We start from the raw sequence: 207333 nt of genomic DNA, 5'->3' as shown, positions 1-207333 counted from the left end.
TATTATATATACATAATGTGACAGTAGGAACCAACTGCTTCAAAACATTTTATGTAATAGAACAATTTACTCATTTTCTTACAATATTATGATTGATTTCTTGATTAAAATTTAAATTCTTTCCTTTATTTCCACTCGTTCTCATCTTTCTCTATGTCCCTCTTTTCGTACCCAACTTAAAGCAGACAAGTACCCCAGTGCTTGTGTGGGGACCTGATCATATCATATCATACCAAGCGTGGGGAGGAGGAAAGATAACACAAACCAGCTGGTTGAACAAAAGATTAGATAGTTTTGACCGGTGCTTCCAACTGTGTTTGTTTTGTACATGTAGGGCCTCCAGGGTCTATATTTGCCAAGAGTCAATTACAAAATCTGGGCTGCTATTTTTGATTAGTAATATCAATAAAGTTGATCATATATTTGCCTTTTGCAGCACTTTCTTCCAAGTAATTTTCGTGAAGGAACAATTTACTTTTAAGCAGTGTGTTGCTTCATTATTTCTAATTTTGTAAAATGACATGATTGAAAAATCCACCCAGGTGAGGATTAAGATAAATGTATTACTGAAGTGTCAGAATTCAATGAAATTGTTAATTTATTACTGTCTTTGAGCAACACATTTAAAAGAAAATTTTTTTTCATTAGTATCTTTATCTAATATTTCATTATTATTCAGTCGTTATTTGGAAGCCATAACAGCGTTTGTCAATCAATGCTCCAAAAATTACAACTAACTGCATTCATTCTTTTCACACAAGAAGTCCATTATATATGACATTATACAAGCTATTATATTCTTCGTCTGCATTGATGCCACATACACGTAAATCATTTTTATGACATCATCATTGATAATAAATGTATTTAAGTGAAGGTCTTTAAGGAAACCTCAAAACACTTCTGGAAACCTATAAAGTCCAAAATGCTAAACTTGTTGCATTAAAAACTGGGTTAATTAAACCAAGGGGTAATCTCAATAATTACACAACAGTTATGCCATATCAACACTGCACGTAATGCAAGTTTTGAAATAAAACTATGGCCATTGTGATATTCTCCCCAAATGCCCTCAGCCAATCAGATGAAGCTCATACATGCAGCTCATGTTCGGAGCATGATGGTCAAGTGAATAAGAAGATGAGAGCCTGGTTGTTATATAACAAAAATAGGCTATCATTTGTATACCCAGATCATAAGGTGCCCATCAACCTTAACGCGTACTAAGTATTTGCCTCATTTCTCACATAAAGTGTCCCTATTGAAGAAAAAATTTGTGTGTATTATGTAATATATATCAAAAGGAGTGGGATTAGCACAGAAAACCCTGTGATCAATTATATCTGATTCAGTAGACTTTACCTTTATCATAAATAGTCCCTGCATGGTCATGGGGACTTTACAATATATCATTCCCAGGAGTGATATAGTGTATGTAGACATATACAATGTATTTAATCATATGATTGCACTGCTGTACAGGTCTGTACAAGTACCAGAGGCAGAAGTAAAAAGAACATATTTTTTGTATTACATGAATTATCCTCGATGTTAATCTTAATGTCAAAGTAGCACAATTTATTTTCAACTTAAAGTGGAAAATTAGATTAACTAAACCAAAATATTAAAATAAAACTCTTCCAGTGCACTCATTTTTGGAGAGACAATAAATGTGGATTCAGGTAATATAACCATATACAGTCTCTCATATCTGCCAAGGTGGCCCAATTTTCTAAACTAGTTCAACGACTGGTACCATTTTTTATCGTGCTGTTGTTTACCACCTACTTTCACTGAAATGGGGATATAAAAACAGCAAATAACCATTACTTCATTCTTAATGTACACCACTCTTTTGAGAAAAGTAAACCAGGTCAATACACTTTGATTTTTAGCACCTGTAGATTCCTGTTCCTTATCCAGGCACTTGGGACTCAAAACACCAGACTCCAAAACCAGAGCATGCTGGTAACATGAACACTTCGTGAACTTGAACTCAACTAAAAATACACCCTGAAGTTCAGACTCGATCTATGGATATTTGTGGTCTAATCAACAGATCTATAGCTGATATTGTTTATTAAGAGATTCATTGGATCACCCTGCATTTCAAAGGGCACTGGAAACTCACCTCTCTAGCTAGCTATCTATCACCTATTTATTTCCAGGAATGACAGTAGAAACTGATACTAAACTCAGCACAAGGGATATCAAATCATGACTGAAAGCTTTATAATGTGACAAACCAAAATGCCAAAACAGAAAGGGATGCGGGGGTGGGGGGGGGGGGGGGGGGGGGGGGAATGGGAGAATACTCTGCCACCTAAAGGGGTTAACAGGTAAGTGTCTTAAATGATGTGACTCTAAATATGCAGGGATATTATTAAGATCATTCCTGGTTTAATCAAGAGCTTCACATGAACATGAACGCATGGTGCAGGATGTAGATATACATGTATGTATGCTAAGCACATGGGAAAAGACCACTTTAATGTACACTATTTCTGTACAAGGCTCTTGGTGATACCTTGAAACTTGGGCAACAAGCAGAAATGTTTTCTGTTTTTTATAACCATTTTGAAGAGGACTAGCTGGTGTTATCATATCATAATAAAGTGCATATAAATTATTTGCTGAAAAGAGAAGCAACTCCTAGAAATATGTCATTTGTCCAACAGTTGCCCACATTTTTGGAAATTGAAAAAAAAAAAGTTCCACAAGGGACACATGGCAATTATGCATGTTGTTGGTGTATAATTCTGCCATGTTCATACAATGCATTTTTATAAGGATTATTCAAATTAAGATTGCACTTGGTTGGCCTGCATGCCCCCCCCCCCCCCCCAAGCTTTGGACACACCCCTCCTTTTATTTTAATTCTCCTTCTTCCCCAAAACAGTATAAAAGGCACAGTTCAACACAAAACCAAGCAGTTTTTTCAACCCAATGCCATAATTGTTACAATGAAATTCTCCTCATCTACTTGATAATATTTGTCTTGCCTCAACTGGTAAATGTTTTTTATCTTTTTGCCCCACCCCAAGTACCACCTAAATTAGTAAAATTCAGAATCTGTCAGTGTCAATCAATGGGATAACTGTGATACATTGATGTAGCAGCCACAGGTGACACAGAATCATGATTTTTCCGCCAAGATGTCCCTTCTAGAATGTGGGAGGATGCAGCAGCGATATGCTTTAAGTCAAGGACAGGAGACCAAGAAAACCATTCCAAGGCCTCCACTTTACAAAACCAGTTTTAATAACCTGTCTTGATAAGAAACCAGGTTGCACATTTCATTTTATTTACAGGATTATGATGACATTGCTGATACTCTCTCAAGGTGAGGACAATACTGTTTAATTTACTTTTTCTACATTTCTCTCAAGCTGAAATGTGTGAAAAAAAGAAGCTACATTTTTTTATATCTCTCAATTAAAAGATGAATGCTATGACACATTTTCAATTTTTTTTTTTAAATTGTGTACAGTAATTATTTTATACAGTACACTGCTTTTAACTGAACTACAAGTATTTCAGGTCAAAGTTTGTTTAGAGAAATGACCTTTCAGTTTATATTTGCCAAACTAAATTACAGCAGTTTGAATGACACAAAAATAAAACATACACTCATTTTCCTATTCAACATTCTGAGAAACTAATCATACATTGCAAAAATAATTCCCCCTAGACGGAACAAAGTGGCATTATTTATAGATTTGAGGAGTACTCTAATATTCTGGGTTATCTTGGATTTACACTTACAATCAGCCTAATTCTGGTAGTAAACAAGTTGCAGATAAATATAGGTCCACGCATCAGATACTCCGTGAGTAAAGCAGCTGTGACCAGGTTATAATATAGCATAATGCTGCACTGGGAAACTCATAATGAGTGGATAACAGCTGCAATTTTTGTCAATAAATTGTAACAAAACTGTAAAATAATTCAGTAAACAAGTATTGTATGGATTAGGGATCAGAGGAGCTTTTTGATAACCCAATTGGCAATGTATGTACAATAAAATTCAAATAACGTGATAAATCAATAGAAAATAGAAGTTGCATGAGGTAGTGTCAACTCAATTAGCTGTGCAGTAAATATGGGAATATGTTTTTAAAACAAGGACATCTGTACCAGAATCCATATCCTGGTAACCTTTTTTAATGTAAATTTTCATTTTCAATTTGACAATGACTATAACCTAACGATAAATCAGTATTCTATAACTACGTTACTAAAACTTGACAATTATTGATTCCTGCAAAATAGCTGAAATTTTACTCCCCCCCCCCCCCTACACAGTCACACCAGCCCCTTAAAACTACATTTGACCAAATATCTGTATTTGATCTTTTATCTACAATTAAGCCCAGGGCATTTTATATCCCTAGAAGTCAGCCCTCCTACAACCAATATGAACACTGAACCTGGCAGCACGTTTATAGGCCAAACTTTATTACCCTTAGTTTCTGCACTGGAAACTGGCCTTTCTCTACATATGTCAGTATGAAAGTTACTGCCAAAGCTCTGAATCTCGGGGTGAGATTAAAAATTCAGGTCAATAGTTTGCAAGCACTTAACTGGGAAATGTGTCACAGCGGGTTCAGAATTGATCAAACATTGGTGCTTCTAAGGCGTGTTTACAATCAAGCCGAGTCAGCCCTATTCATTTCATTATCTCATGTCTCATCTACCATTGCTGCCAATATCTGATTAATTATTCAATTCAGTTTTAAAACAACAGAAATATATTAAATGTCTTTCCACTGAGAGATTAATTTGGCTAAGATTTTTTTAATAAGAAAACTTGCACAAACTCAATGCATCACTTAAACAGTATAGCATATTAAGGGGCCCACACACGGCGAGCATTTGGCGCGCGCCACTTGCGCTGCGCCGTTTTCTCATCGTGTGCTGGGGTATTTTGGTGAGATTTTTGCCTCACGCGCGGCTGAGCAAAATTTCTCACGTGTTTGATTTTTTTGGTCTCTTGAGGCAAATGTCTCAGCGTGTGCGGGGTGCAAGCGCCAATTGCTCACGTCATGCTAACAATGCGCATGTGCCAGTAGCCGGAAACAAACAAAAATGGCAGCCCCCAGCGAAGTCAACAAAAATGTACACAGTTATAGTTAGTCTGATTGATTAACGTGGTCACCATTATCCGTTACTATCAGAAAAAACAACAATATGTAATCAGGGCCGTAGCCTCCGGGGGGGGGGGGCAGGGGGGGCACCTGCCCCCCCTGGGATTTGAGGTGCAGAAAAAAAAATAATCGCAATTTCTGACTTCTGATTGAGCAATAAATAACAGTTAAAATGCACCAGAATGCAGTATTATACATACAGTTTTTAAAAATTTTCCACACCGTGGGAGGGGGACACCCCCTCCCCCTCGGGGGCTTCACCCCCTCGTGTCCGCTTACTGCCCCCCCTGGCATTTTGCTCAGGCTACGGCCCTGGTAATGTTTCCTTAAACACATGATCCCACAGTTCACAGTGCGTCTGCTAGGGGCAGGCCGGGAGGCACCTCTGCTTAGCAAAGAGCGCAGCATTTGCGGGGAGCTGAGGAGCCCGAGCATCTTGCTCAGCGCAAGTGGCGCGCGCCAATTGCTTACCGTGTGCGGGGTGCTTTACGGCTCCTGGAACCTGACAGCAATTTACATGTAGCTTGAATCCCCAGGGAGTTTTGTCGTTCCAGATGTATCGATCTCAATTTGTGGGTACCCAGTCTTAAATTGTCATGGATATCATACTTAAAATATATACCCATGGCATAAGGGGTAATAACACAGAAAAACAGCCAACACCAAATAATGTGTTTTACGTAATTTCATGATTTATTTTCCAATTCTGTAACAGCTAGGAAATGAAATCATTCTGATTTTTCATCTTCTAAGCAAACTGCTTACAACCAATCAGAAAAAAAATAATTTTCAAGTTTTCTTAATCTTCCAACAATAACAAATTTATGCAATAATCGCTCCAATGATATCCATCATCTAAACACAACTTTATCTAAATGTTGGCATGGATACACATTTATTTAAAGTTACTTTAGCTACTGAAAAAATATGAAAAAATACAAAATTGATGCACAAAGCCAATTCATTATAACACAGTATATTGCACATTTAAATGACACAATGAGTAACTTTTAAATTCCTTTGAGTAAAACTTCAAAATATAAAACAGTATCAATACCATAACACATGCGAGGCTAATTGAACTAATTCAAATAAATAATATATTAGTATACATTCAGTTACTGTCTACATGTACAAGCCATTGAGAAATCAATTATGCACACTAATGTTTAACTAACTAGCCAGAGAAAATGCTGTGAAGCCAGTGAAATTAACAGAAATGGTTAATATAATTGTTCTACAACCAGCTCTTTACGTGGTTCATTTTCAGACTTAAACAGAAATAACTGCCATGATTTTATTTTTGCACGGTCACTAGACTCATATACTTGGGCCTGGGTCTGGCTTCAAGCAGTATTATTCAGCAGGTTCATATTGCATTCACTTCACCTATTGTCTAATACTGTATGGAAGGGAGCATTGATAGCAGAATGAAGAGCCATGTAAGAAACCATGTGACTATGTCATGTGACTAACCATGTGACAGGCCATGTGACCAAGTCGTGATCCTTAGTTCCATCTCAGTGGTCTTGGGTTGCGATCTGCATCTCAAACATGTCTAGAAGTCTCTTGATTTCCTTGCTGAGGTTTTGTTAAGGCAAACAACACTTGAAAAATTACTATCGTGTTATTTCCAAACATAAAAAGAATTAAGATATGAACCCACCCAAAAGCAAGACAATGAAAGGGAAACAAACTCATGATGTCAAATAAATAAATGAATAAATATACAAAAAATATAAATAAGCAACTCAAATATGTAAAGAAATACAACATCAACAAACTTTTGAAAGGATTTGTGAAAATATGCATGATATTCGATGAAGAGATTACACAAGTGACATTATTTCTGAAGGAAATCTTAGAAACCATAAAAAAACAGGTCTTGTCATGTATGGTTACATATAACCTATTTACCGACTTGTGCAGGAAATTAAGAAACCTACGCGTAAACTACATCTAGATTAAGAGAGCCGTTATGGAAAGAGTTTTTCTCTCACTCTAGAGAATACTGTTTTTATTTTAGTGAAAGATGTTATCGAAGAATTTTACATGCATGTTGGATAGTTTGAAGACTTTGATCAAGTATGTGAATCTCTTCTACAGCAAAAACAACATAATAATCTAATCTACTTCTGACTTCCGGAACATCTGTTTCTTAAAGAAGTCATATCTTAGTGAAGTAGCTAACACAGAAAGAGGAAAAAGATTTTGAGTCAAAGCAAATATTCAAGCATCTTAATCTTTAGCAGCAAGTAATCTACCAAACAACAATTAGGTTATCATCTTATTACTCAGAAGCTCATTTTCCTTACACTATTTACTGCCACATAAAAAAAGGTAAATTTTTCATGGGGCAAAAAAAAAAAACCCAGAAAGAAACAGGTCTTTTTTTTTTTTACCAGATAACAGCTACTCTGGGTTTTCTCACACCTAAAACAATTGGGACAGGGTATGATGGTAAACACAATCAAAACTTACAGTTGGAACACAGTCACATCTAACACAATATATGAACAGCATGGTTGAAAACACAATCTGCTGTAGCTCCACATAGACTAAGTCACATCTAACACATTCAACTGTGAACATGACACTTGGTAATATAGAAACAGAAACATTATGATTAAAAGTTATCAAATTTGAAAGCAAAAGGATACATCTGTTCATGAATATCATAAATGGGTTTAACTGACTTGCTGAGCTCTTCACACTTTGCCATCAGTGCATACATGGACTGAAAAAATACAGGGTGAAATTTTTAATAGAAAAATTATAAAAATAAACATTGATGGCAATCAGTAGTTAGCTTCAAGCTCAATGCCAAATCCCCTTTAACAGTGGCATTATTGAAATCATTCTACACATTAAAAAAAAAAACACACACACACACACACACACACAACACGCATTCTGCTAGATCCAACTTAGGGATATTTATACTTTTAAGTCCACTTTCTCAGCATTGGAAATGAACAGCAAACTGGTTTAAACAACATCAAAAGATAATAGGTTTTTTAATCTAGAAGAAACAATCCTAACATGCTTGCTATTTTAATTTGTATTTTAATAAAGTACCTTAATACTTCCATCTACAGCATCACATGTGTTGTCTATGGCTTCCTTATAAGTGTCAACACAACCTACTGTGATAGCAGACATCTGGGAAAAGAGAGTGATGATGATAAGAACAGTGCTTATAATCTACTGCATATACAGGACTCCTGTGTCATATACCTTGGAAGAATCCACCCAGAAAGTCCATTGATACAACTGGTTAAAACAGGATAAAAGCCGAATGTTTTTTTTTCTAGATACTAGTGTTACCACATATTTTACAAGACTTATGGAGATGCCGATAGTCATTTCTCACAGGTTGAAAATAATGCTGTTCTGCCAAGGCAAATGTTATGGTAAGATCCACTGTATAACCACACTTACCCTTTCCATACTTGTTTTCAGTTTCTTCAACATTTGATCCAAATTGTCTGAAATGTGGGTGGCTTGAATCTCAATGTCTCTCAACACATGGGGATCAATAGGAGGGACATCTGCATTACTCCGTCTTCTGTGGATAGGTGTCGCTGCTGTAGACCATGTTGAGGAGGACGTGACTGAAGAATTGCTGGACAAACTGTAGTTACTGCTGGAGGTAGTTTTTAGACTAGATGCTTGGCTGTCTTTTCTCTCCCTTACACCTCCTAAATCACCTAAAATAATTTGCATTTTCTGGTTAAATACTTATGCACCAAAAACTAGCATGGTTAAGAACTTTCAGGCTATAGTACTCTGACAATTAATACAATTAAAGCATACAACTGCTGGTGTATGATTTACATACATGTATATACAGATCAACCCACTTTATTATAGGATCACATGATTCTGCACATACAATTCTATTTCTAAGACAGTTACTATTTATGGGTATTCCACCTCTTCTCCTGGCCAAACATACACTCACACATGCACACACCCCAACTGATAACACCATGCCATACCATCTTTGCTACAAGGGCTGCTCAGCTTTATTTTCTGCTGCAAGTCATCGGCAACAAATGCCACCAGCTCCCCTTCTTTCATCACAGTCCCCTGACTCTGCAGTGGTGTCTTGGCCAGCTCATCCAGTACATCCACTGCATCTTCTGTCTCTGATGTGTACTTCATCCGCTGTATTCTCTCATAATGCTGTAGGGGTTTAGGCAATGTCAGATCATTAGGTCTGCTGCTGCTGCTTCTTGGGGAATCATCATCATCATCTCCGTCATCAGCTGGGTCCTCAACCAGAGTTCTATCTGGCGAGTCAGAGCTCGATGACCTTGACCCAGAATTAGAAGTCCTTGACCCTGACCCAGATTTTGAGGGCACCGTGTCATCATAACTGTCAGCTGACCTATGGTCAGTTTTGGCACTCTTGGAATGTTTTTGTGATGGGTGTTCAGTATTTTTCTGTGACACAGAAGCAGATGCCTCTGCTGTTGATGACGGTTTCTTCGTTGTTGCTGACAGGGAGGAGTCTTCTGTTTCACCTTCCTCCCCCACAAACCCAGTCTCTGCCAGTCTCATATACGCTATATTCTTACGAAATGGTTCCTGATCTGTCCCCTCATTGTCACTACTCAGAAGATCCCTACTGGATTCCACCGAAGAGGTCATATCGGCACTTAAACCTTGGATATGTTTCGTATACTCCAGCACCTTCCTGGCCGTGTCTGCGTTCGTGTACTGTCCGACAAAACTTGGCAGTCCAGACGCTGTTGTCCCCGTTGAACCTCCAGCTCGAATGAGAGGTCTGTCTTCATCCTCATTTTCTGTTATGTCACTTTCGAACGAAGTGAAGAGAGCGGCAGAAACAGGAAGAGAGAGCCCTTGGGAGTCCATCTGCGCCAAATCGTCTGCTTTGCTATCGCCTATTATTTTTGAGTCAGTTTTCTCCATTATGTAAGGTAGACAGCGTTTGATACGCTGTTATTCCTTTATGCTATAGAACCAACTTCACTACAATACCTTACATTGATCCCCGTCAATCTAGCGTAGAACAACATGAAGCATTCACTTTAATTCCGAGTTGGACAATAAAAATTTTCTTTTCACGGAAGCTGCCATCTTTGATCATGCGCTCTACGCAGCGGAGTAATTCTGTTGATGCAACTTTCAATTTTCGCACAAAGCAAAAGTAGGGAACTTTTTTCAAAAATACATATCTTCAATCATTATTCTATTCGAAAATATAGACCTGGATCTGTTTAAAGAGCTATATTAACTATTTTGAAACATAGCACTATCTTGACCCAATTCTATACGCACAAATTTGACCTAATTTTGCACATGTTAAGACAACACCATGTGGACGTGTAAATGTGTACGTTATATTTGATCGGTAAGTTCATATCGTTATCACTGCCTGAAAAAGACATACAATGCTCTCTTGTTTAAAAAGATGATCCGAGGGTAGAACATAGCTATGATTTTATGTACCAGACGATCCATTACTCGATTGCCTGAGCTGGTATTTTAAACTTCGTAATCTCCCCCCCCCCCCCCCCTCCATTGCATGTGCTGTACAGTGCGTAGACTGGTACGTAGTATTCGCATTTGCCGACGGTATTGGTAAAGGTCAAATAAATTGCTTCACTTACCTTCTGTTGTAGACATTCGGGCCCATTAAAATAACAGCTTAAACAACATGGTTTATTAATGAAACTGATTAAATGTAAATATTATGAACGATATTTGTGTGTAATTTATAGAGGACTTTGATATGGAAACACAGTGCATAGCAATGCCCTCTGCAAATGAACACACCCCTTGTGACTGTTATCATTGTGATATATATAGCGCCCTCTGTTGAAGAAATATTTGAGGCCCTTTTCTCTTTGGCACTCTCGATCGCCCCCCCCCCCCCTCCCCCAATTTGTATCGGGTTAAAAAAATAAAATGCATGATAAAAACTTTTGCACCAAACTGATAGAAACAAGTGCCAGAAGGTTTGGTAGAGGGGAAAAGGAGGGAGCGATATTTTGAAATGCCCCACATATAAAAACTGATAGAGATACATGTGTAACAATAGCAGATGTGGTGATAGTATTAATAGAAAGATAGATAATGGGCCTGTTCATTGTTATTTTGGACAATCTCAGTAATTTTTTAAGAAGTGATTTTTTAAGCTGTAGCTATGACAATTTTACTTAATTTAAAAATGATTAAGAAAGTTAAAGAAATAAAATATATTTGGTAGGTCACAGTCCCCCGCCTAGGAAAAAAACTGTTTGCAAATATTTTTAGACTTATTTTGTAATGTCAGTTGGTTGAGGAAAAAGTGGGCAACAGTGTCCAGTTAATACATTTGTCCACATTTACACATTCAGAATTGATTGACCTTGTCATTTGCAATGTCAGTTCTTACTATACAGTAGAAAATCTTTAAAAAATTGTATTGAGTTCATGTTTTAGAAATAGTGATGCCAATGAAATTCAAAAATCTTTATTTGATTCAAAAATTATTTTTTTGAAATTATTATTATTTTTTTTTTTGAATATAAATAAGGTCTATATACACTTGTTTCACTATTTTTAGAAAACCATGGGTCGAAGTAGACAGAAGAAAAAGAAGGCACCTGAGGCAGTGGCCCCATTAGCACACAATACAAGGTCACATGGCAAACCATCCAGTCAAGAAACTGCCCCAAGAAAGTCTTCAGAAATGGAGATTGTAACTGTAGACTTTAAAAGCAGGTTATTGTCTAAATTAGGCCCTCCGAAAAAGGAACGGGGTGGCAAACGAAAAATGGCGTTAGACAATCACAGCTCAGGTGATGACAGTAAAAGTAAGTCTGCAAAGAAGGATGTCAGTTTATTAAGTCCTGCACCTAAGGAATCAAATGAGCCTAAAGGCAGGAAAGGAGCAGAATCAGAGAACTTGGATACTTTAACAATGCCAAAGAGCAAGAGAGACAAATGGCTCAATCTTCCTTTAATTTCACCTGACAGATTTACTTCACCAAAAAGATCAAGAGGCAGAGACAGAAAAAGTGAAATTTCTGTTGGTGGTACTTTAGACACAGAAAAGAGGAAAGGAGATGAAGGCATAAGAACAGCTGATGAAGTTGACATTGGTACTCATGGTAAAATAGATGAAATTGGGGATGGGGAAAAAGAAGAACCACTTGCATATAATGTAAAAGGAGTGCACCAAGAAAGGTACTACAGTAGTCTGTTTTAAGTCTAAGAACTGTTGTAAGTCTTAAGAACGTATTGTGTATTTTACTAATTTAGGTATTGGTATATTACACTTTTCACAGATCTGATCAAACTAGCATCATTATCTACCTTCATTGTTACTTTGCTTTTATGCTTCTGTTCTATGATTTTTTAAAATCACTTTTTATTTTAATTTTTATAATATATATGTCTTTCAGCATATTTTACCTGAAGGATCCCAACTCTGTACTGATTACCTTGAACCATCCCCAGGAATTCTGTTTCAAGGGAAAGTGTGAAATTTCTGTGGTTGTTGGAGAAGTCATGGTGCTTGGGTTCAAGATAAGGCCTGGTGCTGCCCCCTATAGGATGTACTCTCCCGACAGCAGTAGCCTCTTGTTGGTCAAAACTTCAGGGGACAGAGAAAATATAGACGTAATTAACAAGACAAGCATAGGAGTTTACAAGGACTCTGATGCTCTTAAAAAAAGGACAGCAGCTGTAAAGAATTTTTTAAAAAACGAGGACAGTGAAATTCTTACAGGAGTTCTACATGAAATGACTCAGCAAAGTGTGGTGCTTCATTTCAAGCAACTAGATAGCCTGTGTTGCGATTATGTCTCCAGTATAAGTCCATTTCAGAATCTTTTCTCCCCTATGCCACAGAGCACAACTTCAGATATCAACCTTGACATTGGTGTTCAGATCATTCATGACAGACCACCAGCTGTCCTTGAGATAACTGAGAACTATGAGTATGTGTCTGAGATGTGGTGTAGTGCAATAGAGGGATGTCATGATCCAGGCCCAGTGGTGGTCCTCTGTGGAGGAAAGAACATGGGGAAGTCGACACTTGGACGTTATCTGGTCAACACTGCTTTAAACTGGTATGTTATATTTAATTTGAAGTCTGAACCAATTTCTAGTCTAACAAGACTTGGTATACTGTTGCTTTTCAATGACATATCAGCCTTAAACTGTTGTTTATTTTTACAGGGAATCTTTTAACTTACTTTCTTCATTTCCGTTTAGTTGCAGAGAAGTCTGTTACTTGGAATGTGATATTGGACAGTCAGAATTCTCCCTGCAGGGCTGTGTGACACTGAACTCTGTAACTGAACCATTGCTAGGGCCACCATTCACACACCAGCAAGAACCTGCATGGTAGGTTTCTGTTGTTGAATCTAAGAAACTGTATTGTTAAAGAAATATTTAATTTTATCAGATGAATCTTTATAAATCTTTATTATCTTCAGTTTTAGTTGGGTAAGAGCTTAGGATTATTCTACCAAGATATAAGAAACTGATGAATCAATTTAGCTTATTGTCAAAGCATATGGCAAAAATTGGTAGTGCTCTTATGAGCTCAGAGTTCATATCTTGCCATTAAAATGGTGGAAAATGCATACATTAAATAGAATTTACTTATTAAGTCAGAAAAGTGAGATAATTTTATTCCACTGTTTTGGTCACATATTCCTTTATTTTCTTTTTATTAAAAGATCCTCTAACTGTTTTAGCTCCACATTTGTTGGATGTGCCTCTCCTGCTGAAGATCCCAGCCATTATGTGAACTGTGTCAAGTATGTCTTTAAAAAGTACAAGTCTCAGTTTTCTACTACACCACTGATTGTGAATACTATGGGATGGAATAAAGGTATTCAGCAGCAACACACTCTGTGCCTAAAACTTTTAGCTTACTGAATTGTTTGGGCTGACCCAGTTTTAGGTTTACTGGCATTTGGCCCTAGCCCAGTGCTTATGCCACAGACTTGTGTTTATGCAACAGACTAGTAAGAAATAATACCCCTCAGATCCTTCAATTAACCTTTCAAATTTCTGTGAAAACTTTAGTTGAAAAAGGTTTTATTCCCCCTGGATCAGTCTTAATGGCAGATAAAAATCCAGCTGTAGTTCTACCATGATGTTGTTTGGACAAGCCATACCAACATTGTAGGCACCTAAAGGTGAAGATATAATCTAAGCTATGAGAAGAAGTGTTCATTATTGTTCCTATCAGTGTTTGCCTCTTAGGAAAATTAGTTACTGGACCGAAAGTCCAGCCATCTTGAAAAGTAGCTGGACTGAATGTCTGCCGGGTGGGAAAACTTCTCAGCTTGCTCTGAAAGTTGTCAGCCCCGGGCAGACGGTCAAGCCTTAATTTCTGACACTGGTTCCTATCTTCAGGTCTGGGACTAAACCTGTTGGTAGATGTGCTGAGGACTGTACAACCAAACTTTGTTGTTCAGCTGGACTCTGCCAAGACACAGTCGAAGAATCTCTCCCCAATAACACCCAATTTTATGCAGACGACACAAGGCTGGACTGATATGGAGGCAGGAGTGAGTAGGCAATAGTGACAGTGTGACTTGTTATGAGTGGAAATATCCTGTCCTTAAAAAACTACATCAGATTCTCTATTGTTTGTCAGTTTAACTTTTCTTTTCAAAGGTATTTCTAATTTTTAAGGGGATTGTTTGGGTGGTAATTGTCATTGGGTGGTGGTGGAAAGATGTCCACTGTCCAAATGACAAAGATGGGGGGGAGGTGTTGATACCACTTCCATTACAAAAAATAGTTCAATGCAAATACGTATTTTTGATATATATAGTTATAATTTTAACATCAGACTCGGACGCTCTGACATACAGAGGGTTTCTCTATTGGCTGTATGATAGAGCGGTGTATAAAATAGTAATAAATATAGTAGTAATAAATTTTGATTTATTTATGTAGTAATTAATATAATTTCAAAATTTTGAGTACCAGATTCTGTTTTTGTTTCAAAAATTGCCATGTTTTTATTTTATTTCAGACACTACCAGATGAGGAAGTAGATGATAGACTGGCTGATTACAGCCATAAACTGACCATAATAGAATCTGCTAATGAAACTCAACTTGAGTATGCCCAATCAGCATATTTTCTTTGATGTTGAAACATATTCTTTTTGACTTTAAAGTATCTTATAAAGTATATGTAAAGATCTAAAGCATCTGATGTAAATGATTCAATTTTAATGAGCATTTTTCTGATTTTGTATTCACCTCCTGATTTTCTTTCCAATAGATGATAAATGTTTCTTGCATATATTTTTTAAACACACAGTCAAGAAATTTAATTAAATTTTTGCTTAATAATATGATCAAACAGTCACTGTGTGGCATTAGATTTGTATTTAATTTACATACCTAACTTCAAGTGACAGACCTGTTTCAGTATTTTCAAGTTTTGTAAAAATTTTTAACATATTTCAGGCGCAAGGGTCGTTACAGTGCCCCAGACACAAGAGCTATGGCCACCATAGCATACTTGAGTAGACTGCAACTGCCATCTAGTGAGCATTTTGTACCAATTAACGCCCACCAGCCATTCATGGTGTCATGGTGCAGTGTGGCAGTACATGTCAGTGGCAGTATGGTCCCACCCTCACAAGTCATGTATGCCTTGAATGGCTCTCTGGTGGCCTTGTGTATAGTAGACAAGACCCATGTAAGTTTCTCATGTCAACAGCCTTAAGACCTTTTCACGCAGGGAGTTTTATCAAACTGTCCCACCTCAAGCGATCTGTTTTGAGAGATCATACCATGTAATTACACTGTGATGGGGTTCACAGGATTGCTTACTACATGCTGTTTGTGTGGAAACTCTGCCTGGAGCATTATGCACTATTTAGCACAGTAAGAATATAGCAGCAAAGTGAAAACCATTGGAGCTCCATAAGTGATTCTCTAACATCATATCAATCTCTCAAGACAGAATGCTGAATATGGAACATTAAGACAGAGTGCTCGATCAGAAGGGTCTTCAGATTATACAAAATTTCAAATTTCCATACATGGCTACTTGTCATTTCTTTAGCTTTGCAGCATTTGATTGAAGGTTACCACACCAATCACGAAAGTTAGATGGTCTAATATTTATGTCACCTGCTGTTTTACAAATTCCTTGTAGAAAGTGTTTTTTGAAGTAGCGTAAGAGTCTGTATTGAAGTCATCACATGTAATTCTATCCTTACCACACAAAATATTTTTTTTTTCTTTTGTATATTAGATGACAAAACAGACGCCACTGATAGCAGTGTAATTGGTATCTTATTCAAAAATTATATTTGTAGATGCTGCCACCTAGTGACCCAGAACTTCCAAGGTTCCTCACCTCTACTCCTGTATGTCCATGTCTCGGGTTTGGTAAGTAATGGCTAAGGCCTCTATCAATTTCTTTTTTATAGCTTATCTATAGTTATTTTTTCGACCTATTTATTATTTTTATTTTTATGCAGTTTTCATTTCTATGTTTTTGACTTTATTAGGCTCCAGGTAAGAGAAAAACTTCTTTCTTTTTGGGACTCTTTTGCTGATAAGAGAGACAATTAAGACATTGGATGTTATTCTGTCAGAAAACGAGCCAAAAAAACCTTTAAGAAAAATGATGTAAATATCAGACATGATGCTTTTCATGTGACATTTGAATTTGTTTCTTAATCAAATTTTTGTTTTTAAAAGGGATTATTAGAGGCATAGATCCTGTGAAGAAAGTTTTCTACATTATCACTCCCTTGTCGTCTGCCATGTTGGAGAAAGTCAACTGTCTGGTGAAGGGATCTCTGGATATTCCACACCAGATGTTGTTGAAACAGGTAGGTCTTGTTAAATCATTTCTGATGAAGAAATATCTTTATTCAGACTATCTTTACCAATTTTAGGCATTGGAAAAAGTAAAAGGTATATTCGTAAAACAAAATTTTGCAGTAGTAAAATTCTTGTCAGAGAGAGCACAAGTTAGGTAAATAGCTTATTCAGTTTACCTGTATAAAGTATAGACATTGGAATATAAAGAAGACATATTTGTAGAAATTTAATTTAGTAAATCTCTTTTTAGAGAGAGAACAAGTTGAAGTAAAAAGAAAATCAGTATAAAAAGCAAATCTTAGAAAAGTATCATTACTGATTGTAAGTCTGTCACAAGAAGTAAAATTTAGAGAAAGAGGTAATAAGAATAAGAGAAAAAAATCATGGGTTATTGTTTGCAATTGAACAGTTCCTCAGTGTTACACCTCTGCAGTCCATTTTGAAGCACAGACAAAAGGTATTTTTCTAGTCTTGATGTTTTCTTGCCATGTTTCAGAAGTGTCCAGGTCCTCTGCCCTATGTAGACTCCCCCAGGGATGGGGTCGGGACTGGCAGTGTAAAACCCAGACAGTACCTTCAGAGGAAGAAATATTCCAAATCTTTGCTGGATAATTTGTGATCCCATGGTAAACACATTTGGAAACAAAATGGGACTTTTTATTGGAACTTCATCTTCATGTGGAAGATAAATATTTAGCATCAATTTTGGTTTTGAATCATAACAGTAATATTTTTTATTAGGCTTTTCTTTTAAAAGATTTTGAATAATGCCATGCAATTTTTTTAAATTGAAAATAGAACCAGGTTTCTGAAAGGACCTGCATCTTTGTTTTGATGTTTATTTTTTTTTTAGCAGGCTTTTCAATTTTTCAGTTTTTCTTTAAGTTTTCATTTTTAAGTCATTTGATCAGTCATTCAAGAAAAGGCGTTTGCAAAGTGGAAATGAAAAATGTTCTTAGATTCATGTCTCACCTAACACAGTGAAGAAACAATGTGTTGAGTGTTTAGCACAGCAGCTTCCCCTTCAAAAATGTTACTCTACTGCCTAGTAGAAGGGATTCTATACACAAGTATGTGCTTTTGCACAGTGGGTTTGGAACTATATTGAAATGAATAAATATTCTTATTTTGCATTTATGTAGAAATCGCAAGCTGACCCCAAATTATTTATAATAAAAAAAATCATTCCAAATTTGCTATTTCTTTTTAACATTTTGTAGTTACATTAGAATATACTAACAGCTATCTATAGCCAAGGCTACTTTTTAGCTAAGGCTATTTTGCTGGTATTTTGACATATGGACTAGAAAAGTAAATAGGAAGTATGCTGTGTAGATTTACATGTTTTTGATTTTGTATTTGGCATGTAACAACTTTGTTTTCACTAAAGGCGTGATCAGACATCTTTGACAAATGTTCACTCCAGTCTTAATTTGATTCCCATTTCCTTCTAGTCATTCCCTGTTTTTACTTCACATTTCATTTCCCCATTGCATTTGAACATTCACAATTCATTTAAGTGTGGATTCACACTCAAAAAATAAAATGTTCTCAAAAAAGTTCCATTTCAAGATCGTGACAATAAGGCACTTGGTAGATGGGAATTAGGCTACTTGTGTCAATGATTCGTAACTATTTGGTGATGGCTTGACGCTGAGCTGGTGCTTTTAGCCTGTGATCAAATGATTACCAATATTTCACTCATGATGTCAAAAGAATGATGTCAGAACTGGTCTCATTTTTCTTGTGGGAATTTGCCCTTAACATAGGAGAGGTTGCTGATGTCTTCAATTGCAGGATCAGCACTTACAAATTGACAATGACATTGCTCTTGAATAAATTGATTGTGGCACTGCTGAGGATAAATTCTGTAATTGAGAAAGGAAGTGCTAGCAGGAGTTCAGAGGCACCAAATGGTGTTTTCTTTTTCCCCTCCCTTTTTATGATAAAGGAGTGTGTTTTAGGTGGAGACTGAATTACGACATTGTGTCCTTAGACATGTAATGTTAATGTGTTTATTTTACAGTCTGAAAAAAAAAATGCTTCCAGCACTCTAGTTCTCCATTATAAATTTGAGTATGCTTCTCAAATTGGCCCATTTCATGCAATATTATATACACAAACACAGTGCTAAATCTGTATGAGGGAGGTTTGGGAGCTTGTCATCTCTAGTCCAACTCATTTTTGAATAAATTCACCTAAAATATACAATTTGAATGATGTCAACAAAAATTAAACGTCTTATGCTGAATTCTGAAACATTTGGTATTATTAGTACCACCAGCGTGTACGCTGGCAGTACTCATGGTTTTAGTCCCGACCCGTCTCGTACAGCTCCGCCGGCTCCTGCGGCTCCGCAGTCGGGTGCCGGAAACAAGTCACCGTTACCGCTTCTCCTCCTAGACCGCAAAGACCTGTGTCCCCATCTCTTGGATTTAGGTCACATATAATCTCAACTTGAACATCCTGGTTTTTTTGTCTCTGTCGGTGCACTGGCCTGGGCGTGACGCTTGTTGAAATGCACCCTTGTCAAAATTTTTGAAAATTCAATGCTAAATATCTCCCAAACCAAAGGAATTATGGGAAAAATTACTACAGAAGTCTGACCAAAAGTCATATGTGGAGATTCCAAATATGCCCTTGGATTTGACTTTTGACCTTTTTTTCAAGGTCAAACAAGCCAAAATTTTCTAAAAATGGGAATTTTCTGTAAAAAAAATATTTGTTTGTGCTAATTTTTGGAAACTACGCAGCCCTAAGCTATCCTGTTATAGTGAGGGATAACCATTGGGGACTCCTTTCATCTTTGGGAGTTTGGGGTCAATCGGTGCATTTTCACGGGAGAAGCAGCCATTAGATACCAAAACTGAGAACTTGCTCTGAATCTGGAATGGTAAATGCCAGAGACCTCTTTTTTATTGCATTTTGTAGACCTTGTCAAGTGCAATACTGGAGGTGGTGTCCATTTTTTTGTTTTTGATATGGTTTAGGCGTTGCCCTATATCAAAAATTACAACATCGCAATATTCAGTGGGAATGTGAAATACTCCAAAATTAGCAGAGATACGCCCATAGTTACTATTGAACTTGAATAGGAAGTCATATACTGGTAATCTAACTGTGACCTTGAAATTGACCTTTGACCTACTTTTCATGATGAACTGCACTTTGCAAGTTTTCTGATCTTTATATCTCCAAAACTAGCAAAGACATGCCCATAGTTACTATTGAACTTGAATAGGAAGTCATATACTGGCAATCTAAATATGATCCTGAAATTGACCTTTGACCTACTTTTCACCATGAACTGAACTTTGCAAATTTTCCAACCCTTATATCTCCAAAACTGGCAGAGATACACCGATAGTTACTGTTGAACTTTAATAGGAAGTCATATACTGGCAGTCTTATTGTGACCTTGGAATTGACCTTTGACCTACTTTTCACCATGAACTGAACTTTGCAAATTTTCTATCCCTTATATCTCGAAAACTGGCAGAGATAAGTCCAAAGTTACTATTGAACTTGAATAGGAAGTCATATACTGGTAATCTTACTGTGACCTTGAAATTGACCTTTGACCTACTATTTATGATGATCTGCACTTTGCATGGTTCCTGGCCTTCATATCTCCAAAATTGGCAAAGAAATGCCCATAGCTACTATTGAACTTTTATAGGAAGTCATATACTATGACCTTGAAATTGACCTTTGACCTACTTTTTCACCACAAACTGAACTCTGCATATTCTCTTGCCCCTCATATCTTCAAAACTGGCAGAGATCTGCCCACTGTTGTCCCTAGGTTTTCTCTTTTGACAGCAAATTTGCAATACTGATAATGCATTTCAAGGAAAACCAATAGGCCTATTGTCTAGAAAATCACAGGAGTGTTCAGTGTTAGGAAAATACAGCTCAATTTGAACATCTGCTTTATTTGAACAGTTATGTTTGTTCGATGTTTTTTTTTTTTTTTTTTTTTTTTTTTTTTTTTTTTTTTTTTTTTTTTTGCATATTTTGAGAACTCTTGTTTATTGCATTTTATAGAGCTTGTCAAGCACAAGACTGGTGGTGGTGTTCATTTTTTGGGGGTGGGGTTTCCATGAGAATGCGCTTACTCCAGCTGGTGGTACAATATCCAGAGGCGGTATCGCCTCTCTGATCCTCTAGTTAATAGAAGCTATTTGAGGTGAACTACCTTATGAGGATCTTATACCTGACAGTTGTTGTTGCAAATACATCCTAATTACTGTCAAGTATGATGAAACACTCTGCCAGATTCCTAGAGCATTCAATATTGAACCTAATACATCTGAAAATATTGTAAATTGGTTTAACCCCCACCTCTCTCTGTCTGATACCATGCTGCTTCACACAAACTACACCTGTTCCCTGTGGTGGGTCACCTGACATGGTCCTCTTCCCTGTGGAGCTCTATCTGACACACCTGTTTTAATGGATGGATGGGTTTCATGGTTTTCTGCAACTCCACCTTGGGTTTCAGAGCAATAGTGCCAGTCTCTTCAAGAAAATATATATAGTTTTTTTTCAAGGTTGCTACAGAAGGGGAGTGAAGATCCATTACAATAACTACAAAGGGGTATTCTCATGTTGATTGTTTTAGGCTTCGTTCACATGCAATGTCTATTTTCTAATTTCTATTTTCTATTTGCGCTATCTTATGATCACGGTCTGTGCCCTGAATATCCCGCCGCGTAATTACTGGCAGCGCGAGCCAGTTACTTATAGTAACTTATAGTAACTGGCTCGCGCTGCCAGTAATTACGCCGCGGGATATTCAGGCCACAGACCGTGATCGTAAGACATACCGCAAATAGAAAATAGAATTTAGAAAATAGACATTGCATGTGAACGAAGCCTAAATGTTTGAGATACTTGAAGTGATTCTGTATTTACAAAGTGGAAGAGAATTTAGGGAATGATAAATGGTGGATAAAGTCCAAAAAGTGTTAATGTACTTACATGAATGTTATGCATGGTCTTCACAGTATGCAATATTCTGCTATGTTAAGAATTACAACAAAAAGGGTTACGTAAGCAATACATTGAAGATGAATTGAATTGTATTATGTACCTTAGGGCATCTAATTTTGTTAATACTGGATCATAAGTGACATTTTATAATAACTGTGAGGGCTGTTGAAGACAGTGTAATTCATTTATTGCTTTTTTATCTAACATCTTTGAGGATTTTTGAAAGGGTATTATGTATACTAACTGGCTACTGGTACACACTGTATCACTAAAGAATACCACTCAATCTGAAAAGGGGCCAAGTAATCAATTATTAGAAATGTTCAGTGGGTCTTGATCTCAGACTCCTTATTTTGTATATTTTTAGCTATAACTTTTAACTTTGCAGCAGTGCAAGGAAGATCTGTATGGCCTGGGAAAATTGTGATTTGTCACCCATTTTGGTTTCAAGTTACCAAACTGACACATACCTTATTTAAAGAAATCACCCTTTTGTTTACATGTGGCTGGTTTTTATGCACAGCAAGGAACAGAGTGTGTTTGTGTTACAACTTGTAGAAAAAGAAGTGGTAGGATCTAAGTGATACATGAATGTGGCCATATTATTTCAGCGAATCATATCTTAGAAACTTTTGTGTGAGTTAGGGCAGATATTCCAAACCTATAATTGACACCTAATGCAATTTAAAAAGTCTACTCACGTTTTTAGAGTCTCGGATCTGTATGTTTATGTGTAATGTAAAAACAGTCCAAATTGATTTAATTTCTTGGGTCATAATTGCAACTGCTTCTCTCAGCACAGAGAATGTCTAGACTGCTTAGTGAGGGTTCATTACACAGACCAGACTCTGTGTGTGTGGGCCATGGTGAAGACAGGCTCTATCAGAGACACCCCCAAAAAAGAACAGCAATTATGGCAGGGAACATGATGTAATATCACAGTTGTGATCTCAATTAATTTTTTTAAAACTTGTGCGTAATCTGTATGATCAAATCATATGATTGTGCATTTTCAAATTTTATGTATGCAGATTGTAATAAGTAATTTCCTGATGTGAGACTGTTGGGAATTTTTCTCTGCTGTGTCAAGCTGAAATCTACACTTAAATTTGCAGATGGTTTTGGAAACACTTTAAGTTGGACTTGTATCATTTTCTTTGAAGTCCGTTGGATATGTATATTTTCAAATCTACAAGTAAAGGTCAACTTTTAAATATCATTGTTGAAATTTGTGCTTTCCCTAAATCAATTTCAACTGGTAATCAATTTAGTCTGTTTGTTAACTTTCTCTATTATGCAGAAGATTTTGTTGAAAACAATATAGCAGCTTCCAAGGGATATTCTCACAAAGTTCATAAAAACTGACCCAGAGAAAATATCCTTTCAAATCACATACAGTTTGCTCTGACTGGGAAATCTCACATTTAATCTGACATTTATAAGTCTGAAGGGAGCCACCTTGATGGTTTCTGTGCAGTTGATCGGGTTGATTTGACATGCAGATCTCACTCATCTCACCTCTCCATCTCAGCTGCCCTTTTTTAAGTGTCTGTTTGTGTTCATATTTTCTGATCGCCTTTTTTTTCCATGGCGTTGCCATTGCTGTCAGCAAAACTGTCATCACTGTGGTCACCATTATGTTTGATGCACGTGGAGAGACCAAAAATACCCAAAAAAAATCACATATTATCCACTTTTTTACCTGTTCTGCTTTTTTACCACAGGACCTTCTGGCAAATTTCAACTATATTTGTAAAACAAATGTGACTTGTCAATTACAAGGTGAATGTTATGCAAGTATATGCAAAATATTGCATACAGTACAATTTTACAACAATTTTAACTTTTTATTTGTTATATTTGCAAACAAGTACACTTGACATACATCACCTTTACATTCTCTCTCTTTCTCTCTCTCTCTCTCTCTCTCTCTCTGAGTACTGGTAGCTTTAGTACAAAGGGACACAGCGATACCCAGGCTTTGACCTCACAGACAGGACTTAATACCAAGTGATATCCACAGTAGGCGGTGGCTTGCAGTGTTGATACTAGCTGTGGGGTACCTTTGATTTATGTTATGATGCTGTAAGGGAAAAAACAGAGAGATTATATTTCATGGTTTGCAAGGGCAAGACATGGGGGTGGTTGAGGAGTGTAAACACAGCGACAGATAAGAGTCCCATGTTTTTTGCCTTCTTTTGTACTTTTAGAAGTTATGTCTTGTTTTGATGCACGCAATGCATGTTATTGGTACTATATGTAATGGTAAGATTGCACTTAATTACGTACGTCAGTCATTATACAAATGTCTGAGGGTGCAATGGAATTGTTTCATATGGAATAAAATTGTTATTAAAAAACAGTTTTAATGTGTGTATCATAATTTGATTGTAAAGATCAAGGGTAGTGGCAAAATCTGCTGAGATACTTAAAAATAGAAAAAACAAATAAAATTTTTGATAAGGATATGGATTTCCCTAAAGGCCAAGAAATGAGAAGTTTCATTAAGTTAGTGGATATTAAAAGGTTTAAAATATGTGGATAATCTGAAAGCAGAAATATTTTCTTTTTGTTTTCATTATTCATCAGTGTTATATTACTTATGCAAAAGAAAAAGGTATTGAAAAATTGTTTTATATAGAACAATATGAACTTTACGTATATATTCCATAGATTTAACATTCAGCACAGAAAACTCGGTGAGATGTACCTTTACCACCGTGTTCACATCAGACAAAACTTAGACTAAAATTGACCAAACTGTGTCATAATATATAAACCACAAGGTAACCACCACCACCACCACCACATGACAAGGTAACCACCACCACACTTCAAACTCTCAAGTCTTTTGTTTATTTTATACCTAATAACAACATTTGATTAATTTGGTTGCCTGGTTATACAGTGTCTCTAACCACCCTCAAGTTTGATTTAATGTGATCTGAACCAGAGAGAATATCATAACCACATGGGCCAAACCAGTGCATATTGCTTCAGAGAATGAAAAAAAAACTGATAAGTAAATTCAATTAAGTGTAATTTGCACCAGGGGAGTGCATTGTTTAAAATCTGGTCTTTGATTACATCTCTCATTCCACACCCAGCAGGCTGAAAACCCATCTAGTTGCCCTTGGATTCAAGGCTATTTTCCAACTAAAGAGGGCCAAAAGTAGCCACCCTGAGAGTCGGAGGTTTCACCACAGTGGTGGCAAGAAGATTGGAGGAAGCTCTGGTGCATTTTGTTGTGACTTACTTAGAATCCTCCACCATATTTGTTTCCTATTGGAAACGTTGATTTATCAAAATCTGTAATGGGTCTAGTTAACAGTGTTTGAGCTTGGGAACACTTGTGTGCAATGTCTTACCATTAGCAAAATGTCAGGCCTGCTGCAAATTTGCAGCGAATTTGCAGCAAGTTTAATACAATGTTGCTGCAAACTGCAATTCCTTCTTGCGAATTTGTGGCAAGAAAAAAAAAATTTTTTCTGCAAACTTGGAAACCCGTTGCTGCAAACTTTTAAGTCTAGTGCCAGCATTTGCTTTTGATTTTTTTGTTTTGTTTATAAGATATGAGCACCTAATCCATCAAACAAAGACATAATTTTGCTTCTTTACTGATAAATTCAGGAGTAAGACTTTCAAAAAGATTCTCTGGCACCATATTGTAGCACTTATGGTTGTGATTTAATAGGCCTTAAATGCATGTTGACAGCTTTTCAGGTGAGGAAGATGTAAGTGAAATCTAAAACATAATTTTCACTACAATAAATGTTACTTTTATGTCATCAGCTCAAATCGGCACTTGATGTATTTTTGACGTGACAGCATCATCTCATAACATTACAACATTTATTCCTGCATTATCTAATCAGGTAAAGGAGAGGATCTTAACATACTGATCCACCTTAACAAGTTAATTCTCTATCCAAGCCACGGCCTCTAAGGCTAGCGTTCCTGAACTAATGGCTTCCTGGGGTGTGTCCAGCTCAGTCCACTTGTGTGCATTACATTACTGTTTGGATTGTACCATGGCCCATAGGAGCCTACGCGTGCGTGTTTTAGACGCCCCTTTACATGCGAAAACGACAAGGCCTATGCCGAGTTCGTCTTTTACTACAGAGCTTTGAGAGCCGAAAATGACATGGCTGTGTCTCTTTCGCCACTTACTGAACTCCACAGATGCGAGATTGACACGACCCATGTCGCGTTCGTCTCTCAAATGACACTGTTATAAAACATGAAATAGGCATAACGTGTGATTTTCGCAGCTGAATAAGTAGACCCTTATAAACGAAGTTGACGTAACTTGAGAGTCATGTCGCTTTCAACTCTTACAAACCTACAATAAAATCTATCTCCACACAGACGCGCGCGACATGTACTATTGGACATGGGTCAGTTGAAACCCTATTAACCTAAAGGACTCATGTTACTTTCAGCCAACTCTTATATGTCAAATCCAATTAATTTGAAACAGTGTTGTGCTGTCCCAAAACATTTTTTTCATTTGAATCCCATCATAATTTAGTGCTATCTAGATAACAGTGTGGCTAATTGCTTGTAATAATTATATGGCCTCATATTTTTATTTTCAAGGATTCAAATATAAAGGGTTTTAAGACCGTCCTTCTGTTTCAAATTAATTGGCTGAAAGTAACATGAGCCATTTAGGTTAATGTCGCTTTCAACTGACCCATGTCCAATAGTACATGTCGCGCGCGTCTGTGTGGAGATAGATTTTGTTGGAGGTTTGTAAAAGTTGAAAGCGACATGACTCTAAGGTCACGTCAACTTCGTTTATAAGGGTCTACTTATTCAGCTGCGAAAATCACACGTAATGCCTATTTCATGTTTTATAACAGTGTCTTTTGAGAGACAAACGCGACATGGGTCGTGTTAATCTCGCATCTCTGGAGTTCAGTAAGTGGCGAAAGAGACACAGCCATGCCATTTTCGTAGTAAAAGACGAACTCGGCATAGGCCTTGTCGTTTTCGCATGTAAAGGGGCGTCTAAAAGACGCACGCGTAGGCTCCTATGGGCCATGGTAGGATTGGAATCAGAAGCAGCTGGACACTGCTTGCTACCACCATACATATTATACTGACCACTCTCCCTAATTGGCTCATTATTTCATGTCATTAAGATTGGGTTAAACTGTGACTGAGAGCTTTTTATGATGGGCTAAAGTTTTTCTCTTTGTAGTCCAGGGACTGACAGACAGACGGACAGACATACAGACAGACCCAAACAGACAGACAGATGGGCAGACAGGCAGGGAGACGTTGAAACATACCAGCCTACAAATGGACAACAGACAGGCAGACAAACAGACAGACAGACAGACAGAAAGACATTGATGTCCAAACACATGATGTGTCAACAAACACAGTACACACAATGGATCATATTCTTTCCCATTTGACCTCTGGTCATCATCTTGATATCATTTGTCTCTCTGTATAAAAGGTCAATCTGAGGGTCAGGAAATCACCATGGCGACCAGCCGGTCTGATTGCCTTGCTCCTAGACTGACCACTAGAAGAATGTGCTCGACATCTGGTTTTAGCTGAAGATTTTTTCACCCTGTCACATCTTATTGATTGATTCAACAGATGTGACTGAGAGATTTAATAAAAAGCTTTAATGTTATTAGTGATTGTGTTCTGCAATGATATCCATTATTCCATATCTATATCTTCGTTCCACATATACAATTTTAATTGATCGAAGTTGAAAATAACCATTAAGATCATAAATATTAGGTGCAAGAAATATATTTTGTCTTTTTAAGAGGATTGAGCATGTTCTGCTGTGTGGGCTTTTGTAAGTGCCTAAGTCATAGGTGCATCTTGGGGGCAAACACCCTCCATCTGCATGGCTTCTTTAAACGTTTTTAATTCCAGCAAATTTCTGCTTCCTTCCCTTCCATCAAATCAAGCAAAACTTTAACCAAAATTGATAAATACTATCTAAATAATTCTGCAGATCCTGTAAGTGGAAGCATGCTGACACATCAGGCCCATAGCCAGGGGGGTTTGGGGGGTTCGAATCAGCCACCCTTTTTGCTTGGAAAATATCCACCTTGGGCAAAATTTGATCTAGGTACATATGTAGGTTTTATGGAAAAAGGTCCACTTTTTCATATCCCCTCCCCCCTTTTAGAAATCACTGCCTACAAGCCTGCATGCAGCAGAGAGGGCAGGTTTCAAGTGCTCCCTGAAACTTGGGGTGTCTTCCTCCCACCATGCACTTATCAAAATTCTCTGCCAGCCAGTGTATGCTGCTGCCTTTTAGTAAAAGCAGCAAATACCACACAAAAATCCCTGAATCATATTTTATACATATGTTCAATGGACATAATTACAATCATACCATTCCTTTGTAGCATAACTCCATAAACAACTTCCTGTGTGTCTTGCTTGCTCAATCAAAATTTAAGTGTTCATTTAGTGATATCATTGGGGACTGGGCCTAATGTGATTACAGTTTTTATTGCTGATATTAGAAGTGACTTTTTTCTTCATCCTATTATTCTTCTCCTTTTTCCCCTAAGTGTATTTGTGAACACTTTGAGTGCCTCAAAACTGACCATTTCTGAATATTGGTCATGCAGTTGCAAGAAGGGATGAGTAAGTAACCAAACTTTTAAAAGCCTCTGTTTTATCAGAGCTTCATTAGAAAAAGAAATCTAAAACCACAGGTATGCAGTCTGTATTACTTCTCTCCCCTGCAAAAGATATCTTTTAAAGACTTGACTGTATAACAGCTGAAGACTTGAGACGCAGAAGGGTCCTGGAATGGAGTGAATGTGAAAATTGACCAGACACCCAGCTGGGAATGATGTCCATTATAGACAGAACTATCTGTGTTTTTATTAACTTGAGACATTTTTGTAAACTGGCCAGGCTTAGCAAGTTAACAGGAATGCTGTTCACAACTGTACGGAGATCTACGGAGTATCTGGGACATACGGTGAACCTGGGCTGCATTCAGCACCGCTCTGACTTATCCCGTGTTTAGACTTAATCCAGGAGGTACACAGGTTGATTGCCGTGAAGTGTCTGCTTCATGCTATAACTTTATTGAGCATTACAGGCCCAAAGCCAGCAGTTTCAAGGGGGGGGGTCTTTTTCTAAAAAAAAGTGGACCTTATACCATGAAAGCTCTGTGTACATAGGTCAAATATTATCCAGAGCAGACTTTTTTCTGTCCAAAAGGGTGGTTCGTTTTAACCCACCGATCCCTCCCCCTGAAACCAAACAAAACGTGGGTTAAGAGTTAATACCGTCACCAAATCCTAAAATTTGTTAGCCATCAACACGGTATTTTCTTTGAGAGTTGAATGCGACCGTGTATAACAGTTTCTAGAGGAGGGAGGTTAGTGCGTCACGTTCACAGAACCCTAGCTGTGGAGGTACCCCCCTCCCTCCCCCAAAAAACTATAACACAGTAATGAGACATTAAAATAGCTGTAGTCTTATACATTGTATTTGCAAAGTAAAACGGAGCCAATCTAGAAAACATACCGGATCTGCCAGTGTATATATGAGGTTATATATGAATACTGACTACTGAAGGTACGATAGTGCCACTTTTGTATTCACTTTTGAAATTGACCAGATTTTACGACGAAAAAAGCAGCTGGAAATAAAAGAATTCTTCACATTTGAGACGCTAGCATCTGCGTAAATAAACAAAAACGTCAGGCTAAAAGGTATTGTTTGCCGTTTTTCTGTTGTGTTTTTTTCGCTCCTTCCCTCCCTCCCAAAATGAACTTTAAGTAGCTATGCATCTCACCTCAAGAATCGCATCCCCATTTTATCCCCGATATTATTCAATAAGAAGTCAGATTAAGGCCGGTGATAGGGTTAACTACGCTTAAAATCATGTTTTTGAGTTTTTTGTGTGTTTATATTAATCAAAAAAGTATCTAACGTTGGATGTAATAATTTTTATGAATTTGCATTGCAAAATGTGTCTTTTGATGAGTTTTTCAACCGGCACGTGCCCCAGTCAGGCTGACAACTAAGCCACGCCTCTGTTACTAAGGGCCGTTGCCATGAGGGGGTCGGAGCACAGTTAATGAGTTATAAGCCGATTACGTGTGCGGTAATAGGTCATAAGTCTTACATCAGCTTAGCAGCGAAGAAGTCTAGCTAGTACACTATGGGGAAGAGAAAAGTTCGTGTTAAAAGTCCATTTCCAGAGGAAAGAAAGAAAATTTTGAAAGAGAGTAGGGCCTATGCGTGGCGGTTGGGGAAACCCGGCCCTATTTGTTCAGTCGGATGACTGATTTCTGTATACCTAATAAATGGGTGAAAGAGTTAATCGAATCGTTTAAATTAATGGACAAATGAAAGAAAAATCGATAAATAAATAAATAAAAACGCTAAAAAGGATACTTTTAGACTAGCTCTTAATTTTTGCGATATATATCGGCGAGCGTATCTGCGACACGTTACGAAACCGGAATGATTGTTGGTCGCCATTTGCAAAAGGTAAATCTAATGTTGACAGAATAAAATTTTATTCTCCAAGATATGATATCATGGAGCTTGAGAGACACGCGAAAAATTGTGATGTGAATGGCCAAACGAGAGAAATCCAAGCAAGGGTTGACAGCATGATTAAAACAATAAAAATAAAAACGCATGTTAGCGGCTTTGCATTTTGCGATGTTTGGAGAAAAACAATTTCAAAATCACTGATCAAGCGTGAAGAAAGAGTTCAAAATGTATCCAAAAATGAAAATCACAGAAAGACACCGAGAATAGTCAAGACTAGCAGGTAAAACGCAAATAGGGTCCAAGTGTCATGTGTGTAAAAATAAAATATTTATTCAAAAGCCTTCTCTCAGCCACTTTTACCGCTGAATCTTGTGCAGCTGAGCGTCTCCCCTTTATCTTAGCTGGCATTTTGAGAGATACCGCTCTGAAGTAATCACTGGATTTTTCCGTTGATCTGACGATTACCAAGTGCCGTGCAAAATAATCCTGCAGCGTTACCGGTCAAAAAACTCGTATTAACACAAGTGACGGCCATTTGCTCTCGACAGACAGTTTTATCTGATCACTTTGCCGATAACAGAAAAGGAATCTCTCAGGTAAAATTACTCGATTGCCGAGGAAGAACCATTGAAACGTTCAAATGCAACTTCACACCTCTTAATTGCGGTTAAACGTAATCGCCTTTGTTAGCGCTTCCTTCTACATATCCTTGACACCCTACTGGGCATCACTAGGCTAGGCCCTCTCCAGAGCTGTCAATCAAATTGGCGGCACGCTTACAGGCCTAACGAGTGGTCGGAAAATGTAACAAAAGCACGATTTTCTGCCCTTTCAAAGCACCCAAACAAAATATTTTTAGATGACAATAAGCAATGGTTCTATCTGATCGTATAACCGATAACAGGTAAATTTGCCAGCTAAGCATTTGACTAATAAGCCCTGTTAACCAACCTGTGAACGTTTTTGGCTGTTTTAACAGCTTTCTATATTGACAATATAAGTGAATCGCTGTCAAGTATATCTCACTATCTGAGCAACCGATCGTTACAAAAGTTGCACCTATTGTTGTTAGGAATGTGGACTACAGCATGATATCAGGGGTTTAAGAGGAAATTGTTTGTTTGAAAGTTATCGCCTTTTGAAGTGAATAACCCATTGAAATTTGGGCTGATTTAACGTAAAAGATGATAAAATCAAAAGTAGATAGTTTAAGACAATTCCCTGGTACCCCGCTGTAGTGCTTTCACCCAGTTTTATGAGGCCTTTTGAATCACTTGAATAGCTGTCTTGGTTAAAGAGAAAATCCCAATACCGAAAACGGCATTTTTCCCCTCAAATTGGCGCCAGAGCGTCATCCGTTGGACACTGTACTTAATCCCCGTCTTTAATTGGCCCTTTGGGAAGTTTGTTTTAATTTTTTATAAAAACTTACAAGCCCAGGGCTTTGTTTCTATGACTTTGGTCCTTTTACTATGAGTGGCCTAAAAGTTTGTTATCGCCCTAGTACGATTTCTCATTTTGCCGCGCCCTTACACTGAAGCATCGTTTTATCTTCCGACTTGAAAAAACTGTAGGCAAAATTTCTGTTGTCTTGATTAATCCCACTAGCCATTTATATGGCGTGTCTTTTTCACTTCCAAATTTACATTCCAAATTTACATTTTCGGTACTAAAAGCAGAGCCGCAGTGCCAAATTGAAAGGTTCAGTAAGTAGGGCCTACTAAAATTTTTCATTGATGATGAAGCCAGCTGGCAAAGTCGTGCTTCACTTTTTATCACGTTGAAATCTCAAGGACGTACCCTTTGTCTGCAACACTTCTTAATACATGTACCTGCAATTGACTAAAACGCTTATGTACGCGTTCTGTTTTACATATCGTTTAAACAACACTGTTAAATCAAACCGGTTAATTGACATCGGTGAAGTTCTAGGGTTTTCCTATACGATGTAAGCTTTGCGTCCTTTAGTGTAGGCTACTCCTCTTCCCCTAAGACCGTCACGGCCGTCACAAATAATAAGCTTCAAGTGCAGAGGATTGACGGAAATGTTACAAAGAACATATTGTTCAACAATGTAACATGTCCGTAATTGTTAATTGTAATTTTTGCACAGGTAAAACATTTATTGAACATTGATCATTCCCAGGGAAGAAAAGCAAGACCAAAGAATGGGAATACATCTATAAACCCTCTTCGTAATATCCCTTCTGCTACGTAAGTTTTCAACGCTTCACACGCTATTAAAAGAGAAAGAAAATATGCGGTTACATGTTCCTTAGTTAAAAGTTCAGACAGCGAAAATCCTTTGCGTTCTCAACAATTTTCAGAAAAAAAATGTAGCAACAACACTGTAATATTGAAAGTCCATACCTTTTCTTTATTTGACCAAAGATAAATGAACGGTTTTGGATTCTCATTTCGAGTAAAAAAGGTCATTTTTGAGCAGGGATATTATGTTCATTGACTCAAGTGGCTATAAGATATACCCTTGGGATAAAAGAAAAGACTATCTGCAAAGAAAATGGGAAGATTTCAAACGGTTTCTATTTCATGACTTCAGATGACAGACGCCATTCATAACGTATCTATTCCATTTGATGGCGCTTTTCCCATACAATTGACTTACCAGTCGTGTATCTTAAACCACCCCCCCCCCCCCCAAAAAAAAAAAAAAAAGAAAAGATGAATTAATTAAATGATAACAATAAAAGAAAGAGAGTTATGAGAGAAAGAGAGAGAATGATAATTGATAATTGGCTTATAGTGCCCCAGAGCGCAAAATAGGAGGAAACATCAAGTCATGTAGGGACCTTTTTAATCCATTTTTGATTTTCATCAGTTTAAATATGCTCGGGACAAGTCCGCTGACATTGTCATTGTTGTTAATACTTAGTCACTGAAAACGTTCAATAAAAAGGGAAAATATCCTGTTTTCTAAACGCCTAGGATGGATATATCACTCAAATGAACTGTTTGCGGTAAACTTGTACAACACCGCCCTCCATTTGTCTGCTTCAAGAAAAAAAGTTAAAGAATTAACGTGTAGTGTTATCTTGCAAAAGACACGTACTGGAAACGCGGAGATAAAAACAAAATACAAACATGGGAACATTTCACACCCTTGACGCTGGCACTTTCACCTCTCCTACCAGACATATGGAAGTGATGAGATTTGAATTGGGCAAATCCGGGGCATGGAAGGCAATAATATCCACATCCGTAACATCTTTTTATGTTTTCCCTCTTTTTCTCTCTCTTGTAAACCAGTTTTTCAGGTTATCTCTTGTCCCGTGAGACGTAGTAAACACACGCCTCATTGGTGAAAAACAATGTACAGTTAGTGTTTCGCTGGTGGTCGTGACCCCATCCGAATACGGTAGACTGCACGAGTGAACAGAGCCTACAGAAGAAATTAAAAATATTTTTTTCGGCGTAATTTGAAAATAAATCGGGGTGAATACCTTGGCCTGTCTCTTCATGTAACTGTTCATTTTGATCTCTGTATTCATTTACTTGTTTATCTATTTATTTATTGGATTGTTTTTTCTTTTCTTTAAAACGTAAGTCCCTACTTGGGCTTCCCTCTCTTCAGGTTTTCCAAAAAATGACGCATATATAGTGTCGACTCGTTTATGATTTTGCCAATACAACCAGGTTGATAAAATTTACCAGGAGACCAAAGAAAACTACTTTCTTCTAAAATTGTTAAAATATGACTTTTGAAGAACTGTCAATGAAAAAGCAATGCGTTTTAAGTATAGAAAAGTACCTTTTGAGTTCGGTTAAGTTGAAATACTTATTTCTTGTATTAAGAATTTTGTCGTAACAGTGCGTTAGATGGAAAAAATATACAATTACGCGGTTAACCACCATTACCACATCTATATCCTGAAAAGATTTTTTATAATCAAAATCTTATTTGTAGCAGTATTTAGTGAAAAAAATGCAATAATCAATAAGCATAACTTTTTGCCGTCATAAAAGCGGTGGCACGCTCCTAGAATAAACCACGTTTTTACATTGAAGGTTAAATGTAAACAAGGTCCAACTGCGGAAACCACAACAAGGCGTTTTCAACATTAAAAGTCATGAAAAGCGATATGAAAACGTCAAATATTTGAGTCATGAGCTTAACTTACATCAAGGGTGTGCGTAAGTTGAAAGCGAGAAAAAAGAGATGTCAAACAAAGAAAATGTGCAGCATTTTCTACTATGCATGAAAAAAATCTCACCTGTTAAAATCCGGGAAAGAAACCTTAAAGACCCTGCTCCTGTAAAAATACTCACTGACAAGCGTCTTCAGTTAACATCATGTTGTTTCAGTATAAATGCATGTTAACCAATCAGACGAATTCTAGATTAAACACTTAACCGCGAGTGGCGGGAATTTGTACATGACATCTGATCTGGCCGTTGCCATGTGACGAAACGGCGTACAGGCAGTTCAAGTCGGATAGATGCAGGGCGGGGGCATTTGTAGTAAGTAGCAGTGCTACGTACACGCCATTCTCAGAACATAGGTTAGAGGACTTGCAAGCACAGGGGACTTACGCTAGGAATCTGAACCTAATAAGAATCTAATAAGGATTTAGGAGCAAGGCACTTTGCCCGTGCTGTGTGTGTTGTCAGTTACCTTGACGACAGCTCCTCTGCAGTGATTTGGTATCATTACGTTTACACGCTCAGTGAGAATCAGGGAACAGGCACTTGCCGAACTTGCGACGCACAAAGGAAAAGGTAAACGAGTAGCCCAGTGATGAAAATCGGGTGGGCCAATATGGAATTTCTACGCCTACTGGTTGTTGTTTTAGGTAAGTTTACCGAACTAATCACACGCACAGATGGAAGATTAAACATAGCAAATGTGCTTCTCACTCCCAAGTTCTATCAGAAAGGTTTCTGCCGGCAAAACTGACGATCGTTAAAAGGACCTGGTCACCACATAGACTCACATAGTCAAAAAGCGACCAAGGTGCTTTAAAAGGAACAATCACTGGAATCCGTGTACTCAAGTTTTTTTTTTTTTTTTTTTTTTTGCAAGTTTATTGTGCGTAGAAAAAATAGGTCACAGGTGTTCTTTGATTAATTTCATTTTTTGAAACCAACAAATTTGAACGGCGTGTAGGTCGGTATTTTCCAAATGCCATTGGTACATGTATTAGTTTTTAATGACAATAAATCACTACATGTACCAGTATTCAAGTATGCTATGCATTTGATTTGCACGTTCTGCAACCAGCAGTAACCCTACACAGGGGACTTGGAACGCACCTACTGTAGTTAATGTATGAATTGTACTCAGTAATTGTTCCTCTGATTGAATCTCATGTAACACGCTTTACAGACTATTTTTCATTTCAACATCTCACAAGATTATGTTATGGGCACATGGCCAGACCTGGATGTTTTGTACCCTTTATCTTCCATTGAGAGACCGTGTGCACATGATCTCTTTGAACCCCAGGTGGTATAAAAATCAATTCAACTTTCGTTTTACTCTGCGCTGGCCGTTATTACTCTACCAAGAATGTTCTACAACCTGTAGTGATATAAGTTCAGGAATCAAGTCGGGTCTACCTTTTATTATGAAAGCTCTGTTACTCATCATGTTCTTAATAATATAATATTGTAACACAATAATAATGATGATGATGATGATGATTATGAGAAGTACAGACTGCAGAACTTTACGGTCCTGGGATTCAGGCTTCATTCACATGCAATGTCTATTTTCTAAATTCTATTTTCTATTCGCGCTATCTTATGATCACGGTCTGTGCACTGAATATCCTGCCGCGTAATTACTGGCAGCGAGAGCCAGTTACTTATAGTAACTTATAGTAACTGGCTCGCGCTGCCAGTAATTACGCGGCGGGATATTCAGTGCACAGACCGTGATCATAAGACATGCCGCAAATAGAAAATAGAATTTAGAAAATAGACATTGCATGTGAACGAAGCCCTAGAATTAATTGTGTTCCTAGTTGTGCTGCCAAATCCGAAGTTTTTATGTGAATATTTGTGGCACTAGTGCAAGTTTCAGAACATCATTGGGATATTTCCATTGGAAAGTCAGAGATTTCAAATATCTCTCAAGAAAAATGGCGGCATTGATGGATAGGTTGGTTGAGAAGGGTGGTGGGTGGTGGAGAAATTTGAAAATATATTGATTGCTTTTTACAGTATGATGAAGGATGGGGTAGGAAATTGGAGGAAGAAGATATGCAACCCAGTTGAGGTCTTAGAAAACTGAAAGAGCATTCAGTTTTTTTTTTGACAAAAACTTAAGCATAACTCCAGTTAAATATATCTAATATGTCTACACCAAGACCAGATATCTTAACATAGAGATAGGATGGTCAGTTATCTGGTCAAGCCCTGGCCATCACCTGTTCACCTAACAGCTGGGGGTTAGTGGGCCACTGCTAATTAATTGTTCCAATCTGGGGGAAGTAGCCAAGTTTACTGGATTATCTAGCTTATGTTTAGATTAGCAGTATATGATCTCCTTGGATTAATTATGTGGTGGGGATCTGAGGGACGCGGGCAAATAATAGATGAATTTTATCCATGTCCATTGTATCTATCCCCTTTATACGAAAGTGTGAGAGAGAGGGAGAAGGGATAGAGAAATGAAAATAATGATACTTTACTGAGATAAAAATTTGTTTGCATACATACATGATAGCCATTCTACTACCATTTAACTGCAGTGGATTGAAAGGACAGAAGACTATTAATTTATTATAATAAAATATCACGAAATTGTGCAAAGACAAACTAAAAATGAAAAATGATGAATTATCAAGAGATAAGAATGTTCAGAATGAAACAGCAAGAAAACAAAACAAAAAAGGCCTATGTTGAAAGAGGATATAAGAAGAAATTAAAACAGAAAAAAAGGTTTAAAAAAGTAGTGAAAAGGGAACTTAAGGAGACAAGTGAAGAAGGAAGGAAAAGGAAATATTATAGTAGTATTAAGTACAAGTGAGTCTGATTGCCTTGCACATGTTCAGTATGACTGTTGATGTTATTCTAGCTTATGTTTTTAACACCCCACTATGATGATAAGTGGATTATTGCCTTTTCCTGGCCTGTTGTATTCTTGAAGGCTTGGCTTTGAAAAAGTGACTTTTTGACTCTATGCAAACGGAAAATATTTTTTCAGTAATTGTTTGTAAGTTGTGAGCCAGTGTTTGAGATAATACATGCATAGGAGTTCTACATTTTGATCTGAATGTGTTTTATAAACCATTGACATTTCAGGAATGAGAAAAACACAGTGTATTAGGTTGACCTAAATCTGGGCTTGTTTGTACCTAGTTTGGACTTTGCCAGTTCATGTTGTACTTGGGTGTGGTCTAGCTGGAAAAGTTGGCAGTTTTCAATCATAATCATGAAGAGCTCCACTATCACAGTTGTGTAAGTGGATTGCAATCGAGGGATGTAGTATCAGGTGTCACAATAATATATTGACTAAGATGCATGATCATATGGAGCTTTCACCAATTACTTACCAGTAATTCAGTGTATCTGCCTTGAATGCCTCTATCTGACTATTCACTGATGTAAAGGGTCAATTTCACTTATACAGTTTTAACTAATTTAGGCTTATTAATGTTAAAGAAGAGATTTTCTGTGAGCTATTTAATCATTTAGAGACAGCATATGCTTTTCTCTGTTCTCTCTCTTCCTCACTTTTTCAAGCCAATTATTGGGTACAGGTAAAGTGCATGGCAATTTTCAAAGAACAGAGAAATAGCAGGGAACTGAAATAACTATAACAATAAACACATAATTACTTGAGGCAGAATGAGAAACGAAAGAAAGAAAAAACCTGTACAGAAATGTTCCTGGAGATATTGTTTCTGTAGAGTAATGGACTACTCCAGGCAGCAAATTGGTTGCTGATGACAGGAAAGAGGTTCAACAAAGGTTGAAATAACAACTGCATGTGCTTGAAATTCACATCATGTAGGCAAATATTCCCCACTGTATCTGTAAGGGAGAGTTTATATGTTTATGCTCTAATATGTTGCAATGGGATGGTTGATTATGGCGTATCATATAGGCATTACAGGCAGTTCCAGAGGTGGGATACCTACATTTAGGTCACAGAAGAAGCAAATTTTCAGGTCCTCACCATGCATATTTGAATCAGATAAAGAACAAGTCTTGGTAAAGCTGAGGGCAAGGGATATGTCCCATAGCTCCACTTTGAGTTCTGAAACTATGAAAGTCATTGCCAACAGTGAGCAAGGCCACTTGTTCTCCCAAGTATATTTTCACCCTAAGTGAGAGTGGGTGTGAGTGGTACAGCTATCTTTTCTTGTAATCTTAAGTTTATTTACACAGACACTTATGGGATCTCAAGTTTAAGAGCCTATGGAAGCTCTCGTTGAATTTTTTACAGGAGAGAGAGGGGGCCGTGTTAAAAACCAAAAACCAAATTCTGATTGTTTATAACAAAAAATTACTTACTTATAACTTCATTAAAACAGAGACTTGATTACAATCTCTTTTTATATTTAATTAGATTTAAATCTCACAGACACAGAAAGGGAAATCTTCAATGCAACAATAGCTTATTAGAATGAGCCAGATACATATTTTACCAACCATCGGTGAAATAAAAGGTCAGTGAGAGGAAATGTAGGAGTGAAATGCCAGATGGATGTGGCTTTGGGGTTGCCATGATTCTAGCAAGCATACTGATAACAAGTGGCATGCCTTGTGGCTTGGAAAGTTTAAAAGTGGTATTACATAACTATTCTTGAAAAGTACCTTTAAAAGGCATGGCTGGTAAATGCTTTTGTTAATATGCAAGTTTTTCTAGTGATTAGCGTTACCTTCAGAGAGAGTGGGGGGAGAGAATTTTGTGTGATCAGCTGTAGCAGTGGCGCATTACAATACATGTAAAATATCAACCCTAATGTTAATTTCAAATAGTACAATGTAAGAACATCATTTCTGAAAGTATATACTTGATAACTGTTGCATGCTCAGATATAACATTGTACTGCGAATTTTTGGTAATTATGGTAAGACCATTGGACTTTCTGACTGAATTAAGATTTCTTGTGGAATGAGGACAATGCAGTGTGAACATAGCCACCTCAGGCTGCACAGCCTTCACCTCTGTCTGATTATCAAAATATCTGCCTTGGTACCCTGGGTACATGTGGAATAGAAGTCTCTTGTTGACTGACATGTTTACACAAGCAATATGGCCTAGGAGTTGCTGTATGCTGTGTATGGATATATACATCCTCAGGAGTGTCTGGTGTGGACGTACAGACATCCACACATTGACAAAGCTATTGTTCTTAGTTGCCGCCCTGAGTTTCAGAGCCCTTTGGGAACACACTTCCAGACCTGTTGATAGCCAGCAATTTCAAAGGGGCGGGGTCTTTTTCTGTAAAGACGGACTTTATAAACCCTTGAACCAACTTGACAAATGGCATAAAGAACTGATATCAAATTCTGATTCAAAGCCGACATTTTCCAGTCATAGGGATGGTTCCTTTGAACCCACTAACCACCTTGCTTACAGGTCTGTGCCTGTATGACCAACAGCATAGCCTTGCTCCCAGTGCTGTCAGGTGATAGTAATTAAGGGTACACATAACATTACTTGGGTTGAAAAGATTCACCACCTGTAGCCTGAGAAATGGTTGGTAATAAATTGATGGAATACTTTATGATTAATCTGTATCAAAATAGAATCTGATTATCTATATATAACTTAATGAATGAACTACACATTGAATGCTGAATTGAAAAAAAAAACTGTATTTTTAGAGATAAATTCCTCCCTATGTATACAGACCTAAATAATACACTGTACTAACATAAACTCTCTTGTGCTAAACTTTTTATGTGTGTTTTTTCCGCCTTGTGAAACACTTAATTTTTATTTGATATGTTGGAGACATTTTATATTCAAAAGCAGCCATGGCAAATTGTATGGTATCTGTTTTTCGACCATTAAATCATGAATTGCAGCCACAGAAGTGTATGCATTAATGATATCTTTATCCGTCTCTTGATTTTCTTTGATATTGACTTGGGTTTTCTGGAACTAATCCAAGCATTTTTTTCCACCTCAAAAAATAGAAGGTTTGGGAGAGTGATAATGGAGAAGATCCTACTAATTTATTAATTAATGGATCATCACCAAAATATAATCAATTCTATCTTGAACATTTGTGACCTATCCCAAAAATTCATCAAAATCCAGCCATTGCTTTTTGCATAATGCTGGGCACAGACAAGCTAACAATAACAAAAAACATAACCTCCTCCATTGTTGGATGTAATAATAATAATTATTATTATAATAATGATAATACACATTCATTTTTTTAGACTTATTGTGTCTGAATCTGTCGCATGCACATGGCAAGTGTGATTTTAGACACACTTTTTAGTTTATACGATTTGTTTGGAATGAATAACAGATGGTGACTTCTCAGTTGAAACAATACTACAGGTCATATGCCAGTTTTGGTTGTAGTTTTTCTTGAGGTTGTATTTCACCAGAAACTGTCGAGTAAGAGTCATGCAAAGAGGGTATATGTGATTTGATTAATGGCCTTAGGAAATTTATATGAGGTGTCCTTACAAAAAAGTTGTCTTGTTACAAACTTAAGTCATGCCCATTGACAGACAGACGAGACATTCTGATGCATAAAGTTGCCTATTGTTTGAAATGCTTTTTTGACAGGAATTAGGGTGGGCCCTAAAATATGGATTTATATGTTGTGACAATTTGATGTGCATGGAACAGCCCTGTCATCCAACCCTTTTTAACCAAACTAAAAATTGCCAGTACACATCAAACATGCAGTCTGATAATAAACCAAAATAGCATGTCTCTATAAGTTAGATTTTTACAGATGTATTGCCATTTTTATTCAAGCCATTGTGAGAAAAAGTGGTTTCATTTGGGTGTCAGCTGGCTTTTTCCTTTTTTTTTCATGTCTGGTTGAAATGTTCTGGTTTATGCTTTCCTGTCATCAGATAGAATTCTGAATTTTTTACCATCTGTCCAAGCAAGATGACACCCATTAAGTGCAAGATTTCTGAGAACAGGCAATTTCAGTTTTTGTCTGAGATTTGATCGTGGTTTGAATGGTTCTAAATTTCTGCTAATGTTCCTTACAAAGAGTCAGAAAGTGTGAAAGTTTTTTTTGACAGAGACCTCATGTTTTAATCATAATGTCAAATTCTTTTTATGTCATCTTCTTTTTGAGTTCTCTGAATGAATTGCAAACAATATTTCATATCGGTATTTTACAGCATTTATAAAATTAATTAAAAATTTTTACATTTCCCAGTGACTCCAGTGAAGTAACATAGAAATATTGATGGGATTCCATGAAAAAAACTCACTTGTTTGGTATGCAATGAATCATTATCATGTGTGCAATGTAATTTCTCATACCTTTGTTTCAGTGAATAAACCAAAGCTCTTCATGTTATATTAGGAGAGCTATATTCTTGTGGTTGAAGAAGGAAACCTATGCATCATTATTCGCAGTTTGCAACACCCTGCTCTAGTGAGCCACGCCCAAAAAGCGGCTTCTCTCACTGTGCACAGCAGATAGTGTTGTATTTATAGAGTCATTCTGAAGCAGATTGCTCAGATAACATTGGTGTTGGAATGAAGGTGTGGTGTTTTAATTCTAACAAGCAACAGAATTATACCTGCCTTGGGCACCAAGATGAGATGTATGGCCCTGTCTGTGGATTGGAAACAACGATTGGGTAGTTTTCAGTATAAAACATTTGAAGGGAACTTGTTATCTCTGCCATGCAGGACTGCCAGAACATGCAGATTACCAATACCTTTTTGGGGCCCTAACAACAAACACGTAGTCTCCAACTAGTGTGTTAATATCTCCCTGTTGGACCTTAAAAAATTCCTGGTTTGACTTAGATAAGCTAGTTCACTAAAGTATGGATATCTCATCAGTTTTAATTTGGCAATTTTCTTTCAGATATTATTTTGGGTGTTTTGAATAATGTGTTTCGTTAAGTAAATAAACTTTGTCACATGACATGGTTAGACATGTGCTTTACTAATTTGCCTGATGGTGAAAACATAGTATTACATGTATATGTAGTTAGGTAAAGGTGTAAAACATATTTTTTTGGCAAACACCTCAAAAACAAACAACGAAGAAAAGCTACCAGAACCTGAATATACCAGTACTAGTACTCACCTTGATGTCATAGCATGCTACAAAACAATTACATGTACAAGTTGAAATTTTGAAAGTGGAAAATCCAATAACCTTTTGAAGTAAAAGACATCTTGATGGTTAATGGGTCCTGTTAACAGAATGACAATTATGGGAGAACATCTGTAGAATGCAGATGATTTGTTTATCTGTGCTATTTGACATTGCTTTGGCCACATAGACAAAGGTCACAAAGCCTCCTGGCATAGCTGCCCTGAGAGCTTCAAATCTGTATGTGATGATGGATCCTGCCAACTGAAATGTTGGGCTGTGAAATTGGATCAAATGTCATATGTTTCAGACTTGATTGACATCATTTAGTAAAAGAAAAATATTTTTCTTTGACTGAAAAAGCTGTGTATTTCTTGTGAAAGAACTTTTTTGATTTACTAAAACTCTCATGAGCATAAATTTCCCTAAAACATTAACTTATATTGGCTGCGTAAAAAATGGAGAAGATTTTGTTTTTGGCCAGGCAGATTTCTCATCATAAAACAATATTCTTTAACTTAAATATGATGGAGATTTGTTTGAATTAGCTAGTTTTTTCAACTATTTCAACATAAAATGTAGAGATAGAATGAAAAACAACTACTGGTAATATTGAAAAATTTGACATCAGAGAATCCTTTCCGTCTGATGCTGAATGTCTTGTCAGTAAATGCTGCTTTGCCAGCTGCAGACATCTGACCTACTGCAGACCATCATTCAAGATATGGCACCATTCACAAATATGAATCTGCCATTTTTTTAGGATGAAGGGGGCAGGGGGGTGCAGACATGGAGGATAGAATGAACATTACTCAGGAGGAACTTCATTGTGTCATCACTGTGAAATAGGGTCTTGCTATTGCTCCTTACTCAAGCATTTTGTTTTTATTACTCTGAATAGAAGTGTCAGTGCAGTTACATTGATGGCTTATTTACTCTAAAATGCTTTTACACCCACAAGTCATTACTTCTGAAGTCAGCAACCTCAAAATGAAATTCAAGAAATGACGTTTCTCGGTCAATTGTGGTGCTCTGAGTAAAGGCAGAGACAATTCTTGGGTAACCTTAAAAGTCAGTTGACAATAATATCAAACACCATTGGTCATCATGTCTGTCTGACATATGTTGAGCAAAGATATGAAACCTCACCATTTTAGGCATATATTTTCTAATTAGTGACAAGTATACATACTGTATCATTGAACATAATTGATAATATTGATAACAGTCTTGTTTATGAAGCCCAAACTATAATTGGTGTGTCTTCAGAATTGTCTTATCAAAGCAATTGTACATGTAGTTACAAGAAGCAAACAGTTAACTTTTGCTTCTCCCTCTGGGGTTCGCCTTATAATCCGAGGGTTTATTGTTCTGATATAGATACAGTGTATGCACCCTCTTTTTGCTCACCACTTGTTTGTGTCTGAACAATCACATGTCTGTTTCCTTATTTAAAAGAAAAAGTTTTTTTCTAAAAAGACTACTGCAAATAATGCTTAAGCCAGGTGTTGAAAATAAGTGCATCCATGCATGTTCTTTTAGAATAATAGCTAGTGAATTTACCCCAAGCAACATTGTGCAGCATAATAAATCTATCAAGTCAAAGGCCATGGTTCTCAACATGCTGCCTTTGTAATAAATACTATTTGGCTTAATATGACTCAACCTCTTTTTATATTGTTTTCACATTGGCATTTCAACTATTCTGGGCTCTCCTAAAAGGCAGAGTTTGATCCAACAAGTGGGATGACATCAAAACCCCAAGCTAACCATCTAAAATAAACTCGTGAAAATTAAGAAAAAACCAAGCAACAGGGAGGGGTGGAGACTTAAACACACACATCAGTGAACATCATTTGAAGTCTAGTTTTTTCAGTCAACCACATTTCAGTTGATTCTAATTAGCATTTAGCATGTGGTTTTAACAGTTTGCAGAGTGGGCTCTTACCAATGCCTAGTAGTGGCCTGTTGGTTCTTACATACCCTTCTTTTCATGTGGCATGTGTTATTCCAATCTTTGGAACTGTCCACCAGAACCATCTTGGGCAAATCAGTGCCAGCAAGATCAAAGCTTTTTTTTCTTGTTGGAGATTTAGGCTACTGGGTGGACCCATATATTAGCTGGCTCTTTATATTTCAAGGCTATATAATTTCATAAGAATTTCTTAAAAAGGAATATTTCTCATGTGAACAAAAAGTTAGTCACTAGCCGGTTGCATACTGAGCCCATCTTATCATAAATAACATTGCAAAATGGTTTTGGTTGAAGTTTTAGGATGTGACTGTATATCCTTAGCACAATATCAGGCCTGCTGTAAATTTGCAGCAAATTTATAAAAAATTTGCTGCAATATTGCAGCAAACTAAATTTTTACTTGCAAATTTGTAGCAAATTTTGCTGCAATATGGCTGCAAATTAGCAGCAAGGAAATTTTTCTTGCAAACTCCTGCAAACATGTTGCTGCAAACTTTTCATTTTGCTACATCCATTAAAGAGAGTGTGTAGAAAAGTACTTTGGTTTTCATTTTTGTAGTTTCTAAATCAGAAATTGGTTTGAATATTCACTACCCAGTAAATGTAATAACCAGAGGAATTAATTAACAAAGAAATCTTCTGTATTTTCCATCCTGCATCAGATTCTGACAAAACCCATGCTTCTTTGAATCCTTTAAATGGAGCCCATAGTGCTTGGTTAAGAACCAGTACAAATAGTTGTTGACATAAATGCACCCCCTTTTCCATCACCCTTGAAATTACCTTGGTAATTTCAAGTGTTCATTTCTTGGAAATGTACATGTGAAAATTACCTGTTGGTTTAAAGGTACACAGGTGGAGTTACTTACCCATAAGGTCACCTACATAGACCTGTATGTTTTTTCCTGAGGATACTACATGTACTAGTATATTAATAGCAAGGGATGGTGGACATTTCCTAAATCTCTTTATATTTATAGATTAATAAGTGAAATGAGAGACCCGAAGTTACCTTTTCATGGACTTTATGGGGTTACTAAATATGAGATGGTTCTCCTGGGTTTGTACACCAGATAAGAGGTTGATTAAGGTTTCTAAGGTCGCCAATAAATTCTGTGGCTCTGCTTGAGGTTTGTTCTTTAGGGTCAGGTAGAAAGAATTCTTATTCCCCAATGAGTAAACAAATACTTTTGACAAAATTTATTTTCTTTTATTTATAAATGCAAAAGTGTACCATAAACAAGAAAGATTATTTCATTGATGGTTACAAAAATGTGATGGTATTTCATGAAACAGCGTTACATTGGCTTTTCAACACACAGATTTAATTTAAATAGTCAGCTGTAGGTTATGGCCCAGTAATTAATTATGGGTAAAATATCAACATATACCTATGGAAGCTAGGGTACATCTTTCTTTGTTTATAAGTGTTGATTATTTTGATAACATTTTACCAATTCTGCAGTGTGAAGTGAGGGCATAGATAGCTAAACAGAGTATTGTCTTTCACTTACAAATGGTTGCGCTTTTGTACATAGCTCTTCATACAAATTGAGCATGTTTTTTCTGTCATGTTTGTCAATTCACCCCTCCCCCTCCTAATTAAAAAAGGAATAGTTCAGTTTTGGCTATAGGTTCCTACAGTCTGTTCTTTTGAGAGCAGAATTGTAGTTATTAATAATAGTAATTAAAAATATTACTATTATAGTAACTTTAATTATAGAGTCATGACTCAAGTAACTGACAATTAAGGCTCCTGTTATTCTTAAGTACTTGTACCAGTCACCCTAAACAACAGTAATTTTACAACCAGAAAGAATGTTGTGAAATTGATACTTTCTGAACCTCTCCCAATAGGTGCCTAGTTTCACCTCAGAGAGCGATTAAGAGCATTGACCTCTTTTTCTTCAACAACAACAAGGGTACAATACATGTTTTTGGCAATAATGTTTCATGGATTGTTGTCCTGAAGTACAAGCCGTTCATACAAGTAAAATTGAGACCAATTCCGAAGATCTCTGAATTCTTTGAAACTTCAAGGATATCAGTCTACTGTCCCACTGTTCCTGTATTTTCCCGTGGCCTGGTCATATGTTCCCCACCCCCTCCCTTTATTCTCATCATAGACAATTTGATATATGAGAAAAAAGAAAAAGTCAACAATTTTTTATTACAACCTTGAACTGAATTGAACTGAATTGATTGAAAAAAAGTGGCAAACAAACAGTCTGATACTCTTGTCACTTGTCCTTAAAAAGTTTCAGTTAAAACAATCCTAGATGAGATCTTAAACAAAATCAAGGCTTTTCAATGTTTGCAATGGTTCCAGTGTGTGTGCGTCTTTGGGTTACCTGAATTAAGGTGAAGTTTCAGGTTATAGCTTCCTTGATATATATCAACTCACAGAGAAGGGAAATAAACACTCGGCTGAGATCTGTTTTATCTTGTGTTTCACATTTTATGGCTTAACAAGCTCAAATCCCCTAGGGTGCATTGAGTCTCTAAGTGAGTTGAAGAGCTTCTTGCACAGATGCAGTATTACTAACTCTAGTAGGACTAGGGCTTTTTTTACTATTTCTAAAAAAAAAGTATTTTGGTTTTTTTGCAAATGATTTGATATTAAACAAGTGTGCACTGAGAAATGATGTTTCACATTTTTCATGAAATTTTATGTTTTATTATATTAGTGACAGTCAACTAGCTACCAGTCCATGTATTGGGGGGGGAGTGATTTCCAATATGTCAAAAAATGAAAAAAAAGGCTGTTTCTTCCTTTTTATTTGAAATGGTCAAAATAAAATGAAAAATCAACCTCAATTCTTGTTTATGTTACCTTTTCTGCATGATCTCTGTGTCAGTTGCCATACTGTATAAAATGTGAGTGTCGGTAATTGTGACCTGAGAAATATACATTTACCCGAGCACTATGTGTACAACCCAAGGAGAGAGATATTGAATGGTACAGTGCCAGTATATGTTTTTAAAGCCTTAATTTTCCTCAGATTAGTTCAACAAGAAGCTATTTATGAACTTAACTGTGTTCAAAATCCTGGCTTGGATTGCTTTAAGAATAGATAGATTTGAATAAAATCATAAAATCTTGCACCAACCAATCATCAGGCTCAATGCTTCTCGGTATTCCTCGATAAAGTGTCATTAGCTTCACTTTTAGGACCATGTCAGCATCAATTCTTGCCCAGGTTTAGCTTAAGTTGTGGAAACAATCACTTAACTGTTTCCGACCAATTAAGATAATGGAATTCCCTGCTGCTAAAGTGCCAGTAACGGCAGAAATGTTGGACATCATCTACGACAACACACCCTTCGTCATGATGGAGACACAGATATCAAACCAAAGGCGAGACATTGAATAGAGATTGAATTTTTTTAAAGCGAAAGTAAACTGAATAAAATTTTGCTGTGGCTATAGTAGAGATTCATGTGAGACCTGGGCATTGTGAAAAAGTGATTTAATATAGGTGGTGCTGGTTTTGATTTTATTGTGATCATTATATGACCTGAAGCAGTTGGTGTAAGGGTTAAAAGCCTGCGTGGGAGGCTATAAAAGATATAGCCACACAAGAATTATACAAGGATTTATTGTTCTGTTTTATGAATTTGATGTTACACATACCAAAGTCAGATCTTATTTATTTATTTATACACATATTTCTTGCTTTTCATATTTTGGTGTGTTTACTTTGTTTAGTCTATTTTGCCTCTTAAGGTATGAGGTCATCTTTCTCTCATGCCTTCCAATTTACTGGTGTGAACTTTCAAACCAGAAGTATGTTGAGAAGGTACCGTTGGTGAGTTTTGAGATTTTGTCTCTATTAGAGAGAATTATGTTCAAAATAATATGTGTATCGAGTAACTACAAATCTTGACTTTCTTCCTCTCAAATATGCCTATGAAATATTGCTCAGGTGTTGAACTATTGAATGCCTCAATTTTAGTGTGCATTTAGTGGGTACATTTTATACATGTACACTGTAACTGTATTAATGACGTATTTTAATGCATGCACACTAGAATTAAGGCAATAACTCCACACAGTTATCACACACACACACACACACACACTTTGTTACCAACTTTGCCTTGAAATTAAGACAGCTAGTGATGAACGTTCTCTCTTTTCTTGAAACAAATTTTTTATTTCTTGATTCATTGTGTTCCCTAATAAAGATCAGATGTCATGCAGTATCATATAGTGTTTTGCCAGGTTTCATTCAGCTGGAAGCTTGTTATAAAAACAAAAATAATCTTGTTTTTGTGTTCAGAATTATTGAGTCAGCTTGATGAAGTTATGTCTAATACAAAGCAAGGTGCAGCTTTACAAATTCACGTCTCACAAAACAAAAACAATTGATTTAAAATTAACCAAACATTTATCAAGAAGTTTCAGCCTTGAGTCATGCTACTTTTATCTTTGTTAGTGTGGTAAGTTCTCAATTATTTTAAGCAAAATATTCCCTACAGTGGTCTAAAGTGATATTTAATCAGTAGTTCCTTAAATTTTGACTTTATTTTTTGGAAAAAGGAAACATTTAAATAAGATGGTTAAAGTTTGATTTTTGTTATTACTTTGTTACTCAGGATAATGAATCATGAGATAATAAAATGCTTGGAAAATGTTTTGTGTAAAATTTATTAAGAATTATCCTAAAAATAATGATATTTATACAAGGTGGGATTTCACACAACATATCCGATTGGGGGGGAGGGGGTTAAGCAGAAATGAAGGTGGAATTAAACTGTAAATCATGATATTAAAAAAGTACAGTACATGTATTAACAAGCATAGATGGTTGCTAACATTACTTGGAAAAGTAGGGACTGTCTAGATCTGACAATTTTAATATCAGTTGATTTTATGTTTGTTGAGTTTTTCCATATTTTATCATATGGAAAGGGGGTGGGGAGAATTGCGAACCTAAAAAGTGACTCATCCTGGCATTCACTGAAGTATGATTTACAGCTTTTCAGGAATAAAGAAGAAGAGCGGATGTACCATGCCTGCTTCAATAGAGATAAAAGAGAAGATCTATCTTGCTGTACAAATACAGCCAAAAAAAAAAGATTACGTTGGGGTTTGTTCGGGGGGGGGGGGGGGGGGGGGGGGGGGGCGGGGGGGGGGGGGGCGGGGGGAGTGAAACATCTGATTCCAAAACATCTGTTTATACAAACCTGAAAATATAAATGATTGCTTGATGCAGGAAAATGGTGATAATAAAATCAAGTGTTTTTTCAAAATGGCAATGTCAAAAAACTATGAATAAAGGAAAAGAAAGATGTAGATGACTCAGAAGAGAAAACAAAAGAGTACACTATATGTTTAGCAAATGGTCATTTTTTATTTTCATGAATAATACATGTTGTTAGTTATTGTTAGAATTTGAATTTAAATATTTTTGTCAACAAAGCACTGATTTTACTTAACAACTAATTTTCTGAAACAAACAGTGATCTAGAAAGAGCCCAAGACATCAAAAAGTTTTTAAAATATACAGATACATGTTGTGAAGTAAACTGAGCCCCATGAGGTCTGATTGAGGTGGTGTGGTTTTCTCAGCTTTTCACAGTCTTCACATATATCAGAAATGATAGCGTACAGAGTCAGCTCAGGAACAAATAGGCTCCATTGCTGAAAATGTCAGGTCAGAGAAGACACGTTCGAGTTTACTTTCTGCACCCCCTCCTCATTTTAGCACAAGTTTCATTTTCCAAGCATTTTGTCACAATGAAAAAAAAAAGGGAAGAGCTAAAGACAGGGTGTCGCACTTGTTTTTCTATGAAATTCATGTGCGCAGACTGATGACAAATGGTATTCTTTCATTCTGAAAAACAAAAGTAAATCATATATAATTGCCTCAAACAATTTGATATGACACAGACTTGCAGGAGATACTGTTTTTTTTTTTTTTTTTTTTTTTTTTTTGAAGAAAAAAGAAGGACGTTGAGTCTCTATGGTGCATGAATGGCAATTAGCAAAAGTAAGTTTTTATGCAAAATGCACCTGTGTTGAATTAATCAGTCAATCAATCATCACTTACAATGAAGATAAAAAATGTTGATAGCTAGCAAACCAAAAAGTTGACTTGAGCTTAGAAGGATCGGGGGAGGGAGGGGGGGGGTTCTGTATGAATCTTAGTTGACTAAGTTGACTAAGATCTCCATGTGAATGCTGTTACACTGCTCCTGATAGGGTAAGATGTACCCATGTGACCATGTAACCTTGGTAATTAAGTTCTTAGCCAGGGAACCTGACTTAAGTTTTTTGTGAAACTGGGACCAGGACCCAAGTCCCAGTCCCACTTTGGAATGCACCAGGTCAGGACGAACATGAACTGTCAGTATTTGTTTTAACCTCTGAAGCCATGCACATCTTATTGAAGGAAACGACTTCAAGTAGCTATTTCCTCATTCATTTCATATGGTGTGAAGATACATTTTTCACCTCAAGTACAGTCATTTTTCAACTCGTTTATTCAATTAGTACCAATTACCAATTTAAGTTTCACCAGGGATGCATTTATCATTATCCTGAGTAACCTTCCCAGTCAGATTCTACATATTTCCTTTTATGACATTACTTGGAAATTAGGTTAACAGTACAATACTGCAACTTATTCCAGAGGAAATCGCCATGTAGGGGTCCATGTTCCACCCTACCCAGGTTCTTCTAATATTTTACCTGTCACTGATGCATGGGAGAGGGAATATCACCACAAACTCACATCTTCAGTTCCAAGTCTAAAGTCCTTTATTAAGTCCAAGCATTCAGCCTTTATACACATTATCTCCAGAGAATCTATCTGCATGCCACAGTGGCAGCAACTCATTTAAATACTAATTGCAATGCAATAGATAACAATTGAGGGCTTCTACTTTTAAGTTACATCAGTTCTACTTATCAGGTATACCTATACAGAGGATGATAAATATTCATTCAAGACTGAAGTAAGGTGAATGATAATATGCTGACTGATTACAAGTATAAACATAATATGTAAATGAGTGATTTCATCACATGCATTTAGTGGACCTTAACATATTCCTTCTTTTCCCACAAAAAAAAATTATGGTTACATAATTTTTTGAAATAAAGATTCCACAGAATGCTCAAAGATACAATTTTAACAGCTAAACACTTATGCAAAATATCTATGTCATGATTCAATTACAAAAAAATCCATATATTATTCTGTCAAATATCATTTCTTTAACTAACAATTGTAATTAATTCAGTTCATTGTCTATTCCATTGCTGTACAAAGACGTCATTATTCTAATGAAATTAAATTTGAATTTTTATGCTTCCAAAATATTTTGAAAAAGAAAAATGTCCAGTTATCATACAGATGGTTTAAATAACATCTTTTCTAATGGACTGTACATTTAAAATCTCATCAGTTAAACAATTCAGTATCAGGTATATCACGAAATTAAATTCTTTCTTCCATAACACATGTTGGAAATTTAACATTTTTAAATAAAAAAAATACCGTCACATATTCTTTATAATTCAATTAAACCGTATCTGTAAACACAATTTATCTTGTTATTTTCAAATATGTAGGTCATGAATTATTTGGTGCAATTTTACTTAGAATATTAAAACAAGAATATCAAATACTGAGCCAAGTGTAAAATATCTATAAATCTCATTTTTCTGAACCTACAGTGCAGCCCTAACTGATGCATTATCCTTTAACTGAATAAAAAAATCATTTCTTAATTTGCAGTGTGGAAGAAGTGTCCATTTTAGTTTCTTTGCCATAAACTTTCTCTGCACCTTTTTGTTGTCTCTGTTAAAGTCCCATTTTACACCTGTCCATTCTTTTGCATTCTCATAAACATTTTCTGTGTCTGAACCTTGTTTGTCTTCATTCTCTACAACTTTAAGTACCTCCTCACTTGCACTTTGTTCTTCATTCTCTTCAACTTCTTCCTCACCTGCACTTTGTTCCATCTCTACTTCAGTAAGTTTGTCTCCGTCTGTATTTTTGAAATTAGAAAAATCCATTTCCATCCATTCATCATTAAGTCCTTCATCAGCATTCTTTACATAATCCGTTACAGCATTTTCATCTACACCATGTTTCTCCACATACTTTGGGTCATCACCATCATCAAGTCCTTTATCCGTATTCTTTACATCATCTGTTAAAGCCTTTTCAACTACATCAGGTTTCTCATAATACTTCAGTTCACCCATTTTACTCTTAATCCGTTGTCATCATCATCATCATCAGTTTTCAATCCTAGCTCTTGTTCTTGTTCTTGTTCTTTTTCGACATACCCTCCACATTTCTCCCCTTTCTTGAAATCAGTTCTCTTTTCTACCTCTGGATCATTTACAATCATAATGTCCTTGCTGAGTTCATTCCCATCATTTTCCTCACCTATATCATGTTCCTTCACAAACTCCATCATACATTCATCTTCTTTAGCCGTAGTCAGTGTCTCATCATGAGTTCCCTTCTCCATTTCTAATAATTCATCTACTTTGCCTTGGTTTCTTTCTTTAACTTGTTTCATTTCAGATTCTGCAGTAATGTCATTATTCTGTTGCTGCAAACTGCCATACTGTCTCTGTAACAAGTCGGCTAGCTTGGACAGGCATTCTACCAGTCTGCCGTTAATATTATAGTCCTTTTCAGAATCCCAGTCATCATCTCCATACCCATACTCATCTTCAAAGTTGGATCCATAGCAATATCCCTCCCCCGCAGTGACCCTGGTCGAGCTCGCCATTATGTAGGGGTCCATGTTCCACCCTACCCAGGTTCTTCTAATATTTTACCTGTCACTGATGCATGGGAGAGGGAATATCACCACAAACTCACATCTTCAGTTCCAAGTCTAAAGTCCTTTATTAAGTCCAAGCATTCAGCCTTTATACACATTATCTCCAGAGAATCTATCTGCATGCCACAGTGGCAGCAACTCATTTAAATACTAATTGCAATGCAATAGATAACAATTGAGGGCTTCTACTTTTAAGTTACATCAGTTCTACTTATCAGGTATACCTATACAGAGGATGATAAATATTCATTCAAGACTGAAGTAAGGTGAATGATAATATGCTGACTGATTACAAGTATAAACATAATATGTAAATGAGTGATTTCATCACATGCATTTAGTGGACCTTAACAGCCAGCAACTGGCCAAATACAAGTGGGCAATTCTATGATCTTGTAAACTGAGCAACAGTCAAGTGTATTTTGATCTTTTATAACTATTAGAATGTATTCTCTCAGATCATCACACATTGCACATAATCTCATTAACTTTTGAGACATTGGAACATTGTGGTTATTTGACTCATTTGTTTTTTTGGTATGAGTTGCCACACACTGACATACATGTATTTTCTCCTCAAGAAGATTTATGCTATTTGGTGTGAAAAGCTTACAGATCTACAGCAAGCCTAAACCCCTTACTTTTGATATGGAAATTAAAGAATACTTTGTCTTGTGTAAATATACCAAATTACTTGAGTATACACAAAGGTGGAAGAAGGGGAGAACCTAGGGCAGATTAAAGTGTTATCTTGGTCTTATTACATGTAATAGTCTGCATTTTTTCCAGGAATTAAGGGGAAGTTCAAAGGAATTATAAATATGGCTGTCGTGATCCTTGCAACATGCCTGAAAGATGATGAATTCCCCAACATGTGTGGCAAGATAAAGATTGTGTAATAATCACCATGCTCATGGAGTGTATTTCATATTGTTATGACAGTGTGTCTAGAGATATCACTCACAGCCAGTGCCCTTTCACTTGTTTATGCCTTTGGAAAGACTCAAGGCCAAATTTTTTTATCTGGATTATTAATGCTATATCATTGTTATCTGAGCGTGATTATAAATTTGTGAATTTGGTGGTGATGATGCACACACACACACATTGCATGCACACGCATGCATACACACACACACACACACACACACACATACTGAGTTATAGATTAAGTGAATTACTTGAATATGTCATATGGCCGGTCATTCCATTATTTTACTTTTTCTGATGTAAAACCAACCGTTTGCAATGTTAGAATCATCATTTCTATGAATTCTTAACAAAACATTGTTTTGAAGAATATTATTTATTCAGTCTCTTTGTTTAAATTTATTAAGTGCGATTACAGTATGAAGAGATTGGTATGGATATGTATTAAATTTTAAACATTATTAATCTTTTATAATTTTATTTAAATTTTTCGTTTCAGTATTTGCCACAGTTCCTGCTTATGGTGGTGATATCACTGATGTGCCAGGTAAGAGTTGACCTTGAAACGCTTGTGACAACCGTAAATGCTGATCACAAAGAATGTAGACTTATTTATTTTCATAATGAACATATGCTTAACAAATTTTTTAAAAATGTAGAAATTATAACTAATATGATTAATGGAGTGTTTGTGTCTGTTCTTTTAACCTCAATCTTATCTTGAATTAAGTCTAAAATTAACTGATATAAATAATTTACTACCACTTTTCGTCCTTAGTTTGTATCACATTTGCCCTATAAACCCAATGTTTGTTTTGGTATATCAGCATTTGTTTAATGCTTTGTGTTACTGCATTCATCAGCAGTCAAAGATATGTTACATTTTGTTTCTTATATTATGTGTGTACATGAAGTGAAATCCCAATTCAGTGCCATTGTGTTTGAGGGTGACATCATACAACTACAGCAATATGTATATTGTGTATTGAATTAGCTCAGCTGAAGCAATTTATGTCATTTGACATTGTGGAATGTTTATTTTGCCTGAATAGTTGAGTTTATGATGAATGTGTAGCATGTATTTTAGCATCATATGCATTTTTTTGATAATTGTGTACCAAGTCTCTTGACTACATTAATTCATTTATTGTTTTTCAGTTTGTAGGCATGTAGAATATCTATATTGCAAAAAATATGCATTATAATTGTACATGCTTGCAAATACTTTGCTCACACTTACTTGTATATTTTCATATAAAGACTATATACTTTGTCCAAGAAAATGGACTAAAAAAAAAACTTTGTCGATTATTAGTCCCTGGTTTGGCTTTAACAATTGGCATTGACTAAAACTATTTTAAACATTTGAATAGGCTAAAACATTTTACCTATTCAGATGAAGAAAAATCTCTCTGGGTTGAGCCAGAGGTAGCAACCGATTATGCCACTGATGCATTTTCTTCTGTGTTTGCTTTAAAGTGTGCACACCATATAACCCTGCCCGTCATGTGGTTTGTGACGTAGGCACCCTGCGTATCAGCTGTGCCCTGGCTGGCTGTTGTTGGCAACAGTGTACAGGGAATTGTGAGATCTCCCAGGGTGCTCCAGTGTGCTACAGAGACAATTCTGGTATCCACAGCTTTTCTTACGATTTGAGTTTGTTGTCTCTTTTACTTTGGTCACTTGATGTTTTACTTGCTGTTCTGAGCACTTCCATTTTTTCCACTTTCAGTTTCATTTTCTGCTTAAATCACAATATATCAAATTTCAATTTGTTTTCACTTTCACTTGAGTCACAACTTTTCCCTTTTACACTGATTTCTGAAAGTCACAGTTTGTATGCCAATTTCATATGGTTCACTTACAATTTCATTGTTTAAAAATGTGTGTAAAATATGCACTTTTAAAGTGTCTGACTGGTAAACCAATTACTTCATTTTTCTCTCAACCTTTTCATCAAGTGCTTTTTGTTGCAATTTCTGGTTTGTACAGGTGTACTTTCATTTCCATTTCCCTCTCTGTGCATGTAAAGGTACAACAAGTTAGATCCATTATTTAGTCTCATTGTTATCACAATCAGTGGCACTTAAATCTTTATCAACAGCAATTTTTCCTCGGTCACTTTCCTATTGGTATGTTGCACTTCACCAATATCCATGCACTTGCATCGTAATTCCTAAAACCACCTTCTTCACTTTAGTTTCACACATTTCAGCTTGTCACTTTTATCACATTTGGGTCACCTGCAACTTCACATTCTGTTGAAATTCTGCACTTAATATGTGTTTCTCTTCCCAGTTTTGTTCACACTTAGTATTAATTGACTCAGTTATTATAGAAAATATGCTATTGTGATTAGTTCAGATAATATCTATTGAAAACATTATCTATAAGTGAGATGTTTAATTAAGTTAGCTAGCAATTACATGTACCATAAAATTTTTGCTTCGCTTTATGGTTGATGTAAGGCATTGGACTGAATTGTTGGTTTAGGTTGTATTTTGATAATTAGTTCAGTTAGTCATACCACATTATTAATGATTTTGCACACCATCCTGTAGATTAAAAAATGTCTACACTATAAGAAGAGGTAGCAGTGTTTTCTAAAATCTAGCAGTGTTGTACTTTCTAGTCTTATTAAAAATACCACAAGTTTCACTAGCATCTAGAATGTGAATTGAGCATATTTCATTTTGCTAGTTTTGAGCTGTGCTGTGCCATGGAACTATGTTTTGGTAGACATGTTAGGTATTTTATATTATACCGAAATTGCTTCTTCTGCATCATATCATGTTGTGAATCTTTGGAGAATTTAACTGCATATTCAAAATGAAAACTAGAGCAAGAAAGATGCAGAATTGTCATTCTTTAACACAAAAAATTGACCCCATTTTCCATAGCGTGCGGTGCTTATGACCCAGTGATACATGGAGATTGTGGAAGGATTGGAACTACACAGGATGAATGTGAACACATGGGGTGCTGTTGGGTACCATGTCGTGATTGTGATGGTACCGTGCCATGGTGTTATGGTTTAAAACCTGGAGCAGGTATAGAATCAAGAACTGATCCCCATCTCATTAATGGCTCGCTAATACTTAGTATAACATTTAGTTTAATAATGAATAACTAATACGTAGTTAGGTAATGACAGTTAACCAACTGATAGGTTTGCTCTGTTGTTAGAACTAACGCCTTCCAAATTTATGATTGGCTTGTCATGTTAGAGCTAGAGCCCTCTGTTTTTGTGTCAGAATTAACCACACAAGTGTAGCACAACCTTAGGCCCCATTCAGAATTGGGGACTAACTAGTCCAAAGATCAATATGGCAGACCCACTTGAATACCTCCCCACAGGATATCCATTCAGTGTCTATTAGTGGATTAGATGGCAAGCTTTGCCAAATTTCACCCCCGGACTAGTTAGTCCCCTATTCTGAATAGGGGCTTAGTCTCTAAAGGACTACTGAATTATTCTTTTTTTCAATGAAAGCATTCAATACCTGTTTTGCACCCAGGGTCTTATATACATTAGGTTTGAAATTGCAAGATGTTTCCTTGATAAAATTAAAGGATAACAACTGTTCATTTTGGGGTAAACAAAGATTTTCCCATACTTACCAATGGATCCATTCTGATATTCAATGTTAGTCCATGTTTTTTTTTCTGAAGCATTTTTTTGTTATTACCTTTGAAGAGATTATTATGGAAGTATAAGCTATCTGTGAAGGTCCATATGGTCTGATGGCAAGCACAGATTGCAAAAAATAATTGCATGCAATAACCGCTTTTTGGTGGTAATATGGAATTTATAATATTTCTGTGAGTTGTTTACAATGGATGTATTGTGAAATATGAATCTCTTATAAACAGTTGTTATTCCTGTAATAGTTATTGGTCCTTAGATCAGTGGTTACTCTATTTTGACTAGACTGCTACAGATATTTTTCTGAATGAAAGAAGATTAACTTTCCATCTCGAGTTCTTTTGTGAAATTAGACCTTGCTCCTAATGGGGCCGTAGCGATAGTCCGAAGGTTCAATAGTCCGAAGGTTCATTGGTCCGAATGTTCACTGTAGAACCTTCGGACCAATGAACCCTTGATTAAAAAATCGATGAAAATGTTACCACTTTTCGGACCAATGAACCTTCGGACCAATGAACCTTCGGACTATCGAGACGCCCCCGCTCCTAATATCAAAGTTCTTTCCTATGCAGTATATTCCACATTGCACTCCACCTTTCAGCATTTCAGCTAATCCCAATAGTTATTTAAGTGCTTATTCCCATTGAAACTATCGGTCTATGTAAATCAGCCCAACTCTGCAGGGACTTTTGCTGAAAGCAATCATTTCACAGATTAACATGCTTCCTCTTGTTTTCAATGAACTCAGTTAATCACCAGCTTTTCTGTATTTTTTTATTTATTTATTTATTATTATTATTATTATTATTATTATTATTATTTCAAACAAAAAATACAAAAAATATTTTAAAAAATTCTGTATTTTACTCAATGTCAGGAGAAGCCCTTGGTTAATGGTCACTGGTGATTAGGTCAAAGTTAACATCACAATCTGTTATAACAAAGCAATTAACACGTGCATGTGTTTAAAATGTCTTCATTCCAATAGTAAAAAGTAAGATCCTGCTTTAATATGACACCCTATTAGCCTAACATATGTTGTCTGTGTTATTGTTATATGTATTAGATTTAAGTAATGTTTTCCTGAATTTCACGTGTGACCTCATTTATTATTGTTATTTTATAATTATTTTTTGCATATACCATCTTAATATGCATCCACTGTATGTGAAATTAGATTACTTACTTGCTTTTCATGGTAGAAATGTTCATAAACATTTAAGTGTTGTAATTTTTTTACAGCTTACTACATGTACACATGCATATCCGAAGGATGAACTGTTATTAACCTATGACATGTATATGGCCCTGGTGAAGGGCATGTTTGGTTTTTTTGTGCATCCTTTCACTTTAACTTCTTTAACAGAGAGTTTTACTAATAGATCTAACTCCTGCTTTACAGTAACCAATTCTGCTGTCACTGCCACTGCTGTAGCAGTTCAGACCACAGGACCAATGCGTTTACCTACAGAAACACCAGAAGTCCCTCCTGTTTCTACGGAAAGCCCAGAACAGACAACAGTGGTTGTGGCAACAACAGAGGTGAAGACCCCCAGTGTTATGGTAGACACAACGGGCGTCCAGCAACAGACAACAGAGCTAGAGCCAGGAACCACACAGGCTGCGTTAGCCACAACAGAAACAGAAGCGGAAACAGTGGCATCCACAGTTTCAGAGATTGTGATGCAGACAGAATCACAGACCACAGTGGAATCAGTTACATCTTCCGGCTTGGGAAGTACTACAGAAACTGTTCAGGAGACTACAGTGGTAGCTGTAGAAACAACTGTTGCTGCAGAGGAACAGACCACTTTGCAGACAGAAACAACTGAGGCTCCTCTTGTGGTTATGGTGGATGGGACAACAGCACCACCTACAGTGGATTCTACACAGGCGGTAGATGTAACGAGAAATGCTGATGTCACAACAGAGACAGCTGAGAGCACTGGAAATTTTATTAACTCAACAGCTTCTGCTCATACAACAGAATCTTTGACTACAGAAGGGACAGCAGTTACAACTGCTGAGCCAGTAACAACTAACAATAACATCAGTGTTGTTGCTGTAACAACTGCTGCTTCAGAAACTACCCAGCTTGAGACAACAAACTCTCCTCTTACAACACCACTAACATTTGATTCTGTAGATTCCAATACCACAGCAACTCTATCAATTACAACAACACAAAGTATACAGGATAATGTTACAGTCTCCACAGTTTCAACAAATGAGGCAACAACCCAGGAGGTTAAAATGCCCTCTGTTCTACCCACGGAGCAAGCGACTACAGAAATTACAACAGAAGAAACCACACAGTCTGTGACCACTATTGCAGGCCCAGGTAAGATTAGCTGTAGTTGGTATCTTACTGTAAAGTGCTGCCATCTATAGGGCAGAAAAATATGTTTTTACTGCAAAATTAATGTATGATACTGCCCTCTAATTTTGGATTGTACAGCACTGTGTACTGCTGCCACCTACTAGTTGAGACATATCTAATGTTGCAGTATATGTTGCTGTCATCAAGGGCATATTTCCTGTTATAATATATTAAATCAGAACTAGCAAAGGACCTGACTCATTTTATGGCTAGTGTTATGTTCCTTGGTTTGAGTCAGTTACAGTGTATCACTTTAAATGATGAATATTTTTCTGTGCAGTTCTGTTCTTTCTTAATCTTGCCTAGTCTTGCAAAATTAAGTTTTTAAGAAAGTTAGATTTGTGCCTTTCAATGTCATTGTGAAGATCTCTGTAAGTTTACTTAGGAACAAAAGAAAGTGGTGAAGTTAATACACTGTATGTTCAATTTGTCATGATGATCAATAGTAAAGGATTTAAAAGAAGTTATAATAATGGCACATACTGTAAATCATTACTACTTGTAGTTTTTTCATTCTTTTCTTTTTTAAGCATTGATAGCATTTTTACACATTAAGAATTTGATATTTGAACAGGTTGAGAAAATAATGGATATACTGTAATGCTGGTAAAATTTGCTGTAGACCAGAAAAAGTTCCTCACTAGAATTCTAATTGTTTAAGCTAATCTCACCTTGGCTTATTTCCAAGCAGTGCATGTTTCAGTTGGGGTGAGAACAGAGTGGCAGACTTAACCCCTGTTCCTAATTACCATTTGGGAACTAAGACTGGTCAGAAATGCCAAAAAATTATGGTGTAATATAAATTTACATAAATTTTTCAAAAAAGAAAGGATGAAGGGATGCGCATCCTTTCTCTTGACCCCCTCTTGTTTTTCTAAGGCCCCCTATGTCTAAATAAAAAGAAAAATTTTGGTCTGCATGTTAGAAGATATTTCATTGTCTTAGTCTTAATTTTGACCTTTCATGACACTTTGCTGTTTTGAAAGTAACTTTGACATTGTTTTATATTTGTAAAAAGAAAATGCCAAAATTTCACCACCAACTGAAACTGTTCTAACTGAAGTTTTACTGTGTTGTGTAGAAAAATACTAATTTGATTTGAAATAATAATGATATTAATAAAGTCATGGGTTGCTGTTGTATGTTAACCAATAGAAATTAATGAATGATTATGAAATTAAAAAAAAAAAAAAAAAAAAACTGAAAGATTTTAATATTAACAAAATTTTAATTGGTTTTTATATCATTATTATTAATGTTATAATTAAAGTTTCATTTCATGCAAAGTATTGACTGGTGCAAACCGTATTTCTATTCAAGATAAAGGAGCTTAATGGGATAGACCTTTTTTTCAACAAATAGAATTCTGCATTTAAAAAACCAAGATGATTGAAAAGTTAATAGATGTCATTCATGATAATTCTATGGAGATCAAAATTTTTCTGCAACTAAGTATTTGATTCATTTAAGAATTAATTTCAGTGATGAATTAAAAGGCAAATATAATTAAACAATTTTTTCTTTTGAAATTTAAAAAGATGATCAAATATTTCAATTATTTTCTTCAGTTGACCCATGTGACCCAAATGGTCACAAGTTAATTGTTGATTTGACGAGGCATGTGAACAACCAAGAGAGAACCCAATACCTGTCAGACAAAGGTCAGCTGGATAGTACGTCATGGTACAAGTTTGAAATCCAAGGGAAACCAGCAGAAATACCAACAGAATGTATTAATGTAGGTACAATGAAGAAATGCATAATGTGGATGGGCTCAGTAGACATTGAGAAAGAGAGAGAGAGAGAGAGAGAGAGTGTTTTGCCAGTACTAGTACACATAATTTTTATATATACAGAGCTCAGGAGAGAGGAGAGTCAGAGAGAGCCAACTCATTCACTTGCATTTTCTATATCAATTGTTCACAGTTGTTATTTTGTTGTTCATAAGGTATTAGACAATATATCTAACATCTAACATGTTTTGACTACTGTCATGTTGGCAATTCTTTACTGAAGTTTTTTCAGTCGGAAAGATGGGTCGATCTCTACGTTGTTAACGAGAGAGAGAGAGAGAGAGAGAGAGAGAGAGAGAGAGAGAGAGAGAGAGAGAGAGAGAGAGAGAGAGAGAGAACGAGAGAGAGAGAGAGAGAGAGAGAGAGAGTATTCATACTACGACAAGTAAACACAGCAATATCTGTAACAATGCACAGTATATAATACATGTTTCTATAAGTAATAAAGGTAAATATTTTTTAATGCCAGAGTGGATACTGCAGCACACTATTCCCTCTAAGAGTGAACCTAGCTGGCACTCCACCTCCTGATGCAGGAGAAGAAATCAACGCCACCTATTGTACAATCAGTGTACTAAAAGAAGCAGGCTATGTAGACTGCTGTACTGCCAGGAAGAACCTTAAGATGACGAAATGTGGCCGTGGTTTGGGCAGCTTCTTCCTGTATATGTTTGTTGAAGAGGTGGATATGGAAAATGCTGCATTTTGTACCATGAGTAAGTAGTGACAATTCTGCTTGTACACATACAAGTATGCTGATACTATGCACATATACACATAATTCAGGAAAAAAAATCACATGAATCAACGTACACTGTCATATGCAAAGCATAGGCACAGTCATGCATTCATTCATACCTATACATATGCATACACACACATGCACCCATGATTTTAAACACATGCACACATGCTTTAAAACACACACAAACATGCTTTTATACAGAACTGCACACACACATGCACGCACGCACGCACGCGCACACACACACACTATTGAAACCGAAACAAATGAGGAACTTATTTTGCGTAGATGACAAAGTTGTGTCACATACATGCACTTTCCATCTGTCTCATTCAGGCCCAGGAGAGACGTTAAGTGTGGCCCAGAAGGGCGTGGCTGGCCCCATCACAACACCTGCCCCTGAGACCACCACAGGTAAGAGGAACAGCAAGAAGCCCGAGGTGCCCAACAAGACCAAGGTGATAGGTAGGATGGCACACAGTGCATTGAGGCTCCACTGGCAGCTAGAGCCTAGAGGCTTTTATGTGATACTTAAATGGAGCGGAAAAGTCTTATATACCCAACTTCTGAGGTTTTTTTGAAAGGCAGCATGTACATGTACGCAGAGGTCAAAAAGTGACATTTCTGAATAGAACTAATCACTATAGATGAGTACATAGTATATATCTGATAGTTACTTGAATAAAGTAGATTAGACTATAGACAGGAATGTTTCTTCAAGGGTATACTTTGGGCAAATTTAAGTCTTTTGCCAAATGTACATAATTGTTATCAGTCACAAAGCTATTTGTTATATACAAATGAAAAAAGTTAAGAGTCTAATCTTCACATACAATACGTCAATTACTAAAATCATAGCTGCACTACCTAGTTGCCTCATCTGTTTGCACTCCTACTGATACTGCCCGAGTCAGAGGGGTTTCTTTCAGAACAGCTTGAAGGGGTCTTATTTTTTGGTTATATAAGAACCTACAGATGTATGAGCCAAAATGCCCCCAAAGTTGAAAATCTGACAGAAATCCTGACCGCTGGTCAGCACTGTTTACTAAATCAAAATCCTCATATCTGTATAGTCTTGGAAATGTACAGGGTCTCTTTGGCATATTTTTGTCAGTGTGGTCAGTTTTTGTTGGTCAATCCATATTGGGCAAAGAGGTCAACTTTGTGTCCTGTAGTTTAACTTGGTGACTTTCCTTGATTATTGATCAGTATAACAATTCTAAGCTAGTTAATTAGAGCTGATGAACAAGAGAAAATAGATATATCCATGTCCTGGTCTAAAATGAACAATTATTTGGCCAGTGGGGAAAAATATACTGTTATACTTGTATATGTCAAAGAGGCCCCAGAACACATGATAAAGTTAGAATTGCCATGTCCAATTAAAGATGTTTATCCTTTAATGCTTAAAAAAAGCCTTATATACACAACTGTCAACTTGTGCAATAGAAATATCAATAGATAATAACTGTTTAGAAAGTTGTATACATACACGGAAAAGGTCTGAATTTTACCTGAAGACCCAAAAGATACGTTTTGAATAAGAAAACTGTCTGCCTGGATTAAGCAGTTGCTTCTCTTTGAAATGGCATGTGATATGTTTTTCAGTTGAAGAGACCACTGAAGCAACCCAGACAACAGAGGCAGTTACCACATCTTCTGAACAGACAACATTGGCAGCTACTGTAAGCAGAACTTGTGTGTATAATTAAAAACTTAAATACTTATAACTTTGTTATGATTTTTATTATTGATATTCTTGTATAATGACATAAAGAATGATTTTGATTTTACAATGGCTTGTTTGACTAAATTCTGCATGAACCCACTTCTTATGCAAATTGGTGAGATTTGATTAGGATATTTGAGAAATTTATCTTCTTCAGCATCAATTTTATTTGAAAACATTCATCTGCAGTGACGTTATCATTTTTTCAGTTCAATCCTGGGCTTATTTCCACTTACAGCACTTATACATCTGTTTGAATGCTGAACAGATGAACTCTCATTGCATGCTTGAGCACAATTGATAAACAATTTAACACAAAAATTCACACCTGAAGCACTTTTTTATCAAATAAAATACAGGCAGATAATGTTTTTTTAAATATTACTAATATTTTTAATATTACATCATCTTAAAGAAGTTGAAAAGAAGAAATCTTTTACTTTTAAAGGCAACCATATTATCTTAGTGGGCACACAAACAAACAAAAAAAGGCATAACAATATGTAAAATACATTACTGAAAATTATCTCAATTAAGATTGTTTTGTTAAGTCTAAGATCTAATCCGTTTATTAGATCTTAGGTTAAGTTGACATTACTTTGGCTTGTTTCAGACTGGAGCCCCTCCAACAGCAGAGGCAAAAGACTTGACTGAAGAGCAGGAAGATGGAGTGATTACAACTGTATTTGCATATGATGGAGATAAAGATGAAGACAAAGTAGGGCAGTTTTTTATGTGTGGCAAGATATTAAATTGGAGTGCGTTAGATGTGACTGAGCATGAAATGCAAGATTGTGTTAGGTGTGGTAAAGATAAAGCAAGGTAGTATGATGGGTGTGACAAGATATTAAATTGGAGTGCGTTAGATGTGACTGAGTATGAAATGCAAGATTGTGTTAGGTGTGGTAAAGATAAAGCGAGGTAGTATGATGGCTGTGACAAGATATTAAATTGGAGTGTGGTGGATGGGACATGACATTGTGTTGGGAGCAGTTAGATGAAAAATTGGCAGAACATAAGGGTACGATTGGCTGGTTTGTAAATGGTGATTGGTTTTGATAATCTGCCTGATGAGGGTGCGTCCCCATAGTCTGAAGGTTCATTGGTCCAAAAAATGGTAACATTTTTATCCGTTTTTAATCAAGGGTTCATTGGTCCAAAGGTTCTATAGTGAACATCCAGAACAATGAACCTTGGACTATTGCTACGGCCCCCCTAATGAATGTATATATGTTTACTAGACATTTCAGAAGATCTGTATAACACTTCAAATCTGAATCTTAAATTAATATATATCCTATAGAGCAATATTAATGACAAAATTAACTAACTTTTTATTTTTTTATCAAAATTTCAATTCAGTTACAGGACTTTGCAAAACAATTTCGCCTGGCCTTGTTGGCCATTTTGAACGACTACTTCAAAGATCAGTCAAGGAGCAGACGCAAGAGAGCAGATGGTGACAAGTTGGATTTAGATGACATAGTCATTGTTAATCCCACGCCCAGGGTGAACAAGAATGGGGAGTTGGAAGTGGCTGTATACATCAGGAATAGGAATGGAACAGGTGAGAAAGTTGTGAAAGTTTGTTAGAGTGAGACATTGAAAAACTTATTAACAGGGTGATTGTTATTTCTACATGTAGGGAGCCAACCTAATTTCCTTGGTCTTTTGATCACTGTTATGCAGTTGTAAAATTAATCTGCATGACATGACCAACTGTGGGAATGGTTTGAAGTATTTTGTATTGTTATACATTTATTTATATTAAACAATATTTATAATAATTATTAACATATATTACCTATGAAAGGTTGTATAACTTTGTACTTACTGCTTAAAGCTATTATGCACCATTGCTCTGTTAATTAAAGGAGAGACAATACTTCCAAGAGGTAAACTTCTGGATCTATTATCACAGCTAGAAAACAAACGGAGATTAGAAAAGGAAGTAAGTGACCAAAACAAGAACGCTTGAGAAGCAATAATTATTTGTAAGAGATTTAACAAATGTTAACTTGAGAAAAACAGATCTGTGTGACAGAGTTTGATCCCATTCCAACAGACACCATTGGTCTATGTATATTGATCCAATCTTTGGGGATTTTGCTGAGTGCACTCATCTTAACTGAAAGACAAGTCTCTTGTTGTTTCATTCACCAGCTTTTCTGTATTCTATTTAATGCCGGAGAAGTGTGTTAATTTGTTAAACTGACTGCATTCAGAAAGAGTCCCCACAGAGCCACATCAATCTACCCAGACCAATGGGGTGTATGGGAATGGTGCCTTAAACATTTTTGATTTGTACTTTGATAGGAATGACCAAAAGAGGTTTGTTGGTCTGTGTTAAGAGAACATTTTAAATGATGGGACTAACAGAAACTAACTGTTAAAATAAAGCTGTAAATATCATTGTAAGTCGCTCTTACCAGTCACATGTTTTGTATTGCAGGTTAATCTGAATGTGACGGATGTTTATGCTGGCCTACCTAATGACCTCTACCCGACTACGGCACCCAAACCAGCGGCTGCCAGTGGCCGTTTGACCCCCCTGGAGGCCCATATGGGACTGTTTATTGCCATGGCAGTTCTGGCATGTGTGTGTATTGTGGTGATTATAGTTGGTATTATTTGGCTCAAGTGCCGTAGATGTTGCAGATGCAGATGCTGTCAGAAGAGGGACAAGAGCTACCTTAAGGTTGGTAGAAAGTCACAGCTCAGCAATTTTACACCTTACACATTTACACTAAGCACATTTCTCCAAAACCCCCGATTTAATGAATGGTCAAATCTTGATGCAAGCAAATCTGACAGTCACACCAAATACATTTCTTGCCAAATCTTGATTAAATATTTAAGTCACATCTCAACACAATTAAATCTGACACAGTTAAACCTAGCACATCCAATTCCTGATCTGCTTCACTGAGCAGTCGCATCTTAGCTAAATCAAACTTAATCCAGTCAAATATAACAAATTGGTATTCTTGTTGTTAGTTTTTAAAACCTCTTACAACAAAAAATACTCGTTTATTGAATTTTCTCATATAATCTTTAAAAAATCAAATGAAACAGAATACCTAAAACATCAAGGCATTGATACAAAGTCACAATTTAATATTATGTTAGGATGATGGTGACTTGGAGGCAGGCACTAAGAAACCCCTGCAGGAGGTACATGAGAACCCCATACCAGATGAGGAGATTACCAGGGATGAAGCCCCTATGTTAGAAAAGGCGAACCCTGCAGTGACACCCAATGGAAATGGCAATGTTATTGCAGATGATGATGAGAAGAACAATGGATGGGTAGTACCCATCTCAGAACTGAGCCCAGAAGAACTTGAACAACCGGAGGTAGAGGATACTAAACTGTAGCTAATGAGGTCCAAATATACATGTACCTTAAACTTTAAATTAAGAAACAATTCTGCCATCAAGTATAAGCAAGCAGATAAAATAAATAAGGTCGTCCAAAAATAGCTTTATTTGGTCACCAGAGAATTGTTCTTGGATGTTTAAGTAATATTTTCTAGCTGGCAAACAAATATAAGGAAGTTTGTAGTGAAACAAGTGATTTTAAGCAAAGAACACAAACTCCTTCATATTCTGCCTCATAAGAATTTAGAAGTCAAATTTATTTGAAAGAAAACTTAAGATTATTACTAGGAATTTAAATCAATTGCAAATTAAAAAGGTCATACTGTTGGTGTAAGACAAACTGTTGTTTTATGGTAGAATAGTAATTCGAAAATTGAACTGTACTCTCTCTCACAAAATATTGTGAAGTTGCATTATTTCAGAATGAATAATTTTTTCTTATGTGTACTGAAATATTTCATGAAAAAAAAAACTGACTTTAGCTTGAATAATATTTTTATTCCTTTTTTAAGTAACAGAATATTACGATGCTTGAAATGGGATGTGTGGGTAATGTTTTTGAAATTTGTGAGTATAATTATAATAATTAAAAAACCAATGCAATGAAACAGCTTTGTGTTGTGAGGCTACTTGTTGTCTGATGTCATTTGTTAGTGTAAAATGTCTAAATGCCAACAATGAGAAGATTGCATGAGAACTAAGAATCAGGATGAAGTTGTTTTGCTATACGAAACCTTTTTTTTTTCTTAATACTTTTGTAAAAACTATTATGTAAAATACTTCTATAATAACTTCAATATACCAATTACAGTAACATGTATTTCTGATGTTATCTGATTGTAAAGCAGCAGTTCAGCATTGTAACCATCCCTCTGTGTAGAACCTCTGACCTTGAACCCTCAGATATCCCACCTTGACCTTTAGATATCTGACCTTGGTTTCTTAGATACTATTGATATATATGGCCAAAGTCAAAGGTTGAAAACGACAAGGCAAACCAATTCCTGGTAAGGGTGTTTAAACCACTAACTGTAGTGTAGCCTTGGATGAAGTGGTTTTAAAAGTCTAAGGGCCAGCTGAATCTGTGACATTAATTTGAGAAAAGTTAGATGTAGATATATTGGCTCGGCTGTCAGGAACTGCAATGTACATGTAGTTATGGGTATGATAGAAACAATAAAATAAGGTAACATTCTACAATCGGTATTTTTTGCACACACAGAGAAACCAGGAAGCATTACAAGACCAGGATAGATGTTGTATCCTTGTCTTAGGCCGAATTATACCTCAATTCCAATGTATTGTGGAGTTTTAGCTGCATAAAAAAAGGAAAAAGATTTTTAGACAACTTAGGTACATTATGGGCACCCTGTGTGGCAGAGTTAATTGGGCACTCTACCCTGTAACCAGCAGGCAGTAGAGAGTCCTTTCCAATGCTCTGTGCCTCGGGTGTAGGTAGGTTACTTTATATTAGAGATTGCCATTTAAAATAACATTATTTAAATTAGACAGTTGTGGATGACTTGGAGAGATGATTGCTTCTTAAGATGATCATTTGTTTTGTACAAAAAATTAAATATAGTCGATCGCGTTTTATAGGTATCCAGTCAAAGAAAGGATTATAGATTAATTTACTAAGTTCACATTATTGCTAGACAAGTTATGCATGTAAATAGCAATAATGTGTAAATTTTACAGCTTCTACACATTAACTATAGATATTCAGATAGCCAGTCTAGTATTTAAAAAAGAATTAAAAAAAAAGACATACATGAAGTATAAAGGTATACAGAAATAAAAAAAACTTATTTTTGCATAACCTGTAGCTTACCATGTAGGTTTTATTGCTATCCACACAATTCCCAGTATTTTTTTTTTTTGTTAAAAAAATATTTTATCTAATCATACTTCCTGCAATAAGTTTCCCTCAACTTAAATAAAATGTATTCATTGTTACATGCTATACTTCCTGTATTTTATGCATATTTCTGATTCTTTTGTTTGATCATGGAACTTGTGTAAATACCTTTATTTTTTTTTAATTTGAAGAATGTTGTCTATAGGGTCAAGTTGGTGGTATGATTACTTGCTTGTATTATGTGGAAGGTTAGTACTTTGAAATAATTCTTCCTAAATGATAGAAAATGATGCTTGAAAAAAATTCTTTTAATGAAAGTCCATATTTGATGTCAGTTATAGTAGGAGCCATGTCTTTAATATTAAAAAAAAAAATATAATCCATCCCTTTCATGTGCCAAAGTGAATTTGTTATTGAAGTATTTTGTACCATTTAGAAGTTGTATTCTGGGCAGTATACTGTAATTATAATTGTACCATAGTCTTAAAAACCTACCTAATACAGTGCATCTGTGCCACAATGTTTCATTTCTGCAGTGAATAGCCTGTATAATAGTCTTTTGCTAGGTGGTATATACCATATTGTAGCCGTCAACATATTGTTAAAGTGATAAATAAAGAGTTTTCAAAAAAAAAAAAAAAAAAAAGTATTTGAATTATTCTTGGATTGTGTGATGATGTACATGTTGATGTATAAAATGTCAGCTGATTGACATAATTATGTATATTTCTTTTTGCAGAATACCTAGTTTTAAAATTAAATATTACTGCAATGGTCTGTTTATTTATTTGATAATATTCAACAGATTGGTATGATACAAAAAAAAAAAAAAAAAGAATTTCAAACTTCTACTGTTTATGTATTTGTGATCTCAAAACAAAATCAAGGCTTAATTCTGTAATAGCTGTCAGTTTCAACATTTTCAGCTCCAACAACTTAATGTAATTAGTCAGAAATTCCATTTTCTGTAATTAGTCAGAAATTCAATTTTCTCCATAACCATGGCAACATGATTTTTTGAGAGCATACCGATTGAGGTTTTGGACCAAGGACATAAGTCACATCACTGGACAGAAAAGGCAGGTACATGTACTGACTTTTTGATTTTGAAAGGGTGTGGTTGCAGATTTGTGATCGACATGACAACTTCTTAACTTCATAGGCTTCTTAATTCTCTTAACTCTGAAAGTATCTCCTCTCCCCTCCCCCCAATTAAACAATCAAGCAAAACAAGACAAAACCAATTATTATAGTAAAACTGCAATCTTCTACTGTTTGAGGCAAGACAAAAATTTATAATTTATAATTTACAAAATCTCTGATCTGCCAATGTTGCAGTTGATTTTAAGTTACCCCATACTATGCAAAATCTATAAGACATCACAAGATGTACATTTAAACAGTTTTTATTTGAAAATCAACAAAGTTCAGTAGCAACAATACACTTAATACTGCCTGGTACAAGTTTATAAGTTGTTTGAAAAGATTACTCAGTTACTTTTTTGGCACAGAAGTTTGGTTGTTTTACCCAGAGGTAAGTTCCTATAACGCAAATGAACTAACAGTTTACTTAGTACTACTCAAAATTGCTTTCTACATTTTTAACTTGACAATTTTTCCTTTAGCATCTAAGATAATTTTCTACAAAAAAATGTATCAAACATTAATGTTCACTCAATGTCTTTAAACATAAGTGTATATTTGGACTAAAGTGTAATAAAGAAAAAAAAACATTATTTGCACCTCTAAAGAAAACTAAATTACTTGCACTTATAGACCAATATCACATTTTAATCCTATGGAACTTTGGAATCTAACATCTTTAACTTGACTGTAAACTAATTTTCTTTAAAAAAAAGTGGACTAAAAAAGCTTAAAAAGTTGAACCAAACCCAATTCATCCTGGCACCCACGACACTATCTTCTCCTTGAGGCCTTGGTTACCTTTGGGAGAAGAGGGAGAAACAGTATCTGTTGTTCTCTTAGCATACCCTGACTGCACCAGGGCATCGGCTATATTCACATCCGTCTCTCCAGAGCTGTCGTACAATTGGACCTGAATGGCGCAGTTGCTGAACCTGAAAATGTAGAGCAATCAAATTGGAAAGATGGGCCAAGGAGACAATTGCGTTTACTGGCACCTGATCTCTTTCATCAGTATATATCCAAGGCACTGACATTTCCAGTAAAAAGAGGTGTTTGAGTTTCTAGTAAACTCTGAATCTCAGGGTGCAATGAGAGGATTTCAATTGAATTTCACCATTGAATTTCACATTAAAACAGAGGAAAGAAAGAAGGTGTAGATATAAATAATTTCCCAGACAGCCTCAGTAATCTGGCCCACGTCTGGCCCAGATCTGGCAACGTCTGGCAATATCTGGGCCAGATTTTGCCAGACACTTGCCAGATCTGGGCCAAGTCTGGCAAAGTCTGGCATTTATGCCACATTTTGCCAGACACTTGCCAGATCTGGGCCAAGTCTGGCAAAGTCTGGCATTTATGCCACATTTTGCCAGATGCTGCCCAGACTTGGGCCAGATATGGTACTTTCATTTTCAATTTTTATTTTCTATTTATTTATTTTTTATTGACCAGTGAGCTGAATGCATTGAACTGACGTCATTTGATAAATTTTGATTTAATTGATCTCTCTCGTCTTTTCTTCAAAGTCCCCTCATAAGTGTGCTATTTGTTTAATTTGACTTGACATTTGAATTAATTCACTGTTCTAAAACTTTTTTGAACTACTCGTTCCGCTGTTGTAAGATTCCGCTTTTTATGCTAAGCCGATCAAGGACCCGGATGTAGCGTTTCTTAGAGTTGTGGATATGAAAAAAGCACAAGCGTATCAAACTGATACAATTCGTTGAGTGATTTGATTCGTGATGCGATTTATTTCGAAGGCATCAACACTGGCGACGAGGATTAACACTAGTGCAAAACTGTGAGCCAACTTTCTTTGAAAAAATGGAGGAAAAATGTGAAATTACGGAATTCGAACCGTACAGAAGTCCGGTGTGGTCCGTCAGAACGGTTTATTCACGACGACGGTTTCTTCACGTGACACCGGAGACATTAGGGTCACGCTCGACGGGATGGCTTGACAGTTTTAACCTCTTCGCTGACGGAAAAGATTGATCTTTTCAAAACCAACGGACGGCATGAATAATGAACAAAGATAGAAAATTAAAAATACATGACAGAGGAGACGCGCGCTTATGTTGTATTCAGCAGGGACAGGTGTACAAGATATTTTCAGGACTCCCACAGGTTAGAAACATGAATATACATAAGACAGTTAACGCTTTGAATGAAATTGGAACACCAGAAACTGTGAGTATGATGAAACCGAAGTCATTTGACAAACCAAGCCAGTCTAAACATTACGAGTTTAGACATGAAAAACGAAGTAGAAACTCCCTGACTGAGAAAACATGGAACGTTGGATCACTTTGCAAAAGTCTGCAAAACTGAAACTATTATTCATGTAAATGACAGCTTTGAACATGATAATCCAGGAGTGCATATACATTTGGTGTGGGAACCAATGCAATATACACAGAAGACATGGAGGAAATAGAGGAGGTGTTAATCTCAGTGTATTACCAGATTCAGGTGCATATTGTAATATCATTGATGAAAATACATGGAGAATGCTGAAATCGAAGAAAAATAAATGTGGCTCTTGTGGAAGACCAGAACAAAAAACAGTATTATTCATACACGTCTGAGAAACCTTTAAAAGTGAAGGGAACATTTGAATGTGACATAAAGGCAAGCAAAGGAAGAGACCAGTATTAGTGAAAGGACATGGGATTTGATATGAGTTGATTAGTTTTGAGAATTTTCAGTGTGGTTTAAGGAATAAAAGTTGGAGTTCATATGCTATTCTGCAAATGTTTGAAAAGACATTTTAAAGACTGAACTGTCAATTAACATGTTTTGAAAGGACCGTTTCTCTCCAAGAAAGGAAGGGATGTTGTGTTTTGACTTGACATTTGAATGAACTGTTGTTAACTTGGTAGAGTTACTTGTTCCATTGTTGATTCCTTTAATAATTATAAGCTTGTCAAGGAGTATCATTTCTTAGTGTTATGGATTTGAAAAAAGCGCAAGCATTGCAAACTGGTTCAATTCATTGAGTGATTTGATTCGTGATGTGATTAAATTCAAAAGCATTGATACTGGGGTTTGTTTTTGTGCACATGTAATTCTCTTTTAATTGTACATCTATATCTGTGCTGGAGTATACATATTTTTTTTCAGAATTAACATGTATGTACAGTACTGTAGCCATCATGCAAGTTGAATTGAAACAGTTACTGCATGGTTATTTATAATTTTGTTATAACTCTCCATCATCTAAAAGACAATGTTTTTTCATTCATTTTTCAAGATTTATTCATTACAAAACTATATTCATTAGTGATTATTATTATTAATGATATGTTTGAATTAGTTTAAAAATGATAATGTATAATATTATTTAGGTTGAGGTGTGCAAAAATATTTCCCCCTCAAACCCCTCCCCCCCCCCCCCATGTACATGCATAATTAATTACAATTTTTGTAATTTGTGTTAATTCAGATTCGATGAGCAGCTTTGTGTTGAAAAAAAAATTGTTGTTATAACTGTTTTCTTTACATGTATGTAAGTGATATTTCCTCCTGTTAAGTGTCTGTATATTTGCCTTTTTGCAGTGTAGTTTTTTTTTTCAAACATACATTGTTTTGACAAAAAGACAAGGAGTGGCCCTTAATTTGTTACATGTTAGTTGCCAGCAAGGTTATATAATGTGTAATAATTTTGTTAAGGGTTTTAGCACAGAATAAATACTTGAATCTTGAATCTTGTATGTCTTTTTTTATAGTAATCTTATTTAATATTTAAAAAAAATTTAAAAAAAGAAAAAAAAAAACAATCTGAGCCATATGTGGTCCATGTCCGGCCCTAATCTGGCCCACTTCTGGTCCACATCCGGCATGCCATACCTTTGCCAGATATTGCCAGATCTGGGCCGACATCTGGCCACATGAGCAAATGTGAAATAATAAAAAAAAACAATCTGGGCCATATGTGGTCCAAGTCTGGCCCTAATCTGGCCCATTTGAATATGATCTGGCCCACATCTGGCATGCCATACCTTTGCCAGATATTGCCAGATCTGGGCCGACATCTGGCCATATGAGCAAATGTGGACTGGGCCAGATGTGGCAATGTCTGGGCCAGATCTGGCCCAAACATTGCCACATCTGGCCCACATGTGGCAAGCCATACGTGGGCCATACCTTTTGCCGGACATTGCCAGACGTTGCCAGATCTGGGCCAGACGTGGGCCAGATCACTGAGGCTGTCTGGGTTACTACCTAAAATTTAAAACTGCATAGTTTAACCTGAGGGGAAAATAGCTACTGGAAATGGATTTTCTATTGGAGATTAGAAATGCAAAATTATAATTGGCTTTAGTTCCTACTCTGACAAATGACATAATAAATTAAAATACAGAATAAGCATGAAGTATTATAGTGTCTACTGTTAGCAGATTAAGTAGAAACACTACTTGTAAGTTCTGCAGCCTTACCTTTTGACTACTTTTGCAAACAACACTTTTCCATCTGTCATCTGACTAAAATGCTCTCTGAAACAAAAAAGAGTGGGCAAAAAACTATTTATTTCAGTAAATATACGTGAATTTATTTATTTTTTCACTGTTTTCAAAAACTTGCAGTTTTAGCTGCATGAGGATGATTAATCATGATAAAAATACTTTTAAAAAATCTTTTTGATAGGCTTAAAACTTGTTCCCTACTTTCCCTCTCTGGTCCAAGTCCCGTCCTCGCTGGTGGCCTCTACTCCGGCCAGGAAACACTCCACAGCCTGGAATGGCAGCTCCAGATAGTGCTTCTTTATTGTCCGCAGCCTGCTCTCTGATACCCACTCTGTGTTGCCAAAGTCCATGTAGAAAACCTGAAACATGATTATCATTTTTTAAAACTAATTTTTTAAAACACATGCCTAGAAAGTATCTCTGGTGGATTTTCTTTCTTCTTAAAACATGACTGTATAAATATATAAATGTACAGTAAAGGTAAAATTCTATAATATTAATAAGGGTATGGAATCACATATAAACAAACATTTGTGCATGCAGCAATAAAATGTAAAATATTCATGCATGGCATTAATTTCCATTTAATATGAAATATTCTAATGATCGAATTCTAAACAAAACACGACTGTACAACACATAAGAACTCTTCAATCAGCTTGGTGATCTGTCTATCCCTATCTTTATAAAATACAGCTTTTACCTCTACTTTTTCATTCTCCATGTCTGTGTCAATGACCTTTGCACGGTACCAAAGGTCATCATCACTAAACTGAGCGACCACGATCTCACCGCAGGCATGACCCACTAGGTCAGTGTCTCTGTACACAGAGCTGGAGTAGTCTTCACTGAAAAATATTAGTAAAAAAATATAGAATTCATCGAAACATGGACAAGTTTTTCACACATTGGACAAGGCTTACTTTGACAATTATTGAATACGATTGTACATGCAACTGATGATGCTCAAATAAAATTTTCCACATATTTCCAGGCATACTAGAAAATAGCTTAACTATAAGCCTTTCTTGGTGCTAGCTATCACCTTGTGAGTGTTAACAGCCACCTGTTAAGTATTCTACTCACTTGATTTCCTCCATCAGTAACTCCAGTGCTTCTGAACCAATGCTGCCTTCATACCCATCTAAAATAAGAACATAAATCTTTGAAAATGCAGTATAAGAATAAGACAAACATGGCACTGAGCATGAAATTAAAGTTGTAGAAAACCAAATCAAAATATATACCTATAGAGTATTTTGTGCAAATAACATGCAGCAATACTCCCAGGATCTGACAACCCCATGCCTTATACATTTTCAAAATCCGTTTATTCAGCAGCCATCTCTTGTTGGTAAAAATTAATACCTTCAATTACTACTCTGTGGTTCAACTAGAACACAGTTTCCACAACTCCTTTATCGTCTCAACTGACACACTCCTTGTTTTCACAATCACCTTTAACATCTAAACTAACACATTTTTAATTTTTACAACCACCTTTAACATCTTAACTAACACATGCCCTGTTTTTACAACCACCTTAATCATCTTAACTAACACAACTAACACTACATTGTTAACACAGCCACCTTTACTTTCTAAACTAACACATTATTTGTATATACAACCACAATTACTTTTCCCGTTCACATAATCCTAATTCAAATGTCATGCTTGAAGTAAACTTTCTTGACCTAATGCAACTAAAATGTTTCTTCATTACAAAAATAAATTACAATATATAAAGTCTTAACCTTCTTTGGAAGACAACATCAAAATCCAGTAACAAAATGAAAGATATGTGCATATTTCTTAAATTAAAAATAACATCTATCACATGACTAATACATAGTTACTGTTTCAAATCCAGTAAAATAGGCACAGTCAAATTTGACCCAATTATGATCAATGCACATGGACAAAACAAAGTTTAAATCCAGTACCATCACTAAGCTCATTTGAGATAAAATGCTGAAGTGGTCTGGTCCCAAATGGAAAGGTGACGTAAAAATGACTGGGGTTGTACAGTGATGTGATCTCCACGGCAACCCAACTGTTTTCTGCGGGACAGACAGTGTTTTCTACATCCTCTACACTGAACACTTCCCTGTGCTCTTCTGTCACAACTGAAAAAAAATTTAAAGAGCAAAAACCTTAATTTTTTCATATGAAATACATGTAAAATACATTCTCATTATTACAAGGCAGCAAAGCTGTCAAATGTACAGACAAAAAGCAGGAAATAACTATGCACAAAATAGGCTACTGTCAATTCTGATGCAAAAGTACATTATGTTAAACTGCAAATTCAACATCAAATTTTAATTATGCTCAACAGGTAATACCAATGTAGGTAAAATGTGTAACAAGCATAAGGCTTCAGGCCCATGGGAGTACAAGTTCACAGTTTGAAAATGTATAACTTCCAGAAAAAGAAGCCAATTAGACTGCTTTTCCAACTCAGGCTGCATTTTAGTCCTGTATTTCTTTTTTGAAAGTTTGACAAGCCCGTGGAACTTCAAAGTCACACCTTGAAAATGCCAATATGTGAAAAATTAAATTTTCACAAAAAAACTGTTTAACTGGCAGAAAGAATTACCAAACAGACTGCATTGCCTACTGAAGCTGTATTTTAGTCCCATGTTTCTTTCCTGTAAGATTGAGAACAGTAAGTAACATGATTTTTCTTAAATGGTCATCATGGGAGCAGTGCCCCAAATAGTTTTTTTTTCAAAATTTTGATGCAATATTACATAATGTTTAACAGCATAATGACCATCAATTTTTAATAATAAAATATTAGTATCATGGACATTCAGAAAACGTAACTAGCAAAGGTCTTCAGGCCCATGGAACTTCAAAGTCACAACTTGAAAATGCCAAAATGTAAACAAGACAGCACTGTTCTGAAATGTTTTTTTTTTCCATTTTTAACAATTTTTAACATAAAACAAAATTAACAGTTTACTGCCATTTTTATATGATCAACTAAGAAAATTGATGAGATGGGAAAAATATCAATAGAGCAGTGTTAAATGTCCAATTTCTTCCATTCTGAGATTCTGAACATAGTGAATGATTGAATCTGACAAACTGCAATGATATGAGTTTATTTCCATTTTTGAAACTTTATTACACAATACACGATAACAAGTTTACCATCATTTTTACAAAATCAACTAACAATGTTGTAAAGATGCAGGAAATGTCAAACAAACACTTTTACATATCTTATTAATTAAATAATGAAACTGTTAACATGCCTAAGAATTGAATCTGAGGAAATGTGAAAATATGCTGAAAAGTGAAAAAACAGCATAACTTCTACAATAATGGCCAGATCATGCTGATTTTCGAACTTGACCTGCGTTTTATGAATATTCATCAGCTCTGTAAATATAAAGCCAAAAAGTAAAACTGCCCTCCACTTATCGTGTTAACAAGGAAAGTGCACGGCGCCGGCATCGGCGACGACAGACGCAGGTGATGGCAATATGTACAGACACATCTGTGTCTGTACATAAAAAATTGGAACATATTCTTATCATCTTATCATTACACAGAAAAAATTTAAATATTGTGCACATTTGAGAAGATGGCCATCATCCATTTAAAAAAGAACAGTCATGGCAAACATTTTTGGACTTTTTGTATTGAATGCTAAATGGAGGATGCATAAGCTTAATTTTGAGTGGAACTTTTAACATGCTTGAAATAACATCATGTAGCACATCAAGTGCCTTGTCGCCATTTCAATTTAGTGGTTAGTCCTCAAGAAATACAACTATAAGGTCTGGGCCATTTTTTTCTTTTTTTCAATTCATCCAATACACACACAAGACACATGAACACAATAATTGTTCTTTTCAAAAGCGAAACAAACTTGCAGAAACAATCATGGAATATATTACTCTTGGTAAAATATCCTCTTTTGACTTCTATCATACCCATCGACCTTATATTTATCTACAGTGTGGGAGTCAGCCTCTTCCATTAAATACTTAATGGCAACAGAGACAAAGAGTATTACTGATGAGCCAGCAGCTGAAATAAAGTCATTCTTACACACACAGACTGGAAAAAAACAGCCCAACTCCACTTTTATTCCTATTACATACTAAACTGGCAATTTTCACCTACAATAGCTTTGAACTGTATAGACTTTAGTTATGATGGCTCACCACGCTAGTTATATGTCTCATGACACCTACACTTCCATAGAAACTACCTTTAATTGCACATACAGATGTTCTCTATGTAAAATCAATTTGTCACACAATATCTCCCTCATGGTCGAATTAATTGTTCCTCTACAATCCAATCATACTAATAGCCTAGATACTTACAATTCACAGGTGGGTATGTTGTACAATAGAAAATACAGGCATGATAGAAAAAATTATGAAATAGCTTGGGCAGAAAATCATTTGGCCCACTGCCACAGTTTACTTGGCTTATTGCCATCACACATTGACAAGTTAAGGTTAACACTTAGACCAATTTTATTGGAAATATTGCCACCTCACCTTACCACATACATTCATGGTTATGCAAACAGGTATAGTTAAATAACTATACAAGACAATGACCCCTTAAAAATTATGGGGGGGGGGGGGGGGGGGGGAGGGGGGATGGCCTTATACAATCCTGGCACGTCTGAACATTTGCATAACTAATCAACTGGTTGTTTTGACACAAATTTGTCATGGTACTTTGTCCTAGTCAAAATATTTTTTGGTATGATTTGTTAACACAAAGGCGTGACCATTTACAATGTATAACATGCAAGTGTAACTGAATTCAAGTTTAAAAAATTGTTATTTAAGGGTGAATTACATGTAGGTGTGAACCTGGGATGTCTCTTGTATCTATAAGTCTGAGAGGTATATATCAAAATGAATTCATCTGAAAGATACATTTAATTGTAACTGACAGTAAAGAAAAAACCTATGAAACACGTTCTTTTAATGCTGAACTGAATGAAAACAAAAATCATAATACAGATGCTGAAAAGGAATTGCTTACGTACATTGTATGGGTTCTTCTGCCAGGAAGCAGTGAAAGTGCTAGGCAGGGATAGAAAAATATGTAGAAGTAAAAGGTCCCCCTCCCCTTCATTTCCTGTTTTTTTCACATTTTGTCTTTTATAATCTTTTACACAGAGAAATAAAAAAGTCTCCAACAGTTTCAAAATTACCCCCCCCCCCCCCCCCCCCCCCAGTCATGAGAGAAGACAAAATACATCTGGATTCCAACAAAAGCTTTTCCCAAAGAGGCATATGCCTTTGGATGGATCAAATTTTGATCATTCTGTCATAAACCAATGATTAGGTACCCCAAAATTCACAGATTAACAGAAACTAACCTCTATGCATATAATAATAATACGTATCAAAGGGGATTTTCAGGATCTATATTTCTAAATACTCAGGGTGGTGACAGAGGTCAGATTCGTACTACTCTTATACATAAAATCCCTATACCCTGGCTCTTCATTAGGGAATTTCAGAATAGCTGAATTAATGTAAAATCAATGTAAAACAGCTAAAAATTGACTATCATCTTATGAGATCTGTTACTTTTGTTACTGCACTCTGTGAACAAGTACCATAACTTAAAAGCTGCATAAAATCTTTCACCCATGGGCTGTTTTTTTTACACTTGGCGCAGCTATACAAATGTAATTGCTTCCACATTGCCAAAAGTTACAGGGTCACTTTAGCAAAAAGGTCCACATAATAATAACTGTGTCCCATGTAAAGGGTAGAGCAGCTAGCTAAGGAAAATTTGTGCCCAGTAGATGACAGAGGGTTACCAACTCATGGACTTTAAACTAATCCAAAATAATCTGAAGTTACAGCCAATAAAAAACCTTGTACCAAATAAAAGAAGATCATGACTGTTTATCACATCTTACCTGACCCAGGAGCCACATGTGGAAAGGGGCACTCGTGTCCTCTCCAACAGCCTTCTGGGGTCATGAAGAATTTGCATGGCATCTTTTCTTCATATGAAGCTAGAGATGTAAAAAGTAAATATATTACTATAAAAACAATCAAAATTAAGTGCGATACATGATTTTTGCTAAAGAAAAGTATACTCAATCTTTGAAAAATGAAAAAAAAATTAATAAGTTATGCAAAAAAATGAATACATTAAAAAATTAATTGAATTCATGATTAATTGATTCAAACTTTTAAAAATTGACAAAAATTGTTTTAGGATATATATTATTCATCAACTGTTTTGAAGATTGGAAATTATCAATTACATAAATCATTGTTTTACTGGTAGACAAAATTGAGGGCTGACAAAGGCATGTACACAAAAACAGACACATAACAAGAATGCTTCCATTTCCAGTGAATTTTTCTCAAATAACTGCAACATTCAACTAAAGTCAGTTGCTTGGAAGAAAATACTTAAATTATGCACATCTGTCAGATTTCACCCTTTCAATTTCTTTGTCACGTATGTACACGCACACACACACACGCACACACACATTGGAGAAAGATGATAGCATGACCTTGAGAAGTCAAATACAATTGCCTTGGTTTTCTTAGAATTTATTGTCATTTTCTTGTTGGTTGACCATTTGACCTCATTTGTTGCCATTTGTAAGATGTCATGGGATTGCAAATAATCAGGAGGGAAATGTCATCCACATATTTGAATGAGTTGCTAGTTTTGGCCAACAGAAGGGCCTTGTGGTAAGAGTATCTGCCTCCAGAGCAGGAGAACGTGGGTACAACCCTGTCCAGGGACATATGAGTTTTTCATCAATGGTACCTGCCGTCTCCCTGCTTGGCACTCAGTTCTTAGGGGTTGAAACAGGGGAAAGCTCCTGGTGTAGCAGCAAAAGATATTGTTTGTTTGTTAGATCCTCATACCTCAGTCGGGCTGTATGTATCCTTCCCAGGGAGGCGAGAGCGTCAACACCTTGTATGCATGTTGTCCAAAAAAGACTATAGCTACAATTCTTTTACGCACAACTCCAACCTAATGGATTACAATCATTGTAAAGTTATAATAATAATAATTATCATTATTATTATTGTTGATGTTGTTGTTGCAAAAAAGGTACATACATTTCATATTCAATTTTCTGCCAAATATCATCAAAAGAGTCTAGATACACTTAAAGTCCTTTCTGTTGGGTTTTCTTTTTGTTGGCCCATAAAAAAAAACAATTTTTCTAAAAAAAAAAAAGCACTATGAAAACATTTCCCTTAATCTGACAATTATTGCATAATGTATACAAACAAGCACATGCAACATTAACAATGAAGCCATTATTTTAAGTGGGGATACTTGTGACTGTGACATAAACATGTTCATCACACTTCACTGATAAATAATGAAATGCATAGGAACAAACACAAATGAAAGGCTTTTCTCAAAACATTTGACAGTATATATCAAGCTGTTTTTATTTATTTAAATACTGTAACAGCAAATGATGAGGTCAAAAGCTCCCAACCTATACCCAAGGATGCAATAAGGTGGTTGAGCATTTAAATGAAGACGAATAAACCCCCAGTGGAGGGGGGCATCGTAGTGAACATAACAGCATAACTGATGGTGCACCATATTGACAAAGAAATTTCAGTGAGCAACATTGCCAAGTTTAAACACAGGTACCATGTCTTAATTTCATGATATATTTGGTTCAGCAGAACTTAACCTTGACACATTGGGAGAGAGATGGTGGAGATATAAAATGCACTTGTTGGCCCTAAATGTAATCATGAATTATTTCATGTGTTGGTACAGCATAATACATATTCAATGATCACCTTCAGAACTGAGCCCAATAAATCTTAGATAGGGTTATTACCTTCCAATGGATATGTGACAGGTTGATGTAATGTGGTTTATTGCCATGATAATGATTCTATAAACGAAATGATTGAGGATCGAATTGCCACAACAAAGCCAAAACACACATTGGGTTGGGTTGTACTGTTTGTTTATTATATTTTCCTTTAAAAAGTACATCTTTATCCTGTTTTCTAGTGCTAAAACACATCACAATGGATGTAAACATGTCAAGGTTAGAGAAGCAATTTATCTTTTTTTTCCAAGAGACATTGTGCAAAGAGGCTTCCCTTGATGAGGGAGATGTTAACCAGGCCCCAATGCATTCCCGGCCCATCAATACTTGCCATGTTGTTTTGCACACATATATATCACCTAAACATTCATGACCAATCCTTATTTTTTGTTAAGTCTTTTATATCTAAAAGCTTTGTGTTGAATGACAGCACTGCTAAAACTACAGACTGTGGAACCATGCTCCAATTCCAAACTTGAAGCACTGACAGAGGCTGCTTTACGTAAAGGGATAACGGAGAGAAAATTGTTAAAAAATACAGCACAAGGAGACCAGGTTTTCACTGAAATTATAAACAATTCTTTCCCCAATTGTATATCCTGCAGATTTTATTAAAATTTGTGAAGAGCTTGTCCATTAACAAACAAGCACATGTACAATTAATCAACATTGACAAAAACATAACCTTCTTCGTTGGCAAAGATATATAATGAATGCCTTAATTCTAGTCTTTCTGCATGGATAGGCAGCACTATGGAAAACACCCAGTTCACTTCAATCATTGGCGGAAACAGAAATTGTGGCACGAATAAACTTTATAATTGAATAAGTGGGCTTGTTTGGGTGTTTACTCAAAATTTCTGCTACTTAAATAAACGTCCCCGAAACAAGATCAAAACTTTTTACAGGTATAGATAGTAGAACTCGTAAATAGAAGCATGTTTTTTGAGTCAGCGGAATAATCATCAACTTGTACTCACAAGCTTATAATCATTTTAACCAAGATCACTGGCAAATGTAGCCACATTTTTTTTAACCTCATAAATATTTGGCTTCAAATTTTGTATTTGTTGCATTGTATCATTGCCTATATTAGTGAATAAATGATTATGCATTTCAAGTTAAATACACTTTGTGGAGCAGAAAGTGAATAAAATGATAATTTCTAGTCATTTGCAATCATTTTCTGCAAATTCTGATTTTTTCGGCTGTAGTTTTATGCCCATTGTAATGAATATTACAGCCGAGAAATGATTGGTGTAAAGCAAGCTCTGGTGCATACTGCAGTGGATGGAGACCTACCTTAGCACCACACAGATGGATAACCCCCGTTTTTTTCCTTAATTTGTTTGGAAAGCGCAAAGAAGAAAATTAACGCTGTGGAAGATAAATAAACTTAATTATTTGTTACAGTAGTAAAATTTGTTGGTTTCAGGCCATCTTCCGACACAGAAGAAATTAGATATCCATCCATGTGAACCTGAAAATCTAACCTCTTCTAGGCTACCTTGGTTGATGTCCATAAACCTACCTCTCTCTGCACAATACTCAAGAAGAAGCCCTTGCAGTTTGAATTGCTTCTGAATCAATAAAATTCAATTGGAACCAATTTCTCTCCCCCACCCACCCAAATAATGTTTTTTTTTTTAACAGAAAGACTTTATCTCATTTTATATGAATAAACTTCACCATTAATTAAGCCACAACTAACATTTTTACTTAACATGTGAAATTTTTATTACACATGGGCAAATACATACAAAATTTTGAAATTTGTGTATGATTAGTTAAGAAAATATCAGCTCTGCTTAAGTGGCATAGTAAATGCCCAGCTCATATCCACACAGACAGAAAAGCAAACACTTGAAATAAATCAAAATAAATATGTATTCTTTACAATTTGGTCATATATAATGCTCTCATCTTTTAGTACTGTCACAAATTGCATATAATCATTTTTCAAACTTCTGTCCTCATTTCTTTTCACTTATTTTCATGAAATGTTTTGTCTAAAATATCCAAAAGGATTCTTTCTCCTTTACACACTGAGATGTATACCTGAGTGACGCAGCTGTACTGTAACGTTTTGAGAGGTGTTAACATGTAATTACGCTGCACAAGTTCTACCTCAGTGCCCTCATTGCTCTTACTTCAAGGTGCAGTGTACGTGCTTGAAAATTTAGTCATTTATGAAAGTCATTTAGAACTAAATCATTTAATTTTAACTGGAATAAAACATCAAAACCAAATGCAGAGATGAACAATGACTTGTGAGTAGGAGAAAATTGTTTTGTGGGTAAATTCAGTATAAAGTACCTTTAAGTTTATAACTGGACATATTGAGCATGAGAACTCCTTTCAGAGGGCTCTCTTTTGTAGATGTCAATCTCTCAAAATGCATTAGTACACAGGCCTACCCAACTACCCGGCTCAGCACTGAATGATCCTGAATTCACCCATATATCGGACCACACTACCCGTTTTCAAGGTGTGCATCAATATGCGCTTCAAAGTATCAGACGCGGCACTGCTCTTGCCTAGTACGTGATGTGATAGTAATGATTCTCAGCAGGGTTAGAAAGTAGTGCATCTTATCTCAATATTTGTTCCGGCGTACAATACTGTGAAATGCGTACTGGCACACACCTCAAAAACGGGGTCCGATCTACCGGTGAATTTGGGATCATTTGGTGCCAAGTCTGGTAGTTGGGTAGGCCTGGTACAGCAGCTGTATCACTGAAGTGGACTGTACAATGCAAAAAAGGCTTAATTCATGGACAAACACCACACTAATCTCAATGCTCCATCTCTATAAAGTCCTCTTTGCCTCCCATTTGCAAAAAGTAATACTATAAAGATCCTAAATCTTTAGCTTATAAGAACTTCTGTGATGTCCTCTGAAGGTGTCATTAACAAAGCACTGCTTTGGGAAATAAGATTACCTTTTTTCAGATATTACCCACAATACATTGCAAATGGAAATAAAATTTTTCAAGCAACCTGAAAGACAACCTGTCCACTAAAGCGGAGTCTCTTCTATGATTTCATTACTTGTTAGGGGTAAGTTACTACAAGCAGATGCCAGAGTTTTGTGCACTATAACTGTGGAATCTCCCTGGTAAGAAAGCAGGTCAGAAAAACTGACCCTACGCTTGGGGCGAGACGACTTATTATATGACGCACTATCTGAATTGGTCCCGTGAACTGGTAACTTATCTACAGATCCTAATTTGGAACTATTTATTTTTGGAGTATACGACTGAATACTGTTGTCAGAGGAGTGATGTTTCTTGTTCCGTCTTAACCCCTTTTCATAGCTGTCTTTTCCACTCAACTGTTCTGGTACTGCTATTGACAAAGCTGCGCCAATATCACTACCTGAACTGCTAAGTGATACTTCAGTCTGCAAGGTACCGTTTGACACAGAACGATGGCAGCATCTGTGTTGCGAAACCTGCAGACGATTAGGATTTGGCCTATCACAGGATAAACATAAACTTTGTGACCTCATCCGACCATTAGTCAATATGCCATCACCTTCAATGTTTTCATTATAACTATCGCAGTGAGGTATGGTGTATATGCTGCTGCCAGCTTTTCCATTTGAATGAGTACTTGTGTGCTCTTGTGTGGAACTTTTGCGACTGACAATGGATAAAGAGGCTGAGGACGATGAGGAATTCTGATGGAATTTCCGATGTTGCAGACTAGTTCCAGTGAAACGTCTCAGAATAAGTCTTAGGCAGCAGTCGGCCAAAACATGGCGGATTTGTTTGATGTTTACGCCATTTAGTAATGGTGAAGCCACAGACTTCAACAAAACCCCTGGATATAGATAGAGATGAATAGTTTCTGTCAAACCAGAAAAATTGGTAGCAACGCGTAACAGTATATACATGAGCAATGGCGTATAGGATATAAATAAAATAATTGCATTTCCCACTGTCAGTTTGACAAATTTAATACTCCGCCTACATTCTCTACTAAACTGAGCCAAGTGATGGTCAGTCTTCTGTAGTTGCCTCACTAAGGCACTAATTTTCAAATGCAATGCCACAGTAATCAGTATAAACACAAAATAGGCAATTACGAATGAGATCAAGTAAGAATAGGTATAGAATTCATAGAATTTTTCAGAGGAGTAATTCTCCGAGTTGCTCCACCCCATCTGAGGTGCAAATCCGAAGACGAAGGCACAGTTCCACGAGAATACTACAGTTCCTATCACAATGTGTTTCTGTATATGTTTCACATATTCTAACGGGTAAGCTATGCGCAGATAGCTTTCCCAAGACAGTCCCAGCACCATGCAACAGGAAGCAACCATGGAACAAAACAGCACACTTTCTCCAAGGAAAAGATTGTTTTTGCCAACCTCACCAAACTGGATGAAAAAATGTTTGGTGATACCAAACACGCCAGCCAAAATGTCCGCCACGCACAAACTGCGTATGAAGATAAGTGTGGGACTCCGGCCTCCTGTTGTGAATTTTGCTGCCATTAAAATGGCACTGTTCAATACAACTGCAACTACTGCAAACACCAGTAAAACAATCCCAGCGATCTGTTGTTCCAGAGAACCAAATTCTTGTTGATGACTAATATTGCTTCTGCCAGTATTCGATTTATTGTCCAAATCCAATGTGCTGAACCCCACCGAAGAGTCATTGAAAAAAGATGTATTCACAACAAAAACATTACCAAATGAGTCAGTAGTCTGCAATTCTGCACTCCATGTTGTTAAAACAGTACTGTTTGGAAAATGTCTTAGGCTTGTCTTGCTAAATGCTTGAGTGGGCGTGGTGTTGAGCATAGCTCTAGCACAGAGATTGAAGCGCAGTGCTCTCAACACATCTTCAAAGAGCTGTTGCAATGCTTAAAAATTTCAAATAACTTGTTCCTTCCTTGGCCATATACTTGGTGTTCTGATTTTCAGAAGCATATCTCATAACAATTTAATCTGCGTTCTTGTCAAAGTTGACCTCACAGTTAAATGAAAAACTGTCGTCTGCTAAAAACTCATTGCCAATGCCTCACAAGCCCAAGGCTGATTACGTAGTCTACTGTATCAAACGGCACCATGTTCCGAGTTGACTGCACAATGGTACAAATGGAAACCTGAAAAAGTGCAAAAACAAGATAAGATTCATGTATATATAGAGACAAAATGACAAAGATCAAACTTCTCAACACGCACAATACTGGCAATAAAATGAATTATTCATTGTGTGAGCTAAAATTGTCTTTATTTGTTTGCCTCATCAGAAGCACGCATCTTTGGCATTTACTTTATTTTGTCAAATTTCTAGGAACCAAGCTATAATTATTCATACTTGCCCATCAAACTGTCATTTAAGATGGGAATACATAGCTTGATATTAACTAATCGCAAAATGCATGTTACCAGGTACAAATGATAAAATATGAATGCACTTTATTTATGGATTACATTTTTCTGAGAAAGATATTCTGGGTGACATTTTTGATTTCAAAGTTTAACAGGTCAACAGAGCATTCATTAGTATTAAAACAATGTGGAAATGGGCCACACAAAATAAAAATCTCACAACTTTCTATCAAACAAAAGGGAGATTGGGATTCTCTTCAATAGTTTGCTGTCTAATGTGCTTTTCAGTTATTAAAAAAATGTGAATAAATGGTATTAAATATGAATATCTTTAAAAAAAAACTTTTTGGATACATGATCCTGATAACAATCATTAACTTAAAACTATTAAGATTCATGACAGAACTTCATTAAAAGGTCATACTGGAAACCAAATGTGATATATTCACAACAGACTAAAAAGGTCAATGAAAGTTCTAGGTAGAAACTATGCAAGACCAAAGACTCAGCTTATCAAGAGCTTACTTTATAATCTCTTATCTGCATATGAACTGAGTGTAACAAACATGATATGACAATGTAACATCACTGACAATAATTTTAACATGCATTAATAGTGATTTAACAAAATTTCTATAGCCAAATAACTAAATTAAGATACATAAAAGCCAGAAAAAATTATTTTAAGTAGAAAAAAGTCAGCAATTCTAACTTCTGGCTCTAAATCAAAGAAAAAAAGTTAGGGATTTTAAGTTCTGGCTCAAGGCTTAAATTCTAGCTTAAAACTAATAAGTGGCTTAACCTCCTGCCAGAGAGCAATGCACAGACTTAATTAAGTCTCCTGCAGTAAAATCTTATTAACCAAACTAAAAAATACATCTGCAAAAAATCCAGATATTCATCAAAATGAAATACTACTGATCTGGATCAAGTAGAATAATCTGCATATCATTTCTGTTACTTGGAAAAACCTTAATATAATCCATTCAGAATCTCCTCCTAACTATCAGCTTTATCTTGAGCCAAGGTACCAGAAGTTAAAATCCTATTTTTGTATGATGCGTGTTTCATCCGATATATATAATTGCAACAACAGTATCAATCCACATCCTTACATGACACCAAATCATTATTTAGAAATATATTTTCTTGAGACAATCTAAATAAAACATATCCAGTATTTTAATACATGAGTAACAAGGGGTACTATGCAGTTGGGTTTCAGAATTTGTAGAAATTTCAACAAAATAACAGATAAAATATTGTTACTTTTCAATACCATTACTTTCACTCATCTTAAAATAATAACTGAACACATCAGTCTTAATTGGTACACATGTACCTTGTAAAGTACCAGATACCTTTGATCAAATAGTTATTGTAAATTACTTTTTTTTAAACTGAGGAAAGACAAGTCAACAAAATCTCTGAATTATCCATTAAACAAGTGTTTTCCAGATGAAGTATGGGATGCTTGTGTAATGCCTTTCATATCAATTACAGTTTGAGAAAATCTGTGTGTGTGTGTGTGTGGGGGGGGGGGGGGGGGGGGAGGGGACTTTTTGTGAGACAGAAGTCGACTGTTCAGAAGTGACAACATAACATAACTAGGCCAAATGGCCAAACTAGGCAAATTTTTCTGAAAAAAAGGCCTTGAATTCACTAATAATTTTTTTCAGTTTTTTCCTTGGTGAAAAACAGGCCATTTGACTATCAATTTTATCATGCAGCTGCTCTGAAAAGGGGCAATGAATCCCTTGTATTCCTTATTGTTGTTTTGCCTTTGGTTCAAAACAAACCATTCAACAAACAATCAAATAATAAAACAAGTATTGATTCTTCACTCAGACTCTCAAGTTGTTTTTCAGACCTTGGTCATTATCACATATCTAGGGCCTGAAATACAACGCAATCAAGTTGTATCAAGCCAATAAATCCAACTTAGGATATACCTAGTAGTAACAATCAAATAAACAGGTATAAAAAATTCAAATAATATCAGAGTTAATATCAATGTAAAAGAAACAGTTATTGTAGCATACATCCACCCACATAACTGCCTACAGGAACTATCTCTTAGAAATTGACCACAAAAGATATAACTATCTACATGCATACATGAAATAAAAAATAAAAGGTCAGTTAGTATCTAGGGTCTCACACTACGTTATTAACATGGTATCAAATAGTTAACGCTCTCACTTCAGTACTTATGTCACGGAAGTCAACTTCTCAGTTAACACCTAAAGAAAACTGTTTTTTAATATCGAAGTGACTGTAGCATCCACTATTCTATCCTGGCCACAAGCCATAGGCACACCTTTTAATGTCTGATACAGTGGTAGTCAAATCAATTACTTACTTTCATTTCGCTTTGGCAATTCACAGTAAGCAAAATTTAATTATAAAATTAATAAAAAAAATGATAAAATAAGCTAATGAAATAAAACAATGATTTTAATGTCGCTTCTGAGATATAAATAATTTCATTTTCATTCTTAAACTCAATCATGGCTCTTTAACCGTCAGACAAGCTGTTGTTTTACAAATAATCAATGTTGTGAATCAATGTTCTGTGATGAAATGATGCATAAACAACCTGTTCATCTAACTGTTATAAACATTTAATAGTGCTGCAACAGAAGCCTTTCATTATAAAGTCCATCAACTTTTGCTCTAGGTAGAAACACAAGTTAAAATCTGATCTGTACTTACCTCACCCCTCATATTTCTAGTCCAAGTAAGTGCTGCAATTTATGTGGGACAGACTGCTCAAAGGCAAAATAATTAGACTAATTCACTTTCTCCTCTTGTTCACTTAATAACTGTGATAAAATTTTCATGTCCTGTGCATTAGAAACTATGTTCACACGGGTAAAATTAGAACAGTTTCTGATTTGGTCTATTCTGAGTCATTGTTAAAAATGTGTTTATCTGTTTGAAGCTGTTCTGGCCTACATGTTAACAAACTTCCATACAAAATTTTCAAACCTTTTATCTCTTTTTCTCTTGGATGACTCTTTGAAAATCTAGCCCAGAAGCAGACTTTTTTGACTAATAGTAATAGTACCATAAAAACATTCATAAACTAGTATATCTTTCTAACCATATTGAAAGAAAACTTCTGACACCTGCATCAGTTACCAGTATTGTGCAAGAATAATTGAAATAATCACCCATGATATAAATTTTCCTGTCAATTTTGACAGTTAAAGTGAAATAATTTACACTGAAATGGAAATAATGATTCAAAGAATAATCACTCTCACATGTATGCCCCTATACGTATTATTACTGATCGGCACATATAACAGGTCTGTAGCGAGCAATTTCAAAGGGGAGCATATGAGCTCTTCTATCAAGATACCTATCCTAGAATCTACAGCAAATTTACATAAAGAACAGAGCTTTTCTTGTCCAAGGTAGTGGCTACTTCACCCCCTGAACCTCCATGCACCCCCCCACCCCACCCTGTCTGTGCAGGAGCCATAACAAATTTAAATTTCTGACGGATATTTCATCACTAATTATACCAATCATTGGCACAGTAATTTAAAAAAATGAAGATGTATCCAATAAAAAATTATTTCCAGTTATCTCCTAACCTATCCCCTTGAGATATAGTTCATAAACAAAACTGGACTTACATGTAGCTGAGTAAAGCCCTTACCTCTGGAAGTGGAAGCTGAATTGCAATCTCCCTATCATGCCTGGATGATCTGACTGTTTAACACAATCAGGTAAGATTACATAGAAATACAAACAGGAGGGAGAGGTATGGATTGTAATTAATCTTCCTCTTCCAAATGTCATTGAAAACCAATCCAAGTGTGACTTTAAAAAATCCCCATTCATCACTCACTGTGAAGAGTACCAGTAGGGCATGCAGATGCTTGAAACACAGCCTGCCTCCAATCTGTAGCCTATCTAACATTGATATATCTACACACCTACAAATAGACCTTCATGTTTCTAATAACAATACTGGTGATTATGACAAGCCATAAGCTGTGAAACCCTGAAGTGAAGCACTACTTTGTTTTCTCAGTGCATCATCTTATATATCACAGTTTAGGAAGATAAAGTACCCTGGAGAGAACATAATGTGGCCCTTGGGACAATGTGACTTTCTTTACTTTTGTGTGAACTTAACTTTTGTTGCGTAAATACATAAATAAATAAAATAAATATATTAATTAATTAATTAAAATAAAACTTACTTTTTCGGCACCCTCTGTATTTTCCTACATTCTGCTATCTGTTGAAAAAACACAGAACAGGAACAAACCAAAAAGTAGAATTTTAAGCAGAGACTGCTATTTTACATTTTACTGCTTTCCTCAGGTAAAAACTACCCAGGAAAAGAGGAAAGAAACTCTACAATATATCCTATAAGTAATTTCTTGCTGTGACGCAAATCATACGTAATTTCTATTTATGTTACTGACATGCTACAGAGCAATGACCGTCAGTCACTTAACGACCATTTAAAATGAGTTTTGCAAACCTATAGTTAATGCGCACCAACTCCACAGGACTCTCGGTGAATGTAATCAGATTAACCCTCATCCACAAGGAAATGGAACCCTACGTAAACCCTGAAACCGGGCCTCAGAGGCCCGGTGTACCATGAAAATCTGACTCCCATCAAAAAACATTCAAAAATCTAATTTAATTTGAGTAAATGACTATGATCTTGTAGTATGCATAATGGAGGACACATTGGCACTTTTTGTTAGTTTGCAGGTGAAGATTTTCATGAAAAAATAAAAAAAAAATTAAAGATTTGTATTTTACCACCCAAGGACCCCCCTATGAAAAAGCTATTTATTTGACATTTTATGACCATTTCAACATCTTTTCTTTGAGGATACTTTATGAGGAATATATTGAAAGTACTTGAAAGTTTAATGGTTAAAAAATTGGGTGAAAAAAAAAAATAAAAAACACATTAAAAAATAAGAAAAATTAAAGATTTATATTCTAACACCCAATGACCCCCCTACGAAAAAGCTATTTATTTGATATTTGATGATCATTCTGACATCTTTTCTTTGAGGATACGTTATGAGGAATATATTGAAAGTACTTGAAAGTTTGATGGTTAAAAAATTGGGTGAAAAAAATAATAAAAAAACACATGAAAAATAAGAAAAATTAAAGATTTGTATTCTAACACCCAATGACTCCCCTATGAAAAGGCTATCTATTTGATATTTGATGATCATTCTGACATCTTTTCTTTAAGGATACTTAATGAAGAATATATTGGAAATATTTGAAAGTTTGAATGGTAAAATACTGGGTATGCTATATAAGAAGAATTCAGTAAAAAGGTGATGGGGCCAATTTCTTGAGTTAAAAATGTAGCATTTTGACATGGAACTGCAAAACCTACAGGTAGTAAGATGAATACTTGTTTTAAAAATATTCACCAAAATTTTCACCACCAAACTTTCAAATAATAACAAAATGTACATCTCTGTGCAAACTATGTAGAAAACAATGGTATGGTGACTGAATATAAAATAGGTCCTTTTCTTTATGGGAATCCAAATCTCATGGGTATAAAAATGAAGATTTTCATGATTTATTTTTCATTCTTTCATTCACTATTTTATCATCAAACTTTTAAATATTTCCAATATATTTTTCATAAAGTATCCTAATAGAAAAGATGTCAGAATAATCATCAAATATCAAATAAATAGCTTTTTCATAGGGGAATTATTGGGTGATAAAATGCACATTTTTAATTTTCTATTTTTCATGTTTTTTTTTTTAGTTTTTTCACCCAATAGTTTACCATCAAACTTTCAAATATTTCCAATATAATCTTCATAAAGTAAATTTAAAGGAAAGATGTAGAAATGATCATCCAATATCAAATAAATAGATTTTTCAAAGGGGAGACAATGGGCAGTTAAGTGCACATTTTTAATTTTCATATTTTTTTCATGAAAATATTCACCTGCAAACTTAAAAAAAAAGTGCCAAAGTATCCTCCATTTTACATACTACAATATCACAGTCATATACTCAAATAAAATAAGATTTATGAACATTTGTGGTGGGGGAGTCAAATTTTCATGAGGAGTCAGATTTTCATTATGAAAATCTGACTGGGGGAGTCAGATTTTCATGTTACACCAGTCCCTTGCTCCCTTTACCTCCACCTGGGTGCACGAGTATACACTGTGTATGGAAAATGCAGAAAAACGTTTTTTTTTTTTTTTTTTTTTTTTTTTTCTCAAAATGGAAAGTTTCGCAAAGGTAGCGCAGTCTATCAGGTATGTAATAATGATAGATTTAAACTGATATCTGCATATCAGGTGTCCAAGGTGACCGATTACTCATAAATAATAATTTCTCCAGGTCTTGAATCTTTCACAGGCAGATTTCATTGACCATACTGATAGTCATAGCACACATGATATTGCTTGTATAAAACATTTTATAGCAAAGCTATTTGAGGTAACATGGACTTATTTATCCCATGTGGAAGTAAAATTATCAAGCGACCGGGCCTAAGAGGCCCGGTTTCCAGGAAATGGGACTAACTTTTGGAAAAGTTAATTTCTACATATGTTGTAAATTATTTCAAAACTAATTATTTATCCATTGATGGGGTATAAGTTGCTTGAGGATTATATGAAAGGAACAGGCTCAAAACCTCATGCATACGAAGAGAGAGCAAAAGATACATGGGTCCGGGCCTGCGAGGCCCCTGAAAGGTGATTGAGGGTTAAAAGACTAACACGCCTCCTCTTGTTTCCAATGTTCTCGCATAATCACCAGCTTTTCTGCATTCTACTCAATGCCAGGTGTGTTGAACTGTTAAATCTGACTGCATTCAGTGAGAGCTCTCGTGAACGCTGCTTCAACTGTTGAAGTCATAATTGTGTTAGTTGTGACAATGCTAAGACTGCATTATTTCCAGCACACAATACAAAAGATGGACAGGTGTGATTTGACTCGAAATATTTAAATCTTACATACGCCATAAAAACAGTGTCAGACATTTAGATCAAATAGTCAAAACCCATTTATAATTAGGCTTCAGTAATTTAGATTTGTGAAAGATGGTATTGTCTGGGCTAACCTCTTGTTGGAAAGTGTTTGCTTAAAACTTGAAAGTTCTACTTAGATAATGTGTTCTAGACACCTTTAAAATGCTTCAGTAGTTTCTTTAGACCACCTGGTATCAAATGATCTCTGATTACAAGTTATTTCTTGGAAACAATCTCCTATCACATTCTTACGATGATAAATATCTTTCAATTTTTCTTTCAATTTTTTTTTCAGTACTTGTCACACAAAATTAAGATACAAAGCTCATACCTTTGAAGCAAGGGAAGCTTGGGAAATCTATAATTGTTGGTACATATGAACTATGTAACATTATTGAATCATTTGAATGCATGATATTAGAACCAGAAAAGGGCACTTTGCTCTTCAAGGGATAAGTTTTACGTGACTGATTTCACCAGGGATGTGTCCTATAGGAAGTTCACCATCATTGTAAAAACAATTAGCTCTGAGATTTTGCAGTCATTGTGAGGGAATTTCTAAAGCACAGAACGAGAATACCGCCGAGGCTTAAAAAAAAAATGGTTTTGTAACCAAGTGGATTTTAAGATGGTAACTATCCAAGGCTTTACCTCCTATCAAGATGCGTTTGAATTTTATGCATCTAGCTAACTGGCAGACAGACACACAGACAAACCTATGTCTTATCCAGGTGGATAATAAGAAGACCAATTAGTATTTGCAATGACACGTGAAAGCTAATAGGTTGAAAACAAGGCCACTCGACAAAGCCAGTCACAATAGACTGACAACAACAATTTTTTTTCATGAGCAAGAAATGAAAAAAAAAAAAAAAGTATAATTTTAGGTTGTCACATGCACTCTATTATTGTTTAAGTGGAGGTGGAATTTTAGTTTCCACTTACCAAAAGACATTATTGTACCTTTAGGCTATGAAATATCATATATATTGTATGTAAATGGATCATTTTCTGATCTGCAAGTCTATTTGATCACTAAGACCTGACATTATCGCATTAAGCTGTGGTTCGAACAACATATTCCCATAACAATATTTGATAATGTCAATTCATTGGGTACCTTATAATGTGGGGTTCATTAACTTTCAAGGTTGCATGTTAATGGGCAATGGTAATTGAAAAGGAATTAAGTATTATGAATTGTGTACTCATATATATTTCTTTGAAAAACAAATATTTTGTTTTAAATGACTTAATTACTCCTGGAAATGAGGATAACGAAAAAAAAAAAAAAACGTAAAATCTACACAAACTGTATTGCAGATTGCTAGTTTCAGTTATTAATTATTACTTTATCAATTAATATTATGGACACAATGTTGATCAAAATGTTCTTAACATTGCCACCTTACCATAAGTTTCAGATCTAATTCCACAACCGAATACCTTACACCTGAGAATTCTTTCCCTTTTGAAGCAAATTAATTTCTGGTTAGACGCCATGGTACTGTTGATGGTTTCAGCCACATTCCACACCCCCAAGTGACCACAAGGTGAACTTCCTATCACAATTCTAACTCTCCTTGACCTTATGTTTGAAACAAGACAAATATTAAGTCATAATTGATTTATATATTCAATTAGAAAATCCTAATTTTATGTCTCCCGAGTTTCCCTAGATCTTTCCTGAAAACATTTATTGACTCCTGCAATAATTCTCAAGTTTAGTTTTTATAGTTTTTTCCATGCAATTCTGATATTGCTTAGCAATTATCTTAATCCCATCTTCTTAACTGCCTAATAGAACGATGCCATGCAATATGAGTATTTTAGAAGGGATAAATTCACACTCGTTCAAACAGCTGGCCCTTCAATCCTTTGTTCCAGCTCTATCTTTTTATAACATCTGCAGCTTTCCCATAATCTATCACAGTACAATAATTTGCATAATTTGTTGTGCTCAAATTGGCATTACCCATTCACATAGTGTAATGAGCAAAAGTCTGCAATATCCTTTTTTAATTACTGCTCAACATCTGCAAGAAGGAACTATTTATTGTCTGAAATCCTGATTCTTATGTTCCCTGGATTAATAAGAGCTAAAATACTGTTCTATTTCATGATTACATGTCTCAATAAGCTGTAGCACTAAAAATAAAAGGTGCTGATATAAATTTTATCATAACCTGCACCTTTAATTTCCAAATATTTAAAACATATTTTTATGATCTTTTAAACACAAACCTGGTACTGTCTGCATTTCCAGTTTCATAAAAGAAACTTAAGGTTTTCAATAGTAAAGAAAGAGATGGAGTAAAAAATATGAAAAAAAAAAAAAAAACAGAATGAAACTAAAAAGGAGTGAGTGATCTCATGAGAGAGAGAGAGAGAGAGAGAGAGAGAGAGAACAAGAGGAACCCATTTATGTGGAAACAACAGATAAGTAAAAGATACTACCAAATATAACTAGTAATAAGTGGAAGACAGAACAAAGATATCTTATTCTAAAGTGTTCTCCCAACTACAATGTATCATTTACCATTGGTCACTTGTTATGATCAACTAACTAAACACATTATGGATATCGTAGTTGACAGACCATTCTATCCATCACAATCTCTGTCCCATAGACGAACCTCAAATTGAGAGTATTTTCCCCTACAACCCAGCTACAAAGTTTGAAGTATTCAAAGTATTTTCAGGCCCGTAGCCAGCAATTTCAAAAGGGAGGTTCTTTTTCTGAAAAAGTGGACCTTTTCCCATAAAAACTTCATGTACCTAGATCAAATTTTACCCAGAGTGGACCTTTCCCAGCAAAAGGGGCGGTTCTTTCGAACCCCCCGAACCCCCCTGGCTACGGGCCTGATTTTCCATAGTTTTTTCATTAAAATTATAACTTTTATAAAAACATTGCATAAAACCTTTTTCCAACCATGCAAACTTTCATTATTTAGTACCTTAATACATAATTGAAGCCCACAACTTACCTGGTTGATTAAATGGCTTCTCAGGTGGTTTAATGCTTAAGTTCAACTTTTATAGACCTACACAATGTTTTCATGCATTGACACCAGTCTAGACCTAAAGCAGCCCGGGTTACAATTGCTCCTACACATACCATTTTAATGTGATGACATTATTGAGCCATCAATCACTTAGCTTATTGTCATAGAAATAAATCAGTCTCTAATATAATCAGAACTCAAGAGTCATGGAGTGGCTATTGCACTTGCATAACCTCACAAAATTAACACATGCTTCAGCAATCGCTGATAATAGTTTAAGGAGGGTTTATGAAACATTTCCTAGAAATTGGTTTATTTCGAGGACACCACTCCTATGTCTGACATTCAATGTTGCGTGTTCTCTTTGTGGGTCAAAACAGTGCTTACAAAACCTCTAATTGCATTCCAGACAAATGGTTCTCCTACATAAGTGACAAGTGGGGGCCATTCAGAATCGATGATCCGAGTACTAACTCATCTTCTGACTAAATATGGCTGACACCACTTCAAAAGCGATGCTGCTAATTCCATGATGGCCTTCCCGCCTCCACATGCGCTGTAGCTGAAGGGGCCTGGCAATTAAACCTTGGAGCCAAGATTCAATCCGTTTCATAGTGTGTGAGGAGGGGGGGGAGGAGACCATTGGGAATCAGCGGCATTGCTTTTGAAGTGTGTTCGACCATATTAAGTCAGCAGATCAGTTAGTACTCAGATCACCTATTCTGAATGGCCCCCATACCCTTGCTTTGTTAACAACCTGACATTGGTTTTATGTGGCTGACAAGCTGACAGTATTATTTCTTTGGTGACAACCAGACATTGGTCTTTCTTTGATAACAACCTGACAGTGGTTTTATGTGGCTGACAACCTGACAATATTATTTCTTTGGTGACAACCTGACAGTGGTTTTATGTGGCTGACAACCTGACTTTAGTGACAACCTGGCATTTACCTTACTTGACAGCATAAAATTCTTCTTACTTGTTATGGGTGACCACTCGAAGGGGTTCTCACGCCATTTTTCCTGTCTGGTTGACAACATGACAGCTCTTACTTCTGGGTATCATCCAGACAAGGTTCTTGCTATTCAATAACAAAAATTATTAACCCCATAGCACAATTTCCCAATATTCCTACTTTCTGAGTTCTGAATCCTTGAAGATGAGACAAAAGTACACAGAACAAAGACAAATAGCTGGCAATACTTAATTGGTACAAGGCATTGCAATCAATCTTCAATCAATCATGGAGAAACGGTCTTCCTTTGATGCTTTTTATGTGTAATATCATGAAAGCATACAAGTTGCATCACAGCTAGCATAGGTCAACAACCCTCAGTCTTTACCTACACTTTATTCACATGGGCAAAATTTTTTTTAAAAGGGTGATAACATGATTCATTCATAGCAGAATAAAATCATAGAGTCATTTTCAAATAGGTATATTACTGAGATATTGTGCTTTCATATATATGAATGATATAGAGGCAGTTGTTTAGTGTTACACATTGCTGGGTCAGGCCAAACAAAGGCATTACCAATTTCTTTTCATTCTTACTAAAAATACCACATGTCCCTAATGCAAAGACAGGTTCCCCAATACGGCATAATGCAGCTGATATGCTTATCACCAGTTATTATTCTTTTTTCCTCTCAAACAAACTCTATCAACCACTTAACAAATGTCATAACACTCCACTCACTGCTTAAAACTCATTCAGTCCATGGATATTAGTCATAAGCTTAAGCCCATACATATCAATAATGCTATGAACTGATATGTTTTGAGCGGCTCTGCCATATAGTTTATGCTACAGGGGCCTTCACTCTCTTTCACAAGTTCCCTACAAATTCAATTCCTGTTGTTAAGTTTAGTGGTTGGTTATATCAAGAGTGGAAGAGAAGAAGGTATGTTTTGCCTTTAAGAGTGCATTCAGAACAGCTGACTAAGACCCCATTCCCATAGATTTTAGTTCGATCTATCCCTGTGGGGAGTCTCACTAGATTACTGTCAGCTTAGCCGGCTTAAGCGTCTATCCCCCTACTAAAAGAAGGGGGTAATTAACTATGGCGTGCGCTCGGCTGACTGTAATTTAGCGTGAACCCCCAGGGAGTTAGGTCGATCAAAATCTTCATCTCTGGATCGATCTAAATCTCTGGGAATGCACCCTAACAGATCCGCCGATCAAATACTTGAATGCTTGTGGCGCAATCCCTGCGGGGCATCTATTCAGTGTCTAATCAGGAATTAGGCAGCAAGCTTTTTAGCGGGTCACCATATTTGATCCCCGGATTTGTTAGTCCACTGTTTTGAATGTGCTCTTAGTTGTCAATCTCTCAAAAAAACACCAATACAACTGTACATGTCGCTAAGATATAAAGCTTGTTGTGAAAAGGCCAATAATATTTTCCCTGGGATGTAGGCTTAGACCCCATTCCCACAGATTTCAGATTGACCTATCCCTGTGGGGAGTCTCACTAGATTACTGTCAGCTTAGCTGGCTTAAATGTCTGTCCCGCCTACTAAAAGCTGTAAAGGGGTAATTAACTGCACTCGGCTGACAGCAATTTAGCTTGAACCCCCAGGGAGTTAGGTCGATCTAGATGGATCGATCTAAATCTCTGGGAATGCACTCTTAGACTGGTCAAGTCTGAATGACAACCAGCTGAACAAAACTAGGTATTCTAGGGACCAGGTTCACCAAAGCACTTCTGCCAAAAGTTGGGCTTTAAAGTTAAAAAAAAAATCATTTGGTATTTTTCAATTCAGGATAAACCTGCAGCCCTCATCATCATCATCATTATTAATATTTATATTATTATTATTATTATTACAAAAGGGATGCAGAGACTGAAAGTATCTTGCTAAGTTTGCAGCTGCCCATTCACAATGAAATAACTGAGAAATGTGGCACAGCATGACTGCACCTTCAGACATAAGTAGATATTGAAACTAGTCCCTCAATAACAAATCCAATCTAACACACAAAATTACATCATCCCTTCTTATTACAATCTCGCCTATGTCCGCACAACAAAAACACTCAATAATCCTGACTTAATAAAGACATGGTAGGCAGCATAATAGATTCTGGCAGCACATAGACAACTTGATTACAATTCAGACTGTCACACTGCTCTCATATGCAAGACACCTACAAGGCAGATAGTTTCATTTTGGGTGAAAAATGAGAATCATTTAAATGTTTTAGATTATTGATTAGTGCTGCCATCTACTTTAATAATGACTGACAGATCAGTATAAGTATCCTTGCAGTGACATGCATGACAATTCTGACCAGGGAGTCATGGGTACATGGGTAGGATAGGCAGAAAGAAGTGCAAATAAAGGCAACCTTGAAATTGATTGTGATCTAACTGTTATTTCTTTTGTGATAATCTGACCTATTCCTCACTTGACAGCAAAATATTATTATTACTTGTTATGACAAAGGCAACCTTGAAATTAATTGCGATCTAACTGCAGTTAGTGTGCATATGTGCCTGCGTGCACATGTTTATCAATATAACACGATTTAGAGCTAGGCACCCAAAGGCCTGTGTTTTGACAGTACCCCTTGTTGTAGTGCAGAGGACGCATAAATAACAGGCCTACCCAACTACCAGACTCGACACATAAGGAACCTGAATAAACCAGTATAGCGGACCACAATACCCGTTTTCAAGGTGTGCGACAGATCGCATTTCGGAGTATCATACCCCAGAACAAATTCTGTAGCATGACCACAGGCTCATCCTGTCAGTGTTCTGACTGATACCCCCAAAATGCGAACTGACACACACCTTGAAAACGGGTAGTGTGGTCCAATATACTGGTTAATACAGGATCCTTATATGCCGAGTCTGGTAGTTGGGTAGGCCTGAATAAGTAAAGGATAGCTACTTGGGCTTCTTGCCTAGAAAGTGCATGGTTAGTGTATAGATCCTTTGTGCAGGCGGTTCTAGTGGTGATTGTGAAGTAGACTCAAGAAATTATTGTGAAGGTTGACTCCTGGTTAAATTTTATAATTTTATAATAATGATAATTTTTCTTCAGGTAATTTAATTTTGATACAAATATTCCTTATCCCCATGGTGTGACTTCTATATTGCGAAGCAACTGTAATATTTATGACTGGTTAATACAAAGATAATGGGCTTATAACTCAATAACTTTGCTATGCCCTCTCATAGCAATGACCAGGGATGAGACTACCATTTAGTACGAAGTTTGAAAATATGGCGCGGGTCCCGACCCATCCCCCCCCCCCCAAGTTTTTATTGCACATATGCATTGATCTCAAAAATGACATTTTTGGCTCCCAAAAGTCGGAAAAGTCTCATCCCTGAATGGCCCTTGACAGCTAATGTGTGGTTTAGTAGATGGTCTGCTTGAGGCACATGCAGGTTTAAAAAACTCATCAAAGGACACATTTTCTGGTCTAGACTCAAAAAATCACGTCATGCAATGTATATTAGATACACTTTTAATTATTTTAAAGCCACAAAAGAACTCAAAAACCTGCTTTTCGACCAGTTTTTCCACCCTACACTTGGATCAAAATGGATTCAGATTTGCAAAGGTAAAGCCCACTGTATACATGTATGTAACTTGCTCTACTGGATCAACCAATGCTCAGCACAATGAATATGGCTCCAAAAGATAATCATCATTAATTCCAGATAATCTAGAGTGGATTCTTGTAATGAGAAATATGGTTTATGTCCATACAGTCAGCAGATACATAAAAGCTTTATCTCTAATCTGGTTCCTAGTGGTTTTCTGATCAATTAAATGCCATATCCATTGTCTAGATGGACACGGTAATGATTCATTGATCTGAAATAAACACACTAGACGGCCGTGTAGAATTGAAACACCATTCAGCTACATCACAAAAACATTTCGTTTGTACTGTCAAAGTTAAAAAAAAAAGAAGCATGAGACACTTATGATATCCAATAAGTGCATACAAAGAGTATCTTGTGAAGACAATTTACTTTTAAACAGGAACTATGTTCCACGTACTTCATAGAAAACATACAATATTTATGTATCACTAATTAAACCAGAAACACTCATCTAACACTCCTACAGACAAGAGCTGACATGTTTTCCCACTTGTTTCTCAATAAAACAGGTGAATAATTTATCATATTCTGTTAAAACTAAATAATTCTATTGTAACAGAATGAGAAAATTAACGTACCTTCCCTGTTCCTCAGCTGGCTATACATGTGGTTAGTAAATAATTTATCTAGTTGACTAGCTTGCTAATAAGCTAATAAAGTTTCCCTGCTAGTTCATTGCAGAAGACTACTTAACCTGCTATTTAGTTGGTAAATGAGCTAGTTTGTTAGGTAGGCGTGTTGAAAATAACAAAAAGATTAAGAGAACATATCTAATCTGTGAATAATTAGGCTTTTTTTATCAGTCCAAGCTCTATCCAAAAACAAATCGCCATACCAGTCGTCATAATCTGTGATCTTGATTTACAACCAGTTTATGAAAAAAAAAAATAATGATAAATAAATAAATAAATAAATAAACAAAAAAAAATAATTTGCTATCATAAAAACATTATTTTGCCGATTTCACTTTTATCTACCAATAACTTCTGGATAGAAAAAGATCTGCTCCTTTCAATCAAAACGGATCTACATAGCACATCAGTGAGAATTACAGATATCAGTTAATCTGCTTTCACAATAACCAGAAACTGCAAATCTTACCTCTCCAGCGATATTGAGTTCCCATTAAATCCGGTTTTAGTTCTTAAACTTCCTTTATCAGAACACTTGCACATATACCAATTTTGTCAACTATAACATCTGTGGCAAGGCAGTGAAGTAATGATCCAGTGAAGTCCTGCTGGAGCCTTTCGCTTCTGAAACTTCCTATATCACCGCTCTTCCACGCACTGTTCTTGTCTGCAGCAGAATTAATCACTGTGTTAGCAGAGAATCCGTATGGCCTATTATGACACTTATGTATCAGCCAGTCAGCAGGAAGATAATCACCTTCTTCGAGCTTCCGCCTAAGCTTTTAATAGATCTTGGTCTCAAGGGATGAGCAGATAGGGATTGGTGAGCAATGCATTTCGGACAGGTTAAGGCGTTTGTAAATATCGATGCCTCCTCATCATCCATCATGTTTATTCATCTATTTCTTTATTTATTTGTTCTTTTAATAATTTATTCTATTAAAATAAAAAATTGAATGTGCCTGTTGTATTTTAAAATTAACCTACATGTATCTTGAATCAGAATTATAAACTGAACAATATAATGACTTACAAATGATAGAGAATAATTTAAATGAATGGAGAAATCTGTCAAGTCAAAAAAAGCACAATTTATGTTACAACTTCCTTTTAAAATTTTACAACATAAAAGATGCAAAGTACACATATTGGTTTATGAAAATTATGATGTTACAGGAAGCTGGACCTGAAATTTGTTCCAGAACCAGCAGCTTCTTATTGGTTTCCAAAGAAATGGGCATTTTAGTCTCTTGTGCAACTACGATAAAAAAGTAAATCATTTCTTTAGGGGCTAATCGAGTTTTCTATCATGAGGCATGATGTCTCGACCTTTCCTCAATTAACCCTTTATTACATGACTATTTGGATGTAAGTGCCTGAAGTTTGACTATTACCTATTACTTTGGGAGGTGGGGTTGGGGCGTGAGAGGGGGATGGAGGGTGGTGGCAGTTAGTGGGGGGGGGGGGGAAGCATTAGAGGTTGAAGTAATATGTCATGCATCATAGGTAGAAAACAAGTATTGTCTCTCTAGAAAAAATGACTTTTTTTTTCAAATTTTGACTTCATACCTTGCGGTTAGTTTAGCATGATAAACAGCATTGTGATAAGTTCATACAGAGTTGAAAATGTTAGCAGCCAGAAGGAGCATTCAGGACAGTTGTTCTCTAGGGTGAAAATGAACTTAGTATACCTATACCATGCCATATATCAGCCGACTTAGTGAACATAGTTGGTTTATGTCTTCAGCACTCAATTAAATAGGCAGATGGTGGTACCCAAGAGGGATTATTCTGGCTCTCTAATCTAATTACAATTTGTTAATATACACTTGACCAAATATGTTAATATACATTCAACCAAAAAAAGGTTTGGAAACCTTATTTTGAATAATTATAAAATTACCATATTATGATATTTTTTTTACCAAATATTGATGGATAATGCACCCACCATTTCTTATTTTTTTTATAAACACTGCAATACATTACATAGTTCTTTTTAATAAATGAAAAACAATTTCATTGTCTGAACTTTTTTGGTTGAGTGTATATTGAACAACTTATCAAAAGTGAACTGTGGATACACCTTCATTTGTGTTATATATCGACACTGATTTCAATGACTTCAATGACATGTAGCCGCCTTGTAATCTGATCATCTTATGACAGAATCGGATATATCGCTTCTTACTATCAATTATTGTGAACGTACCCTTTTCCTTGATTAACCTAAATCAAGCTGTCAGATTGGAATCATCTGTCCTTTACGTCAAGGCCATTCAGTATATTACATAGTTTTTAATAAATGAAAAACAAGTTCATGTTTCTGAACTTTTTTGATTGAGTGTATACTGAACAACTTATTACCTTCATTTGTGATGTATGACTTCAATGACATGTAGCCTTCTTGTAATCTGATCATCTTATGACAGAATCTGTCATATCTCTACTTATCGTCAATTACTGTGTACCATCCTACAACAAGCTGTCAGATTAAAAACTTCTGTTCTTTACATCAAGGCCATTCAGATAAGAGATTATGCAAGAGTATTAGATTCTAAAAAAAGAAAAAATAGAAAGGTTGACGCAAATTAAATTGATTCTTCCTCTCCTTTTTCTTTTGTTCTTTAAATGGGTGTTTCTAAATTTTTCTAAAACTAGAAAAAAGAAAGGTTGAATATTTTTTTCTCGATTATTTCCTTTCTTTTTTTTTCTGGAAACTTGTAATATTGCAATTTTCAAATGACGTCTTTCATTTAATATGTATTCCCTGAGATGTTATGTGACAGTGGCGATTAATATTTAATGGTGTTTTATGGGTGTATTTTGATGAAATGTGAGTAATTTCTCTCAATATATGTGCCAAATAATACACTTGTTGTCACCCTCTAGCAATTAATATGCCTTGAAGAACTTTCATTCACTCTCAAGGTGTTCTGGCATAGGGTGACAATGTATTATCTCACACATATCACGTCTGTTATTAGTTAGACATCCTAACTGTCGTCATCTAATCATCAATTATTTAACACCAGGAAAGAAGTCCGTAAACTGGTCAGAATGAATGTCACATATTACCATTCAGAGTCTTCTTCCCTAATTAAAATAATGAGAATATGAATCATTTCAAACTGTTCATGTCCGGAGCTGATGAAAATAATCAATATTTATATATCCTCAAATCAGAAGGCACTGGCCTTGCTAATAACATTCACCAAGAAGAGATATTGAAGAGATATTACACTTAATGGGTGATATGTTACATAAGTGTCCAACAATCAAATACATATAAGAACTGTTTTGGGGATGTGACCAATTTCACATTGGACTCTCTCTGAGCAAATGTAATGGGCTCTACATTAAATAAAATAAAATTCCTTATGCTCTAAACTGAGAGAGAGAGAAAGAGAGAGAGATTGACTATTGCCTGCAAGAAATATAATTTTGACAAATATAATCTACATAGATCCTTCAATTCATAACTGATAGTCTATGTGAGCTCTAGAAATGAGGATTATTAAGCACCTTTTTATCATCATTACACAAAAATCACCAAAAAGCCTATTTCACCCAAAAAATAAGTTGTTGACTTCATTACACATTTATCTAAAAAGGAGTGTATATTTACCACTTGTTATGACTTCTATTCTAGGTAAACGCACAGGTTGACCACTGAAATGAGATTGCAATTATTTGATTACTTCCCTCTGACAACAACAACACAGATCATTACATTAATGTCTGTTGACACTATATGCAATTCGCGGGTTATGGGGTGTGTTCTTCATTTCATCAGTCATACATAATTCCATATATGAAAGCTTTTATGTAAAAAAAAAAATCTTTAGAACAGGTGCTGGGTTCCACTCAATTTGATTGTCAATCTTCCATCTTTTTCTGGATTTCACTTCAATAACGTGACATTGACAGATTTTGACAATAATTATCATTGTTGGAAATCACAGAGTTACCAGTCAAGTAGAAGGCCACCTGGAAGTTATGTAGTTGCTCTGTTAACTGGCTGACAACTAAAAATGAACTAAGACATCAAATGTAATTGTCAACCTTAAAAAGATCTCAACATGAGTAAATACATCATGATATCTATATGAAAATAACACTGAATTCAATACTTTTAACATATTCAACACATTATACACTGATCAAAAAGCTCATAAAATAGAGTTGATTTAAGAGAAATATATCAATTAGAATGTATCAGAAAAAGTTTAAATTTCACCAATCACATCATCAACCTCTGATGGAGAGTTATAGTCTGCTCAGAATGAACTAGCTACTGCTACTTACTCATTCTAAGCAGGCCTTACAAAGTGAAAGTGACATGCAGCCAAGTATATTTAAAAATGATTACAAGCAGGCATTTGCAGTCACACAAAAAAAAAAAATTTTTTTTTTGATGGCTATTTATATTTACTAATTCTAAAAATCTTTTTCTGTCCAAACATATAACTGACAAGTTGCTATTCAGAATTTTTCAACGTTCTAGGATTTTTATCACAAAGCAATCTGTTGTAAAATAAATTAGAAATTACTGTGCAACACCAATAATGACCACTCTAGACGTACAATTGAAAATAGAACAAGCCTCCTTTTGTGCAAACTTCTCGTGGATAAATGTTTTTCAAGAGAAGTACTTTAACACGAACAGTCATCCTCCATAATAAAACAAAATAACCCATTAGGAAAAGTGATCCAGAAGGCCACTGATCTCTTGGCATGACCCAAAACCCAACACGATAATAACAATAATGAGACAGATACTTCTGAAATCAATGGTTAAAGGACACTAAATACAGTGCTATCATTAAAATCGCTGAGGCCACTGCTCTTTAACATTTAGAGGATGAAGACCATTAAAAATGCAAAAGGCCATATAGCTGACAAAAACTTGCCATTACGCACTATGGTGGACTTTAGCCGAGATGCTAACCTTACTTAAAGCATCAATTGCACCTGATCGCAGCAAACCGATGTTTGCAGAAAATGTTTTTTTACCTCCACATACTTTTAAATTGGTGTCATAAACCCATCTTAAACACTATAAAGCATTCAGTGTCACAGCCTATAAAGGCCGTTGGTTTTGCTGTAGTGGCCCATTTCCTTGTATGCATGCGTCTAAGCTGCTACAATGGCAATACAAACAGTGGCACTGAAATTACTTCCGCCATTTAGACAGTGATGTCTAATACTTCAAAAGAAATGGTCGTGCCACAGAATTAAGGCAGAAATTTAGTTGTTTTTCAGTACGTGAGAATATTATGTGTACGTCTAAATGACATCAATTCTGTCAATGAGCCCTTGACCTTTTTTCTTTTTGTTTACACATAGGCCCCTGTTATATATATAATTCCCCAGGTCTCTAGCACTCCAATAGCAGCGTATAAGGCTTGGAGATACTGAAGTAAAGCTGTACATATGCTCTTCACTCATAAACCAGATAACGATAGTAAAAAACAAATTAAAAACCTATCTGGAAATACGTTGAGTAAATATGGCACTTTTGCAACTCCAGAGAACAATACTTAATCATCTCATCTGGTAATTTGTTGGAATGCATGTTGTATTTTTTGTGATAATATTCCATGACATTTTAATACATTAATGTTACATTTGGTTCAATAGAACTTAACCTTGAAACCTTGGAAGAGATGGAGGAGACAGAAAAGTGTTTGTTTTTAAACCTATTGCGATATTTCTTCAAAGAGCCTTGATCACGTAACTGATCTTTCATGTCTCAGAAGTAGAAAAACATGTTTACTCTCTTTACAAACAATATGTTACCTTCATTCCACAATAGACAAGAAAAAAAATTCTATGAAAGAAAAGATTGTCACAAACAACACTAATGTGGCAATTATCAGGTATGTGTTTAAGAAATAAACCAACACGGATGTCACCTTTCTTTTTTTCTTTTTTTTATGACCTTTCACACTCAGTAGTGATCTGACACAAATGAGTATACAGTAAAATTTACAATAATGAATGATAAGTCCTACAAAAGGTTCATGTGGATTAATATAAAATCACCAGCAGACCATAATCTAATATCCAAAGCAATCCATCATTGGGCAAACAGATCATGAAACTTTCGAGATGCATGTCTGTTTAATACATCAATTTTGATAATGGACAAACAAAATGAATGACTCATTTTTTAGTGCATACAAATTGATACACAATGTCAAACACACTGATAAAATAGAAAAAAATTATTTACCTTAAATTACAGAAAATATGATCTTAAATGTTTCTCAATTTAAACATTCACAGCTAAAGCATTGTATAAATTGCATAATAAGCAAACTGATGAACTGTTAATTTGATGTCATACACTGTTTCATGCATAGAACGATTTGTCACACATGACACATTGTAACACCTAGCACAATGTTGCACCTAGCACATCTGACACAATGTTGCACCTAGACAACAGTGTACTCAAACCAGAGCAGAAAAGTGTACAACTGTTTTTAGACACCCTAAACATATGGAGACTATACTGACTATTTCAGTCAGGAAATGAATTTGGCATCCTTATTTCAAAACACCGTGTCACTTCATAAGTGCTGCCTCACCTTGTACAAAATATATAAACAAAGTCAAATCTAAACATTCTCAAAAATCTACAAACAATTTGATTTCAAAACTGCCAGGGATAAGAATAATAGCTTCGCATATATGAATATATCTCACTGTACAAAATGTTGCATTCCATCATTCAGAAAATAGATATTTCTCAAGATAAAACAATATCTCTAAAAAAAAAAAAAAAAAAAAACTCATGCAAAATACCTTACACAACTCACAAAAGAACCCTTGTGTCATATAATTTTCCAGGACATCAAAAGGTTATTGACTATTTTAAGACCTAACTGAGTAAACTGGATATTCAACCCCGCTGTATTGGGTACACTGGAATATCACGACTACATGAAAGGCTAGATCTTTGCTTTTCAGTTCTCTTAATGAGACATGCCAGCAATGACACGAGCAAGGTTTGAGAAACTTGTTAGCAGGTTTTCTTCAAAGGTTGTAAATATTTGTATTCCCATGCTGTTACATGACAAAGACAGAAAAGAAGCTTGTTTTTCATCTGACCCTGACATAGGATTGATCTTAATTGTACACATACGTCAGTTGTAAACATTGATTTTTTCCCCTTTTTAGTTGATGCTTAGAATGGATACTTCCTTGATATGTAACTTGCGTAAGAAATAACAGTATTCTTTTTTACCAACGATGATCTACTATAATAATAATAATAATAATATGTATCAATTCAAGATACTACTCCTGATACATCTATTTGCACAAATGACCTAGTGAGGCTTCCCCTCGTCCGATGCTTTTTTCTATGAATCAACATACTCATCCGCTACCCTACAATATCTGCTACCTGTGATACGGCAAACATATTGTAAGTTTTATACCATGAGAGATTAATTTCTGCTTTTATTACAAGTTAACGCCTAGGTTTAGGACAAGGTGTAGCAGGGATTAGTGATTATGATCTGAGGCAATTTCTTTCAATTGATCACATTCACAGGTTTAAGAGCACATTCAGAACAGTGGACTAACAGATCCTCAGAACAAATATGGCTGACCCACTTGAATACTTGTTGCGTAATCCCTGGGAGAACAATTCAGTGTCTAATCGAGAATTAAGCGGCAAGCTTTTTAGTGGGTGGCCATATTTGATCCGCGTGTCTGTCAGTCTGCTATTCTGAATGTGCTCTAACTATGGAAACAACTATTGGGATTATACAACATTATAACTTACAAGAGCAAGATGTTCCAGGTGTGCTCAATATGTCAAAAAAAAAAAAACAACAATTAAGACTGAAAGTTTTTTCTTGTCTACTTTGACCCAAGATATGTCAGGCCACTATTTCAAAAAAAAAAAAAAAAAAAAAAAAAAAGTCAATTCAGATTAACACACCTCCTGGCATTGAGTTCAATACAAAAAAGGTGGCAATTATATCAGTATGTTGGAGACGAGAGGTGGCGGGTTAATCTGTTCTTCTGATTAATTCATTGCGAATCAGCCCTATGTTAATGTACTTTGTGCCCTAAAAACTGAAGTAAAACTAGAAACCCCAAGACTTCTAGATAAAGGCGGATATTAATCTCTTCCTCTATCTATGTAGATCAATGTAGAACAATATTTTCAATCGGAATGAGTCCATCTAAGAAACAAATCGTGAAAGGTTCACCTGAAGGAGCAATTACGTTAATGTCAAAGAATCAGGATTTCCAGGAAAACAAAACACAACAAGTATTTGTGGTAAACCAAATGACTTTAAGATCTCCAAGTTGTTTTCTTTGGACATGTCTACTAGAAGGGAAATAAAGGAATTTATCGATAAGGGTCAATTAAGGTATTGTCTGCATGATTTCCTGGCAACAAATGGAATTTTTAACATCTTTTCTTTTTAGTTCCTATCCAGAATCATTCAATCATTACTGCTTCAATTCAATCACAGTGACCATAAACATCACATAAAATTAGATGAACACAGACAACCTTGGATATATCTACTGTATGTATGGATGTGATAGGGTGCTGAATGTGTTAGATGAGAATGTTGCATTGTGGGATGGCATGTGGTAAAGCATGTCCAAAACCAGCAATTTTGGGGAAAATTAGAATTTATTACATTTCATTCAATGAAAACAGACATACTTTAACCTTTTATAACAACTTTCTCATTTTGATTACTTTCGACATCCAGGTGTGTCTTATATAGCAATACCATGCCCACTTCTGTCTCCCATGATGCAAGGCTCGTAGAAGTATACAATGATTCCTTTTTGGGAAAGTAGGTAATGCATCAGTGTAAAGAGTGAATTTCTCTGATCCATTCTAGAAATGGTGATTCTTAACTCAAAACCTTCTGAACTATGACTGTCTGAACAGCAACTCCCATGGTAGAGATAACAAAAACAGATATCTAAATGTAAGTGCATCCATCTGTCTACATTTTACTCATCCAATTTCCTGTATGTATTTTACAAAACAAAAAGAATCAATTTCCTTGAAACCATTCTTTGAATTTTGAAATTTCCCACTGGCTTTTAAAGAGCTGCTATCAGTATAGGTCAGACAGTGCATCAGTATACACCATGATAATATTCAACAACAGACCTGTCACTGATGAATATAAATCACCAGTCCCCTGGGACCATTACTGCCATGTCTTGTCCTGCACTTCAATTATAGGCTGCCGAGTAGCAATGGCAATTTTCTGAGCACTAAGCATTAAATTTAGCTTCTTAAAGGGACCGTATGCAGAATTTTGATGAGATCAGATATGATTACTTAATTTTTCCAGACATCCTCAACAACTCTTCAGTGCTTCTTGACCAACACACTATGGAGTTTCAGGTTCAGAAGTACCCCATAGTTATACATTTTCATGGCCACATTTTTTTTTAATAGGCCTAAGATAAGTGAATTGTAACACGACTTATTTTATGATGTGAATAATTATTTAACAACTACCAATCTAGGACACTCCAAGTTAATCCATATACCAAAACATACATAATTTTCTAAATGAAAACTTTTCTATTTTGTAGCAAGTATATAGGGAGTCAAGTAGCTTTAACTGTCTGCTGGGCAGGAGCTGAAAAGAAGAGTTCTGGAAGATATATTGCAGGACCATTGCACACAGTCATTGCAACATTAAATGCTCTGTTTACATGCCAAAAGAGATGAAAATTTGCAGCAGATCTTTAGCTATAGACGTTCTTCGTAATTTATTAGTTTGAATCCTAAATTAACATGCCAAAGCATGATTTAACAAAAGAAGTCTAGGAGAGGCAGCATGAACTTGTAAATACTATAATACCTGGAGTCTTTGCAAAAGAAATCAATACAAAAAACAAAATCAGGTTAAAATGGGTCCGTGGGCTTTTTCTGGCGTATAAATCAATGGGTGTGTCCACAAATGGAGTATGTGTTTGTACTTTTTTACGTCTTTCATCCTTTAAGTAGTAATAAATAAAATAAATCTAAAAATAAATAAATAAATACAATGTCTGTCAATTTATTAGACAGTGCTTTTACAGAACAAAAGGAAAAAATTACCATTGGCGGTTTCATTTGGAATTTTAGATTTGTAGAAAAACAATAAATACACACAAAAAAGAATAAAAACAATGACTGATTCTCATCAGAGCATAAAAGCCATATGGAAACCTTCAAATGATATCTAAGTACATCAATAAACCATCATCAATGACAAACTCACTGAAAGCTCAAATACTTTACCTGAAAAGTTACTAAAAAATCAAATTACTTAAAAATGAGGACAATCAAAGTTATTATCCACTTTCAAAGTTGATGGGTATCATCAAAACCAATGGCTGCCAATGGGGAATATTTTTCTATTGGCCATAAAAAAAGGAAATAACAGTGCAAGTCATTACAGGAGACAGCACAATATCCAATTTGGGCACAGAACAGATTGTTCCTGGTCAAAATGGCAACCCCCCCCCCCTCAAACTCTCCCTAACTGGCCTGATCCATAAGAGAAAATACTGTGAATTTACCATGTGACATCAGACATTAATATACTAAAATCACCCCTGCTTAATTTTTGCTTTAATAAATCTAAATATCCTATACATTTTGTACATCATTTTTTGTTACATCTTATTCAATGATAAATTGAAAAAAATATAAATTGAAATGGTCTTTTCTTCTTTTTTTTTCTGATCCAAAGTAGGTAAATAACTTAAAGCATTTGGCAAAAATGTCTTTATAATCTAGTCTAGCACTTGTCAGGTATTTCTAATCTTAAGTAGGTGTATGGGTTAGGATAAATCCTGCACATAGTCAAGAGCATTAAAAACACTGGTATTTGTAAATGAATGAAACTCATTTCTGATATACCTGTGCACATAAAAAAATTCCAGAAATTCAACATTCATTCGCCTAGTATACAATTCTTATATATGAAGTGCACAATGGTTTTATGAAAATTCACTTCTCTTTCAATCCTCATCCAGGGCAACACTAATAAAACCAGATGTATAAAAACAAGAAATCAATGCTTCCAGTCATTCCTAAGATTCTGTAATCTTGCAGAAATTATAAAATAACAATGCGAGGAAATACATTTCCTTTCAAATTCAAGCAGCAATCTATAAATGAAACAGCCAATGGAAGGAAAGAAAAATGGATGACAAAAAACCAATGATGGCAGGCAGATATTATTAGAAACAAAGGAAAGTGACATTCTTCTCCTTCTGCCAATCAAGGAAACCCAGCGAGTAACTAACACAGCATAATTGAGCAAACCACTGACATTTAAATAAATGTTTTTCCTTTTCCGTCCAACGTAAATCTCATTATTCAAGATTTATACTAATTGCCCATATTCCAGATGACAACCTAGCTTCCTACTCGTCATCAGGATGTAAAGATAGATAAATTCAATATTGATGCATGTTTAATGGCTGTTTGGGTACCCATTGCGTGATTATTTTACATTTCCCAACAATGTCTACACGATTAATCAAACACGTCAAAGTTGGTCTGATGTTGTCTTCCTGATCTCATTATAAAGAGAGCTCATACAAATCCTCAGCATAATGACTTATCTCCTGTGTGCACAATTCCAAATGAGTCAAGACTGAAACATTATTTGCAGTTGAAATAAAACATTGCACAATAGCGCAGATTTCACTCGTGACTTTTCTTTTAGGATCTTCCACTAGTAATCACCTAATTGAACATCAAGACAAATAAAACTATAACAGAAATGATATTTTCTAATCAGAAGTGAAGATCCTTAAAATTTTCAGACAATGTGACATATTCACAGAGAAAACACTATACAGAACACATTTACTCATGAATTTGCTGACAGCCACTGCGACCTTTTGAAAATTACTTTATTGGTAACAGTGCCTTTGGTAGTTTTCAACTTAAATACCATCAACTGTAAGATGAAACTGCCATTGTCAACGCTATTTCCTTGAATAACATCTAAAATACACATTGTCAAATACATCCGAGACGAATCACTAATTGGAAACATTAAAGAAAGATCATCCTGTGAATTTACCATCAAATACATCACCAAGTCAGATAATTAGTATCACTTTGTATGCAAAAGTGATACACATTACAGGGAATAACTGATTAATGATGTAAATAGAGAAGGCTCGTGCAATGAGTCTGCATTACTTTACTCCATTTATCTCAACGGGTAAGATGATAAATGCTGCGGTATATGCTCAAATCACCTTCATTACCCAACAAATTAACATGTAAATACCTTTTTCAATAACATTTCATTTAGAAGATGCTGTTAGAATTCCGTAATAAACTAATTACTGATTCAGAAAAGGTGTCTTTATAATAAAACATTTTGATTAAACTGCCAGCATACAAGAACAAGAGTAAACAATACGAAAAATGTCTACTCTTCTTTTCTATTTAAGGAAAACCCAATAAAAGAAAGCTAAAGAGAACACAAAATACAATACAGCAATCTTGATGCAAGAAATCATTTACCATATTCAAGTCTACCGCACAGTCTAAGATATAGATTTAGGAAACCGTGCAAGGCAAAAAAAATAGTCACTTACCTAATATGATCGTAGATGGTGAGACACCTGCCCGAGTCTTGTAGATATTGCTGTAGAGTCAGGTAATATCTGGGGATGCAAATCTACTCATCTCCTGTCCTCACTTAAGGCCCGATTTTCTCGTCTCGGTTGCATTTCTGAACTTTGATTATTGAATTGCCATGTGCCATGGGGTTATTACAAAACCAGCTGGGTCAATACTATTAAGATGTTGATTCAATGTCAAGTGTAATGTGCAATATAACTGAATCATTAACAATAACGTTTGCATTGTTAAAAAACTCATATTCTGGGCACTTTATTTTTCTTTGGTTGTCCATTCGATATATTAGGTCAGAAGGTTGGATTTTCCCATTTTAAAGCAGAACTGACTGACTAGCAACAAATTATTCAGACAAATTACTTCTGAATCAATATAAATTTTCAGCTAGGCAAATAGACCAATGTCAAAAGAAAGAGTTCGGAACCAATGAAAATTTTGAAATAAAATCCTTCCATCTTGTATGCTGGATTTTAAACCCATACACAGAAAAATGTCTTCATAGATAACTTTTCCAAGAAATTTTGGAGCAGGTGAAAATAAAAAGGACCAGCAGCAATCTGTGGTTGCCAGTCACCTATTACGTAACTTTGACTGCGGGAGTCAGATTTTCATGTTACACTGGTATGAAATACCAGCAAAGGACTAGTAGTTCTTCCAGAGTTTTCAAAATGTCTGATACACATGCACACACATATTTACATATTCACTCAGACATTTACATACACATTTACACATGCACATGCACATGCACACTCTTACCGTGTCCAGTGGTGGCTACCCCAGGGTCATCTGGATCTATGGCATACGTGTTTCTATTGGATAAATGATCCTCCACCATGGGGTCCCAGTTCTGCAGTTCTGCTGTGGGGCTCTCACTCCTCTTTTCCAAGGGGGCCAAAGCATTATTATTTTCTCCAGGGTTTACACTTTGCTCTGATTCCATCAAGATATCCTCTGCTTTTTGTGCTTGTTCTTTGCCTGTAAAAACAATGTATTAAATTTATTAACAATGTATTATATTCATTAAATTTTTTTAAAGCTTTTTTGGTGCAACAGAAAAAAAAATTGTGATTTGCCATACTCAAAAGTAATGTCTCTGATCTGAAGAAACCTTATACACTATACTGAAAATTTCTCACCAAAAGCGACACACTCCATTTCATTAACCATTTAACACAGTCCATATTACGTTTTTAAAATGATATCTTTCTCACACATGCACATTCATATGTACATGATCATTGTTCCCATAATAAAATGTTACCTCTTAAACATTGTAACGCCTAACAAAATGTCGTTTTACATTTTGTAACACAACATTATAGTCCATATCACCAGCTTAACATAATGCTGCATGACTGTCATATATCAATACCAAGCATATATATATATATATATATTATGTTATGTGTTTTACAGTTTCAAATTAAATACAACCTGGTGTGTTTTGTTTTGTATACATATCATACCAAACCAAAATGTTTATTGTAAAATGCTGAGGAACCAAAAACTTATCTTATGTGCTACACGCTGTCATCCCATGGCCAAAGTTAACATTCACTATCACACCAAACACAATGCTGACATAGACTATCACATCAAACACAATGCTGACATAGACTATCACATCAAACACAATGCTGACATAGACTATCACACCAAACACAATGCTGACATAGACTATCACACCAAACACAATGCTGACATAGACTATCACACCAAACACAAAGTTAACATTCACTATCACACAAAAGACAATATTGACATAAACTATCACATCAAACATAATAATGACAAACACTGTCACACCAAACACAATGTTGACATACACTGTCACACCAAACACAATGTTGACATACACTGTCACACCAAACACAATGTTGACATATACTGTCACACCAAACACAATGTTTACATACACTGTCACACCAAACACAATGTTGACATACACTGTCACACCAAACACAATGTTGACATACACTGTCACACCAAACACAATGTTGACATATACTGTCACATCAAACACAATAATGACATACACTGTCAAACATAATGCTGCCTCACTGACACATCTAACACAATCTTTATCCATACTAACCAAAGACTTCAGACTTGGCCAGTCCTCTTCTCACTAGTTCCCCATTAACCCAGACATCACTTGGTCCACTTGAGTTCAACAGTATCAAGTGTAAGGACTGCTTGCTGCTTGTGGGGCTAAAAATATTAAGTCATTGGTTTTCTTGAGTCAAACCTTACTGCTGAAATATTTCAAACATTGTCAATGCATATAAGGTGTAAATATATGTTGATGGAATTAATGTTATGACACCTACTTTCTGTGAATTTAATGTCTCCAAAACAAGCTTGGGGATGTGCTTTTGTCAGAATAAGATTTCTGGTCAAAGATCCTATATTGAAAATCTCTCTGGAAATCACATCCAGAATGGGCAATTCTTCCAACATATCGAACATATCCTAATTAAAATTTCTAGTTATAAATCTACCTCTGCGCTTTGAAATAGAAGTCATTTACATAGTTTCATGGAAAAGTAATGATCATTCTTCACCATCAACACAAAACTCTTTTTAAGCAAAATTTGATCTTGATTTTCAAGTTTACATTGACGGGTATCTATTTTTTTCTGTCGGAAGACGGTCAAAAATGTAGGATGGATCAACAAAGATAATTAAGAAGTCTGTCAGAAAAATATCTCTGTATCCACCCCGCAAAGATATCAAATTTGCTCACAAGGGCTCAACTATGTATCCCAGCAGCACATCATTGTAACCAGTCATTTTCTCAAACTCTTTGACAGTCTCATATCCCCATCCATCTTGGGTAATCTCTTGCTGGTCATCTCTGTTCTCCACTGGAGAAATATCGGCCAGGTTACACCGCCAAGCCAGTGGTGGAATTCCAAAGAATTTTGGCGGGAGTGGATAAATATATTCTCGTGGGATCCACTCCGAGTTGCCATAGTCTATGTACAGAACTTTGACAGCACAGCACTTGGGAGTATCATCTGTACTAGAAGCGGTGGTGGATTGGGACTCTTCAGTATCTGAACTGGTCTCGTACCTCATCCCCAGTACCTCTACTCTGTAGAATTTCTTATCATTCCTGAAAAATAAATCCAAGTACTGTATGAATCTATCACTGGTGGGACTAATAATTTGGGAACTAGTTATTACTAGCCTATAAAATTTTGGGCAAAATATCTTAATGTGGTTCACTTTAAACACACAAAAAAAGAAAAAAAATTCACAAAACTTTTATACTTTTTAAGTGGAAAAAAAAGTGTGCCAAACAGAGAAATGTACTGTCATGATGTCAGTTGACTAACCTGTACAATGCACAACAAATGTCATGCTTGGCTGGTTCATCTCCCTCAAAAAACTTCATTAGCACAGGGAGATTAATCTTACTGAAATGGTCATTCAGCTCGTCCATCATCTGGTCCAACATGACTGACCTGGGGGTCACAAGATGGACGTAGAAATGATTCGGTGACTCGATGTGCGACATCATCATCTGCAGGCAACCGTCCTCTGGGATGTCCAGTTGCTGGTCAGGCAGCACCCCTTTGTTAGACTTTGGACTCTTTAAGAAAGTTGGCGTTGTAGCACGAGGAGTGGAAGACCCAGGGCCAGATGGAGTTCTAGAACACGACTGAGCGAGTGTCATGGGCACTGCTGCTGCAGAATGTTGACCAAATGTTCCTGTCCTGTCTTGAGGTGGAGTCTGTGGCTCCATCTGTGTGGAACATGACTGTTTCACTGGGGTGGTCTGAGATCTGGATTCCCCCTGATTGGGTAAACTATCATAAGATGTCTCTGTTTTGGAAAGGTTGCTGCTTGCAGAGTTCTTTTCTTTCGAGGAAAGGTCCTTCAACAATAGTGATAAATCAACAGCAACTTTTGATGTATCTTTATTAGGGGTTATTACTGTTAAAGGGGATCTTGCAGTTTTCTTTTTCTGTCCATCAGCTTTTTCTGCCATGACAGACCCTTCAGCTATTTTTTTGTTTGCTGGCTCTGAAAAATGCTCTACTTCACAATCTTCCCCCAGGCCTCCAGTTGCAGTGCCAAGTTTTGAGGAATCATCCTCTGTGTCATTTTCTGACAGCCAACTTTGAAATTCTTGCTGAAACTCACAGCTCATTGGCAGCCTTTCTGGAAACCCCAAACTCTTGAGCCTTTGCTGAGGTGTAATGATTTTTTCTGCCCCCACTGATTTAACTGAAGAGTCAGGTACATCTGAGAATTCTCTTTCCTGATCCTTTCTTGGTGTCATTACAAATCTATCTTCTTGCAAATTGGGATTGGACTCCTGAGAGGCATTGGTGATCTGTCCCAATTCAAGATCAGCTGCATTGGCATTGGCATTTCTAGAGGCTTCAATCTCCTTGTCAAGTATTTCATCAAAAGATAAATCAGCAATCTCATTGGCAAGATCATCATCGTTATACTCAAGTTGAGGTTGCACAATTTTCTCCCCGATGGGTTGCACTTTGGTTTGACCTGAAGGCTCTGTAGAAGGAATTTCATTGGCTCCATTTTCCACTTTGTCAGTTTCTGTCTCAACCTGCACAGCAATTGGCTTCTTGTCTACAACTAGGCCTAAATCAGATGGGGAGGTTCTTGTGTTGGTGTCAGCCTTTCTTGCTGTGTTGGCTTCACTACTTTCAGACTCTGTATTTCTGTCACCAGACTTTGTATTTCTGTTACCAGCTGCAGACTCTATATTTCTGTCACCACTTGCAGGCTCTGTATTTCTGTCACCACTTGTGGGCCCTGTATTTCTGTCACCATTTGGGGGCTCTGTATTTCTGTCACCACTTGCGGGCTCTGTATTTCTGTCACCACTTGCGGGCTCTGTTATTTTGTCATCACCTGCCACTTCTGTATTTCCGTCACCACCTGCAGACTCTGTATTTCTGTCACCACTTGCAGACTCTGTATTTCTGTCACTTTTTTCACCCATTACTTTCCTGTCACCTTTTGAGTCTGAACTAAATTCACCACATTTACGTCCAAGTTCTGCACCTCCAACTTGGTTCAGTTCTTTTGACCCAGCACCAGAGGTCACTGCATTTGGCACTACAATTTCTGCTAAGGAAACCATTCCATCTGGTTTCTCTTGAGTGTCGTCTGCACAAAACTGTAAATTGCTGCCCTCTGGTGGCACTAACACAGACGACTGTGAGGGAGCACCTTCTTCTGCTGGAGAGTGAAGAGGTGACTTAGGAAAGATATAGGAAGCAATCTCAGCATTGGACATCATTTTGGCAGCGTTATACTTTCTCATCAAGTCTCCGACACTCTCCATGATGCTTGTGATGGGTCCACTGACCATGCCCCCTGTGGCCGCAGTGACCGGTAGTGGTTGACCAGGGAAGTGGAGCTCCAGGAATAAAAGAGGACAGTCTGGCTCTTTGGATATGGAGGCATGCAGGATCCTGTTCTCCACCAGGCGGAGAAATATCAGGTTGTACTCTGAAGACCATACACCACTGCCATCTGGTGGCGCAACCTAAAACAATGAGAGAACAAAATTACATGAAAAAAAAAACAAAATTCAATCTGTGGCTTGCTTAGAGTACATAAACCATGCACAGTCACAACTAACACATCAAGTGCCTGGTTTCATTAATTTTTTTTTTGTATTATTGACAGCACCTATGTAACAAATACTTATTATTGATTTGCAAGCACTCTATTTTATAGTTAATACACGGCAATAAATCATACATTTTGAGGTGTTCGTAATAATATGTTCAATCAATTACATAACTATACATCATACTTAGGTCAAAAGAAACTAGGTATCGTGTGCAAAACATATCAGACATATCTAACAAAACAAATGCAATGTCACATGTGACCCTGTTTCCACTAGCTCTTATTAATACTGTAGATTGTTACATTTAAAATCTAAGGCAATAACAACTAATAGTAACAAAAGACTTTGTTACGTCAAACAAGATGCACCACTCTGTGACACTAAACACAATGTCAAACCTTACACAGTCACATCTAACACAATGTCAAATCTTACACAGTCACACCTAACACAGTGTCAAACCTTACACAGTCACAACTAACACAGTGTCAAACCTTACACAGTCACACCTAGTACAATGTCAAACCAAACATTACACTAAACACACTGTCACACCTAACACAACATCAATCCAATTTGACACCAAGCACCCAAAATCACAATTCATAAATATACATAATCACACAACACGTATCGATCACAGTGAATCCAGCTACCTGTGAGAGAGCACAATAGAAAGCTTGGGTTGGAAGTTGGGCAAAGTCAGGAGCCAGGTGGCGGACTCTGTCCAATGGCAAGCGCTCTCTGTTCCCATAATCCACATAGACGACATCAACTTCGCCTTGGCTACAACCATCTTCTGGCCTGGCATCTACAAATACAACAAATAACTATTAATTTTTAATGTGATTAATGCCCATCTCTTTTAAAAGCACACATTAATCCCCATCTCTTGTAACAGCATACATTCATGCTGATCTCTTTTAAGAGAATACCTTAATGACTGTCTTTTTTAAAGAAATAGTACATTTACATCCATTTCTTGGAAGAAAATACATTAATGCCCAACTCTTTTAAGAGAACACATTAATGCCCGTGGCTTGAAAGAGAATACATACCCCAGACTTCCATGACTTTGGCTCTATACCAGCTGTTGTTATGATTGTATTTGGCACTCACAAAACTGCCCATTGTAGGCAAACTTTGCAGCTTATATTCTTCATGTCCCTTTTCATAGAAGACCCTAAATTGATTTTTAAATTACTTTGAATCCAATTACCACTTTATATTTTTTTACTGATATTAAGACAAAAAAAAAACAAAAAAACATTTGGCACATTCCTCTATCTATTCTTCAGCATCAGAATGTGCTGAATGTATGAATATCGAAGAATGCAATTCAAAAATAAATTTTTTTCCAAAATTAATTTTAAATAATCTGTTACAAATCTTGGTCAACTAGGTTAAACAACAGGCTAAAGAACTTTTTAAAATCTCTTAGTAGACCCATAGGAACACAATCACAAGAACACCTACCACATTCTGGTCTCCAGTTCCTCTGCCTCAGAGAGAGCTGGCTGTGCCCAGAAAAACCAGGGACTTGTGACTTCTGTGATAATAACATCTAGTGAGCAGCCTTCCACAAATGACATGGTAGGAATAATGCACTGACCCAATGGCTTTGCTAACTGAAGTGAAGACTGTTCAAATCAAAATTACTTTACACTTATTAAAATGTATAAACATCATATATGTCCACGTATGAATCAGTATGATTGAAAAATAGGCATAAATAGAGTAAATGACCCATTGCAATATTAATGAGCTTCACATAAGAAAAAACCTAAGCACTTATGAAGAAAATGCCCAGATAAAAGTTACCAAAGTAGCTTTAAATGCAACATACTAAAAATTTACCTTTGATGTAGCACTAGAACCTGCACCTGTACTGGTAGACCTACTGTCTGTGTCACCTACTACATCCTTTTTACTTTTACTTCTTTTCTTCTTCAGTGTTTTCCCTGCTGCTTTCTTTCTTTGTGAGCCCTCCTTTGTATTTTTTGTTATATTTGAGAGAGAAGTTCTGCTGGTATCAGATGCCTCTGAGGGAGCTTTAAGACCAAGCAGTCCATCTGAGTTTGTAGGTGGGATGAAGGATGCTGAAATATTGGCTACAAAACTTTCTTCCTTTCCACTAGTGGCTGATGTAACAGAGTTTGTGTTTTGTTCACTGACAATCTGTGACAGAACAGTAGGTGCACTATAGGTGACAGCACTATCTAGTGGTACTAGACCTGGTGGTGCACTGTAGGTGGAAGCACTATCCAGTGGTACCAGACCTGGTGGTGTACTGTAGGTGACAGCACTAGTTTGTAGTGGTTGAGAAGAGTTCAAGATAGCAGCACCTTCCAAATGTTGATCATGACAGGCTCCCTTACTGCTGGAGATTTCGGTTTCAAAAGCAGGGTTCTGATAAACAGACTCTGGGTTTTCTTCTGCAAATATTGTTGAAAAAATATAATATTCAGAACAGAATGTCATTAAAACATTAACATTTCTATGATGAATAAGTTTTACTCGGCCATACACAATAATTCAAATTATACTTTAAATTACACTTTTTTTCAAAACACACAAAAAGAAGACATATCCACACATGAACTGTGCATTCCCCATGTATAAGATGCAACATCTACCTCATCAACCTGTAAGAGTAAAACCTGATTTACTTTGAACATCCAGGAAAATCATGAAGTTTAAGTTTGATAAAACATGTTATACAGTACAAATGTATGGTCACAGCTGAAAAACCAGGACAATAGGGTCATCAACAATACCACCTATAGTTTTAACTATAAAAAGCCCAATGGATAAATTCATGAGCAAAACATTCATAAAGGTTTAATTTCTTACCTTGTTCATCAAGGGTCATTGATGCAAGGAACAGAGCATTTCTGCACTTTTCCATTTTCTGCATGACAGAGGCATACTTCTGCAAGAATTGTGACTTGTCTTGGACTTCCAGCAGAGCCCGTCCCTAGGATGACAAAAAACCCCTCTAGATATGTTCAACTTAAGCTGACCTAGACTTCACAGTGATTATTCTGATGTGGTTTTCAATGAAAAATAATAATTCAATCAAGTACACGTCAACGACATCTTAGACCGAAAAAAGACTTAACTGGTGTGTCCAAATGACCAGTTTTCTTAGCGACAGTTTAGAATGTGTTTTATCAACTTAGTTTATACGAACTAACTTTATTCCCACTGCATTCAGTGATAGTCCGGGGCTTCCCATGGGAGTTAGTTTCTGTGTATGCATGGGGGTGGGGTGTCTGAGATTAAGTTGTTCTCTGAAATGACTTTATGTAAAGTATGGCTCAAAAATTTGCTTTGCCTTAGATTATTCTGTTTTAAATAAAACAAAACAGAAATAATAATAATAATACTTATGGTATTGATGAATGACCTTACATTTCTGCATACAGGCCCTGTAAGGTTTTCAATACAGTTCACTAGATTCTTCTGCAGGTCCTCTATCTCACCGAGTCTCTCCATAACCTTCTTCTTTCCATCTTCCCACATTTTATTTTTTCGGGACATCTTTGTCTGCAAAGATTAAAATAGGGGAAAAACTATCAACAACTAAGTCTAAAGACACAAAAATTTTAATAATTTGTATCAATTAGTTTTTTTTTTCTATCTCGATCTGACTAATAACCCCTTACAGCCAATGCAATCATATACTACAAAGGGTGCAAAATAAAAACCCATCGTTGGCAATTTTGGAATTTTGAAACATTAACACTGCCTGTAGTAATTTCCAACAAATTTGGCGAGATATAATTCAGCATTTTAGAGCGGTATATAAAGAGGCTAAAGCTATAATATAAATAAAAAGAGCTTCACTTAGTGGTGTTTCTTTCTGTGCAAATTCTACTCACCAGCTATTGCTGAAACGACTAAATTTTTAAGCGTATTTTCTGTCAACACCTAACCACACGTGTGAATTTCGCGGTGTTATCTTTCTGAAGATGGCGCTGCTATGTTTATATGCAAGAAGCGCTTTCAGGTAAAATTAATTGCCATGTGAACAATAAGCAAGTCTGTTATTTCTGCTCAACTAAAATAGATATAAGATCAATATTTTTTCTAGGTCTCAGGGTTGAAATTAAGTTATCAAAAGACACTGGGGGAGCAAGTTATACGCTACTTTCGATATATTGTTCCTTTGCCAGCAGTATTGCCCTCTATCGGAACATTTACGATAGAAGTTATCCGTCCAGGTGAAATCAACGTGACAAGGCTGGTGCCTTCACAGGCGGCCAAGGTGGCGTGGGTGTGCAGTTCTGGTGAACAGGTGAGGGTTCAAAATGTTCTCTGTTTGATTTGCAGCGTCCAGGTTAGCCTGAAGTGCATTCAGGCATGCTAGTAATTGTTAGATAACACATTTTTATCGACATTAATATTGCAAGTTGGTTCAATTAAGGTACATCTCTTGAAGTTGAACTTGAGTTGTACTCAACTCTGGCAAAGCAGTCGTCAGTGGTTGAGGTTTCCAATTGGCTTTGACGTATGAATCCTTTGTTGTACATTGAATTAATCACCCTGTATCTTAGATAGTCTTAATCTTACACATCGTCCTATTTGTACCCTTGAAAGAAAAAAAAAGTGAAAATAATTTCATTAGATCTCAGTTTTTAGTAAAGACAGCTTTCATTAATGATAGATATCTAAACATTTTGATTTACCTGTTGACAGTTTGATTTGTTCATTCTGACCGACTTGGTAACAACGGAGTTTAAGGTAAACAGTACAGGTAGGTGAACAGGTACTATAATTACCCCACAGTCTTTGTGATGACTTAATTGATAGCCCCCCCTCCTGCCCCTGAGTAAAATCAATGTGGCAAGAATGAACAGAGATGGGTGAGCATTCATACTGCCCCATGTATATACACGCTGTAGGGCACTATCTTGATTGGTCACTAAAAGAGTGTTTACAGTAGTAAAATCAGGTTAATGCCAGGTTGATAAACCTCAAAACCACATAGAAAGTCATTAGACTACCATACTAGTCTACCATAACACATAAAAAAGTTTGATTTCAGTTTAAAAGCATTTAAAGAATGTTGTCAAATTCCCATAGATTCCCATTAATTTTCTTTTCTTACTACAGTCCCTGCTACCCTTCATAGGTACCAGTATTTCACTATATAGCTGTGTACATATTCATTTTTGTAAACTGAGACTTTTTGCCCAACAATAAACATTCACACAGCTGGCCTTTGATATTGGTACAGTGAAAGGCCCAGCCCTTCCCTTTTGTTAACCCAGATGATACCCTCTATGCCTGGATGCACTGTTCTTGCAATACAAAACTTGTTGGAAGTGTCAAGTTAGCATTACTAGGTAAGTGCCATTGACATACCTGATATGCACACAATACATACATATATTATACTAGTTATGTAAAGCTTGGCAAGCAGCAGCGCCATTCAAAAAGTGCCACAGAGCAAGGATGTTAATACTGCTGAATAGCCTGTACATGTTAAACTAGGTGCAGTTAAAATTTTTATTTAGCATGGTTGCAAGATGAATTAGTAAGTCTATGTAAAGACAAGATTATTATCATTTTTGTTGTTGTTGTTATGTTACACCAAGATTAAAAGGTTGGTTTTGTTGCTAGAATGCTGTGTATATGAAATGCATGGAGGACTAGACTGCTTGACTTCTATTTCCATTATCTTTTCATTTTCAGATTTATATTTATAATATATAATTAATAATATGTAATTTATAATTATACTTTGTACTCTTTTAATATTTTTTTCCAACCAAAATCAACTGCATTATCTTATACCGAACTTATTGTTTATGAGGAATGTCTTTTTTGTTAGTGTATTAAGAGCTAAACACTAAGAAAAAAAAAAAAAACATAAAATTTGTGAAATTCTTTTTTATCAACAAATTTTCTCATGGTCATGCAGTTTGACAAACTAATATTATTTGATTACTTACACTTGTTTATTTAATCAAAATGTTTCCTTGCTACTATATTAACCCATGAGTTGCTTTATTTTCTATATATTTTGGGGATGATGCTTATCATGGTATTATTGGTTCCACTATTTTTTAAAATGTATTGATTATAACTAGAAAAGCACTTGGAGAGGACAACCTCCACAAAGACCAGTAATTAACTAATAATTAGCCATTAATCAATAAATTCATCACCAAAATCTAATCATTTCTTCCTTTGGCTATTTGTGACCTTTCCTGAAAATGTCATCAAAAGCTATTCATTACATCAATATATTTTATGAAGCAATGCACCAACCTTGTTTACAGAGAGTTGCCACTAGTTAAAGGGATAACAACCTTTCGTAAGATATCCATATCTCACAACAAATATATTGTAAATAACTCATAGAAATACAGTAAATTCTATTTTGCCCCCAAAACTGTAGTTAACATAATTATTTTGGAATTTGTACTTGCCATCACATCACGTGACCTGCATAGATGGCTATACTATGTAATAATCTCTTAAGAGATTATTACGAAAAAAACAAACTTTTTAGAAAAAAAAAAAAAAAACAGGGACTTATTTTGAATGTGGGAATGGATTCATTTACAATTGGTAAGTATGGGGAAATTGTCCTTTACCCCATTTTTTTGGCCAAAATGCAGTTGTGCAGTTGTTATCCCTTTAACCAACTTACATAAATATCTGTTCTTGATTGGCCTTATCAGCAAATGTGTACTAGTAATAGTGTAAGCATTTGTTAAGTTATGAAATGATTGTAGGCTGTTTCTTATTATGATCATATCAGAACATAAGAAGTACCAGCATGAGAAAACTGTGATCATGAATTATTTAGATATGAGATACATTTGCCTTATCAGAAATTATACTGTGCCTTTGTAGAGTTTTTGGGTATAATGGTTTGACAAAATGCAAACACCACAAGTGAAAAATTAGTCCACAGGTTTATTTGGACATTCCTTTTTGGCTTCTGCATTTATGTGTGAAGATACAAGCTGATTATGTATAAATTGTCTCATGAATACGAAGGTGCTTAACTCAAGACATTATTACTAAATTATTACTGTATATATATATGATGCAGGAATATTGAATGGTCACATTAATATTGCAGTTGATTTTATATACTCATTTAGGCCAATAGAGGAAGTATAATTGCGGTAATGGACATCGGTGTATTTCATTTTAGGGATGAACTTGGCCCACTCAACTATGTAGAGTCATTTTGCGGTCATGCTTGGACATAAAACTTACAACCATGCTCATCAAGCTGCGACAGAGGGAGGTTGCCCTGTGCGCAGGAGGCCTGTTTTTGGCAGCGTTGATTTTTGTGCCTTTTTTGTCTGTGTGGAAACGGCCAGATAAAAATCATGGAGAATATCAGAGATCATTCCAGGGTTACTCTGTGTGGCCAGATTATAGAAATAATCCAAGCAGGTCGCATGTAAGTATTGGAGAAAAAAAAGGATCAATGAGACAGCTTATGATTTGGTCATTTTAACTCGTCTCATCCAGCAAGAGTGTTAGTACCTTCTGCCAAGAAACTTTCTAATTTTCATATATTTTGTCAATATTATTTATAGAGACTAAAAATCACCTTGGATTTTAGGTTTATGTGGGGATTAGTTGTGACACTTCAAAATTTTGCTCTACTCAGGTTTTGATATATGTGTTTCAAATGACGTCTGTTTTGACCTATATACAAATGCACTAAAATAAAAAAGTACCTCTCTTAAATGACATTAACAAGAAATGCTATAGTACGCTTTTACTTTTAGAAAGGTTGGAAAAGCTAACCTGACGTTAGTAATTTCTGCCACTTGATGAAATAATAGTTAGTGAGGGGAAAAAGCATTTATTGGCTAAACCAGAAATTAATGTGGCTGTATATCACTATGCTTAAAAGAAGGACAGAAAATTATACTTGTTTTATTGAAAAACATGTAAATTTTATTGTTGCGTAAAACCAAAATTGTAACACACTTGTGTCACCAGCAGGATCATTCTACATTAATATGACTGTTTTCTATGCTGTATAAAATACTAAACTTATAAATATGTATACATTGGGTAATAAGCTATACTACACATGTAAAGTATGATGCAGCAGAGTTTTATAATAAAAAAAGGGAGAAGTGCCCTTTTGTTTCCCTGAAGCCATTTTCATTATTTATTAAGTTTTTCAAGAATATGGCAGAATGGTTCATAAGTGAAAACATATGAACTAGTAGATCTTTAAGTCTATCTGTGATACTGTTTTTACTTACAGCACTGGTTTAAAAAGACCTGTTTCTACACTGAATATCAACAGATGGAGATAGGCATATTGGCTGATGTTCTGAAACAGTGGGAAAATGCACAAGACAGTCAATGCAGGTAAGCATAGATCTTAACAAATTGTTGTTTTTGATATTATTCTTGTTCTTCTTGAGTATGTTGCTGGTGTTATTATTATTATTGTTAAATCAAATTTCTTCAATATATAATTCACTGTAAACAAACATTTCACAATGGTGATTTCACAGTAAAATTTTATGAAGGTTTTTCTTACCAAACTGTTAGTACTAGTAATCTCTTACTATATACAATATACAGTAAAACTTGTATTTTTATTATTATTATTATTTTTTTTTTTTTTGGTAATTTCCATGTAGAAAATGCTCATTTGTACATAGTAACAATGCAGCTTTGTTGACTGAAATGGCTATAAATTTCATTTCGTGACTTATCTGCAGCTGTATAAATAACCTTTGTATGTTCATTTCTCCAGCTGATTCCTTGCACTTCAATAATATTAAAAATGAATAACTGAAAGATTCTGTAAATGCCTTTCATACATCATTCCTGACCCTAGCAGTGAACAAGTAATGCATGAATTCAAGTTACTTTTGTTATCTGTTGCCTGATACTGCTGGTATTTGAGGCTGCTTTAGTTGGCCTCTTTTCCCAGGCTGGATAATACTTTGTTTGTTTTCAAGATCTAGATTATGGATAGGCAAAGCAGACAGAGGTACCAGTATCATGTCATCTGTCGGCGTCTGTGTTAGGCATATAAAATAATGAAGATAATGAACTCACAAGTTTGACTTACACATTGTTTTAAAAGCTAGAACCACAGGCCCGGCCAATAAAAGCATGTTTTTATGAACATTTCAGTTCAGATCTCCCATTTATTGCAATGGCTTAATTACTTGATTTTGTGGTCTGGCTCAATGTCTGTACCCAGTATGTGCTGTTTTTTATTTTCAGAGAACTTTTTAGGAAGTTCAATTTTGTGTTTTCTGTAAGAGAAACACCTACCAATGTCATCATTCCTGCGAGCTTTGAAGACAAGATTAACAAATGGCTTGGGAACAAAAAAGATGCATTTAAAGAGGTGACACATCAAGTGAGTACAAGCTTAAAAAGACCGTTAATTTACAGTTCTTCTCTTATAGCCTCATAAGAAAAAAGGAAAAAAAACCCTAGAAAAAAGATTTTGTTTAAATTCAAACAGCCATGATGCTTCAGGTACTATATTTGTTACCATGATCCTTCAGGTACAATATTTAATGAGGCAAACTTCCTCCACCTTATAAAGGGTGGTAGGGTGAACAGGTAATTGAAGTTACTACCATGGGTCAAATTTTATCACGAAAATCTGAGGGATGGAGGGGAGCAAATTCCAGACACGGGGGGAAATTTTTAGACAGTTATCTGCCACAACCAAACTGGTCATCCATGTATGCTTTTCGTCTAGACTCTTTACTCTCTATTATATCTATAATCTCTGTGTTAACGGTCATTACTTTTTCTGCACTCCATGTGCTACAGGTCATCACATCAGTTTTTAATGAACTGACATCAGAACACACCATCTACAACCCACTGCGAGCCAAGAGACCCATGACCAAGACTTCCCATCAGGATAGACAATAGTAAGTTACCGTGGTCATGAGGATAGGCAATAGTAAGTTACTGTGTTCATGAGGAAAGGCAATAGTAATTACCATGGTCATCAGGATAGACAATAGTAAGTTACCATGTTCATGAGGATAGGCAATAGTAAGTTCACATGATGAGCAGCACCTTCTAAAACAGACACTTTTAAGTGAATAGTGGTATATAAGAGATAAAATGGAGTATAAGGGCACATTCCCATAGATTCGAGATCAATCTATCCCCGTGGGGAGTCTCACTAGATTACTGTCAGATAATCCGGTTTAAATGTCCGTCCCGCCTTCTACAAGCTGTAAGGGGGTAATTGACTTTCATGCCCGCTCGGCTGACAGCTATTTAGTGTTAACCCCCAGGGAGTTAGGTCGATCTAGTTGGGGTTTAAGAGTTAATGGACATATGAAATTAAAGATCTCTATCATACCTACTTTAATAGTTGGGAAAAATCATTATGATAAGTGAGCCTAGAGAGTATCTGTTGATTGACCATTTATTGCTGATACTTCCTCTAAATTTAGAATAATTACTGGGGAAACATGAGGGAACATTGCACTTGTGTCTAGGTGCTTTTTTGATGTATATATCAATACAATCAGTATTTTTTTTAAATATAGATTAACCCTTATATCAATTGTTCTCAATTATCTCAGTGTATCTACATCTTATTCAAACATTTTCATCTTCATTTAAAGAAAATATACAAACAGAAAAAAAAGCATTCTTGTTTTGGTTTGCAGAGTCATTGAAAAGCACAAAGTTTGTCCTTTTTATGTACAGACACAGATGTGTCTGTACATATTGCCATCACCTGCGTCTGTCGTCGCCGATGGCGATGGCGATGCCGATGGCGATGGCGATGCCGGCGCCGTGCACTTTCCTTGTAAACACCATAAGTGGAGGGCAGTTTTACTTTTTGGCTTTATATTTACAGAGCTGATGAATATTCATAAAACGCAGGTCAAGTTCGAAAATCAGCATGATCGGGCCATTATTGTAGAAGTTATGCTGTTTTTTCACTTTTCAGCATATTTTCACATTTCCTCAGATTCAATTCTTAGGCATGTTAACAGTCTCATTATTAAACTAATAAGATACGTAAAAGTTTTTGTTTGACATTTCCTGCATCTTTACAACATTGTTAGTTGATTTTGTAAAAATGATGGTAAACTTGTTATCGTGTATTGTGTAATAAAGTGTCAAAAATGGAAATAAACTCATATCATTGCAGTTTGTCAGATTCAATCATTCACTGTGTTCAGAATCTCAGAATGGAAGAAATTGGACATTTAACACTGCTCTATTGATATTTTTCCCATCTCATCAATTTTCTCAGTTGATTATATAAAAATGGCAGTAAACTGTTAATTTTGTTTTATGTTAAAAATTGTTAAATATGGAAAAAAAACATTTCAGAACAGTGCTGTCTTGTTTACATTTTGGCATTTTCAAGTTGTGTCTTTGAAGTTCCATGGGCCTGAAGACCTTTGCTAGTCACATTTTCTGAATATCCATGATACTAATATTTTATTATTAAAAATTGATGGTAATTATGCTGTTAAACATTATGTAATATTGCATCAAAATTTGAAAAAAACTTATTTTGGGCACTGCTCCCATGATGACCATTTAAGAAAAACCATGTCACTTACTGTTCTCAAACAGTACAGTAAATATATATATATGTGTCTGTACATATTGCCATCACCTGCGTCTGTCGTCTCCGTCATCGCCGTCACCGTCACCGGCGCCGTGCACTTTCATTGTAAACACGATAAGTGGAAGGCAGTTTTACTTTTTGGTTTTATATTTACAGAGCTGATGAATATTCATAAAACGCAGGTCAAGTTCGACAATCAGCATGATCAGGTCATTATTGTAGAAGTTATGCTTTATTTTTCACTTTTCAGCATATATGCAACACTGTAAACACATTCCAAGGAAAACCGATAGGCCTGTTGTCATGAAACTCACAGGAGTAATCTATCTTACTAAAACGCAGGTTGAGTTAAAAGATCAGCATAATCGGGCCATTATTTTAGAAGTTATGTTGTTTTTTCACATTTTCTCAGATTCAATTCCTAGGCATGTTAACAGTTTCATTATTTAATTAATAAGATATTAAAAGTGTTTGTTTGACATTTCCTGCATCTTTACAACATTGTTAGTTGATTTTGTAAAAATGATAGTTAATTTGTTATCGTGTATTGTGTAATAAAGTTTCAAAAATGGAAATAATTTCATATCATTGCAGTTTGTCAGATTCAATCATTCACTATGTTCAGAATCTCAGAATGGAAGAAATTGGACATTTAACACTGCTCTATTGATATTTTTCCCATCTCATCAATTTTCTTAGTTGATCATATAAAAATGGCAGTAAACTGTTAATTTTGTTTTATGTTAAAAAAATGTTAAAAATGGAAAAAAAAACATTTCAGAACAGTGCTGTCTTGTTTACATTTTGGCATTTTCAAGTTGTGACTTTGACGTTCCATGGGCCTGAAAACCTTTGCTAGTCACATTTTCTGAATATCCATGATACTAATATTTTATTATTAAAAATTGATGGTCATTATGCTGTTAAACATTATGTTATATTGCATCAAAATTTGAAAAAATCCTATTTTGGGCACTGCTCCCATGATGACCATTTAAGAAAAACCATGTCACTTACTGTTCTCAAACTTACAGGAAAGAAACATGGGATTAAAATATAGCTTCAGTAGGCAATGCAATCTGCCAGTTAAACAGTTTTTTTGTGAAATTTTAATTTTTCACATATTGACACTTTCAAGGTGTGACTTTGAAGTTCCACAGGCTTGAAGACCCATGCTTGTCACATTTTCTGAAAATCCATGATACGTATATTTTATTATTAAAAATTGATTGTCATTATGCTGGTAACCATTATGTAATATTGCATCAGAATAGAAGAAAACACAATTTTGGGTGCTGCTGCCATGATGACCATTATGGGAAAACCATGTTACTTATGATTGCCAAACTTTCAAAAAAGAAATACAGGACTAAAATGCAGCCTGAGTTGGAAAAGCAGTCTAATTGACTTCTTTTTCTGGAACTTTTACATTTTCAAAGGGTGAACTTGAACTCCCATGGGCCTGAAGCTTTATGTTTGTTACACATTTTACTTACATTGGTATTACCTGTTGAGCATAATCAGAATTTGATGTTGAATTTGCAGTTTAACATAATGTACTTTTGCATCAGAATTGACAGTAGCCTATTTTGTTATTTCCTGCTTTTTGTCTGTACATTTGACAGCTTTGCTGCCTTGTTCCCTCTTACTATGTAAACCAAATCCAGTTCTTATCAGAAATCCAGCTAATGCCCATGTTATTTTACATTACTTCTTCCACAAGTTAGCAGCTTGCTCGGTGGAGAATCTGTGATTGAGTTTATTAGACCGGTTTCTTATATTAAACTAGTCATAATAAGATCACCTGTCAGTAGGGAATGGGAAGTCATGATACAGTTTGACTGGAAACATGATGTACGAAGTATATTAGAAAGTGTTATTGGTTTTGAAATGGCAGACATACTGGTACGTGTTGTATTGGAAGTGCATATTTTAATTACCTGGCATTTATCTCTCCACTCCTATGTCTCGGCACAAATAAAGTTTCAAGGCCTGTTTCCAGTGAAGATTGGTTGACCTAGCTCATGATCATTACAGATCAATCTCATGTTTCAGATTGATATGATATTGCAATTTCTAATCAGTAGAATCCTGTCAATCTATCTATTGTCTCTCCATCCACCGTTGTAATTATGAGGAGTTATTAAATGATAGATTGACTGAATACTGTGGATGGAATAAAGAGACTACCTGTTGAGTAGATACAAGGTTAGGTGGACTTACCTTCACTGGAAACACGACTGTAGTGAAAAACGGTAGTGGTTATTTATAATCTTGATCACCCTAGAGTAGTTTGCCTGCTTCTTAAGGGCAGGTGGAAATTGATTATTTATGGTATTTTCAAATCAATCTAGTGAATCAGATAAATTCTGATGATGTTAAGCAAATGATAAATAATGCTTGGCTAAAGATTTCAGAACAAATTAAAATAGAATGGAAGCTTACTCATTTGACCTGAGAATTAACTGTGGATTTTTTGTAGTGTATCAGGCAACCAATGAAATGAGTAAAGAAGTTCATCTTTCTTTGCATTTCTGGTAGTCATTTATTGACTCTAATTCTTCTTTTTCTTAAATACTAGATTAGAGTCTTCAGGCATTCATGTTTGTAAACAATTTTTTACATGTGAAATAAAGGATCTATATACCTTTACTGTTTCAAAATTAATAATGTTCCAATAATTTGATATTTTATGTCAGCCTCAATGTATTAGATTCGTACTGTTTTAATTACAGTGTAGAAGACATAACCAAGGAATCTGCCCAGAATTGTGACTTCTGTGAAGGATCTTATAAAAGGTTTGTTCTCTGATAAATTATATACAGAACGGCTTCATCCATCTTTTCATACCTTGAAATAAATATCTAATGACTTTACTATTTTTTTAGATTGAAATGAATATTGAATAGATGTACACTTTGTATAGTTTACTACATATTACTGTAAATGGGAGAAAGATATATGGTATGATAAATAAATAAATAAATAAATAAATAAATAAATAAATAAATCCACAGTTAATGTAGTCACCAAAATATCAAGCATCTGGGAGCTAGCAAGTCCCATTATATAAGAGGGCATCTGTCAAGGTTCCACGCACAGTAAATCCACCTAACATACCTAACTGATTATATGTAAAACTAGGCCAGATATAAGAACCAGCTCTTAATCTGAATTTATCTGAATTTAGCCAGATTTTGAGATTGTATTTGTTTGTGATAATGATAAGGTTGGGTTACACCACTAAATTGCACAGTGCCATGTTTTGTCAGTTTTGTATCTGCAATCACACGACTTTGGAATAGGTATATCTCTGACATACTGTATAACCATACAGTAAAAAAATATCGTAATTGGTAAATTTCTAACATACTTGTAACCATACAGTAAAAAAAAGATTGTCACTGTGCTGTTTAATAATTTACCCTTCCAGCTGCCACAAAGTCACACAATTAAAGGGATAATAACTCTTCGTATGAGGTCTATATTTCACAATAAAAACATTGTGAATAACTCATATAAATATAATATATTCTGTTTTACGACAAAAACAGCAGTTATAGCTATTATTCTGATATCTGAGCTTGTCTTCAGACTACGTGACCTTCATTGATGGCTATACTCTGTTATAATCTCTTAAGAGATTTTAACAAAAAACCAAACTTTTTAGAAAAAAAAACAGGGACTAACTTTGAATGTAAAAATGGATCCATTAACTATTGGTAAGTATGGGAAAATTGTTGTTTACTCCAGGAAAATTCATTTTTTGGCCAAAACGAAGAGTTATTATCCCTTTAACTAGTGAAATGTATCTTTATTACTGTATGTAATGTTAAATGTATTCCTTTTTAAAATCTTTTATAAGATATATCCCACTAAAAATTATTGATATATTTTAGTTTAAATTTTTTAGCCATAGTCATAATAAAATGCACTAGCATGAAAATGAATGAAAATGAGACAGTAATTTATTGACCATTAAATGTTTTTACATTTGTGGGCTCTCTAGGGCTCTGTTCTCACAACTTTTAGATCGATCTATCACCGCGGGGAGTCTCACTAGATTACTGTCAGATAATCCCCCTTAAGTGTCCGTCCCCGCCTACTACAAGCTTTAAGGGGTAATTAACTTTCGTGTCCGCCCGGCTGACAGCTATTTAGCGTGAACCCCCAGGGAGTTAGGTCGATCCAATGTAGGTCGATCTAATCTATGAGAATGGGGTGTAGGTTATTGGGTATAATGTTGATTATACAAGAGTCGTAGTACTAAATAAATTGGACATAAAAGAAACATATTTCTATTGTTGACTAGTGCTTTTTTGCCATGTGGCAGTTTGTATGAACCAAGCTACTGCTTTAATGCTTTCTCAGAAAAAAACAATGATTGAGTAGCAGGGATAATGTTTATAATGCTGGTAAATGACCCCTGTTCTATATATTTATGTTATTGAACATTCTGGCTTGTTTTCTAGTGATAGTGATTGTTTAAAAGGGTGTTCATATCAATAAAAAACTAATAATAAAAATAACAAGAACAATACCTTTAAAAATCCCCAATATACTAAGAAAACTACAACAATAATAATGATAATTAGTATTATTATAAATATAATAATAGTAATAATAATTCTCATAGGAACTTGAACATTTGTGGGTTTGAGGTTGATGCTAAGTTTAAGCAGAAAGGTGGGATTTTTGTCAAAACAAACACATGATGAAATTTTGCATCTAACTTATTACTTAAATCTGCAGCTTAATACATGCCAAAAGAGTGTAACTGGTGATTACTTGGATTGAAAAGGAATGAAGCTGGCATTAAAATATTTATGGAAATAAAATCCTTTAAAAAAAAAAAAAAAGGTGGCACACTAATTGCTCCTGTTCTTGGTGTTTTAGGTTCACCGCATTGGATCCATTTGGTCGAGTGGAGTCCAAGCATTCCTACAGTGTAGCTAATGCCTTTAAGTATGATAGGTGGCACAGTTTGGTGTTACTGAGGAACCATCATCCACTCAAATGGACCGAAGAAGAGTTCTTGGATATGACAAACACCGGGCTCTCATGGTAAAGGTTTAATTGCTGAAAAGAAAAAGTTGAATCAGTTTGGTGTATATATTGTCATTGAGAAGTTTATTAAAGACTACAAGGTTGCTTGGTGGGTCCTAGTTAAGCAGAAGCGGGCAAATCTAATTTTTTTTTCCTTCCTGTCCTTGGCACCCCAAGGTTCTAGCAGTTTGCTGGTCTAAAGCTGAAACAGTTACTGAACTTATTTATAAAATTTTACTGACCTAACTTTGTATTGTAATTTCTAAATGAAATTTCTGTCAAAAATGTGAAATAAAAAGGTGAAAAAAAACAGCTTTTCTGATGTAAATTTTGCAATAGTTCAGTTATTGAGGCAGAGATTTGACAAAATGTGGTTTTCATGTCCAATTCCAGGATGAAGAATGTGAATGCCATCCAAAAGGACTATGTCTATCCCATAATATTTTGGGACTTACTTCCTCATGCAATGGCCAGTCAGATTCATCCACACATACATGTTAACGTGCGGCCAGATCAGTATTATGGTAAGCAATGGTCAATGTTTGATTAAAAAGATCGTCCTTAATCTTGATCACCCTTTATGGGTGCATTCATGATAAATCTGTTGTACTAGGTGGTTTTGGCTAATTGCAAAGGGACTCCCTGAATGCAATAAGATGCACACAAATGCTCTTGCTTCCTCGTAATTGTGCAATAAGGAGCTTTTCTACTCAACACCAGGGGGCACGTTCATCTTTTTATCTGATTGTATTCAGCAACAATCCACACAGAGTTAGTTTAAACTACCTAGTACGATAGTTTCATTATATTGTGAATGCACCCACATTTAGCCCTTAACGTAATTGGTGTCATTGCCTGAAGACATTAGTACATACTGTCTCAGTTGTCTGTGTGATTTCTGTGGCATGTGACTTGTAACTACAATTATGGCGGCAGCGGGTGGGACAATAAAGGGAATGATATTTGCTGCTTATCACACTAAAAATTGATCATAATCACATCTCCATACTTGCTTTTCAAAAATGCTTATTATGATCCTTTCTGTCAGCATTTTAATCCATTGTTTCATATTTGTAGGTGCTCAAGAGTTATGGCGCAGGGCAGGAGAAACGTATTTTAGGGAATTTGGCAGCAACTATTTCAAGGAACTGAAGGAACTTCATCAGGTTTTGGGACTCACAGTGGACTTGGGGACTGCCACTGCTTTTGCCAATCTTGTAAGTTGGATAGTGACTGCTGTAGTGAGTTAACATTTTGAAAACAGGCCTATTATAGATAATTAAGTGATTATTTTCATATGGCTTCAATTTATTTAAATAAAGTGCATTAACAATCTGTGACATTTTAGTAGATTTTTGTAGCATTTATTGGTCCCCAATAAGAGCATCAGACTGAGACTTTTGGTGTTTTAGTTTTCTGTAATTTGATTTTCCAGAACCCCAAACATGAGACAGAGATCATTGTTCTTAGCAGGACTCCAAACACAGATTTCTTCAGGCTGATATATTATGTGCTCAGAAGTATGGAGTATTAGAATTTCAAGGAAAAAGAAAGAAAATGCATTCCTGACACAGAGTTCATTTCCTGTCTAAAATTTACTGTGTCAGCATAGCAAGAAGAGTTAGTTCTCAGTTAACAAGTTGAAGGAGAGATGCATCTTGAAACAGACATGAAATATATAGATTTATAACAAGATTTCTATTCACATGTCATGAAAAAAAAAAGATATAATTGGAGCATTACTGTTCATTAAGTTCTGCTCAAGATGAAAATTTCCTTAATCCATGGTTTCTTTTTTTTTTTTCTTTTTAGCATACTTAGACGACCTGGACCAATTGTGCTTCAGCATGGCCATAACATTACCAAGTCTGGTAAGTAATGTGAATGATCAGAGAGGACTCTTGTAAAACAACATTTTGATCAAAAGTGAAAATTGGCAATTTATTGATCATATAATTTAAATCCGAATGTCACTGACCACCAGGATTACATCAGAAGTTGAAACATTGTTGCCGTCTGCCATATAACTTGTCCCAGATCGATAGATGTTTCCCTTACTCTGATTGATCAGTCATGTGGTTGATAAAATGTTTCCTCAACTCTGATTGGTTTTTAGGTGCCAGATTCATATATGAATGCTGATCGTGGCAGAATGCCAGCTTTTGCCAGAATCACCAGCAGGGGTTCCGCTTCCAGTGTCAAGGGGGACCTGAGCTCCATGGAAATGTATGGGGTATGTACCTGACGTGTAACAAAACCAGTAGAAGCAAAGCATTACTTTAAGTAGCAGTTAGTTTCATTACCTAAGGACATGATGGAGGAATTTTGCATAACCATACTTTGCTTTTAGAATAAATTACGACTTTGCCCAGCTACGCACCAAGTTAAACATTATCAAAATGTCTAATTACTATATGGTGTTAAGATCCTGTACATTTTCAAACAAATTATCAGTCAGTTAATGAACAGCAGACATCTCAGTTGCTTTGTATGTATTCCAGGTATCTAATGTGAACATGGAGCCTTGGACTATGATTCAGCATGTCCAGCAGTCTGTAAACAAGAGATCTGTGGGTGGATAATAAGAAAGAATAAGAGGATTTAAGAAGCACTAGAATATGAACAGGAGGCCTGACTCGGGCACAGGAGTCCATCAGTTCAGCTGTCTGTGTTATCTTGTCAAAGATGGATTAAGGATGGGAGTTCTTCTCTTTCAGGAGGTTGTCTTCCTTTGTGTGTTTGAAAGGAATGTGGTGCTGTTATGAGAACCTTTTTTAATTGAATTTATTAACTTACATATTTTAATAAAGGTATTTTATTTTTTTACCTTTTTGGGGGAGGGAGGGGGGGGGGAGAAAAGCATTTTCTGTTCCCATTGGTACTTTATGATCCAGTTTGATGAGAGTATATTGGGTAATATGGAACAGGTGTTGATGTTATATATAAATATATATATGTGATTAACCTGCAGTAGTGGAATAAGAGGGCCTTTTATAAGCCATTATACAGATAGAATGTTGAACAGCTCGTTAAGAGAAGCTCTTGGACAACAGCCATTATGCAGGTTGAAAACATGATGTATGTTTGAGTTTCCATTTTTAACCCCTATCTCTGTACAATACACCTTTGTCCAGTGAAAGGTCCCATGTCTGCTGAATCGAATTTTTTTAATGGGTAAAGTCCTTCTATTGGGACAAATTGACTGACAGCATATTGTTCATAGAGATATTTAAACAAAGCTAAATCACCATGTTACTAACAACTTATGCAGTTTAACAGTATATTTTTATACCGATTATATAAGTATGGTTTTAAATTTTGTGCAGAAATTGAAGTCACCCAAGAATTGTTTTAGTGATCACTTAGTTTAACTGCAAAAATTTGATGTTGTAAGAAATAAGGTTAAATGTATTGTTTTCCCTGGCCATTTATGCTCTTATAATGGCTTGCTTGTGATGTGATGATCATGATGACTGTATTGTATTTTGGGATGAAATTTAGGCTACCCCCAAATAAGTCTAATGAAAATCTAGATACAGAACTTCAGAATTAAAATTCATATTTTGTGTTCAAATGGTAAAAATGCTTTTGCTTCTGAACTTTTCACTTTGGAAAATGTATTTCAGTAATTTTTAGTTAAAACAATTGGGCAGACTTATAAAATGGGTTTTATATTAATATGTTGGTATCACGCTTTAGAACTGAATTTGTTTAGATCATTCTGTGATTTGTGTCAATAATTATATCAAGGTGAATGATTGATTGTACATCTAATTTTAAGAAATCAAAGAAATAGAATGTACTTTACTAAAATGACAGTTGAGACTTCCTGCCTATAAATATTAATTAATGTTTAATTTATTTGATAGCCTGGTTTAAAGATATTTGTAATATGCCATAATTTTATTCATAATGTAAGATCTTTTATGAAATTAGGGTAAAACTTGGTTCTATAAATTATAACTGTTTTTTATGGGAGCAAGGTGAAATTCTGATCTGGTAAAGTTATTTGTGATAATATATTATGCAGAGAAATGTGCATATCAAAGTTTGTCTTATACAGTTCATGTATGCATATTGTATCACTAAAAGAGATGTCTATTATAAATATATCAGTCACAACTGCATATCTTTCATGTCCCAAAATTCTATATATTATGCCAAATACTTGCCTTTAATTTTGTGTTTGACTTTTAGTGTTGAGGTTATGTAGTCAAGAGTTATTTTTGTTAGATTCTGGTATAACATATAACATTAAAAAAGTGCATAAATGCTTACAAGTTGAGGTTTTATTTTCATTTCTTACTTCATTTTATGAGGATTGTGTTTGTCAGTATTAGTGTTTATGTCCAGTCACTGTTCCCAAGGGTTTTGAGTGATTTATTGTTTATAAGATGGGTTGCACATTTTACCTGTTTCAGCAGAATATAGCTGTAGGTTGCAGAGGGTCACAGTGCCTTAGAAGTATAACATTAACCAATTTTTTGCATGTATATTTATGAATGTAGTACTAATGTTATGTGTAAAATATGTGAAAATATACTATTTTAATAACACCAATATAATAATTATATTAGATATTAATAGCAAGTGAAAAAAGTTAATCATTGCAAAAAAGTAATGCACATTTTAATCAATTTTCTTATCTGAATAAAAAAGTATTTTATCCATTTCATGATTGGTTTGTCAATTTTTCTATTTAAAAACCTTTGTGAATATTTTTTCATAAAGGCCTTGGATTTTAATTTTTAAGTAGGCAAAATTTACTGTTTTTTTTTTTTTTTTTTTTTTTTTTTAATAGACAAGAAAATCCTGGATAGGATACTTTAAAATAATTAAAACAACCAAAGATATATTCATTCATTTATGTACAGTAATAAGATTGTATATACAGAGCTCAATAAAATGCTGGTACAATGATTAAGAAATACATTCAACACAAAGTAATGAACCTTGGAAACATTTTTAGTTTGAACAGTGGTGCTTTATGAAAAGTAAAAAATAAATCATTATGAGATTGTAAGGCAATCATGTTTTCACAAGAAATGTGTCCATGATAAGATTGTTTTTTTTTTTTTTTATCAAAGATTGATTATCATTTTTCACTGTCTCTGCAGTACTGTGGCAAATACAAGATATGGAATGATGAAAAATTCATTAAATTCTGCCCAGTGTTCAGGTCATTTTTTCTCTCAAGATGCCTCTGTAAAACTCCTTTTATACAAAAACGAAAAGACATTTCATGGCCTTCTTTCAGTTAAGTTTTTACTTCTTCTTTTTCTTTCCCTTCTTTCCTCCTTTCTTCCCTTTTTTGCCCTTGCCGCCTTTTCCTCCGGCATCTTCGTCATCGCCCTGTGCCGCCTTGGCACGTTTCTTACCCAGAGGGGTCTTGGCGTACCAGGTCTGGAAAACAAGGTAAAAGTTAAGGTTGGGTTCATAGTCGTATATCTTCAAAGGGAGATCGGCCCACTTTACAACTTCATGCCTTCATCTATATGGCTCTGTTCAATCATGGAATTATATCGTATTCCCTGGTTCAATGTAATAATTTCACCTCCCTGAGAAGTATAAAACACAAGCCCCACATGAGTAAGTGGCTCTTGGAGTTGGTTATTATCCACAAATTCATGGCCAGATTTTAGAACAGCATGAAATGTCATCCCTGACTTTTTTTTATACGTAGCTCATATGGTACTTGCATAGTGTAATAGTATCTTCCCTGAAGGCCATGAAGATGCTTGAAAGTTGACTGCCATACATAATATTTATTTAGAACTTTTAGGACAAAGTACATACTTGCCTGGAAGTTTCATTATTTAGAAAAATATTTAAACAAAAAATTTAAATAAAATCTACGTTTGAAGATCAAATAAATTTCATGGCATTGACAAAAATATTACAAGGAATAAAAAGCAAGTTTAGATTTTAAAAAAAATCACATTTTATGAAGTAACATTTAAAGCATATTGTCAAACAACAAAATCCCTACCTTAAAAGCCTCCTCTTCTTCTTTATAAATGGGATCAATGCGGGCCAGTGGTGCAATGAATTCCACAGCCTGCAGAGGTTTCTTCTGCAGCTGGGAAATCCTTCTGTCCGTCAAAACTTGCTGACAGGCCGTCACCATGTGACCTGGCGTGTAGCCATCTGTAATCTTAGCCAGCGAACTTATGTCTAGATTATTACCCACAATGCCTCCTGCCTTCACTATTTGACTGCGCCAGATTACTGAAAACAAGAATCAGTAATTTTCTTTTTTAACTGATGTCAAAGCATCGAGAAATGTACAATACTCATGAATACATTGAGAAATTTCAGCTTGGATGTATACTGCTGTTTTAACAAATGAAAATTATAATATCCCATTTCATTTCAGTGGTTTTATCCATCTACATGACTGAACTTGTCTGAAAAAAAACCATTCATTTCCTTTGTGGCAAAAAAAAATAAAATAAAAACAAACTTGAAATAAAATAAATAAAGAAAAACAATAATAGATTAAAAAGGAGCAACACCATAAACTGCCCTGCTTATTTTAAATTTTACACCAAATGCAGCTGAATTTGACTAAGTGTAAACAAGTAGTAAAACTCACAATTCCTAGAAGCATAGTCTGGTCTAGGGATGAGGATGATTCTCTGGTACAGAGTGCAGAAGGGTTTAATTTCTGCCTCAAATGGTGCCCTTGATGTCCCAACCAGAAGCAGACGGTCCTCTGCCTTTACGTTCTTCATGGCCTTGGGTAATTCTTTCTTTAAACGTTTTGGGTCAGTCTGAAATGTTTGTATATTATGTCAGTATGTATTGTTTTACTGGCTTCAAATAACATTGTTTCTTTTTAAAAACCTCAAACAATGGCATTCTACTTTTATCTAATAACTTCCATAAACCATTTAATATGGGCATTTTTACAATCCTGGGCACTTTTCAGATTTTCCCACATATTGCTAATTAACAAATTACATACATATGATCAAAGAATTCTTTTATCACTATGTTGGAGAATGGTGTAAGTGAAGATAAACACTGAAAATAGAAATCAAATATCACCACCGAGTCCAAAGTTATGCTAAAGCAAAGCCCGAAAAATGACCAAAAATTTTTCCCGTTTCAGTCATATGAAATAAAAAGCAATCTGAAATAAATTAAAACAGTGTTTGACATTGCATTTTTTTGGATTATAAAACACTCAGTAGTATGGTGGAAGCAAAAAAGTTTAAATATTAACAGGAGAGAGTAGTATCCTAGAAAAAGTCTTTTAATGGCATGCTGGTATTTCCGTTAAACGAAATGTCCATTCCGAAACAAAAATAAATGACTTTCAGAAAATATATCATAAAACATACAGTATAATTAACCATCCTTATCATTATTTGCATGTATTGGTATTGTTTGTATCAAACAATGAAATCTGCGCGATGATTCTGGAGCTTGACATGGAGTGCAAAATAACCCTACCGTGTTTTTCCGTTAAATTTGTCCATTCCGAAACATTGGGTTTCTCTTACATAAAAAGAACATGTTGTCACCTAGCCTGTAACAATATATATTTCTCTAAAGCCCAGGACATGTGATATTTATTTTTATGTAAGAAAACCCCAGTGCACAGAAACCCATTTAACTGTGGCCTTTTTGGAGATGCTTGTTAAAAATTGTCCATTCCGAAACAAAGTACCTTTACATTGCCAATGTTGTAAATAGAGAGAATTCTGTCTTTAATGCTGTATGTTTCACTTGACATGAGCAAATTACTATTAGAGCATCATGCTTATGACATAAAAATAATAGAAAAACATTTCTTCAATGGCATCTTTTAAAATTTCTATATATATCCTCAACAAAAAAAAAATTATTTTTGCAAGTCAGCATCTTTTATTTGGATCTACTAGAACTTCCATTGCATATTTTCCCAAAGTCCTTGTATTTCAAAGTTAAATAAACAATTAATTGCAGAGATTATATCAGTATAAATAGAAATATAGGCAATTTAGATTCTTTGTATCGGAAAGGACTTTTTTTAACACATTGTCTAAAACACTTGCTTACTCTTTGGTCTGCTCATCTATTTATTATTCATGAGGAAGAGCATGATGGGAAGCACATCAAATTTATGTAGAATATAATTTTAAATAATATAGCTTACCTTACTTTAAATATTGCTTACTTATGATGTACATAAAAGTATTCGAAAATAGTTATGAGGCTACACATGTTAAAGTTGCGAGAGTCAGTTCACTGACAAGGTTTACAGAGGCGCTTACAGAGGCAGACAGGTTATAATTAACTTCCTGTGATTATTTATAATATATACATACATCATGATCCATCTATCTATCTATCTATATATTTATCTATCTATCTATCTATCTATCTATATCATTTAAGCAATTTTGTAAATGTTAAATAAATGTCCATTCCGAAACACAGGACATGCCCAAAAGGACATATTTAAAAATGTAATTACTAAATTTAAACTTGACCTTGTCAAATAATATTTTATACAGCTATGAGCTGTAACAAAAGGAAGAAGAATAGGGAATAATGGAGTGTAGAAGACTTTATTTTATGTCATGATTTAATACTAATGGAGTAACATTTCAAAAAAGAATCAAAAACTATCCAAAATGACCAATAAATGTAATAAAAACAGTTCAATTTTAATCTAGTTTACTCATATTTTGTCCAATGATTGCTTCACCTGTACCTTGTAAACCAACATACTATGAGATCTTAAGGCAATTTCAGAAATGTTAAATAAATGTCCATTCCGAAACAAGGACATGTCTAAAAGGACATATTTTAAAACATGTCTTTACTGTTGGTAAATCTGACATTGTCAAATAATATTTTATACAGCTATGAACTGTAACAAAAGAAACTGGAATAAGGTATAATGGCGTAAAGAATACCTGGAATATATCTCAGAACCAACATTTAATAAAATAAAATTCCAGTAATGAATTACTAGTACAGAATAGACAAAACAAGCACAAAATGTAATAAAAAGACTTCAATTCTAGTTCAGCTTCTACCTATTTTGCCTAGTTATTCATAGACTTCACCTAAAACTTATAAACTCAAATACTACAATATATTAAAACAATATCATAAATGTTTAAAAAAATGTCCTTTCCGAAACAGGGTTGTTTCGGAAAGGGCATTTATTTTAACATGACACTGCAATTAGCACACTTTTCCGTGCAAAATAATATTTTACACAATCATGAAGCATTACTTAAAGAACTAATGCAAGGTAAAGAGAAGTACAGAAGTCCTCAGAATATCTCAGAATCAAAAACTTCATGGAGTCACATTTAATACTGAAACAGGAAAATTACAAAATATCATTGATTCGTCAAATTTTGGATATTTTCATCCATTTTTTTTTGCAAATACATAAAAGAGCAATACTCTCTGAGTAAAACTAAGTGGTTTTTTGGAGGTCTATATCTTAAATTACCATAAAAGTCACACACTTTAAGGTTTAGCTTATGAAAATCAAAAAAATGATTTTCAAAATTCAAATAATCATATCTTTATACATACACAAGGTTTTATCTCGGGATTGTCATTTCTTATACCCTTCAGGTCTATACTTTCAAGAAAAGTACAAATTTCAACACAACAATAACATCTATTTTTGACCCTTGGTGGGAAAAAAAGGAGCCCAGGATTGTAAAAATGCCCATATACAGATAACAAATATGCCAACTGGAACATCATTATAATGAACACTGAGGTTTGCTTAATGAACACTGAGGTTTGCTTATTTTTTAAAAAGGAAATTCACTTACAGGATCTGTCTTAGGTATTTTTTTCTTGAGCATTTTCTCACATTCCCCAATGTAGAAGACTGACGGCTGCATGGCTCTCCCCACCTAATTTATGAAGGAAAACAAAATTAGATGATATTACCTAAGTTTACCTGAAAAAGACTTTAGAACTGTAGAGTTAAAATATAAGATGAACTAGATGTTTCACCGTGTGTGTATGTGTGTATGTGTGAGTGTGTGTGTGTGAGAGAGAGAGAGAGAGAGAGAGAGAGAAACTCTCGCAACAAACCTTGAAAAGTAAATGCATCAACATCTTCAGACCATCTTTTCCTGGATATTTCCCCACGAGGTTCTGTGGTGTAAGATCAAACAGGTTGGCCCCCGTCTCTGCGCAAATGGAATTCACCAGCATGCGTTTGCCCGTACCACGTGGACCGGCTAATAATACAGACTTCACCAGTGGTGCTTTTTCATGGACTGCCTGTGAGCCTGCAAGACCCAAAAATACAGAATTCATTTACCTTTCACAAAATATTTTTATTTTTATTTCATTGATAAATCAACATATCAGAACCAGTCAGTTGCATATAAGTTATAATATGATTTTTTTTTATATAAGGAAAGTGAAAACAATGGATGCCAAGGAGAAGGATCATGGTAGCAGCTAAAAAAGAGAATAAGTAGGAGGTAGGAGTAAAGGAGGACAAAACAAAGGACTGTTGAGGGTGGAGGTGCACTATCTGCAGTGGAGACCCTTGAGAAGGGACAAAGCCGAAAGTCAAAGAAAAATATTATCTTTACATATCAATGGCCTTACCCAAAGGTAAAATAGCAAACTCTGTGACCACCCTCCTGACATCACTGAGGGACGGCATGGGTTCTATGTTAGCCTGCCTCAGGGTAGTGCCCAGGTAGCTGTACTCTCCCTCATACTCCTTCAGCTGAACCTTGGGAACACGGACTATAATACCCTGCATCACCAGCTCCTCATACAGTTCTTCTATTGTTCTGAAAGAAAAAAATATTTAAAGTTTATCTTATAATTCTTTGATCATTGTTCTGAAAGGGATATGTTATTGCATTTATTTATTGATTGTCTTATTTTGTATGATTCTTCAGTTCCTCTGAAAAGTGGTAATAACTACATTTTTTACATAAAATATTTCTATTATTCTGAAAATATGATAAAGAAGCATTACAGTTTTCAATAATCAAAGTAAAATGTCCCTATGCTGACATTACTATAAACGAGTTTGAAGGGGAATCTGCGTGTGGGTTTCTAGTGCACATTCTGCCAATGCGGTGATGAATGAAATATCTAGAATGTTGTGATGGGTTTAGTGACTGGATGCAGACAAGGGAATGCTACTATTATGATACTTGTCCACACTTACTTTGACCTCGTTAGCCTTGTCATGACAAGCAAATCAAAATATATGGATGATTAATGAAATTTCAAAAATTATATTGTCCTAACAGTATTCTAAATAATTAAATTAAAAATCAATCCACAACTTAATTAAGAAAACTATATGGCTGAACATCTTTACAATGTGGCAGATTTGTACTAACAGAGTAAACCTTATTTGAAAATATTTCATTTGTTAAATAATTACCTGTCTGGAGTCAAATCTTTCTCTTTCTTTCCTTTCTTTCCCTTCTTTCCACTCTTCTTCTTCTTTTTCTTCTTCTTTCCAGACTTCTTGCCTTTTTTCTTTCCCTTGTCTCTATCCACTGCCTGACAGATAATTCAATATGAAAAATAAACTGCTCTTGAATCTCAATATGAAAATAAAGTTTCAGATATAACTCTTTTTCACAGCTACATTTTTACTTGTTAATCACTGACCCCTACCAGCAGAGAATAGCCTAAGCAATAATTATCCCTGACATGCTAATTTCTTACTAAATTTGAACAAAATGTATTGATATACTTTGCCACAAGTGTTTTTGTCTTTAAGCTCTTCTTTGTGACTAAATTATAAATTTTTGGTAAAAAATTTAAATATTTAATCAACTGGCACTAAAAATGTGTGAATAAGTTCCCTTTACTATATTGGTCACCTGGTAATACAACTTTGAATTCAAACCAGTTTAGAAAATTTTGCGTCCGTATGCACAACCAATGCAGATGCCATCAACTCACCGCCTTCAGATTTTTAAGCTCTTGTCTCATAAGTTCGTCCACCGATACTCTGATCTCTGCTTCCACCTCCTTTCTCTTATCCTCTTTGATCAACTCTGCATCATGTTTCTGAGAGAAGTTATCAGCCTCGTCTCTAGTCTGCCACACGCCCTTGTAAGTCTCCTGTCCCTCGTGTACAGCAGGCACGAAATTAGAGGGCGCCATCTTCCAGCCTTCCTCCTCTTCCTAAAGATGAAGAACCATGAAAAAGGCATTGTTACAATGTTAAAAGTGTTATTAAGCACTATATGTTACTTAATGAAAAGCAATATTGTAATATTTAGTTACATTTTAACAATGATAATCATTAACTTTAGAACATTGAAATTTAAACATTAAAATTACTCTTGTCATCAGGATGCATGCAAAATTATTCAAATAATTTTTATTTTGTGAAATATGGCTTATAATTTTTTTCATTTTGTTCAAATTTAGTGAATATTTACAAGAATACTTACATCATCATCACCTCCTTTTCCTTTCTTCCCCTTCTTTCCTTTTTTGTCCTTCTTTCCTTTCTTCTCTTTCTTATCCTTCTTCCCCTTTTTTCCTTTCCCTCCTTTTCCACCTTTCTCTTCCTCCTGCAAAGAATATGAGAAATGAATTCAAGAAAAGATGACTGATGCTTCCAAGAGTTTTATTAAATTCACGAATAGGAAAAAATCAATGATTATAGAATGAAAAATTAATACATATATTAACACACATTATTTTAATAATTGCATGGATGCAAACATAAAAGTTATTCGACAATTTTATACATTAATCTTACTACAAAAAGTAACACAGGTGCCCCTATCGTGATGCCCAAATGTGTATTTTATTACCTTGGCTTTGAGCTCTGCCTCAATCTCTGCAGGGTCTTTCTCCTTGAAGATCAGAGCAGACCCTCCCTCATCCTCATCAGGATACTCTGGAAACTTGCCTGTTGCATCCCTAGAGAAGGAATAACATCCATGTCAGACAAAAATGCTAAGAAATAAGGTACTATTTTATTTTTTCTTTCTGATTTCTACTCTCAATCATTTCATCATGACATGAAACTAACTTCGAAAACATACTAGCTAGCTAGTGAATGTTAGTGAATATTCATTAGATGGTGTCTGTTTTTTTTTTCTTTTAATCAAAATCAAGCATAGAGTCTTTTAATTGTAGCAAGTTATGAAGAGATAGTCACTGTTCCATCAATATACCTTAGAACAACAACATTTTAGAAAATGGCATGGAAAACAGTACTTGGGCACAGAGTTTTGAATGAATAAATAACGTGAAGCATTGGCAATGGACACAAAAACTAAAGAAAAGGAACCAAGACACTAAAAATTTACAATATCTGTTTCATAGGACAACCTAAATTCCCCTAAGCCTTCAACAATTCCTGTCCCATACCTGCATTCAATAAACCACTGCCTGATCTGATCCTGCATGGTTTCCTTGATATCAGGGCCCTCCGTCTCCTTAATCTTGTCCTTAATGAGGACCAGGGCCTGCTGGTACTCCTGCTCATTCTTTTCCTGGACTGTGTGGCGTTTCTCCTCCGTCTTGAGGGCAAGGGCCTGGGGTGTGTTCTTTGGGTTTGCAGCAGGTGGAGGGGGTGTCTGAAATGATGGGAATAAGCATGATGATGATGATGATGAAAATATAATCAGGATGTAATGATCCCTTTATGTAACTGTTGATGACCATTCAAAATTCTTATCTTTAAAACAAAGTTACTAGGAGATTATGTCAATTGAATACTATTCATTTCAGATACATTTTGTTTTACAAATCAACCCTCCAGCAAAATTGACTTGAACAATTTCTCATTTAAAAACATCATCATCAATAAAGTAAGCCTTATATTTTGACAGTCAAAATAATGGCATTAACATTTTATAAATTATAAAAACTTCAAAGTAAATCTCAACTAAAATGATTAAAACACTGATATAACTCTCCTTTCGAGATTAATTACTGTTACTAATAATTATCTCTTAAAATAATTATAATCATTATCATCATTTCAGTTATCCTTATTAATTAGTTTGCATTTTTTCATCCAAAAATAAAACTGCCTGAAGCCAATAACATAACTATATACTTTTTTAAAATTCTAAATATTTTGGTCTTCATTTGTCAACTATCCTGTCCTTGAATTAATTATCAAATCCAATATATCAAAGTCACATCCAGTGTCCTTGTACTCTCAGATAACAAACTAGACTTGTTTGTATTTACCATTCCCAGCCAGATAAATTCCTCGTCCCTTTCTCTCAGCGCTCGTTTCCTCTGTGCCAGCCCCTTCCACAGCTATAGTGTGAAATAAGTTGAAATTTGTATTGTTTTTATTGTGTCTTGGGTTTTATTGTTAAGTGCAGCATAAAAACCAAACCAAACCTGTGGTAGTTATGCCTAACAAGTGAATAATTTTTGATATGCCAATATACAGCATCAGCCAAGGTGCAAGGGAAGGACACAGTATCACCAGCATCTTTTCTTTTCTTTTCTTTTACCAATGATAAAAAATAATAAATATTAGATAAAAATGAATAAATTTGATATAAAAAATGCACATATATTTGATATTATCATGATTTTTCTTTAGATAAAAAATTCCTTTAAGGTGGAATAAACTTTCAGTTATAATTGCCATAAGCAAAAGATTCACAAAATACTCCCCTGCTGGCTGCAAGCAGTGACCTTGACCCCTGTGACCATGACCTTGACCTATATATCAGCACATCATGTGATAAGTGTGACCTTACCATGCCTATGAACATAAGCTCCTCCTCTCTGCGCTTCTGCGTCTTCCGTCGAGTGATGAAACCTTTCCACATCTGTGCAAGTGCAACAATCATCAAGGCAAACATGTTAGTGCAAAATAAACAACACAAAACAATGAAGTGATCTACTAAAGACTGTGCATAAGTACATGTGCTCACTCATTTGTGTAATATGGAAAAAGTGGTCTTTTTTATTGACTTAACATTGCAATAACCAAAGTCTCAGAAAATTCCAAAATTTTGGGAGTGATCTTGAGGGCATTTGCAAACAATACAAAGAGTGCAGCTAATCTAAACAGAAGCAGTCCCTGTATGTGTTTTCTGTTGAACATGACACACTGTGATGTACAACTATGACTATTTTTATAGCTAAATCAGTGCACACAGGCATGTCTCAGTCTCTGAACTTTAATATACTTGTTAGTTGAAAACTGTGTCAAAATCAGCATTTCAAAGAAAACATGTTCAAAACTGGCAAATTTTGTTAAGATCAAGACTTGTGAATAGAACCAGGCTCAGCACCAATTTTACAAGCTCTTTACATTTTATACAATTATAGTGCTTGCTTACTTGTTCTGACTTTTAGTTGATGAAAAATGCATTTCTTACATGAACTGTTTTCAAACTTAAAAGTTGTCAATTTCTGCTGTAATATATTCCATGGACCAAATTATTTTAACCAAATGATGCTTGCAGTTGAGTCTTGTTATAATTTACAACAACAGTAAAACATTTTAAAACAAAGAAATGTATTAATTTCTAAAAAAACATGTTTTATAAACATATCATTAAAATTATAAACAACTGTTCATTTAACATATAGATATAGCATACCAAAACTTTTTGTTGGGAAAAAAATTGACAGAGTAACTTAATGATCCCAATATTATTGATTTAATTTCACAAAAATATCTGCATTTCTGCACCCTTATGAAAACATGCTTCAGTAACATCTCAGGTTTCATTAAATCCAAAATTCTTCATCATTTACAAATTTATTTTTTAAAAACTCTCGTGAAAATTTAAATAGTTAGTGCAGTATGGCAAAAAGTAAAATAAATTCTGCTGTATGGAAACATTTAAATAAAATTGGTATGTTCAACTGTCCAATCTGTTGTACTTGAATAATAACAACAGTACATATCTAAACTCTTCATAATGCAATTGACAATCCAAGCTTTATCTAGTGTCCCATACAAAAATAAAATAACTGCAAATATTTTGAAACTGAGATGTCACAAAAGCATAAAAATGGTTCTGTACAAATACCTTACCTTCTGGATCTTAATTGCGGCCACTTCACTGTCCATTGTTGGCGCTCCCTTCTGTGATGCATTCCTGTCACGCTCTTCTTGCAAACGGATTTCACGCATGAATTTTGCACGCAGTCTGCCTTGTCTTGCACGCTCGTGAATTTGGATCAAGCGTATAGCTTCCTCCATTGACATCTTGACCTCTGCTTTTTCCTAGAGGAAGCATAATTTTTACAGTATATACATTTGATTTCTGTTTATATGTGCTCAGTCTGTCTTTAATATAAAAGCATAATTTACAAGAAAAAAAATAAATTTTGCACACAAATATTGTTTGTGAACACTTTTTTATATTGAACCAGAAAACAAAATTCAATATAATCAAAGATATCAAATGTTTTTAATCCAGCATAGTATGTTTTGGTCAATTAATTTTTTATTAAAACTCAAAACAAAATTACTTTCACCACTTCAACAACCCAGCACAACACTGCTAAGCCTTATATTATAAACCCGATAATAACAACAGTATTATTAGAGTAATGTTATGATTATAGTTTTAACTCCTACCTCTCTCTCTTGTGGTCCCATCTTTGCAAGAATCTGTCCCAACATCTTCTCAGTTTTTTGCAGGGCCTCCTTCCTCTCTCTTAGAAAATACCTTGGAATTGGCATCTCTAGATCATTCTTTTAAAAAATAAAGAAAAAAAATAGTCAATCAATACATCAAAATTCAGCCTGTTTTTTCTTGTGAATCATGGGGAGTGGCTAAAAAATTATGCCCCTTGTATTTTTCTCAATGTATACCCAAGCTTTTTAGGATCACAAAAACTATATATATATATCACTAAAAATATATTTGTTCCTTCATACTTACTGGAGTAAGCTTGAGATCTGACAACACATCATCCATATAATGATATTCAGAGAATTCCAAGTTGATCATCTCATTTTTCAACTCCAGTATCCTTCCTATCACACCATCCAGCACATGGCGAAGCACACGCCGCTTCTGTGGATGCACAATCTGGTCGTAACTCTCTTCCAGCCTGCGGAAGATCTGGATGTACTTGATGTACATTGTGGCCAGAAGTTGGAATGCTGCCAACCGATCCTGGAATTAGAACACATATTTGGCATGATAAGGAGATATATTTTATTACCATTAATAGTTATATTAGGCCTACAATGGGTTATATATACACAATCTCTAATAAGAAATAGAAATTCTCAAAAAGACCCTAATCAGAAATTTAAATTCTTACAATCTCTAAAGATAGTAAATCTACAAGTACCAAGAGAGACCCATGAAAAGAAATTCGATTCCAGAAATTAAATATTGTTTTATATTGCAGCAACACATTACAGAAATGTTTTTCTTACATGAAGAGTGATTATATTTATTAAGGATATCTTGGATATGCATGAGCAATTACTTTTATGGTGTTATAATATCTCATACCTTCTCCGGTTTTGGTGGTTCCTCTGGCATTTCCACCTGAATCAGGTCTGCAATGGCCGACTGGGCCTCGGCCCATTGTCGGTTGTATGTACTAAAATGTGAAAATACTTAATTTAAACTCTGAAATATTTTCTACCTCACACATTATTTTTATTTTTACACAATAACGTGCTAACAATAACGGAACCCAGATAGCAAAGAGTGGTCGCGCCAACGTCGGCCCGACGACTTTGCCTCCGTCGGGCCAACGTTGGCAGCCGACGTCGGTTCGAAGTCGGCGTGTCCGGCGGCCCGCCGTCGGCCCACCGGTGGTCTGCCACCCTTTTGCCAACGTCGCACCGACGCTGGGCCGACGTCATTATGGATAAACGGCGGTCAGCCGCTGTCATGCCGACAATTTGCCAACTTCGCGCCAACGTCGGGCCAACGTCGTTATGAGCTATTACTATCGGCGGTTAGCCGCTGTTATGCCGACCTTTTGCCGACGTCGCGCCAACGTCGGGCCAACGTTATTATCGATAACCGGCGGTCAGCCACTATAATGCCGACCTTTTGCCGACGTCGCGCCAACGTTGGGCCAATGTCGTTATGAGCTATTACTATCGGCGGTTAGCCGCTGTTATGCCAACGGTGCCACCTTCTTGCCAACTTCGCGCCAACGTCGTTAACCATCGTTTTACCACCGTTATGCAAATAATGCCGTTCTTTAATTAGCCAATGTTATTATGGACTCTCCATGGTCAGCCAGCTATGACTCAATTGGCGAACGTTGGCAATAGGGTAGCAGCGGCGTTTCTTCGTAATAACCCTCTCACTGAAGTGAAAAAGTCCCGTTGGCCTAAAAGATAATAATAATAACAACGTGAATCATGTTTTGTGAAGAAACATCTTTATAAATCTGAGTGAGTTAATAACGATAATTCAATTAGTTATTGAAAATAAATATTATTACTGATGCATCTCTAAAGATCTACTTTACAGATGTCATATATAATCCAAGCTTTCGGTCCCTAGGCCTTCTTCAGAGACATTAAAAAAATGGTGAAGAAAAACTCCTGGGGTATGTGTTAAAGGCACGCGATGCTGCAAAAGCGTCCTAAACGCTAAACGTAACATATAAAAAATCAATATTCATTTAAGAAACTATTGTCCCTACTGAGTCCATTATTCAAGGTGTCTAGTGTTCTAATACATTTCTGTACGACGATCCGCCTTTGCCTAGTGTCGTTTCCATTTAAGACGGTGACGGTGATGCTTTTAGCTGAGTGTTGTGTTGTCCCACAGGCACGAAGAGGTTTTTGTTGTTTATAGGGCAGCGGTGGTGTCTAATTCTGTCTTTTAATTTCTGCCTCGTTTCCCCGACGTACATTTGATGGCACTGTTAACATCATACCAAATAGATGACGCTCTGTGAGTCGCAAGATTTGCAGCATATCTTTGACTACGACACTACGCTGGAAAGAAGTGACTGTGGCCTTAATTCCCACACGGGACGAAGAGGAATGATGATGATGACTAAGATTCATCTGAGGAACTCTGCTGCGGCGCCTGGGCTGCTTCTCTCTCTGTGAAGAGAATAGAAAAAATATAAAAACTCACACTTAATCTAATAAAACATACAAAATTCACCGTTAATATCATATGTTATTTCACTGATATGCAAAATAAAAAACGGCTAAGAAGACAACTGAAACCAAGCTTAAGGAATCTAGCATGATACTGATCCACGTTTCTCTAACTATTATTTTTTCTATTTGCGATGTGAAATGTTCTAAACTTTATGAAGTCAGGGACAGACAGGTTAGTTTTGTACGCTCGATTTTGGCCGCAACGAATCAACAATCCATGTTTCTCTATCGTATTATTGAACCGTTGGTTTCAGTTGTCTTCTAATGACTTATTTCCTAGTTCGCATCCAATCCACCCGCGCTTATTCGTAATGTTGCATATTGAAATGAAGTTGTTAATGTATACTTTGAAATGTAGACGAAATGATGTAATTATTTTCCAGGGAAGTGGTTACTCTGCTTAATATATTACCCTTCTTCTTCTCCAGCCTCCTCCTCCTACCCCCATCCCTGTCACTTACATATATTTTAAGAAGAAGAATGTACTAAATTCCAGAAGAGAGTCGCAGGCAAGAAGTAGGCTAAATTAATTTCTTAGTTGTTTACTACTTAATCCATTGATAGGGATGATATAAGTTAAACTACTGCATCTTACCATGGCAATGACACACTGAAGCACTTTAACTATATACACACATACCTTTCAAGTGTATTTTCTTGTGAGGATTGACTGCTCAACACAGGCGACAAATAGGTAGTAATGCATGATGGAAGACTATAAGAGAAATATGAGATACATATTAAGTGTGGCTTTGTAATGTGCACAAAATGCCTTGTCTAATTATGAGCCTAAACCAAAAAAAGAAACATTATTATATCATACCCTGTGGGTATTTGACTAAACATCTAGAAAAAAATTCAATTTAAACTTGCCCCCCCCCCCTCCCTAAAAGAACCACCTCTGGATATTTTAGGTTAGCCTACTGAGGTCCAATTTTGAACAGAAAACCTGTAAAAATCTGAGTGGACATTATACCCCTTAATGCTAAACTCAGTTTGGAATGTATGCCATAAGGTTTATCCAGTGTTAAACCCATGCTGACATTATAAGTTTACATGTTAGTATCATGCAGCCTTGCTATATACCCCTATTATATAAGCATTTCAAATTCAACTAGAGAAAATATAAACAATATATACTCCTAAGTACAAAAAAAGTACTAGAACGTTGCTCATTCACATTTATAAATTGTCTATACATGAAATGTGGTAATTGAAATGTCTTTCAAAGCATAAAAGAATTTGAGCGGGAAAATCTTTTTGGCCGCCGGAAACCCAACGTCGCCCCGACGTTGGTTCAAAGGTGGCATGCAGCGCGCCAACTGCCTGCAGCTACGACTAACAAATTATTGACAGATTTGCTTGTTTTCGTTAATTCATCTACAACAAATAAACCTCCACCTATAGTACGAAAAATATAAACACTTTAAAGTAAAAACTTACCTAACAGTTTGGTGCAAAATACGGAAAATATGAAATAACCGTCAAGTGCACTTGCAACGATCTATGGCCGCTTAGTGTGGGTGACCTCGATTTGAAATTGGCCGCTTAGTGCAAATCGAGCACAGCTGGTGAGCCACCGTTATACCGACGTCGGGCCGACGGCGTGAAGCAGTCGTCGGCCCGACGTCGGGTCACCAGTAGTGGCCCGACGCACAGCTGATGAGCCACTGTTATACCGACGTCGGGCCGACGGCGTGAAGCAGTCGTCGGCCCGACGTCGGGTCACTAATAGTGGCCCGACGTCGGCCCGACAACGACTGCCGACCGCGACCGTGCCGACCAATGCCGACGTCGGCCCGACCGCTCATTGCTATCTGGGAATGTTCTTTCACGTATGATTTGTAAATTTACAAGTTGCACATCTTTTTCTCTGCTATGAGCATGTCATATTTTCTGATTCTCAATTAGAATATTTGGTTTACACAGCAATATTATTTAATTCCATTTATGTATGTGATATCTAACAGTGTTTACTATACTTAGTTTACATGTTCATCACGCTGAAGTTCTAAGGCTGCGAGTTAAATAGTGCTGACATACGTTTTTCGGGACTTCCTAAGCCCATTACAAGAACCATAAAACTGGTATTTACTACACACTTACCTGTGAGACATGGATTATTGTTTCAAATCACTTAATTTATACATAAACCTAAATTATATACATTTTCTTTCGCAAGCCGTAGATTTCACTAGGTCTTGCTCTCAAAGATGGCGTCATGTTGTCAAAGTAACCAGATATCGCGAGATTTCCAAAACAGCGAGATTTAATGTATGCGGTATCGGGGCTTCTCTACCACAATCGTATTCTGATTGTGCCCAGTAACGTTATTGACTGTCTCAACAGACACAAACATGTTTTTAAGACGTTATAAAAATGTGTTCATGTATCCTATAAACATGTTTGCATTGTTACTTGGTCAGAACCGCGAGTAGCATTAAAATTTATGTGGTAGCACTCCCGCTTACGGAATTGATAAATGTACTAGCACTTCAGCTGGACTGCTGGGAGAAATGAAAACGCCAGTAAGTTGATGAGAGATCCAAGATTCCTGGGGAGGGGGGGGGGGTAGCTACTAAACATGAAAACCAACATAAATAGTTTCTTGTCATTTAATCACTAATTTCTGCTGTTCAATTTATCAGTGTATACTTTAACGATATATAAATCAACATTTTCACATCTCCTTTTTTTTTCCTGTGGTCCGATAAAGTACATTGACTTCAATACAGAGAGCATACAAAAATGTTTACAAGACGTTATTAATACACAAATCTACTTTAACACTGAAGCATCAACTATAAAACCCTCTTGAGCGAGTTCTTTGTGAATAGATTACATTACTTTTAAATACTCCAATATGCCATACACAGTTATAAAATTCTTATGATTAATGACATTTGTACCTCTGTTCACTCTCAGAAATGTGAAAGTTGCTGTCAAGTTAACCTCTGGTAAGACAAAACTATGCAGTGAAGATCATAAATAATACCACCCTAAAATTACAAAATTTATCAAAATGTAGGATCCTATGAAACTGTTTAGTCACCAATTTGAAAATTCTTTGAATATTTGCAGCAACTGATCACATAAAAATCTACATGTATACAAATCTGTTACAGTTGCTAGAATATAAAATACATTGACTAGATTACCAGAAATAACTCTCTATTCAAACTATATTAAAAAGGTGTGATATGAATTGCAATCAGTTTCTATTAACTGAAAAAGATTGAATCACACTTTACTTAATCTTTGCTGGAAATACAAAATCTACAAGAAAAAACTATCAGCATTAAACATTAGGTTGACTTCAATACTTTAAAAACTGGCTTCACTTAACAAGATCTAAATTTAGCTTCTGAAGTTACATCAACATCATTAAAGACGTGGGTTTGCCCCATTTTCAGTTTATTAAATAAGATTAAATGCTTAAAGGGATAATAACTCTTCGTATGAGATCTATATTTCACAATAAAAACATTGTGAATAACTCATAGAAATATAACATATTCTGTTTAACCACAAAAAACAGTGAGTTATAGCTATTATTCTTCTATCTGAGCTTGTCTTTAGACCACGTGGCCTCCATTGATGGCTATACTCTGTTAAAATCTCTTCAGAGATTTTAACAAAAAACCAAACTTTTTAGAAAAAAACCAGGGACTAACTTTGAATGTGAAAATGAATTCATTAACCATTGGTGAGTATGGGAAAATTGTCGTTTACTCCAGGAAAATTCATTTTTTAGCCGAAACGAAGAGTTATTATCCCTTTAAACATTGATCAACAAAAGAATAACTGATATAACTGAAGGGGAAAAAACAGCGATGCTTCACTATTATATTAACAGTGATTAAACCTGCATGCACCATTGTAGCCAACATGATATAATATCATATTTGATATATAACATTATTACATACTGACAATCAGTTACATGAACAACATTCCACACCAAAGCCACTGAATGTGACAATATGAACTATAGAATTTCCTGTCTAAAACAGTTGCTTTAGCATGGTCTTATAAATCAATAACTACATTTCATTTACTTAGATCTTCAATAATTGATGTCTGAATAGCAGCAATGGTGATAAATTATCAATAATATCAATAATCCTCCTTGTAGTGAGGCCTGGAGTAAAAAAAAAAACAAGGCAGCAAAGCTGTCAAATGTACAGACAAAATAACAGAAAAAAGGATGCAAAAGAGGTCATTTTGCCAATTTTGATGCAATAATAAACAAGCCCGTGGAACTTCAAAGTCACACTTTGAAAATGCCAATATGTGAAACCGTTTAACTGGCAGTAAGAATTACCAAACAGACTGCATTGCCTACTGAAGCTGTATTTAAGTCCCATGTTTCTTTCCTGTAAGTTTGAGAACAGTAAGTGACATGCTTTTTCTTAAATGGTCATCATGGGAGCAGTGCCCAAAATAGTTTTTTTTTTTTAATTTTGATGCAATATTACATAATGTTTAACAGCATAATGACCATCAATTTTAATAATAAAATATTAGTATCATGGATATTCAGAAAATGTGACTAGCAAAGGTCTTCAGGCCCATGGAACTTCAAAGTCACAACTTGAAAATGCCAAAATGTAAACAAAGACGGCACTGTTCTGAAATGTTTTTTTTTTTTTTTTTCATTTTTAACAATTTTTTAACATAAAACAAAATAAACAGTTTACTGCAATTTTTATATGATCAACTAAGAAAATTGATGAGATGGGAAAAATATCAATAGAATAGTGTTAAATGTCCAATTTCCTCCATTCTGAGATTCTGAACATAGTGAATGATTGAATCTCACAAACTGCAATGATATGAGTTTATTTCCATTTTTGACACTTTATTACACAATACACGATAACAAGTTTACCATCATTTTTACATAATCAACTAATAATGTTGTAAAGATGCAGGAAATGTCAACCAAACACTTTTACATGTCTTATTAGTTAAATAATGAGACTGTTAACATGCCTAAGAATTGAATCTGAGGAAATGTGAAACAAGACAGCACTGTTCTGACATGGGTTTATTTCCATTTTTAACACTTTTTTAACATAAAACAAAATAAACAGTTTACTGCAATTTTTATATGATCAACTAAGAAAATTGATGAGATGGGAAAAATATCAATAGAATAGTGTTAAATGTCCAATTTCCTCCATTCTGAGGTTCTGAACATAGTTAATGATTGAATCTGACAAACTGCAATGATATGAGTTTATTTCCATTTTTGACACTTTATTACACAATACACGATAACAAGTTTACCATCATTTTTACATAATCAACTTACAATGTTGTAAAGATGCAGGAAATGTCAAACAAACACTTTTATGTATCTTATTAGTAAAACAATAAGACTGTTAACATGCATAAGAATTTAATCTGAGGAAATGTGAAAAAACAGCATAACTTCTAAAATAATGGCCCAATTATGCTGATTTTCGAACTCAACTTGCGTTTTAGTAAGATTGACCACTCCTGTGAGTTTAATGACAATTGGCCTATCTGTTTTTCTTATATTGTGTTTACAGTGTTGCATATATGCTGAAAAATGAAAAAAACAGCATAACTACTAAAATAGTGGCCCGATCATGCCGATTTTCGAACTTGACCTGCGTTTTAGTAAGATAGATTACTCCTGTGAGTTTCATGACAACAGGCGTATCGGTTTTCCTTGGAATGTGTTTACAGTGTTGCATATATGCTGAAAAGTGAAAAAAAAGCATAACTTCTACAATAATGGCCCGATCATGCTGATTTTCGAACTTGACCTGCGTTTTATGAATATTCATCAGCTCTGTAAATATAAAGCCCAAAAGTAAAACTGCCTTCCACTTATCGTGTATACAATGAAAGTGCACGGCACCGGCGACGGCGATGATGGCGACGACAGATGCAGGTGATGGCAATATGTACAGACACATCTATATATATATTTACTGTACTGTTTGAGAACAGTAAGTGACATGGTTTTTCTTAAATGGTCATCATGGGAGCAGTGCCCAAAATAGGTTTTTTTCAAATTTTGATGCAATATTACATAATGTTTAACAGCATAATGACCATCAATTTTTAATAATAAAATATTAGTATCATGGATATTCAGAAAATGTGACTAGCAAAGGTCTTCAGGCCCATGGAACCTCTAAGTCACAACTTGAAAATGCCAAAATGTAAACAAGACAGCACTGTTCTGAAATGTTTTTTTTTTTTTCCATTTTTAACAATTTTTAACATAAAACAAAATTAACAGTTTACTGCAATTTTTATATGATCAACTAAGAAAATTGATGAGATGGGAAAAATATCAATAAAGCAGTGTTAAATGTCCAATTTCTTCCATTCTGAGATTCTGAACATAGTGAATGATTGAATCTGACAAACTGCAATGATATGAGTTTATTTCCATTTTTGACACTTTATTACACAATACACGATAACAAGTTTACCATCATTTTTACAAAATCAACTAACAATGTTGTAAAGATGCAGGAAATGTCAAACAAAAACTTTCACGTATCTTATTAGTTTCATAATGAGACTGTTAACATGCCTAAGAATTGAATCTGAGGAAATGTGAAAAATATGCTGAAAAGTGAAAAAATAGCATAACTTCTACAATAATGGCCCGATCATGCTGATTTTCGAACTTGACCTGCGTTTTATGAATATTCATCAGCTCTGTAAATATAAAGCCAAAAAGTAAAACTGCCTTCCACTTATCGTGTTTACAAGGAAAGTGCACGGCGACGGCATCGGCATCGGCATCGCCATCGGCATCGGCATCGGCATCGGCATCGGCGACGACAGACGCAGGTGATGGCAATATGTACAGACACATCTGTGTCTGTACATAAAAAGCACTAATCTTTTTTACAGACTGAAATAATCAATATATACATAAAAACAGAGGTTTCACTTAAAATACAAGGTATGATTTAATTGTAATAATGAAAACATTGTACAATTGCACAGCCAGGTATTCTAAAACCAAATACCTCCAACATCAAATAATCCTATAATCCCACTATGAATGTGAGTAGAAAATTGTAAAAACAAATAAAAACAAATAAATGTATTATTCTTAAAAATCACATCTTAAACGACTTTTAATGTAAAAAGTTTGCTTCCTAGGATTATATATGAAAAACAGTACAACTTATGGATAAGGGTGCAACTCTTACTAATTTACTAAAACACAACTGGTAAAAGTAATATAAATTGCAACACAATTATTAGGCATTGTTACAGCTATAAGAAAAGTGAAAAACAAAACAAATGCAGACACTAACAACAATGACCCAAAACAGAACAACACAAATCATAAGTGGGATGTAGTGTAATAAATATCAAATAAATACTAGCATATTGGATGTGAACTTGGACTACTCCACACCACCTGCATAATTTTAAATTTTTGTTGATTTAGGGCCTTACAGCTTCAATTATATAAGAATTGTTGCTTGTGAAAAGAGATACATTTTTTCTGCTCTGTGTTTTAAGTTGGGTATACTTGGAACCCATGGAAAAATGGTGGATACTTTGCACAACATTTGTTATCTGTTATCAGCAAACCTAGTTTTAAACTTTAATGAACACAACTATCTATAATATAAATGACTGAGACAGGACACATCTTAATCTTAATTATCCAACTTTTGTTCAGAAGAGAAAATATATGATTTTACATTACTTAAAAATTTTCCATTTTTCCATTTCCACAAATGTTTCCAATTCATGACTACAGATTTCTTAAGAGCAAACTAAAACACATGACTTAATGAATACGGTGTTCAAATTAGTAGATACCATAGATGAGAAAATGAGTGTCCCTTATTCATTTGAGATCAAATGTGTCAGGTAAGAATGTGTCAGCAGTGGCTTGTAATCAGGAAAAGTTACATTGTTGTGAACCTGGAAACCCCTCTCCAGGCTCTTGTTTCACTCTCACACCTGAGAACATATTACCGTTCTGTGAGTTAGCCCGACTGTGGGGCATGTGATTTGATTCACCTGACATGGAGACCATACCATAATTCCTGTCTGCTGCCATGGAGACATTTCCCTGAGAATTAGCAAAGAAGCAGGCAGCAGTAGTTGAAGAAGGTAGTGATACAGACGGGTGCATTGGATTCTGATGATATTGCCATGGAAAGAAAGGGGAAGGAGTTTCACTATGAGTTCCACTGCCATTCTGGGAGCAAGCAGGCTGACTATTATTGCCGTTTTGAGAGAATGATGACCAGTTTTGGGGAGAACCCTGCTGCTCCTGAGAATTTTGGTGAGAATCATTGAAATGTTGTAATCTCTGGGATGGGTCTGGCCCCTGGGGCAGTAAACCCTGGGGTTGACCCTGGGGCTGTTGACTATTGTGCTGTTGTTGCTGTGGAAAATGTTGCAAATGCTGTTGCTGAGAATGATGAAATTGCTGCAAATGTTGCTGTTGTTGGGAGCCGAAATGGGCCTGAAAGCTTTGTTGTGTAGTTGGGCAATTTTGAACAGACTGGTTGAAAGACGCCAAGAAGGGGTCATATGGCTCAGACTTAACCTGAAGAACTGCCCTGCTGAAATCGGGTAGAGATGAAGACGCACCATGCTGTACAGCCATTGCACTGCCCTGGCCATTAGGAACCTGAAACTGCTGGAAATTCATACAGTTAGGCATCATATTTGAGTCACCTCCAACTTCTTTAGGCTCTTTTTTTATCTTTTTTCTCGCTCTAGGCTTCTTCTGTTTGGGTTCAGCTGGAGCCTTGGGGAGACTCTGACCATTTGGATCTGTGTCAGGTTCCTTCTTGACCTTCACCTTGAGGTCAAGGTTAGGAAAACAGATCTCTGATTCCTCTATATGGCTTATGTCACCTCTGAGGTAGTCTCTGTATTTCTTCAATGCTTGGTAAAATGGCACTTTGTCAACGGCCCTTGGAAGCTGGGTAAACCGTGCACTGGAGGAAGGCATCACAAAGATTGCCTGGAACAATACATGCAAAAGTTAGAAAAGGTCCCATTTATTTTTCCATTTCAATTGCCTGGTCTTTGAGGAATGATGTTCACAAGAGGATCACAAGATGGTATTATGACTGACAGACATGAATGCACAAGCCACTTTTGGTCCAAAAATCAATTACATTTCAAAATTTTAAAATTTGTTTATAATATTGGAATTTATATAATCATTTGTCAAAAGAGATCAAACTGGAGGGTTTATTTGAAAGTAAAACCAACTAGAGGATCAGAGAGGCGATACCGCCTCCGAATATTGTACCACCAGCTGGAGCAAGCGCATTCGTATAGACCCCCACATACACAAAATAAGGGGTGCAGCCACCAGTCTTGTGCTTGACAAGCTGTAAAAATGCAATCAACAAGAATTTTCAAAATATGCAAAAAATATATATAACTAAAAATGGTGCAATCAAAGTTAAGTTCATTGTAAGGTAGGTCAAAGGTCAATTTCAAGGTCACAGTAAATTGCCAGTATATGACTTCCTATCCAACTTCAATAGTAACTATGGACCTATCTCTGCCAGTTTTGAAGATAAAAGGGAAGCAAAATTTGCAAAGTTCAGTTCATGGTGAAAAGTAGGTCAAAGGTCAATTTCAAGGTCACAGTAAGATTGCCAGTATATGACTTCCTATTCAACTTCAATAGTAACTATGGACCTATCTCTGCCAGTTTTGGAGATAAAAGGGAAGCAAAATTTGCAAAGTTCAGTTCATGGTGAAAAGTAGGTCAAAGGTCAATTTCAAGGTCACATTTAGATTGCCAGTATATGACTTCCTATTCAACTTCAATAGTAACTATGGACCTATCTCTGCCAGTTTTGGAGATAAAAGGGAAGCAAAATTTGCAAAGTTCAGTTCATGGTGAAAAGAAGGTCAAAGGTCAATTTCAAGGTCACAGTAAAATTGCCAGTATATGACTTCCTATGCAAGTTCAATAGTAACTATGGACCTATCTCTGCCAGTTTTGGAGATAAAAGGGAAGCAAATTTTGCAAAGTTCAGTTCAAGGTGAAAAGTAGGTCAAAGGTCAATTTCAAGGTCACAGTAAAATTGCCAGTATATGACTTCCTATTCAACTTCAATAGTAACTATGGACCTATCTCTGCCAGTTTTGGAGATAAAAGGGAAGCAAAATTTGCAAAGTTCAGTTCATGGTGAAAAGTAGGTCAAAGGTCAATGTCAAGGTCACAGTAAGATTGCCAGTATATGACTTCCTATTCAACTTCAATAGTAACTATGGACCTATCTCTGCCAGTTTTGGAGATATAAGGGACTAAATGTTATAATTTTGGAGTTACCATAATGTGCCATAAATTTCCTACAGAAAAAATTAATTAAAATAAAGAAAAGGTCATTTTGGTCAAAGTTCTTGAAATGGGAGGTTCTCTGAAGTTGCAGAAGTTTAAATTTGATAAAATAATGTCATTTTTGACCACAAGTTGTCTGCTTTGCCAAGCATTATGTTTTATTTTTCCGGAGTTCAAAATTTATTATCCATTACCGTACTGCACATTTTTACGGAAGCCGACTGGTGCCATATGTTGAAAAAAAAAATTATCTCGAAATTTCGAGATAGCATTTTTTTTGTTCAAATTTCAAAATACTATCTCGAAATTTCGAGATAAATTTTTTTGCTCAAATATCAAAATGCTATCTCGAAATTTCGAGATAATTTTTTTTTTGTTCAAATTTCAAAATGCTATCTCGAAATTTCGAGATAAAAATTTTTTTTGTTCAAATTTCAAAATAGTATCTCGAAATTTCGAGATAATTTTTTTTTCTACATATGGCACCAGTCGGCTTCCGTACATTTTCCTTTCACCACCAATATGTACTTTCTGATACAGCGTAACTCGAAAACCGTATGGAATACAAAAAAACCCGAGACCACCTCCAGTGTTGGGCTTTACATGCTCTACAAAATGCAAAAAAGAATGGGTCTCTAGCATTAACGGTTCCCGAATTAGAGACAGTTTTCAGTTTCGGTATCTTATGGCCGCTACTCCTGTGAAAATGCACCGATTGACCCCAAATTCACGGAGATGAAAGATGACCTGAAGGGTAACACTTTCCAATAATATTATTGGTTAAGTCTGTGTGGCGTCTGAATAACAGGGCAAAAAAATTTTTTTTCGTAAAAAATTTCATTTTTTTGAAAATTTTGACCCATTTGACCTTGAAGTAAAGGTCAAAGGTCAAATCCGAGGGTATATTTGAAATCTACACATATGACTTTTGGAAAGCCGTCTATAGAAATTTTTCCCGTAACTCCTTCTGTAGGGTAGATAATTAGCATTTAATTTTGCCATTTTTAGACAAGGGTGCATTGCAATGAGTGCCACACCCAGACCCCAATACCGACAAAGCCCAAATTTTACGTGGAACGAGTTGAGATTATAGGTGACCTAAATCCATGAGATGGGTACGGGGGCCCTTACCGTCTAGGAGGAGAAGCGGTAACGGTAACATGGCGGCGGAGCCGGCGGAACGGACCGGACGGGACCGAAACCATGTGTACCGCCAGCGCTAACGCTGGTGGTAAATTTTTTTGTTCAAATTTCAAAATAGTATCTCGAAATTTCGAGATAATTTTTTTTTCTACATATGGCACCAGTGGGCTTCCGTACATTTTCCTTTCACCACCAATATGTACTTTTTGATACAGCGTAACTCGAAAACCGTATGGAATACAAAAAAACCGAGACCACCTCCAGTGTTGGGCTTTACATGCTCTACAATATGCAAAAAAGAATGGGTCTCTAGCATTAACGGTTCCCGAATTAGAGACAGTTTTCAGTTTCGGTATCTTATGGCCGCTACTCCTGTGAAAATGCACCGATTGACCCCAAATTCACGGAGATGAAAGATGACCTGAAGGGTAACACTTTCCAATAATATTATTGGTTAAGTCTGTGTGGTGTCTGAATAACAGGGCAAAAAATTTTTTTTTCGTAAAAAATTTCATTTTTTTGAAAATTTTGGCCCATTTGACCTTGAAGTAAAGGTCAAAGGTCAAATCCGAGGGTATATTTGAAATCTACACATATGACTTTTGGAAAGCCGTCTGTAGAAATTTTTCCCGTAACTCCTTCCGTAGGGTAGATAATTAGCATTTAATTTTGCCATTTTTGGACAAGGGTGCATTGCAATGAGTGCCACACCCAGACCCCAATACCGACAAAGCCCAAATTTTACGTGGAACGAGTTGAGATTATAGGTGACCTAAATCCATGAGATGGGTATGGGGGGCCTTACCGTCTAGGAGGAGAAGCGGTAACGGTAGCCGTCCGGCGGAGCCGGCGGAACGATCCGGACGAGACCGAAACCATGTGTACCGCCAGCGCTAACGCTGGTGGTACAATTAATTAACAAGGACTCTCTCCAGATTGTGACTCACCGTGTCAGGACAGTCAGGAAAATGGTCCGGTTGTTTTCCAATGTGGAAGTTCTTGTGACCAACAAACACTTCGTATATGCCTGGGAAAACAAAACCAGAACATATTTCAAGTAATTATAATTATATTTACAAGATTAGTGTTCCTGGTTTACTTAACTAATATAAAAGTATGTAACACAAAAGTGAAATTGCTTCTCTGAAGCTAAATTTGAATTTGACAACTGGTATTAAAATAGATATATTGGTAAATAGCAGTACTCCTATTCAATGTGACAGTTTGGTTAGAAGAAATGTAAGTGATTGATTTTCCATTCCTGAATCTCTTCTGATCAATTCTAAAGCTTCTACACAAAACCACAATCATTAAACAGTAAAAAAAGGGAATGGCAATGTCTTGTTAGTACAGTTCATGCTTACCTTTCCCATTAAAAACTGCTATCTTTGGTTTGTATTTCTGTATTTTTCCTTTTAGAATTTCTCCACCTTCCTTGATTTCTTTCCTGAATTTACAAAGGACATGAGAGAGCTTTATTCAGTGTAAATCATCCAGAAATAAATAACTATATCATTCTGAGAATCAATTCTGAATCAGTAATTACCACACAGTGATTTTTTTTTCTGTTTCTTCTGTTTCTTAAAGGGATAATAACTCTTTGTTTTGGTCAAAAAATGAATTTTCCTAGAGTAAACAACAATTTTCCCATACTTACCAATGGTTAATGAATCCATTTTTACATTCAAAGTTAGTCCCTGGTTTTTTTCTAAAAAGTTTGTTTTTGTGTTATAATCTCTTAAGAGATTATAACAAAGTATAGCCATCAATGGAGGTGACATGGTCTAAAGACAAGCTCAGATATCAGAATAATAGCTATAACTGCCGTATTTGTGGTATATCATATTTCTATGAGTTGTTTACAATTGTTTTTATTGTGAAATATAGATCTCATACGAAGAGTTATTATCCCTTTAATCTCCTACAATTTAGAAAATCAAAAATGCAAAAACACTTCATTTTTTTAAGGTTTGAACATTGAGTTTGCTACTCAGACACAAGCCTTGGTTTAGGAAAGACTCCCTGAAAATTCATCATGGATCAAATATTTAATCAGCTGGGAGTCCACGGCAGTGTGAGGTCCCAACAAAACTGAATTAAAAAATCATGGAATTCTCATGCCTGGTTACTACTTACTTTGTGAGATCTGCACTTCCTCGAGATGTTCTTTCCACGATATTTGTGAATCCAATTCCAAATTCTTTCAGTTTATAGTCATCATAAGCATTCAGCTGTTCTGGGATCAATTCAGACAGGAATAAGCATTTCCCTGTAAAGAAAAAGACATGATATATAGGCACGTTCATAAATTTGGGAAATAACAACCTTGTCTGCCTTATCATTACTTTTTAGGTAAAATTTTGTAATGAACTGGGAAATAAAGGAAAAAAACTAGTGCTTTACACTTTTGGACATATCATAGAGATTTTGTTCTCATGTTTGGGGTTGGTTGTTTTTTAAATGAAAAAAAGTTTAAAAACAAGTACTCTTTCCTAATCCACACTTACAGAAGTGGTTGCCTGGTCCTGCATAGTGGTGTCCCACAAAAGCTGCAGTGAGGCCGGGGTTTATACCAACCTGAAATATATTAACAAAGAACTCAACAGAAAGTGACCTCAAAAATAGACAGCTCTATTGGCAAAAATGCTGGATTTCAATCCACATTCCCAATGCACACACACACACACACACAGACACATAAAAAATATTTTTGCAAATAATGAGCAAACTGTTTCATCTTTTACTCTAAAGATGCCAAAGATCCAAATCCTTAATTTCTAGACCTTACCTGTAAAGTGTCAAATTTTATTTTTCTGAATGTTTTTTCATACTAGATATCAAATCAATGGAAATTATTTTCTTCTACTTACAATGACAATGTCCAGTCCATGGGTCAAATGGTCAGGCAGTGTCCTCTGTAAAACTTCCTCTTCTGTCATCCCCTTAAACCTGTCATACTTCTTTCTGACCTTCAAGTGTTCTGTGATTTTCTCCTGTTTCACCTTGACCACTTTACCATCTACTGTTACAGACTCACCGCTGAAAATAAAAATCCACCATTTTCTTACAATGTTTTATACAACCTACTTTGGTTTACGAAAATGAAAAATATCTAAACCTACTGTCAAACTATTACTGGTTTGAGTTCTGACTAAAGCAAAAATCATTAATTTTAAAAATCTGCTCTTCATATTGAACATTTTCAAAGAACTGAAAGCCAAGAATGCTTACTTTTCTACAGGTTCTTCCTTCACTTTTCTTTTCCTGCCAGGTTTTTTCTTTGCGGGGGCAGCAGGGGGGAACTGTATTGGTGGAATCTGAACTCCGTCCCACATTGGCTCCTGTTTGACAGTGAAGTTTTGGCTATATGGAAAATAAGAAATTCATTTACTTCTAAAAGTCAGCAAGCAGAGCCACCAAGCAACAAACTATTTAGAGAATAGATGTGGATATAAATTAATATAGAAGCTTAATGTCTCCCTTTTTTCCCTTAAATCAATCACAAAGAAATCACAAAAAGGAAGCCATTGCAAAAACACTGATAGACTATACTAGTAGTTCCCAAGTGTTATGGATAGTTTTAAAATTACTGACTGCAAAAATTAACATGAGGACACAAAACTAGAAATCAACTATAGAAAATAAACATGTTCTATAAGTAATTAAGTACATAACATAAAACATTGCAACTGTGACTTGCCAAAAAAAAAAAATTCTTCTTTATTTTTTTTTCTTTCTTTTCTTGTGCACTGGTTTATGGATTAGTAATCAATAGCAGACCTTATCTACCCTTCATTACCTAGCAACCAGAAATAAAACCCCTTTTATAGTAGCCACTAATTGGCTCTGGTCATGTAGAGTAAATTGTAAAATCTTGTTACGGCCTTTGAAATAGGTACTTTGTGATGGAATATAACTGGCATTTACAGTGATGGGAAAGGGTTTTCATTACCCAGATATTACAGAAAATTTTGCCCACTGAGCAACATTTTGATTTGCTTCATGTGTGTTCTGATTCAGACACTGATTGCTAGAAGACTGCACTAATTGACCAAATTAATTTTCCTAAAATTACTCAAATGACACGCAGTGCATGGTGGCACCCTGGAAACATAATTACTAAATAGATCTAATTATGCAATACAGATGGGTTTCTCTGTTGAACCCCTTCAGAACAAAATAACAGAAAATATTCAATTGGCAAAAGCACAGAGTTTCAGAGGTAACTAGTGGAACATCCTATCTCTTCTACCTGTATACTTCTGTTATTCCCAAAAATGGCAGGTGCATGCTGATAACACAGGCATATTCCTAGTACCATTAGAAATTCAGGATGGCAGATACAAACTACAGTAATTACTCTGTCTTTTCAATGGGCAAAAGTTATCAAATTTTCTGATGCATGATGTTTTATCACAAAAATATATATTTCTATGTAGCATTTGTGGTGCTTTTACTGCATAGAATATAACTATAAAGTAGCCTGCTATTTAATTTTGTTTGTACCACTCGGTATGAATGTTCTACAATTATTACTCAAAAATACCTTTTCCCTCATTGAAAAGATTTAGTAATTGCCTTTACTACCGTTAAGAGTTTGGTATATAAAATAGTATGTATAATATAATTAAAAATATAATACTAACACATAGAAAATTTAATTATGACTTCACAAATAAAACTCAGAGCAGACAGGAAGACTGTGATGATGTACTGATGTGTAAGTGTTTCTAAGAATAGGCACTTAAATACAATTTAACCCTTTAACTTAAGGTTTTATACTTACAAATATGGGCTTGAGACCTGCTCCATTTCCAGTTCGTATTCTGCTACAATAGAACTCTTACTTCTGTTTCTTTATAACCTGAAAAGAGAAGATTTAAGGAAGCTTAACACATTTGCCTTTAGACACAGATCAAAATTTCATTTAAAAAAAATGTTCAACAATTAATGGTTGTGGCGGTAAGCAGCAAAGACAGCACCAATGACTTAACATTTATTATGGACACACAAAATGTAAAGCATTCCTCTTTTTTTGACTACTCATGATTTTTATTTATGCTCTTTGTTTGTTAGGAATTTTATAGAGTGATTAGACTAAAACAAACAGCATAAAAAACCATAACAATGTGAGTAGGGCTATTAGACACTATAAATTATCAAAAAATCTTAAATTAACACCATTTCAAAAGTCAAATAATACTAATAAAAAACAAGACTAGTATGCTTAGAGGCCAAATTCTACCTCGTGTTTCATATGACAAAATATAGTCTCAAGTCATGGAGTTTATCATTCCCAAATCTAAGATTGCATCAGTTATGTTCCTATTAACATAAAAATTAACATACGTCATATGACAGTACAACAGATTACTATGTTAGACTGTCTAATATTCTGTACATAATATAAATCTTTGCTAAAAATTAAAGGAAAAAATGAATGCTGTAAAGGACCTAGTAAAATAAGACATTTATTAACAGTATATTTTATTCAACACATAAAAGGCATTTTATTGCAAGACTCGTGTCAAATCTGGCATTTTGATCATTGTGTGTGCATGAAAACTGTCTAATAAAAAAAACAATAGATCAACAATCTCTTCTAGAAAGTGTTCACCAATACCATTTGCCAATAATCACTCCGAGTAAAACAGTGCAATTTTCTTTATATATAGTTATAATACACAGAAGTTATAATTATGATGTATTTTTCATTTAACAGTACACATTTCATTTTGCATTTTTTTTTTCAACGTCATATTTAACATCAGAGACTTTCACAAAATTTAGTTACTGCTTCAGTAATTTTCCTTATTCTATTACAAGTACACAAATTAAAAGAAAAACACCTTATTACATTCTAAATAATTGTTATGTCTTCGAGTTTATAACCTATATTTGAACAAATCTGTCTTTGAGAAAAAAATTATTGGATTATTTTTCAAATGACCAACTGGCATTTTCATGACCAATATAATTAACTGTGTTTAACTTTCTGATCATTTTTGGACTCGTTGAAAATGACCGTCATTCATAGTGGTATTGCATTAGTAAGTAGCAATGGTGAGTGAAGTTCACTTGCCTACGGGAACAGTGGGCCTCGCAAATCAAGCTCATGCTTACACGTGATCAGAAGACTCTCGATACACTTCATTGTGATCAGTTTTTTCTCTAGATTATAAACTATTACCTGCTCTTAGTACTGCATCACTGAATAACTCAACGTCCCCGAATTTCGAATATTTGTGCAGGCCCTTTGTAATTCCTTGCAAACCACAGCTTGCAGCCTTTTTCGCCTAACATACACAAAAGGTACTCTGTGATTGGTCGGTGCCAACACTCGCAACTTATCGTTCGTGCGATTGGACAGGGGGGTTTTAAAGATGTCTGCGCCTTATGGGTAAGCTTGTGGACCCGTTTCCTCCCCTTAAAATGTAATTTTCAGTTTATTTGTATGATATTAAAACAATTTGTTAATGCATCGAATACTCACAACAATTTTGTTCATTTCGTTATGTGTAAGTGATGTGGTATTGTTAACATGCACGTTAAAGAACAGTAAAATGCACTTATGCAAAGACCTGGCGCACTCCTGAACAAAGCCTCGTTTTGGTGTGTAATTATGTATAGTAACATACCTGTAAAACTTCGAGACGAGGCATTATGCAATGCTATAAAGTCTGCAATGCAATGATTACGTTATGTTTCATTTATGGTTAGCACTGCCTTTTCACGTTGAATTCTTAAATTTCAGTGAGAAATGTTAAGATCGCGCTTGCTACGCAGTTTTTTCCGTTCCCTCCCTGGCAGAAGGAGATTTGGAGCGTACAGTGTTCTCCCTCTTTGTTTCCTCGTGGGGGCTATGCTTGAATTCACTATGATAAAACTGAAAGTTGGTGAAGTTAACTTTTGTAAGTGTAACATGCACCTAAAACTGATTTATTTATTTATTTATTTTTAGGAGAAACTTGAAGTGCATTCAAAAACCTGTGACAGCTGAGGCCACATAAGAGGTGAAAATTGGCTGTAATCTTTTTGGTCAAAGTGTTTGAAATTTTCTCATTAAAAAAAAAACTTCAAAAAGTTATAAGTAAATTACAAAATTGATAAATTGAACATCTGATCAAATTCACTTCTTGAATAAATTAAGACAAACATTAAAGGGATAACAGCACTTCGTATGAGATCTATATTTCAAAATAAATACATTGTAAGCAACTTATAGAAATATAATATATCCTATGTTACCACCAAGATGACAGTTATAGCAATAAATCTGAAATATGTGCTTGCCATCTGACTAAGTGACCTCCATAGGTGGCTATACTCTGTAATAATCTCTTAAGAGATAATTACAAAAAAAACAACCTTTTTAGAAAAAAAAAAAAACCAGGGACTAACTTTGAATGCAGAAATGGATTTATTAACCATTGGTAAGTATGGGAAAATTGCTGTTTACCCCAGGAAATTTCATTTTTTGGCCAAAATGAACAGTTGTTATCCCTTTTAAAGTCAAAGACTTTTGAATGTAGGGAAAGGAAGGCTGTAAAAATACCCATATTTCCAAGTATACCTTTTACTCAACCTTTCTATTCTGTTCTTATCTTTTCTATTTCAGATTCAATATGGACAAAAAGAATGGCCAAAAAAGCAGCAGCAAGACGTCTGCTTATCAATGAGAAAATTAATGTTATGTATCTTTTGGACGAGTAATCAAAGACTTGATATCTTATAAAATAGTGCAAGGAGATAATTTTTCTCAATACAGGTTTTCTTTGGAGGGCAGTGAAAATCACGTGAAATAACTGTTGATAAGAAAAGCAAACTGTAAAGGGAAAGAAGAACCCATAGAATCTGGAAAAAACATCATACAAACAATTGTGATAAGGAAAAGATTTAGTATATAAGAAAGATCTGCTGCTGAGTACCTGCTTTTGACAAAAAAAAAGAGTGAAGAAACGACTTGCATTGTACTTGTGCAGAAAGATCTGCTTTTGACAGGGGGAAAACAGTCCGCAGTCTTGCATCATTATAGTTAGTGAGGACACCACAGTTATTTTGATTTCCCTGGAGTGGAACAAGACGAGCCAAGATGAGCACAAGCCAGTATTTCAAGCTGCTCAGTGCTGGGCTATTGTCTATGTTTGCTGGGGCTCAAATAGTACACAGTTATTACAAACCACTGGAGGTAGGCAGAAAAGAGTATATAACATATAAACAGTATATACCCTTCAATTCCATGACAATGTGTTAGGTGTGAAAGTGTCCCTTAACTTACCGTTGTACAAGTTGCTTCAATCCAACTCAGCAGGAATTTTATCTTAGTGCAATGTAATCAGTAAATTGTTTGTCAAGTCTCTTCGACCAGCAAGGGGGTAATTAACTATTGTGCGTGCTCAGTTAAAGGCTTTAGGAAACTCTTTCACTTGAGGAGGCGTGTCAGACAATTAAGCTGATTACACTGATTGCACTTTAGGGAGAGTCCCTTGCAGAGTTGGCTCAAACCAGCTTGTATGATGGGTTTACCTGAACGCTGTCTAAGGCTGTATTCCCAGAGCTTTTAGATCGATCTATCCCCGCGGGAGTCTCACTAGATTACTGTCAGATAATCCGGCTTAAATGTCCGTCCCGTCTACTACAAGCTGTAAGGGGGTAATTAACTTTCGTGTCCGCTTGGCTGACAGCTATTTAGCGTGAACCCCCCAGGGAGTTAGGTTGATCTAAATTAGATTGATCTAATCTCTGGAAATGGAGTCTAAGAAACTGTTGCTGGGGGAGGTGCACTCTGAAGTGTATCTAAAGAAGAAGTGATTTAGAAATTTTTAATGGTAACAAGTAATCAAAAAGAAAACAATTTGGAAAACTGAAGTAGTTAAAAAAAGTGAATAGGAGGTGCTTATTTTAGTTAATGCAAAATATTAATGTGTCATGTTTATTTATGTCTTGTGCTCTTTGTTTTATGTAACAACTTTTATTTTCAGAATTTTGAGGAGCATGTTGAAGCAGCAAAGAAGGAACTGCTTGCCAAACATGAAAAAATGAAAGAGAAAAAGGAAAAAGAACTGGTATCCACAGATGGTGAAAGAACAGACAGTAACAAGACAGCAGTGTTGAATGACAGTTGCTGATTTATATTTAAAGATGTTTTGGTTAAATAGTAAGAAAAAAAGACCAAATTTACATACTTTTCTGTTTGTCTTTTTATTAAGACAGTGATGCATGAACCCAATGGTGAATAAAACTATTTGAAAGCTTCAACCACTGTTGTGGCATTTCAGAAAATGACTATTTAAAGTGATAATAACTCTTCATTTCGGCCAAAAAATGAATTTTCCCGGAGTAAACAACAATTTTCCCATACTAACCAATGGTTAATGAATCCATTTTTACATTCAAAGTTAGTCCCTGTTTTTTTTCTAAAAAGTTTGTTTTTTGGTTAAAATCTCTTAAGAGATTTTAACAGAGTATAGCCATCAATGGAGGTCACATGGTCTGAAGACAAGTTCAGATATCAGAAAAAATAGCTATAACTGCCGTTTTTGTGGTAAAACAGAATATATTATATTTCTATGAGTTATTCACAAGGTTTTTATTGTGAAATATAGATCTCATACGAAGAGTTATTATCCCTTTAAGGTAGCTATGGGTAACTAACTGTAAAGGCTGTCATTTATTATCTCAGGTGCATCAGTTACCTTTGGTTACCATCAGTTAAATGACCACAAACCAGATAGTGGTCATTTTCAGTTAGAAGTGATCTTGATTTGATTATTTGTTTATGAAATATTGCAAGAGACAGGTTTTGATGAAGGGTTTGTATGAATTGCTGACATATATTAATAGATCAGTCAGAATTGTCCTTTTATGTGTTAGTGTAATATACATAAGTTTCTTTAAGAATTGTTTTTTTTTAGTGTTACTGGATTGAGTTTGAATTAATAAACTTGGGTGTTTCTTTGAAATTAATTCAAGAAAAGATGTTTCAAAGAGTAAATTTGACTCTGACAGGTTTGATTACATGTTGACTGATGAGTTTTGCATGGACTAAAGTCACATTTTAAATCATTTCACTTGTATTGATACGTTAAAAAGTGTTTTTAAATAAAATTCTTGTTCACTTTTAGACTTGAATTTTGTCTATGTCAGTGGATGTATATTGTATTAACTCAAGCACCAAGTACAAAATGTAACTTGTTCTATCTGTGAAATGTTTGCAAATGAATCAGGAAGCACAATTTTAGAAAAAAAATGCTGGTGAGCCATACAGTAAGTCGTGTCAATAAATGTAACAAGGAAGTGGCTATAGATGTGCAGATAAACTAACTGTTACTCCATGCTTTCTCATCATTTCAGGAGATCTAAACAAAAACTATAAAAATGTTTTTGCAAATCTATTGCTACCTGTACAAAAATGTTTTAGTGGATATGAAAGGATCTTCTGTAAACTGCTCCTGATTGAAAAGTTGTCTTCATTTAAGTTGGGACCCTGAGTTTGTGGCATTGGTAATCAAAAGATTTCTTTTAAAGAATCAAAACATGGTGAAAAAGGATGCCAAAGTTCCAGAGAACTGTTTTAACTTGGAACTATGTAAATGTGATAAAAGAAGGGTTATGTTTTGATGGGTAATTATATCTTGTTTCAAGCTCTACTTGTTCAAAGTTGGAATTTCTACCAAAAATGAAAATGTGTACTAGAATGTGTTCCACCATCCAATAAAAATATACTGGCCATAGGGACTTTTTTAGAGTACTTAAAAACTTTGAGGTCTCAAGGGTAATAGAAATCAAATGGGATAGTGATAATATTTTTCTTCACATTTCATGACGTGACATGATAATGAGGGTAATGCAGACATGAAAGTGATTTAGGACAAAGATCTAAAAGAATTTCCAATTTAGGTCTCAAATGTCAACCTGAAACTAAACAGATTAGATTGAATAAAAATCTTTCTTGATAGTCTTCAAGAGCCATTTATCAGTTAAACTGAGTATGAAACGGACTGAAAGAGCCTTTCCAAAAATATCTGAGCGATCAGAAAACATTTTTACCTGTCCTTAGTGAGGGAGGAAATGTCAAATGAATAAGTCATTTGCAAAAGCCTACTTAGATGGCACTTTTAATGGTCATTCAGTGAGGAAGACCTTTAACAATCACCTCTTTGATTCCTGTATCACTCTTCCTGGTTGGAGATTTGATTTATTTGGGTATTTCAGTTACATAGGGTCAATTTTGATAAATATATATTTGCTCTGGCAAATCAAGAATTTTGCTGGGAGAGAGAGCTACTTTTTTTGCCATGCTTCATGTGCAACTCCTTAACAGTAGTTTTTACCATAGCATATAGGGCAAAGAGATGGAAAATGGCTTGCTTATGTATCATTTCTGTATTCATTTCAATACCATAATGTTTAGGCTATAGGAATGGAAATTTGCTTTTTGTCTTTTTTTTTAAGAGAGAAGGGGAAGAAGCTGGTACCTGCAAAGCTAGGGGAGCTAGTGCATGCTCTCTGTGTACTTTTGTAAATCCACCAGTAGTTTGCACTGGATAGGTGAATTATGTAACTACATGCGACAAAAAAAAGTTAGGCAACATCATTATTTTGAATGATTATAAAAGAACCACTTAAGTTGAGGTTAATATTTTAACAAATATTGATAGATAATACACTGACCATTCATTTGCCTTTGTAATTTTGCCAGGAAAGGAATTCTGTGAAAAATACAGCAACATTAATGAATGTGGGGTAAAATTTCATTTTCACAAGTCATGCGAATGGAGTTCCAAAGTTTGAGCAAGTCTTGACAATAAACAGTGGACTCTTCATGTGATACTGATGTTGACTCAAGACTGTAGCCTACATACTGTGCATCTGAAATAAAGATTTTTACTGTAACAGTTTATTGTCAAGATCTGCTCAAATTTGATCAAACTCCATTTCCATGATTTGTGAAAAATGAAATTTTGATGAAGTGTATTTAATGAATGATTGAACAATTAATTCAACAGCAGCACACCTGAGGGGTGTGTATCTCAGTATTCAAAGAATACATAACCAGGTGGAATTTCATGTGCCAGGAGCATTTTTGCGTCTATAATGGTTAACTTGGTTATACATGTATTTTGTTGAAATAAAATTTCATGAAAAACATATTTTAAACAACAGACTAAAGAATTTTTTCCCTTTCTTATCTTAAGATTGTTATTTGAACTTAAATATTTCCTGCTTGATGTTGATTGGTCTGCATGTGTTTACCTAACATTTGGGAGTAGCTTGGATTAAAAGGGAGAGTATTTAAGGGGTCTCCTATGATCCAGAAAATTGTATCCGAGTATGTGATGGCTTATCATACTCTCATGCTCTGTTCCTTGCAAGTAATTGTAACAGTTTATATATTTGCCAATTTTGCTTCAACATCTTTGGGATACAGGTGAGTCATTCTGCATAAAAAATTGCTTTAATTTTGTTAAGTTTTATTTTTTATGTTGGCCTTTGTTGCATGTTCAAGTTTTCACTGCAAAATGAAGAGGTTCTTTGAGGATATGTCCTGAACCTTGAATAAAAATTTTTAATCTTTTTCTTCAAATATGAGGTTTTGGGGAATTGATATCAATTTAATATGAGTTTTGACTATCGAGTTATTATTGCTGATATAGAAACCATTATCCCTATGTCCCAGACTGTTGCATCAGTGAGTTAGACTTTTTATTCAATTTTAGTGGTTATGTCTGCTACTACTCTGCAACAGCTGAAAGATATGTCACCTATTATAGAACCTCTAAGTGCGGAACTTGGGGATGGTCAAGGTTGGTGAATTTCCCTAGGTTCAGTCATCAAAAGTCACCAAGAATACATGTAAATGCAGTACACTGTTTTAGAATTTAAAAGACTTGTTACCTAACAACTTAAAGTCATTTTACTGCATGCTTGTCGTTGATTCCCATATATCTTAATTTTCATTGCTTTCTTCGAGATGAAAATTGCAATGATTGTCATGCGTTTACCAGATAATGCATAATTTTTTCTTTGAATTCTGTTGGATAGGTGTCAAAGAAGTGGGTCCTATAGTGTCCCGTACACGTACCGCCAGAGCCGTTGCTGTGCAGGTTGGACTAGTAGAAATGGAGCCTGTGTGGTCCGTAAGTATATGTACAATAATACAGCCAAGATGTACATTTTGTTTTATATTACAAGGTATACAGGGGGACCTAGTCACTATTTCAACTCTAAGATTAGAGGAGTTGGATATATATATGTCTATATTGTATATATGCCATTTGAGTTTTCAGGCAAAATGAAAACCAGTATAAATAGGTTTCTTATATCAACAATTCTTCTTAAAAATGATAAATGATTTTAAGAATGATGTTTGAAAAATTCTTTCAATTGTTGGTCAGCTATGAAATGTTATTTTATTATTTACTTTTCAGCTATTTGCAGTTCTGGTTGTCTGAATGGTGGAACATGCATAAGACCAAACACTTGTCACTGCCCAGCTACACATTATGGTTCCTACTGTCAATTAAGTATGTGTACTTCACATTGATTAATATAGATTTCTGTGACTATTCTTTAGAAGTAGTCCAGATGAAATTTGCGGAAAAAAGACAGAATTGCTAATTTAATTGCTTCTTGTAGAGTTTTGGAGTTCTGAATTAATTCTATTACTTTAAGAGAATTATATTTTTTTTAAAAATTAATCATTTGATATGGTAATTCAAATAATTACTTATCAAACTGCTTTCATGATAAAAACTATCTCATATATGTAGGTCAGTGTTCCTGGAAGTTCCCCTGTTACCCTGGTACTTGCAGTTCTGGTACTAACTGTAGGTGTACACCTGGATTTGGAGGAGAGCACTGTGGAAGTAGTAAGTCATTTGTTTTAGCTTCCCAGGATGTTGCTGCTTTGTTTGTTTTTAACCCATAATCAGTTATGTAAAGCCAACAGGGAAAATATTTAAAGAAAGTCCTTGCCAAACTTAATCCTTAAAAATGAGTGATCCACCCATTTCAGAATTTTTTTATTCTCTTTTTGATACAGTAAAACTTGATATCAATAATCACCAAATTTAAATGCACTGGTATATTGGTTGCAATTCTAACATTTTATCACATTTTAAGTTCTAATTAAGATTTGGGAATGAAACCACTTTTTATTTTAGAATAAAAAAATTATATATTTAAATCAGTGAAGGTTTATATATTGACTGAAAAATGTATAATAATTTTTAATGTCCACACTATTTGCATTTACATTTCATTTGTATATATTTGTTTATTAGTTGTCAGTGCTTCACAGAGCCCAACCATAATGTCTTGTAAGGCAACTATGAGTGATCGGACAGGTAGCAGAGATCACTTAGAGGCAGTTGCCAGCTGTCCTTCTAAAACAACAGTTTATGTGAAGAAACAGGATTGGAACCATGTGAGAGTAGAGTGGTCAAGTAGATATAAGCTGACCACAGCACCAACTCGCCCTTCTTACATTAAAAGCTTTATGCTTGGTATTGTGGGAGGAAGTGCTCACTTAAGATGGTATAGTCAAGGTAAGTGGAAGTTAAAGTCCTGGCAATTTTAGAAATGTAAATATTGACAGTTTAACCAATGAAGCTGTATGTGAGTGTTAATACAAACTAAATATTTGTCAAGTGAAATGCTTGTTTGATTTTTTAAAATTAAAGTTGCCTTCAGGCTAGTGATAGTTACCTTCAGGCTAGTGATGTTGCAATGAGGAAGAGCTCTTGGTTTGGGACTTGTCATATCATTTTTACTATCTGACAAATGAGCATGTTTTGTAAGTCACTGTTTAAGTGTTGCTAAATGTAGACTAAGAAGTAAACTGAATGCAACATTTTTGTTTGTATGTTGATAAGCTACTTAATTGGTCCCTTTTTTTTTCTCCTTGAATATGCAGTGGCAGATTTAGGAAGTGTAAGGGGGGGGGGGGTCCTAGAAAGGTAATATTGACGATAAAAGCCTTAAGTTGCCTATGCTCATTAATAGTGACGAGAAATATAAATGCATGCACATACAGCATTTTATTTCTTTTGACGTTTTTTTGTTTTAAATTGGCACAAAGGTAGATACATTATTGAATAATTAATGATAAACCCTAACAAAACTCTTAAAATACATCTTGTTTAGCTTTTCATAGCTAATATTTTAAACTGCCAGTCTGCTTCTACTTTTCCCTCTAATTCATCTTGAGTAATATATGCTCTGACCAAGGAATTAATTAGGTTAGAGATCAATGCAATGTGCATGCTGCTTCTTGTGGTGCTGCCAAAATAAACAATATATCCCAGTACTGCATCAGATTTTTAAAACATTTTGATCCTTATGTTTACAAAAACTGATACGTAGTTTACAAAAAATAAATAACCTTTATTCTTTAATTAGCTGTGATTCATGTGCATGTTGTTTGTACATTGATTTCAAGAATGCTATCTTATGTTTCATGAATAAAACTGATGAATTTGGTTACACTAGCATCCCATATTCAACTCTAAGATCATTTGCCAAATGGCAAAACATTACTTGACTGAAATTATTTTACAGATGGAAGATACCTTTTTTCTCAGACTCTTCCTTGTGGAAATGGTGATAGGGAAAGTAATCCTAACCAAGACGTCTCCAGTTGCAGAGTAGAATACAATTTTCCTAGACATACCATAAAACATGAAGACAGGTAATTCTTGCAAGTTTTAATGTCATAATTATGTTGTTTACTGATCTTCATTGTGAAAAAATTGTTTACATAGTGATTTACTTTAAGGGATAATGACTCTTGGTTTCGACCAAAAAATGAATTTTCCTGGAGTAAACAACATTTTCCCATACTTACCAATGGTGAATGAATCCATTTTTACATTCAAAGTTAGTCCCTGTTTTTTTTTCTAAAAAGTATAGCCATCTTTGGAGGTCACGTGGTCTAAAGACAAGCTCAATTATCAGAATAATAGCTATAACTGCCGTTTTTGTGGTAAAACAGAATATATTATATTTCTATGAGTTATTCACAATGTTTTTATTGTAAAATATAGATCTCATACAAAGAGTTATTATCCATTTAATTATAGTTAATAGCATTCAGAAAGTTAAAGATTATAAACAACAGCACAAGAGACATTAAGGTTCTAATAAAGGTATGGGTGAAATGTATGAAGTTTTGAAGATAAAGAAATACATAAAGTTGAAGCTGATGTTTCAAATGAGGAGGGAATCTGTTCCACACTATTTGAAAAGGGCCTGTGTGAATAAATTGCATGTGACTGTGTTTTGTTGTGAATTAAGTAGACTGTTTAAGAGAAGTTCATTGTAAAATTGTGACTTCAGGCCTATCCAACTACCAGACTGCACCAAATGATCCTGAATTCACCGGTAGATTGGACCACACTATACCATTATCAAGGTGTGCATCAGTGCGTTCTTCGAAGTATCAGATGCGACACCGCTTTTGCCTAGTATGCAATGTGATAGTAATGATTTTCAGAGGGGTTGGAAAGTAGTGCATCTCATCTCAAAATTTGCTCCGGTGTATGATACTGTGAAATGCTTACTGACGCACACCTTGGAAACAGGAAGTGTGGTCTGATCTATTGGTAAATTCGGGATTATTCAGTGCCGAGTTTGGTAGTTGGGTAGGCCTGGACTTGACTATGCATATTCTTGGTTAACTCGGGGGGGGGGGGGGGGGGGGGGATACTGTTTATGTGCATCATTTTTTATTTCTCATTTTTATTTCTCATTTATTTATTGTCATAGGTTGGAAGTTGGCATATCAAGCAGGAATGGAGGCTACAAGGTGGCATTGAATACAGATACTAGCTCAGTTACGAACCATGTGATCAAAGGAAAAGAAACAACCAGAAATTTCACCTACATTTTCGACTTTGAGGAACCAAAGCATATTTGCCGTGACCTGAGAAAATGTGCTGAAAAAGACTCTGCCTTAATGACTTATGTGGCAAAAAATGGAACACAGGTAAAAATAAAATATCATATTTACATATTTGGGATCTTTAAGAAGATTTGACGAAATAAGGTGATTCATGCATACCTTTTTTCTTGAAATATTTACCCTTTTCACATGCATGGCATTAAACTTTAGCGAAAATTTTAGTTTTCATTGAAAATGATACATGTGCAAGACCAATTATGAAAAAGATAGAAGGGATAACCAGTTGTTTTTGGTTCTCTATGACAGCCTCAGCTAGAGATCCAGTGGGCTAACTGGGTAGATGTGACATCTGGTATTGAGAAGTACGTCTACACCATCATCCGTGGTACCATACAAAGTGGTTCACCTGTACATACCAACGAATGGAGAAGTGGGAATCCATGGCCGATATACATCGTGAATACAGGAACTTATGCTGTTCTTCTGAAAGTTGTGGATAGAGCTGGAAATGAAGCAACTGCATCTAAAGGTGAACATTATGGTACATCCTACATGTAGTTGTGATGTATTCAAAAGTAATAATATAAAAAAGAAATAAAGATAGAAGTAATAATTTATTTTTAAACTATTTTAAATACTTTTAAGGGTATAAATATTTTGACAATGTGTGTCATTTATTTTTCAGAGATCAATGTTGATGAGCACCTCCCTACTGTTAGTCCAAGTAAGTGTCACCCAAACAATATATCCAATGACACCTCAAGTGTCAGTGATACTATTTCATGCCTATTTCATGCCTGGGAATAAATATTTTAAAGGAAATTTACTGTTTATTTTTGATGGAGTTCTGTCAGAACTGTACTGTTGGAATGTTCACAAGTTGTTATTTGTGCCAAATTTAAAATGAAGTATGTCATTAGTGTTTCAAAAAAAAATTTTTTTTTCTTATGATATTCAGATTTTTGTCGCAGTCGAAACTGTTACCCAGGATTCTGTGTCCCTGACACTGGAAAATGTATCTGCACAGCTGGATTTAGTGGGGATAACTGTAATACAAGTAAGATTTTTCTTTGTTTTTAGACACAGAAAATTTCAAGTGCCCATTCATTTGTATCCTTTGGCTTGCACAGCACAAAACGATCTGGAATCTTTTTAAGCCACTTTCTAAGCTTATGCCAATTTATCAATTTTTATATGAATATATATAAGTATAAATAATTTGTCACATGTTTTGAAATTTTTCAATTACAAACTCATTTTTCTTAAGAATACTCCTAGCGTGCAAATTGTGTTGTTTCAATATTAATACAACGTTTAACTTCAACGTTGACAAGACGTTGGATTAACATTGGATTTAAAAATTGGATCAATGTCATATAACAATATTGTATCAACCCCAGTTGTTAGACAATATTCTTGGATCAAAAGACATTAAAGGTGCATACACCTGTACGAACTGAGCATCGGTGGAGCGTGGATTCCCAGTTACATGTGTAAACCACTTATACTAGGTTTCTTATACGACTCAAATAAATTCGACATGCCAACTGAAAAGATCACTCGATCAGCCATAAAAGAGCTTGAGACTGCTCCTTTCTTTAAATTTTTGGTCAGAAATTTAACCTACTTTCGTGACCTACATGTACTTTTCTGCCCCATTGACATACAGCTTAGAATGCCAGCAAAAAAATCTGTTCAAACATCATTTTCGGGTAAAATTAAACAATGCCTTTTGGCAATTCTCTTAGTTATATACTACTTGAAACTATATGCTGGCATTTGGTCATTTTTTTATGACAAAAATTGACTTTGTATGCATCTTTAAAATGACCTGAAAATTTTTTTAATATAATGTAGACTGTTAAACACATTTCTAAGTGCCTGTTTTGTCTCATTTTTAACGCGTTTAGCTCTTTCACATGTTACACGCTTTTAGCCTGAATGTGTTTAGCATGCAGCATGCGGCTAAATATATGTGTATATGTACGACCTTCAACAATTTAGCTTTATATATACATGTATAAGAAAGTCACACTAAGAATAGCTGGTTATGTCTATTTATTATCTATAACAGGTTACCCTGACCTATCAACATCATAAACAATCAATCACATTTACAGCCGAACTTAATCATCCTTGACTGAGCTGACCTTATGAGGGAATTTATTAAAATGTATTTCTGAAAAACAAGTTGGGGAAATTTGCTTATTCACTATAGAAACCACACAACTATCACTTTTACTAATAAAAGCACTATTTTTAATATTTTGATAAAGTTTGTTACAGCACTGATGTTATTTTATCTTTTCGGGAAGTAATGAACAATAGAACATCAGGATGATGGTGGAGTATTCAGTATAATAGTTTATTTAAGCTTTCATTAACTTCTAGTTATTTCGGTAACAATAGTCCAAAGATTCTACAACTTGCAGTGCACAAGTTTGGCCAGCACTGTTGTGAATTTGTTTTAATGTAAAACAAGCCTGAGGTGGACTATGCAGCACTGTCATAAATGTCAAGAGGCTAGAATTAATTATCACCCTTGGCAACATATACCATGAAGCTGTCGTAAATTCATTTTAATACATTATTTCATATATAGGCTTTAAATAAACAATGTGTCATGTTTTTAATAATTAATAATACTGACCCTACATCGACTCAATAATATTTCAAATTACGATTCATGTCTTGCATCAAGATGACCAAATTATAACATTGAATCAAGGTCACATTATGTAGGCATTTTGATGTGGCTGGATCAACATTGATTCTACATTGGCCCAACCTGTTTTCAACATTAATCCAATGTCACTATGCCTGCTGGGCTGATGCTTTGTGTCTTTATTTGAATATCCATTTTACATATTAGTCAATTAAAATTCTGAACATCATGATTTTGCTGTGTAATTTCTTTAATTTTAGTCAGTGGAGATATCCAGGATCCTACCATCAAGACAATACAGATTATGCTGAGTGCAAATGACAGCCTTCCCTTTATGTATGAGAATGCAGCAGTAGAATCAAACATCATCAACATGTTCACCAATAGGCTTGATTTGGCATATTTGAAGTTGTCGTGGGAGGCTGAGTACAGAATGATAGGGGATTTGCCATCTAGACCACCATCTGTATCAGACTTCAGGATAGGACTTGTTTCATCTAAGGCTGAACTAGAAATTGAGTCAGATGGTAGGATTTTCAGCTCAAAGTTAAAAAGAAAGCTATTATACATTCATACATAAATTATTATAACATTTGGTTGAGCCCAATAATATTTTTACATTTGTAGGCTCTCTACATTCTAAGAAAGCATAGAATACAATGTTATAGATAAAAGAAATACTCCATATAAATTGATGATGATCGATTATGATGACAAAAGTAGCATAACAGGTGTATTTTGACAAATGGCAGCAAAAATAAACATTGTATAATTTTTAAATATTGCAATCTGAATCATAGTTTTCACAATTCAAAATTTTAAAGATATTATTTCTCAATTTATTTAATGCTGATACCAGGTGGCATCACAAAGAAAGAGGCTACCCTGGACTGTCTTAAAGCTGACACCTCTTTGGAGTCCTTTGTATCCTGCAGCCAAACCCACAGACTGTCTGGTTCTAGAAAAGACCGGGACAAGTAAGGCATAGTTATTGATATGGATTTTTTTCAATTAATCATGAAATTCTTTTTCTTTAAAGTGCAGCATTAGTGGATTTAAGTGATATTTAAAACAAGAATTGAAGTTAGGAGAAATATATTTGCTTTCTAGACACTAGTCCCCCCCCCCCCCCCCCCCCAAAAAAAAAAAAAAAAAATTGACTTGTCAATTTTTCAGACTAAAAATTGTCCTCAAAGCTGAAAATGGTGGCCACAAGATTATTTCTGGGCAAAACATTAAATACCTAGGAAAAACAGTTCAGCACCAAATCAACATCCACTATGATACAGAGGCTCCGTATTATAACTGTGCTGCTGGCTCTGGGAAATGTGAAGATGAAGAATTGAAAGTAGCAATTGGACAACAAATAAGTGTTAATAAGGTCAGTTGCACTTGAAAGGATGGTATATACTTGGGGATTGATCTTGCCCTCACTGCTTTTATTTCCCCCCTTTTTTGCCCTCAAGTTTTTTGATCAATGAAACATTTATGGCTTGCCTATGTCATCTAAAGAACATTCAACGTCACTGGTTACAAAAAGAAATCCATTTTTGATATCACACATGATCGAAGGCTTGTAGTGGGGAAAAAAAGGTGCAGAATCTTGGACAGAAAAAGAAATGATTTGGATTTGAAAGCTGCAATGTTTTTTTATGTTTGAATAACTTAAGGTGAAGTTGACAAATAAATGTAAATGGGAAAAAAACATTATGAAAAATTTCTCATTTTCTTTAGCCAGTTCAAACTATATTTTATAAGTATTTGTTGAAAATTGTATATACTGGCAATACTTTGATCCTTTTCATGCATTTTGTTTCATTTTCAGAAAGAAATACTTTTGACCTTATCATGGGGTGATAACTGGAAGGATGCATTGTCTGGTATTGCAAATTTCCACTACTTCATATACAGCTACCTCGGTACCAAGAAGATAGGATTGGAGGATGCTCCTCTTGCAAATGGCTCTTGGACAGCTGGAGAAAGATTTCCAACATATGATGTGAAAAGTGATAAAGCTGCATTTACAGTTGTGCTCCAAGTGCTGGATAAGGCTGGGAATAATATTAGAGTGAGACGTGGTAAATGTCTGAAACTCAAACATTGTAGGATATTCAAACTGCATATTTTGATTCACCCAGTTGTAGTTTTCACAAATAACAAATGGAAAAAATTATATGGTATGCGCACCTGCATTTCATCTAGCTATCTGCCCACTGCCTACTCCCTCCCACAGCTGCCTCCGATGTACCAAACCCTCCAACCCCCCCTGTAATCAACTAATATTTAAAATGATTATTTCTGCATTTATCATAATATGACTTTTTTTCTTTTCTTCTCTATAACAAATATATATTTATTATATAATTGGTTACATTTAAAAGTCATCTTAGGAAGAGCACATAATGCTTCTAGAGATTTGCCATCTCCACATATGCAATCTATTTATAATTCTCATAAACTAATAATTGTGTTTTTACAAAAAAGCTATATACTTCCATAGATTTCCTCCTGTAATTGAAGTTATTGTCACTGTAGTCATGTGACAGGCGTAATGATGATAATGTTTGTTGGTTCAAACAAATTGGTTACAAAAGGTAGGAATTAATATTTGACAGGCTAATATTTTATGTTGATTTCTTCTTTCAATTTATCAGATATAATGAGTGTACTTTTCATCTTTTAAGATATTGATTTGACCAGTCCGAGAGTGGCAGCTTTGCTTGGAAATGCACCAAGTGATGGTGGAGGGGATCAAAGTGGACTTCTAACATGTATGTCACTTTTTTCTACAGTACAGTATTTAATGGGCATATCCAAAGACATTTTCTGACAGTCTTCCAAATTATCTTTTTTGATTCATCCTCCATTTTTGAAAAAAAAAATAAATTAATTAAAATAAAAAACAGATGCTGGTCAGTGTAAACTAGAAAAAACTGACCCTCTGGAAGACCCAGAAGACAGCTCCCATCCACCCCTGGTATTTATAGACCCAGACATGCTATCTGCATATCTACAGTGTGTAAGTGTCTGTCTGTTTGTCTGTCTACATTATTAGTACCACCAGCGTGTATGCTGGCGGTACTCATGGCCAGTCTCGTACGGCTCTGCGGGCTTCGCCGGCTCTGTTGGCTCTGCAGGGTATCGGGGATACAAGTTACCTTTACTGCTTCTTTAAAGCCATATGTGGGGATTCCAAATATGCCCTGAGATTTGATTTTCGACCTTTATTTCAAGGTCAAACGGACCAAAATTTTCTAAAAATGGGAATTTTCTGCTAAAAAAATATTTGTTTGTACCAATTTTCAGAAACTACACAGACCTAAGCTCTCATATTATGGTGTGGGGTTACAATCAGGGACTCCTGTCATCTTTAGGAGTTTGGGGTCAATCCATGCATTTTCATGGGAGAAGCAGCCATTATAGATACCGAACTAAAAACTCTCTCTAATTCTGGAATCGTAAATGCCAGACCATTTATTTTTGACAATGTGTAGAACTTACTGGAGGTGGTGTCCACTTTTTGTTTTCGATACAGTTTAGGCGTTGCGCTATATAAAAAGTACAATGCAATATTCAATGATGAAATAAAATGTGAATTACTCCAAAATTAGCAGAGATAGGACCATAGTTACTATTGAACTTGAATTTCTTGCAAACACCTGCAAACTTAATATTACTGCAATTTTGTTTGTAGCTACATGTAGAAACTTTTCATTTTGCTGAGGGTTGTTAGTTAGGTCTACATGTTTATATTTCTATATTTGTTTTTTTAATGGTTTTCATTTTATAGGTTTAATTTAAACCTGACTTATATATTTTAGTGCCAATCTTCTTCATCATCCTGGCTGTAGCTGTGGTTGCTTTGGGAGCCGTGGCAGTTGTGCGGCGGAGACGTGGTCATCCTTGGTTATGGAAAGACGAAAAGTTGAAATTCTGGAGACCAAAAAACAGGCGAGGAAATGCAACTGCAGGTGTAAGTGTACTTTACTTATATATTAAGTAGACTGCTAGTAGAATATCAAGCAACAGTACAGAACATAGGTATTTTAATGAGACAAAAAAATAAAGAACAAATCCATTAAAACTGCCTCCTATTCAGTTTATTTTGTTAATGCCACGCCTCTAAAATTTTCCCATGAAGGGTATACATGTCATTAAATCAAAAGGTTTGTTAAGTAATATAACACCATTATGATGTGCTGCAATAACTACAGGGGGGATAGAAATCTTTGAAATAACGATGCAATCCACAATCGTCTTTATTCTTGTAACTCATGTAATTGAAACATTTTTAACAAGCCAACTTTTAAATAATTTACGACTTATTAGTACTTTCATATATTTTTACGGGAGTAGCGGCCATTAGATGCTGAAACTGAAAACTCTCTCTAATTCTGGAACCGTTAATGCTAGAGACCTCTTGTTTTTTGCATTTTGTAGAGCTTGTCAAGTGCAACACTGATGGTGGTGTCTGTTTTTTGTTTTTTCGATATATTAGGCATTGCACTATATCAAAAAGTTCAAAATCAAATGTTCAGTGGTGAAAATAAAATCCGAAATACTCCAAAATTAGCAGAGATGTGCCCATAGTTACTATTGAACTTGAATAGGAAGCCATATACTAGGAATCTTACTGTGACCTTGAAATTGACCTTTGACCTTCTTTTCATGATGAACTACACTTTGCAATTTTTTTACCTTTATATCTCCAAAACTGGCTTAGATAGGCCCATAGTTACTATTGAACTTGAATGGGAAGTCATATACTGACAATCTTACTATTATCCTGAAATTGACCTTTGACCTTATTTTCACCATGAACTAAACTTTCCAGCCCTTATATCTCTAAAACTGGTAGAGATACGCCCATAGCTACTGTTGAACTTCAGAAGGAAGTCATATACTGGCAATCTTACTAGCTGTGACCTTGAAATTGACCTTTGACCTACTTTTAACCATGACCTAAACTTTCCAGCCCTTATATCTCTAAAACTGGTAGAGATACGCCCATAGCTACTGTTGAACTTCAGAAGGAAGTCATATACTGGCAATCTTACTAGCTGTGACCTTGAAATTGACCTTTGACCTACTTTTAACCATGAACTGAACTTTGCAAATTTTCTCTCCCTAATATCTCGAAACCTGGCAGAGAGACACCCATAGTTACTATTGAACTTAAATTTGAAGTCATATACTGGCAATCTTACTGTGACCTTGAAATTGACCTTCGGCCTTCCTTTTACGACAAATTGTACTTTGCATGTTTTCTGGCCTTTATATCTTCAATATTGGCAAAGAAATGCCCATAGATACTATTGAACCTGAATAGGAAGTCATAAACTGTGACCTTGAAATTGACCTTTGATCTACTTTTTTATCATGAACTGAACTTTGCATATTTTCTTGCCACTCATATCTTCAAAACTAGCAGAGATATGCCCATTGTTGCCCCTAGTTTTTTTCTTTTGTCAGCATATATGCAACACTGATAATACATTTCCAGGAAAACCAACAGGCCTATTGTCTAGAAAATCACAGGAGTGATCAATGTTAGGAAAATGCAGGTCAATTGGAAAAAACACATCATTGGACCATTTTTACGTTATGTTTTATTGCATTTTTTGCATATTTTGAGAACTCTTGTTTGTTGCATTTTAAAGAGCTTGTCAAGCACAACCCTGGTGGTGGTGTTCCTTTTTTTTTTTTTTTGGTTTTCCATACGAATGCCTTACTCCAGCTGGTGGTACAATATCCGGAGGCGGTATCGCCTCTCTGATCCTCTAGTTATTATTATTGTTAAAAGTCTGAAGGTCTGCATGCATGTAAAACTGGGAGATCATGCATTAAAATGCTAGGGGGCTTTGATTCATATATTAAAATATTACTGTGATTTAGCTCACATAATTTTGCTCTTAGCCCAACACACTCCAGTTTGAATGCCAATAGTAAATGTTGAATATATAAAGAATATTCCAGATATTTTACACTTTGGTAAAGTTCATATATGATATACAGCTAAAAATGAAACTGTTTTGCTTAATTTTTTATGCTCGAGCATGTCTTCATAGCAAAAATTCTACATGTTCATGTACATGTACTAGTAATTGATTTGTACATGTATTGATATTTCATTCTGCCAGTACATAACCTCGATCCACTTCAGTGGTGAATTAAGTGTAGTAAACTTCTCATTTGTTATAAAGACTTTTATACATTATAGTACAATAACTACACATATGATGAAGATCAAGACCAGGGCATTTACTATGAGAGTGAGGCATACGGCAGAAGTGTGGAAATTTCCAGCAGCCATATTGTTCTGGGAGACACACTCTGCAATGGACATTTTGCCATAATTAGGCATGCTGAGTGGACTCCTGATAGACAGAATTCTATGGCAGTTATTGCAAAAGTATTGAAAGGTAAAATTTATCTTTAGACTACTGTCTTTGTGATAATCATATAATATGAGGAAGCTGACATTCACAGTTGGCCAATTTGCTTTATGTATTTGTAAAAAAATCATTACTGTATATTTATTGTAACATAAAATGTCAGTTATACTTCATTATACAATGACATTTAGAATCCTATGATGATTATATGTGAAATGAAAGCCAAACAGTTTTCTAAACCTTGGTTGTAATTTTATTTAAAAAACATGCTCTTCTGTTAATCCCAAACTTTTCAGATGCCAAGAGCAAGGCAGACAGGCAGTTGATGTTGGATAAGATAGAGTTCATTGGAAATGTTCCTCATCATGAGAATGTTCTGGCCATGCTCGGAAAGGTGACCGATGACCTTCAGACTGGTAAGAATGACCAGTGCCTTGTCCAGTCTTACTTATTTTGGAATCAGTTGTAAAATCAGCACTAGTACAGTCAATATCAGAATATTTTCCTACACATTTGTAACAAAGTAGCAGATAAAGTGCCATTTGTGGAAAAGGCAAGTATTTGATCCAAATTTACCCATCTGATTCTCAAAGAAAATAATATCTACTAGTATGCAATGAAAAGGAGCTTCATTTATTTCCACTTTGATCAATTTCTGCTTCTGCATCAATACAGGCATTTCCAATATAGCTTTTTGTATAAAAACATGGAATTTTTATTAGATACCTATGACTATATGTTTTTCATTGTATGCATTCTCAGTATAAAATTTTTACAAGAAAGAGGGATAATTTTCTTTGAGGTGAAATACCATATTGCAGTGGCAATCAATATTTGTTACAGGCCCATACATGGTCATGGAGTATTGCAGAAATGGTTCACTGCGTGACTGGTTGCTGGCCCAGAAGGCAAAGGGAGGCGAACTGAGCGCTGACACTGCTGATCGTATGACAGAGTATGCTGTACAAATAGCAGCAGGGATGGAACATCTGAGTAATAACCTGGTAAATAATTATGTCACAAATTTTATGTCAACTTCATGACCACGATTAGTCTTATTCAATGACTTTCTCAGGATCCAATTTTTAGACTGAAAGTTGAAAACTTTTAAAACTTACAAATCTTGATAATAACAGTGTTTCCAGTCTCTCCCCGATATTTGGGGGGGGCACAGTTTCTTGTAGATATCATTATTTTTCATAAGAAAAGTAGTAGAGGATTTACCTGACATCAGTGAATTTTATATCCAAGGCAATCATGTGACTTGTCCTTGTTTACTACAGTCACTGTTATGTGTACATTATGTTCTTTTTCAGTCCTGAATTTATTTTACCAAGCTTGATATTATATTCTTGCACTTTCGTACTTTTTCTCTTTCAAGATTGTCCACAAGAGGCTGATGTCCAAGAATGTCCTCCTTAATGGTAAAATGGTTGCCAAGGTGATGGGATTTGGTCCAGAGGAAAAAGATGCAGCCAAAAACAAGGTATTTTGCTTTCTAACAAGTGTAGCAACGAGAAAGTATGCGCTATAAAAATGGCTTGATATTTTTCTTACAAAGATGCAGCCAAAAGTAAGGTATTTTGTTTTTTAACAGAAGTGTGAGATAATAAAAATTGAGCAAACTAATTATGTAATTGATATTTTTCATAGAAAGATTTTTGCAGTCTGTGAGATATTGATATAGAAATTATTTTAATAAAAGATAGTACATGAGACATTGTATTTCTATATCATCAGAGTCGTTTACCCACCAAATGGATGGCCTTGGAAATTCTGCAGGATCCTCAGCTGTATTATACTACTGCCTCTGATGTCTGGGCCTTTGGTATCACTTTATGGGAGATATACAGCCTGGGTGAGTCTACTGCAAAAAATTGTCTGTATCTAAATATTTAAATTTCATGCTTCCTAGCTTTCTGATATATTTTAATAACTATTTAAAAACAGTAAAACATCCGTCTGCAAAGTCGTTTTCAACCCAACAGACTTTCACATCTAACACACTGTTAACACAAACAATAACCAGATTGTGCTTGATTTTTTAGGTGATCTTCCTTATCCTACTGGACACAAGGACAAACTGATAACCTTGCTGGAGAGTGGAACCCGCCCTGACAAGCCTGTAGAATGCCCAGATGATATGTAAGTGTGTTTGACCAGTTGAGCCTCCAGTCGTTCAAATTGCGTTAGTTGTGATTTTGATAAGTGTGAATGCATATAATACATTTCTTAGCTCACAGATTAAGGGAATGACAATATTGCTTTAAGTCCAGAGATCAAAACTTTCCTGCTATTCATCAATTTATACATTGCAGCTACAACCAAGTGATGCTGAAATGCATGTACCATGATCCAAGCAAGCGTCCATCATTCCAACAGATCAAGAACCAGTTGAATGATTTCTTCCACCCTCCCCCAGATGATAGTGGCATGTACTATGGTTTATAAGGATAGCTGTGAACATGTGTCTTCCATTGGAGATGGAATTAAGAACTGATTATTCTTTGGAGATTGAAATAAGGACTGATTACTGGACACTGATAAAAGGATTTTATTTGCAGTCTTTAGAAGACTCAAAGTAGCTGCCTTTGCTGCTTAAAATGTATTTACATACAATATATATTATCCTCACCTTTTCATGCAGAAAATGTACCTGTAATATTATCCCCCCCCCATGCTCTTGAACAGTGATAATAGAAATCAGTGGTCTGCCTCGTAAGACATATTGCATATACCCATAACTTGCATGCTGTATGGAAACTATACATATTCTGGATGGAAAATTACCAATAACTGCCACTGCAATTTGGTCTTAAGCTTATGTGTTTTGTAATTATACAACACTTCGTTTGGTTGATTGTCAATTACTGTTACTTGATACTAGAAATGCAGCAGTAAAATATGTAATATTTTAAATGAAGAATGTGATATTGCACCCAAATAGGTAATTCTACTGGTATATATATAATGAAAACAAATTTAAAATGTGTATTAGTGTATTGGAGGCAAAACGACAGGTGTTATATCAAGTTATAACCTGATTGAAAGTATATATATATATATATATATATATATATATATATATATATATATATATATATATATATATATATATATATTAGGTTTTAAAGCTTTGTTAGACACAATTTTGATAAGTTAATTGATGGTACCTAGCATCTTGTGTCAAATGTTTTGATTATACAAATATATAATAATCTGTAATCTATTATTCACATTTTGATGAACTCATTACAGTAATTATATCTCATAGATAAAATTTGAAATTATTACAATTAAGACCATTTACCTGTTTGCAGTAAAGTGCTTCAGCAATTTGTTTGTTTGTTTAATTTTTTCAATTGTTTTATTTTTACTACCACAACTACCTCGTGCTTTTCAGCCAGTGACTGAAATTACATTAATACAAAAACACATTGTCACATCCACAGGTCGAACAGTTATTTTTGTAAAGAGATACAAAAAGCAAAGGTATTCATCAGCTTGGTAGAGATAAACAGCAGGAGCATATCCAAAATTATTTGAAAGGGGGACCTGTAACAACCAGCGCAAACAGTTCCCTTTGATATAGCTTAGAACTATGGTTTAGCTAATCAAAATTCTAATTTTAAGAGGGGAATATTGGTGTGATATATTTTTCAGAAACTGAATTTTTCAGGGACCCCCCTCTAAGGCTTCATTCACATGGAAAGTCTATTTTCTAAAAATCTGTTTTCTATTTGCGGTATATCTTGTGATCACGGTCTATGCTCTGAATATCCTGTGGCGAAATTACTGGCTGCGCGAGCCAGTTACTTCCAAAGCTGTAATTAATTCTCGGCTGTGCTCGGCATGCGCAGAAGGAAGTGATCATGATCCGATGGCAAGCGATGCGGCAACAGAGGATGAGATTTTATAGAATGCGAGCACAGTCGAGAATTAATTACAGCTTTGTATAAGTAACTGGCTCGCGCTGCCAGTAATTACACCGCGGGATATTCAGGGCACAGACCGTGATCATAAGATACCGGGAATAGAAAATAAATTTTAGAAAATAGACTTTCCATGTGAATGAAGCCTTAATCTGCTACTGCATGGAGTACTTATTTGCACACAAAACATACATGCATGCACTTATCAACCTGCAAGAGAGCAGCCTGACATACGGCAATGACATACAGCAATCTTTTCAATGGACAAAAATGGTCAAACTTTCAGTCATGTGATTTTATAATCAGAAAACTATATTTTAATAGTGCATTTGTGGTGCTTTCACTACAAAGGATAGTAGAGTAACCTGCTATTCAATTTAGTTGCTACCAATCAACTAAAATTTTCTGATTTTTTGAAACTACCTATAAAAAAGGTTTCTGTAAAATTCACAATTTCCCCCCATTGAAAAGCTCGAGTAATTACCGTAAGTGTTCATCCAGGATTTTAAGAAATTACCTATAAAAAAGGTTTCTGTAAAATTCACAATTTCCCCCCATTGAAAAGCATCGAGTAATTACTGTAAGTGTTCATCTAGGATGGCATTTGCCAACATGTGAGCTTCACTATAATTTTTATTATGTACAAATTACAATCTTTGTAGTTGTAGTCATAAAAATGTAAATATTTGCTGAAGCGCAATTTTTTTTTCATTTCACTTCCTGATTGTTGCCATTGGTCTTGAAATTGAGTCTATGCAAGCTCCACCAAAGATTTTTTTTCTTATAAATACATGGCAACATCCAATTAAAATATATTGGCCATAGGAACTTTTTGAGAGTACTTTAACATTTTGAGGCCTCAAGGGTAATAGAAATCAAGTGGATTAGTATTCATATTTTTCTTCACATTTCATGACGTGATGCTGACTTGACATGAAAGTGATTTGGGGCAATAAAAACATAAAGATCTTACATTTTAGGGCTTCAATTTCAGCCTGAAAGTTGTGAACAGATTAGATTGGATACATATCTTTCTTCAAGAGCCTTTCAGCAGTTGAGCTGAGAATGATACAGGCTGAAAGAGCCTTTCCAAAAATATCTGAGAGATCAGAAAACATTTTAACCTGTCCTTAGTGAGGAAATGTCCAATGCATAAGTCATTTACAAAATTTAATGCCTACTTAGATGGCACTTTTTTATGGCAATTCAGTGAGGAAGACTTTTAACAATCACCTCCTTGATTCCTGTATTATTCTTCCTGGTTGGAGATTTGATTTATTTGGATATTTCAGTTATGTATACAGGGTGAATTTTGATAAATAATATATATGCTCTGGCAAATCAAGAATTTTGCTGGGGAAGAGGGTTACCCTTTGCCATGCTTCACTGTTCAACTCTTAAACAGTAGTTTTTTACCATAGTTTATAAGGCAAAGACATGGAAAATGGCTTGCATTATGCTTTATTATTCATTTCAATACCAAACTGTTTAGGTTATAGGCATGGAAATTTGCTTTTTTGGCATGTTTTGCTCCATTTATTCCAAGTGAGAAGGGGAAGAAGCTGGTAGCTGCAAAGCTAGGGGTGGCATGCTTTCTGTTTACTCTTGTAAAAAGTTAGGAAACATCATTATTTTGAACAATTATAAAAGAACCTAAGGGTAATATTTTACTAACTTTTTTTTTTAATTTAGCCGGGAAAGGAATTCTGTGAAAAATACAGCAACATTAATGAATGTGGGGTAAAATTTTATTTCCACAAGTCATGCGAATGGAGTTACAAAGTTTGAGCAAGTCTTGATAATGAACAGTGGATTAATTCTTCATGTACACGTGATACTGATGTTTAGACTTTAACTGTAGCCTACATGCTGTATGTCTAAAATAAAGATTTTTACTGTTTATTGTCAAGACCTGCTCATGCAGCAAATTTCATCAAACTCTATTTGCACAATTTGTGAAAATATCATTTTGGTGGAGTATATTTACTAAACAATTCGCCAGCAGCACACCTAAGGGGTGTGTATCTTAGTATTCAAAGATACATAGCCAGGTGAAATTTCATGTGCCTGCATGGAGGATTTTTGCGCATATGATGGTTAACTTGGTTATACATGTATTTTATTGAAATAAAATTTCATGAAAAACATATATTTAAATAACAGACTAAAGAAAGTTTGTTTTTTTCTTTAATTTTTCGTTCTCATCTTACTACTTTTAGGCCATACTTTTTTATTTTTATGGATGACATCCTCTGGGGACCCCGAAATCTGTGCAAGAGGGCGAAAAAAAAAAATCTGTTTAATTAAAGGAATGCTGTCAGTACACAGCTAGAAATACAAATTTACCACAGAAACATGTATCAAACTAACAATATGTCTTTATCCATGCTCTCAGAATATTAAAGATATTAATACCAAATCTATTAAAGGTTATTTCAGCCGATGCCATTTTGACTACATGTACTTCGACTCACACGAAGCAGCACGAAGCAGCCAAACTATTGGTCTGTCCGACCTAAGCTTCAGCCCAACAAATGCCTCAACGTCCTTGTTGAAACTTTTTTTAAAAAATAATAATAAATAAATAAATGAATAAATAAATTAATAAATAAATAAACTGGTAGGTGCTCGCTGGCCGCCACCAGACTTTCGTATAATTGTAAAAAGGTGCTATCTTCATGCCCATGATCAATGGCATACCAATCCAAAACAACAGCCCTGTTCTCTTTGTGACTTTAATTGTTGTATTATTTAAAAGTAATCCTAGAGATGAATTTGTCGGCGAAGCACAGAAAGCGCATTTTCCAGCAAATTCAAGAATGACATTTGCAACAACTTCATTTTACTTCCTGAGAACGGACGAAAATCGGATGTCATCCATAAAAATAAGAGTGTGGCCTTATTGGAACTAAAATATTTCCTGCTTGATGTTGATTGGTCTGCATGTGTTTACCTAAAATTTGGGAGTAGCTTGGGTTAAAATGGAGAGTATTTAAGGGGTCTCCTGTGATCCAGAAAATTGTATCAAAGTATATGATGACTTTTCACACTATCATGTTCTGTTCCTTGCGAGTAATTGTAACAGTTAATATTTTTGCCAATTTTGCTTCAACATCTTTGGGATACAGGTAAGTCATTCTGATATACCTTTGGATAAAAAACTTTATTTTTCAATGTTTATGTTGGCCTTTGCTGCATGTTCAAGTTTTCACTCAAGATGAACAGGTTCTCTGAGGATATGTTCTGAACCTCAGATAAAAAATTGAAATGTTTTTTATTTTCTTAATGTTAAATTTTGGGAGAAGTGATATCAATCTTATAAAAAGTTTAATGTTTTACCACTGAAATAGATGCCATATTATATATATATATACCATACTTCATGCTCAATTTTAGTGGTAATGTCTGCTACTCCTCGGAATCGGCTCAAAAACGGCAAATTTCATATTATACAGTGAAGTGCGGATTTTGGAATTTGTATAGGTTGGTGAATTTTCTAAAGTTCAGACATCAGAAATTCAAGTATACATGCATACTCTCAGGATTTAAGAGTGAGATAAGTTTTCAAACAACTTTTAAGACTTCATAATTTTGCCATGTTTTTTATTAGATTTCCTATCTTATCTTAATTTCACTGCTTTCGATAAAAATTACAGTGATATTCATGCATGTAAAAGATAATGTATTTTTTCCTGTGAATTCTTTTGGGTAGATGTAGAAGATCTAGGTACTCTACTGTCTCATACACATACCGCCGTAGCCATTGCTGTAGAGGTTGGAATAGTATAAATGGAGCCTGTGTAGACCGTAAGTAAATTGTAAATGTTTAACATTATGCTTTTTGTGTCAGGATCTCTTTTGATAAAGTGTCTGTTTTTTCATTAGAATTTGCAATTAACTTAACAATTAAAACCCCACACTAAAATTTACATCTTCCAATGGCAATATCTTCCGGGTCTTCTTTGACTGGAATATCTGTTTCTTCTGGATCTTCTTTGCGTGGACTCCTAGGTTCTTCTGGCTCTTTTGTTGGCTGAAATTGCAGGATCTTCTGGTTATAGAGCCCAGGAGGATTCCAAGATCTACAAGGGAGTATTTAGATCCCTCAGGGTGTCCTGACGCCCTTATCTTTACCAAGCAAGCCCAGCAATGTTTTGCCCAATTTTTATTTTATTTTATTTTATTATTTTATGTAGGGGTCTCTTATGATATAGAATCAACCTAGTTATTTCTGATAATCCTCCTAGAGCTGAGCAGTGAGGAAGTTCAAACTTTGCAGTTTGGTAGATACATTTTCAGGGATGTGCAGGGGTTCTTTGTAATTATTGTTTGACTAGGTGTTGAGATGTCCTTGGGGGGCCGTAGCGATAGTCCGAAGGTTCAATAGTCCGAAGGTTCATTGGTCCGAATGTTCACTATAAAACCTTCAGACCAATGAACCCTTGATTAAAAAATTGATGAAAATGTTACCACTTTTCGGACCAATGAACCTTCGGACCAATGAACCTTCGGACTATTGAGATGCCCCCGTCCTTGGGCATGTGGTTTTGAATTCTTTTTATATTATAATTTCTGATGTCTTCTCCTAGACCACGGGAAAGAGGAAATTAAAACTCGATTGATTGATGGACCTGAAATGTGCATGGTCCCTTCAAATTTTACATGCATGTAAGTTGTCCCTGAGGGTGGATGATTCTTTTTTGTTTCAATTTGATATTTTTTTTTGCTGTTATTATAAAGACTATTTATAGGCCCAAGGTATCCATACATTTCTAGGGGATGTGGTCTCTGAGGTTGAGTTACTTTTTACAGTATGGAGAAGTGCAGGGATATTTAATGGCTTAACACATCAACGCCATCGATCTATAGTTTACACTTGCTGTATTGTTTTTCATTTTGTTATTCAGCTAAGAAACAAAGTTGCAAATAATATTTTGTTTTTTTTTCCATTTCAGCTATTTGCAGTTTCAGTTGTCTGAATGGTGGAACATGTATAAGACCAAACACTTGTCACTGCCCAGCTACACATTATGGTTCCTACTGTCAGTTAAGTATGTGTACTTTATATTAACCCTTCATATAGATTTCTCTGACTATTATGCAGAAGCAATTCAGATAAAATTTGAGAAGAAATAGATAGTAGGATTAATTACTTTACTTGTGTCTTTTGGAAGGAAAAACTTTTTCACTTTATGGGAAAACATTTTTCCAAAAAAAAAAAAAAAAAGAAAAGAAAAGAAAATTAGCCATTTGATGACATCATTCAAATAAGTACCCCTCAAATTGTGATGATGATAACAAACATAATCATTTATGTAGGTCAGTGTTCCTGGAATTTTCCGTGTTACCCCGGTACTTGCAGTTCTGGTACAAACTGTAGGTGTGCGCCTGGATTTGGAGGAGCACACTGTGGAAGTAGTAAGTATTTTATTATTTGATTTTCCAGCATGTTCTTTTTTTTTAACCATAATCCATAATCTTAAGCCAATGGGGAAATTTTTAAAGAAAGTCCTTGCCAAACATAATCCTAAAAAAGAGTGATCCACCCATTCCAGAATTTTTTGACACTCTTTTTGACACATAAAACATAAAACATCCTATCAATAATCACAAAATTTAAATGTATTGGTATATTGGTTGCAATGCTAGCAATTTATCACATTTTGAATCACGAGATTGGGGTATTTTAAAAAGAAAAGAATAAATAATTTTAATTGTATATTTTCCAGTCATTGGTGGTTAGTGTTTTGACTGGAAAATAATAATTTTTTAAAAATGGTTCACACTATTTGCAATTGCATTTCATTTGTATATTTGTGTTATTAGTTATCAGTGATTCACAGAGCCCAAACATTACATCCTGTAATGCAACTTTGAGTGACCGGACAGGAAGCCGAGATCATTTAGAGGCAGTGGCCAGCTGGCCATATAACACAACAGTTTATGTGAAGAGACAGGATTGGAACCACTTGAAAGTAGAGTGGACAAGTAGATACAATTTGACCACTGCACCACCTCGTCCTTCTTATATTAGGAGTATACTGCTTGGAATTGTGAGCGGAAATGCTCACCTGAGGTGGCATAGTCAAGGTAAGCAGATTGTGAATATCACAAAAGCAAGTTTTTTTTCTATGACATGGTTATCATAGATTCAAAAGAATGCATTTAATTGATTTAAAACTTATTCTGCATGCTATATACATTAAGTGTGCATCACTTTTTCAGTGGATAAATGTTGAAATAAAAGCAATTTTCAAATGGTTGTCTTTAAAAGCTTTTCTATAAGTTTATCAAAGAATGACAACATGGCAATGAGGAGGAAAGTTTGCTTTAAGGTTCATGTATGTGAGTCAATGTTATCTGGCGGTTTGGATATAATTTATAACTACCATTATTTCTTATTCTTTTCAATGGAGGAAAGTTGTGAATATTAAAGTTACTTTTTTTTAAGTCATAATTTTTTTTAATTAGAACATTCCTATGGAGTGGAAGCAACCAAAATGAAAAGCAGGCTATAACTCTTGGGTTCTATTCTATTATTTAAAAGCACCACAAAAGCTATGTAAATGTATAATTTTTTAAATATAAAATTATGTATCATGGGTGTGCACGGATGCACTGTGCATACAATTTTTTGGCCAACCTTGATATTATTTTAAATAAATTTAGTGTATTTTTCACGGAATATAAAAGAAAATCCTCTGCTTATTAAAGTCACCTGTATGTACAAATCCTCTGTATCAATTGTATAGGCACAATTGTTCTGACCCCCCCCTCCCCCCCCCCCCCCTCCGTCTTGCAAACTGAGGTAAACAATGCCTGTAACCTTAACAAGTCCTATCTTAATCATCCATCCAACTGGAACTTCCTTTACCTCTTAATATTGGAGGGTTCAGTGGCCCTCAACTCTTCTGTACCCTCTATCTTGACAATGTCGAACGCATTCTCACTGGCGATATTTATCTCAGGTAAAAATCCGCCTGAGTGTTATTTTCAAAGAGCAGCTCCCGCAACCCTGGGGGCACTAGATAAAATCTGGACACCAGGTTAAAGAAGGAGCTAGAGAAACAAAGGAAGAATTTTTCCTGCAAAGCTTCAAAGAATTTTGACACAGACTTGACCCAGCTTACCCCTCCAAACTAACAGGGTGACATGGGCAATTTTTACAAACAAATAATTAAACTTAGATGTATCAGAGCTCTGTTGTATCATACAATTGGTTGTTTTTGGGAGCCATGCATCCATATGTAAGGTGAATGAAACCGTATGTTCAACTCAGAGGTGGATCCAGGATTTTTCGAGAGGGGTCCACATATGCGAAGCTAACCTCCTTTTAAATAAATATACTGTTCTGGGTAATAAGAATATTGAAACTTTTTTAATTGCGAGAATATTTCTGACTAAATGATGATTTTATTATTAATGGAAATTAAGCTGCGATGTGTGGTACATATGCTGTAATTACGCTGTCCTTCATTAGTATACATTTTGCTGGGAATTTTAAATATATGTGCGTAAAATATTTTAAGGTGTGGTTAAGCCCCTGTGTATCTGAAAGTTTGATCATTTTTGCTCATTGAAAAGGTCAAAGAATTACCATCAATAGTTGGGCTTTAATAAAGATATATACAAGTGTTGCTGATTTTATTTTGATATATTAAATAAACTTAATGGTCAGGTGCCACACCTGTCTGTCCTGTTCAACAAAACCACTACTGGGAATGGATGTCCTTGTTCTTTTAATTTCTTTTGATATAGTAGAAGTAAATTAAGCCATAGTAAGAACATAGATCAATAAACTTGCATGATGTCTAAGCTGTTTGTAATTCATGTCAGGAGTACATGTATAACGACACTATTACAAAACGAAATAGACTGTCAACATAGAGCTGGTCCAGTTGTTATTAAATAACTTGGTTTATTTGACATC

General features: G+C 35.3%; 10 protein-coding genes and 1 long non-coding RNA gene across 18 annotated transcripts in view; 6 read left to right on the top strand and 5 right to left on the bottom strand.

Annotated features, from left to right (window-relative positions):
- Positions 1-5817: 5817 nt before the first annotated feature.
- Positions 5818-10298, bottom strand: LOC106178370 (uncharacterized). Its single transcript, XM_087015426.1, has 5 exons — positions 9149-10298; positions 8589-8857; positions 8226-8309; positions 7808-7884; positions 5818-6728 (listed from the first exon to the last, which is right to left on the bottom strand). The coding sequence occupies exons 1-5, from the start codon at positions 10083-10085 to the stop codon at positions 6668-6670; spliced, it is 1428 nt and encodes a 475-aa protein (XP_086871552.1). The 5' UTR covers positions 10086-10298; the 3' UTR covers positions 5818-6667.
- Positions 10299-10369: 71 nt separating this feature from the next.
- LOC106178368 (polynucleotide 5'-hydroxyl-kinase NOL9) lies at positions 10370-18392 on the top strand. The gene is made up of 11 exons (XM_013561517.2): positions 10370-10527; positions 11725-12347; positions 12566-13234; positions 13380-13511; positions 13868-14004; positions 14535-14689; positions 15163-15251; positions 15605-15839; positions 16465-16537; positions 16853-16986; positions 17475-18392. Exons 2-11 carry the CDS (start codon positions 11731-11733, stop codon positions 17595-17597), a joined length of 2364 nt encoding a protein of 787 aa, XP_013416971.2. The 5' UTR covers positions 10370-10527; positions 11725-11730; the 3' UTR covers positions 17598-18392.
- Positions 18393-32840: 14448 nt separating this feature from the next.
- Positions 32841-34862, bottom strand: LOC147761058 (uncharacterized). Its single transcript, XR_015334993.1, has 2 exons — positions 34717-34862; positions 32841-33884 (listed from the first exon to the last, which is right to left on the bottom strand). It is a non-coding gene; the product is annotated as an uncharacterized LOC147761058 (long non-coding RNA).
- A 115-nt stretch (positions 34863-34977) lies between these two features.
- On the top strand, positions 34978-70315 carry LOC106178367 (uncharacterized). 4 transcript variants are annotated; one of them, XM_013561514.2, is made up of 13 exons: positions 34978-35295; positions 54939-54986; positions 57340-57489; positions 59488-60426; positions 62034-62203; positions 62728-62974; positions 63340-63417; positions 64612-64688; positions 65346-65450; positions 66095-66299; positions 66607-66683; positions 67185-67430; positions 67862-70315. In XM_013561514.2, the coding sequence occupies exons 1-13, from the start codon at positions 35241-35243 to the stop codon at positions 68108-68110; spliced, it is 2646 nt and encodes an 881-aa protein (XP_013416968.2). In that variant the 5' UTR covers positions 34978-35240; the 3' UTR covers positions 68111-70315. The 4 variants fall into 4 exon arrangements, with proteins under 4 accessions (XP_013416968.2, XP_013416967.2, XP_013416969.2 ...); XM_013561513.2 differs by having other exon boundaries at positions 63340-63468; XM_087015127.1 differs by having other exon boundaries at positions 34983-35295; positions 60295-60426; positions 63340-63468.
- A 1046-nt stretch (positions 70316-71361) lies between these two features.
- LOC106178356 (uncharacterized) lies at positions 71362-126330 on the bottom strand. 3 transcript variants are annotated; one of them, XM_087015881.1, is made up of 18 exons: positions 126218-126329; positions 125748-125882; positions 125187-125310; positions 124191-124768; positions 123810-123973; positions 123392-123516; positions 122990-123144; positions 120055-122243; positions 119460-119831; positions 118809-118924; positions 117470-117688; positions 81501-81599; positions 77527-77709; positions 76667-76724; positions 76284-76428; positions 75782-75939; positions 75554-75610; positions 71362-72049 (listed from the first exon to the last, which is right to left on the bottom strand). In XM_087015881.1, exons 2-18 carry the CDS (start codon positions 125874-125876, stop codon positions 71869-71871), a joined length of 5052 nt encoding a protein of 1683 aa, XP_086872007.1. In that variant the 5' UTR covers positions 125877-125882; positions 126218-126329; the 3' UTR covers positions 71362-71868. The 3 variants fall into 3 exon arrangements, with proteins under 3 accessions (XP_086872007.1, XP_086872008.1, XP_086872009.1); XM_087015882.1 differs by having other exon boundaries at positions 123810-123961; XM_087015883.1 differs by lacking the exons at positions 71362-72049; positions 75554-75610; positions 75782-75939; ... (2 more) ...; positions 77527-77709; positions 81501-81599 and adding an exon at positions 88229-88538 and having other exon boundaries at positions 126218-126330.
- A 134-nt stretch (positions 126331-126464) lies between these two features.
- On the top strand, positions 126465-143635 carry LOC106178366 (uncharacterized). Of its 2 annotated transcripts, XM_087015895.1 has the most exons (14): positions 126545-126633; positions 127576-127684; positions 129511-129765; positions 130591-130697; positions 131571-131709; positions 132135-132238; positions 136650-136712; positions 138811-138978; positions 139354-139484; positions 140038-140177; positions 140396-140480; positions 140773-140831; positions 141077-141193; positions 141462-143635. In XM_087015895.1, the coding sequence occupies exons 3-14, from the start codon at positions 129580-129582 to the stop codon at positions 141540-141542; spliced, it is 1380 nt and encodes a 459-aa protein (XP_086872021.1). In that variant the 5' UTR covers positions 126545-126633; positions 127576-127684; positions 129511-129579; the 3' UTR covers positions 141543-143635. The 2 variants fall into 2 exon arrangements, with proteins under 2 accessions (XP_013416966.2, XP_086872021.1); XM_013561512.3 differs by lacking the exon at positions 127576-127684 and having other exon boundaries at positions 126465-126633.
- Positions 143636-143811: 176 nt separating this feature from the next.
- On the bottom strand, positions 143812-160281 carry LOC106178373 (dynein regulatory complex subunit 11). Of its 2 annotated transcripts, none has more exons than XM_013561522.2 (17): positions 160133-160281; positions 156399-156489; positions 155814-156050; positions 155507-155623; positions 154958-155149; positions 153666-153737; positions 152308-152516; positions 151746-151854; positions 151377-151499; positions 150880-151104; positions 150350-150471; positions 149551-149741; positions 149023-149222; positions 148755-148838; positions 145556-145733; positions 144950-145188; positions 143812-144363 (listed from the first exon to the last, which is right to left on the bottom strand). In XM_013561522.2, exons 1-17 carry the CDS (start codon positions 160141-160143, stop codon positions 144226-144228), a joined length of 2538 nt encoding a protein of 845 aa, XP_013416976.1. In that variant the 5' UTR covers positions 160144-160281; the 3' UTR covers positions 143812-144225. The 2 variants fall into 2 exon arrangements, with proteins under 2 accessions (XP_013416976.1, XP_013416977.1); XM_013561523.2 differs by lacking the exon at positions 153666-153737 and adding an exon at positions 153139-153210.
- A 5269-nt stretch (positions 160282-165550) lies between these two features.
- On the bottom strand, positions 165551-175857 carry LOC106166915 (uncharacterized). Its single transcript, XM_087015894.1, has 9 exons — positions 175699-175857; positions 174295-174372; positions 172740-172871; positions 172379-172547; positions 172016-172085; positions 171645-171777; positions 170873-170955; positions 170456-170535; positions 165551-167024 (listed from the first exon to the last, which is right to left on the bottom strand). The coding sequence occupies exons 2-9, from the start codon at positions 174318-174320 to the stop codon at positions 165942-165944; spliced, it is 1776 nt and encodes a 591-aa protein (XP_086872020.1). The 5' UTR covers positions 174321-174372; positions 175699-175857; the 3' UTR covers positions 165551-165941.
- Positions 175858-176482: 625 nt separating this feature from the next.
- LOC106178372 (uncharacterized) lies at positions 176483-178636 on the top strand. The gene is made up of 3 exons (XM_087015141.1): positions 176483-176521; positions 177127-177696; positions 178490-178636. Exons 2-3 carry the CDS (start codon positions 177601-177603, stop codon positions 178634-178636), a joined length of 243 nt encoding a protein of 80 aa, XP_086871267.1. The 5' UTR covers positions 176483-176521; positions 177127-177600.
- A 3144-nt stretch (positions 178637-181780) lies between these two features.
- On the top strand, positions 181781-198135 carry LOC106178357 (uncharacterized). The gene is made up of 24 exons (XM_087015884.1): positions 181781-181938; positions 182228-182314; positions 182553-182647; positions 182939-183034; positions 183281-183379; positions 183794-184057; positions 185070-185199; positions 186276-186495; positions 186718-186940; positions 187097-187135; positions 187370-187468; positions 189337-189603; positions 189936-190053; positions 190253-190457; positions 190902-191154; positions 191761-191847; positions 192898-193049; positions 195297-195498; positions 195768-195887; positions 196315-196475; positions 196853-196957; positions 197212-197329; positions 197520-197616; positions 197790-198135. Exons 1-24 carry the CDS (start codon positions 181817-181819, stop codon positions 197920-197922), a joined length of 3492 nt encoding a protein of 1163 aa, XP_086872010.1. The 5' UTR covers positions 181781-181816; the 3' UTR covers positions 197923-198135.
- A 6559-nt stretch (positions 198136-204694) lies between these two features.
- LOC106169701 (uncharacterized) overlaps positions 204695-207333 on the top strand; it is a 12681-nt gene continuing 10042 nt past the window's right edge. The window contains exons 1-2 of the mRNA XM_087015140.1: positions 204695-204821; positions 205230-205493. Coding sequence (XP_086871266.1) covers positions 204695-204821; positions 205230-205493 — 391 coding nt within the window. The remainder of the gene's footprint in view (positions 204822-205229; positions 205494-207333) is intronic.

Source organism: Lingula anatina, chromosome 6 (assembly GCF_051362555.1).
Source record: "Lingula anatina isolate TDL-2025a chromosome 6, LinAna3.0, whole genome shotgun sequence".
In the NCBI taxonomy this organism is placed as follows: Eukaryota; Metazoa; Brachiopoda; class Lingulata; order Lingulida; family Lingulidae; genus Lingula; species Lingula anatina.
Note: the sequence above shows the minus strand (reverse complement) of the source record. Positions and strands in the feature narration are given on the sequence as shown.

Bases quoted from the DNA above. Each gene is read 5' to 3' on its own strand.
- LOC106178370 (XM_087015426.1), bottom strand. From the start codon at position 10,085: ATGGAGAAAACTGACTCAAAAATAATAGGCGATAGCAAAGCAGACGAT. The intron at 8,310-8,588 runs GTAAGTGTGGTT...CTCTTTTCCCAG, and splicing joins TGAAAACAAGTATGGAAAGG to ATGTCTGCTATCACAGTAGG. The intron at 7,885-8,225 runs GTACTTTATTAA...GTATTTTTTCAG, and splicing joins CTGTAGATGGAAGTATTAAG to TCCATGTATGCACTGATGGC.
- LOC106178368 (XM_013561517.2), top strand. From the start codon at position 11,731: ATGGGTCGAAGTAGACAGAAGAAAAAGAAGGCACCTGAGGCAGTGGCC. The intron at 14,690-15,162 runs GTGAGTAGGCAA...ATTTTATTTCAG, and splicing joins GGACTGATATGGAGGCAGGA to ACACTACCAGATGAGGAAGT. The intron at 16,987-17,474 runs GTAGGTCTTGTT...GCCATGTTTCAG, and splicing joins ACCAGATGTTGTTGAAACAG to AAGTGTCCAGGTCCTCTGCC.
- LOC106178367 (XM_013561513.2), top strand. From the start codon at position 35,241: ATGAAAATCGGGTGGGCCAATATGGAATTTCTACGCCTACTGGTTGTT. The intron at 35,296-54,938 runs GTAAGTTTACCG...TTTTCGTTTCAG, and splicing joins CCTACTGGTTGTTGTTTTAG to TATTTGCCACAGTTCCTGCT. The intron at 54,987-57,339 runs GTAAGAGTTGAC...CATTTTCCATAG, and splicing joins TGATATCACTGATGTGCCAG to CGTGCGGTGCTTATGACCCA.
- LOC106178356 (XM_087015881.1), bottom strand. From the start codon at position 125,876: ATGTCCCGAAAAAATAAAATGTGGGAAGATGGAAAGAAGAAGGTTATG. The intron at 123,517-123,809 runs GTAGGTGTTCTT...AAATCAATTTAG, and splicing joins GAACTGGAGACCAGAATGTG to GGTCTTCTATGAAAAGGGAC. The intron at 123,145-123,391 runs GTATGTATTCTC...TTGTATTTGTAG, and splicing joins CAAAGTCATGGAAGTCTGGG to ATGCCAGGCCAGAAGATGGT.
- LOC106178366 (XM_013561512.3), top strand. From the start codon at position 129,580: ATGCTCATCAAGCTGCGACAGAGGGAGGTTGCCCTGTGCGCAGGAGGC. The intron at 136,713-138,810 runs GTTTGTTCTCTG...TTGGTGTTTTAG, and splicing joins TGTGAAGGATCTTATAAAAG to GTTCACCGCATTGGATCCAT. The intron at 138,979-139,353 runs GTAAAGGTTTAA...GTCCAATTCCAG, and splicing joins ACAAACACCGGGCTCTCATG to GATGAAGAATGTGAATGCCA.
- LOC106178373 (XM_013561522.2), bottom strand. The intron at 149,742-150,349 runs GTAATTATTTAA...TTTTTCTTTCAG, and splicing joins AAAGATTTGACTCCAGACAG to AACAATAGAAGAACTGTATG. The intron at 148,839-149,022 runs GTTTGTTGCGAG...TTCATAAATTAG, and splicing joins TGATGCATTTACTTTTCAAG to GTGGGGAGAGCCATGCAGCC.
- LOC106166915 (XM_087015894.1), bottom strand. From the start codon at position 174,320: ATGGAGCAGGTCTCAAGCCCATATTT. The intron at 171,778-172,015 runs GTAAGTGTGGAT...TTTTCTTTACAG, and splicing joins AGGACCAGGCAACCACTTCT to GGAAATGCTTATTCCTGTCT. The intron at 167,025-170,455 runs GTGAGTCACAAT...GTATTGTTCCAG, and splicing joins TTCCTGACTGTCCTGACACG to GCAATCTTTGTGATGCCTTC.
- LOC106178372 (XM_087015141.1), top strand. From the start codon at position 177,601: ATGAGCACAAGCCAGTATTTCAAGCTGCTCAGTGCTGGGCTATTGTCT. The intron at 177,697-178,489 runs GTAGGCAGAAAA...TTTTATTTTCAG, and splicing joins GTTATTACAAACCACTGGAG to AATTTTGAGGAGCATGTTGA.
- LOC106178357 (XM_087015884.1), top strand. From the start codon at position 181,817: ATGATCCAGAAAATTGTATCCGAGTATGTGATGGCTTATCATACTCTC. The intron at 190,458-190,901 runs GTCAGTTGCACT...TTTCATTTTCAG, and splicing joins AACAAATAAGTGTTAATAAG to AAAGAAATACTTTTGACCTT. The intron at 197,617-197,789 runs GTAAGTGTGTTT...TATACATTGCAG, and splicing joins GTAGAATGCCCAGATGATAT to CTACAACCAAGTGATGCTGA.